Here is a 288,358-nt window from a genome sequence, read left to right on the forward strand (position 1 = left end):
TTTTAACTATATTTGGAGTTGTAGAACTCCGATTCAAGTAATATTTGTGTCGTTACAAAGACAAGACGTGAGGCTATAAGATCTATGTTTTGAGGAGAAACCAGTTCTTCCGTTAAGATAGTCAAAATCGCTTATCAACCAACACTTGCACTATTACTATCCAATTGTTATTGTTTGTTTTTGAACTGTTGCTATCTGACCTCTTCTCAGATTTTTAACTATATCTGGAGTTGTAGAACTCTGATTCAAGCGAAATTTATGTCGTTGGAAAGATAAGACATGAGGCTACAAGTTCTATCTTTTGAGGAGAACTGAGTTCTGCCTCTAAGATAGTCAAAATCGGTCATCAACAAACACTTGGACTGTTACAGTCCAACTGTTACTCTCTATTTCTGAACTGTTACTATCTGCCCTCTCCTAAGATTTTTAACTATATCTCGAGTTGTAGAACTGCGATTCAAGCGAAATGTGTGTCGTTGGAAAGAAAAGACATGAGGCAACAAGTTCTATGTTTTGAGGAGAACCCAGTTCTGCCGCTAAGATAATCAAAATTACTCATCAACAAACACTTGGACTGTTACTGTCCAACTGTCCCTGTCTGTTTTTGAACTGTTACTATCTGACCTCTCCTCAGATTTTTAACTATATCTGGAGTTGTAGAACTCCGATTCAAGCGACATTTATGTCGTTCGAAAGATAAGACATGAGGCTACAAGTTCTATCTTTTGAGGAGAACTGAGTTCTGCCTCTAAGATAGTCAAAATCGCTCATCAACAAACACTTGGACTCTTACAGTCCAACTGTTACTCTCTATTTCTGAACTGTTACTATATGCCCTCTCCTAAGATTTTTAACTATATCTCGAGTTGTAGAACTGTGATTCAAGCGAAATTTGTGTAATTGGAAAGAAAAGACATGAGGCTACAAGTTCTATGTTTTGAGGAGAACCCAGTTCTGCCGCTAAGATAGTCAAAATTGCTCATCAACAAACACTTGGACTGTTACTGTCCAACTGTCACTGTTTGTTTTTGAACTGTTACTATTTGACCTCTCCTCAGATTTTTAACTATATCTGGAGTTGTAGAACTCTGATTCAAGTGAAATTTCTGTCGTTCGAAAGACAAGACATGAGGCTACAAGTTCTATGTTTTGAGGAGAACCTAGTTCTGCCTCTAAGATAGTAAACATCGCTCATCAACAAAAACTTGGACTGTTATTGTCCAACTGTTACTGTCTGTTCTTGAAGTGTTCCTGTTTGCCTCTCCTTAGATTTTTAACTATATTTGGAGTTGTAGAACTCCGATTCAAGAAAAATATGTGTTGTTACAAAGACAAGACGTGAGGCTACAAGATCTATGTTTTGAGGAGAAACCAGTTCTTCCGTTAAGATAGTCAAAATCTCTTATCAACGAACACTTGCACTATTACTGTCCAATTGTTATTGTTTGTTTTTGAACTGTTGCTATCTGACCTCTCCTAAGATTTTTAACTATATCTGGAGTTGTAGAACTCCGATTCAAGCGACATTTATGTCGTTGGAAAGATAAGACATGAGGCTACATGTTCTATTTTTTGAGGAGAACTGAGTTCTGCCTCTAAGATAGTCAAAATCGCTCATCAACAAACACTTGGACTGTTACAGTCCAACTGTTACTCTCTATTTCTGAACTGTTACTGTCTGCCCTCTCCTAAGATTTTTAACTATATCTCGAGTTGTAGAACTGTGATTCAAGCGAAATTTATGTCGTTGGAAATAAAAGACATGAGGCTACAAGTTCTATGTTTTGAGGAGAACCCAGTTCTGCCGCTAAGATAGTCAAAATTGCTCATCAACAAACACTTGGACTGTTACTGTCCAACTGTCACTGTCTGTTTTTGAACTGTTACTATCTGACCTCTCCTCAAATTTTTAACTATATCTGGAGTTGTAGAACTCTGATTCAAGTGAAATTTCTGTCGTTCGGAAGACAAGACATGAGGGTACAAGTTCTATGTTTTGAGGAGAACCTAGTTCTGCCTCTAAGATAGTAAACATCGCTCATCAACAAAAACTTGGACTGTTACTGTCCAACTGTTACTGTCTGTTCTTGAACTGTTACTGTTTGCCTCTCCTTAGATTTTTAACTATATTTGGAGTTGTAGAACTCCGATTCAAGAAAAATATGTGTCGTTACAAAGACAAGACGTGAGGCTACAAGATCTATATTTTGAGGTGAAACCAGTTCTTCCGTTAAGATAGTCAAAATCGCTTATCAACGAACACTTGCACTATTACTGTCCAATTGTTATTGTTTGTTTTTGAACTGTTGCTATCTGACCTCTCCTAAGATTTTTAACTATATCTGGAGTTGTAGAACTCCGATTCAAGCGACATTTATGTCGTTGGAAAGATAAGACATGAGGCTACATGTTCTATTTTTTGAGGAGAACTGAGTTCTGCCTCTAAGATAGTCAAAATCGCTCATCAACAAACACTTGGACTGTTACAGTCCAACTGTTACTCTCTATTTCTGAACTGTTACTGTCTTCCCTCTCCTAAGATTTTTAACTATATCTCGAGTTGTAGAACTGTGATTCAAGCGAAATTTATGTCGTTGGAAATAAAAGACATGAGGCTACAAGTTCTATGTTTTGAGGAGAACCCAGTTCTGCCGCTAAGATAGTCAAAATTGCTCATCAACAAACACTTGGACTGTTACTGTCCAACTGTCACTGTCTGTTTTTGAACTGTTACTATCTGACCTCTCCTCAGATTTTTAACTATATCTGGAGTTGTAGAACTCTGATTCAAGTGAAATTTCTGTCGTTCGGAAGACAAGACATGAGGGTACAAGTTCTATGTTTTGAGGAGAACCTAGTTCTGCCTCTAAGATAGTAAACATCGCTCATCAACAAAAACTTGGACTGTTACTGTCCAACTGTTACTGTCTGTTCTTGAACTGTTACTGTTTGCCTCTCCTTAGATTTTTAACTATATTTGGAGTTGTAGAACTCCGATTCAAGAAAAATATGTGTCGTTACAAAGACAAGACGTGAGGCTACAAGATCTATGTTTTGAGGAGAAACCAGTTCTTCCGTTAAGATAGTCAAAATCGCTTATCAACGAACACTTGCACTATTACTGTCCAATTGTTATTGTTTGTTTTTGAACTGTTGCTATCTGACCTCTCCTAAGATTTTTAACTATATCTGGAGTTGTAGAACTCCGATTCAAGCGACATTTATGTCGTTGGAAAGATAAGACATGAAGCTACAAGTTCTATCTTTTGAGGAGAACTGAGTTCTGCCTCTAAGATAGTCAAAATCGCTCATCAACAAACACTTGGACTGTTACAGTCCAACTGTTACTCTCTATTTCTGAACTGTTACTCTCTGCCCTCTCCTAAGATTTTTAACTATATCTCGTGTTGTAGAACTGCGATTCAAGCGAAATGTGTGTCGTTGGAAAGAAAAGACATGAGGCTACAAGTTCTATGTTTTGAGGAGAACCCAGTTCTGCCGCTAAGATAGTTAAAATTGCTCATCAACAAACACTTGGACTGTTACTGTCCAACTGTCACTGTCTGTTTTTGAACTGTTACTATCTGACCTCTCCTCAGATTTTTAACTATATCTGGAGTTATAGAACTCTGATTCAAGTGAAATTTCTGTCGTTCGAAAGACAAGACATGAGGCCACAAGTTCTATGTTTTGAGGAGAACCTAGTTCTGCCTCTAAGATTGTAAACATCGCTCATCAACAAAAACATGGACTGTTACTGTCCAACTGTTACTGTCTGTTCTTGAACTGTTACTGTCCAACTGTTACTGTCTATTCTAGAATTGTTACTGTTTGCCTCTCCTTAGATTTTTTACTATATTTGGAGTTATAGAACTCCGATTCAAGTAATATTTGTGTCGTGACAAAGACAAGACGTGAGGCTACAAGATCTATGTTTTGAGGAGAAACCAGTTCTTCCGTTAAGATAGTCAAAATCGCTTATCAACGAACACTTGCACTATTACTGTCCAATTGTTATTGTTTGTTTTTGAACTGTTGCTATCTGACCTCTCCTAATATTTTTAACTATATCTGGAGTTGTAGAACTCCGATTCAAGCGAAATTTATGTCGTTGGAAAGATAAGACATGAGGCTACAAGTTCTATCTTTTGAGGAGAACTGATTTCTGCCTCTAAGATAGTCAAAATCGCTCATCAACAAACACTTGGACTGTTACAGTCCAACTGTTACTCTTTATTTCTGAACTGTTACTGTCTGCCCTCTCCTAAGATTTTTAACTATATTTCGAGTTGTAGATCTGCGATTCAAGCGAAATTTGTGTCGTTGGAAAGAAAAAATATGAGGCTACAAGTTTTATGTTTTGTGGAGAACCCAGTTCTGCCGCTAAGATAGTCAAAATTGCTCATCAACAAACACTTGGACTGTTATTGTCCAACTCTCACTGTATGTTTTTGAACTGTTACTACTGACCTCTCCTCAGATTTTTAACTATATCTGGAGTTGTAGAACTCTGATTCAAGTGAAATTTATATCGTTCGAAAGACAAGACATAAGGCTACAAGTTCTATGTTTTGAGGAGAACCTAGTTCTGCCTCTAAGATAGTAAACATCGCTCATCAACAAAAACTTGGACTGTTACTGTCCAACTGTTACTGTCTGTTCTTGAACTGTTACTGTCTGCCCTCTCCTAAGATTTTTAACTATATCTCGAGTTGTACAACTGCGATTCAAGCGAAATTTGTGTCGTTGGAAAGAAAAGACATGAGGCTACAAGTTCTATGTTTTGAGCAGAACCCAGTTCTGCCGCTAAGATAGTCAAAATTGCTCTTCAACAAACACTTGGACTGTTACTGTCCGACTGTCACTGTCTGTTTTTAAACTATTACTATCTGACCTCTCCTTAGATTTTTAACTATATCTGGAGTTGTAGAACTCTGATTCAAGTGAAATTTCTGTCGTTCGAAAGACAAGACATGAGGGTACAAGTTCTATGTTTTGAGGAGAACCTAGTTCTGCCTTTAAGATAGTAAACATCGCTCATCAACAAAAACATGGACTGTTACTGTCCAACTGTTATTGTCTGTTCTTGAACTGTTACAGTTTGCCTCTCCTTAGATTTTTAACTATATTTGGAGTTGTAGAACTCCGATTCAAGTAATATTTGTGTCGTTACAAAGACAAGACGTGAGGCTATAAGATCTATGTTTTGAGGAGAAACCAGTTCTTCCGTTAAGATAGTCAAAATCGCTTATCAACCAACACTTGCACTATTACTATCCAATTGTTATTGTTTGTTTTTGAACTGTTGCTATCTGACCTCTTCTCAGATTTTTAACTATATCTGGAGTTGTAGAACTCTGATTCAAGCGAAATTTATGTCGTTGGAAAGATAAGACATGAGGCTACAAGTTCTATCTTTTGAGGAGAACTGAGTTCTGCCTCTAAGATAGTCAAAATCGGTCATCAACAAACACTTGGACTGTTACAGTCCAACTGTTACTCTCTATTTCTGAACTGTTACTATCTGCCCTCTCCTAAGATTTTTAACTATATCTCGAGTTGTAGAACTGCGATTCAAGCGAAATGTGTGTCGTTGGAAAGAAAAGACATGAGGCAACAAGTTCTATGTTTTGAGGAGAACCCAGTTCTGCCGCTAAGATAATCAAAATTACTCATCAACAAACACTTGGACTGTTACTGTCCAACTGTCCCTGTCTGTTTTTGAACTGTTACTATCTGACCTCTCCTCAGATTTTTAACTATATCTGGAGTTGTAGAACTCCGATTCAAGCGACATTTATGTCGTTCGAAAGATAAGACATGAGGCTACAAGTTCTATCTTTTGAGGAGAACTGAGTTCTGCCTCTAAGATAGTCAAAATCGCTCATCAACAAACACTTGGACTCTTACAGTCCAACTGTTACTCTCTATTTCTGAACTGTTACTATATGCCCTCTCCTAAGATTTTTAACTATATCTCGAGTTGTAGAACTGTGATTCAAGCGAAATTTGTGTAATTGGAAAGAAAAGACATGAGGCTACAAGTTCTATGTTTTGAGGAGAACCCAGTTCTGCCGCTAAGATAGTCAAAATTGCTCATCAACAAACACTTGGACTGTTACTGTCCAACTGTCACTGTTTGTTTTTGAACTGTTACTATTTGACCTCTCCTCAGATTTTTAACTATATCTGGAGTTGTAGAATTCTGATTCAAGTGAAATTTCTGTCGTTCGAAAGACAAGACATGAGGCTACAAGTTCTATGTTTTGAGGAGAACCTAGTTCTGCCTCTAAGATAGTAAACATCGCTCATCAACAAAAACTTGGACTGTTATTGTCCAACTGTTACTGTCTGTTCTTGAAGTGTTCCTGTTTGCCTCTCCTTAGATTTTTAACTATATTTGGAGTTGTAGAACTCCGATTCAAGAAAAATATGTGTCGTTACAAAGACAAGACGTGAGGCTACAAGATCTATGTTTTGAGGAGAAACCAGTTCTTCCGTTAAGATAGTCAAAATCTCTTATCAACGAACACTTGCACTATTACTGTCCAATTGTTATTGTTTGTTTTTGAACTGTTGCTATCTGACCTCTCCTAAGATTTTTAACTATATCTGGAGTTGTAGAACTCCGATTCAAGCGACATTTATGTCGTTGGAAAGATAAGACATGAGGCTACATGTTCTATTTTTTGAGGAGAACTGAGTTCTGCCTCTAAGATAGTCAAAATCGCTCATCAACAAACACTTGGACTGTTACAGTCCAACTGTTACTCTCTATTTCTGAACTGTTACTGTCTGCCCTCTCCTAAGATTTTTAACTATATCTCGAGTTGTAGAACTGTGATTCAAGCGAAATTTATGTCGTTGGAAATAAAAGACATGAGGCTACAAGTTCTATGTTTTGAGGAGAACCCAGTTCTGCCGCTAAGATAGTCAAAATTGCTCATCAACAAACACTTGGACTGTTACTGTCCAACTGTCACTGTCTGTTTTTGAACTGTTACTATCTGACCTCTCCTCAAATTTTTAACTATATCTGGAGTTGTAGAACTCTGATTCAAGTGAAATTTCTGTCGTTCGGAAGACAAGACATGAGGGTACAAGTTCTATGTTTTGAGGAGAACCTAGTTCTGCCTCTAAGATAGTAAACATCGCTCATCAACAAAAACTTGGACTGTTACTGTCCAACTGTTATTGTCTGTTCTTGAACTGTTACTGTTTGCCTCTCCTTAGATTTTTAACTATATTTGGAGTTGTAGAACTCCGATTCAAGAAAAATATGTGTCGTTACAAAGACAAGACGTGAGGCTACAAGATCTATGTTTTGAGGAGAAACCAGTTCTTCCGTTAAGATAGTCAAAATCGCTTATCAACGAACACTTGCACTATTACTGTCCAATTGTTATTGTTTGTTTTTGAACTGTTGCTATCTGACCTCTCCTAAGATTTTTAACTATATCTGGAGTTGTAGAACTCCGATTCAAGCGACATTTATGTCGTTGGAAAGATAAGACATGAAGCTACAAGTTCTATCTTTTGAGGAGAACTGAGTTCTGCCTCTAAGATAGTCAAAATCGCTCATCAACAAACACTTGGACTGTTACAGTCCAACTGTTACTCTCTATTTCTGAACTGTTACTCTCTGCCCTCTCCTAAGATTTTTAACTATATCTCGTGTTGTAGAACTGCGATTCAAGCGAAATGTGTGTCGTTGGAAAGAAAAGACATGAGGCTACAAGTTCTATGTTTTGAGGAGAACCCAGTTCTGCCGCTAAGATAGTTAAAATTGCTCATCAACAAACACTTGGACTGTTACTGTCCAACTGTCACTGTCTGTTTTTGAACTGTTACTATCTGACCTCTCCTCAGATTTTTAACTATATCTGGAGTTGTAGAACTCTGATTCAAGTGAAATTTCTGTCGTTCGAAACACAAGACATGAGGCCACAAGTTCTATGTTTTGAGGAGAACCTAGTTCTGCCTCTAAGATTGTAAACATCGCTCATCAACAAAAACATGGACTGTTACTGTCCAACTGTTACTGTCTGTTCTTGAACTGTTACTGTCCAACTGTTACTGTCTATTCTAGAATTGTTACTGTTTGCCTCTCCTTAGATTTTTTACTATATTTGGAGTTATAGAACTCCGATTCAAGTAATATTTGTGTCGTGACAAAGACAAGACGTGAGGCTACAAGATCTATGTTTTGAGGAGAAACCAGTTCTTCCGTTAAGATAGTCAAAATCGCTTATCAACGAACACTTGCACTATTACTGTCCAATTGTTATTGTTTGTTTTTGAACTGTTGCTATCTGACCTCTCCTAATATTTTTAACTATATCTGGAGTTGTAGAACTCCGATTCAAGCGAAATTTATGTCGTTGGAAAGATAAGACATGAGGCTACAAGTTCTATCTTTTGAGGAGAACTGATTTCTGCCTCTAAGATAGTCAAAATCGCTCATCAACAAACATTTGGATTGTTACAGTCCAACTGTTACTCTCTATTTCTGAACTGTTACTATATGCCCTCTCCTAAGATTTTTAACTATATCTCGAGTTGTAAAACTGCGATTCAAGTGAAATGTGTGTCATTGGAAAGAAAAGACATGAGGCTACAAGTTCTATGTTTTGAGGAGAACCCAGTTCTGCCGCTAAGATAATCAAAATTGCTCATCAACAAACACTTGGACTGTTACTGTCCAACTGTCACTGTCTGTTTTTGAACTGTTACTATCTGACCTCTCCTCAGATTTTTAACTATATTTGGAGTTGTAGAACTCCGATTCAAGCGACATTTCTGTCGTTCGAAAGACAAGACATGAGGCTACAAGTTCTATCTTTTGAGGAGAACTGAGTTCTGCCTCTAAGATAGTCAAAATCGCTCATCAACAAACACTTGGACTGTTACAGTCCAACTGTTACTCTCTATTTCTGAACTGTTACAGACTGCCCTCTCCTAAGATTTTTAACTATATCTCGAGTTGTAGAACTGTGATTCAAGCGAAATTTATGTCGTTGGAAAGAAAAAACATGAGGCTACAAGTTCTATGTTTTGAGGAGAACCCAGTTCTGCCTCTAAGATAATCAAAATTGCTCATCAACAAACACTTGGACTGTTACTGTCCAACTGTCACTGTCTGTTTTTGAACTGTTACTATCTGACCTCTCCTCAGATTTTTAACTATATCTAGAGTTGCAGAACTCTGATTCAAGTGAAATTTCTGTCGTTCGAAAGACAAGACATGAGGCTACAAGTTCTATGTTTTGAGGAGAACCTAGTTCTGCCTCTAAGATAGTAAACATCGCTCATCAACAAAAACTTGGACTGTTATTGTCCAACTGTTACTGTCTGTTCTTGAACTGTTATTGTTTGCCTCTCCTTAGATTTTTAACTATATTTGGAGTTGTAGAACTCCGATTCAAGAAAAATATGTGTCGTTACAAAGACAAGACGTGAGGCTACAAGATCTATGTTTTGAGGAGAAACCAGTTCTTCCATTAAGATAGTCAAAATCTCTTATCAACGAACACTTGCACTATTACTGTCCAATTGTTATTGTTTGTTTTTGAACTGTTGCTATCTGACCTCTCCTAAGATTTTTAACTATATCTGGAGTTGTAGAACTCCGATTCAAGCGACATTTATGTCGTTGGAAAGATAAAACATGAGGCTACATGTTCTATCTTTTGAGGAGAACTGAGTTCTGCCTCTAAGATAGTCAAAATCGCTCATCAACAAACACTTGGACTGTTACAGTCCAACTGTTACTCTCTATTTCTGAACTGTTACTGTGTGCCCTCTCCTAAGATTTTTAACTATATCTCGAGTTGTAGAACTGTGATTCAAGCGAAATTTATGTCGTTGGAAAGAAAAAACATGAGGCTACAAGTTCTATGTTTTGAGGAGAACCCAGTTCTGCCTCTAAGATAGTCAAAATCACTGATCAACAAACACTTGGACTGTTACTGCCCAACAGTTCAAAAATGGACAGTAACGGTCCAAGTGTTTGTTGATGAGCGATTTTTGACTATCTTAGAGGTACAACTGGGTTCATCCCAAAACATAGAACTTTTAGCCTCATGTCTTACATTTCCAATGCCATAAATTTGGCTTGAATCGGAGTTCTATAACTCCAGATATAGTTACAAATCTGAGGAGAGGTCAGACAATAACAATTCAAAAATGGACAGTAACGGTCCAAGTGTTTGTTGATGAGCGATTTTTGACTATCGAAGATGCACAACTGGGTTTATCCCAAAACATAGAACTTTTAGCCTCATGTCTTACCTTTCCAATGCCATAAATTTGGCTTGAATCGGAGTTCTATAACTCCAGATATAGTTACAAATCTGAGGAGAGGTCAGGCAGTTACAGTTCAAGAATGGACAGTAACGGTCGAAGTGTTTGTTGATCAGCGATTTTGACTATATTAGAGGCAGAAATGGGTTCATCCCGAAACATAAAACTTGTAGCCTCATATCTTACCTTTCCAACGCCAAAAATGTTGCTTGAATTGGAGTTATATAACTCCAGATATAGTTACAAATTTGATGAGAGGTCAGACAGTAACAGTTAAAAAATGGACAGTAACGGTCCAAGTGTTTGTTGATGAGCGATTTTGACTATTTTAGATGCAGAACTGGGTTCTTCCCAAAACATAGAACTTGTAGCCTCATGTCTTACCTTTCCAACGCCGCAAATTTTTTTTGAATCGGAGTTTTATAATTCCAGATACAGTTACAAATCTGAGCAGAGGTCAGACAGTAACAGTTCAAAAATGGACAGTAACAGTCCAAGTGTTTGTTGATGTGCGATTTTTGACTATCTTAGAGGCACAACTGGGTTCATCCCAAAACATAGAACTTTTAGCCTCATGTCTTACCTTTCCAATGCCATAAATTTGGCTTGAATTGGAGTTCTATAACTCCAGATATAGTTACAAATCTGAGAAGAGGTCAGACAGTAACAGTTCAAGAATGGACAGTAACGGTCCAAGTGTTTGTTGATCAGCGATTTTGACTATATTAGAGGCAGAAATGGGTTCATCCCAAAACATAGAACTTGTATCCTCATGTCTTACCTTCCCAACACCAAAAATTTTGCTTGAATTGGAGTTCTATAACTCCAGATATAGTTACAAATCTGAGGAGAGGTCAGACAGTAACAGTTCAAAAATGGACAGTAACGGTCCAAGGGTTTGTTGATGAGCGATTTTGACTATCTTAGATGCAGAACTGGGTTCTTCCCAAAACATAGAACTTGTAGCCTCATGTCTTACCTTTCCAACGCCATAAATTTTTCTTGAATCGGAGTTTTATAACTCCAGATATAGTTACAAATCTGAGTAGTGGTCAGACAGTAACACTTCAAAAATGGACAGTAAGGATCCAAGTGTTTGTTGATGAGCAATTTTGACTATCCTAGAAGCACAACTGGGTTCATCCCAAAACATAGAACTTTTAGCCTCATGTCTTACCTTTCCAACGCCGCAAATTTTGCTTGAATTGGAGTTCTATAACTCCAGATATAGTTACAAATCTAAGGAGAGGTCAGACAATAACAATTCAAAAATGGACAGTAACGGTCCAAGTGTTTGTTGATGAGCGATTTTGACTCTCTTAGAGGCAGAACTGGGTTCCTCCCAAAACATAGAACTTGTAGCCTCATGTCTTACCTTTCCAACGCCTAAAATTTAGCTTGAATCAGAGTTCTATTACTTCAGATATAGTTACAAATCTGAGGAGAGGTCAGACAATAACAGTTCAAAAATGGACAGTAACAGTTAGACAGTAACGGTCTAAGTGTTTGTTGATCAGTGATTTTGACTATATTAGAGGCAGAAATGGTTTCTTCGCAAAACATAGAACTTGTAGCCTCATGTCTTATCTTTCCAACGCCACAAATTTCGCTTGAATTGGAGTTCTATAACTCCAGATATAGTTAAAAATCTGAGGAGAGGTCAGACAGTAACAATTCAAGAATGAACAGTAACGGTCCAAGTGTTTGTTGATCAGCGATTTTGACTATATTAGAGGCAGAAATGGGTTAATCCCAAAACATAGAACTTATAGCCTCATGTCTTACCTTTCCAACGCTGTGAATTTTTCTTGAATCGGAGTTCTATAACTGCAGATATAGTTACAAATCTGAGGAGAGGTCAGACAGTAACAGTTGAAGAATGGACAGTAACGGTCCAAGTGTTTGTTGATGAGCGATTTTGACTATCTTAGAGGCACAACTGGGTTCATCCCAAAACATAAAACTTTTAGCCTCATGTCTTACCTTTCCAACGCCGTGAATTTTTCTTGAATCGGAGTTCTATAACTCCAGATATAGTTACAAATCTGAGGAGAGGTCAGACAGTAACAGTTCAAGAATGGACAGTAACGGTCCAAGTGTTTGTTGATCAGCGATTTTGACTATATTAGAGGCAGAAATGGGTTAATCCCAAAACATAGAACTTGTAGCCTCATGTCTTACCTTTCCAACGCCGTGAATGTTTCTTGAATCGGAGTTCTATAACTGCAGATATAGTTACAAATCTGAGGAGAGGTCAGACAGTAACAGTTCAAGAATGGACAGTAACGGTCCAAGTGTTTGTTGATAAATTAAAAAATTTATATAATTAAAAAAAATTTTGGTGAATGCAATTACAATAAATGTCGTGTTCAATGTAAATAAAGTCTAGTGTAAATACAAGATTAGCTTCGGCTAATGGCATCCGCAATAGGATTGCCGGGAGATGATTTACAAGATTAGCTTCAGCTAATGACATCCGTGATAGGATTGTCGGGATATGAATTACAAGATTAGACTTTGCAAGGTCACCCAGTTTATGTAAGTAAATAAGATTATTCAATTAAGAATATACAAATGAGTGTTAATTGGGTTTAAAAGATTTACAAGCAAAATATAAGTTCTCTGTTAGAATTCTCATGGATTCGATAGAAAGTTAATACTTCATTCATATTCATTACATGATCATACATATATTCTTTATCAATATAATGGTATGTTTATTTATGTAACAGGTCCATCAAACATCCAGGAAGATCATTAGTTTAGGACTCTACTTTGTGAAGCTTATGTAAATATTTGACTTAAACAAAAGGGAATTAATGTGTTTATGTAGTATACTTTTGTCTAAACCTTGATGTATTTGTAAAAGTTCAGCTTAGCATTTAGTATTTTAGTTATCTTATAATTAACCCTTTTGAAACATTTAGGGACACTTATTATGTTGTAAATACTTTCTTTGCATGTTAGTATTCCTTTTCTTTTAAATTTTATGATATGATGTTTGGACTATGTTCATATTGATCTTACTCGTAGAATATATATATTGTGTGGAATTATTAGGTTTGATATAAGGTCCGAATTTATGGGACCTTGTGATGATGGGTTGATTGGGTAAACTGATAGTAGTCGATAACTTGGGATGTCCTAAATGCAAACAAAACTTTGCCGAATTTTTGGAAATAAAAAAAAAATAAAATTTACCCTCAAATAAAAAGAATATGTTGGAATCTTTTAACATTGATCGAGTCGTACAGTCGGACTGTTACAACAACAACGACAACAACAACAATAATTGATTTTACCCTTAAAATCAAATCTATGTTTTTTCGATAGTAATAATATTTATTTTAATTTTAATAATATTAATGAATTTAATAATAATTATAAAATTAATAATAATATTTAACTTGTTTGCACAAGTTCTTATATTTTTTAATCTTCTAAAAAACAATTTATGGTTTTTCTTTTTCGATGATAATAATAAGTTTTTATATAAAAAATAGCTAGAAATTGAAGCGAGAAAAGGATGCTGGAATGCCTATAAAATAACTAGAAATTGGTTGAGGAGATTCAAAAATACAAGAATTGAAATTTGATAGTATATTTTTTTACTGATGAGAGCCATGTTGACAAGGAAAATGCAATTTGAGGAAGAAAAGTCCAAAATTAGATGTTTATGAACTCAATTAAATTTTATTGAAGGTTTAATTGAATTTATGGAGGGTTTGATTGCAAGAAAAAAGTGATTTAAAGTCAATTTAGGCTTTTATTAGAAGAAATTAAAGTTATAAGGTCAAACAACAATTTTTAAGAGTTGATTTAGTCAAATCAAGGGCTTAATTGCATATTTATTAGGGACTTGATTGAAAAATCAGAAACCAAGAACCAAACAGGAAAAGACGCGTAAATAGAGGGGCTGAAATTGACCAAGCTAGGGGTTAAATTGAAGAAATTAGAAGTTTACTAGATCAATTGAGGGTCAAATCGCATGAATCCAAAATCAAAGACTGTTTTGTAAATGGCGCTAAAAGCAAGGGATCTAATTACAATTTAGTCGAGGGCTTGATTGCAAAATTGCAAAACATCCAATGACCAAATCAGCAAGATTCATTTTGAATTTAAAAACGGTGTCGTTTCCTTAACAACTATTCATTGCCTTATTCATCAGCAACGGTTTCATGCAACTGGCCGTGAGACATTACAGCAGCAACAACGCCAATTTGCTTTAATTATGGGGCATGTGTCACGACTGTCATCCCTCTGCAAAGTGTTACCAAGCCAGTCGTTACCACCACAAAGCCTTCTTTGGTATTATAAAGGCAGAGCACAGAGAGGAACAAAGAGGAGAGGAGAAAGGAGGGAGAACATAAAAAAAAAACAGAGAGGGGGAAGAACTAAAAAAAACAAGGGGGAGAAGAGGAACTAAAAAACTAGCGTGGGAAGAAAAGAAAAAAAGACAGAGAGGGGAACATAGGAGAATAGGGAAAAGAAAGAAAATCTAAAAGAGAAAGAGAGAGGAAAGTGAACGAAGCACAAACAGAAAGCAGGAGGAAGAAGAAGAAAATACAGAGAAGCTGAAGCAGCGTCCTCCGCAGACCACCGCTAGTCTTCCTCTTCGCCGCCGCCACCTGCACCAATAGCACCACCACGAAGCCACTGCAGAGAGGTAGGAACACCGTTGACAGGGAGAACAAAAAACAGAGGAAGAAGACAGCACATCGAAGTAGAGGAGAGAAGGAGAATCAACGTCTTCCACCACAGTCAGCTGCCACGACACTAACGCCATTATGAGCCACCAGCACTGTAAATGACAGTGCCTCCATTTTAGGTAATTCTCCTCCCTTTTTCTTAGTTTCTCATTTCATCTTCTTGCATGTAGAATGTGCACTGTGCACGTTTCTGCAAGCAAGAAGAAATAATTACTTGCCTGGGATGAGTAACTAGTCCGGGTTGACTCAGCCCAGTCCATGTGGCTAGGTTGAGTCCAGCCCAATATGTGGTAGTTTGCATTTAATTGGGCTGATCTCGGCCTAGTTTCTTTTTGGGCTGGGTCTGGCCTATTCAAAAAAAAAATCTTCAAACATTATTTAAAAAAATCTGTGATTTTTCACAAATTGTTTTACTAAATCTTGCCTAGTATTGGTTTGTATTTTTATACCGTAAAGATACAAATCTAGCATTAAAATGCCCGGTTTTCATCAAAACATTGCAAAATAAAAAAAAGTGTCTTGCTTTCTTGCATATGGCCGAGTTTCTCAAAGATAAAATAAAAAAATCATATCATATTTTCATACAATGAAAAGTTCAAAAATATTGCATTAGCATGCATTTTGGCTTTAATAACTAGTTTATTAAAGTCACGAAAACTAGGTCAATATTTCAAAAATTCAAAAAAAAATTATTTTATTTTCTTTTAGTGTATGGGGTTACGACCTTATACGTAAGACGTATTCCGGATATTAAATTCTTTTGTTGACATTAGAACGATTAGGTTTTACCCGACAAGATAAGGATTTCCTTACCGAGGAGGACTTTTCTTAAACCATAGATGAATCAACAACTAGAAAACATGACAAGACCTTAGATTTTATTAGACAATTAAACAATGCAACCTATCTTAGGTAGGGCGTATTTGGGGTAATAATACATTTCCTTTACGCAACCAGTCCCCGTACTTGATTTTTAAGATCAGTTAGGGTTCCTAGTGACCAAAATACTAGGTGGTGACTCTCATTCCTACTTTCCACAAATAAAAAACAAGAATTTCTTGTCTCCCCATTTTTTTTTTATTTTTCCAGGATACCAACATCTAGGATTTGAGAGTGGATGTTTTTTCACCGCGACGACGCACACGTGCGACAATAAGAATAATAATAATAGTAATTTTACCATTCAAATCAAATTTATGGTTGTTGTTCAAAATTAATGATATATTTTTAGAATTTCTTAATTATGATAAAAATAAAAATATTTATAATAAAAATAATATTAATCATCATAAAAATAAAAATATTTATAATAAAAATAATAATATTTATAATATTAATAATAACAATAAACTTACCCAAGTTTAAGTGGGTCCGACTGTAACACCAGACCCAAGAGCTTTGGGCCTCTCTTAAATGTCAGATCCAAAAGCCTTGAGTCTGGCTGCAATCCAAACCCATTAGAGTTGGGTGAGGGCGCAAGACCCAAGAGCATTGGATGTTGATGCGGACCCATAAGCCTAGATTCTGACTCCTGGCCCAATTATCTTTGGCCAGGTGGACCTGCAAGACCTAATGGACTTAGGTCTGCCCCATGCCACTTGTAAGCAACTTGGGTCTGGCATGCCTTTCTAGACCCAAGTTAATAATAATAAAAATAATTGATTTTACGCTTGGAATCACATCTATGTTTTTTTCAATAGTAATAAAATTTATTACAAATTTAATAATATTTATGATATTAATAATAATATTAAACTTATCTAAGCTAAGTTTTTATAGTTTTTAATCCCCTCAAATAAAACTTGTTGTTTTTCTTCGATAATAATAATATTTTTCTTTAAATTTATTAATTTAATAATAATACTAATAATTTTACCCTAAAATTTAAATCTATGGTTGTTTTTCAAAATTAATGATATATTTTTAATATTATTAATATTAATCATCATAAAAATAATAATATTTGTAATACAAATAATAATATTTGTAATATTAATAATAATAAAATTAAAAGTAGTTATAATACAAGTAATAATATTTTTAATATTAATAATCACAATTAACTTACTCAAGTTTAAGTGGGTTCGGCTGCATCACCAAGCCTAAGAACTTTGGGCCCCTCTTAAATGGCGAACACAAAAGCCTTGGGTCTGACTGCATTTCGAGCCCATTAGAATTGGGTGACGACACAAGACCAAGAGCATTGGGTCCTGATGCGGACCCATTAACCTAGGGTCTGACTCTTGACCCAATTATCTTGGGTGAAGGAAGGCTGCAAGACCCAGTGGACTACGGTTTGCTCCCTGCCACTCCCAAGCAACTTGGGTCTGACATGCCTTTTCAGACCCAATTTAATAATAATAAAAATAATTAATTTTACCCGTGAAATCACATCTATGTTTGTTTTCAATAGTAATAAAATTTATTTCAAATTTAATAATATGAATGAATTTAATAATATTTATGATATTAATAATAATATTAAAATTATCTGAACTAAGTTTTTATAATTTTTAATCTCTTCAAATAAAACTTATTGTTTTTCTTCGATAATAATAATATTTTTTTCAAATTTATTAATGATAATAATAATAAGAATAGTAATTTTACCCTTCAAATCAAATTTATGGTTGTTGTTTAAAATTAATGATATATTTTTAAAATTTCTTAATTATGATATTAATATTATTAATTATAATAAAAATAAAAATATTTATAATACAAATAATATTAATCATCATAAAAATAATAATATTTATAATACAAATAATAATATTTTTAATATTAATAATAACAATAAACTTACCCAAGTTTAAGTGGGTCTGACTGTAATACCAGGCCAAAGAGCTTTGGGCCTCTCTTAAATGTCGGACCCAAAAGCCTTGAGTCTGACTACAATCAAAACCTATTAGAGTTGGGTGAGGACGTAAGACTTAAGAGCATTGGATGCTGATGCAGACCCATAAGCTTAGGATCTGACTCCTGACCCAATTGTCTTCAGTAAGGTAAACTTGACCTAAGAGACTTTGGTCTACTCCATGCCACTCCTAAACAACTTGGGTCTGCCATCCCTTTCTAGACTCAAGTTAATAATAATAAAAATAATTGATTTTATCATTGGAATTAATCTTATGTTTTTTTTCAATAGTAATAAAATTTATTACAAATTTAATAATATTTATAATAATAATAATAATATTAAATTTATCTGAGCTAAGTTTTTATAGTTTTTATTAATCCCCTCAAATAAAACTTATTATTTTTCTTGGATAATAATAATATGTTTCTTCAAATTTATTAACCACCTGCAACAAGGCTATATATATTTTATTGCTGTTTGCATTGATCAAATGACACTATCTTGCTGTTTAACCTCAAGCATTACTCAGTTGTAAGAAACTTGACCGGCTAATTTCACAAATACATGGAGGATAGGTCGTTCTAGAAAAAAAGTACTGTATGAACATTTATTTGCAAGCTTACACACACTGAATCTCCCTAATATACTAGTAAAAAGATGATGGCTTCACCAGTTTAAGTGAGAAAGAGAATGGCATAAAGCACCCATCACCTCCAAAAGGCTCTGTACATGGGTCCTCACTAGGGCCAGTGCAAGCATTATAGCCTGTAGTACATAAATAAAAGAACATTACACACCTGTAGTTTATGCGCAAATGCAGTAACATGAAGAGGGATTAGTAAAACCAAGAAGGAAGTGTTTTGAGAGAACTTGCTAGGTTGTCGAAGAGAAAATGGCTGATTGTGAGAAATCACAGTTCAAAGGATTTTTATCAGAAGTTTAATTGAAGAGATTCATGGCATAAGAGATGCTATTGTGTTCGGTTCAAAGCAAGCCCCGCCTGGTTGGATCGGATCACGGTCAATCCCTCGTCCACAAGGAAAATCCAGATTAGCCTGCAACTGTGCATGTGATACACCAGACTTGGGCACACACCATGTTGCTTTGTTTATTCGGCTTTGGAGATGGTGTTGCTGGAGTTTTTGGTTACGACAAAGATGAACCGAAAGAAACAGTGGCAACAGGGAGGGCATGGATAGGAACTATAAAAGAAAATATTCTTAAAAATTGATTTAAAGTTAATTGAAAAAATCTACATATTAATAAATCAAAACGAAAAAACCAATTAGAAGATTTAAAAAAATATGGTCCGTTTGATTTTGGTTTTCCATTTTAAATTAAAACCAACAAAATTAAACCAAGAAATCAAACCCAAAAGAATTGAGGTTTCTTATACTTGTAAGGATCAAATTTCTTTTCTCTTTGGCTAATTTGTTTTTTTTTTAAAAAAAAAATTAATAATAATACTCAACCAATAAATATTGATTTTCTAATTATTTTTCAATTTACTCCTAAACAATATATTCAATAGAAAAACTTATAAAATAGAAAGAAAAACCTTAAATCATCTTCATCATCTCTTTACAACTTCTTATTCTAAGTTTGCAAGTCATAAAAGAAAAGGCAAATCAAAAAAAGTCCCATAAACCCATACAACAAATCTAAATTGAAAATCCTAATTAAATATATTTTGTTGCTGCCACTGCTGATGTTGATGATGCTCGTGCAATTACATGTACAATTGCAGGTGCTCGTGTTCATGCTCATGCTGTTGTTATTGTTGATGGTGCTGGTCGTTGCTACTATTAACGGTTGTGATGCTGCTGCTACTGACTTGGTCTGTATCAATAAATTAAAGAATTGAATATTTTTTTTTATTTTTTATCATTATTAATAAAGATACAGAGAGCGATTAAGATGTTATGGCTTGGGTTTTTCTTTTTTTGTTAATTTCCTAACAGAACAAGCCTATTCCAAAAATCATAATGTTTAGGATAGAAAATCAGGAAAGCTCAGGAATAGAACAGTTGGCTGTTGAAAACTCGAAATACCAATGAAATGCACGTAAATTTTGTTCTTACCTGGCTACTTGTGGAGAGTCCAACATCATAAACCATGGTGAGATCAGTCTTGAAAAGTCCAAATGATCGCTCAGAACCAGGTCCAGATTTCAAGTCTTCGTCATAAAGAGCAAAGAGGTATGTATCCACTGATTTTCCTGGCATGAGTGGAGTGCCCACCATCGATCGAAGGTGTGCAATCAAATTGCCATTGTAAGCCTTGGCATTCTCAATGCTTGGCCCTAAGTCGTTGTCATCTCCTTTAAATGGCCATCCAGTCTCAGACACCACAATCTCAACATTCTTAAATCCCATAGAATTCAGTGCAGAATAAACTGCATCCACCTGCAATTGATTAAACCACTTGTCAGTAGCATTTTTATTCGATCATCTATTGATACAAAATTTTCGCACTTGCAATTTGATTTACTCTCACCTGAGCATCGAACATGTTCATGTACTTGATCTTAGTGTTTCCATCCGTTCGTCCTGCATTCGGCTGGAAAAGGCAAAAAGCAAGAGTCTCAGGCCTTGTATCGCTTCTGTAGGCATAGTAAGGGTAGGGATTGATTGCGAAAGGCGAACCATTCGCACTATTAAACTCCAACAAGCCCTTCATCAGATCCCCATAACTTGGATCAAAGCTTCCAGAAGAAGGTGGCTCAGACTGCTTAAGCACTCCCATCGAATGAACTGTGGAGACCTTAATTTTACCCCCGAGCGATGCATCATTTAGAGCATTCTGTACATTTTGCATTGCTGGTAAGAGCTTGTTCACGAGATTCTGGTCATTGGAAGTCATGACCTCGTTGCCGACAGTGATGAGGATGATATTGCTAGCTGGATAGAAGGAAAGCACGTTTGTGTTGATCCAGCTCTTGGCAAAATTGGGATCAGAGGCTAGTCCTGGAATGTCACCATTTGCAGTGCCGATAACAATTCCAATTCCGGTGTTGGCTAAGGCTTTGATTATGGCGGGGTCCGATCCATATAATCGGACCTTTTGGATTGAAGTGGATTGAAGAAGCTTTGCGGTGGATGGTGGTGGTGGAAGGTTGTCCACAACTTGGCCATAGTTTATACCGATGAATGATTGCGAGTCTGCACAAAAAGCAGCAAAATTTAAAGCAGATGATCAAACATCAATTTTTAAACGACAAAACAGAACACCAACATTTTTTGTTTTCATAGACTGAAATGAAGACAGCTCAGTTAAGGTAAATTCTTTAGAAATGGAAGGAGGTAATTAAAATAGAAAGAGACGCAAACTTACTTGCGATTTTTACAGTCTGTAAGGAGGAAAGGAGTAGGAAAGCAACAGTATAAGGAAGCAACACCATGGTTCAGGAGGAGCTGTTTCTATTCTGCATTTTTTGAAAGTGGAGTGGGCATTAAATATAGAAGATGCTACAAGTCGAGGGCAGAAGCGTAAAGATGACTTCAAATGTATTCTTATTATAGAATATGGGTGGTGAAACTTCATGCAGAAACCAATTCGGATATATTAGTTTGGTGACCCACCTTTTATATTCTTATTATAGAATTAATTGCAGGCTCACCTTTTAAAATATCATAAAAATATAAGATTCAAAAGCATTGCAAAAATATTAGATATGATTGTGATGTTGGATTCAAGAGCATTGATTTTAATTGCAACGCAAAACCCAACAATAATATTTACAATTATTAATAATAATATTTCACTTGTCTGTTAAAATTTTTATTTTTTATAATCTTTCAAAAAAATTATGGTTCTTTTTCGATGGTAATAATCGTTTTTAAAATTTAATAATAATAATAATAATAGTAATAATTATTATTATTATTATCATTATTACGAGGATATATTCTTCAAATAGAAATCAAACATGTAACCTATACATAGGATTTAGATTATCCAGAATATTCGTAAAATTTGATTTAAAATTAATTGAAAAAATCTACCCGATAAATCAAAATGAAAAACCAATTAGAAGATTTTTAAAAAAATTGGTCCATTTGATTTTGCTTTTACATTTTAGAAACCAACAAAATTGAACTAAGAAATCAAACCCAAAAGACCAAAACTATATATAACCAAACTAAACAAATCATTTTTTATCTCAAGAAAATCAAACCCTTGATAAAAATAGTTTGAGTTTTTTTTCATTATTAACCTATTTAAATTTATTTGGTTTTAACATAAGTAAGATTGAATAATTCAATTTTTTATATAGTTTAGTTTAATTTTTTTTTATAAAATTAATTTAGTTAGGTCATCTCTAACTCCCAACTGAGTTTATTATGTACGTTATCCCTTATCAGTATCACCCCCATCATTTATTCATTATTAGTGATAGTTAAATATTTCTATGAAAAGCATCAAAATAAAACTCCAATAGTGCAGGATGTAATGAATTTCTCTTTTATGCAAGCTAGTGAAGTGGAGGAAGAGAAAGAAGATTTCACTATAATTTGAATAAATTTGTCTTTGAGGATATTTAGTACTAAAAAATCTTTTTAAAAAATGCATTTTAAAGTTGTAGAAAAACTCATGAAATTCAATTTTTATTCATTAATTCATTATAAAAAAACTATTGCAACTTTTTAAATATAAAACCTAGAAAACCCTAATAATATTAAATAATTAAAATATAATATAATATAAGTTAAATCCTAGATTACTAGTTTCTTATTACCATTTGCCTAATTAAATAAAAAGTAACTAATTCTATAAAATATTACCAATTAAATAAATATTATAATAAAAATAATTAAACCAAGAATCGTAATATGTCCTCCCTATATCATAGGACATATTGAGGTCTATTTTAGCGTTTTAAATGAAAGTACTTAACAAAACACATGCGAACTGTCTAAAACTTAAACTATAATTGATAATGAAAGGATTATGAGGTATATTAGTGTAATTTTTAGACAAATATTCGAGATGTAATTTATAATTAAGTAGAATTCGTAAGAAAATGTACGATTAATTGCCTTTTATCGCACATTTATTTAGTCAAACTGAACTGATTAATTATTCACTTCATTAATTTTTTTTTATTGAAATCCTGTATGTAGATCGTTAGGGGCCAAGTTCATGTTGAAAAGAAGTATTGAAAACTGAGAAGCATTCTCCACCCTTCAATCCTGCTATGCTGAGCTTCGATTTATTTTTTTTGGTACTTCATTTTTCAATATATTTATTTGATTCATATAATAATAATTTTGTGTTGTAGCGTACTTAGTTAGCACACGTTTCTAAATCTAGAAGTCGCGGTTTATTTCAACGTCATCTATGTTGTGCCCACGTACTAGTAGGTTCAGATAAAGGAAAATTGTGCATGTTTATTTCTACAGAGAAGCTTTGAAACTTGGAAGGAGAACTTGTCTTCAAAGAATTTATAAGCAGATGCAACGGTTGTGACAATGCCTAGTGTTAGTTGTTAGGGCTGGAGGAACTATACGTTAACAAGCTAGCTTTGAAGTGTTTGTCGTCCCACCATAACTTTCCAAGGACTTGGATCGATTTGAGTTCTTAGCCTTTCCCTCTTGTTTTCCCCGAAACTGCAAATTATTATACATAAAACTAAATCATGTAAGAAAGTCCTGCTTATAAAGACTAATTGTACCATGAATTGGAACAGTGTTAACAAAGATTATGTTCATCAAAATTCATGGCACTGTGTATTGAAGCAGTGCAATAACAAAGTTATCCTTGTCACATAAAGATGTAGGGGGAGGGTGAGCTGGGTTGTCTTTTCATGGGGATACATTTGACATAAAAAAATAATTAAAAAAAATGATCAGTGTAAATTTTAATAGGACATAATAGGACTACAAACCTGGTTGTAAGCACCTGGTGCTAGGCAATCATGCCCTGCCATATATGATGGACTAAGCAGTAAAAGTTTTTATGGTTTCAATAACTACCTGCAACAAGGCTATATATATTTTATTGTTGTTTGCTTTGATCAAATCACACTATCTTGCTGCATATCCTTAAGCATTACCCAGTTGTAAGAAACTTGACCGACTAATTTCACAAATACATTGGAGTATAGGTCGTTCTAGCAAAAAATACTGTATGAACATTTCTTAGCAAGCTTACACACACTGAATCTCCCTAATTTACTAGTAAAAAGATGATGGCTTCACCAGTTTAAGTGAGAAAGAGAATGGCATAAAACACCCATCACCTCAAAAAGGCTCTGTAGAGAGTCCAACATCATAAACCATGGTGAGATCAGTCTTGAAAAGTCGAAATGATCGCTCAGAACCAGGTCCAGGTTTCAAGTCTTCGTCATAAAGAGCAAAGGTGTGCAATCAAATTGCCATTGAAAGCCTTGGCATTCTCAATGCTTGGCCCTACGTCGTTGTCATCTCCTTTAAATGGCCATCCAGTCTCAGCCACCTGCAAATACACTTTAAAAATGGTTGAAAACATAGTTATCTATTAGATTCGAATATATAGGATTAACCAAGGCAATAAAAAAAATTAATGAATAGAATAATTAATCAGTTCGATTTTTTTAAAAGACTAAATTAATATGCGATAAAACTGAAAAGAAATAGAAATAATAATTAGAACTACATGGATTTTGAAGAGACTCGGTTGCACAATCTTGTCAGTTTGATTATTTTTGGTTTTGTTTTGAGTAATATTCGCTTTATTTTTGCAAATCTAGTATTTTTTTTCTTCCCTTTAGTTTCTACAAATTTGGTATTTCATCTTCTCTTTAGTTTCTGCAACTTGGTATTTCATCTTCTCTTTAGTTTCTGTAACTTGGTATTTGCATTCTGTTTCTATAATTTTTTTGTTTTGGAGTAATCATATAACTTCGAGAAGATACTTGTTTAGTTTCTGTGATATCTATTCAATTTGTGCAATTTGGTATTTTGTTCTTCGCTACTTTTGCATTCTGGTTATTTGTAATTGTTGATTATGACTACTGAAAAAGATGATTCACTTTAGTATGTGAGTGTGAGGTTGGATGGGAAGAACTATTTGTATTAGAGTTATGTAATGCGAAATTTCTTTAAGGGTAAAAAGATGTGGGAATATGTGAGTGGAACCTATGTGGTACCTAAGAATACTGAGGAAGGGGATGTTACTTTGATAGATGCATGGGAAGCAAATAATACAAAGATTATTACTTGGATTAACAATTTTGTTGAGCATTTTTTAGGTACGCAGTTGGCGAAGTAAAAGACAACGAAGGAGGTTTGAGATCATCTGCAAAGGTTATTCATGCAATCAAATTTTACAAAACAATATTAATTAGAGAATGACATACGAGCTCTTCACTAGAAGAATATGAGTATTCAGGAGTTCTATTCTGTAATGACAAATCTTTAGGATCAATTGGCTCTTATAGAATCGGCAGAATTAAAGGCATTTAGTGCCTATATTGATCGTAGGGAACACCAATGATTGGTATAGTTTTAAATAGCACTTCGCAGTGATTTTAAAGGACTTGGAGGTTTAATTCTACATCATTCTCCACTACCTTCTGTTGACTCTGTTGTTAGTGAGTTATTGGCTGAAGAAATATGTATCCGGTCTTATTCCAAAAATGAAATTCTTTCTACTTCAAATTCATCTGTACTAGTAGTACCCTCCAAACCATTATCTAATCATCAAAATAAGCCTTACACAAAGGTTGCCTTCGACGAGTGTAGTTTCTATAAGTAGAAAGGTCATTGGAAGGCTCAATTTCCCAGGTTAAGACAATAGAATCAAGCTTGGAAGTCTAGCAGCCAATCACAATCTAATACTCATAGACCACCTCAAAGTTATAGACAATTACACAACAATACTACAACAATAGTTACATCAGGCCCTATCACCGATCCTAGTACTCTGGCTAAGCAATTTCAGAAGTTTCTCTTCTTACATCCACAAGCAATGTCTGCTTCTTCTTCCGTAGGTCACTTGCCTCATAGTTCTTCAGGTATGTCAAATTTTGAATAGGTCTTGGATTTTGGTGCTTCACATCATAAGTCTCTATATTCTTCATCTTTTACCTTTGTGTCCCCTTGCCCTTCATTCCTGTTATAACTGCTGATGACACTTCAATGCCCTTAGCATGTGTTGGTTCTATTGTCACACCTCACTTATCTCTCCCTAATGTTTATCTTATTCTGAAACTTAGATTGAATCTTGCTTATGTTGGACACTTATATGATTTTGGTGATTATTTAGTCATTTTTTCCTCTTTCTTTTGTTGTGTACAGGATCTGCAGTTTAAAAAGCTAATTGGGATAGGCCGTGGGGAGAATGAACTATATATTTTAGATGAGTTTGCCAAGATCTACATAAACAAATTGGTACAACTCCATGGGATTCCAGTGTCCATTGTATCGGATCGAGATCCCAGGTTCACTTTTCAACTTTGGCCGAGCATACAACATGCCTTGGGGACAAGATTGGACATGAGCACCACGTTTCACCCTCAAATTGATGGCCAATTGAAAAGAGTCATCCAAGTCTTGGAATACCTATTACAAACATGTGTGCTAGAATTTGGAAACTGGGAGGAACAAACAACATTGGTGGAGTTCACGTATAATAATAGTCACCAAACCATATTAGGGATGGCCCCGTATGAAGCTTTTATGGTAGGAGGTGCAGGACTCCTTTATGTTTAGAAGAAGTTGGGGACCAGAAGTTGTATGGCACAGAGTTGGTTCAAGTCACGATGGAGAAAGTGATAACCATTAGGGATCACATCAAAGCCATACAGGATAGACAAAAGAAGTATGCTTATGTGAGGAGGAGACCTCTCAAGTTCAGTGCTGGGGACCAGGTGTTCCTGAAGGTAGCCCCGTGGAAGAACATATTACGGTTCGGATTGAAAGGGAAGTTAACTCCCCGTGTCATCGGACCTTTCAAAATCTTGTAGTGAATGGAGCCAGTAGCCTACAAATTGGACTTCCCCCACAATTAGCCAAGGTCCATGATGTGTTCCATGTCTCCTTGTTAAGGAAGGCTGACGTGGACCCTGCCTGGATCCTACCTCAAGTTCCAGTAGAATTCAAGGAAGATTTAACGCTTGAATTGAGGCCCATAAGGATACTAGATCCCCATCATCAGAATCTTATAGCGAAATGCTCAAATAGAAGAGGAAACTTGAGAGAGGGAGTCTGAAATGAGGAAAAAGTACCTAATTTATTTGAACTACTAGGAGTGGATTATGAAACCTCTTAAATTTCAAGGAAGAAATTCATGTTAAGAGAGGGAGAATGTGAACACCCAAAAAAAATAAAAGTCCAAACAACCCCACTGTCGCTGCCGATTTCTGGATCGATAGCAACGTTGTTTTCGCTGTCGATTTCTACATTGACAGCAACTCAATTTTCATTGCTGATTTCTAAATCGATAGTGGCACAGTTTTATGGTTGATTTTTGAATCGGCGGCAACACGGTTTTCGCTACCAATTTTTAGATCGACAACGATGCAGTTTTCGCTACCAATTTCTGAATAGGCAGTGACGCAATTTTTTTGGTTGATTTTTGAATTGGCAGCAACACAGTTTTCATTGCTGATTTCTGAATCGGCAACTATGCAATTTTTGCTACCGACTTCTGAATTGACAGCAATGCAGTTTTCGCTGCCGACTTCTTAATCGATAACGACGCAGTTTAATTGAAAGTTTAGGAATCAATCAATTTGTCTTAAGGTGCTTAAAATGAGGTGTAAACCTGGTTTTGGACAAACCAAAACAAGGACAAGAGCACATCTAAACCAACCCCAAACACCCCCACCTCATTTAATGTGAAGTATAAATGCAAGGAGAGAGAGAGAAGGTGACCCTTCCTCTTCGAAAGTCTGCCAGTAGCAGCTGCATACTTCTCTTTTCTTTTGCCTTCCCACTGGAAACTGAACCAAAACTAGCAGAGTACCTCTGTGAACGTGTGAGAGAAAAAGAGAGTTGGGATCTTGAGTGGAGGCTGAACAAATGCTTAGAGGGAAGGGAAAAAGGGCTGGAACGGGTGGGAAGGAACTGACTGAAGAAAGAGAACCGAGAAAGAAAAAGGGAGAAGAAGAACTAGGAGAAGGAGAGAAGGAACTCTACCAAAATTTCCAGATAAACTTAGATCCGAAAGGTATGGGTCATGTAGTCTCCTCTCCCTTGTTCTTGAAACTCAGAATCGAAAATGATGAAGGAGTCCCTAAGAAAATTGACCTAAAACCCCTAAGCTAGTTGTAAAGGAAACTGAAACTAACTAAGAGGATAAAGAAACAGAGATAAAATAAAGCAAATTTCCATAACATCTAACGAAGAAAAATGTATAAAATGGAAAGAGCAAAACATGGTAGGGGGCCAACCTTAGCTATGGGGTTGGCCAAAATGCATTTGTGTGTGTTATGCTGGGATTTGATGAAACATTATGTGCTGGAATTGATGATTTCAATGTGTGTGTTCTGCTGGGATTTGATGAAAGATTATGTGCTGGAATTCATTATTGCATGTGTGTATTTTGTTGGACTTTTGTGACAGATTATGTGTTGGAATTGATTATTGCATGTGTGCGTGTATGTTCATGCAAAAATCATGTGACTTTGCTGGAACCTAATGTCAAATTGCATTGTCTGCAGTGAATTTGTAAATCACTGCTGAAATTAAGTTGTTTGTAGCAAATTAGTATTCACAGCTGAATTGTGTGTTCTATAGCGAATTTGGGGTTCGCTACCAAAGTTGTATTATATGCAAAAAATTTGTAATTCATGGTCGAAATTGAGTTGTTTGTAGCAAATTAGCATTCGCTATCAAATTATGTGTTATGCAGCGAATTTGTAATTTGCTACTAAAATTGAGTTGTTGCAGCGAATTTGCATTCACTGCTAAATTTTGTGTTCTGCAACAAATTTGTGATTTGATGCTGAAGTTGTACTGTTCGCAGTGAATTTGTGACTTGCTGCTGAAATTGTGGCGCTAGCAGTGAAATAGTTTTCGCTGCTAAATTGTACGGCCTGCAACGAATCAGTTTTCGCTGCCAATTTCTACAATAGGCCTCCCGGGCAGAAATGACTCAAATGCTTGTAACAATTTCATTGTATAATGGTGTAAAATGTGGAACATTTGAATGTGAACATATGAACTCTTGAAATAAGTATGGTGATGAATGTGATTCAAAGATACAAATGTACTGATTTGTGACCATTAATGTCTTAGGTGGTGTGGCCAGGATCAGACCATCATTAGGACAAGAATAACCCACAAGTGGAGCAGGTAAGTGACTTCCACCTTCCTTCTTCATAACATTGATTTATGAAATGCTCTATCATGAATTGTTATCGTATTGTGTTAGTATAGATATCAAACTGCAAAATGGGTAAATGTTGACAAATGATTGATTAGCTTCAGCTAGTGGCATCCAAATGGATGGCCGGGACAAATGATTGATTAGCTTCGACTAATGGCATCCGAATGGATGGTCGGTACAAATGGTTGATTAGCTTCGATTAATGGCATCCGAATGGATGCCAAATGATTGATTAGCTTTGGATGACAAATGATTGATTAGCTTCTGCTAATGGCATCCGAATGGATGGCCGGGACAAATGGTTGATTAGCTTCGGCTAATGACATCTAAAGTGGATAGCCAGGACTGGTGAACGATTAACTTCGACTAATGATGACTTAAGAGGATAACTGGATTTAAGATTATGGTTGATTGCAAGAATTGATGCCTTTATATGTACTACAAGTCGTGCATACCAAGTACATAAAGAAACTACAAATGTTACGCTTCAAACTTGGGATAATGTTAATGCTTCATTAAACTGCCAGACTGCTTATTATTATTAAGTAATCATATTCTTATAATTGTTTTGTACTGCAGCAAGGATGTCACACCAACGAGATGCCTAGGAAACCCAATGCACAGGAACCTATTTTTGCAAGGAATCATGTAGTTGCATTCTAAATCATAATGTATTTTGTATGAATTAATGTACTGAATGTATAACTATTATTAGATCTTTCTGTTTAAATTTGTGATGACTATATAGTATATTTTTAATATTTATAATTATGCAAACATAATATTATGTGTATATGTAAGATTCACTTTTAAATGAAATGTTGTTGATGTTGGTGTATGGATTGTATCTTGATAATGAGAGAGAACAGGTTCGCCGATTACCAACACGATGTGTGTCAAGTATGTGTGTATAAATGTACCGTTGTTTTGGGCTTGGAAAAGCCGATGCCAGTTGTTGCTGCTACTACTGTTGATTTGTCTTCTTTTCATTTGAGTCATTCATCTTCTAGTCTTTATTTATGGCATTCTCGTCTAGGTCATGTTTCATCTTCTTGTTTGAGATTTTTGGCACCCATAGGAGCTTTAGGAAATTTGCAACCTTGTGATATTTCTTATTGTAATGGATGTAAACTGGTGAAATTTTTCCCTTTCCCTTTTGATAGAAGTATTTATGTTTCCTTTTTCCCATTTGACTTGATTCATTCTGATGTATGGGGACCTTCTCTTGTTGGCACAAAAGGAGGGTCGTGATATTATGATTCTTTTATTGATGATCATACTCGTTATTGTTGGGTTTATTTATTGAAACATCATTATGAATTCTTTGAGATATATACAGCCTTTGGAGCTCTTGTCAAAACTCAACATTCTATTGTTATCAAATGTTTTAGGTGTGATTTAGGTGGGGAATACACCTCTAATAAATTTTGTGAGTTGCTTGCCTTAAATGGAACCATTCACCAAACATCGTGTACAGATACTCCTAAGCAAAATGGTGTTACTAAAAGAAAACATAGGCACATTGTCGAAACTACTCATTCTCTCGTGTTGTTTGTTTTTATTCCTAGTGAGTTTTGGGGAGAAGTTGTCCTTATTGCTATAAGTTTGATTAATACAATCTCATCTTCTCATAGTTAAGATTTTTCTCATTTTAAAAAGTTATATAGGTATGTCCGTGATTATTCCTCCTTTAGAGTTTTTGGTTGTACTTGTTTTGTTATTCATCCTCATGTTTAATGTAGTAAGTTGTCCTCTCGATCTGCTATTTGTGTCTTTTCGGGTTATAGTGAAGGAAAAAAAGGGTATCATTGTTTTTATCCAATAACTTAGAAACTTTATGTATCTCGTTATATTGTCTTTCTCGAGCATATACATTTCTTTTCGATTCCATCCACTACTCATAACTTGACTAAACCTGATATTATTTGTATAGATCCCTTTTCTGAGGATTTTGATAGTTTATCATCTCATGTTCCTAGTACCTTAGATACCCCTTCCCATGTTCAACCAATTTGTACTAATCATTCTGCAGGTACTGACACTTTACTCTCTGGCAGACCTAAAGCTTCATTCTCATCTACAACCCCCCAAAGCTTCGTCTAAGATTGTGGATCCACCTTTATGTCAATCCATATGCATTTGTACATCCATAAAACTACTAGAATTTGCTTATTCTTGTTATTCTTCATCATTTACTTCTTTTTTAGCTTCTGTTCATTGTCTCTCTGAGCCCTCTTCCTATCCTTTTTTATAGCAAGCTATGGATGTGGAACCTTTTGCTTTGCATAAGATAAATACTTGGGATTTGGTTCCTCTACCTCCTAGTAAGAGTGTTGTTAGTTATCGTTGGGTGTATAAGATCAAGACTAATTCTGATGGGTCTATTGAATGATACAAAGCTAGGTTAGTTGCAAAAGCATACTCTCAACAATATGTAACAATATGATATGGATTATGACGAGACATTTGCCCCAATTGCATAAATGACTACTATTCATGCTCTTATTGTTGTAGCTTCAGTTTGTTAGTGGCACATCTCTCAACTTGATGTTAAAAGTGCCTTCTTGAATGGAGATCTTCAAGAAAAAGTTTATATAGCACCCCCTCCTGGTGTTTCACATGACTTTAGGTATGTTTCTAAGCTCAAGAAAGCGTTATTTGGTCTCAAACAAGCACTTCGTGCTTGGTTTCAGAAATTTTCTGTTGTGATCTCGTCTATTAGATTTGTTTCTAGTAGTCATGATTCTGCCCTTTTTATTAAGCTCAAGAAAACTGATTCGCTGCTGACAACATAATTAGGCAACGGAAACTGGTTCGCTGCTAACATAGAATTCATCAGCGCACACATCCCACTATTGATACAAAAATCATTGACAAAAACGGAGTTGCTGTTGATCCAGAAATCATTAACGCAATCTATGTTGTTGCTGATTCAGTAATCATCAGCGACTTTTAAGTCATTTCTAATTTTACTCTAAATGGTTGAAACATAGTTGCCCTATTTTATTCAATCTTTTGCATGCATTTTATCAAGTCTAACACAAACATATTCCCAACAACATGACATGATCATACATTTAACCATTTGATTTCTAATTAAACAAGTTCATCCGTTACCTATGCAAAAATCAAGGCATTAACATGGTGTGATTTCCACTTCAATTTCAACATGCCCCTAAGGCTTAACAACAACACAATTATGCACATTTATTATGATTTCAACACATTTTCGCATAACTTCATCCACCATATATGCAGAATTTATGTCATTAACACAAGTATAATCACAACAATCATGTCATAACCACATTCTCATTCACTTAAACCATATTCATGCAAGTTCATTAACCTTATAACAAAATCAAAGCATTAACAAATTCTATTTCAACTCAGTTATCTTCCTAAGGGTTCAACAAGATCATAACTCTGCACATTCTTCCATTTTATTTTCACACAACTCTTTATTCATGCATATTAAATCCATAAATTATCAAGAAAATGAATTTTTACCTCACCTCAGCTCATGCATGTTTCCATGAGTTAAATAAGGTCACAAATTTCAGGTTTTATCACTTCATTTCATCCTTTTCCAAATTTTTTCCTTGGGTGGCCTTTAGTCTAGGTTTTGTTCTTCATGTTCATCCATTTCTTTTTTGTCAATGTATCTAGAATAGGTCCCCCCATCCAGCCCCCATTATCCTTAATCTTTCTATCTAGTCCTTGACACGATCAAAGAGTTGATGTTTTATCCCAAGTGCAGGAGTGTCAAAGTAATAAATAACCCAGCAAGACCGGGGTAGAACCACAGGGAGGTGAACTATATAAATTATCAATAATAAAAGGAGAAAAGTTGGAGAGAACTTTTGAGATGTGATATTGATGTAAAGATTTAATCAAAGATAAGAACAATTGTCAAGGTTAGAGGATCCACTAATGGTATTTCAAATAAATATAATATAAACTCTTTTTATTACTCAACGAGAAACCACACACAAAGGAGGATCCAATTGGATGGTTTATCGTTATTAGCTCATTATAAATTATTGACATGATCATATCAATCATCTTATCTAAGTAACACCATACTTGTAAATATTGTCAGGTATTCATGATGCTAACTTATGTTAACAACAAATCAAGTTCCTCTAATAACAAAGATGTCGGCTGAAGACTATGAAGGATCAAGCATTTCTTGTACTAAGTGTTTTACAATATAAATCTAGATTCACCATTTAACAAGCAAGGTATTAAGAGTGAATAAGATAAAAATGATAAAACATGTTAATGACAAACTTTCTTGGATATAAACATTGAAGTCTATGTTGAGTTTATATTATACATATTCTAACACCACTAATGAAACCTTTTCACCTTGACATAATAAACTTAGCTAAACATTAAGAAGAAGAGAAACATGAATAAACAAGATAAGAACATGATTATGATATAAGTTAACTAAGAATAGGAAAGGAAATGAAAAAGCATAAATAAGAGATTAATATAGCATGAAAGAAAACTTGAACATTACAAAGAGAGAAAGCAAGAAGATGATCTTGATCTAAAAAACAAGATGCCTAAATACATGGCAAATGCCTCCTTTTATAGGCTAAAATTCGGAACTATTGATTAGATGACTAACTATTTAGTTGGTGGCCAACCATTGACTTGGTGGGTGGTTATTGACATTGTTGGCTGGCCAAAACGTCATTGCTAACATCAGAATTCGAGCACATAGTCTCCATAAAAGTTGTGGGCAATTGTCTTAACTTTTCAACAAAAAAAACCAGAGCTCATTTGGACTTCTAGAACTTGATATGTAGGCTGAATACTGAACAGTGTCTGGGCTGCAGGATAGATTCAGACGTCTATTTTGATGTTAAGAGTTGAACTTGAAAACAGAAGCTTTGAATCTTGGACTCCGCATGAAAGTTTTAGACCTATGTCTTAGCTTCCCATCAAGATAAACTAGACCTATATCCAAGGTCTACAACTCTAGTTATCATCCAATAACCGAATGGTGTTCTAGTTTAAATTGAACCAATATCTCTTCTCTAAGCTTAGTCCTCTCTTTGTCTCTTCACTTTTAATAGTTAATCACATCAATCAATCCTTTGAGTTGTGGGATAAACCTGCATTCAAAATGAACATTTACCATAAATTAAAGATGTCTTATGTTATCGTACTTGCTATTATAAAACATGCTCAAGTTAGGGAATTTAATGATACTTTAAGTGCAATATGATGATATAAAACCTTGATAAAAATACATTTTTAAGTATTAATCACACCCGCCAACCAGCTTATTACTAGTCCCTAGTAATTAAAGCGTTAAAACAATTTGCGACATTCAAAAGCAATCATTCAACTTCCATTAATTTATCCAAATAAACAAACTCTCATTAAATTTATATATCTGCTTCATACTTCCTAAACAAGATATTAATAAACCTTCATTTTGTGCTTAATATCTCAAAACAAAGCTATGGGGCTTTTCTTGGAAGAATTCAAAATTTTGTTCTAATGTTTAAGGTTAATTTCCTTAAGTTGGGACTATTGTTATTATTATTTTGATAACTTGAAACACAACGCATCCTTAATCCATGTAACGAGCTTTAGGCTAATTACTCCTAGACCAGTTGGTCTTAGGGCATTAGGTGTTGAGACACCCCTTCGAGCTTAGTAACTCAGGTTGCAGAAACTAAAATATAGATAGTGCAATGTTTGATTCCCTTAAGCTTTCTCCTCAACTCATGTAACAAGCACTAGGCCAATAGCTCCCAAATCAGTTGCCTTTAGGGTATTAGGTGTTAAAACACCCCTTCGGCCTTAATTGCTTAAGTCAAGGAGGTTACAAAACCAAACTTATCTACTTTTTTATTTATTCATTTTATTATCAATTTGTTTTTGTTTTTGTTTTTTTTTTGCAAATTATATACTATCGTTTTCCTTTAGTTGTTACCTTTAACAAAAGAACATAAATAATGTAATAATACAATGTGCAACCCACAATCATATGTTAAAGTATGTGTGTGAAAATGAAGGTTTAAGAATACTTGTTAAATGAGTATATTTCAATACGAGAGTTTGCAAACCTGAATATTTCAAGAAGTGTTATGATAGACCTTGTTATGAATAACCATTGGAAAATGATTACTAAAATGCGTCTCAAGAGTCATTTTAACAACAATAGTTCTATCAAATGGTTTTAATAATAGTAAAATAGTTAGTTTTTTTTATAAACTACCCTCACCCTCCAACCAAAATGAGACATTATCCTCAATGTCCTAAGGTGGAAAGATAGAGTATAGAAGACATCACCTAAAACAACGACTACTAACAAACCTGAAACACACTTAAACAAATATAAGAAATAACAAAACACAAATATTATGCTATTAATAAAACCAAAAGACACAAGTTTTCACAAACTAAGGCTCAAATCTAATCTAAGCTTTTTACGGCGTTCCGTGATTGACCAATTGAGTTGATTCATAGAGGAATCAACTACAGGGATGAAAGATTGTAGTTCATTAATCAATTGCTCAGCAGTAGCAGCAGAGATGAGGATTTGTCATGTTGAAAATGTTAGAAATTGTTTTTCCAATGATGTCCATTTTGGCCAAAGCTGTTGGAATGACACCCAAAACTTGACTGCCACCTAAAAATGCAGCTATTAACACAGTTCCCATTAACCTAAGGCTGCCTCCCCCATACACTAAATGAATCTTTCTCTCAGCTAGTACCGGACCAAGATGATTTGCTGATTCTAAAAACTCTTTTTCTTTCCTAGGACTGGATCCACCGAAAACACAATTTTTTTTTAGGAACTGAGGAACTTGCCATTTCTACACACTTCTATATTTGTTGAATGTATGGGTTGAGTACAAATGAAAGGAAGGAAAAGAAGATTTTATAGATGAGAAATTGAAAATGCAATCATACCACCTATATGTAGGCTAGCTAGAGTCTCACTTTCTCTCTCTCTTTTTTTTTAAAAAAAAACATGTGTATGTACAAGTAGTTGTGATTGTAGCTCACATCTTCTCTTGGTTTTCTGTTCAAGAACGACTTAAACGCCCTCTATGGGTCAGGGATAAACTTCTCATCCAGTTTACTGACAAACAGGGTCTTTTTTAGTTAGATTCCCAAGACTAAGTCGATCATGTTCTTTATAAAAATGAGGCCATTAATCATGAATTGCACGATGCTTATTGATATGCTTAAACTCAGCGGGTAGTCCCATCTGAACTGGGGTCGCAACGAGAGCATCCTAGAAAGTCGATGCCTGAGGGTCCAGGAGATCCCAGGGGTGACAGGGGCACGCATGACCGTGTTTGAGGGTCTCTCAACCACCGCTCGTCGTGGCGACCGTCGTCAAGGACTCGCTTTTGGGCCAACCGTGAGTAGAAGCGTCTGGGAGACCAATATCCACCCCCGCCCTCGAGAGCCGAGGGGAGTGGGGATGATAATGCGTGACACCCAGGCAGATGTGCCCTCGACCAAGAGACCTCGGGTGCAACTTGCGTTCAAAGACTCGATGGTTCACGGGATTCTACAATTCACACCAAGTATCGCATTTCGCTACGTTCTTCATCGATGCGAGAGCCAAGATATCCATTGTCGAGAGTCCTTACTCATGCCATCCTTAATGAATTGTATTTTATCTTCACGGTTTATAGATACTATTCCTAAAAAAATGACATTTTGCATTACAAGTCCATCGAGCACATCGGTGACAGACTTTCAATCATTTTGCACGACGTTTCTTTGCAAAAGTGCTTTTACCTGTCCCAGACATGTATGAAATAAAAGTATTGGAAGACTCACCTGATAATTGGACCTTTGCTTCAATCATCCAGCGAATATCTTCAGGAATTCCATGGTTCATTAACAACCTTAATCTTTCACATCGTTATCCGCCATTTGACCGAGGTTGGAGAAAGACTAGCAAAACAAGAATCACACCAAAAAGAAACATAAAAATAATGTGAGAAAAACATAATAATCAACCTTTATATAGAGGATTATTCAAACCAATTGATTCATTTTCAGTAGGAAAATTATCAAAGTAAGCTTTCAAACGATGTCCATTTACCTTAAAAACATTGCCATTCTTTGGATTCTCAATATCAAAGGCCTCATAAGGATACACATGTTTCACAATAAATGGACCGCTCCATCTTGATCTTAGCTTTCCGGGAAATAAATGGAGTCGAGAATTATAAAGCAAAACTTTTTGACCAACATCAAATGTTTTTCTTAAGATTCTCTTGTCATGAAACTCTTTGATTCTTGCTTTATGAATTTTTGAATTCTCATATGCATCATTTCTTATTTCCTCAAGCTCATTTATTTGTAATTTACGTAGCTGCCTAGCATCATCTAGGTTTGAATTGAAAGCTTTAATAGCCTAATAAGCTTTATGTTCAAGTTCTACAGGCAAGTGACAAGGTTTTCCATAAACTAGCATATAAGGTGACATACCTAATGATGTTTTACAAGCAGTTCGATAAGCCCAAAGTGCATCATTAAGTCTTAAAGACCAGTCCTTCCGATTAGGGTTCACTATTTTTTCCAAGAATTGTTTGATCTCCCTATTAGCAAGTTCTACTTGTCCACTTATCTGAGGGTGATAAGGAGTGGCAACTTTGTGTGTGATTCCATATTTCTTCATTAAAGACTCAAATGGCTTGTTGCAGAAATGTGTTCCACCATCACTTATCATGGCCTAAGGGATTCCAAATTGACTCAAAATATTTTCTTTCAAAAACTTGATCACTGTTTTATGATCATTGTTACGACTTGGAATTGCCTCTATCCATTTTGAAACATAGTTTACTACAACTAATATGTACACAAAACCAAATGATGGAGGAAATGGACCCATAAAATCCATACCCCAACAGTCAAAGATTTCAATGACAAGAATATGATTTAAAGACATCATGTGACGTTTTGAAATAGATCCTAACTTTTAACAATTTTCACAAGTTTTGCAGAATGCATGCGTGTCCTTGAACATGGTGGGCCAATAAAATCCACATTGTAAGATTTTTGTTGTTGTCTTCTTAGATGAGAAATGACCCCCACATACCTCAAAATAACAAAATTTAATGACACTGCTTACCTCATTGCTGGGAATGCATCTTCGAAATATTTGATCGGGATAATATTTGAATAAGTTAAGGTCATTCCAATAAAAGTTCTTCACTTAGTTCAAAAACTTTCTTTTGTCTTGGATACTCCAATGAGTTGGCAAATCTCCTATTGCAAGAAAATTGACAATGTTAGCAAACCAAGATATTATAGAAATAGAAAGTAAGGATTCATCAGGAAAGTAATCATTGATTTGTGTGATGTCAGATGTGGAATCTTTTGTCAATCTTGACAAATGATCCACGACAACATTTTCGGTGCCTTTCTTATCCTTGATTAAGATATTGAATTCTTGAAGTAAAAAATTCACCGCACCAATCTAGCCTTAGAATCCTTCTTAGAAAGAAGATATTTTAATGCTGCATGATCACTAAAAACAACAATAGGTGAGCCAACAAGATAAGATCTAAAATTTTCACACGCAAATACTACTGCAAGTAATAATTTCTTTTCGGTGGTAGTGTAATTCATTTGAGCACTATTTAAAGTTTTACTTGCATAGTAAATCACATAGGGTTTCTTATCTTTTCTTTGTCCTAAAACAACACCCACGGCATAATCACTAGCATCACACATCATTTCAAAAGGTAATGACCAATCAGGAGGTTGAATGATAGGAGCAGAAGTAAACAAGTTTTTAAGTTTAACAAAGGCTTCTTCACAATGTTCAGTTCATTCAAAAACATTATCCTTTGTTAGAAGGTTACACAATGGCTTAGATATTACACTAAAATCTTTGACGACCTTCTATAAAAACCAATATGTCCTAAGAATGATCTAACATCTTTAACAGATTTTGGTGTTAGCAAGTTGGCAATTAACTCGATTTTAGATTTGTCAACCTCAATTCCTATTGATGAAACAATGTGACCAAACATTTTTCCCAATTCAGCACAAGATTCTTCTCTTCACACCTGTTCAAAACCTTTTCCAAGTTAGTTAAACAATCATCATATGAATCACCAAAACAAAAAAATCATCCATAAAAATCTTAAGAAAACATTCAACCATATCACTGAATATGCTAAGCATGCTTTGATGCGAACCCTAGCGGAATTTAATGGTATTCGCGACCCCAAGATCAATCTAACCCAAGTTTGTTGAGATTTGAATGAGCTTATCACAATGGAAGACTTGCTCCAAGGCAACAAGACTATAAACTAACTTGATCACAATGCCTACACCTGGAGACGAGCAAAAGAAGTATAAACTCACAACAAAGAATGGTCAATTCTTTGAAGAGTTGAAAGTTCAATCAAGAACCAAGATTGAGAAACCAAAAGTCGGCTACAATGCTGAAAATATTATCAAAAGTCTGCCCTAAAATTATTCCTGAAGAGTATTTATACTCCAAGCCAAAAACCTAGTTTCCCTAATAGGTCTCACATAAACTCAATTTAAATAATAATCAACCCAAGCTAAAACTAGCCCAAACTAATTAAAATAAACAAGTCTAAAACCCAAACAAATTGTCTCCTCTCAAAATAATTAAATTTTGATAGCCCAACTAATTAAATAAGACAAGTTCGTTGTTTTCGCATTCTGTCTGGCAGTAGAAAGGCCCAACTTAAAATGGATAGTTCTCTCTCGTCTTAATGAATTAGAAGGCGTTCTATATACCGTTGGAAAGGTATGGAAGTCTAGTTTTCATCCCAACTAGAATCACATCAAAATTCAATCTGTAACTCCAGTTATGATCAAAAGAGTAATGAAAGGTCAAACTGTCCGAATCTAGTCTTCGTCTCCCAATCCTTGTGTAATGGTCTTGGTTCCACCAACAAGCTCCTCTTAAAGATGAATCAGATTAATTAAGGCTTGCTCTTTATTATTACAAATCCTCTTGAAGTCCACCTTAGCCCATGTATCTTGAAGAAGTCCATCGAAAGCTTCTTTAAACTTCTTAGCCCTAAGCCTAGTAACTAGACCAACTGGAACCTGAAATGGATCCTTTGATTGTTGGATCGCATCATCCCCTCGCTCCTCAAAAGGATTCGACCTCGAATCATCACTTACATCAAACAAAGAAAGATAAAAAATATTGAATGTAGCACTAACACCATACTCACCTGGTAGATCCATTTTGTAGGCATTATCATTAATCTTTTCTATGATTTGATAAGGACCATCTCCTCGAGGCATCAACTTTGATCTTCTTTGTTCAGGAAACCTTTCCTTCCTCATATGCACCCAAACCCAATCACCTGGTTCAAATCTCACTAATTTTCGTCCCCTATTAGCTTTGTTTGCATATTGTTCATTCTTCTTTTCTATTTGTTGCTGAATTTTTGCATGGAGATCTTTCACCACCTGTGCTTTTTGATTACCAACAAGACTAACCCTTTCATTAACAGGCAAAGGAATCAAATCTAATGATGTCAAAGGGTTAAAACCATAAACAATCTCAAATGGGGAATAATCAGTAGTAGAATGCACACTACGATTATATGCAAATTCAATGAATGGCAAACAATCTTCCCAATTTTTAAGATTCTTTTGAATGATAGCCCTTAACAATTGAATCAAAGTCTGGTTAACAACTTCAATTTGACCATCTGTTTGTGGATGACAAGTAGTAGAATATAAAAGTTTAGTTCCTAACTTACCTCACAAAACCTTCCGAAAGTAACTTAAAAACTTAACGTCTCGATCGGATACAATGCTCCTAGGAAGACCATGTAGCCGAATGACCTCTCTAAAGAATAGGTCAGCTATATTTATTATATCATTAGTTTTATGGCAAGCAATGAAATGTGCCATCTTAGAAAATCTATCAATAACAACAAATATAGAATCTATCTCTTTCTTAGACCTAGGTAGACCCAAAATGAAATCCATAGAAATATCAACCCAAGGTTCCTTAGGAACAGGTAAAGGTGTGTATAGTCCATGAGGCATTACCCTAGACTTAGCTTGTCTACATGTTATGCACCTATCATACATTCTTTGCACATCTCTTTTCATATTAGGCCAATAAAAGTGCTCATGCAGAACCTCTGAAGTTTTAGTAATTCTAAAATGCCCCATTAAACCTCCCCCATGTGCTTCCCTCACAAGTAATTCACGTAAAGAACAATTAGGCACACATAACTTATTTTCCTTAAACAAAAATCATCATGCCTAAAATATTTATCCATGGCCAAAACCTTGCATGTGTCATATATAGCACCGAAATCATGATCATCAAGATACAATTCCTTAATATACTCAAATCCTAGCAATTTAATATTAAGAGTATTAAGAAGAACATACCTTCGCAATAAGGCATCGGTGACCACATTTTCCTGACCTTGCTTGTATTTAATCACATATGAAAAAGTTTCAATAAATTCAACCCACTTAGCATGTCTCCTACTTAACTTACCTTGACCCTTCAAATGTTTCAACGATTGGTGATCAGTATGTATGACAAACTCTTGAGGCCACAGATAATGTTGCCAAGTCTCCAAAGCCCGCACGACTACATACAACTCTTTATCATAAGTGGGATAGTTAAGAGTTGCACCATTGAGTTTCTCACTAAAATAAGTAATGGGTTGTTTTTCTTGCATTAAAACGACTCCAATACCTATTCCTGAAGCATACATTCAATCTCAAAAGCTTTATTAAAATCAGGTAAAGATAGTAAAGGTACTGAAATCAACTTTGATTTTAACAAGCTAAAAGCATTTTCTTGTTCTTCTTCCCACTTGAAACCCATGGCTTTCTTAACAATTTCAGTCAATGGAGAGGCTATCGTACTAAAGTCTTTAACAAATCTCCTATAAAAACTAGCCAAACCATGAAAACTCCTAACTTCTGTTATGGATTTTGGTGTAGGCCATTCTTGAATAGCCTTAACCTTAGCCTCATTCATTTCTATACCTTTTGCACTAACCACATATCCAAGAAAAACAATCCTATCTATGCAAAAGTCACACTTTTTCAAATTAGCATATAAGGAATCTTTTCTAAGCACATCAAGAACTTGTCTCAAATGACTTATATGCTCATCAATCTCCTTACTATAAATCAAGATATCATCAAAGTAAACGACTACAAACTTACCAATAAAAGCACGCAACACATGATTCATCAATCTCATAAAAGTACTAGGTGCATTAGTAAGTCCAAAAGTCATAACCAACCACTCATACAAACCATATTTAGTTTTAAAAGCACTTTTCCATTCATCCCCTTCTTTCATCCTAATTTGATGATAACCACTTTTCAAATCAATTTTCGAAAACAATGTAGAACCATGTAATTCATCCAACATATCATCTAATCTAGGAATGGGATGTCGATACTTTACAGTGATGTTATTGATAACATGACAATCCACACACATTCGCCAAGTTTTGTCCTTTTTTGGAACAAGAAGCATGAGAATTGCACAAGGACTCATGCTCTCTCGAATGTATCCTTTCAACATCAACTCCCCCACTTGCCTTTAAAGCTCCTTAGTCTTTTTAGGATTGCTCCTATAAGCTGGCCTATTTGGTATTGATGCTCCTAGAACAAAGTCAATTTGATGCTCAATACCTCTAATTGGCGGCAAACCACTAGGAATGTCATCCGAAAAGACATCCTCAAATTCCTGCAAAAGAACTTTAACAACACTAGGAACACAAGAATCTAAATCATCTGAGTTAAAGAATGCCTCCTTATACACAAGTAAAATCATAGGCAAGTCAGAAAGATAGGCATGTTTAAGATCATTAGATTTTGCAAAAAAATTAAGGTGTTTCCCCACTTTTTCTACACACTCTTCTTTTCTCACCCTTTCTTTCTTCTCTCCACTCTCGGCCTTCTTTTCATCCTTTTGTTTTTGGCCATGACCCTCCCCTAATGTCCTAAGGGCCGAAACTTTGTTCCCTTTTTTTTTCAACTCATGGCTCACTTTCTTTTCTCTCTTCCTCACATCCTCACCGTGTTGTTCAGCTTGTTTTTCCATTTTAGCCAAATTTTTTTGTTCCTCCACTTTGGCCGAAACATGTTGCTCTTCCTTATAACCCTTCTTCAATTGAATTTGATTTTCATACACTTGCTTTGGTGAGAGTGGGGCAAGTGTATAAATCCTTCCATCCTTTTCTAATGAATACCTGTTCTTAAACCCATCATGCTTGGCTTTTATATCAAATTGCCAAGGCCTCCCTAGTAACAGATGAGTAGCATGCATAGGCACAACATCACATAACACTTCATCCTTATATTTGCCTACTGAAAAAGAAATCATCACCTGTCTATTCACCCTAACAACACCACATTCATTCAACCATTGAACTTGATAAGGCCTCTCATGCTTTATGGTATTCAATCCCAACTTTCTAACCAAAGTAACACTAGCAACATTAGTATAACTACCACTATCAATGATCATACTACATACCTTATCGTTGATTAGGCATCTAGTATGGAAGATGTTCTCCCTTTGTTGCTCCACATCATCCTCTTTAGTCTGAACACTAAGTGACCTTCTGAACACTAAGTGACCTTCAAGTGGAGGCATACTCTAAATCACTAGCATCCTCAAGTGGGGGCATGTCATCACAATCAGACTCCTCACTAGTGGACACAATCTTTCCATCATCCTTTAGAATCATAACTCGATGATTTGCACATTCTAATGCATAGTGTCCCAATCCTTGACGCTTGAAACACTTTATATCACGATTACACTTCGATTGAACTTCTCCCTTAAGTTTTTGATCATTGGTCGAAACTTGCTTCTTCATGGAGTTAGGTTCGGCAACTTTAGAAGTCACCAAAGGCTTCGATGACGCACTACCCTCTCTCCTATAATTCATCTTCCAACCTGAAGAAGACCCCGTATAAGCTCTAGATCGTGTATTACCCTTCCTTTTCAACTGTCCTTCAACCTTAATGGCTAAGTGTACTAACTCCTCCAAATCAACATATGATTGCAACTCCACAACATTAGCTGTCTCTATTCAAGCCATTCAAAAACCTAGACATCGTAACTTCCTCATCCTCATTAACATTAGCTCTAATCATAGCCACCTCTAATTCTTTCTGATACTCCTCCACACTCTTAACATTACCTAATGTTTTGTCCATGTTTTATATATAAAATGTCTTGATATTCTTTGTTTTATGTTTTGAAGGTACTTTTGGATGAAAGATGCAAAAAGGAGTAAATTGGAGGTAATTGGCAGATTTGATGTTCAGTCGATGTTTTGTGCAGAGCGTGAGTTCTAGAGATCGAAATGAAGTGATTCCAGTGGCACTAAAAAGCTAACATCCATACCTTTCTGGAAATGTAATGCAAGAAAAATAAAAAGAGAAAGATCATGGAAATCACATCCTGCAAAGTCAAATCTCGCATTCTACTAGTGTTGACCTTTGGTCATTCAAAATTTAATATCTGGAGCTACAGAAGTCCAATTGATGCAAACTCAATTTTCTTGGATTCTTAATTCAAAGACCTATCCACGCTCCAAATAGTAGCCAAAAAAGATGTCATATGAGGGAGATATGATTTTTCAAAGATGACAACTGAATTCTGCCAGCAAACAGGTTTCGTGAAGAAACGAGTCCAAATTACATTCCGAAGCATCTTAACCGACATCCAAGTTTTTATATCAGCAATTTAGCTCCTTTAAGTCAGAGCTTGAAGATTCCATGCAAGGCTATTTCTTCTTTTTAGGGAAAATAGTTATTGAAGTACTTGAATGTAAACTGTCAACTTAAGGAAGGACTATTTTGTAAAATAGAGACTAGGGTTTCTTAGCATATAAAAAGAAAGAGAGAAGAGGCAGCAGCCAGCAGAAAAGAGGGAGAGCAGAAGGAGGCAGCAGCCAGTAGAGAATAAACACAAATTCTCTCCTCGAAAAACCCAAAAATCATGCTCTCTTCAATCCTTAGAAGTAGTTGTTCAATAGTTATGCAAGGCTTAAGCTCTTTTCTTGGTTGCAATGACACAAAAACCTTCGGATTTCAAGGACCATGAGATTTATTCTTCCTTCTATTTTTAGTTTATGTTATGAATGAGTATGATTGTTTTCCTATGCATATTTTCTATATTGTTGTTGATGATTGCTAGAGCGGACTCTAAGTTATTGTTGTGAACAATCTATTGCTAAGTTTAATATCAAAATCGGAGTTGTGATATATGAACTTGTGAAGCAACTAAGCTTGATAATTGTGGCGGAACTACGTTATTGAACTTAGGGAGAACATTTGAACAAAGTGACACAAGTTGCGGACAACTTATATGTTAATCTTGATGAAATTATCTAGTTCTTAAAGCTACCATTAAATTGAATCATTAGTGCGGACACTTTGATTGTTTGTTGGTTAGGATTAGTTATACGGTGAATCCGTTAATTAATCAATGTTAAGAAAAGATAAAAGTTCAGAACATAAACTGCAATTTTCATTTCAAGGATCGGTTCTAATTTCTGTTAGTGGATGTGTGCTTGCGACCAAGGTTTGTTTTCTTGATAAGTTTCGGTTTTAATTGATTTTGTTTGCTAATTTAATTGCTGCCATAGTTTAGATAATCACAAACCAAATCCCCCCAATTACATAACGTACAACATAAAAATCTGACTTGAAACTTCCTCGTGGGATCGACCCCTTGCTTGCTCTATACTATGTTGTGTGTTTTAAGCTAGGGTAATTAATTTGTGCGATCTCGACATCGCAACAGTAATCATTTGTAAACGATTAAACAACTCTCGATAATAATGTTTAGGAATATACCTCTTCTTCATTAGTGTCTTCAACTCTTCCCATATGCTAACTCGTCTTTCTCTATTCCTTCTTCTTTCTACCACCAATCTCTCCCACCAAACCATGGCATAGTCAGTAAACTCCACTACAGCTAACTTAACCTTCTTTTCTTTAGAGTACCTATGGATGTCAAAAATCATCTCCACCTTTAAAGGCTGGGATTTTTAACTTAATACTACCCAAATTTCGGTCTATATCTCCCAAATCATCAAAATCCCCTCTATGCTCAAAATCCCTATGTGGTCGAATATGTCCCCTCCTTGACCTATTCTCATACCTCTCTCCCCTATGTGTACGGAACCCACCACAACGGTTAAGATCATCCTCGACTTCATCTGCAGAGTTTCCAGCTACACTCTCCTCCTTCCTAGCTTCTCTACCCCTTTTACTACGCCCTCCATCAGACCTAGTCTCTAATTTTTCAATCCTAGTCATCAGCTCACCAAACATAAATTCCATCTGTTATTGTATTCTCGAAAGCCCATCTTCTTGGATTTCACCGTTCTTCTGTGGCACAGTATTAGAAGACATTATTTTTTTTCAAACCTACACGAAAATCGTTAGCAATAAAAATAACACCTCACACACTCATGTTTCACACAAATTTATAGGCTTTTCACTCGAATATGCTCCTTATGCCTTTTTCCACTCAAATTGCCTTTATTTAGTTCTTGAAATCACTTAGCAACAATTCAGAAAAAAAAAACAACCAACTATGCAATGAATTTATAAATTTGATATAGACTCTAGAAGCAAGAAATTACGAAACTAACAAAACAAAACTCGATGATAAATTCACGAATAGCAATGCAAATTTGTACGAATAATATGACATTTTGAAGACACGAAAAAAAATCAAAAAAGAGCTAAACAATTACGAATTATCAAGAACTAAGGATTTAATTCAAAAAAATTCCAGAAACTCAAGAAAATCAACTAAACTACCCAAATTTTCAAGAAACATAAACAAGACTACTAAAAGATTCAGCTAAAACAAAAAAAAGTGATTTTTCTTTTCTTTTTTTTTTGTGCGGCAACAATCAAGATTTCAAGATCAAGCCTCCTTATATATATATATATATATATATATATATATATATATATATATTGGCAAGAACAAAACAAAATCAAGACTTAGGTGTGTATGCCGATTTTGATTAAGGAAGCATAAAAAAAAAGAACACTAACTTATGATTAAGTGTTCAACAAAGCAATAAAAAGTAAGATCCCTATTATTATTTTTTATATATATATAGGTGGCCAAATCTATCAAGAATCAAACAAGAAACAATAAAGACTCAAATTGAAGGATATAACCTCTGATTAGATCAGCTTTGATACCAACTCATGCGAACCCTAGTGGAATTTAATGGTATTCTCGACCCCAAGATCAATCTAATGCAAGTTTGTTGATATTTGTATGAGTTTATCACAATGGAAGACTTGCTCCAAGGTAACAAGACTATAAACCAACTCGATCACAACGCCTACACCTGGAGACGAGCAAAAGAAGTATAAATTCACAACAAAGAATGGTCAATTCTTTGAAGAGTTAAAAGTTCAATCAAGAACCAAGATTGAGCAACCAAAAGTCGGCTACAATGCTGAAAATATTATCAAAAGTCTGCCTTAAAATTATTCCTAAAGAGTATTTATACCCCAAGCCAAAACCCTAATTTCCCTAATGGGTCTCACATAAACCCAATTTAATTAATAATCAACCCAAGCTAAAACTAGCCCAAACTAATTAAAATAAACAAGTCTAAAACCCAAACAAATTGTCTCCTCTCAAAATAATTAAAGTTTGATAGCCCAACTAATTAAATAAGACAAGTTCGTTGTTTCCGCATTCTGTCTGGCAGATTAAAACAAATGGTTCTCTCTCGTCTTAATTAATTAGAAGGCATGCCATATACCGTTGGACAGGTATGGAAGTCTAGTTTCCAGCCCAACTAGAATCACATCAAAATTCGATCTGTAACTCCAGTTATGACTAAAAGAGTAACAAAAGGTCAAACTGTCCGAATCTAGTCTTCTTCTCCCAATCCTTGTGTAATGGTCTTGGTTCCACCAACAAGCCCCTCTTGAACATGAATCAGATTAATTAAGGCTTGCTCTTTATTATTACAAATCTTCTTGAAGTCCACCTTAGCCCATGTATCTTGAAGAAGTCCATTGAAATCTACTTTGAACTTCTTAGCCCTAAGCCTAGTAACTGGACCAACTGGAACCTCCAATGGATCCTTTGATGGTTGGATCGTATCATGCATCTTTGAAACGTGGATGGTGCATTACACAATCCAAAAGGCATCCTTTGGTATGCAAACGTACTAAATAGACATGTGAAAGTAGTTTTCTCTTGATCTTCAAATACAATTTCAATTTGGTTATAACCTGAATAACCATCTAGAAAACAATAAAATTCATGACCGGCAACTCTTTCTAGAATTTGATCCATGAAAGGTAAAGGAAAATTATCTTTTCTCGTCATTGAATTAAGTTTCCTATAGTCAATGCACATGCGCCAACCAGTAATAGTCCTAATTGGAATTAACTCAATTTTCTCATTTGTTATCACAGTAACTCTAGACTTTTTAGGTACAACTTGGGTAGGACTTACCAATTTGCTGTCAAAAATAGGATAAATGATTCCATTATCTAGAAGCTTAATCACTTCATTCCTCACTACTTCTTTCATATTAGGATTAAGCCTTCGTTGCATTTCTCTAAAGGGTTTAGCATTTTCCTCCAAATAAATCCTATGTGTGCAAATCAAAGGACTAATTCCTTTTATGTCAGCTATGGTCCATCCTAATGCATTTTTGTGCATTTTTAGAGTCTGTAATAACTTACCTTTTTAATGAACATTAAGTTTGGAAGAAATTATTACCGGAAAAGTTTCATTTTCTCTCAAAAATAAGTATTTGAGATTGAATGGTAATGACTTGAAGGTATGGACTTAATTGATTGTGGTGGCAATTCCTTAATTTTTGGTCTCCAACTATTTGCCTTTGATTCTTCCTGAAAATAAAACATTTGCAAATCTTTAGATTCATTAAACTTAGTTTCACTATAAGTATTTTCAAATTGATCATAAACTAATTTTTGAATAAAGTCCACTTCCTGTAAATCATTATCATCTCTAGATTGCTTGCAAATGTTAAAAACATTCATCTCCAATGTCATGTTTCCAAAAGATAACTTCATCACTCCATTCCTACAATTAATCAATGCATTAGAAGTTGCAAGAAATGGACATCCTAAAATAACTGGAATTGAATTACGTGCTTCAACAGGTTGTGTATTGAAGACAAAAGTACTAACACATCTTCAACTATTCCTTTAGGCATTTTTACAGATCTATCAGCAAGTAAAAAAGTTATAAAAGTAGGTTTTAACTCACCTAGATTGAGACTTTGAAAAATCGAATATGGAAGTAAATTCACATTGGCCCCAAGATCAAGTAAAGCTCTGTCAATTTTATGCTCTTCAATAAAGCAAGAAATTGTAGGACAATCATGGTCTTTATATTTAAAAGCATTATTATTTTGAAGAATGACACTTACTTGTTCAGCTAAAAAGGCTTTCTTTTTCACATTCAGTTTTCTCTTCACGGTGCACAAGTCTTTCAAAAATTTAGCATAAGAAGGAACTTGTTTTATACCATCCAATAAAGGTATATTGATCCTTACTTATTTGAAAGTTTTAAATATTTCAGAATTGTCATGACATGAGGGAATGGAAGTGCTGGTGGGGAATCAGTTTTTTCTTTGCAATGTTTAGGTTCAACCCTTCCCTTACCCTCAGAGATTGACTCATCATCTTTCTCATAAGGTTTAATAATGGGTTTTTCAATAACCTTACCACTATGGAGAGTAATGGCTGATTTGACTTAATCCATGTGTTGGCTTTCAGAACCACTTGCATTTGCATTTTACTACCCCTTGGGATTTTGCTGTGGTTGTGATGGAAACTTACCTTTCTTCTGAAAACTGAGAGCAGATGTGAACTTTGTAAGAGTATCTTTCAAATCTACCATGGTTTGAGCATTTTGAGTATTGATTGTCTCTTGCTTTTTAATGAATCCATGCAAAGTTTCCTTAAGATTTCTTCTAGGAGGGGGAGCATAAGGAGGTGCATATCCATGAGAATTTTTAAAATTATGGTGTGCTTGAAATTATAGCTGTGAAGTTTGTGCATTATTGTTACCACTCTTCCAACTGAAATTTGGGTGATTTCTCCAACCAGAGTTGTATGTTTGCGAGTATGAGTTATGATTTGGCCTTTGAAAACTATTTAAAGCATTGGCTTGTTCATGGAGACATTCCTTAAAAGAAGGAGAAGTTGGACAATCATTGGTTGAGTGTTCATTAGTTTCATAGATTTGACACATAATTTCTTGAACATATTTTAATTGACCACTCTTTTTCAATTCCAGTGCCTCGACTTTTCTAGCTAAAGATGTAAATTTGACTTGGAGGTCATGATCTTCCCTAAGGTTGTACATGCCTCCACTAGATGTATGAGGTTGAGTTTTACCTGGTGCCTCACAAGTGCCTGTAGTGTCCCAATTTTGAGCATTTTCAGCTAGCAAGTCTAGGTACTCCATTGCTTCATCAGGGTCTTTATCTTCAAAAGTTTCATTGCACATCAAATCCACCATTTACCTATCTTTAGGTGTTAACCCTTCATAAAAATGTGAAATCAATCTCAATGTTTCAAAACCATGATGAGGATAGGTATTAAGCAAGTCTTTATATCTATCCCAACACTAGTAAAATGTTTCTCCTGGTTTTTGAGTGAAAGTGGTGATTTGTCTTTTGAAAGAGTTTGTTCTATGAGAAGGAAAAAACTTTTTCAAAAATTGTTGTTGCATTTCATCCCAAGCACGAATGGATCCTGACCTAAGATTTTGTAGCCATGTTTTAGATTTATATTTTAATGAAAAACGAAAAAACTTTAATCTGATGGTGTTCATGCTACAATTTAAGTCATTATAAGTGTTACAAACTTCTTCAAATTCTCTCAAATGGAAGTATGGATTTTCTAGATCTAAGCCATGAAAAGTGGATAAAAGTTTAATAATACCTGGCTTAAAATTAAAATGAGATACATCAGGAGGAAAAACTATATATGATGGTGCACTTGTTCTTGTTGGATTCATATGATATCTAAGTGTTCTAACACGATTATTCTCATTGTTCTCATTATGAATTGACTGGTTATCTTCTTCGGCCATGTTTTCTTAAGAAAATGAGGATTTCCTATAAAGTCTACCACTTAATGTGCGTGTCCAAACTCTCATGCAAGTGCAAAAGGAAAGAAAAGAAAAAGAAAAAGAAAAAAATAAAAATTAGAAAAACAAATAAAAGTGAAAACAAAAGAAAATAAAAGAAATATATAATTTATACAATAACTTACCTCCCTAGCAACGGTGCCAAAAACTTGACATGATCAAAGAGTTGATGTCTTATCCCAGGTGCAGGAGTGTCAAAGTAATAAATAACTCAGCAAGACCGGGGTCGAACCACAGGGAGGTGAACTATATAAATTATTAATAATAAAAGGAGGAAAGTTGAAGAGAACTTTTGAGATGTGATATTGATGTAAAGATTTAATCAAAGATAAAAATAGTTGTCAAGGTTAGAGGATCCACTAATGGTATTTCAAATAAATATAATATAAACTCTTTTTATTACTCAAATGAAAACCACACACAATGGAGGATCTAATCGAATGATTTATCGTTATTAGCTCATTATAAATTATTGACATGATCATATTAATTATCTTATCTAAGTAACACCATACTTGTAAATACTGTCAGCTATTCATGATGCTAACCTATGTTAACAACAAATCAAGTTCCTCTTATAACAACGATGTCGGCCGAAGACTATGAATGATTGAGCATTTATTGTACTAAGTGTTATACAATATAAATCTAGATTAACCATTTAACAAGCAAGGTATTAGGAGTGAATAAGATAAAAATGATAAGACATGTTAATAGCAAACTTTCTTGAATATAAACATTGAAGTCCATGTTGAGTTTATATTATACATATTCTAATACCACTAGTGAAACCTTTTCACCTTGACACAATGAACTTACCTAAACATTATGAAGAAGAGAAACATGAATAAATAAGATAAAAACATGATTATGATATAAGTTAACTAAGTATAGGAAAGGAAATGAAAAAGCATAAACAAGAGATTAATATAACATGAAAGAAAACTTGAACATTACAAAGAGAAAAAGCAAAAAGATGATCTTGATCTGAAAAACAAGATGCCTAAATACATGGCAAATGCCTCCTTTTATAGGCTAAAATTTAAAACTATTGATTAGATGACTAACTATTTAGTTGGTGGCCAACCATTGACTTGGTGGCTGGTTATTGACATTGTTGGCTGGCCAAAACATCATTGCTAACATCAGAATTCGAGCACATAGTCTCCATAAAAGTTGTGGGCAATTGTCTCAACTTTTCAACAAAAAAACCAGAGCTCATTTGGACTTCTAGAACTCGATATATAGGTTGAACACTGAATAGTGTCTGGGCTGTAGGATAGATACAGACGTCTATTTTGATGTTAAGAGTTGAACTTGAAAATGGAAGATTTGAATCTTGGACTTCTCATGAAAGTTTTAGACCTATGTCTTAGCTTTCCATCAAGATGAACCAGACCTAAATCAAAGGTCTACAACTCTAGTTATGATCCAATAATCGAATGGCGTTCTAGTTTGAATTGAACCAACATCTCTTCTCTAAGCTTAGTCTTCTCTTTGTCTCTTAACTTTTTAATCACATCAATCAATCCTTTGAGTTGTGGGATAAACCTGCATTCAAAATGAACATTTACCATAAATTAAAGATGTCTTATGTTATCGTACTTGCTATCATAAAACATGCTTAAGTTAGGGAATTTAATGATACTTTAAGTGCAATATGATGATATAAAACCTTGATAAAAATGCAGTTTTAAGTACTAATCAGTCCTCTCAAGTAATAGGTGTAAGAACCCTAGCCAAACCCATACAGTTTCCTTCTCTTTTATGTCGCAAAATTCCAAAAGGCAAGTAATGAGGTGATGTTTTTTCCTTACCTCACAATCTTGGGTTGTCCTAGATAGGTTTTTATGTAGTTCTTTTTCTTCTTCTTCCTCTATACTTTCAGTTTTTCTTCTCTTCCCTCTTTGCTGCAGCAGTCGGCCCTTCCATCTCACTTGCCTTTCATGGTCTCCTCTCCTTTCTTCTAACTCTCTCCTCACACAACAATCAAGGGCTTGCATGTAACTGGGTTTTGCTTTGAAAAAAGAGGGGTTGTTGAAGCCAAGGCTACTAGGCGGCTATTTTTGGGGAAGAGAAAGGGTCACCTTCTCTTCCCTCCTGCATTTATACCCGTCTTAAATGAGAGGGGATGTTTGGGTGCTAGTTATCCTTGGTCTCTATCCCCTTGTTGACTTATCCTATGGCTAGTTATATCCTCCATAATCCCCTCCTAGGATAGGCTGGTTCCTCCCCCACCAATTTTCCTTAAAATAAGTTGGTCTAACATTAAATTTTTTTTGTTGGGTTTTACAAAATACATGGATTTGTCTACGCACACAACCACCATTGACTCATAAACCATTAGAAGAAACAAGCCATATTCAAAATAAAAATTTATAATGATAATGATGGTCGGAAAAAGAATGACGATATTAATGGATGAAATGAGAGAATGTAAAATATAAATAAGGAATAATTGAAAGAAAGACCTAAATTGGTTGTTAATATGGTTATTATGAAATGTATCCTTGAATGAGGATAACTTATGAGATATGCTTGTGATTACCAAGAGGAACCACATGCATTATGCAATAGCAGCAATAGGGGAGCACGAGTAAAGCTTCTACTGAAAGTAGGTGAACTGCACCTATACTTTCTAGTTAAATTCCATGATTTAATATGTTATTGATGTGAAATGTGAATTAGCAAATGTTGGATATTTTGTGAAAGGATGAAAGTTTGCGTAATGATATTATTATTTTGGATAGTTGATGCAACCATATTATTTAATAGTTTTACCGACATATACCTATGTTTTATACATAAAATGTCTTGATATTCTTTGTTTTATGTTTTGAAGACACTTTTGGATGAAAAAATAAAAAAAATGTAAATTGGAGATAATTGACAGATTTGACCTTCAGTCGATGTTTTCTGTAGAGCTTGAGCTCTAGAGGTTGAAACAAAGTGATTCCAGTAGAATTAGAAAGCTAACATCCATACCATTCTATACATATAAGGAAAGAAAAATAAAAAGAGAAAGAGCATGGAAATTATAGCCTTCAAAGTCAAATCTTGCATTCTGCCAATGTTGACCTTCAGTTACTCCGACTTGAATATCTTGAGCTACAGAAGTCCATTAGACGCAAACTCAATTTGTTTGGATTACTGACTCAAAGACCTATCAGCCTACCAAATTTTAGTAGAAAAAGAGCTCATATGAGAGAGATGTGATTTTTCTAAGATGACACATGAATTTTATCAATAGACAGGTTTTGTGAAGAAACAAGTCCAAAGTACTTCTCAAAGTATCCAAACATCATCCAAGTCTTTATTTTGGCAATTTAGCTTCTCTAAGTCAAAATTCAAAGTTTGAAGATTTTATGCAAGGCTATTTCTCTAAGTCAAAGTACTTAAATGTGAATTGTCTACTTAGGAAAGGGTAATTTTGTAAAAAAGGGATTAGGATTTCATAAGATATAAAAAGAAAGAGAGAAAGGAAAGAGAGGGCAACCAGCTAAGAGAAAAAAAAGCCCCTTTCCTCTGACAGAAACACAAATCATGTTTTCTTCCTTCTTTTTGATTAATTGTTCAGTAGACATGCAAGGCTAAACTTTTTTTCTTGATGGCAAGGACATGAAAACCTTCATATTTCAAGAACTGTGAGATTTAGTTTACCTTTTCTTTTCAGTTTATATAATGAATATGTTTGTTCTCCTATGCTTATTTTTCCTATGATTGTTTGTTGTAATTGCTAGAACGGACTCTAAGTTATTATTGTAGACAATCTATTGCTAAGTTCGATATCAAAACCGGAGTTGTGGTATATGAACTTGTGAAGCAACTAAGTTTAATAATTATGGTAGATCTACGTTATTAACCTTAGGGAGAACATTCGATTGATCAAATCAAACATGGATTGCGGACAATTATGTTGTCTAGATTAATCAACTCATCTAGTTTTTAAGGCTGCCATTGAATTAAATTACTAGTGCGAACACTGTGGTTATTTGATGGTTAGGATTAGTTATACAATGAATTTGTTAACTAATCAGCATAAGAAAAGATAAATAGTGAGAGTATAAATTAAAATTTCATTTCCATGATCAATTCTGATTTCTGTAGGTGGACGTTTACTTATGACCAAGGTTTGTTTTTCTTGATAAATTTTAGTTTTCTTTGATTTAGCATTGATTGCTTCTTTCTGTTTACATTTGCTTTTGCCTAGATAACCTCTAACCCCTCCCAAATCACATATCATCTAGTATAAAAATCTGAATTGAACCTTCCTCGTGGGATCGACCCCTTACTTGCTCTATACTAACTTGTGTGTTGTGTTTGAAGGTAGGGTAATTAATTTGTGCGATCGTGATACCGTAACAATAGTAGTCTGAATGTATGTGTGTTTAAAGTGAATGATCCTTATGTGAAATTACCAAGCGATGAAATTATCGCTAACATAGGAAATATTAGTGTGATATGTGGCGTTAACTAACATGCATTTAGTGTATGTTAGGATTTCGAGTAAGGGGATCACCATGTATTGGCTAGCATACATTTAGTGTATGTTAGGATCCCGGGTAAGGGGATCACTATGCATCGATGCCTATAAGACATGGACTAGCATACATTTAGTGTATGTTAGGATCTCGGGTAAGGGGATCATCATGCATCGACTAGATATATTTAGTGTATGTTAGGGTCTTGGGTGAGTAGGGGCGGAGCTAGGATTATTTCTTAGAGGGGCAAAACTAATATAATAAGATATAATATTTTTTTTAATCTATTATACATGAGTTGTAAAAATAAAATAAAAACTGCATGATTTAGTTTTATTTAAAGAACGTATTACAAAACATATAATGATCTTTAAGCATTATTTATGTTTGATAAATTTTGAAATAAAATAAAAAATGATAAAAAATGATTCTTACATATTTATTTTAATTATGCTCGTCGTTCTTTCATAGAATAGAAATCATTGATTATCATATCAATTATAAATCTTTCAACAATTTTCTTATCTATATAGATAATCAAATAATTTGCAAGAAAATCATCCTCCATCCGATTGTAAAGTCTTGTTTTAACAATCTTCATCGCTGAGAAAGCTCGTTCAGTTGTTGTTTTCAAAATAGAAAGAGTCAAAATAAGTCGAATCAACCTATCAATAAGTGGATAAATTGATGATTTTTATGTTTCAACCAATCCTTGACATAAATCAGCAATCGATGACATATTCTTTAACTTTGGATGATTGGGTACATCAAACTCATAATGTTGCAACTGGAATCTCAAATGAATTTTTTCTTGGTCAGAAAAATCTTCAAGATAGAACTTGTCAACAAGTAAGCATATATCTTCAACATTGAATAATTTATAGCTATTTCTAGAATCTAAAGTTGTGCTCAACTTAAGAAGCTCGATCTTCTACTCATTGAATCTATTATTTAGCTCTTGCAATTATTGATCAATGATAGCTGTAAATATATCAACTCGGTAGTGATGCTCAACTGTTATTGATTTTTTTTACGGCGAGATCATCCCACATTAGAAAAAGAAGCATCCATATCAGGAACTTCAATGTCTTGATGCTTACAAAATGATGTCACTTCTTCTAAAAGAGTTTCCCAACAATCATCTCTTAACTTCTGAATTAAAGTCTTTGTGGTAGTCACCAAATGCATATCATTTAAAATGTCTTGAGATTTTTGTTGCAAGGCTTGACAAAGCATATCAATAATTCCCATAACATTCTTCATTATATGTAAGATGAATGCAAAATCAAATGACATTAGAAACTGAAATGAACAGGCCGAATCACCATGTTGAGAATAAGTAGATCCATCTAAAGCAATGTTTTCAAGAACCAAGCAAGTTGCCCTATACATTTTTATCAAATTGCAAATTGATTTGAAGTGTGAACTCCATATGCTATCTCTAGGTCTTTGCAAACCACCTACTTGATTAACTCTTTTACCTATTTCAATCTCACCAATATCAACTAGATGTTCAATTATAACTGCTTGAAAAGCTCGTAATGTGTCATTACACTTGCAAGAAGCACTAACAATGTTAATAATAAAATCAAATTCTAAAAGAAAGTGTGAACATAAGAGATTTCTCTAGTTGCAACAATAAGAGCTAATTGTAATTGATGAGCTAAGCAATGTACATAATGTTTTGAATAAAGTTTGCAAACCATTCCACTCTTCATGCATATTACTAGCACCATCATACCCTTGACCTTTAATATTTTGAACATCAAGATTGTGATGAGATAAAACAAGGAAATCTCTTCCTTAAGAGTTAAAACAATTGTATCTTTGACATGAACTATATCCAAAAATCGTTCTCGTATAAATCCACTTCTATCAACAAACCTAATAACAAGGGTCATTTTCTCTCTTATGGATTCATCTCGAGCTTCATCAACAATTAAACAAAATCTTGCGTCACTAATCTCATGATGAATTGGAGACTGAACATTTCTAGCAAAGACATGTAAAATTTCTTTTTGAATTTGATGTGAGGTGTATTTAGCATTTTGTGGAGCATTACCCAAAACAAGAGCACCTACTTGCTCATTGTAAGATGCTATAAGTTCCATCATTTCAAGGAAATTACCTTGGTTTTTTTATTCTGGACATTCATCATGCCCTCTAAAAGCACAAGCTTCAAATGTGAGCCAACGAACAATATCTATTAAAGCTTTAATATGCAATTGATAATTTAGAATTTCTTGAGTGGTTTGCCTCTTAACTACCTTCTCAATATGACATGACTAATTTTTCAAAATTTCCAAGCACTTGGTAGCAAATCTGTGAGCTGAATTTGGACCTTTTTCCCATATGAGTCAAAAAAGCACATCGTTCCCCATCATTAACTTTCTTCCAACAACTGAATCCTTTAATAGTAAATGTGTCTATAGCAAGGAAAACAAAATGCAGTATTTTTCTCTAAATATTCAAGCCATGGATAAATTTTGAACCAATGAGATTGAAATCGACGGGGATGTTTTTCACTAGTCAGTGGATATTCAGACATCAAAGGTTAATATGGCCTCAAATTAATTTATGCCCTTCGAATTTCATCTTGTTGATTAACCGGGTATTCCCAAATTTAAGGATGATTGCTTGGATATCTAATTAAATGAGCAATGTTGATTCTATTAGGAGGTGGTTCACTAGTCAATGTAGGTTGTTTGTAAAATGAAGCACATTGGGGCTACTCAACCATAACTTCAACATTACACATAACAATTGGTTCACTAGGCTGTGAGTTATCAATATTTTTCCTCTTTTTCTAAAAAAAAAATCAATTCTTCTTATTTTGTTCATGGTTCAACCTAAAATCAAAACATATATCATGAGAAAAAATTGATAATTTTGGTGGCTCTGCTAAAACAAAACATAAAAAAAATCCAAGCATAATCAAAACAAACCCATAAAATATATCCAATTAATTAGAAAAAAAACATCACTATAACAAGAATTCAAAAACAATTGTTAAAACTAGCAGATCTGAGGGAAAAAAAAGCAAAAATAGTAGAATTATATATATAAAAAAAACATCATCAAATTCTTAACAAACATCCCAAAAGAAAACAAAAATAAATGTTAAGTTTGGGTTACCAATGACCAATTACCTTGTTTTGTTTGATGAAAGATGAATTAATTAATGAGTTTGATGTCTAATTTAGCCTTTTCGCTTGCTATTGTTATTTGTTTTCTTATTTTTTTTTTTAACTTTTTTTTAGGGCTCCAAATAGTGACGACAAAGTCAATTTAGTTGAAAAGGTTTATAACTTTATGTTTTTCTTTCCACATAGATAGGGCTTTTAAAGTGATCCTATATCATTTAGCAAATATATTTACTATGGGAAGGGCCCATCTATTTAAAATAAAAAATATTAGACCTTCCCACACTTAAATACTAAATAACAAAAAAAATTAAAATGTTTTGTAGGGGACTGGCCCCTGTTTGCCTCCATTTAATTCCACCCCTGCGGGTGAGGGGATCGTTGTGTGTAGATACCTACGAGGTGATGATGATACCAGTTAAATTGGTATCGGCAATGTGTTAGGCGGAAATAGTCATGGTTGATCTTATGAAATCTTGAATGAGAAAGAGTTGCAATGAAAACAAGAAGGGAGAAGTGAATAGAATATGAATACATGCTTGTTTTTTAAAAAATTGTTGGATAATTGTGTTACTATACTTATTGTGATATTCATGTTTCAATAATATGTATTTTGTTTCAGGACCATCACATGCACGACAGGAGTAGATCCTAGCTTATGTTCACATTTTGTTATCTATTTCTAGAGAGCATATCCTTGTATTTGGTATTATTACAATATTTATATAATGTAATTTGCATATTTGATGTTTAAACTTGAATAGATAAACCTAACTCTGAAATTCATATAATCATGTTCCATGTATGCGTGTTTGTCTCATTTTTTCCTTTATAATGATATTTGTTGTTCAATGTATGTTATAAATATTGTGGTTGTGTTGACAATGATGTTTGTGGGATTGAGACCTAGGATGATTGGGTCGTGATTGAGTTATGAGATGTGAGATATTAGAAGTGTAAATAGGTTCTATGTTGATAACTTGGGACCTCCCGGTATAGTGGAGACTCTGTCAAAATTTCAGTAGGAATTTTGATAGACTTGTATATGAAAATCATATATACAAAAAAACAATTACCCTGTTTTTCATTCGACATGAGATTGTTGTTTTATTCCGGGAATGAGGATGTTATAGCATACCTATTTTTTTGTCTTTTTCTTGGGGTGAAGATATTATATTATTATATTAATATATTATACAATATACTAAAAGGGATCATAGCCCCTGTTACTGTGGATTGCAGCAGTATATTGGCTGAGCTGCCCTTGCCATGGAAAGTTGGAAAGACTGTAGGGGGAGGGTGGCATTGTCTTTTCATTGGGATGCATTCGACATTGAAGGGATGGTTAGGGAGAAAATAATCAGATCTGATTTTGATAGGGACATGTTAGGGCTGTAGACGCCATACCTTGGGTGCTAGGGTCAACCACGTGCCTGAGTGGCACACCCGAGCGCCGGGGTCTAGAGACCACGCACCTGGGGTTTACAAAGCCCCTCAAGGGTTTAAGGCTCACACAGCTTGGTCAGCAGACCCACGCACCTGGGTTTGTCTTTGTTTGTTGACCGACTCTTGGGTTTGCAGACCACGTAGAAAGGAATAACAAATTCAAAAGAAATTGAAAAGGGGAATAACAAATTCAAAAGATTTTGGAAAACAATATAACAAGAGTTATTAGTATTGTTGTTCTTTCTATTACCATTGATATATTTGCTAATATGGTTCATATAATTATTAATAAATTTGAAAAAAATATTATTAGTATTGAAAAACAAACATAGATTTAATTTGAAGGGTAAAAGTATTAATTATTGTTCTTCTTATTATTATTATCATTAATAAATTTTTAAAAAAATATTATTACTACCAAAGAAAAACCATATAGTTGTTTTGAAGGATAAAATTAAAAATTGTTATTATTTGTGCTATAAATATTATTATTTTTATTATAATTGAAGGTATTAATATCAAAAATATTATTATTTATGGTTAACATATTATTATTTTCAGTACAATTGAAAGTAATAATATTAAAAATAGTATTATTTGTATTATAAATATTATTATTTTTATTATAATTCTCTTGAGTCTTGCAACATAACCCAGTTCTGTTAGTTCCTGCGTAGGACCCATGAGCCTTGGATCCTACTTCCAGATCTATTTCTATGGGGTCTGGTATCCACACCCATTAGATGTGGGTCCCACGCTAGACCTATTACACTTGGGTCTAGAGTCAGGATCCAATTCTCTTAGGGCCTGCGTCAGGACCCCTTAGAATTTGGTCATACATCAAGACCAATTCTATTGGGTCCTACTTCAGACCCCAAAGCTAATGGGTCTTGCGTCAAGACCCAATTCTCTTTGGTCCGACATCAGGACCCAATTCTCTTGTTTCCGGCATCAAGACACAAAGCTAATAGGTCATGCGTTGGGACCCAATTCTCTCGGGTCTTTCTTCAAGACCCAAGGTTTTTGGGTCTTAGGTTTCTAAATATAATTATTTGTATTATAAATATAATTATTTTTATTATAATTCAAAGTATTAATATCAAACATATTATTATTTGTGTTGTAAATATTATTATTTTTATTATAATTAAAATTATTAATATGAAAAATAGTATTATTTGTGTTATAAATATTATTATTTTTATTATAATTAATAGTATTAATATTAAAAGTATTATCATTTGTGTTATAAATATTATTATTTTTATTATAATTAATATTATTAATAAATTTGGAAAAACATTATTATTAATATTAAAAACAACCATTGATTTGATCTAAATGGTAAAATTATTATTATTATTATTATTATTATCCTTTGGTCTGCGTTAGGCCCCAAGGCTAAGGGGTCCTGCCTCAGCACCCAATTCCCTTGGGTCCTTTTTTAGAATCCAAGGTTCCTAGGTCTTAAGTTTATAAATATAACTATTTGTGCTATAAATATAATTATTTATATTATAATTGAAAGTATTAATATGAAAAATAGTATTATTTGTGTAATAAATTTCATTATTTTTTTTATAATTAATAGTATTAATATGAAAAATATTATCATTTGTGTTATAAATATTATTATTTTTATTATAATTAATATTATTAATAAAATAATTAATAAATTTAAAAAAACATTATTATTAATATTGAAAAACAACCATAGATTTGATTTGAATGGTAAAAATATTATCATTACCCTTCAAATCAAATCTATGGTTGTTTTTCAAAATTAATGATATATTTTTTAAATTTCTTAATTATGTATTAATTATAATAAAAATAATAAGATTATAAGACAATATTAATTATAATAAAAATAACTATATTTATAAGACAAATAATAATATTTTTTATATTAATAATACTAATAATAATAAATTTTAAAATATTTATAATACAAATAATAATATTTTCGGGTATGGTTGTGCAGGCAGACCCAAGGATATTGGGTCTCGCTGCCTAGCTAGACCCAGCCTCTTTTTAAAGTGTTTTGGGTGTGGCCCAAAACTATTGGGTCCTGTTGGGTAGCAGAACCCAATGCTATTATCATTTTTTAGAATAAATGACGTTGAAAATCTGTCATGTTGACTTTATAGTGTTATACCAATATAAGCTTTTGAGCCTTCAATATTATATTCTTTGATTGTGCATTCTTTCAATGATATGTATCTCTAGAACTTGCTTCATATCTTGTTGAGATTATATTCACATTACATGTGTACATGAAGATGATAAAGGCATTATAAATTTTAACAACTTAAGCCAAAAAGTCATCCTAAAGTATATTATCTTTAGTGAGCCCTTTTGAACTTATTTATCTTTTCTTTGCTTTACCTATGTGTAAGCCTTAACTTTTTATATGTTTTCCTTTTCCCCTGGCCAAGGATTAGTAAAGCTTATACTTGATGATATCTCATGGGATTATTGTTGGAAATTATGTGAAAAGAAAAAAAGTGATGTTTAATGAAAAGAATGGGCAAAGTTGCCAAAGGTGAAAGAAAAAAAAAAGAAAAAAGAAAAAAGAAAGAAAAGAAAAGTGTTGCATTGTGTTCTTAAAATTTTATATTGATGGAGCTTTGTTGCGATGTCGCGGTCGCACAAATTAATTACCCTAGCTTAAAACACAACACACAAGATAGTGTAGAGCAAGTAAGGGGTCGATCCCACGAGGAAGGTTCAAGTCAGATTTTTGGATTTGGCTTCGCAGCCAGACCCAACAACGTTGGGTCTCGCTGCCATGTCAAACCTAACAGCTTTTGGCAGAGAAAGAAACACCCCCAACCGTAATTTTTTACCAAAAACACAGTAGAGGAACGCCCCCGGGGCGCTACAGTGATGTTCATAATGAAAATAGTTTATGCCTACAGTGCCGTCCACAATGCAATGTGTCTGTGTCCACTCTCACACGTTTTGAAAGAGACTAGAGTAAACCCAAACATTGCAATGCATAGTGAAATCAATCACAATCCACAGTGATTCGAAATAGTGCAATGCATAGTGAAATCCCTCACAGTCCATAGTAAACACGTCCACAGTAAAACTTTTGTACAACACTTACCCAATGTATTAGAAATTGTTCTAGGAAGGTTTTGGGTTTATCCTCGCTGCATTTTCTACTCCCTAAAACTCTTCTCCCTCAGATTTTCTTGGTCGCTTTCCACTCCTCTATTGCCGCTAGCCTCCTCTTTTCCTTGCCCTCAATTTGTTTTGCTTTTGATGCTTTAATCTTCACTCAAACCTCTTATTTTCTCTCATGTGTTTGCTTGCATGTGATTTTCTCCACCTGTTCTTTGGAATAAGGTGCTGAAGAGCAAAATGTCTCTTCATTTTCCCTTCCTCTCTCACTACTAGAAATTCGCTTAATACCAACGAAATTACCGACGACCTACTGCTGTTCGTAATTTAAGGTCACAATTACTGACAAAAAATTTTTCATCCGTCATTCTGCTGGTATATACCGACGGACACATTCGGTCTGTATTTACTGATGGAATGAAGGACGGAATATACAGAATTAAAAAAAAGGCGGTTCGCTGTCATGGATGTTTTTGCAGGTGATTTTATCGATGGAATCACCGAGAGATTCAAAATAGCAGATCCGTATGGTGACGTGACCGCTTCACCATTTAACATGCCAACGGAATCACCGAGGGATTCAAAGCGAAATTTTTGTATAGTGACATGCCCTGTTTACCATCAGAATGGTTGATGGAATCACAAACGTAATAATTTTGTTGGTGAATCCGTCGGCAAAAGTTAATATATGCCTACTCTGCCGACTCTATTATTCTTCTTCCCAATCCCAACTCTCCCCTACTGCAAACAACCAGCCCCCCCCAAAAAAAATCTCCCTCTTCTCAGCACAACAAGTCATATTTCTTGAAGTTTTGTGGTCACAGCATCCGTGTTCTGATTTACCGATGGATTTTATCAGTTTTTGTAAGTAATTCTATCTTTTAAAATTTTAACATTTAAATGACAATTTTATTGTTTTTTTAGTATGTGTATTTTGTTAGTATATGTACATGTTTTATTCTTATTTCTCAAACAAACTTGTAGTATATGAATGTATAATTTTATACTTGTTATGGTTTGTTTTAGATTTTATAAAATTGTATTTGTTTGTAAATTGTTGAAACTTTATTGAATTACCGAATTACATGTGTTGTTTTGAAATAATTAATAGCTTATTTAACAGGTCCGTTTTAATTTTTATCAATGGTATTGCGGAGTTGTAATTTCCGTAAATTTACATGTATTAATTTGTATGGATGCTGATAATTGATAATGAATATTTAATATTTATGAGAAGTTGTAAATGGTTTGTTGGATAATTTTGAGGTAAATCAATATATTTGCAAATTTATTTACCTAACACAATTAATTAATACATGTTGTCATCGTAATTTTATAGAGGTTCGGTAGAATTCATGGATGATCGTTCATGGATGTATCGAGATTCACCCTAAGGATTGCAGAGGATGAATTATTGTAACGGGGTTCAAGGTTTTTTTAATTTCGCAACATTTATTCCCAGAAATTTTACTAGAGGCGATATTAGGTGTCCATGCAGGAAGTGTAAAATAAAAAGTAATGATGCATCTTCTACATAAAGGGTTTGGGGAGAATTACCGGTGTTGGTATGCACACGGAGAAGTATTTGTTTGTAAGAAGAGAATGGGAGAAAAGGTGATTGGGTCAACTTCTAGCCCTAGCAACGTGCAAGAATCGACAAATGACAACACTAATCCTTACAGGAATATGGTTATGGATGTAATGAGAATGAATCAAGGTAATGTCAGTCAATGTCCAATCGTAGAAGAAGAACCTAATGCAGATGCAACTAGGTTTTTTGATTTATTGAAAGATTCTGACGAACCATTATGGGATGGCTGCACGAACCACAGTAAATTATCGGTCGTAGCACAGGTGTTCACCATCAAGTCAGATTACAGGTTGAGTGAGGCCGGGTATGACAAAATTATTGAATGGGCAAGAAGCATTTTATCTTAAGGGAACAGGCTGAAAGAGAACTTCTATGCTGCGAAGTCAATGATGAAACCCCTCGGTTTAGGATACCAGAAAATTCACATGTGCCCTAACTTCTGCATGTTATACTACCTTGAAAATGTTGAGCTGACCGAGTGCATGACATGTGGGCATTCCCGTTGTTGCTACCCAATTTTTGACCCATGTTTTAATAAATTTTCAGAAAAAATCCAAAAATAGTGAAAAGCATTGAAAATCCAAAAAAAATACGTTTTTAATACATTTGCATCGTTTTTATTATTTTTAGCATCGTCTCAAAAGAATTTAAATTTTCAAAGATATTTGGAACGCGTTCAACTTTTCACGCGTCATTTTTAAAATCATTGATTTTCCGCATTGAGTCGATGTTGATATTTGCTCGCTTTCAAAAATACAAAAAAATAAGAAAAATCAAAAAATACAAAAAAATACAAAATTTACAAAAAAAAGAGGAAAAGAGAAGGAAAGGAAAAGTTGAGGGACTAGTTTGAAAACCTAGCAAAACTTTTCCTATAAATACTAAGCTACACTGATTTGTTTTAGGGGGGGCAATTTTGCAATTAAAAGGGCAACAAAAAAAAACCCTAGAGGTGAACATTTTTTCTCTTCTCCCTCACCCTAGCCAGCCAAGAAGCCGCCGCTCCCCCCTCATCAGATTTTTTTCTTCATTTCTGGCCGCTCCACTCCCGGTCATCTTCATCCTTCCCTCCAGCCTCCCACTGCCCACAAAACCCACACAAGACAACCCCTCACCTCCTCTCTTTCCCCGATCTTCACTCATCAACCGGCCATAGACCAACAACAGCCACAAATCAGCTCCCCCTTCCATAAATCCTCCCTCTCAGCTGCTCCCTCTACTCTTCGCAGCTCCTGAACCTGCCTCCATCGACCCATCTCTTTCCCACAGCAGCCTACCACCACAGACCGAGCCAGGTCTCCTTTCCGTTTTCTTCCTCAAGCCGAACTCAGCGGCAGCCCCGCCGTCTTCTCTCAGTCCCACGGCAACGATAGCAACACCTCAGCGCCCCCGTCAGCTCCAGTGTTGCCGAAGCCATCGCCAACAATCCAAGCCCGGCCGAACAGCCTCCAGCGGCAGCAACCATCAGACAGCCTCCACACCAGCAGCAGCGCCGTCCTTCTTCCCTCTCTCGGCCGACCCAGCCGTTCCTCAACTCCACCATCAGATCAGCCATCGGCAGGAGCAGTCACCAGAAGGAGGGAGCCGATTACAGATCCAAAGATGAAGATAACTGACCAGAGGAAACAGATCTAAAAAACAGAACAAAATAAAATCGGCTTGTTGTTGCGTTTTGTGTTTTTGCAGGTGACAGTGGCTATCAACGCCGTTGCAGGAAGGGAAAGGGAGAAGAAGCTGAGCAGACCCGCTCATTTCACTCTTTTGTGGCGGCGCGTGGGTTCACGCGCCGCCAGTGGCGGCGGCGCGTGGGAAGACGCGCCGCCACTGTTTATGCGGTTCCAGAAGGGCTTCCCTGCAATTTCTGGAGTTTAGGGACTATTTTGTAACTTTTAAATTATGTAATGTAATTTTTGTTTAGTGTTTAATTTTTTATAATTTTTTGTAATGTGATGTACAAAAAGAACAAAAAAGGAAAAGAAAATAAAAGAAAAAGAAAATAATAATAGAAAAAGAGATGTGTGTGTTTGTGTATTTTTTTTCATGTATGTTATTGAATCAAAAGAAAAAAAATGAATTTAATATTTTAATTTATATGCACAAATATCTAAAGGACAGATAAAAATCATGTTGTACTTCCCATAAAAATGTAGAGCATGTATCTACATATATTTTGGGAACTAATAACTGATTTATCAAAGCCTTAGAATTGGGCTAAAATTTTATTTTTAAAAAACACATCAAGTCCATGAAGCAGCTTACCTCAGGTAGGGTGCGTTAGGGGTGCTAATATCTTCCCTAACCACAATCAGTCCCTTACCTGTGAATCTCTGACAAGACCAGTGCATCAGGTTTCCTAGTAGCCCTCAATAAATTACTAGGTGGCGACTCCAACGAACCAATCAAATCAAAGCAAAATCAACAACGAGAAAAATCGCCAGCCGACGCCGCGCGGATTTTTTGACGTGCGACACCCGTTACAAACCCAGAACTGGCAGGGGAAAGACACTAGTGGCATATAAAAAACTTAGATACTTCCCAATCAAACCTAGATTGCAGAGGTTATTCATGTCACCAAGGACTGCTGAGCATATGACATGGCGCCAATCACATGATGCGGTTGATGGAGTGATGGTGCATCCTTTTGACGGTGAAGCCTGGAAACACTTTAACAGTGTGCATCCTCACTTTTCAGTTGAATCAAGGAGCGTGCATCTTGGGTTGTGTACAAACGGATTCAACCCATTCAGGCCATTTGCGGCTCGTTATTCTTGTTGGTCGGTCATACTCACGGTTTATAACTTGCCACCGAGAATGTGTATGAGGCTGGAGTTCATGTTTTTATCTACTGTCATACCCGATCCAAGCAGCCCGGGTCGGAATATAGATGTTTGTCTTCGACCGTTGATTGATGAGTTGGTGCAGTTGTGGTCCTCCGGAGCTTTGACTTATAATATATCGAGGAAATAAAATTTCCTTATGAGGGCGACTTTGATGTGGACTATCAATGATTTTCCAGCTTATGAAATGCTTTCTGGTTGGAGCACATATGGGAAACTAGCATGTCCATACTGCATGGAAAACAACAATGCATTCACGCTAATAAACAGAGGTAAAGCTTCTTTTTTTTACTGTCACCATCGTTTCTTGCCACATAATCACAGGTACAGAAAGAACAAAAATGATTTCTTTGTTGGCAGAGTTGAAAAGGATGTTGCATCCCCATGTCTTTCTAGTGAAGAATTGCATGATGTTGTATTAGAGTACGGTGACATTATGTTTGGTCTTCAATCAGGTAAGCAAAAGTTTCCTGGTTTTGGTTGACCCATAATTGGGTAAAGTGAAGTATCTTTTAGGAGCTTCCTTATTGGAAGACCAATCTGCTCTGCCATAACCTTGATGTCATGCACATTGAAAAGAACGTGTTTGAGAATATTTTCAACACCGTCATGGATGTGAAGGGGAAGACAAAGGACAACATCAAGGCTAGATTGGATGTAGCTTTGTTCTGTAACAGTAAAAATATGGAGTTGGTTTGTGATGCGTCACGGGTCGCAAAACCAAGAGCAAGCTTTATGTTAGAGAAAAACACACAACTACTAGTCTACAAAAGGCTTAAGAGTCTGTGTTTTCCCGATGGACATGCCTCGAATATATCAAGGCTGGTTAATACGGAGGAATGCAGATTGTATGGAATGAAGTGTCATGACTGCCACGTGTTTATGCAAACACTCATCCCATTAGCTTTTCATGATTTGTTGCCAAAGGGGATATGGGATGCACTCACGGAGATTAGTCATTTCTTTAGAGATATATATTCCAGCAAGTTGAATGTTGATCACATTTTGAAGCTTGAAACGAATATTGTCGAGACACTATGCAAACTTGAGATGATATTCCCTCCATCATTTTTTGACTCAATGGAGCATCTCCTTATATATCTACCATTCAAGGCAAAAGTTGAAGGACTGGTCCAGTATAGATGGATGTACCCATTCGAATGGTTAGATATTACAGTTGCAATATAATTCATATATAAAAGTATTTTCTTTATTTTTCTTAATTGAAAATATTTGATTAATTAAATGCACGTACTTATTCAATCTCAAGAAAAAGGTTAAGAATAAGGCGCATGTTGAGGCTTCAATATGTGAGGCCTATATTATTGAGGAGATCTCAACATTTATCTCGTACTATTTCGAACCTCATCTGAGAACGAGAATCAATCGCGTTCCCCGGCATGATGATAGCGGTGAAGTGCCTTCCAATGGGAACTTGTCAATATTCTCCAATCCTGGACGACCCACACCTAAAAATGTCGTAAGAGGAAGATATTTGTCGGAAATAGAGTTCAAACAAGCACATAATAGAATGTTGATCTTGAGATTATATATGTTCTATTTAACTGTGATGAGTTGAGACCTTTTATTCAGTAAGTATATATATGCCTAATACTAATTAATATTTGTCAATAATGTATACACTTGAGATTATATACCTCGAACATATCATACTGTCATTATCACTTTCAGGCAACATCGACAATATTTGATGTCCAATAACTCACAACTGACTGAATCCCAGATCTTTCAATTACAAGATGAACAATTTGCCACTTGGTTCAAAACACATGTAAGTACTATCACAAACTCATCCTCACTTGCAAAATTACTGTATGCATGTCATTACGAGAAAAATATATATTGTTCATTGATGTACATTACATACAAGGTTTTTCAAATGGGAAGGAGTGCTGCTAATTCATTGTCTTCACTAAGCCTGGGTCTTGAAAGAAAATTTAAGTGCTACAACGGGTATTTTGTCAATGGATATGTGTTCCATACTGAAAAATACAGGTATGGAAGAAAGACATACAACAACGGTGTTTGTGTTAAGGGATCGACTAGTAGTGAGTTAGAAGTTGACTACTATGGTAGATTAGAAAAGGTCGTCGAACTGCAATATCATAGCGAGCAGAATAGAATGTTTTGATTCAAATGCTATTGGTATGACATGACTAACAGAGGAATCAGAGTTGATCCGCACTATGGTCTGGTCGAAATCAACTCAAAAGCTAGACTCCGCAACGTAAACAATGTCTTTGTTTTTGCAAAGCAATGTCAACAAGTTTATTACACATACACCCCTTCCTTTAGAAAGGATCGATCAAGAGTGGATTGGTTGTCCGTTTTAAAAATGAAACCCAGGGGCCGTGTCAAGCTTGTTCAAGATGAGAACGAAGACACAAGTTAGTGAGTTGGTTGAACCATATCGAGTTGCTTCATCGATTGACTTGGAAGAAAATTTAAATTTTCATGTTTTCAATGATAGTCTTGTTGATGTTGACGCAGAGGAGTTGAATGTTGTTTTGATCACTAGCAGACAAGCAAATGTCAATGAAGACGATGATATCTATATTGAAGATTGCGATGAAGGTGATGACTATTCAATTGACGATGAAGAAGAAGAAAATTCTGACTAATTATCAGAATGAAGCCCTGTGTAAAACATTTTTTTCATGTAATATATATTATGGATGATATATTTTGTAATATGAAATATTTATTTTATAAGTTTATGTATTGTTTAAGCACTGTTGTTATTGTTTTGTGCAATGGACAGTTTATCATTTAAGTGTTTGCAGGAAGGTAAATAGGTAACACAAATATAATCTTTCTTTACATGAACTATCACCAATGTTCATACCGATAGAATAAGGTCTGTTGGTATTTCATAGAGAGTTGAAAAATAATTACTGGAAAATGCCACAATCACTGACGTCCATACCGATGGCTTAAGGTCCATCAACATTTCACATAGAGTTGGAAGACGTCCATCCTAACAGCCTACGTTCCGTCGTCATTTCACAGAGAGTTGGAAAATAATTACTGAAAAATGCCACAATCACTGACGCATGTGTCGACAGATTTGAGTTTGTCGGTATGTTGTCGGTGGGTCAATATTACCGAGAACATGACCGACGGAATGTGCGAATTCAAAGGGCGGTGCATTAAATGCATCTCTGACCGTGTCCTGTTGCCGACAGAATTACCGACGAACCGCGAAAATATGGAGGGTAATTAAAAACGATGGTGCAAAATTCCAAACTTACCGATGGATTTTCAGAGCTTCATCGACAGAATAATTTAAATTAATATTAATTTTGTAAGTCCGTCGGTGAATCCATCGGTAAAACTATGCTATAAATACAAGCGATCACCCTTTTAGTTCATTTTTTCGCCTGCTTCATTTCACAGTTTCGTTTTTTCCTTTCATTTCCTTCAAGATTTTTGTGTTTTTTTGGCTTGAAATCTTTAGTTCAATCTTCAGCATTTAAAAGGTATGTACTTCCTCTTCTTCATTTCTTAAATATTTTATTTTTGTATTTGTTTTTTGTTTTAGCTATTGTTATTTTTGTTATGTGTTTTGTTTTGGTGTATTTTTATAATGTAGATAAATTCTTGAAATAAACACGTTATTTCCTAAAGTCTATATATATTTTTTAATTTATTGAATATATTTTATTGTTGTATTGCCATAATAATTGAATAATTGGTTAAATTGTTATTGTTAATGTTGAATTTACCTTAGAATTAGTAATTGAATATGATGGAATAATTAGTAATTTTACTCTATTATTGCATAATTTGTGTTTAATTATTTCCATTAATTTTAACTATTAGTCTAGAGTTTGTTTTTTAATTTATTGAATATATTTTATTGTTGTGTTGCCATAATAATTGAATAATTTGTTGAATTGTAATGGTTAATGTTGAATTTACCTTGTAATTAGTAATTGAATATGTTGGAATAATTAGTAATTTTACTCTATTATTGCATGATTTGTGTCACACCCGGACATCGCGACAACAGATTAAAAATTTAATCGATTGGAAAAAGAACATATATCTGGCATCTTATTCTTTTAGGGAAAAATATCTTGTTCAAGGAGTCGCCACCTAGTATTATGGTCACTAGGAACCCTGACTAGTCAACAGAGATTTTATGGTACGGGATTGGTTACACAAAAGGGAAGATACTATCACCCCTTAAGCGTCCTACCTAAGGTAGGCTGCATTGCTGGTTTCGTCTAAAATTGCTAAGAATTTGTTCTCATTTTTTCCTTTTTTATTCTTCCTTTCATGTTTCTATCTCTGGCGTCAGTGAACAATTCCTACGAATATTTCCAACTCTGACGTTGGTAAATATCGCACAAATCCAAAAATACGATACTCCTGACTCTAGCGTCAATGAATATTTTCGCGAAAAATGAATTTGAAGAAGAAATTTTCTATGTCATTTCTTTTTGTTTATCCTTTATTATTATTTAACCTTTTTAGATGGAAGTAAAATAAACATTGCACGAGATTTGCATTTAACAATAATAGGCCATAGATTGAGTACATAACTAAAAAAAATACAAAATGCAAAGAAAAAAAAAGTCAAAATGCGAGGGGCCCAAAAATAAATTAACAAAGATCCCCAAATATTTTTGGAATTTTCTGATATCGAAAAGGGGTTCGTTTGGCCAAATATCAAACATGGGCATAAAAATTATGGCCAAGGCATAAGGGTGTGTTTTGCCAAACACACCCTTAGAAAAGACACTTTGGGCCAGTTGGGCCTAAAACCCAGACTCGGCCCACTCCCTTTTTATGGATGGATCTAGCCCAGCCCATATGGGCTGGGTTAGACTCATCCGGCCCAGCCTGGTCACTGGCCCAAGCCAGTGATACGGTGCGCAGCAGGCATGCGTGGTTCAAACCATTGTACGCTGCACAGGGCGAAGGTAATTAAATTACCTTCGCCCTTGTGTTCTTCTTCTTGTAATGAAATAAACAGAAACGAAGGGAAAAAGGAAGGCCTTACTTGGTGATGACGAAGACGAGGGCGACAATAACAGTCGAGCACTCCTGGAGAATTCTCTCTTCTTCCTCCTTCTTTCGACTGCTCTTCTTTTTTTTATTCGATCTCCCCTCTCTCTGCTTGTGTTTTGTTTTCTTAATCGATCCCCCTTTTCTTGCTTCGTCTTCAACTCTGTATTTATAGGGGATGCACTGGTGTTTCACTGAGACTTGGATATCTTAGATTGATCGTTATCTTCCCGGGGCATTGATCTTCATGAGGATAGGGCTTGAGACTCCGTGTTTTGGTTGGATGGGGACACCAACAGTCCTGCCATTGTGAGACTATTGGAAGTGGTTTTCTTCATGCGTCAATGGTTTGTTCTTGCGGCGAGGGACACGGACACAAACTAAGCAGTTGGTGGTGGTGGTCGTGTGCATTCTATTGTGTCTGGTGGTGTTCTGCACTATTGCTTGGTCACAGGGAGCTTCCTCTGTTTCCAGAGGGAAGAAGATGAAGAATGGAAATGACAAACGGCGTCGTTTCTGATTGGAAGTGGTGATCTCTCCATTTTGATCCTCCGAGTTTTGACATTTTGTAATCGGGCCCTGGACAGAATTTCAACGCCTTTTACAAAATGGTCCCTCAACCTTAATTACTTGTAACTTTGCCCTTGATTAACTCAGAAATTTAATATTTATTAAATTATACCCTGATTTCATTAATTAAACTAATTCTAAGCCTAATTAAGTCTTCAAACTTATTCGTTCTTCAATCAGACTCCCGATATTATTAATTAAACCTAATCAAAGTTTAATTGAAACCCTATACTAGTTAATTCTTTCAATTTCTTTCCAAATTAACTTTCAAAGTCCTAAACCAATATGATTAACCCCTCAAAGCTTCCTATTTGTGTTGTCTTGATCCAAACCTTAATTTTTGTTCATTTCATTTTTTTTTGTTGTCAAAAGTTAGGTTATAACAGTTGCCCCCTCTTTACAATGCTTACGGTGCAAAGGCATTGGAAAATTCATTTTCTTCTGACTTTGTATAGTAAGTTTTGTAAAGAAAAATAAGCGTAAAAACCCTTCCTCTTCTTTCTTTCTTTTTTTTAGAAGTGATCTTATTGTAATGGGTGACCTATCTAGGAAAAAGAAAAAGGTCTTTTTGTAATAGGCGACCCTTGGATGATAGAGGGTTCAAAGGCGCACTCGAAAAAAAAGAAGAAGTGAGGGCTCAAAGGCGCGCTAGACAAAAAGAAGCGAGGGCTCAAAGGCGCACTCGAAAGGAGGCGAGGGCTCAAAGGCGCGCTCGAAAAGGAAGTGAGGGCTCAAAGGCGCGCTCGAAAGGAGGTAGGGTTAGGAAACGCATTACCTCGGATGGTTGAGAAAGGCGGTGGAAAAATACACAGATTTTTTTATTTTTTTATTTTTTGAGGCCTAATTCTTGTGGGTGGCCTGCCCAGGTTTCGAACTTCTCAAAGGTGAAAATTTTCCAAAAGTGATTTCAAACTTGGCCATTTCCAGGTGGCCTTCCATTTGATGGATTTCGTTAGAGATGTCTCTTGCGAAGTTTACAAAACTCATTGTCCAATGTCTCAAAGTTTAAATGATATGCATGCATTTTTACCTGATTTGAAATATAGGCCCCCATTTCTTCTTAATCTTCTTGCTTGCTTGATTGATGACGACTTGCTATCTCTGATTTGGGTAATCTTTGTCGTTTGGCTCCTAGCCTACTCGAGTTGGCTCATGAAAGTCTCTTCCCCGATTCGTTTACACAACTAAGCCTTTATGGTGCCCATCGTGACCCACTTGCTTGCTAAAGATTTTTCATCTCATCCAATAATTTGAGAGGATCATTCATTAGTCCCCGTCTCACTTTTAAAAACATTCATTGTCACTTGCTGAAAGGATCAAACTACCTTTTATAAACCAAGATGCCCTCTTGTCTTGTCGTAGGAAATGTTCATCTCATTTTCTAAAAGGGATTGATTTTTCCTTCTAAACATAATGTTGCCCCCTTTACTGGTCATTGCTCTTAGGTATGTTTTGTCAACAAATCTGCCAAATAATAGTTTTTTTAAAGACCATTTTCACATTTCTCCCATTTTCAGTTTGGTGAAGGAATATTTGTTCAGAATGAATCTTCAAATTTTGACCTTGCATTTTGAAAACAAAAATTGTTTTGATGTAAGTTTAAAAACATTTGCTTTGGAAATCTTGCAACTCTTTGGTTTTTTTCTTGGTGAAAAGATTATTTGTTCTTGTATTTGATGATATTGTATTTGGTGGAAGTACGTCATGAGGTGGCCTTCTTTATCTTATGGGTTTTCAAAGTGAAGGGCTCGAGAAAAGGCTCGAGGTTTTGTTTGAGAAAAACTTGTCTCTTTTTGAACACTTATTTTATTAGCATGAATAATAATGAATAGCTTGTTCTCAATGTCATGACTCTAATAAAGAAGTACTCTTTGCATTTTGAGAGCATTGTGTATTAATCCAGGTTGCTTGCTTGCTTGATTAGAAAGGACTTCTACAGGCACGTAATGTAGGCTGAGGTTTTTGGTTATGAAAGAAAAGATCATAAGGCTCATAGAGTATTTCAGGGTTTCAAAGACTAAATATCACTATCAACAGTTCGACTCTTTGTGTCGTTCCTCTTTTTTTCTTTTCTTTTCTTTTTTCTTTTGCTTTTCTTTGATTCGCTCTTTTTCTTTTTTCATTGCTTTTCTAGGGCATACTCACTTTATCTTGGTTATCACTCTTTCTTATGACTTGGGCATGCCCCCTAGGCAATGAGTTTCTTGGGCTCTTTTACCTTTCTGGCTTTCATGGCTTTTTTTCATTAAAATTCTCACTTACCCCCAGTGTGGGGTGTGATCCTAGTCGGGTTTTTTCATGAAAGAAAAATTATTCAAGCTCAAAAAGGTACCGTAAGGGATGCATTTTTTAGAATGTGAAAGGAATAACAAAGATAGCCTTTCCTCATTTCAAACGCAAGCAGTTAAGATCAATAAACTTTGGCCTCGTCCAATATGATGGTTTGGTCTTTGCAAAGAGATGCATTTCTTAAGTCTATGAGCAATGAGTTCATTATATATCATTATTCATACATTTAAAACAAAAATGTCTCAAGAGTAATGATGTGAGGATGATAGTTCATATTCGTGCATTTTGGTTCAGAGTTTAGTCACCTCAATGATGGAGTTGCTTGATTCATGTGTCATTCTACAAGTAGAATGTCAAAAATATCATTTTTAAATAAACATCAAATTATTTTTGAAATTAAAATGCAAGTTCAATTTTTCGAAACTCAAATAGGGAAACTGATTTTGGTAAAAGAGATTAATTGTGTCTATGAGATCACGCGAGGCTTCAAAGGTAAATTTATGGGTTTATTTTTTTGGTACTTGCAGGCACTTTCTATGAAAAATATGCAAAGAGAATTTATTGGCCCAACCCTTTTTCATTGATTCGATAAGAACTTATACATCATGGATAATATTTCTTTACAGAATCAGAGTTCACAGGCCTAACTACATCTTCTCCATCCATTCTTGTTAGTATCAATGCCCCCTCTGAAAATGCCTTCTTCACTATGTAGGGACCTTCATAATTGGGCGCCCATTTACTACGATCTTCTCCTGGTAGTAGTATGATTTTTCTCAATACAAGATTTCCTTTTTTAAACTCTCTTGGTCGAACTTTCTTATCATATGCCTTAGCCATCCTTCTTTGATACAGCTAGTGGTGACACATCGCGGCTAACCTTCTCTCGCTGATCATATTTAGCTGCTCATATCGTATCTTCGCCCACTCAGTCTCCTCGAGCCCTGATTCCATAAGGACCCTTAAAGAGGGAATCTCTACTTCTAATGGTACCACTGCCTCCATTTCATATACTAGAGAGTATGGCGTAGCCCCCGTTGATGTCCTCACTACTATTCGATATGCATGGAGAGCATAAGGCAGCCATTCATGCCAATCTTTGTAAGTAATCTCCATTGTTGCGATGTCGTGGTCGCACAAATTAATTACCTTAGCTTCAAACACAACACACAAGATAGTATAGAGCAAGCAAGGGGTCGATCCCATAAGGAAGATTCAAGTCAGATTTTTATGCTATATGATATGCAATTTGGGGGGGGGGGGGTTTGGATGTTATATCTAGGCTAAAGCAAAATAAAATAGAAAACTATCAAACAAAATTTAATAAAATCAAAAAATTATCAAGAGAACAAACCTTGATCATAAGCACACATCCACCTACAGAAATCAGAACTGATCATGAAAACGAAACATCAATTTATATTTTGAATATTTATCTCTTCTTAACATTGGTTAGTTAATGGATTCGCCGTATAACTAACCCTAACCATCAAACAACCACAGTGTCCGCACTAGTAATTTAATTCAATGGCAGCCTTAAGAACTAGATAAGTTGATTAATCAAGAAAACATAAATGTCCGCAGTCTATGTTTGATTTGATTGAATGTTCTCCCTAAGATTAATAACGCAGATCTGCCACAATTATTAAACTCAGTTGCTTCACAAGTTCATATACCACAACTCCGGTTTTGATATCAAACTTAGCAATAGATTGTCTACAATAATAACTTAGAGTCCGCTCCAGCAATTAAAATAAACAATCATAGGAAAGATAAGCATAGGAGAACAAACATATTCATCATATAAATTGAAAAGAAAAGGTAAAATAAATCTCACAGCTCTTGAAATCCGAAGGTTTCCGTGTCCTTGCAACCAAGAAAAAGTGTTTAGCCTTGCATGTTTGTTGAACAACTAATCAAAAAGAAGGAAGAATGCATAATTTAGGGTTTCTTAGAGGAAGGGGGCGTTTTTCTCTCCTTGGCTGGCTGCCCCACTTCTTTTCTCTCATTCTTTTTATATCCTAGGAAACCCTAGGTCTCTATTTTACAAAATAGTCCTCCATTAAGTAGACTGTTTACATTTAAGTACTTCAATAACTATTTTCCTAAAAAAGAAGAAATAGCCTTGCATGAAATCTTCAAGCTTTGACTTAGACGAGCTAAATTGCAGAAATAAAAACTTGGATATCATTTTAGATGCTTCGAAACGTAATTTGGACTAGTTTCTTCACGAAACCTGTTTGCTGGCAGAATTCAGATGTCATCTTTGAAAAATCATATCTCCCTCATATGAAATTGTTTTTTGGCTGAAATATGGAGTGTTTATAGAAATTTGAGTCATGAATCCAACAAAATTAAGTTTGCATCAATTGGACTTCTGTAGCTCCAGATATTCAAGTTGGAATGGTCGAAGGTCAACACTGGCAGATTGCGAGATTTGAATTTGAAGGCTGCGATTTCCATGATCTTCCTTATTTTATTTTCTTGCCTTAGATATCCAGAAAGGTATGGATGTTACCTTTTTAATGCCACTGGAATCACTTCATTTCAGCCTCTAGAACTCACGCTCTGCACAAAATATCGACTGAAGGTCAAATCTGCCAATTATCTCTAATTTACTTCTTTTTGCATCTTTCATCCAAAAGTGCCTTCAAAACATAAAACAAAGAATATCAAGGCATTATATATAAAAAACATAGGCAAAACACTAGTTAAATATGAGTGAAACTATTGAATAATATGGTTACATCAACCATTTTTTGAACAATCTTCTTTATATTTTTATTGGCAGCTTCTACGGCGCAGTTCATCTTAGGCCTGTAAGGAGATGAGTTGGAATGCTTGATTTTCCATTTTTTGCACAAGTCTGCTATCATTTTTCCATTGAAGTTTTGAGCATTATCAGTTACTACTCTCTCAGGTACATTGTATTTGCAGATTAGATCTTTCTCGATAAACCGTTTGACAACCTTCTGAGTCACATGGGCGTATGAGCAGGCCTCTACCCATTTGGTGAAGTAATCAATCGCTACAAGGATAAAACGATGCTCGTTGCTGGCTTTTGGGTTAATAGGTCTGATCACATCTATCCCCCACATTGTGAAAGGCAAAGGGGACACCATGTTGAATAAAGGTGTGGGAGGTGCATTGACTTTGTCGCTATACACTTGACATTTGTGGCACCTTCGGACAAAATTTACGCAATCTTTCTCCATAGACAACCAGAAATAACCCGCTCTTTGCATTTGCCTGGCCATCATGTGTCCGTTTGCATGGGTAGCACAAATTCCTACATGCACTTCTTGTAGGGATTTGTTGGCTTTAAGATCGGTCAGACACCTCAGTAAGGTCTCATCAAATGACCTTTTATAAAAAATCTCCCCGTCTATGTAGTATTCCATAGCCATTCTTCTCAAAGTCTTTTTATCTATCTTCGAGGCTCCTAATGGGTACTCTTGATACTGGATGAACCTTTTTATATTTGTGTACCATGGGTTAACGTTCTTTTCTTCATCTATTGAACCACAGTGAGCGGGAGAATTTCTGATCTCTATGCCTATAGGCTGAATTTTTAAACCACCACCAATTGTAACCATGGAAGCTAGGGTAGCTAAAGCGTTGGCAAACTGATTTTTATCCCTCCCCAAATGAGTAAATTTTATTTCATCGAAGCTTTCAGCCAATTTAGAGAAGTATTCCTGGTATGGTATAATTTTTCATCTTTTGTGTACCATTCACCTTTTACCATATTATCAACATTGAGTCTCCATATACTTCTAATTTCCCTATCCTCATCTCTAATGCTCCTTCTAATCCATGTATACAAGCCTGTTACTCAGCTGTGTTGTTTGTGCAACTAAAATGCAGCTATATTAAGATGGGATATTGCTTTCTTTCTGGGGAAATTATCACAGCACATGCCCCGTTGTCGGACACATTCATTGTGCCATCAAAATACATGGTCCACCAATCACTCTTCTCTTCTCTTTTTGTTACTAGCATATCTTCATCAGGGAAGTCGAAGTTTAATGGTTCATAATCCTCAATGGCGTTATTGACCTAATGATCGGCGATTGCATTGCCTTTTACTGATTTTCTTATCATGTAGATGATGTCATATTCAACCAGTAATACTTGCCATCTAGCTATTCTGCTCGACATGTATGGCTTTTCAAATATATACTTTAATGGGTCCATCTTTGAGATTAGCCAAGTAGTGTAGTATAACGTATATTATCGCAGTCTTTTCGCACTCCACACCAGACTACAACATAACTTCTCTACCATACTGTAATGGGATTCGCACTCTGTGAACTTCTTACTCAAATAATAGATGGCTTGTTCTTTTCTTCCTGACTCATCTTGTTGCCTAAGCACATAACCCATGGGCAATTCAGTTACCGTTAAATACAAAATGAGAGGTCTTCCGTGTATAGGTGGTACCAATAACGGTGGTTTTTGCAAGTACTGCTTGATTTTATCTAAAGCTTCTTGGCAATCTTCATCCCATATTCAAGGATTTTTGTTTCTCAGTAGTCGAAAAATCAGTTCACAAGTGACTGTAAGTTGTGAGATAAAACGAGCAATATAGTTCAAGCGCCCCAAAAAACTTCAAACTTCTTTTTCTGTCTTTGGATCGGGCATGTCTTGTATAGCTTTCACTTTATCAGGGTCTACTTTTATGCCTTTATCACTCACCACAAATCCCAATAATTTACCTGATTTTACCCCGAATGTGCACTTCGCGGGATTCAACTTCAACTGATACTTTCTCAACCTTTCTCACAATTTCCTCAGAGATAGGATATGGCTTTCTTCATCTTTGGACTTTGCTATCATGTCATCCACATAGACCTCAATCTCCTTGTGCATCATGTCATGAAAAAGGGGTACCATTGCCTTTTGGTATGTCGCCCCAGCATTCTTCAACCTGAATGGCATCACTTTATAACAGTAAGTTCCCCATGGGGTGACAAATGTTGCCTTTCTTTTATCTAGTTCTGTCATTTTAATCTGATTATACCCAGAGAATCCATCCATGAAAGAATAGGTGGAGCTCTTAGCAGCATTGTCAACTAACACGTCTATTCAGATCTCGAAAATCCACACATACCCTGATTTTATTGTCCTTCTTGGGTACCGCTACAATCTTAGACACCCACTCGGAATACCTCCAAGAAACCAGCATCCCACTGTCTTGTTATCTCTTCTTTTACCTTGAGTAGCACATCAGGCCTTGTCCTTCTTAGCTTCTGCTTGATTGACTTGCAACCCTCAATTAGAGGTAGATTGTGTACCATTATTTCAGTATCCAGGCCTAGCAAATCAATGTATGACCAGGCAAAAATGTCCTCATATTCTCGTAAAATGGCTACCAACTCATTCTTCACATCTGTAATGATTAACATTCCTATTTTCAACTACCTTTTGTTATGCTATGTGCCTACATTTATTAACTCCAATTCCTCTTTTGCCGGCTTCCATGTGTGTTCAGGCTGTTCTATAAGCTTTGTGAACTCTTCAATGTCTTCCTCCCCATATTCCTCCTTATCCATTATGATTTTATCGAAATTAGGCCAATTATTCTCAATGCAATGGGTTTGTAAGTTTATCGCTGATCTGCTTTTAGATTTCCTAAAAGCGGAAAGTCGTTTGGTTATGAGTGCAAAATGAAATAGTGAAACCAAAAAGGCATGATGAAAGGAAAAAACAAAACGCGTGATCTTATTAACTTGAAAAGATAGAAAGGCTCAATAACAGAACCTCATTGCCAACATCTTGAGCCACAATTGTTGGCAACACATAATTATTCAAACCAAATGCAACAATAATGAAAAAGAAAGCAACAAACAAACATTACTTTTTAAAGATAATTGGGACTCTTTGAATTTCCCAATTGTTCAACTCCTCCCCATCTGCTAATATCCTCAAAAATTCAAGCGGGTCATCTTCTAGAGCACCCACAGTCAGTTGTGGTAGTACTTCATCGGGGCTTTCTTCCGCTTCCAAACCTCTATTGGGTTCTTGTTTGATGACCTCTTCTAAACAGTGGATGGTAGTGCCACTAAATTCTTTGCTTATCCTTTCAACTTCCCCTTCAACCTTTATCACTTGTGCGAGTCTTGGGAATGTCACTTGGATTGGAGGGATTTGTATCCGGTCTTCATTTGGCTCCCTCCCCTCAATCCGAGCCAACCTCCTTTCCCTCTTGAGCTCGACTGCTCTTTTGAAATCTGCCTTTCTAGGTGTAAAACCTAAGTCGAACCTCTGATCGGCGTATTTCATCTTTATCACGTTGATCCTCTCAGGCATTCCTATGATGGGGTCATATTGGAATGGCAGCCGGTGCTTTAGAAAGTATTTAGCAGCCATTCTTGCAGCCTTAGAGACCTCTGGTTTCCTTCGTGCTGTATTCTCAGGTACCCATTCAGCATTTACTACCTCAAATGCATGGAGATTTCCATCCTTACTCTCTCTGCCTTTACATAAGGAACCGACACGTTTCTCACCATAGTTAAAACCTCTTCAGCCTTCACTGTCACCAAATTTCCATTGATGATGAATTTGACTCGTTGGTGTAATGAGGATGCCACAGCTCGGGCTACATGGATCCACGATCTTCCCAACAACATGTTATATGAGGGATGGATATCCATCACTTGTAAAGTTACTTGAAATGGTTGGGGACCAATTACCAGTTCGATGTCAATATTTCCAATAATTGGCCTTGGCGACCCATCATATGCTCTAGCTGTCATGGTACTTGGCTTCATGTGAGAGGCGTCCACAGGCATTTTATCAAGCACATGCCTTGGCAACACGTTTAAAGCCGAACCATTATCAATTAGTACCTTGGCAATCACACAATCCTTGCATTTCACAGTGATATACAATGGGTTGTTGTGACCGGTTCCCTCATGATTTAGTTCATCATCGGTGAAGTAGATATAGTTGGTCGCTTGAATCTTTCCTACCAAATGTTCTATTGAATCTTGCGTGATATCTTGAGGAACATATGCTTTATTGAGGACCTTCTGGAGTGTGTTTTTGTGCAGCTCTGAACTCAACACTAATGATAGTAGAGCGATCCTAGCAGGAGTCTTTTTCAACTGATCCACCACACTATATTCACTATACTTCATCAGTTTCAGGAATTCGTTAGCTTCTTCATCACTTACTGGTTTGTTGACCTCCTCTACTTCCACCATATCTTTTCCCCTAGTCCTTCTTTGGTCTTCTGGTTCTTGAGGGGTGAAACACCTCCCACTTCAAGTTAATCCTCCTATTTTAGCATGAAACATAGAAGCGGGTTTTGTGATAAGGAGTTTCCATAATGATGAGGTAGGGCATTATAGTTCCCACTATTTATGCTTGTAGATTTGGCCAAAATCATTCTTGGGGGTCCTCCTTTTGTCGGCTGGTATCTACAAACTTCCTTCTTTTGGTTGAAACCAGTCACCATCCCTATTTGATTATTTTCATCGGCTGCAACTACTCTTAACAATCCCAGTGTCATCATGTCTCCCACCTCCGACTGGAACTCTTCACAAGAGTTTTTGTAAACCCTCGGTTATAATTTTTCTGGGTATTTAAAAGATGAGAAATTTAACCAATAGTAAAATGGGTTAAATTAAATTAAAGAAACCTAAATCAAGATAAAAATAGTGAAATTAATGAAATGAAAAGTGAATATAGTACTAAATCATTGAAAAGAAAAATATTTGTGAGGACAAAATGAATACGTAAGATCAAGAGAGGTCAATATTCAACTAATAGAAGGTTGAGAGTTTATGTATAAATGATAAAAAGGGGTGGGGATAAATGTGCAATTAACAAGATGTTAGAATTATAAATATCATTCTATTTTCTCTCTTGGAGGGACTAGCAAGAGTAAGAGAGAGTTTAGAGAGAGGCTGGAGAGAAGATATATTGATGGTAAATCAACCGATAGCTATAACTCCACCTTCCACCGTTGGATCAGCACGATATTCGGGTATGTTGTTCTTATCCATGTCGTGTACATTGTCACCATAGGGATTTTCTATATCGGTTGCCGTTTGAGAGATACCGAGGGAGGAAAATATCTAGGAAAATACACTTCTGAACAGTCTTCTTTGTTGTCTGTTTCTCCTTCGGCTACCGTTGGATTAGGCTATAACTTGGATATATTGTTCTTCCTGACTTTTTCTAGATTCTGAATGGTGGAGATCTGAAACAAACATTTGGTATAGAAGTTGTGTATCTCACACAGTAGGTCTGCAAGTTTGAGGTCAGTTCGGTTAAACCCATATTTCTGGAAATTTCACCATTTGATGAAGTTAATATTTGGATATGGTATACTCATAATAATGCATTATAACTTGATAGTATAGATTGTTTGGAGTATTATTCGTTTGTTATTTATGGTTGATAGAAACTGTGTCAAGGATTGTGTTTAGAAGAATATTGTTCGGAAAGTTTGTAAAATCGACAAGAATGCTTAATTTTGACGTTAAGAGGGAAGATTGAAATAAATAAGATAAATTGGCTCTTATAAAGGTATTCTTTTTTTTACAGTCTTAAACGATATGTGATATGGCCAGGGGTTGAGATGATAAAGAAAAAAAAAAGTTAAATTGTGGATGTTGTGTGTAAATGGAAAGGTTGATGAATCTGGACAGATTCGTCTCCTAACTTTTGGAGAGAATTCGAGTAGAAGGATGAGAGAATTAGGATCAAGTTTCTTCATAGTAATTGTAGTTTTGGATGTTAGCTAGCTAAGAAATTGGTCTTGCTCAATATGGAGCTGTAGAACCCCAGCTATGGGTCATTAACCGAGATTGGGTCTTGATAGACCCTGTAGGGTAGTGTTTGTTGATGAGTAATTTTGACTATCTCAAAAGCAGAACTGGGTTCTCCTTCCTTCAAAGAACTTGTAGCCTCGTGTATTAGCTTTCCAACGAGACTAATCTCGCTTGAAACAGAGTTCTATAAGTCTAGATATAGTTAAAAATCTGATAAGTGTTCAAACAGTAACAGTTGAAAATTGGACAGTAACAGTTCAATGTCTAGACAGTTACAGTTGGATAGTAACAGTTCAAAGTATAGACAGTAATAGTTCAAAGTCAGACAGTAACAGTTGAAAAAGTCAAACAGTAACAATTCAAAGTCAAACATTAACGGTTCAAAATCAAACAATAACAGTTGGGAAAGTCAAACAGTAACGGTTGAGAAAGTCAAACAGTAACGGTTCAAAGTTAAATAGCAACGGTTCAAAGTCAGATAGTAACAGTTGGAAAAGTCAGACAATAACAGTTGGAAAAGTCAAACAGTAATAGTTAGAAAAGTCAGACAGTAACGGTTCAAAGTCAGACAGTAACGGTTGGAAAAGTCAGACAGTAACAGTTAGAAAAGTCAGACAATAACAGTTGGAAAATTCAAACAGTAACAGTTCAAAGTCAAATAGTAATAGTTGGGAATTGGACAGTAACAGTTCAAAGTTAGACAGTAACAGTAGACTTTTACGTGAATACTATATAAAAAAATTGAGTCATACGAACACTTGCACATTGAGATACTAACTCTGAAAATATACATGATATATGTATGTATGTTATTATGAGGAAATGAACATGCATAAGAAAGTAACATATGAGTAATGGATGAATATGGATTCTCTATAATATCAGCCTGAAAGAATGATAACTATGGTTGGATAAAGGATAACAACATTAATGGGTGTAATGAGAAAAACGTAAGATATAAAGAAAGAGATGATTGAAAGAAAGATTTATTAGCTATTGATATGATTATTATAAAACATATCCTTGAATGAGGAAAATTTATGAGATGAGTCTGTGATTGCAGGAGGGATCACCGGTGTGATGCGACAGCAGCAACAGGGGAGCACAAGTAGAGCTTCTACTGCATGTAGGTGTCTCTCACCTTCCTTTTAAATAATGTTGAATAATGAAATACTTTATCATGAACGTTGCCATATTGTATGAATTAAGATATCAGATAGTCAAATGCTTAAATGTTGACAAATGATTGATTAGCTTCGGCTAATGGCATCCGAAGGAATGACCAGGACAAATAATTGATTAGCTTCGGCTAATGGCATCCGAAGGAATGACCGGGACAAATGATTGATTAGCTTCGGCTAATCGCATCCGAAGGAATGATCGAGACAAACAAAAGATTAGCTTCGGCTAATGGCATCCGAAGGGATGATCAGAACAAACGATTGATTAGCTTCGGCTAATGGCATCTGAATGGATGACCGGGACAAAGGAATGATTAGCTTCGACTAATGGCATCTGAAGGGATGACCGGGACAAACAATTGATTAGCTTTGGCTAATAGCATCTGAATGGATGACCAGGACAAATGAATTATTAGCTTCGGCTAATGGCATCCAAATGGATGACCGGGACAAACGATTGATTAGCTTCGGCTAATAGCATCCGAATGGATGACCGAAATAAATGAACGATTAGCTTCGGCTAATGGCATCCGAAGGGATGACCGGGATAAATGGTTGATTAGTTTTGGCTGATGGAATTTGAAGGGGATGGTCGGGGTGAGTGAATAGTTAACCTCGATAAATGATGTCTTAAAAGAATGGTCGGATTTAAGATTATAGTTGATTTCAAGAATTTGTGCATATATATGTACTGCAAGTTATGTATACCAAGAATATGAAGGAACTACAAATGTCACGCTTGAAACATGAGATAATGTTAATGCTTCGTTAAACTGCCAGACCATTTTCTTATTGTTATTATTATTATTACTATTATTATTAAGTAATTGCATTCTTGTAAATGTTTTGTACTGCAGTAGGGACGTCATACCAACAAGGTGCTTAGGAAACCCGATACACGGGAACCTACTTTTGCAAGGAATCATGTAGTTGCATTCTAAATCATGATGTGTTTTATATGAATCAATGTACTAAATGTATAACTATTATTAGATCCTTTTAGATTGAATTCGTGATGACTATTTGTAGGATAGAATACAAACTCATGACTATGCACGTATATTTTAAATGCGAACTTCTAATCATGCAAACATAATATTATGAGTTTATGCAAGATTCACTTTTAAATGAAATGTTGATTGTTATTGATGTATGGATTATATATTGATGTTGTGAAGGGAACATGTTCGCCGATTACCGACACGATGTGTGTCAAGTACAAAAAAACATTTACTGTTGTTTTGGGCTTGAAAAAGCTGGGATGTTACAGTTTATGTGGTGCCCCATATGCTTATGGTATTCACAGTATTGGTCCACAGGTTCTACAACTTTTGTTTGGGTAAGTGCTTTGAGGTGCCCAACCAGTTTTAGTATCTCGTATAATCTTTCCTTTGTTAGCTTTAGGATTGCATCTTTCTTTCCTCCCACTTCTACAGCATTCACCCCTCCACTTCCAGAAGCTTGGTTTGGTAACGGTTTTGTTCCTACGTTGGGGGATTCATCAAAAGAAATCCATCCTGTCTTGATGAGTTGAAGGATTTTTCTTTTAAATCCCAAACACCCATCAATATTATGGCCAACCGCGCCAGTATGGTATTCACACTTTTGATCTGGTTTGTACCAATTAGGGAATGGTGGTTGTAAAGGTATCAATGACACCGGCACCACTTGACCAATGCTGAGCAGTCTTTGGTACATTTCCGTGAGTGGCATGGGTAATGGTGGAAGTTGCTCTTGGTCTGGAGGGAAATTCCTACGCGGGCGAAAGGTGTTGTTGGCTGGGTTTTTTAGGTTGTTTTGGGTGTTTGTTTGGTTTCCAGGAAATGGTGATGCGGAATTTAGGTTGGATATGGAGGAAGTGGGTATAAAGGGCTTGAAATTGTAGTTATCTTGGTAAGTTTTCTTCCTCTCTTTGCTCTCATCTCCAATGTTGTGAATTTCAGCTTCCTTCCTACGTCCAACAATACCCCTCTTTTCACTAGGATCCGTAATCCTACCCATTCAAATAGCTTGCTCGATTCTTTCAGCTATAACAACCAAATTAGAGAAATTTTGTGCAGAACTTCCGACCAGATATTCAAAGTATGGGGCTTTGAAAGTATTAGAGAATAGGCCTATCATTTCCTTTTCCAAAAGTGGTGGATTAACTTGTGCTACCGTTTCGCGCCACTTTTATGCGTATTCCCTCACGGATTCCTTATGACCTTTTTCTAAGGTATGCAAGTAGGATCTATCAGGAGCTATGTCCATATTGAACTTGTATTGCCCAACAAAGGTGTCAACTAGATCTTTCCATCCTTTCACCTTGGTGTTGTCTAGGCGCATGTACCAAGTAAGAGTAACTTCACTCAGACTATCCTGGAAGAAATGGATCAACAACTTCTCATCATGTACTACTTCAGCCATCTTATTACAGTATGCTTTAAGATGGGTCACCGGGCATTGAATCCCGGTGTACTTGACAAACTCCGGCACTCTAAACTTCTTAAGAATAACTACGTTTGGTACTAAACACATCTCAACGGCTTTCACAGGGTCATACAAATTATTTACTTCAACTGCCCTCACCCTCTCTTCCAAGGCAGCCCACTTCTCTAAACCTTTATCTCCTATTATTTTGTCATGATGAGACTCTACCAAGGTTGGCTCAACAGCATGAGGGATCCTCATTGGGTATACAGGCTGAGCTAGGAAATGCATAATGTATTGGGACTCAGATGAGATTCTACTTGTCCCCAAATTTGATGGATTGAAGAGAGTCACAGGCATCAGCGGGATCTGGGCTATGAAAGCTGGTTGGGTGGATATTCCTTCTCCTGATTTAGATCTCAAAGCCTATTTGAGTAGGCTAGTAAGCCTGGCGACATCTTCCTTTAGATTTTCTAACTCTTTTTGATGTTGGGCCTCCAACTGAGCTCTTTCCTCATTTTCCATTTTTTTCTGTAACCGTGTGTTATGGGTACGTTTTAATGGGGGACCTATATTTCACCTGAAGTGCAATATTACAACAGTCTATGAGTGTATGCTCAAACATGCATGAAGATGGATGCAACATATTGGGTATGGATTTGTTTTTTTTTTAGGGTGACATAATGATTGCTATTCATTAGATGCGTGGTTAGATCTGAATCCAATATGCATTGCCATGCTGAGAGGAGATTTGTTGAGCTTTTTGTCATCTGAGCTTTCAGCTTTGTATACACACATTATGAATCAAAAATAGGGGTCTAGGCCCTTTTATTTAACTCATCAAAATTCATTACAAATGATGATTGTTCTAATCTATTACATGGGTAAAGGCACTGCCTCTATTAGCTATAGCTTTTAGAAATGTATCAGTGTTATCCATGCTCCTTCGATACCTTGCGATGTCTCCCCTAACTTGACGAGCTTCCACTCTTAACCAATAGGCTTCAGCTGTAGCTCGATCAATTTACTCTTGTAATTCCCTTATCCTTTCAGCATGGATCAAGTTGTTTTTGGACAGTAAATTATTAGCAGTATCTAATGTTTGATTGTGATTCTCTATCATTTTCTGGTTTTCATGCAATTGTTCAGTCTTTGCTTCTTCCTTAACCAACTTGGTCCTCAATGCTTTTGCCTCAACTTCACTACTATCGAGTTCAAGTCTCAAATTCTGGTTGGCCTTGACTGTCTTCTTGGTCTTTACCAACTCCACTTCGGCTTCATTTAGCTGTCTCTTGAGTTCTTTTATATCTGTCAAATGCTTTCTAGCTACAGCTTGTGATTCCAAGTCATCCATGGCTTTCCTCAAGTCTTGGCCCACAAAGTCTCTTTCTTCCTCACTTGACTTCCTCATAGTCTTTTCCTCAGTTAACTGATGCTCTAAGGACCCTCTTAACTCCTCCTTTGTTTTGAGCTAGGTTTGCAACAATTTTACTTGCTCCTAGATAACTTTAACTAAGATAGATAGCACGAAAACATTTACTACAAGTATTGTAGCTTTCCTCACAAACCACTATGGAGCTACAATGTTTCCCCACATTGTTTTTTCTTTCCCCTTAAACACATGGTTCTTTTTTTTTCCTTTTACATTTCTTTTTGTTTTTTTCTTATGATTTTTTTCAAAAATGTTTTTGTCAATTTTATTTTTTTAATATTGAGATGGTTTAAAATTTAGCTTTATAATATTTTTTTTTCTTTTTATTTTGTCTTTCTATGAGGTTAATATGGTTTGGAAGTTTGTCGAGGTAACCCAAGTTGCCCCAGTTTATGGATTTGATGGGTTTTTTTATTGAACTTGGCTTTTTTATATTCTATTTTTTCTCATATAGTTAAAAAAAAACTTTTAGAGAAAATTTAAGTTCTTAAATTTTATAAAATAACAAAAATTAAAGGGTGTGAGGAAACCACAGTGTTTTGCTTTTTTTTTTCCTTTTGTTTTTGAATTTTTGATATGAATTGTTTTTTAAATTTGTTTTTGTCGATTTGATCTTTCAATATTGGGATGAATAAGAATTTGGCTTCATAATTTGTTTCATTTTCCTTTACCTTTCTATAAGGTTAACATGGTTTGTGAGTTTGTCGTAACCTAGGTTGCCCTAGTTTACAAGTTTGGTGAGATATCTTATTTTTAATTGAACTTGACATTTTATCATGTATTGTTTTCTCATATAGTTCATCAATTCACATCATGGAGTATAAAGCATTAACAAAGTAGCATAAAACAAGATTTAAAGACTCTTAACATTGTTCGACCACTAACTCTATTTAATTACCAAATTTTTTTTACTCCAGCTACAATAATTTAATCACTTTGCTCTAACTTTCACATTATTCCCGATGACAATTTACAATAAATTTTTATTTCCCCCAAATTCATTCAAGAATCCTAACTTTCCAAATTTCAAATTATTTACCCTAATTCACATCATGGAGTAAATTTCTTGTTCCCGAGATAAAATTCCTAGATCCTAGTATTTGTCTATATAAACTTTTTTATCCAGGTGAATTCAAATTTCATTAGTTACATATTGATAATTTTATTTCCAGGTAACTCACTCCAAGTAATATTTTATTCACTTTTCTGTATTTTTTTTCTTTCTTGGTTTGTTTTAATGCTTTTTTGGTACTTCTGATAAATCTATTTTATGAGCATTTAGATTGCTTTTCTGCCTAATTTTCAACCAGGGTTTACATTCTCCCCTCCTTATAAGAAATTTCATCCTCCACATTTGAGTGATGTACTTGAGTTTATAAACAAGTTGAGAAATTTTCGTCTCATTTTTAATTCTCTCTCCCATGTTTCTTCCTCAATTGTGAGCTTCGCCATAAGACTCTAATGATGGGAACTTTCTTATTACAAAGTTCTTTCTCGCCCTAATCAAGTATCTTTATCGATCTTACCTCAAGTGTTAAGTCTTCTTTCATCTCCATTGGCACGTGAGGTAACACTATCGAAGGGTTTACATCGACTTTTCACAGCAAAGAAACATGGAATACATTGTGAACCTTGGCCAATTGTGAGGGCAAGTTTATTTCATATGCTACGGGTCCGATACGTTTCAGGATTTCAAATGGTCCAATAAACCTCGGAGCTAACTTCCCCTTCATGTCGAATCTTAGCATGTGCTTCCATGGAGCTACCTTAAGAAATACTTTATCTCTAGGACAAAATTCAAGGGGTCTTCTTTGAATATTTGCATACTTCTTCTGTATATCCTGAGCCACCTTCATTCAATCCTTAATTATCATCACTTTTTCAATAGTGATTTGTACTAATTCTGCCCCATACAACTTTATGTCCCCAACTTCTTCCCAACACAAGGGTGTCCTACACTTTCTGCCATAAAGAGCTTCAAATGGGGCCATTCCAATTGTTGTCTGATAACTGTTGTTATATGTGAATTCTACTAGAGACAGGTGCTCCTCCTAGTTTCCACTAAATTCCAAAGCACATGTCCTTAGTAAATCCTCTATGATCTGAATAACTCTCTCAGATTGGCCATCAGTCTGCAGATGAAAGGCAGTATTGATATTCAAATTTGTTCCCAAGGCACGTTGTATGCTTGGCCAGATACGTGAAGTAAACCTTGGATCTCGGTCTGAAACAATTGATATTGGGACTCTATGAAGCCTCACAACTTCGTTCACATAAATCTTAGCCAACTTGTCAATTGGATCCGTCATTTTTACTGGTAGTGTTGCTACCCAATTTTTAACCCATGTTTTTGATAAATTTTCAGGAAAATCAAAAAATAGCAAAAAAACAATGAAAACCCCAAACAATGTATTTTTGATATATTTGCATCATTTTTAGCATTTTCAAAGTCGTCTCAAAAGGATTTAAATTTTCAAAGGTATTTTGAACATGTTCAACTTTTAATGCGTTAATTTTATAATCACTGATTTTTCTTGTTGAGCCTACGTTGACATTGCTTGTTTTCAAAAAAATACAAAAAAAAAAAGAAAAAATAAAAATTGACAAAAAAATAAAGAAGTTGAGAGACTGATGTGTTTTGGGGACCAAATCACTTTGACTATAAATAGAGGTCATGCAAACCTCAGGGAAAAATAAAGGTTGCTTAGATTGCAAACTAACTAAATGAGAAATAAAAGTGAAGAAATTCATGCATATGGTTAAATAAAAATGAGAATTCAGAAATTTTTGGATAAAATTTTCTGGACGAAATATTTTAAGACGTTATAAATCAACCCGAAAATGTTGAGGGTTGGATTAAATTAAAGAAAATAAACTAAACTAAAAGTTGTGAGGTGAAATTATAAGAAATGAAAAGAGGTATAACTTAATTATAAGAAGAAAAAAGAAGAAGAAGAAGAAGTGGGGGTCTAAATGCAAATAAGAAAAATTATAGAGCATAAATACTCCTTTTCTCACCAAATATTTGCAGCAAGTGTGAGTTCTGGCTCAAAGAAGTAGTATTTGTGGGGCCATGTAATACCTGCAGAAGGAATATTTATGGATTGAGGAAAGGTTGAGGACGTGTTGAAATGGGAAAGACCTACCAACGTGACAGAAATCCGGAGTTCTTAGGTCTTACTGGGTATTATAGGAGGTTTATTGAGGGGTTCTCCACCATAACATCACCTCTGACTAAGTTGACCTGCAAGGAAGTCAAGTTTGTTTGGTCGGAAGAGTGTGAAGCGAGCTTTCAAGAATCGAAGGAGAGACTCACTTCTGCTCCTGCGCTGGCCCTTCCATCAGGGACATAAGGGTTTGTGGTATATAGTGATGCCTAAAAAAAAGGTTCTAAGATGGGTGTTGATGCAACAAAGGCGTGTGATTGCTTATGCATCAAGACAACTAAAGTCACATGAGGTGAATTACCTAGTTCATGACTTAGAACTTGCAGCAGTGGTGTTTGCCTTAAGAGTATGGAGACATTGTTTGCGTGGGTCACAAGTTTAAATCTTTACAAACCAAAAAAGTTTGAAGTATTTGATGTCACATAAGGAGTTAAATATGTGACAAAGAAGATGGGCAAAGTTAATAAAAGATTACAATTGTGTAATTGACTACCATCTTGGTAAGGCTAATGTAGTAGCCGATGCATTGATTAGGAAGGGAAAAACAGTGATGAATGATATTGAGATTAAGGAACAGGGAAGTATAGTGGAATTGAAGAAATTGGCCTTGTGGCTACGTGTAGGGCCTTAGGGATCACTATTAGCTTAGTTAAAGATCCGATTTGTGCCTCGAGACAAGGTCTTGGTGGCTCAACAGGTAGAAAAAAAAAGGGTAAAGGATATCAAGGAGAGTGTAAACTAGGGTATAGAGAAAGCATTCCAAATGTTTTTTTTTATCAAATTTAAGTATTGTATAGATCAAAAAGAGCAAGACAAGCTTGCAGTACAAGCTGGAAACCAGCAATACAAAAGTCATACAAATCCAGGCAAAGGGAACAGGCTCCCTTGAACAAACCATAGAAGATCAACGGGAACAGACTCCCTTGAACGCTAAAGGGAACAAGATCCCAAAACCAAATAGCATGAACATCCCTCATGTAGGGAATAGAAAAAACAAAAAAAAAGCCTAGAGGACCATGCCCTCACTAAGTTGAACCAGAAGCCGCCAAACAGCAAACCAGCTCCAAAACAGCCTAGACCAACTGATTTAAGTGACAGCACTAAAAGGAACAGATTCCCTAGAGATCCAGCAGTGAGCCGGCATGAGACCCCACAGCAGTGAGCCATATACAAAAACGTACATCCAGTAGTGAGCCAGCATCAAGCCGCTGACTTCAAGCCAATGGCATGCAACCAAATCCCCACCAGGGCACACCAGGACAGCAGGAGACCCCACAACGGAGCTCAAACATAACAGAATATACCATCAAACAACCCAACCAGCTGGGCCACAAGCACATATGTACAACAACCTGCCAAGTAACAGCAGCAAGTAATAGGACCCCACAACAGGGCATAAACACAACATAGAAACCCGACAACAATCATCAACCAATTGCATGTAGCCAAAACCCCATAAATCAGATGTTGTCTCCCCCCTTGGAGAAACCGCAGCAACAAAGCAAGCATGAGACCCCACAACAGGGCTCAAACAAAACAGGATTCTAACCAGCCCTACCAGGACAACAACATGCCAATCAATCAACAACAAGCAAAAATACCCCATAACAAGGCTTATACACAACATAAAGTCCAATTCCAAGCATACAAAATTCTAACCAGCAAACCATAAAGCATGCAACCAGCAGTCAGGGGAATAAACCCCTGCAAATGAAGAACACAGAATGAGCAGCTATGAAGGAGTGCCAGAGCTACTCATGGACATGAGGACTATGGTCGGGCCTTTGAGTTTGTGTTTCGCAATTGAAGTGCCATCAGAGGTGACAACAACTCTGCTTCTTGTGAGATATTGCCTTCTTGTAGTCACTACAGTAGGAGCTGTTTCTGCTTTAGTAGAAGATTGATCGGTACCAGAGGCATCAAGCTTTGATCTTTGACGTGTAATATCAACAGCAGTAGCAGTTGCCTTTAGTGCAGGAGGAGACACTACATCAGGAGTTGCTGCTGCTTTAGTAGTGCACTTAGGATCCAGATTCTGCTTGGGACCAGAAACAACAATCTTTGATCTTTTACGTTCAGAGTGGCCTTTCATAGGATCAACAACATCAGCAGTAGTAGGCGGTGCAAGAGGGTCTACACTATCAGATTGTTGTTTCCCAACAACATCAGCATCCTCAGAAACAACAGCTGTATGAGGACGTTTTTTCTGCATGGGACCTCTGTTGCATGTATTGGCAGAATGGCCTACAACCCGACACCTTTTGCAAAACCTGGGAAGGGATTCATAGGTGACCTGTTGGGAGAGAGGGGTTCCGTTGGGCAACATAACCTAGATAGCATTTGGGAGTTCCTGCAACAAATCCACTTCAACCAGTATCCTAGCATAGGAGAGCCTGGACATAGTTGCTGTAGGGATGTCAAAGTGGATTGGCTTCCCAATCATGATGCCAATTTTCGAAAGACACAGAGGAATCCAGCATCTTAAAGGCAAGTTGGGAAGTTTCACCCAAGTTGGCAGCTTTGTCATGTCATTGGCTTGGAAGTCAAAGAACTCGGGCATGATTTTAAAAATTAGTGGTCGGCCAAAAACAAAGTAGGGGCCGGCACTCAAGGTTTCAAGCATTTCTAATTCTGAATTAAAAGCAAATATTAACCATCCTGAATCGTGCATAGTGAAACGGGCTGTATGTTGCCAGTGTTTACTAATGAAATGTAAAAGAGACGCATAACCAGGGAATTTCCCTGCTACATATCCAATTAAACAAAACCGCAGCATGGGCATGGCTGCTCCTAGGTCAACCTCATTTAGATGACAGGATTCCAATTGCGCAAACTCAGGGAAATGGACAAGTGGTGGAAGAGATGGGATTGGGTTACCTGGTTGAATAACTGATGCAGGGCCGCTATGAGCTGCCGATGATGGCGTGGCCGGAGCCCTAGAACGATCATCAGTAGAGGGGCCACCACTAGGAGGTGTAGAAGAGGAGCAATCTTGACCCGAAGACTGTTGAGAAGAGAGAACAGGAGAGGAACCTCGGGTCGGATTGCCTGGACCCGAATGAGGAGAGCCCTGATGAAACCCAACAAAACACTCTTTTGGAGCAAGATTAGTTCGGGGATTCTTAGAAGAACCTTCAGTGCAATCGCTAGGAGAGGCGGAGGAGTGGGAGTTCCTCTGCTTAGGTTTGGTCCTCCGCTTTGCTGAAACCCTAACATCACTGGAGGGTGAAACAAAATCGGCCAGAATCGCATTCCAAATGTTATCTGGTGGGCTAATAGCTATGGGTAGGTGAATTTTTTTGCCTGGTCATAAGACTTTAAAGGAAGAAGTATTGAGAGAAACTCATGAATCCCGATTTGCTACTTATTCTGGAAGCACGAAGATGTATAAAGATTTAAAGAAATACTACTGGTGGCCAAATATGAAGAGGGAAATAACAGAATTTGTGTCGAACTGTCGGATTTGTTAACAAGCAAAGATAGAACACCAGAGACTTGCAGGGGATTTACAGTTATTGTTGATTCCAGAATGGAAATGGGATGATATTTCTATGATTTTGTGACGGGATTACCCAGAGGAAGGAAGGGAAATGATGCCATATGGGTGGTTGTGGATCGACTGACAAAATCTGTTTTGTTTTTGCCTATGAAAATGATTGATTCGATTGATAAGCTAACAAAATTATATGTAAATGTAGTAAAAAAACTTTATGGAGTGCCAGTGTCGATTATATCAGATTGGGATCCAAGGTTCACATCGAGATTATGGCCTAGCTTACAACGAGCATTGGGGATAAAGTTGAATGTAAGTATAACATTTCATCCTTAGGCGGATGGTCAATCTGAAAGGACCATTCAAACTCTTGAGGATCTCCTTGGGTCCTATGTGCTGGAGTTCGGAGGGAACTGGGATGAGATCTTGCCATTGGTAGAGTTTACTTATAATAATAGCCATCAAGCTATATTGGTATGGCTCCATATGAAGCATTGTATGGGAGGAAATGTCGTACCCCAATATATTAGGAGGAAGTAGGAAAAAAGGAACCTTTTGGGACCTGAAATGGTGCAACTAACAACTGAAAAGATAAGGGTAATCAAAAAGAGGATGAAGGAAGCCCAGGATAGACAAAAAAAATAGAAAAAAAGAAGAAGAAGAAGTTATGCAAATAACCGAAGAAGGCCTTTAGAATTCCAAGCGGGGGATAAGGTATTTTTGAAGGTGGTGCCTTGGAAAAACATCATTCGATTTGGAGTAAAAGGGAAATTAGCTCCGAGATATATTGGCCCTTTCAAGATTAAGGAAAGAATTGGACCAGTTGCTTATCGTATAGAGTTGCTTGCATATTTGGATAAGATTCACAATGTGTTCCATGTGTCATTGCTGCGAAAGGCCAAGATAGACCCCTCACAGGTATTGCCACACGTTCCTATGAAGATTAAAGGGGATCTAACCATGGAAGTTAAACCTGTCAAGATCTTGGATTGAGATTTGAGGGTGTTGAGGAATAAGAGAGTTTCCCTGGTAAGAGTATTGTGGAGAAACTCTCAAATAGAAGAAGAAACATGGGAAAGAGAGTCCGAGATGAAGCAAAAGTTCCCACATTTATTCTTCAACATAGGTACATAACTTAAATTTCGAGGATGAAATTTCCATTAGGAGGGGAGAATGTAAACCCTAGGGAAAAATAAAGGTTGCTTAGATTGCAAACTAACTAAATGAGAAATAAAAGTGAAGAAATTCATGCATATGGTTAAATAAAAATGGGAATTCAGAAATTTTTGGATAAAATTTTCTGGACGAAATATTTTAAGACGTTATAAATCAACCCAAACATGTTGAGGGTTGGATTAAATTAAAAAAAATAAACTAAACTAAAAGTTGTGGGGTGAAATTATAAGAAATGAAAAGAGGTATAATTTAATTATAAGAAGAAAATAAGAAGAAGAACAAGAAGAAGATGTGGGGGCCTAAATGCAAATAAGAAAAATTATAGAGCATAAATACTCCTTTTCTCACCAAAAATCTGCAGCAATCGTAAGGAAACAAAAGAGGGAGTTTTTGTATCCATTCTTGCAAAATCAAGAGAGAAACAAAAAAATTTCAAGAACCCATCCAAGATTAAGGGTTTATAGATGGAATAAACAGTTATGGGCAAGGGATTAATAAGAAAATTGAAGAAGAAGAGAAGATGGAGGGCTGGCTGTCATTAGATAATGAAGGAGGGAGTTGAAAATCTTCAACTGGTTGAAGATCAAAACCTTAATTCATATTGAGTAAGGTGTTCTAAACATGATCTTATAAGTTATTTCAAATTCGATAATGAATTGATGCCTTGATGTGAATTATAGATTAGGGTTCTTGGTTGTTGATATGTTTATTATAAAACATATCCTTGAGTGAGGAAAATTTATGAGATAAACCAGTGATTTGCAGGAGGGACCACATGCGTGGTGCAACAACAGCAGCAGGGGAGCACGAGTAGAGCTTCTATTGCACGTAGGTGATCCACACCTATACTTTCTAGTTAAATTCTATGATTTAATATGTTATTAATGTGAGATGTAAATTACCGAACATTGGATATTAGGAGAAAGGAGGAAAGTTTGTGTAATGATGTCAATATTTTCGATAGTATTCTGAATGTATGTGTATTCAAGGTGAACGGTTGTTGTGTGATTTGCCAAGTGATGAAATTATCGTTGACAAAGGAAATATGAGAAGTGTGATTTGGGGCATGAACTAGCATACATTTAGTGTATGTTAGGATTAAGCGAAAATAATCCTGGATGGTCTTATAAGATCTTGAATGGAGGTTGATAATGGAAGAGGATTTGGTTTTTAGTAGTTGAAGGAGAAAGAATTTCCAATGACAACCAAAAGAGAGAAGTGAATAAAATATGAAAGCATGTTTGTTTTTTTTTAAATTGCTGGATATTTGTATTGCTTTATAATTGTGATATTCATATTTCAATAATATGTATTTTGTTTTCAGAACCATCACATGCACGACAAGAGTAGATTCTAGCTTAGGTTCACTTTTTGTAATTTAGGTCCTAGGGAGTATACCCTTGTATTTTGGTAATATTGCAACTTTTTTATAACTCAATTTGTATAATTGATGTTTAAACTGGAATAGATGAATTTAATTATGTACCTTGTATAACCATGTTCCATGTATGCATGTTTATATCTTTATCCATCCATAATGATAATTGTTGTACAATGTATATCATAAACATTGTGGTTGATATGAATGATGATGTTTGTGGGATTGAGACCCAGGATGATTGGGTTGAATTGAGTTAGGAGATGCGGTATATTAGAAGTGTAAACAGGTCGTATGTTGATAACTTGGGATCTCCCGGTATAGGGGAGACTTCGTTGAAATTTTGGTAGACTTTAATACAAACACCATGAATAGATATTAAAAAAAAATTATCACTACATTTATCAGTTAACATGAGATCGTTGCTTTATCTCGGATATGGGGATGTTACAGGTCACAATACACATAAAGAGGGGGGAGAAAATTGACAAAGGGGAGCAATTTTTTAAAAGAGAAAATCAAGGTAACAAAAAAAAAACATAAACCTAAAGTTATCTCTCCCAAACAGTCGCCACCCTCCCCTTCTCTTTTACCAAAAGAAAACTAGAGAACCCCACGCTCCCTCTTAAACCAGCCACTCAAGCCCCCTCCCCTGGCTTTTTCCCTATCTTCTTCTCCTCCCTCAGCCCCCACAAGCATGACCTTCCCTCTTCAGCTGAACACAAACTCACGGTCTTCTCTCCCAACCAAGAGGCAGCCGCCACTCTCCCTCTCCATAACAACTGTCCCCATTTTCCCTCCCCCAAACAACTCTCCACCTCACTAGACCAACCCCGAAATAGCTGTTAATTCAGCCTTACAAAGAGGTGGCTCACCTCTTTTTCCCACATTGCCTCTCGTCTTCAACCTTTAGCACCGAAGCCTTCCCCTCAACACCATCTTCTTCTCCTTCGGTCTCCTTAACAGCTACAACCACAGACCAACTAAGACATCCCCTGGTCTTTTTCATCTTCTGCAACTGACCACAAGCAGCATCACAGACACCAGCAGTCCTCTGCTTGCCTCAACGCCGGCCAAAAGAGAAATAGAGAAGGGGTTGAGCTTAATGTGGTTTGTTCCCGCTCCTTAGACCTGTGCTTGCCTCACCGTTGACAAAGAAAGAAAGAGGGGTCGACGATCTACCAAATCCAGCGAGCCTCCAACCATGCGAGTCGCCGGGGAGTCCCTTCACGCACCACGAAAAATCTGCCACCTAAAGAAGGAAAGAACAACAAATCGAGAATCAGACCCAGAAGAACCAGATCTAAGGAGAAAAAATAAAATAAAAATAATTGTTGTGTTTTCTTGGCTTTGTAGGTGACGTTGCCTTCACCGCCAACAGGGAAGGGAAGAGGGGAGGAAACCATTCTAGATCGCCTGTTTGCTTGAATTTTCTGGTGGTGGCATGTGGAGAAGACACGCCGCCACTGTTCCGTAACCCTAGAAGCTTCATTGATGTCCCCAACAATATTCCCGAGTTTTGAGGGGTCTATTTGTAAATTATCTGCTTGATGTAAATTTTTGTTTAATATGTTTGTTAGGGTTATTTTGAATTATGGATATTTTGTAATGAATATGGAAGTGTGAGTGTGTGAGTAAACATACTAAAAGGTGATGTGTGTGTGTTTGTAATTTTTTTATGTATGTTTTCTTTTAATGTTAAAATTATAAAAAACAAAAACTATATAAAAAGAAAGAAAAAAAAGAATTAAGTGTTTTAATTTGTATATGGTTAAGTATTTTAAGGACAAATAAAATCATGTTGTACTTCTCGTGAAAATGTAAGAACATGTTTCTATATATATTTTAGGATTTAATAACTGATTTATTAAAGCCTTAAGAATTTCGCTACTATTTCAAAATTTTAATTCACATCAAAATCATGAAGCAACTTACCTCAGGTAGGGTGCACTAGGGGTGCTAATACCTTCCCTAGCCACAACCAGTCCCTTATCCGTGAATCTCTGACAAAGACCAGTACATTTGGGTTTCCTAGTAACCTTTAATCAAATACTAGGTGGCAACTCCCAAATCAAGCAAACGAACAAAAAATCACCATCGATGCCGTGCGGGGTACATGCGACAGGTAGGAAAAGGGCAGACTTAGTCGATCCACAATGACCCAGATTGTATCATAGGAAAGTACAAAGTTAACCTAAGTTTGGTGAAATTTGGGTTTCAGTTGTTTGATGAGATGTCTTTCTTATAGTGAATGAGTAATTTATTAAGAGATCTAGACAAGAGACAATCTCCCTTGTCAAACTAATTTTCAGAAGTTTACATAGCAATTTGATCTATGGATTTCACACCAATAACCCTTTTTGAGTATTATAGAATGTACCTATACCATGTGTGTTCTTAAGATATAACTCATCTCATCTTGGTTATCGTTGTCTTGATTTAGCTTCTCATCATATTTATATCTCCCATCATGTTCGTTTTCATGAAAATTTCTTTCTTTTTACGAACTCTAAATAGATAACACGTACCCTAGTACCCTCCACACAGCCTACACACCTTCCACCCTTGAATCCTCCCCAATTCTTTCAACCTACCACTTTACCAACCGGCCCAAACAACACCCATGTTCTGCCATCTGTCGTACCCCAATAGACCAACCATGTGAAACCCGAGAATAAATTATACCAAAAAAAGGGGGGGATTTATAATAATTTAAATTTTATTAAAATATAGAAATAATGTAACTACAGAAAATAATGATGATGATGAAAAATTTATTAGTTAAGGAGAACAAAAAGAAAAAGGCTTAATTAAGAAAAAGGGAGAAAGATAGGGCCAAAATGGAATTAAAAAGAAATGGGACTATCAATACCCATTCCTTCTCTCACCCATGGCCGACTGAAAACATCAAGAAAAGAGGGGGAAGAGTGGCTGGCTATATGCAAGAAGAAGAAGGCTAAGATTCTTTTAAAGTTTGTGAAGTAAAGTTTAGATTTCATCCAAGTAAAGAGTTCTAATCCCAATTTATATGAAATTAACTTCAATTTGATTAGAAGTTCATAATTTTCTTGAATTGGGAATTAGGGTTCTTGAACATAAAATTTTGGGAAAATGCAGAAATGATTGAAATTAAGTGGACTAGAATAGTCTAAGTGCCTTAGAAAAAAAATGAAATGAGTGCATAAAAGAGAGGAACGGAACTCTTGGTTTCCTTGGGCATATTTCGGCTAAGAGACAATGTAGGGAGGGAAGAGAAATTCTGGTGGATTAAGTAATTCTTGATACATATTTTAGTGATAGAAATGGTCTTGAATGTGGAGGGATGCAAGGAATAAAAAAAAATAGAGAGAGAGCAGATGCAGGGTGACCGGCCACTAGAAGGGAAGAAAAGAGGGGAGGAGAACTTATGATTGCTTAATTAATTAACTTGGTATAAATGACTTTGGGAGGACATAAATGAGATGGGTTGCCATTAATAAAGGAAAGACATGGCTGTATATAATGAGGAAGTAGGGATTGAAGATAAATTGGAGATACCTTCTCCATTGACAAAACATGGCAGGTTCATTGCCCTAGTTCCTAAGGGAATTTGGACCTGAAGATGATAGAATCCAGGGAGGGTCCCTTCATAGAAGTTGTAGCTAGGAGTGTTAGCTTTCCAACGAGTCTAACCCCGCTAAATTTGGAGTCCTGAAACTCTATATACAAATAAAAATATGAGGAGAGGTCAAGCTGCCACCTTTGTTGGTAGATTCGGCCAAGTTGATACAATGATGAAATTTAGCCATATTAAAGGTAGAATTTGTTTTCTTGCCCTTTGTAAAGTGTGTAACATTGTGTCTTGATCTTTAAAAAGGAATAAACTATGATCAAAATTGAATTCCATGATATCCACTTGGACTACTAATGAGCTGAAAATGTTAAAGGATAATAATGAGGAATGTAAGTGAGAAAGAAAAGATTGGTAAAAGAGAAATGTATATTATTGCCATTGTTGTTGTTGTGTTTTGATATGTGGACTAATATGGAATAATGATGGGTGTTTATGATTTCAGGAGGAACCGTGGGAGGAGTGCAGCGACAACAAGGGAACGCAAGTCGAGCGTCTACAGTAGGTAGGTACTCCGTACCTATATTTGCTCTAATTAATAATTATTTTAACTAACTATTGAACTAAAAAATTTGGTGCTTATTGATTAGGAAAAGAAAAGGGGGAAAGGAAAGGTTAAATGACGGGAAAATATAAATGGAGAACTAGATTTAATTTATGGGTTCTTTTGGAGGAAATGAATAGTAACAATGAATTTTGGGAATCACTGTTTCTCGAATTTGATTAGCCTGTCCCAGATATGGGAGGCTATTGATGTTAGCCAAGTTGGTTACATCGGCATTACCGGTATGTGGGAGGAGAAATATAAAATTTGATTAACTATTCGGGTTTAGAATAGTTAATGATATTGGCGAGTGACGTCGATATCGGCAAAATTTATAGACTTGATTAGCTTTCCGAGGTGAAAGCTAATGATGTCAAGAATCCTTGACATCAGCATACCCGAGGGCCTCCCAAGGTAACATAGAACATTGATTAATCCTTAAAAGTAGTTAATGACACCAACGGTTGTGTTAGTGTCGACATTTTCATGAATTTGATTAGTTGACCCTAGGACGGGAAACTAAAGACACTGATGGAGGTCATTAGTGTCGACAGTAGTCTTCCTAATGTGGGGATAAGTAGTTAAAGAAAATAAATTGGATAATCCTTAAAAGGGGTTGGTGGTGGTGTGTTCAATTTCATATGACTTAAGTAGGTAGATGAGCTGTATAAATTTTCTCCCATGAATTGTTTGTATTTTAGTTATTTTTAATTATATAGAAAATTTATGTTTTACAGGTCCCTCTCATTCACGTCAAGAGTAGAATTTAGGTTCCTTGATCCCTTTTTGTATAAGTTAGGAACTTAGGGATTATTCATGTAATTTTGTTATGCTGTAAACATGTAACCTGAATAGAATAGTATACTCCTTATATTATTTTGTTTTTGGAATATTAATGTATTACTCTATGCTTTGGGAAATTATAGTGTACTAGCTTATGTTCAGAATGCTAAACTGTGTTGTGCTTATATATGAAATTTTAGTGCTTGGATGGTTCTCTTAAATACTAACTTATGCATGTGATATGAGATGGAGATTGAGTATGAAGATTTGTCCTGAGTTTATTCTCGAATGAATTAAATGGTTGATTTGTACCAATTATGAATGTGATTATGGGTGGGATGTGATTATAATTGTGTGCAGGGTAAATTATCGATAACTTGGGACCTCCCGGTATAAGGGACACTTTGTCGAAATTTCGTTAGTAATTTCGGTGATCTGAATAAAAAACATTATGCTCCATTTACCCTTTATGTGGAAGTTAAACGGATAAATTGATTTAACTTTTGAGGCTGTTACAGTTTGTATCAGAGCCATTGGTTGAAGTTTCAGGGATTGAAATACTGATGTGAATTTGGAAACATGTTGCAGGATGCCTCGTACAAGACAAAAAGCAAGAGTAGACCCGTTCCCTATGCAGGGGGGAGAGTATGGCTCACTATATGGGAACGAAAATGAAGGGGACCCACTAATGGACACTACCTCCCACCAACCTGCAGCGTCGGCCCATTTAGAGAGGAAAGAATCAGAGGGGCATCAGGATGACCCTGTTGTAGACATAATTTTATGCACTTGATTTGTCTTCAAAGTGTTGTTGAAGAACTCTTATAGGGCGTTTTGGCTTGATCCAACAGAGCTTCCTTCTTTGTAGACTTCAAGCGTAGATGAAGGAGGCTTGAGAACTCTTTGAGAGAGAGCTTCCTTGCTTGAAGAGAGAGAGAGAGAGAGCTTCCTTGCTTGAAGAGCTTGTCTTGAAGGAAATTTGTATCTCCCGGAATCCCCCTCTCTTTAGGTTAAGGCCCTCTATTTATAGATATCTGTAGGGGCTTTCAGGTCCTTTTCCAATGCCACATGACATAATTTTATTGGTTGATATTTATTGACGGGATCTTGCATTTATGACAAGATATCTAATGGGATCTTGTATTTATGATAAGATATCTTGAATATCTCATCCCAAGTGTCAACTTTTCATTGGCCAAGAAATATATGAAGGCTCATTTATTTTCCATGTCATTTATTTTAATTTAATTTTATCCTTTCTTTTAAAGAATAAAATAACACATGGTGAAATTTGATTGGTAGAAAATTTGTGTTTCTACAGATGCCCCCTCGAGACAAGTTCATTTACTTTTGAAACAAGTGGGCATGTTTCGAAAAATATGGTTGAGAGAGTTTTATATTTTCGACTAGAATTTGATTTGATCATATTAGATTTTCATTATAAATAGATAAATCTGATTGTGAAATAAAATATGATAGTCAAAATTGGAAATTTATGGATCCATAAATTTTGATTGAATATCTAAGTTCAATACCTCATTTGAAACATTTGTGTATTTGAGGACCAAACAAAATTTATCTTTATACCCGAATAGCAACCAAACTTTGACCGGCTTGCAGGAATTTTTTTCTTCGGAAGTGGTCACTGTAACATCTTGTTTTGAAGATCTCATTGTTCTGAATCCAACGACGCAATCCGTTGGTGATTCCAGCTAGTGGTTAATGAGCTATGAAATATTAAAGATTTTCATTCATTTTCTCTTCCTTCTCTTGATATATGTGCGCACTCATATTGGTTGATGAATTATTTTCTTTCTTCCCGTTCAAATGTTCTTTCGTTTTTAACAGTATAGGAAATTTGTTGTTTCCTTTTCTTTTGGCTTTACCATGTGCATCCTTTGCTTCCTGAATGAATTGTCCAACGTGAATGAATTATTAAGAGAGCAAAAGAATTTCCAGTACTGTTAGCCGACTTCGCTTAATTGAACTAGGAAAATTTTCTTCAACCAGGAAAAGTTCGCTGGCTTTTGATTATGTTAATTAAGCAAGAGTACTCTCATCAGAGTAAGCGGCTATAAAAACCATACTGTCCCTTCTATTTTTTTTACAGAAAGTCCAGGCAATCAATCTTAGGAGGCGTTCGTCATTCTCTTCTTCTTTAGCATCAACAGGTTGCTACTCCTCAAAGGAATCAGCCATATTATTTCCATTCAATAAGTTGCGGTCGTTCTGTGTTGTTTTAATAATCCTGGTTCCTTCAACACAGCCTCCACCAGCAGTCCAGGTATGCATGTCTCCATTTATTTTTTTGTTTTATTACAACTGCAATTTTTAAAAATGAGAAGGAAGGTGCCCACCCTATTCTTGCTATCTCTATATATATCCGATTATGCGTGTGGCTTGTTCACTGCTAGGTGGTATCGAACCTTCCAAAGCTCATTGTAGGTCTGAAGTGATTGGCCAAGTCTGCTCCCATGGTGGACTGTTCCATCAAGGGATCTTCTTTATTGGAGACCAAACCATCACTGCAGCTATTTCAATGTCCTTTTCATCACCAACCAATCTTTATCAATGTCAATAGCATCATATTTATGACCATCAATGTCGACTGGAGCAGAGCTGTGACCCTTAATTCCAATTGCATCAGATCCATTGTCATCAAACTTCTCCTTGGTCCCATCCGGCACAAATCTCCAAGGATCAAACGATGCTAATAATCTTTTTTTTTTATTTGTCTTTGCAGATTTTGCTTCAGCAAGACCTGCCCCCTGATGATCATAGTAATATTTTATATGGGCTCACTTCCATCTTCCCATTGAATTAACGCGAAGCTATTGCAGCAGTAACAGCAGAATCAACAAATCCTTCAGCTTTAAAAGCAGCAACAATTTGCAGTTGCAGCTTCCACTCGTAGTAAAGCAACAACAACTAGTAAAGGAAGTGTTCATTCAGATTGTTTCATCATCATCATCATCTATGGCCACCAAGTTCCCTAATTCAATTTCTGCATTTCCTCAAAATCTAGTTCAACGCAGCTGATATCTGTTGAATACTAAACTCAATCTAGAAGGTCAAGGAAGGCAACCACCGGCCAGCCAGCCACCAGCTATGACCGACCAGACGCCAGCCACCAGCCGCAGCCGTCAGCCGCCTTCACACCACCGTCCACAGCCGCCTTCACACTTGAAGGTTGAATTTTCTTGTTTTGAATTTGTGTATAAATAGCTAGCTAAGCTTATGTTATTTTGAGTGGGAGAGTGTGGAGAGAGTAGAGAGGAACACTAGAAAGAAAGAGAGAAAGAGAGAGGGCGTGTATTGTAAGCTTTTTGTGTTTGTAAGCTTTTGTTTTTGAAATAAAACTTTGTGTTTTATCCCCTCTGAGTGTTTCAAAGCCACCACCAGTGGTTCCTCCCACCAACAATTGGTATCAGAGCCCCGTTCGTCAGAAAACAGAAGTATTTTCTAGGATAGCTGAATTTTCAAAGTTGTCAAAAACAAGTTTTGATCATTCCATCGTGTAGAGCTCATCCATACGAACTCACTGCCGCAAAAATCAGCTCAATCGGACACCGGGGTGAGCCACACGCGCCGCCTGAAGATTCTGCACTGTTTGCCCACGCGCAGCCCACGCGCCCCGAGGTAGACGACGACTGAGCCACACGCGCGCCATATTTGAGCCGTTTAAGCAGAGCCTCAAGCCGAGCCCCAGCCGAGCCGAAGAATATTCCCGAGAATATTCCCTTGTCAAGCCGAGCCGCTCTTAGCCGAAGCCGAGTCGATAGAATATTCCACAGAATATTCCCGGTTCAACCCAGCGAACCGCCCGACGCCCAGAATTGGTTTTTTGACCGGTTCACCCATTTTCGGACCTGATTTCTACAAAGTCAGACCGGTTCCCGACTATTTCGACCATTCCGGATCGATCTACAGTGTCTGTTTTGCCAAATTCAACTCCCAGAAGGAGATATAGTCATTCCAAGAGCAAAATGACTACAGAAAGTACACAAACACTCATCCCGAAGCTGACCAAAGACAACTATGATAGTTGGTGCATCAGATTAAAGGCATTCCTTGGTTCACAAGAGTGTTTGGAGATTGTACACTATGTTTATGATGAACCAGAGTCCAAAGAAGAAGAAGATGTTTTACAAGAGGCACAGAAGCAAGCCCTGAAAGTCAACAAAAAGAAGGACAACAAAGCAAAGACCATCATCTACCAAGGTCTTGATGAAGATACATTTGAGATCATAGCTTCCGCTGAAACATCACATGATATATGGGAGGCTCTCCAACAAAAATACAAAGGTGCTGACAGAATCAAAAAGATTCGTCTTCAATCTTTGCGAGGTGAATTTGAGTTATTACAAATGAAGTCCTCAGAGTCTATTTCTGATTATCACACAAGAATTATGGTGATAGTCAATCAGATGAGGAGAAATGGAGAAGCCATCGTTGATTCCCGAATTACAGAGAAAATTTTGAGATCCCTAGATCCAAAATTTGATTTTGTTGTTGTCGCTATTGAAGAGTCCAAGGAAGTGGACAAGTTGACAGTTGATGAGCTTATGAGTTCTTTGCAAGCTCATGAGCAGAAGATTGTAAAGCAAAATGGAGATAAGGCCATCGAGCATGCCTTACAAGCAAAGCTGTCTCTCAAGGATAGATATGAGCAAGGGGAGACTTCAACAAGTGGATATACCACTCAAGCAGGAAGTCAACAATCCAGAGGAGGATTCCAGAGATTCCAAGGAAGAGGTGGTAGAAACACCACTAGAGGAGGTAGAGGACAACAAGCATTCACTCCTAGAGGAAGAGGAGGCGGTTATAATAACCGTGACAAGAGGAATATCCAATGTTATAGTTGCAATCAATTTGGGCACTATAGCACTGAATGCAGAAGGAAAGCTCCATTGGAGATACGTGAGCAAGCCAACTATGCAGAGAAGGATGACAGAGAAGAAGCTGCATTTCTTGTCCAACAAGAACTTGGCGAGAAACAGGAAAATATATGGTATGTAAATACTGGAGCCAGCAATCACATGTGCGGCTACCGAGAGTTATTTAGTGATCTAGATGAGACCAAGCAAGGTCTAGTTACTTTTGGAGATACCACAAAGGTTCCATTCAAAGGTAAAGGCAGCATCCCAGTCAAGTTGAAGAACAGCGATTCCAGCCACATCGCCAATCTCTATTATGTCCCAGCCATAAAGCAGAACCTGATCAGCTTAGGTCAACTTTTGGAGAGAGAATATACTTTTTACTCGAAGAATTGTCATCTGATAATTAGAGACAACAATTTGAGATTAATGGCCTATGTGAAAATGTCCAAGAATAGGATGTTTCCTTTGAACATCCAGTATGATGCAGCAAGGTGTTTGAGTGCCATCACCAACAGTGAAGAATGGCTTTGGCACCTGAGGCTTGGACATCTGAATTTCACAAGTCTGAAGATGCTAGCAAGCAAGAAGATGGTCAAAGGTGTTGTAACCCAATTTTGGATCCACCAAGATTTTCTCGAATGTTATTTTATTTCTATTATTATTTATAAAAATCCAAAAAAATTAAGAAAAAAGTTTAAAAATTCAAAAATATACTTTTCTCAAGTCAACCGCATTTTTCCATCAAAACTGAGTCCACCGGGTCAATACGGGTCAAACCATGTCGACCAGGGTAAAAAATGAGTTTCGGACCGTTTTGGGTCAAAACCGTCATTTTTGGTCAAAATCGAGTCCACCGGGTCAATACGGGTCAAACCATGTCGACCAGGGTAAAAAATGAGTTTCGGGCCGTTTCGGGTCAAAACCATCATTTTTTACCAAAACCGAGTCCATCGGGTCAATACGGGTCAAACCATGTCGACTAGGGTAAAAAATGAATTTCGGGCTGTTTCGAGTCAAAACCGTCATTTCCAACCAAAACCGAGTCCACCGGGTCAATACGGGTCAAACCATGTCGACCAGGGTAAAAAAATGAGTTTCGAGCTGTTTCGGGTCGAAAACCATCATTTTCGACCAAAACCCGGTTCACCGGGTTGATACCCATCAAAAGTTTTTTTCCCAGTGTTTAAAATAATTTTCGGTCATTAAAATGGATTTTTAGTGGTTGAATCAGGTTTTTTCTAATACTAAATAGAGTTTTTAATTTTACTTATATAAATATATATTATTATACATAATAAAAAAAAATAAAATAAATTGTCAAACGGCGCAACGCGTTGCGCCGAAAGCAAACGGCGATTAAACAAATGCTGAAAGCAAACGGTGATTTAAAAAGTTAGATTTGAAGATTTGCATGTCTCCCGTCATTGGCTATGAATAGCCAGTGATAGTTCGCCAGAGGAAGGGAGGAGAAAAAAAAAAGAGAGAAAAAGAAAGAAAGAAAAAAAAAAGATTACTGTTATATTTTTTTTAGTTTTTCTTCACGAAAGTAGGATATTGTTTTAAAAAAAAAACAATTTAAAAAATACCAAATATATCCCGACACATCTCATCCTTTGAAATATTCCAAGATTTGATCCCGTTGCGCCACGTCATCCGGTGTACCGAGCTTTCGGTGCACCGCGCCTCACCAGATCAAGGCTCCTCTCATCTGGACCGTCCGATCAACTTGCAGATCCAGCCAATCGCAGCCGTAGGATCAGTTCAAAGGAGATCCAACGGTTCACAGCCTTCAGCTGCACCGGTGAAACGTGCGCGCGTTTACACCGTAGCACATCTCAGAGCCTCTCTCGCCGGCGACTCTCTCTCTCTCCCCCGATCTCCCATCTCCGGTCGCCTCCTGCCTTCGCACCACCACAGAAAGGTTTCTCCCCTGCTGTAAAGAAAAACCCCGGTGGTTTTCAGCTTTTTATCCGCCTCATCTGGCCGGAAAAAGGCCGCGATTGTCGGCGGCCACCGAAGCTTCAAACCGACGATTCTCCCTCGTCAGCCATCAACGGCCGTCGAGACCACCGCCATCAGAACCCTCGACATCAGATCTACTAGGATCGACCATCGATTGGCCATAAATCTTGCCGGAAAATCTCCCCTCCGCCAACAGTAGCCGCGCGTGTGCCACAAGAGCCGCCAGTGGCATTTTCGTAATTTTCAGAGAACTTCGAGGGTATTTTAATATTTAACCTATACAGTGACACTCAGGTAATTTTTGGGTTTCAACTGGTATTTTTGATATTTTTTATATATAAATGCTTGTAAATTTTCTTGCATGTTGTAAAAAAAATACAAAAACCAAAGTCGACAAGTCTCCTAATTTTTAGGGACTGATGTCATTTTTAACGCGTCTCCTATTTTTAGGGACCGACGTTAACCATTTAAAAAAAAACAAGTTGCGAATAAACCCAAAATATAATGGATTATATCCATTATTTCTTTTGGTAACCCAGACGTAATTCTCCTTTTTAGGGACAAACGTCAATATTTTAGACGAGTCTCCTAATTTTTAGGGACTGATGTTATTTTTTACGTGTCTCCTATTTTTAGGGACCGACGTAAATCATTTAAAAATAATTACAAATAAACCCAAAATATAATCGCATTTGAATCAAATAAAAAAACACACAAGTAAGGGTAACCTTTCTTTTGAAAAGATGTTTTAAGGGTGGTGTCTACCTTCCCTTAATCATAACTAACCCCGTACCCGAATCTCTGGGACCAGTGTCTAATTTGGGATTTCTAGTTCCCTCAAATTACTAGATGGCGACTCCATTAAAATCTTTGTTTCCCCCAATCGAGAAAAAAACCTTTTTTGTTAAATAAACAAAAAAAAAGGGAGCCGTCACCCGACGTCGTGTATCGACAGAATGGCGACTCCACTGGGGACTTAGGGTTGAGCCAACTGCTTGTGTTTGCTTTTCATTTGCTCTTTCTTATTGCTATTTATTTTTAAGCATTTATTTTGTTTGCATTATTTATTTTATGCAATATTTACTATGATTCTTTTCAATTTTTCATATCGTCACATGCATACATATTATTTATTTGTGTATTCACACACTTCACGGTGAACCCATAAAAGCTTTGGACTCGAGCTCGTCCTGTTTAAGGTTAGAAAAGAGAGATTCAAGTGGCAAGTGTGACTTATGTCCACTGATGCTCATTTGGACTTTCGCTTGGATTGTAACTCACCCTATGCAACTAGTATTGTGGAGTTTTTCTCCCCTACTCATGTTGTATAAGGTTAAGAGGCCGATTACTTCACGAGTAATTCGGGCAATCTAAGAACCAAAAAATATCTTTAAGGATAGACTAAACTGAGCCAAACCTTATGAGCTAGATCCTATGAAGTAGGATATACCCATTAGGACACGAACAAATGTCAATGCATAAACATACATGTTCATATACATTTCATATGCTCATTTACTCTCCACCGATCCTTACAGGAAGTGTGAGATGGAAAAACCCATTACTATTGAGGAATTTTTGACCAGATCAGAATTGAGCCAATATGATGAAGGGGATTGTTTGCCATCAGAATTTGAGTCTCAATTACCAGCACATGTTAAATTAGATGACAGACCACTTGGTACAGGACAACTGCTAGACTGCTGGGAAAAGTTATCCTCTCATGATCAAATCACTTTCCAGAAACAATATGGGGATCTGTCACAATTACTAAAAATTAGGGTCCAACATGCTTGTTTTGAGGCCATGATAGGGTTTTGGGATCCAGAATATCGGTGCTTCACATTTGATACTGTGGATATGACTCCTACTATCGAGGAGTATGAATCCCTGCTAAATTGTCCCAAGTCAGAAAAGGTGTACTTTTACACACCTATAGAGCATGCACTTTCTAACTTTGCTTGGATTACCCAAACAAACTGTCAACTAGCAAAATCACATGCAACTAAACGAGGAAATAGCCAGGGTTGGTTTTGGAATGAACTAGAGGCCATATTCAAGAGGAGATTACATGATGAAAGCAATGAAATTCGATTGAGAATTTTGGCTTTAGGGATATATGGTTTGGTTCTTTTCCCATCTGCCGAAGGAATGATCGATTTTGAGGCTGTTAATGTATTCAAAAATGTGGTGACCCTTAAAATTAACCCGGCTACAGCAATATTGGCAGAAACTTTCTCATCCTTGAATTATTGTAGAAAAGCTGGAAGGGGTCGTTTAAGATGTTGCTTGCAGTTGATGTTTGTCTGGACTGCGAGTCATATGATTGAGGGGAAGATTTCAGGTTTGGTTGGTACCCCATGGCATCTTTATTCTCAGCTGGAGAATTTTGCTGAAAAACACTTGCATGAAGTAGGAAGAACCACATGGGAATCAATGTTCTTGAGTCTAAGTAAATCTCCATTTCATTGGAGAAGTCGATACTCTTATTTCAAATCTTATCTGGCATACTATGGTGAGTACCCATAGGTCCCGTTGATAGGAGCCCACTGCTGTATTAGTTACTGTCCCAACATGGTCTTACGACAGCTTGGATTTGAGCAGTTTATTCCAAGGACTACCAAACTGGGAACATTTTTTGAAGATTTCAAGACCTCGAAGAAATTATTGGAGTCAGTGAAGAAGGCATGGAAACATCCTGGTAGGGTTACTTCTGCTAAGAGAGTAGAAGGAAAAACAACTGAAGGATATCCAATATGGCAAAAGAAGAGAGGGAAAGGGTACAAAGTTCCTCCTTTTGAAGGGCCACCCAGGTCTTTGATTCAGTCTGCTGAAGACATACATGAAGAAGTCCGCGCCCAACAAGAATCTTATAACCTAAGTTTGAATGTTGAAGTAGAAGAGTTATGGGCTAAAAAAAGAAAGTTAGAATCTAATCTAGCCACTCGAGAGACAACTTTGGCTATCATAAAACAAGAAAAGGATGACTTGTCAGCTCAGCTACAACATCAACAACTTCAGTTCCAGCAATTACAAGAAAAATATGTACTTTTGTCAGAAGATAAGAGGAAGCAAGATGTCAACATGAAGAGATGGGTGAGAAGAGCATCTAAAGCTGAGAAAATGGTATTAAAATTGGAAGAGAAAAATGAATCACTTCAAGAGCAACATCAAAATCAAGATTTAGTCATTGCCAATTTAGATGAGCATGTCGACCATTTGCTTTCTGTTGAGCAAACCTTATCATCAGAAAAAGAAAATGCAGAAAGAGAAGCAGAACGTTGGGCTTCTGAAGCTATCCGCTATCATGTACAAGCAGATGATGCCAAGAATTATGCTTTAGGATTACGAGGCCTAGCCCAACAAGTAGCAGATGGTGAGCCAATGACCAGAAATGAATTCCATCAGTTTTTTGGGTTGATCAGAGATGGAATTAATGAGATCTCAGCATATGACGGTCCAAGGTTTTGGAAAGATTGACTTGTTGTACTTTTAATATCAATTAATAAAAGGCAATTTCATCATCTTTTTGTTATGAGAAATGCTTATTTTGATTCTGATTTATGGCATCAAATTTCTCCCCCAAATCGGTTCAAGTTCCTGTAGGTTTGGAGTCCTCAGTGAGAACTTTCTTAAGAGAATCTGATCTGGCCTATTCCTCGTTATAAGGAAACCTTGAAACAAATAACAAACATGCATAAAACATATGGCATTTTACATCCATTTATGCATTTCATTCATTTATCAAGCATGCACACGGTTGAAACATACGTTCCCCTACCCGAGGTCTAATGGACTGATGAAGATGGAAAATCAAGTCAGGGGTTAGCTAGAGGCTCGTTATCAAAAGGAAGTTGAGAGCAGTAAAGGTGAAGTAGCTCAACTCATAAATCTGTTTGAATAAGGGTTGAGCTTCAAGAATGGAAAGGGAACGTTTGCACAGTCTCTTGCTGGGAACACTACTTGCCCACGTTCCATTGAAGTTGCACCTCTCCTTTTTTTTCATGAACAATGACAGCAATGCCTTCAGTCATCAATTAATGACAACAACCCTTGTTCTCGTTCAACTGCACTGATAGTCGCTCCAAGCCTTCACATATTCCAAGAGCACATAATAGCTGCTAGCTTTCTGTTCCTGGTGCATTGGCCTTTTTTCCAGACATCTCTATTGTGAACACCATTCCGGTCCAGCAGTATCGGATGCTGCTCTAAGAAAAACAAGAGCAGGCATTGCAACTTTAATAAAGCAGAATTCCCACTATAGGTGTTTATTTGTTGTACTGCCAGTGAGGAATCGAAGAGGAGACAAAAGGGTTTCAGATTCATCATTTTCTCTTCCAGTTGAGACAACGCATGATTCCACATGTTGGCAATGGTGGTGCTGCATGTCTTTGTGCGTTACTAAGATTACCTAGCTGTTGGAAAGTTTCTACCAATCCACAAATAACCACAACAACATGGGAAGATTGACATGATGTTGTGAGGATTGTCGAAAGAATTGAACAAGCTATGAAGAGGGGAATGATTGAAGATTCTACCAAGAATTCTAGAACAATAATGAGAGATGAATCAAAGGATGACCCTGATGATGGGAAGCCTTAATTATGTGGTCCAACCAGGTCTCACTGTAGCATCAATTACTCAAATGTCTTTGCTAAGATTGACATACCTCGACCACTCGAGTTTGTCTACCAGCATCTGTTAGACTCTGGACTTATTGCCCTAACTCCACCAATTTACCTCATTTTGAATGCGCCTTTGAGCCCTCACCTCCATTTTGAGTGCGCCTTTGAGCCCTCATCCCTTAGGTAGTGCGTTTTCTAACCCTACCTCCTTTTGAGTGCGCCTTTGAGCCCTCAACTCCTTTTGAGTGCGCCTTTGAGCCCTCAACTCATTTTGAGTACACCTTTGAGCCCTCATCCCTTAGGTAGTGCATTTTCTAACCCTACCTCCTTTTGAGTGCGCCTTTGAGCCCTCAACTCCTTTTGAGTGCACCTTTGAGCCCTCACCTCTATTTTTGGGTGCGCCTTTGAGCCCTCATCCCTTTGGTAGTGCGTTTTCTAACCCTACCTCCTTTTGAGTGCGCCTTTGAGCCCTCAACTCATTTTGAGTACGCCTTTGAGCCCTCATCCCTTAGGTAGTGCGTCTTCTAACCCTACCTCCATTTTGAGTGCGCCTTTGAGCCCTCAACTCCTTTTGAGTGCGCCTTTGAGCCCTCATCCCTTAGTAAAAGATACATGAATATCATTGGGGGATTTTATGCCATTCAGTTGAATAGTTGCAAGAATTTCAAGAATCAAGTTGAGTTTGTGCAAAATGACGTCATCGACCATATTGTCACCTCAACATCCTCAGATTGACAAGTGATCGAAATGCTTGGCAAAACACAGATATTGCCAGAAAAGCTGGTCCAAGAAGAGTGTTAAACTGTCGATCCTTTTTGTTACGAGTTTTGTCATTCTGCATTCTATTTTGGGATCACATCTCATCTTTTAACGAAACATGTCTTTTCTTTGTCCCTTTGTTGTTCTGAACGCATGAGATGTTTCTTTCAAAGGTTATTTACAAAATATTTTGATCAAGCTCCAACATGCGTTTAAGATTAGTCAATCTTGAAGATTAAAATTATTTTGCTTTGAATGACTCGATGCTTGTTGAAATGACATGAGGTGACCAAGAAACTTTTGAGCTCACACATGAAATTGAACCACATACCATATAGCTAAGTTTTAGCAGTATGCATAATGACACGTAGTGGATTCAGTAGTTATGGACTCGTGAATTATGATTCTTACAAGTCTCAACCATTACATTGGATGAGGTCAAAATTTATCGGTTCTAACCGACCTTGCTTGAAATGAGAAAAGGCCATTTTTGTTTCATCCTTTCACAAATCTTGAAATATATATCCCTTGCAGTCCCATTTTGAGCTGATAGAATATTTTTTTCATAAAAACCCCTGACTAGGATCACACCCCACACTGGGGGCAATGAGAGTCTTTTCCTAGAAAAGACGAAGACAATGTTAGAGTCGATGGATAAAGGGAAGGCTTAGAACAAAAGTCCAATAATTGAGAAAGGGCTAGAAGAAGAAAGCCAAAGATTGATAAAGACACAACAAATGCCAAAAGTTAACCCGAAAAAAATTCAAGTGTGATGTCTTTCGGTGTGTCTATGGTAAAGCCTCTATAATCCTCAAAAGTTTAGATTGGCTATTCATCAAAGAAAAGTTAGATTTGCGTTATGACCTATGTTAAACAAATGTTGATTTTTGAGATTAACAAGGTTATATATCACTATCTCTACAAAGACAACGTGAGGAAAAGAGATTGATGAGTAATTGATGGTGATCCTAGGTTCTTGAAACCCTCAAACACCTTTTGAGATTGTGAAATTCCTTTCTTTCATAGCCATGAACCATAGCCTACATTACGTGCTTTAGAAAGTCCTTTTTAATCAAGTAAGCAATCTGAACCGATAAATGACGATCTCAAAACTTGAAGAGTTGTTTCATACAGGTCGTGACTTCATGAATTAAGCTACTGATTATTATGCATGCTGATAAAATTAGTGCTAAGAAAAAGATACAATCTTTCTTGATAAAGCCTCAAGTTTTGACTCGGGTACCTTGTTTTTCTTGAAATTCATAAAAGGTCACCTCATCATAAATAATCAAAAGGTATACCCAAAATTAGAGTTTAAAATGGATACAAAGAACCATGGAAAAAGCCATTTTAATCTTACAACGAGTCAAATTTTTTTTCTCTCTCAAAATACAAGACAATCAAAGGACTACATTGAATAACGTGTGTTGGATCTTTGACCAACAAAGCTTGATTTCCAAAAATACTTTCAAAAATTGACATCTCTCTGATTTCATTTCAACAATCAGACTTGAATTGGCGTGATCTTTGACATGTGAGATTTGATTCCAAAATAAGAAAGATTTTCAAACAAGAAAAACATCGACCGAGTTTGCAAATTCCTGACAGAAATGACATCAATTCTCCTTGACACTGCTGGGGGCAATACAATGGATCTTCGAGAAGGAAAACAGACAGTATTTAAATCAGCATGGGGGTAAAGATGATCAAATGATGAATCAATGAACTGAGGACAATATGGTTCAAAGAAAGATAATCAGTGAATGAGCACATTCAGATCAATTAAAGCCAATGATGTTCAAGAACAATTTATGATCCAGTAAACCCCGACAACAATTGAGAGCAAAGATATACCTGAAGGACATCTTCATATCTTCATCTTGGTTTATCATCTCCAATATGGCTATGACTATTGAAAGATGTTATCACATGATTGCTTTTGAATGAATGTTGGAAGGATGCACCGCACCCACCTAGACTGACCGTGGGATCATCTGATTTAAAGCTCAAATGCGCATTGCACCACATGAGTATGGGTGATAAAAGCAACATCATTGATGAGGCTGAGACACTTCTTTTCACAATCTGGTTAGATGAGTTGAGAAAAACTTATTGAGAAAGAAGCTGAGCATACAACGATGAGCTTTGTACTGCAAAGTATGAAATGCAGGTCTGAATAACATGACAGTTCCATGAAAGTGGATGACCGCATATCCTTGAAGGGTATGTTTCAACTGGAGATGAGTTCATAGCTGATTGACAATCTTGATGGGTGTTGGCACGATGCGCACAATCAATCAGAGAACAATTCTTGAAAGAATCCAGGAGAGGAACGATTTGTTAAGCTTCTTAATGATAAATCAAGCAACACCACACTTGGGGGCATTGTCAAGCTTGATAAACAACGAGAGCAGTAGTCATCACGGACAGCCCAAGATGGGCACTGCATTTACAACTAAGCGGATGGCTAGCACATGAATGAGCCAATGCATCGAAAAACAAATAAGGTTTTGGAATGCAAACAAAGCCACCCTATGATGATGAAGCATCAAAGAGGGGGAACCTATATTTCAAAAACAGGTAAGATGCATTGCATATCATCTAACTTCACAAGCATTGCATATTTGTTTTGCAGTTATTTCATGAAACAAAATTCCCACTGGGATCCAACGAGACTCACATGAATTGAAGTTCTTGTAAATCACATCAAATATGGCAATTCCACAATAGCAAAATTCATAAATGAAGACAAGAAAGATGGATTTTTATTCATGGAAAAGGGGTTTACAAGTACAAATGCTAAACAGTGCGAGGACGATCAGGGATATTTTCATCTTGATGGTTAATCATGCCTCGGAATTCCTCAAATTGTTTATGCATGCGCTCCATCTCTTCCTCGAACTCGAGGTGTCGTGTGTTAACATAGTCCCTCCAAAAGTCAACACGTGTATTTAACTCTTGGTTTCTCCTCTCCAAGCTGTTTCTGTGACGTCTCTCATCACGAAGTCTATTCCTTAAATTCTCGATCTGATGTTGGAGATCAAACCTGAGTATGCAACTCAAGTCTTCTGGCATGAAGACGCTCTGCAACGTTCACCAAAGATGAAGTAGCTCTGATACTGAGAGCAAGTGACTGATTCAGTGCTTCAATATCGGTCCTGGCTGCCAGCATTATTTCATCACGAGGAAGGATCATATCTCTAGCCACAGTTACAGCAATATCTTCGTTGTCCATTACAGTATCCTCTATTATAACTGGACGACCATTCACTTCAAAGCTAGTACGCCAAACTGCAGGCTCTACTGCAGGAACAAGGTTTGGGTTAGCATTGGAAGAAGAGGAAGACATGGTTAAAGCTTCAAAAGTTAAGAACTTTGAGAGTATTGAAAATGCAAGAAGTTGATGATGTCTTTTGCCAAATACTGCGTGATTTATAAGGAATTTACTCCTACCATCGTTTTGAACGGCAGCTCAAATCTCAACTGTACATACAGTACTTCCTTGGGAAGCTTTCCTCATTTTTGGGATCCACTAATCGAATCCCAACCATACATAGATGACTTCCTTGAAAAGCTTTCCTCATTTTTGGGATCCACAAATCAAATCCCAACCATACATACATGACTTCCTTGAGAAGCTTTCCTCATTTTTGGGATTTACAAATCAGATCTCAACCGTACATACAAGACTTTCTTGAGAAGCTTTCCTCATTTTTGGGATCCACAAATCGAATCTCAACCGTACATACAAGACTTTCGTGAGAAGCTTTCCTCATCTTTGGGATCCAATTACAAATCAAATCCCAACCGTACATACAAGACTTTCTTGAGAAGATTTCACCATCTCTGAGATCGATTTACAAATCAGATTTCAACCATACAGGTATGACTTCCTTTAGAATTTTTCATCAACCCTGAAGCTCATTGCTGAAATCACTTTCATGTATTTCACAAAATTATATTGAAATCACTTTCAAGTATTTTGAATTAGACCACTTGCGAGTTTCCTCGTATTTTACTATCGGGCAGGTCGCCTTGAACAATTAGACCACTTGCGAGTTTCCTCGCATTTTATCATCGGGCAGGTCGCCTGGAACAATTAGACCACTTGCGAGTTTCCTCGCATTTCACTATCGGGCAGGTCGCCTGGAACAATTAGACCACTTGCAAGTTTCCTCGCATTTTATCATCGGGCAGGTCGCCTAGAACAATTAGACCACTTGCGAGTTTCCTCACATTTCACTATCGGGCAGGTCGCCTGGAACAATTAGACCACTTGCGAGTTTCCTCGCATTTTATCATCGGGCAGGTCGCCTGGAACAATTAGACCACTTGCGAGTTTCCTCGCATTTTCACCATCGGGCAGGTCGCCTGGAACAATTAGACCACTTGCGAGTTTCCTCGCATTTTCACCATCGGGCAGGTCGCCTGGAACAATTAGACCACTTGCGAGTTTCTTCGCATTTTATCATTGGGCAGGTCGCCTGGAACAATTAGACCACTTGCGAGTTTCCTTGCATTTTACTATCGGGCAGGACGCCTGGAACAATTAGACCACTTGCGAGTTTCCTCGCATTTTCACCATCGGGCAGGTCGCCTGGAACAATTAGACCACTTGCGAGTTTCCTCGCATTTTATCATCAGGGTGGTCACCTGGAAAATAGGACCAATGTTGAAATCACTTTCATGTATTTCACAAAAAAATCAATTTTTGAAATCACTTTCATGTACTTCACAAGACTAAGGTTGAAATCACTTTCGTGTATTTCACAAAAAAAAAAATCAATTTTGAAATCACTTTCATGTATTTCACAATGCTAATCTGAAATCACTTTCATGTATTTCACAAGATCAATATTCAAAACATTTTCATGTTTTTCACTTGGGCAGGTCGCCCATAAGAATTAGACCAACTGAAAATTTGTGCATTGTTCAACACTTCCATCGTTTTTCTTTACAAAACTTACTATGCAAAGTCAAAAGAAAATGAATTTTCCAATGCCTTTGCACCGTAAGCATTGTAAAGAGGGGGCAACTGTTGTAACCCAATTTTGGATCCACCAAGATTTTCTCGAATGTTATTTTATTTCTATTATTATTTATAAAAATCCAAACAAATTAAGAAAAAAGTTTAAAAATTAAAAAATATACTTTTCTCAAGTCAACCGCATCTTTCCATCAAAACCGAGTCCACCGGGTCAATACGGGTCAAACCATGTCGACCAGGGTAAAAAATGAGTTTCGGACCGTTTCGGGTCAAAACCGTCATTTTTGGTCAAAACCGAGTCCACCGGGTCAATACGGGTCAAACCATGTCGACCAGGGTAAAAAATGAGTTTCGGGCCGTTTCGGGTCAAAACCGTCATTTTTGACCAAAACCGAGTCTATCGAGTCAATACGGGTCAAACCATGTCGACTAGGGTAAAAAATGAATTTCGGGCTGTTTCGAGTCAAAACCGTCATTTCCAACCAAAACCGAGTCCACCGGGTCAATACGGGTCAAACCATGTCGACCAGGGTAAAAAAATGAGTTTCGAGTTGTTTCGGGTCGAAAACCATCATTTTCGACCAAAACCCGGTTCACCGGGTTGATACCCATCAAAAGTTTTTTTACCAGTGTTTAAAATAATTTTCGGTCATTAAAATGGATTTTTAGTGGTTGAATTAGGTTTTTTCTAATACTAAATAGAGTTTTTAATTTTACCTATATAAATATATATTATTATACATAATAAAAAAAATAAAAAAAAAATAAATTAAATTGTCAAACGACGCAACGCGTTGCGCCGAAAGTAAACGGCGATTAAACAAATGCTGAAAGCAAACGGTGATTTAAAAAATTAGATTTGAAGATTTGCATGTCTCCCGTCATTGGCTATAAATAGCCAGTGATAGTTCGCCAGAGGAAGGGAGGAGAAAAAAAAAGGAGAGAAAAAAAAAGAAAGAAAAAAAAAAGATTACTGTTATATTTTTTTTAGTTTTTCTTCACGAAAGTAGGATATTGTTTTAAAAAAAAAAACAATTTGAAAAATATCAAATATATCTCGACACATCTCATCCTTTGAAATATTCCAAGATTTGATCCCGTTGCGCCACGTCATCCGGTGTACCGAGCTTTCGGTGCACCGCGCCACACCAGATCAAGGCTCCTCTCATCTGGACCGTCCGATCAACTTGCAGATCCAGCCAATCGCAGCCGCAGGATCAGTTCAAAGGAGATCCAACGGTTCACAGCCTTCAGCTGCACCGGTGAACCGTGCGCGCGTTTACACCGTAGCACATCTCAGAGCCTCTCTCTCCTCTCGCCGGCGACTCTCTCTCTCTCCCCCGATCTCCCATCTCCGGTCGCCTCCTGCCTCCGCACCACCACAAAAAGGTTTCTCCCCTGCTGTAAAGAAAAACCCCGGTGGTTTTCAGCGTTTTATCCGCCTCATCTGGCCGGAAAAAGGCCGCGATTGTCGGCGGCCACCGAAGCTTCAAACCGACGATTCTCCCTCGTCAGCCATCAACGACCGTCGAGACCACCGCCATCAGAACCCTCGACATCAGATCTACTAGGATCGACCATCGGTTGGCCATAAATCTTGCCGGAAAATCTCCCCTCCGCCAACAGTAGCCGCGCGTGTGCCACAAGCACCGCCAGTGGCATTTTCGTAATTTTCGGAGAACTTCGAGGGTATTTTAGTATTTTACCTATACAGTGACACTCAGGTAATTTTTTGGGTTTCAACTGGTATTTTTGATATTTTTTATATATAAATGCTTGTAAATTTTCTTGCATGTTGTAAAAAAAATACAAAAACCAAAGTCGACAAGTCTCCTAATTTTTAGGGACTGATGTCATTTTTAACGCGTCTCCTATTTTTAGGGACCGACGTTAACCATTTAAAAAAAAACAAGTTGCGAATAAACCCAAAATATAATGGATTATATCCATTATTTCTTTTGGTAACCCAGACGTAATTCTCCTTTTTAGGGACAAACGTCAATATTTTAGACGAGTCTCCTAATTTTTAGGGACTGATGTTATTTTTTACGTGTCTCCTATTTTTAGGGACCGACGTAAATCATTTAAAAATAATTACAAATAAACCCAAAATATAATCGCATTTGAATCAAATAAAAAAACACACAAGTAAGGGTAACCTTTCTTTTGAAAAGATGTTTTAAGGGTGGTGTCTACCTTCCCTTAATCATAACTAACCCCGTACTCGAATCTCTGGGACCAGTGTCTAATTTGGGATTTCTAGTTCCCTCAAATTACTAGATGGCGACTCCATTAAAATCTTTGTTTCCCCCAATCGAGAAAAAAAACCTTTTTTGTTAAATAAACAAAAAAAAACGGGAGTCGTCGCCTGACGTCGTGTATCGACAAAAGGTTTGCCCCACATTGATCATCCAGATGAAGTCTGTGAGAGTTGTGTCCTCAGCAAACATCACAGATCCAGTTTTGCCAAAGAAGTCAACTGGAGAGCAAAGAGGCCACTGGAGTTAGTGCACACAGATGTGTGTGGCCCAATAACGCCTATGTCGACTGGACAAAATAGGTACTTCCTCACTTTTATTGATGATTTTAGTAGAAAGACGTGGATATACTTTCTGAAGAGGAAGTCAGAAGTATTCAATTGTTTTAAAGATTTTAAAGCAATTGTGGAGAAGCAAAGTGGCTACATGATCAGAACTGTGAGATTTGATCAAGGTGGAAAATATACAGCAAATGACTTTGAAGCCTATTGTACACAACAAGGCATCAGACATCAGACAACACCTGCGTATACACCACAGCTGAATGGTGTAGCTGAAAGGAAGAATCGCACGATTTTTGACATGGCAAGAAGTCTGCTCAAAGCAAAGAAGTTGCCCAAGCAATACTGGGCTGAAGCTGTATCATGTGCAGTGTATCTACTGAATCGCTGCCCAACCAGAAGTTTGCAAGGAGTCATTCCAGAAGAAGCATGAAGTGGTCACAAACCAAGTGTTACTCATCTACGAGTCTTTGGTTGTGTGGCATATGCAAAGATCCCAGATGCAAGAAGGAGAAAGCTTGATGATAAAAGCGAGAAATGCATCTTTGTCGGATATGGTGAAAGAAGGATGGGATACAAGCTGTATAATCCCATCACGAAGAAGGTGATTATGAGTAGAGATGTTATCTTTGAAGAAGATAAATCTTGGGAATGGAATGATGATAAAGAAGCAGTCAAATGGATCAACATTGATTTGATCCTTGAAGGTGAAGAAGTACCAACAGTACTTGTCGAAGAACCGATTGTGCCAGCAGCTAAACCACAAAGTCCGGTACACAGATTCCCTGTATTCAACAGGAGGAACACACTAGGAGCATCATCATCAACACCACCATCAGCATCCTCATCAGAAGAACCAAGAAGGATGAGAAATCTTGAAGAGCTGTACGATGCCACTCAAGTAATGGAAGATACAAATTTGTTTTGTTTCTTTGCAGATAGTGACCCATTAAGCTTCAATGAAGCTGTCACAGAAGAGAAATGGATTAAAGCAATGGATGAAGAAATACATACCATTGAGAAGAATGATACCTGGAAGCTGACTTATCTACCAGAAAACAAAAAAGCAATAGGTGTCAAATGGGTCTACAAGACAAAGAAAAATGCAAAAGAAGAAGTGCAAAGATACAAAGCCAGATTAGTGGCTAAAGGCTACAAACAGAGAGAAGGCATTGACTATGGAGAAGTATTTGCTCCAGTAGCCCGGCTAGAGACAATCAGACTGATGATCTCACTAGCTGCACAACATAGATGGAAGATCTATCAACTCGATGTGAAGTCAGCATTTCTGAATGGCTTCCTAGAAGAAGAGATCTATGTTGAACAACCACTTGGATACATTGATGCTGAAAATGAAGGCAAAGTATACAAGTTGAAGAAGGCTCTCTATGGTTTGAAGCAAGCTCCGCGTGCTTGGAATACCAGAATTGACAGGTATTTTCAAGATAATGGATTTGAGAAATGTCCATATGAACACGCCATATATGTGAAGAAAGGAGCAGATGGCAACATCTTATTTGTGTGCCTGTATGTTGATGATTTGATATTCACCGGCAACAACCCTACCATGTTTGAAGACTTCAAACGAAGCATGGTACGGGAGTTTGAGATGACTGACATTGGTTTAATGTCACATTTTCTTGGCTTGGAAGTAACGCAGAAAGAAGAAGGGATTTTTGTATCCCAAAGCGGTTACGCCAAAGATATTCTTGAAAGGTTCAAGATGGAAAGCTGCAATCCGGTATCAACTCCAGTTGAGAATGGAGTGGAATTGAGGAAGAGTAAGGTTGGAAATGTCGATCCAACTTACTTCAAAAGCTTAGTAGGAAGCTTAAGGTACTTGACATGTACCAGACCTGATATACTCTACAGGGTCGGACTCGTCAGCGGATACATGGAGACACCAGACCAGTCTCATTTGAATGCAGCCAAGAGAATTCTTCGCTACATCAAAAGCACAATGAATGAAGGTATGTTTTATACCTCAAGTAAAGACTTTAATCTTGTAGGCTACTCGGATAGTGATTGGGGTAGAGATCTGGATGAAAGGAAAAGCACAACAGGGTTTGTCTTTTTCATGGGAGACACATCTTTCACATGGTCATCCAAGAAGCAATCGATTGTCACATTATCAAGCTGTGAAGCTGAGTATGTTGCTGCTAACTCAGTCGTATGCCATTCAATATGGTTAAGGAATATGCTGAAGTTTTTGGGATTTCCTCAAGAAAATCCTACGGAGATTTATGTAGACAATCGATCAGCAATTGCATTGGCAAAGAACCCAGTGTATCATGAGAGGAGCAAACACATTGATACACGTCATCATTTTATTCGGGAACATGTGAAGAATGAAGAAGTCCAACTGATATCTTGCAACACAAATGATCAAGTTGCAGACATCTTCACAAAGCCTTTGAAGAGAGAAGTATTTATCCGATTAAAGTTCATGCTTGGCATGATATCTCTCGATTGAGTTTAAAGGGGAGATTTGTTGAATACTAAACTCAATCTAGAAGGTCAAGGAAGGCAACCACCGGCCAGCCAGCCACCAGCTATGACCGACCAGACGCCAGCCACCAGCCGCAGCCGCCAGCCACCAGCCGCAGCCGCCAGCCGCCTTCACACCACCGTCCCCAGCCGCCTTCACACTTGAAGGTTGAATTTTCTTATTTTGAATTTGTGTATAAATAGCTAGCTAAGCTTATGTTATTTTGAGTGGGAGAGTGTGGAGAGAGTAGAGAGGAACACTAGAAAGAAAGAGAGAAAGAGAGAGGGCGTGTATTGTAAGCTTTTGTTTTTGAAATAAAACTTTGTGTTTTATTCCCTCTGAGTGTTTCAAAGCCACCACCAATGGTTCCTCCCACCAACAATATCCAGCCATACTTAGTTGTAGCAACAACTCCTATTGAAGTACCTAGATGATTTGTAGCATGATCACTTCAAAAATATTGAGAACTTTATAATCAGCATCGCGGGTTCTGTTGTTCATCACAAGACCAGTATCTGTTCATCAACTTTTGCAGTTTTTTTTTTCCGACTAAAAGAGTACACTGCATGTCTTTTCTTTCTGTTAATTATAACTAGCACGACTCCTTCTTCTCCTTTTACTGTCGGTACAACCTCCACCAGTCCTAGCAGGTATGCATGAGTTTCTCTCTCCTTTTTTCTTTTATATACTGTTGTAGCATTCTATGGTGTCCTTATTCCAGATGCTATCACCATGCTCTGCAACAACAACAATGCTAGCTTCACATACCTTCTCCACTGTATCGTTCCAAGCAATAGGAAAGAATGCATCGCTAGCCAAAGAAGCTCCCTTGACCTCATCTTCTGCTTTCCTCATGGATATTCTCAAGCTTTCTAAGCGATTTGGCTGCCCGTTTCCGATGCCTAGCATACAATTATTCTTTGTAATGATGTTGCTCTTAACAGCTGCACTACTGACAACTTGCTTCTGGAGAATCTGGGACGCTTGTAACGTGAACATCAATCACTACGTACTGTTGTTGGTGTAGGGCTGGAATAGAACTGAGATGAAGCTGTGTTGTGGAGGACGGCTGTGATCTCGGTGCTGGTGTTGTATGTCGTGGTGGACCGAGTTAGAGCTGCTGTTGATGAAGACTCCAGCTGCTGTTGTGTCGAAGACTCCTGCTGCGTTAGTTGTGGAGCAACAGAGATGGACGATACTTAGCTTATGGTGGATGTAATGAAGAAGCTGGTAGCCATTGCTCCAACTCACTGTCATCTATTTATTGCCGAACTAGCAGATGCTGTTCAAATTTTGACAAAATCTGCCATGGTTGAGCTACACAGTGAAGCAGTGAAAGCACTTCTCAGTACAGCATCCTCCGATTGCCTTTGCCCAACCAATCCTTCTACAACAACTGCTCAAAGACTAGAACCCGCTTTCTTCTTCCCAATGAATCAATAACAAGCTGCTGTAGAAGTATAAGCAGCTGCTACGACCAGCCAGCATGAGTTCTTCCCATGTTGCCGACAATGTTGCTTCATCAAATAGCTAAAGTTCTGCTTCAATGAACACCATGAAATTAGCAATAACTGGCGCTACAACAATGAACTTCAACTACCCAAACTTCCCAGGCTATGAAACTCAAATACTTGGCAATTTTGCAGAATAGTGCGTACCAGATTCCAATCCCTGCACATGTTGCGGCCAGAATTATAAGTAAAAAATATTCAAGCAGAATACTCTTCTGTATTGATTAAGTTCAATATATATACAAGATACATTAGGGTTCCCTTGTAAACTAGAGACTGATAAGGAATGACAGCTAATTGAATGTAGATTGGTACAAAATATTCTTACGTATCTTTCCTAATCTTAAGATATAGCTTTCCTATTTGCATCAAAATACTATTAATATAATTTCCAACACTCCCCCTCAAGTGGAGAGTGAATATCAATAACTCCTAACTTGCACATGAGCTGTTTGAACTTCTCTTTTCCCAAAGCTTTTGTAAACACATTTGCTAATTATTGTGAAGAAATCACGTATCGAGTAGTAATTTCACCTCGTAAAATTTTGTCTTGAATAAAGTGGCAATCCATTTCGATATGCCGAGTTCTCTCATGAAACACAGGATTTTTTGCAATGTGTAAGGCAACTTGATTATCACAATGAAGAGTAACAGGATCTGAAACTAGCATATGTAAATCTGTTAATAAATGTCTTAACCAAGTAAGCTCACAACATGTACCTGCCATTGCTCTGTATTCAGCTTCCGCACATGATAAGGAAACTGTCTTTTGCTTTTTGGTTCTCCATGAAATTAAAGAATTTCCAAGGAATACACAATATCCAGTGGTGGAGCGGCGAGTGACAGGACAACCCGCCCAATCAGTCACAAAATGCTCTTAAGTGTAATGAGTTATTTGAATGAAGAAGCAAACCTTGACCAGGAGCTGATTTTAAATAACAAACAACTAGAATAGTAGCAGCCATGTGAGGTTGACATGGTTCATGCATGAATCAGCTGAGAATGTGAACTGAATATGTGATATCAGGTCTAGTGATGGTTAAGTAAATTAATCGACCAACTAGACGCTGGTATATACAAGGATCTTTGAGCAATTATCTTGTATTTGAAAGTCTGCCTTCTTCCATAGGAAACTCAACTGGTTTGGCACCTAAGTATCCATTGTCTTTGATAATTTCCAAAGCATATTCGCGCTGGGAAATGTAAATGCTTTTCTTGGAATGGGCTATTTCAATGCCTAAGAAGAATTTCAGATCACCAAGGTCTTTGATGCGGAAACGAGTATGAAGGAACTGCTTTAAACCTTTGATGGATTCAATGTTGTTCCCGGTTATCAAAATGTCATCCACATAGATCAATAGGATATTAAGAGATGTGCTGTCTCTTTTGATGAACAAGGAATAATCGGCTTTTGACTAAAGAAAACCAGCTGCAAGAACAGCTTTTGTGAACTTAGAGAACCACTGTCGAGATGCTTGCTTAAGGCCGTTTAGTGACTTGTGGAGGCGACACACAATGTACTCCCCTTGTCGTCGAAGACCAGGAGGAGGAGACGTATATATTTCTTCCAATAAATCACCATTTAAGAAAGCATTGCTAACGTCTAGTTAATGTAAAGGCCGGTTCAGACTGGTAGAATAGTAAGGAGGCAGGAGACAGTGACCATTTTTGCAGTGGGGGAAATAGTATCATGATAATCAATTCCAGCAGTTTGTCTGAAACCCCGAGCGACCAGACGAGCTTTATAGCGCTCAACGGACCCGTCAGGCTTGCGTTTGATGTGATACACCCATTTACAACTGATCGGGCGTTTTCCAGGGGGCAAAGGAATGAGGCTCCATGTCTGATTGTCAATGAGAGCTTGAAGCTCAGAATTCATAGCTTCCTGCCACTTAGGATCAGTCATAGCAAGTTCGTATGAAGGAGGTTCCTCATCACGACTAACATTGGCAATATAACAGAGATGTGATGGAGAATACCAATTATAAGAAATAAAATGACAGAGAGGACATTTCATACCTGGTGTAGGTGCAGACGAGGCCGAGAACAATTGGTGTGGAGGCAGAATCACCTGCAAGCAAACATAATCCTTGAGGCGGACGTTGGCTTCTCGAGGGCGTTGAGAACGGTGAAGTGGCTGATCAGGAATGACCAGAGTAGGTTCAGGAAGGATAGGGTCATCCGGCTGAACAGGGGTTAATTTGCTGTGTAGCTGATGGAGTTAATGGAGTAGAGGAAGGTGGCTCAGAAAAAGAAGGTACTAAGTAGGTTGGTGCAGGTGAAGATATGGGGGGATCGAAGGGGTCGATGATGAGTGATGAGGAAGGAAGATGGGAATAAGAATCAGACACAATAGGAAGAGGAATAGGCAAGGCTGGTGGATTGTGTGCTGTAGGATTGTCTTGTGGTGGATGATAAAAAGTGTCCTCAAGAAATACCACATTCCAATTGGTGAAAATTTTCCGAGTTGCAATATCGCAAAGTTTGTAAGCTTTTTGTCCCACAGGGTAACCAAGAAAAATGCATTTTGTGGCACGGGGAGAAAATTTTGAGGATGGATTGACTATGGTTGCAAAAGCAACACATCCAAAAACTTGCATGCGAGAATAATCAGGAAGTTTGTTGTAAAGAATCTCAAAGGGTGTTTTTTTGTGAAGCAACAAAGTAGGAAGGCGATTAATAATATAGACGACAGTAAGAATACATTCTCCCCAGAAAGTAATGGGTAAATGAGATTGAAAACGTAGAGCGTGAGCAGTTTCAAGGATGTGTCTATGTTTGCGCTCAACGACACCATTTTGCTGGGGTGTATATACATAAGAGTGTTGAAAAAGAATGCCCTCCTCAAGGAAAAAAAATTTTAATGAAAGAAATTCAGCCCCATTATCAGAACGGAGTTTTTGAACCTTTGTATTGAATTGAGTGTGAACATAATGAAAAAACTGACGAAGTAGAGTTTGTGTCTCACTCTTGTTACGCATTAAAAAAAACCCATGTAAAACGAGAAAAACCATCCACAATGGTCAAGAAATAAAAAGCACCAGAAATAGAAGGGGTTTTATAACGACCCCAAATATCACAATGAATAAGAGAAAAACACTTCGAAGTTCAAATTGAACTAGAAGGAAAAGGGTGACGAGTTTGTTTTGCCAATGGACAAACATTACATTTATGACTGGAATCAAAATTAAATTTAAGAGAATTATTAGCTAAAAATTGTAAACGATTAGAAGACACTACAAGATTTCATAGTTTTACCGACAGAAATATTCCGTCGATGTGTGATTAGAAGTTCGTCGGTGATTTTGTGACCGACGTCATCACCGACGGATTATGTCCGTCGGCTTTCCTTTCTTCGGTGATTCCCCCTTCCGTCGCTATATCGATCGGCAAAACAAAAAAACCATTTGCCGATGGTTTTACAGACGGAATTTGCCGCAAAAAAAAAAAGATTCCCGCTTGAAATATACCGACGGATTTGTATTCCGTCGGTGATATTGTGATTGATCGATGGACACTAACCATCAGTAAATGTGTCGGTGAGTGTATGAAATACCGACCAAATGTATCCGTCTGTAAATTCGTCGGTACGTGTGGCAGCTACTGTTAAATGCCGATGGATTAATTCCGTTGGTAAGTCTGTCGGTGAGTGTATGAAATACCAACCGAATGTATCCATCTGGAAATTCGTCGGTACATGTGGCAGCTACTGTTAAATGCCGACGGATTAATTCCGTCGGTAAGTCAGTCGGTGAGTGTTTAAAATACCGACCGAATTAATTCGTCGGTAACATCCTTGGTAATAGTTTTTTTCTGAATTTGTTTTAAAAAATTATTTAGGATATATAATATAAAACTATATAAATTAATTGTAATACAAACCAATTATGCAAATAAAATTTATATTAAACATAAAAAAAAAAGTTAAAATAATATTCATTACAAACTGAATATGTTTCAAGATAAATATTAAATGAAGTTTTAAAGGTAAATAATGTTTATTACAAATTAATATAAAGGTGGAGCTGGAGGAGGAGGAGGAGATCCTGGAGGAGGCTGGTGGTTATACGGCCAAAAAATATTAGGCGCACATGTTTCACTATTTGCCATGTTCATAACCATTTCGCAAAGCTGTTCATAAGCCGCTTTTTGTTTTTCATAAGCCGCTTTTTGTTGTTCATACTCCGCTTTTTGTTGTGCTTGAGACGCTTTGATTTGCTCAGACTCCGCTATTTGTTCCGCTCTTTGTTGTGCATGAGACGCTTTGAGTTGTGCGTACTCCGCTGATAGGTGATCGTATTTCTCGGTGAGCTGAGCCGTGTGTTGCTGCAAGGCCACAAACTCCTTAGATTGGGAGCTCGATATTGATTGGGAGCTCCCAATGGTTGAAACACTACGGGTCGACCGCAAGTTGTCGGCCGTAGTGTTGGAGAGCCCGTAAACCCGATTTTTATCGGGTCCACCTGACGAGCCAACCTCCATCCACAAATCCGGATCGAATTCCGGATGAGTCAAAATATCATCCCCGTATCTCTCCCTCAACCGATTATTATAGGTCTCCAGAAAAAAAAAAGTAATCATCATATTCAATACAATAAACATAATAACTTACAAAATAAAATGGTTGAACAAACATACCACAAAATGGCTAGCATGGTTATCAACGAACTGTTGCGCCCCCTTCTGACGGTCTTGACTCCGCACATGCGTCTCCACAAACAACTCCAAGAGACGCAACCTATAATGAAAAAAGATATATTAACAACAACTTAATTTAACAATATATTTCATTTAAATTAATCTTACCATCTGTTTCGCATGTGCAGCAAACGGAACAGAGCCGCCAGTGTGCGTTGTCACCCCACCATGAATTGGCCGATTCCGGTTGCCAGCACAGGACTGTGAGCGTCGTGTGAACCGCTCAGACGTCACGTGCTCAAGATAGTGCGGCCATATATCTTCCGGGATGTATATCGGTTTGAAATCCCTCCAAACCGCAACAACGTTCCAGCCTTGGAAACCCCTATCCCTCGTGGTTTTTTTGCTTTTTTTTATGCCTCATACCAAAAATAACGCAACCTACTTGACGCAATCAAAAATTACATTTCGAAACATAAATTTTTGTCTAAAAAAATCTTGTATTGTTTTCGATCTTACCTAGTTGCCGTGTGATTTTCCCACACCCTCCTCACAACAATGTTATGCTCACTGTCCCAGCAGAATTTGTGCTGTGTGTAAATAAACAAGTTTAAATAAAAATAATAATTTATTTACAATTATATTAATAAGCTGAAAATTATAAATTAATACCAACCTCAAACCTGTTAAACCATGCATTGATTTGAGGCATCCATTCAGGATGCTTGGATATCTGACTCCATTGAAACAATGGAATCTCCATCGACGATTTAAACGCCGATGATATTACTCGAGCAGTTTCAATGTTTGTGAACCTGAAAATAAATGAAATAAATTCAATAGTGATTACTTCATAAATTATGTTGCAATTTTTTAAAAAAAACTAAAACCTTAACAAACTTACATTGAAAGGTCGTCCTTCCACTGTGCCTCGTACTTGCAGGTAAATTGATTCCGCTGCAAAAGCATGTCGCCTCTGGGATGTGAAGTATCACTGGAAGAGGCAGCATTGGTTGACGGTGCAGGTGGTGTAGGTGCCTCTTCTTGAGAGGCACCTAAGGAAATATCATCCTCGCTGTTAGACGAACTAGCTGCAACCATACGTGAGCGACCAGCTCTGGTTTTCATTCTACGCATCTACACAATTTTATACAAATAATTATATAATTAAATTCAAATGTAAAAAAAAAATTCGACAGCACCTCCCCTATACCAGATACTACCCAAATCCACAAACCTGCACATATTAACAATAGCCACAACCAATTTACCCAATCTATACTAATTTCATACAAATAATTATGTAATTAAATATAAATGTTAAAAAAAAATTTGACAGCACCTCCCCTATACCGGATACTATTCCCCTATACCGGATACTACCCAAATCCACAAACCTGCACATATTAACAAAAGCCATAACCAATTGACCCAATCTATACTAATTATTCCAACATATTCAATTACTAATCCTAAGGTAAATTCAACATTAAGAATTACAATTCAACAAATTATTCAATAATTATGCCAATACAACAATAAAATATATTCAATAAAAAAAAACTGTAGACTAACAATTAAAATTAATTGAAAAAAATTAAACATAAATCATGCAATAATAGAGTAAAATTAACAATTATTCCAAAATATTCAATTACTAATACTAAGGTAAATTCAACATTAACAATTACAATTCAAAAATTTATTCAATAATTATACCAATACAGCAAAACAATAAATTAAAAAAAAAACTCTAGAATAACAATCAAAATAAATGCAAAACATTAAACACAAATCATGCAATAATAGAGTAAAATTAATAATTATTCAAACATATTCAATTATTAATTCTATGGTAAATTCAACATTAACAATAAATATTCAACAAATTAACTAATAATAATTATGCCAATACAACAATAAAAAATATTCAATAAATTCAAAAAAAAAACTATAGACTTTAGCAATGAATTATGCAAAAAAAAACTATAGACTTTATCTACATTACAAAAAATACACCAAAACAAAAAACATACCAAAAACAAATAGTTAAAAAAAACCCTTAAAGCAAAAAACATACATACCTTTTAAACTGATGGAGATTCACGAGAAAAATTGCTAGAGATTGCTGGTGAAACCTTTGAAGAACGGAGAGGAAAAGAATCAGTGAAAAACTAAGGAGAAAATCAGTGAAAAACTGAGAAGAAAAAATGAACTGAAACGGCGGATGGGGGGACTTATATGGCAGTTTTACCGATGGATTTACCGACGTATATAAAATTAATTATTATTTTAATTTATTCCGTCGGTGAAGTGTACAAAATCCGTTGGTAAATTTTGAATTTCGCACCAAAATTTTTAATGACCCTCCATATTTTTTCAAGTAATTATTTTTGAACTCTCTGTGAAATGCCGACGGACATATATCCGTCGGTACGGACATCGGTGATTGTGGCATTTCAAGTAATTATTTTAGAACTCTCTGTGAAATGCCGACGGACATAGGCCGTCGGTACAAACGTCGATGATTGTGGCATTTCAAGTATTTATTTTCGTGTTACAAAATATATCATCCATGATCTATAATTATTTCAAGCAATTATTTCATGATTGTGGCATTTCAAGTAATTATTTCAAGTAATAAATATTTCTTGTTACAAAATATATCATCCATAATCTAAATTACATGAAAGAAAAGGTTTTACACAGGGCTTAAATTTGATTGTTAGTTAGAATTTTCTTCTTCTTCGTCATTACCCTCATCGCAATCTTCAATATGGATATCGTCTTCTTCATCCACATTTGCTTGTCCGCTAGAGCTCAAAACAACATTCAACTTCTCTGCGTCAACATCAACAAGACTATCATCGAAAACATGAAAATTTGAAATTAATAAAACCCTGAACCTCGTTACAATAATCCATCCTCCGCAATCCTTGGGGTGAATCTCGATACATCCATGAACGATCATCCATGATTTATATCGAACCTCTATAAAATTATGATGACATCATGTATTAATTAACTAAGTTAGGTAAATAAACTTGCAAAAATATTACTTTACCTCGAGATTATCCAACAAACCAATCACAACTTCTCATAAATATTAAATATTCATTATCATTTATCAACGTCCATACAAATTAAAATATATAAATTTACAGAAATTACCACTCTGCAATACCATTGATAAAACTTTAAACGGACCCATTAAGTAAGCTATTAATTATTTCAAAACAGCACATGTACTTCGGTAGTTCCATAAAGTTTTAACAATTTACAAACAAATACAATCTTACAAAATCTAAAACAAACCATAACAGGTATAGAATTATACATTCATATACTACAAGTTTGTTTGAGAAATAACAATAAAACATGTACATCTACTAACAAAATACATATACTAAAAAAACAATAAAATTGACATTTAATTAAATGTTAAAATTTAAAAAGATAGAATTACTTACAAAAATTGATAAAATCCATCGGTAAATCAGAACACGGATGTTGTGACCACAAAACTTCAAGAAATATAACTTGTTGTGCTGATATGAGGGAGATTTTTGTTTGGGGGGAGGGGGTGCTAGTTGTTTGCAGATGGGGAGAGTTGGGATTAGGAAGAAGAAGGAGAAATAGGGGAGGAGAGGGTCGGTAGAGCAGACATATATTAACTTTTCCCGACGGTTTCACCGACGGACACTCCGTCGGTGAAACCGTCGATGATTCTGATAGAACAATCGACACGTCACCATACGGATCTGCCATTTCAGATCCGTTGGTGATTCTGTCGGTAATATAAACGGCGATCACTGTACGAGCTGTCTTTTTGAATATGTTGGTGATTCTGTCTGAAAAAATAACCCGCCAAAACCTCCACGTCAGTGACCCACCTTTTTTTTTACGATGGAAACTTTTCCGTCTGTAATTCAGTCGGTAACTACCAATAGAAATTGTCTGTCGGTAGTTACCGACTGAATTACTGATGGAATATTGTCCATCGATAATTTTGACCTCAAATCACCGACAAAAATATTCTATCGATAAATCCGTTGCTATTTAGCAAATTTCTGGTAGTGTTTGGCCTCCTTCGTTCAAGCTCTAAAGTTTGTTCATCAGCTTTGCTATCTCGTGGTCTTTTGCCTTGAGTGAAGTCGAAAGCCCCTCGACGAGTTTTGTCAAGTTAGCCACTTGATCCTCCAAAGATGTTGTCCCAGTCATCATCACTGACATGGTGCTAAAACCCAAAGCCTTACTTGGTGATTGACATGGAGAAGTTTCCATAGATGAATTGTCGAAGTCGCCTTAAGTGCAGAAGAGAATTTCGTGAGCCCCACTTGACTTTTGTAGTGGAGTTGCTTGTGGCTTCATCTTTGAGGCAAGATCTTGTGCCCCTCTTGCATTTGAAGTCGGCTTAGTTCTTGCATATAATTTGAAGATGGATTTCGTTTTCAATGGTGGAGTTGAAGAATCTTCAATGGTATGTCGACGACTTGAATCAATAGCCTTGTTGCTCTTGGATGTGACAATGGTGATCATGTTCCTCCTAGTTGACATTGAGAGTTTGTTGAAAATTCTTTCTTGAAGGGAAGAGATGAGAGGTAGAGATGTCCCCAGTGGAGTCCCTAAAAATTTATAGACACAATTTTGTGCACCTTGATTTGTCTTCAAAGTGTTGTTGAAGAACTCTTATAGGGCGTTTTGGCTTGATCCAACAGAGCTTCGTTCTTTGTAGACTTCAAGCGTAGATGAAGGAGGCTTGAGAACTCTTTGAGAGAGAGCTTCCTTGCTTGAAGAGAGAGAGAGAGAGAGAGAGAGCTTCCTTACTTGAAGGAAATTTGTATCTCCTGGAATCCCATTACCTTTAGGTTGAGGCCCTATATTTATAGAGATCTGTAGGGGCTCTCAGGTCCTTTTCCAATGCCACATGGCATAATTTTATTGCTTGATATTTATTGACGGGACCTTGCATTTATGACAAGATATCTGATGGGATCTTGTATTTATGATAAGATATCTTGAATATCTCATCCCAAGTGTCAACTTTTCATTGGCCAAGAAATATATGAAGGCTCATTTATTTTCCATGTCATTTATTTTAATTTAATTTTATGCTTTCTTTTAAAGAATAAAATAACACATGGTGAAATTTGATTGGTAGAAAATTTGTGTTTCAACACCTGCCTCTCATCAGGCAGAAGTGTTACTACCTGGAGCAACAAGTAGTCAAGGACCAAAAGATAGGCAACCACTAGTGGCACCGACAGTCACCCCGAATCCATATTCAGACCCCACATTTCTGCAGCAATTGGTCAAGGCAGTAGCAACAGGGATGGCTGCAGGTGCATCCAATTCCACTCCTCGGGTAGAAAGAGTAGTCACCCTGGGGTCTAAAAGGTTGTTGGGTCATTGCAGCAGAACCTAATAGTGTTAGGTCCTGCTTCCACAAAGACCCAATTGCGTTGGGTCTTGCTGGACCCATTAGAGTTGGGTCCTACCCCTAGTAGGACCCAAGACAAAGACAAAGCTGGGTTTTGCTTTATTTTATGCCTTCCACTCTTTTGCTCTGTTGTCCCCCCTATCTTCCTTTCTGTCGAGGTATTTATAGGGACCAATATTCCTCTCCCTCCACCTGACGTCTCTCCTCTTGATAAGCACGGTTTGAGGGAGTCGGTTTCTGCTGGGACTCGGACACGAAGTCCAGTCCTTATCATTCTAGATTGTGATTATCATGAAGAATAGTATTGATGTTCTGTGTTTGGATGGGATTAGGATGCCAACAATCCCGCCATTGTTGGGCTGTTTGTGGTGGTTTTCTTCATGCTATTGGCATGTCGTGGCGGCAATGGACACGGGGGTGAACTGATGAGCTGGTGATGGAAGTCGTGGGTGTTACCGTGTGTTTGGTGACCGGTGTTTCATTTTTGAAGGAGCTTTCCTCTATTTTTCAGAGGAAGAAGATAATGAACAGTAATGAAGAACGATGTCATTTTGGACGGGAAATGGCAATCTCTCAATTTGGTCCTCCAAGTTTCAACATTTTTTAATTGGGCCCCTAGACAGAATTTTGGCCCTTTTTACAAAATGATCCCTGGAAATTAATCACTTGTAATCTTGTCCTTAATTAACTCAGAAATTTAATATTTATTCAATTATGCCCCTTATTTCATTAATTAACTAATTCTAAGCCTAATTAAGTTCTCAAACTTATCCATTCTTCAATCAAATTCCTGATATCATTAATTAAACCCACTCAAAGTATAATTGGAACCCTATACCAGTTACTTCTTTCAAAACTAACTTCTAAAGTCATAAATCCAACATGATTAACCTCTCAAAGCTTTCAATTTGTATTGTTTTGAGTCAAAACCTCAATTTTTCATTCATTTCATTTTTTTCATTTATGTTGTCCGAAATTGGGTTATGACAACCGTCATGGATGTGAAGGGGAAGACAGAACAACATCAAGGCTAGATTGGATTTAGCATTGTTCTGTAACTGAAAAAATATGGAGTTGGTTTTTGATGGGTCACGGGTCACAAAACCTAGAGCAAGCTTTGTGTTAGAGAAAAATGCACAACTAATAGTCTACAAATGGCTTAAGAGTCTGTGTTTTCTCGTGGACATGCCTCGAACATATCAAGGATGGTTAATATGGAGGAATGTAGATTATATGGAATGAAGAGTCATGACTGCCACGTGTTTATGCAAACACTCATTCCATTAGCTATTCGTGATTTGTTGCCAAAGGGGATATGGGATGCACTCACAGAGATCAGTCATTTCTTTAGAGATATATTCTCCAGCAAGTTGAATGTTGATCACATTGAAAGGCTTAAAACGAATATCGTCGAGAGAATATGCAAACTTGAGATGATATTCCCTCCATCATTTTTTGACTCAATGGAGCATCTACCTATACATTTACCGTATGAGGTAAAAGTTGGAGGACCGGTCCTGTAAAGATGAATGTATCCATTCGAGAGGTTAGATATTACAGTTGCAATATAATTCAAAATTAAAAGTTTTTCATTGTTTTTTTTAATTGATAATTTTTGTTTAATTCTATATATGCAGGTACTTGTTCAATCTTAAGAAAAAGGTTAAGAACAAGACGCATGTTGAGGCTTCAATATGTGAGGCCTATATTGTTGAGAAGATCTCAACATTTATCTTGTACTATTTTGAACCTCATTTGAGAACGAGAATCAACCGTGTTTCATGACATGATGATGGTGGTAAAGTGGCTTCAAGTGGGAACTTGTCAATATTCTCCAATCCTGGACGACTCACACCTAAAAATTCCTTAAGGGGAAGATATTTGTCTGAAATAGAGTTCAGACAAACACACAATTATGTTCTATTTAACTATGATTAGCTGAGACCTTTTATAAAGTAAGTAGATGTACTACTTAAACTTTGTCAAGAGTGTACTACTTATATATTATGATATCATAAACTCATATAATTTTGAACAACCTTGTAGGCAACATCGATGATATTTATTGTCCAATAACTCACAGCTGACCGAATCCCAAATCTTTTAATTACAAGATGAACAATTTACCACGTGGTTAAGAGCACATGTATGTCCTATTATAAACTCATTATCTCTTGCAAGGTAACTGTACGTCAATATTACAGAATGTCCATTTATTGATTATTGTTGTATTTGATATACAAGGTGTATCCAATGGGAGGTAGTGTTGCTATTTCGTTGTCTTTACTAAGCCTGGGCCCTGAAAGAAAAGTCAAGTGCTATAACAGGTATTTTGTTAATGGATATGTCTTTCATACTGAATAATACAAGCATGGAAGAAAGACATACAACAACGGTGTTTGTATTAAAGGATCGACTTGTAGTGAGTTTGAAGTTGACTACTATGGGAAATTAGAAGAGGTCGTCGAATTACAATATAATAGCGAGCAGAATAGAGTGTATTTGTTCAAATGCTATTGGTATGATACCATTGATAGAGGAATTAGAGTAGATCCTCACTATGGTCTAGTCGAAATCAACTCAAAAGCTGGACTCTGCAACGTAAACGATGTCTTTGTTTTCGCAAAGCAATGCCAATAAGTTTATTACACATACACGTCTTCCTTTAGAAAAAACTGATCAAGAGTTGATTGGTTATCTCTTTTAAAAACAAAACTAGGGGTCGTGTCAAGGTTGTTCAGGATGAGAACAATGACACAAGTGTGATAGATGAAGTCTTTCAAGTTAGTGAGTTGGTTGAACCATATCGAGTTGCTCCTTTGATTGACTTAGAAGAAAATTTGAATTTTCATGTTTTCGATGATAGTCCTGTTAATGTTGACGCATAGGAGTTTAATGTTGTTTTGAGCTCTAGTGGACTAGCAAATGTCGATGAAGATGATGATAACCACATTGAAGAGTGTGATGGAGCTTATAACAATTCAATTGACGAAGAAGATGAAAATTCTGGCTAAATATGATTAGAACATGAAAGTGTAAAGCCTTTTTTTATAATGTAATATTATGGATAATATTTTGGAACATGAAATATTTATTTTATAATTGTTTGTTGTTGTTATCGTGTTGTTCGGTAAGTTTGCAATTTAAGTGTTTGAGCAAGAGGATAAATAAGCAATACAAACAAAATATGTAAAAGTATGACACAAATACCGACGTACATATTAATGACGTTGCAAAATATTTACTGCATTTGCCACAATCACCAACGACCATACCGAGAATTGCAAAATATTTACTACCCATGCCACAATCATTGACGTTGTTTCCAACGGACAGACCATCGGTATATCATCAAAGAGGTGTGTGCGACTATCAGAGTGTTAGGTCTGTCAGTGCGGATACCTACGGAATCACCGATGGACGCTGTAAATTCCAATGTGCATGCTCTGACACCTCTATACCGACGAATGTGCCGATGGACTTCCAAAATTCTAGAGGGATTTTTAAAATTTTAGTGTGAAATTCAAAATATACTGATGGAATTTACCGACGGAAATTTAATGCCACTTCCATGAAAATATTATTCCAATGTCCGTCGGTAAAGCCGTCGGTAAAATTGTAGTATAAAACCCAACCCCCACTTCCGTCGTTCATTTTTTTCTTCGTTTCTCATTTCATCTTCTCTTCTCCTCTTCGTTTGTGTTTTGTTTTTGCAAGAATTGGTGCGGATTTTAATTGTTTTGATTGTAGTTTTCAACATATTAAAAGATATGTATTCTCCTTTCTTTATCTTTATCATAGTAATGGTTGTTATGATTATTTTTGTTGTGTTTTCTGTTTTGTGTATTATTCGTAAATAAAATCTTGAAATCAACACACTATTAAGGTAAACATTTTCATTCCTAAAGTCTTTAGTTTTTTCTTTTTATTTGTTCAATTTATTTTATTGTTTGTATTGCCATAATAAATGAAAATTTTGTTGAATTTGAATTGTTATTGTTGAATTTACCTTAAAAATATTAATTGAAATATAGAATTAAATTGAATTATTTTATCTTAAATTTATTATATTATTGCTTGTTATGTTTTTTATTATTTCAATTAATTTTAATTGTTATTTATGAATTTGTATAGATGTTAGTTGAAAATATATAGATATTAAATTTCTATAGATGTTAGGTTGTATATAAGATTTTGCAATGGAGTTAATTAAATTGGCTTGTGGATATTATCAATATTTGTTGGTATGAAAACTGAGGGTAGTCTCTAATATAGGAGAGGTGCTGACAAATGTTTTTTAAATAATTAAATTTAATTATATAATTATTCGTATAAATTTATGTAAATGTGTAAAATGAAAATTTAATTATTTTATTGTTTGTATTGTAATAATTATCTGAAAATTTTGTTGAATTTTAATTGTTATTGTTGAATTTACCATGAAAATGGTAATTGAAAATGAAGAATTAAATTTAATTATTTTATCTCAATTTTATTCTATTATATCTTGTTATGTTTTTTATTATTTCTATTAATTTTAATTGTCATTTATGTATTTCTATAAATGTTAGTTGAAAATATATAGATGTTAAATTTCTATAGATGTTAGGTTGTATATAAGATTTTCCAATGGAGTCCATTGGTTTGTGGTTATTTTAAATATTTGCAGGTTTGAAAATTATGAGTAGTCTCTAGTATATGAGAGGTGCTGCCGAATTGTTTTTAAATAATCAAATTTAATTATGTAATTTTTCATATAAATTTGTGTAGATGCGTAGAATGAAATCAACATCACGTCATTAGCAGACGGTTGTAGCTAGTTCTTCTAGCAGCGAGGATGACTTATCCTTATATACTAATCAAGAAGAGGCACCTGCGCCAATTTGTAATGTTGCCTCTTCTAACGCGATTTCAGAGCGTAGAGGTGTTGTACCTCCACAGTGTGCTCAATTCACCCGCAAGTACTAGGCACATTGGAAGGATGACCTTTCAATGTTAGTTTATTTAGGTTTTAGTTTTTTTTATACTTATACTAATTTATGAACAACTAATTAATATTTTATTAATTTTATTTAATTTCAGGTTCACAAACATTGAGGCTACCTAGACAATAACATCGGCGTTTAAATCGTCGATGGAATCTGTCGATGAAGATTCCATTATTTCAATGGAGTCAAGTTTCCAAACATCCTGAGTGGAGACCTAATATCGATGCATGGTTTCGACGATTTCAGGTAGGTGTTAACTTCTAATTTCTAGCTTATTTTTAATAAAATATATTTTTAATTTTATATCTTGTACTATTTTTATTTTAAATGAATTATTTATAGACAACACAAATTTGAGTGGGATAGCGTGAACAACAATGTTGTGAGGAGGGTATGGGAGAATCACGCGGCAACTAGATAACATTGAAAATAATATAATTTTTTATTTTATAATTTTATGTTCTAAATTCTAATTTGTTACTATGGAAGTAGGTTGTGTTATTTTTGGTATGATACACAAAAAAAAACAAAAAGATATGCGAGAGATAACAGTCTAGAAGAATAGAATGAGGTGGCGGTTTGGCGGGAGTTCAAACCACCATTCATCTCGTGGGATAAATGGACGCAATATATTGAGCACATGATGTTTGAGCGGTTCACACGATGCTCATAGTCCGGTGCCGATAACCAAAACCGACAAATTCATGGTTCGGTGACCACACTCACCAACGACTCCGTTCTGTTCAGTGCACATGTGAAGCAGATGGTAAGATTAAATGAAATATATCGTTAATTAATTTTTTGTTGCTTATAAATATATTTAACTTGCAACATTTTTTTTCTTCCAAGCTACGTCTCTTCGACATGAGCTGAGCCCAACAAGTTGTTTGTTGAGACGCATGTGCGGAGTGAAGACCGCCAAAAGGGGGTGCAATAGTTCGTGGACAACCATGCTCAACACTTTATGGTATGTTTGTTCAATCATTTTATTTCGTAAGTTATTATTTTCTTGAATTGAATATGATGATTTTTTTAAAAAAATTTCAGGAGACCTATAATAGCCGATTGAGGGAGAGATATGGGGACGATCCTTCGACCCAATTGGATTTTGATCCGGATTTATGGATGGAGGTAGAATCATGTAGTGGACCCGATAAAAATTGGGTTTATGGGCTCTCCAACACTACGACCGAAAACTTGTGAGTGGCCCGTAGTGTCTCAACCATTGGAAGCTCTCCATCAGTATCAAGCATCCAGTCTGAGGAGTTCATAACCTTGAAACAACAATATGAACGACTCTCGATGGATTATGAACAGCTCCGTCAAATGGTCATGTACATTACATCAAGGATGGGTGATGATACATGTGCAGCCCTTTTTGGGTCGTACGGTCCGGGGAACAACCAGTCTCCTCCTCCTCCTCCAGCTCCGTCGTTATTCTAGTTTAATTTTGTTTTTGAAATACATTAAATTTGTAATGAATATTTCGATGAATATTGTTTAACATTAATTTTATATTTTTAATGTTTAATACAATTTTATTTGTTTAATTATTTTTTTTACTATTAATCAATATAATATTTTTTAAAAAAATTATTTATTCTAAAAAAAATTTTAATTTTTTTTTAAATAAATACCGACGGCCTTACAGATGGAACAAGTCCGTTGGTATTAGACAGAGAGTTGAAAAAAATTTACTGCCCATGCCACAATCATAGAAGGCGTTATTCCATCAGTGATTTACCGTTGACAATACTGATGGACTTTATCCGTCAGTATTTTACAGAGAGTTCTAAAATATTTAGTGTCCATGCCACAATCATCGACGAATTGCCCATCAGTGATGTACCGGTGGAAATACAGATGAAAAAACTCTATCAGTAAAGTTCTAGCGTGAAAATTGTTTTTGGCGCGCTTTGTCCGTTTGTAAGACTGTCGATGTTTTTTTTTTCTGATAGAAGTAGCGAAAAAAATGGGAATTACCGTCAATCAATATTCTGACAGACATATTCCGTCAGTGATGCTGTCGGTGAAAATTTTTCTGATGAATACCAACGGAATTAATCAGTCAGTAAAACTGTTTTATGGTTTAGTGATAATTATATCTAATTGAGCTCATGACCAAGGTGATAAGTTTGGTGGGTTGACCCGGGTCGATCCAAAATATTGTTATCTCTATATTTAAGAAAAAAAGTTAAAACAACATTTTCTTGATTTGTTTTAAGTCAATCCGAGTCAACCAGATGAAACAGGTCATATCAAATCAACTTCAACCCGTTTTAATTTGAAACTCGGTCAGGTAATGGGTCTACATAATGAGTCTTCGATGTCATTTAAAATTTATTAAAATTAAATAATTCAATATATATTTGGGATATTATTTTATCAAATACCATTAAATTCTTTGTTTGTTTTTGAATGATATTATAATAGTTTTTTTATAATATAGCAAACACTCTTTTTGTACAACCCTTCATGTATTGTATTTCTTTTTTTGCTTCAATTTTATTTGGTTGTTTTCATATGCATCTTTATTGTTATTATTTCATAATTAAATAAAACATAGATTAAAAAAAGTTATTAAACCTAACTGAATCTATGACCTGGATCGTAAGTTTGAGGAGTTAACTTAGGTAAATGCTGGTTGATTCAAAACATCTTCTAAATGTTTTTTTTCAAAAAAATTAAACAAAGTTGTCTTGAATTTTTTTTAAGTCAAATTGTGTTTTGACTGAGTTGTGTTTGGACTTACCATGTCAACCGAGCCATATCATATCAACTTTAACCTGATTTAATTTGAAACTTAGGTCAAGCAAGGAACCAGGTATAAGGGTCTTTAGATTGCCTCGCTGAGCTAGACCAGATTTGATAAATTAGCTAAAATGTTCCCTGAATAAACACACAATTTTTGTACCATTCTTATATATTTTTTTAATGCATTTGCATTCAAATTATCAAAAGTTTAGTCTTTTTTTAATTTAAACTTCCTTTTATGATTATGGTGAGGTGTTGTAAAAACATATTATTGTAATAAAATGCTAAAAAAAAGGGAGCATGTTAATAAGATAAAGATCTTTTAATTACAAAGATATTTTTTATATTTATTCATTTTTTTAATTAAATAAAGAATTTAGAACAAAAAAAGGGAGCAGTTGATCGGGTATTTGATGATGAAGGCTTTGAATGCACAATTGCTCAAATCTTTCTCAACACTCAAAGAGTGTCTCCCCATGAGATTTTTGTATCCCACATCTTTCTTTTCTTATGTTGGCAACTCGAGCGGCTAGGAAATACTTTTCAAGGAAAATCTTCTTCATGCCATTCCAAGTTTCAATGGAACTTGGGAGAATAGAGAAAAGCCATGTCTTTGCTGCCCCTTTTAAAGAGAAAAGGAAAGCTTTCAACTTAACTTGTTCTTTGTCAACTCCGTTTGGTTTCATGTCAACACAAACCATGTGGAACTCTTTGAGATGAGTATAAGGATCTTCTCTTTGAGATGAATATTAACAATAAATGTATAAAATTAGACCTGAGCTCGAAGTTGGCATTGTTGTCGATGTTTATGCACAATGGTTGATTCTCCACGTTAGGAGCACCAAGCTCCTTGAGTGTCTGTTGTCGTGTAACAACCATAGTGTTGACGTGAGCTTCTTTTTGTAACCTGCATAAAGTGTTTTCTATTTCGAGATCTACCTGCACTTGTCTCTGGTTAGTAGAATGGGTTACAGACATAAATCGTCAAGAAAACTCAAAAGAAACCAACAACACACGAGATTTAAAGTAGTGCAAATTGAATGAAAATCCTACGTTAGAACACAAAATTGCCTAAAAACCCTAGAAAACAACAGAATTTGGCCTCAATAGGGTGGAGTTAGTGGTTATAAGCCACCAGTCTTGTTCAGAACATCGTTTCCCTTAAGGACATAAAAGTCTGATACCTAATTCCAGCAAAAAATTAGTTTTGAGCAGTAACGGTCATACTGTATAGTACCGTCGCATACAAAAAAAAATTGTTTCTTTTTTTTTTTAACAAAATAAATAACAATCACAGCACAAGATTGAACTAAAATCACATTCCCGACAACGACGCGAAAATTTGGTGCGATGTCGTATTCGGACAAATTAATTACCCTAACTTAAATAAACAAGATAGGATAGAGCAAGCAAGGGATCAATCCCATTAGTTTAGATTTTTATGTTATACGATATGCAATTGGGGGGAATTTTGAGATTATCTAGACTATAGCAGAATTAAACAATCAATCTAAATTAAATAAATCAGAAAATTATCAAGAGAACAAACCTTGGTTTCAAGTAAACATCCACCTACAAAAATCAGAATTGATCATTGAAACGAAACATCAATTTATATTCTGAATCCTTATCTTTTCTTAACATTCGTTAGTTAACAGATTCATCGTATAACTAACCATAACCATCAAAGAATCACGGTGTCCGCACTAGTAATTAAAATTCAATGGCAGCCGTAAGAACTACATAAGTTGATTAATCTAGACAACATAATTGTCCGTAGTTCATGTTTGATTTGATCAAATGTTCTCCCTAAGATTAATAACGTAGATCCACCATAATTATTAAACTCAGTTGCTTCACAACTTTATATACCACAACTCTAGTTTTGATAGGAAAATTAACAATAGATTATTCACAAAAATAACTTAGAGTCCACTCTAGCAATTAAAATAAATAATCATAGGGAATAAGCATAAGAGAACAAACATATTCATTCATCATATAAACTAAAACGAAAAGGTAAAATAAATCTCACAGTTCTTGAAATCCGAAGGTTTTTGTGTCCTTGCAACCAAGAAAAAGAGTTTAGCCTTGCATGTCTATTGAACAACTAATCAAAAAGGAAGAAGAATGCATGATTTCGGGTTTTTTAAAGGAAGGTGCATTTTTTCTCTCTTGGTTGGTCGCCCCCTCTTCCTTTCTCTCTTTCTTTTTATTTGATAGGAAACCCTAATATCTTTTTTCTACAAAATAATCCTTACCTAAGCAGACAATTTATATTTAAGTAGTTCAATAACTATTTTCCTAAATAAGGAGAAATAGTCTTGCACAAAATCCTCAAACTTTGATTTTGGACTTATAAGAGTTAAATTGCTGAACTAAAGACTTGGATGTCGGTTTGGATGTTTTGGAAAGTAATTTGGACTTGTTTCTTCACAAAACCTGTCTGTTGGCAGAATTTATATGGCATCTTAGAAAACTCATATGAGCTCGTTTTCTATTGCAATTTGGTATAATGATAGGTCTTTGAGTCAGGAATCCAACCAAATTGAGTCTGCATCAAATGAACTTCTCTAACTCAAGATATTCAAGTCGGAATAGCCAAAGATCAACATTGGCAGAATGCAAGATTTGTCTTTGAAGGTTGTGATGTCTATGTAATTTCTCTTTTTATTTTTCTTGCCATATATTTACAGAAAGGTATGGATATTAGCTTTCTAATGCCACTAGAATCACTTCGTTTCGATCTCTAGAGCTCAAGTTCTGTACAAAACATCAATTGGAGGTCAAATCTACCAATTATCTCCAATTTACTTCTTTTTGAATCTTACATCCAAAGGTGCCTTTAAAACATAAAACAAAGAAAATTAAGGCATTTTATATATAAAACATAGGCAAAACACTAGTTAAATGCGAGTAAAATTATCAAATAATATGGTTGCATCAAATACCCCCACACTTAGCTCTTGCTCGTCCTCAAGAAAGAAGAGAGAGAAAGTTGTTGCATCAAATGATTGATCTTGGTGGCAATGGCTTTCATTTGATGAGAAAAGTTTGATTTTGGTTGTTTAGAACCTCAATATTTCCTAAACAATCAGATCGAAATCGAAGAATTTTTTTTTACTTGGTTTTATTGTGTTTTTGGACCTTTTTTGGGTTTCCTAGGTTGATAAATTGATTTCTAGATGTTTTAAGGTTAAATTGGGTTGAAATATGAGTTTTTAGGTCAAAAAATACTTTAACCTAATTTCTCAGCTACCACTATGGTGGTCGGAATTTGAGCATCATTTAATTATTATTTTATATAAAAAAAGGTTGAATGACAAGTTATTTTCCCCTTAATAAGATATATATAAAAAATAAAATCAGGTCTTCGTGCGCATGCCTAAGTTTGAAGGCCCACATGTTCAGGGTTTTTTTGGCATTTTTGTTTTATTTTTTAAAAACTTTATTATTTTATCTTTAGGTAAAAAATAAATTTTAGAAAAAAACATTATTAAATCTGGCTTAGTCCATGACCTGAGTCACAGGTTTGACAGATTAATCCATAGCATCCGGGTCAATTTAATAATTTTTTGTTTCAATATTAAAAAAAAAAAGCAATATGCCATATTGAAAAAAAAAACATTTATTTTATTTTGAATTTGTCTTCAGAATGTGTTTTGTTTTTCCTTTTCCTGTGAAGTTAATTTGTTTAAAATTGTTTTTTATATGATTATCACGGTCTCATGTTCCTTCTCATGGATATAACAATTTAACTTTGGTTGACCCAGGCTACTACAATATGTCACAATGTTAATGTGTTTTTTAGAAAAAAAGTCATCTTGCAAATTTGTTTTCCTTTATTTTTTTCTTCCATTTTCAACTTTTAGTTTTTTCTTTATTATTATTTATCCTATACTCACAAAAAAAATTAAATTATTAAACGTAGTGAATTCCATGACCCAGATCGTGGACTTGAAAGGTTAGGTTGGCCGCATAGCTCGTGTTGATCAAATTTATTTTTAAGCATTTGAGTTATTTTGAATCGATCATTATGATACCTTTCATTTTGATTTTTGTATCATTAATAGATTTTGATTTTTTTTTCCTATAATATAATGATACTGCTTAAAAATTTCATATAATTTTGATATTTTTTCAAGATTTTAAAAATCTTAGCTCAACCACGGTGAAACACAATTTAATGAACCGATGCATTCTAAAAAACAATTAGAAGGAACATGTTTTGAACCAATAGTGTATCCTAGATAACTTTAACTAAGATAGATAGCACGAAAACATTTACTACAAGTATTGTAGCTTTCCTCACAAACCACTATGGAGCTACAATGTTTCCCCACATTGTTTTTTCTTTCCCCTTAAACACATGGTTCTTTTTTTTTCCTTTTACATTTCTTTTTGTTTTTTTTCTTATGATTTTTTTCAAAAATATTTTTGTCAATTTTATTTTTTTAATATTGAGATGGTTTAAAATTTAGCTTTATAATATTTTTTTCTTTTTATTTTGTCTTTCTATGAGGTTAATATGGTTTGGAAGTTTGTCGAGGTAACCCAAGTTGCCCCGGTTTATGGATTTGATTGGTTTTTTTTATTGAACTTGGCTTTTTTATATTCTATTTTTTCTCATATAGTTAAAAAAATACTTTTACAGAAAATTTAAGTTCTTAAATTTTATAAAATAACAAAAATTAAAGGGTGTGAGGAAACCACATTGTTTTGCGTTTTTTTTTCCTTTTTTTTTTGAATTTTTGATATGATTTGTTTTTTAAATTTGTTTTTGTCGATTTGATCTTTCAATATTGGGATGAATAAGAATTTGGCTTCATAATTTGTTTCATTTTCCTTTACCTTTCTATAAGGTTAACATGGTTTGTGGGTTTGTCATAACCTAGGTTGCCCTAGTTTACAAGTTTGGTGAGATATCTTTTTTTTAATTGAACTTGACATTTTATCATGTATTGTTTTCTCATTTAGTTCATCAATTCACATCATGGAGTATAAAGCATTAACAAAGTAGCATAAAACAAGATTTAAAGACTCTTAACATTGTTCGACCACTAACTCTATTTAATTACCAAATTTTTTTTACTCCAGCTACAATAATTTAATCACTTTGCTCTAACTTTCACATTATTCCCGATGACAATTTACAATAAATTTTTATTTCCCCCAAATTCATTCAAGAATCCTAACTTTCCAAATTTCAAATTATTTACCCTAATTCACATCATGGAGTAAATTTCTTGTTCCCGAGATAAAATTCCTAGATCCTAGTATTTGTCTATATAAACTTTTTTATCCAGGTGAATTCAAATTTCATTAGTTACATATTGATAATTTTATTTCCAGGTAACTCACTCCAAGTAATATTTTATTCACTTTTCTGTATTTTTTTCTTACTTGGTTTGTTTTAATGCTTATTTGGTACTTCTGATAAATCTATTTTATGAGCATTTAGATTGCTTTTCTGCCTAATTTTCAACCAGGGTTTACATTCTCCCCTCCTTATAAGAAATTTCATCCTCCACATTTGAGTGATGTACTTGAGTTTATAAACAAGTTGAGAAATTTTCGTCTCATTTTTAATTCTCTCTCCCATGTTTCTTCCTCAATTGTGAGCTTCGCCATAAGACTCTAATGATGGGAACTTTCTTATTACAAAGTTCTTTCTCGCCCTAATTAAGTATCTTTATCAATCTTACCTCAAGTGTTAAGTCTTCTTTCATCTCCACTGGCACTTGAGGTAACACTCTCGAAGGGGTTACATCGACTTTTCACAGCAAAGAAACATGGAATACATTGTGAACCTTGGCCAATTGTGAGGGCAAGTTTATTTCATATGCTACGGGTCCGATACGTTTCAGGATTTCAAATGGTCCAATAAACCTCGGAGCTAACTTCCCCTTCATGCCGAATCTTAGCATGTGCTTCCATGGAGCTACCTTCAGAAATACTTTATCTCTAGGACAAAATTCAAGGGGTCTTCTTTGAATATTTGCATACTTCTTCTGTCTATCCTGAGCCACCTTCATTCAATCCTTAATTATCATCACTTTTTCAATAGTGATTTGTACTAATTCTGCCCCATACAACTTTATGTCCCCAACTTCTTCCCAACACAAGGGTGTCCTACACTTTCTGCCATAAAGAGCTTCAAATGGGGCCATTCCAATTGTTGTCTGATAACTGTTATTATATGTGAATTCTACTAGAGACAGGTGGTCCTCCCAGTTTCCACTAAATTCCAAAGCACATACCTTAGTAAATCCTCTATGATCTGAATAACTCTCTCAGATTGGCCATCAGTCTGCAGATGAAAGGCAGTATTGATATTCAAATTTGTTCCCAAGGCACGTTGTATGCTTGGCCAGATACGTGAAGTAAACCTTGGGTCTCGGTCTGAAACAATTGATACTGGGACTCTATGAAGCCTCACAACTTCGTTCACATAAATCTTAGCCAACTTGTCAATTAGATCCATCATTTTTACTGGTAGTGTTGCTACCCAATTTTTAACCCATGTTTTTGATAAATTTTCAGGAAAATCAAAAAATAGCAAAAAAACAATGAAAACCCCAAACAATGTATTTTTGATATATTTGCATCATTTTTAGCATTTTCAAAGTCGTCTCAAAAGGATTTAAATTTTCAAAGGTATTTTGAACATGTTCAACTTTTAATGTGTTAATTTTATAATCACTGATTTTCCTTGTTGAGCCTACGTTGATATTGCTTGTTTTCAAAAAAATACAAAAAAAAAATAAAAAATAAAAATCGACAAAAAAATAAAGAAGTTGAGAGACTGATGTGTTTTGGGGACAAATCACTTTGACTATAAATAGAGGTCATGCAAACCCCGGGGAAAAATAAAGGTTGCTTAGATTGCAAACTAACTAAATGAGAAATAAAAGTGAAGAAATTCATGCATATGGTTAAATAAAAATGAGAATTCAGAAATTTTTGGATAAAAGTTTCTGGACGAAATATTTTAAGACGTTATAAATCAACCCGAAAATGTTGAGGGTTGGATTAAATTAAAGAACATAAACTAAACTAAAAGTTGTGAGGTGAAATTATAAGAAATGAAAAGAGGTATAACTTAATTATAAGAAGAAAAAAGAAGAAGAAGAAGAAGTGGGGGCCTAAATGCAAATAAGAAAAATTATAGAGCATAAATACTCCTTTTCTCACCAAAAATTTGCAGCAAGTGTGAGTTCTGGCTCAAAGAAGTAGTATTTGTGGGGCCATGTAATATCTGCAGAAGGAATATTTATGGATTGAGGAAAGGCTTTGAAATGGGAAAGACCTACCAACGTGACAGAAATCCGGAGTTCTTAGGTCTTACTGGGTATTATAGGAGGTTTATTGAGGGGTCTCCACCATAACATCACCTCTGACTAAGTTGACCCGCAAGGAAGTCAAGTTTGTTTGGTCGGAAGAGTGTGAAGCGAGCTTTCAAGAACCGAAGGAGAGACTCACTTCTGCTCCTGCGCTGGCCTTTCCATCAGGGACATAAAGGTTTGTGGTATATAGTGATGCCTAAAAAAAAAGGGTCTAAGAAGGGTGTTGATGCAATAAAGGCGTGTGATTGCTTATGCATCAAGACAACTAAAGTCACATGAGGTGAATTACCTAGTTCATGGCCTAGAACTTGTAGCAGTGGTGTTTGCCTTAAGAGTATGGAGACATTGTTTGCGTGGGTCACAAGTTTAAATCTTTACAAACCAAAAAAGTTTGAAGTATTTGATGTCACAGAAGGAGTTAAATATGTGACAAAGAAGATGGGCAAAGTTAATAAAAGATTACAATTGTGTAATTGACTACCATCTTGGTAAGGCTAATGTAGTAGCCGATGCATTGATTAGGAAGGGAAAAACAGTGATGAATGATATTGAGATTAAGGAACAGGGAAGTATAGTGGAATTGAAGAAATTGGGCTTGTGGCTAAGTGTAGGGCCTGAGGGATCACTATTAGCTTAGTTAAAGATCCGATTTGTGCCTCGAGACAAGGTCTTGGTGGCTCAACAGGTAGAAAAAAAAAGGTAAAGGATATCAAGGAGAGTGTAAACCAGGGTATAGAGAAAGCATTCCAAATGTTTTTGTTTTTATCAAATGTAAGTATTGTATAGATCAAAAAGAGCAAGACAAGCTTGCAGTACAAGCTGGAAACCAGCAATACAAAAGTCATACAAATCCAGGCAAAGGGAACAGGCTCCCTTGAACAAACCATAGAAGATCAACGGGAACAGACTCCCTTGAACGCTAAAGGGAACAAGATCCCAAAACCAAATAACATGAACATCCCTCATGCAGGAAATAGAAAAAACAAAAACAAAAAGCCTAGAGGACCATGCCCCCACTAAGCTGAACCAGAAGCCGCCAAACAGCAAACCAGCTCCAAGACAGCCTGGACTAACTGATTTAAGTGACAGCACCAAAGGGAACAGATTCCCTAGAGATCCAGTAGTGAGCCGGCATGAGACCCCACAGCAGTGAGCCATATACAAAAACGTGAATCTAGCAGTGAGCCAGCATCAAGCCGCTGACTTTAAGCCAATGGCATGCAACCAAATCCCCACCAGGGCACACCAGGACAGCAGGAGACCCTACAACAAAGCTCAAACATAACAGAATATACCATTAAACAACCCAACCAGCTGGGCCACAAGCACATCTGTACAACAACCTGCCAAGTAACAGCAACAAGCAATAGGACCCCAGAACAGGGCATAAACACAACATAGAAACCCAACAACAATCATCAACCAATTGCATGCAGCCAAAACCCCATAAATCAGATGCTGTCTCCCCCCCTGGAGAAACCGCAGCAACAAAGCAAGCATGAGACCCCATAACAGGGCTCAAACAAAACAGGATTCTAACCAGCCCTACCAGGACAACAACATGCCAATCAATCAGCAATAAGCAAAAAAACCCCATAACAGGGCTTATACACAACATAAAGTCCAATTCCAAGCATCCAAAATTCTAACCAACAGACCATAAAGTCTGCAACCAGCAGTCAGGGGAATAAACCCCTGCAAATGAAGAACATATAATGAGCAGCTATGAAGGAGTGCCAGAGCTACTCATGGATATGAGGACTATGGTCGGGCCTTTGAGTTTGTGTTTCGCAATTGAAGTGCCATCAGAGGTGACAACAACTCTGCTTCTTGTGAGATATTGCCTTCTTGTAGTCACTACAGTACGAGCTGTTTCTGCTTCAGTAGAAGATTGATTGGTACCAGAGGCAGCAAGCTTTGATCTTTGACGTGTAATATCAACAGCAGCAGCAGTTGCCTTCGGTGTAGGAGGAGACACTACATCAGGAGTTGCTGCTGCTTCAGTAGTGCACTTAGGATCCAGATTCTGCTTGGGACCAGACACAACAATCTTTGATCTTTTACGTTCAGAGTGGCCTTTTATAGGATCAACAACATCAGCAGTAGTAGGCGGTGCAGGAGGGTCTACACTATCAGACTGTTGTTTCCCAACAACATCAGCATCCTCAGAAACAACAGCTGTATGAGGATGTTTTTTTTGCATGGGACCTCTGTTGCATGTATTGGCAGAATGGCCTATAACCCGACACCTTTTGCAAAACCTGGAAAGGGATTCATAGGTGACCTGTTGGGAGAGAGGGGTTCCGTTGGGCAACACAACCTAGATAGCATTTGGGAGTTCCTACAACAAATCCACTTCAACCAGTATCCTAGCATAGGAGAGCCTGGACATAGTTGCTGTAGGGATGTCACAGTGGATTGGCTTCCCAATCATGCTGCCAATTTTCGAAAGACACAGAGGAATCCAGCATCTTAAAGGCAAGTTGGGAAGTTTCACCCAAGTTGGCAGCTTTGTCATGTCATTGGCTTGGAAGTCAAAGAACTCCGGCATGATTTTCAAAATTAGTGGCCGACCAAAAACAAAGTAGGGGCTAGCACTCAAGGTTTCAAGCATTTCTAATTCTGAATTAAAAGCAAATATTAACCATCCTGAATCGTGCATAGTGAAACGGGCTGTATGTTGCCAGTGTTTACTAATGAAATGTAAAAGAGACGCATAACCAGGGAATTTCTCTGCTACATATCCAATTAAACAAAACCGCAGCATGGGCATGGCTGCTCCTAGGTCAACCTCATTTCGATGACAGGATTCCAATTGCGCAAACTCAGGGAAATGGACAAGCGGTGGAGGAGATGGGATTGGGTTACCTGGTGGAATAACTGATGCAGGGCCGCTATGAGCTGCCGATGATGGCGTGGCCGGAGCCCTAGAACGATCATCAGTAGAGGGGCCACCACTAGGAGGTGTAGAAGAGGAGCAATCTTGACCCGAAGACTGTTGAGAAGAGAGAACAGGAGAGGAAGCTCGGGTCGGGTTGCCAGGACCCGAATGAGGAGAGCCCTGATGAAACCCAACAAAACACTCTTTTGGAGCAAGATTAGTTCGGGGATTCTTAGAAGAACCTTCAGTGCAATCGCTAGGAGAGGTGGAGGAGTGGGAGTTCCTCTGCTTGGGTTTGGTCCTCTTCTTTGCTGAAACCCTAACATCACTGGAGGGTGAAACAAAATCGGCCAGAACCGCATTCCAAATGTTATCTGGTGGGCTAATAGCTATGGGTAGACGAATTTTTTTGCATGATCATAAGACTTTAAAGGAAGAAGTATTGAGAGAAACTCATGAATCTCGATTTGCTACTTATTCTGGAAGCACGAAGATGTATAAAGATTTAAAGAAATACTACTGGTGGCCAAATATGAAGAGGGAAATAACAGAATTTGTGTCGAACTGTGGGATTTGTCAATAAGTAAAGATAGAACACCAGAGACTTGCAGGGGATTTACAGTTATTGTCGATTCCAGAATGGAAATGGGATGATATTTCTGTGATTTTATGACGGGATTACCTAGGGGAAGGAAGGGAAATGATGCCATATGGGTGGTTGTGGATCGACTGACAAAATCTGTTTTGTTTTTGCCTATGAAAATGATTGATTCGATTGATAAGCTAACAAAATTATATGTAAATGAAGTAATAAAACTTTATGGAGTGCCAGTGTCGATTATATCAGATTGGGATCCAAGGTTCACATCGAGATTATGGCCTAGCTTACAATGAGCATTGGGGACAAAGTTGAATGTAAGTATAACATTTCATCCTTAGGCGGATGGTCAATTTGAAAGGACCATTCAAACTCTTAAGGATCTCCTTGGGTCCTATGTGCTGGAGTTCGGAGGGAACTGGGAAGAGATCTTGCCATTGGTAGAGTTTACTTATAATAATAGCCATCAAGCTATATTGGTATGGCGCCATATGAAGCATTGTATGGGAGGAAATGTCGTACCCCAATATATTAGGAGGAAGTAGGAAAAAAGCAACCTTTTGGGACCTAAAATGGTGCAACTGACAACTGACAAGATAAGGGTAATCAAAAAGAGGATGAAGGAAGCCCAGGATAGACAAAAGAAAAGAAAAAAAGAAGAAGAAAAAGTTATGCAAATAACCGAAGAAGGCCTTTAGAATTCCAAGTGGGGGATAAGGTATTTTTGAAGATGGCGCCTTGGAAAAACATCATTCGATTTGGAGTAAAAGGGAAATTAACTTCGAGATATATTGGCCCTTTCAAGATTAAGGAAAGAATTGGACCAGTTGCCTATCGTATAGAGTTGCTTGCATATTTGGATAAGATTCACAATGTGTTCCATGTGTCATTGCTGCGAAAGGCCAAGATAGACCCCTCACAGGTATTGCCACACGTTCCTATGAAGATTAAAGGGGATCTAACCATGGAAGTTAAACCTGTCAAGATCTTGGATTGAGATTTGAGGGTGTTGAGGAATAAGAGAGTTTCCCTGGTAAGAGTATTGTGGAGAAACTCTCAAACAGAAGAAGAAACATGGGAAAGAGAGTCCGAGATGAAGCAAAAGTTCCCGCATTTATTCTTCAACATAGGTACATAACTTAAATTTCGAGGATGAAATTTCCATTAGGAGGGGAGAATGTAAACCATGGGGAAAAATAAAGGTTGCTTAGATTGCAAACTAACTAAATGAGAAATAAAAGTCAAGAAATTCATGCATATGGTTAAATAAAAATGGGAATTCAGAAATTTTTGGATAAAATTTTCTGGACGAAATATTTTAAGACATTATAAATCAACCCAAACATGTTGAGGGTTGGATTAAATTAAAAAAAAAACTAAACTAAAAGTTGTGGGGTGAAATTATAAGAAATGAAAAGAGGTATAATTTAATTATAAGAAGAAAATAAGAAGAAGAACAAGAAGAAGATGTGGGGGCCTAAATGCAAATAAGAAAAATTATAGAGCATAAATACTCCTTTTCTCACCAAAATCTGCAGCAATCGTAAGGAAACAAAAGAGGGAGTTTTTGTATCCATTCTTGCAAAATCAAGAGAGAAACAAAAAAATTTCAAGAACCCATCCAAGATTAAGGGTTTATAGATGGAATAAACAGTTATGGGCAAGGGATTAACAAGAAAATTGAAGAAGAAGAGAAGATGGAGGGTTGGCTGTCATTAGATAATGAAGGAGGGAGTTGAAAATCTTCAACTGGTTGAAGATCAAAACCTTAATTCATACTGAGTAAGGTGTTCTAAACATGATCTTATAAGTTATTTCAAATTCGATAATGAATTGATGCCTTGATGTGAATTATAGATTAGGGTTCTTGGTTGTTGATATGTTTATTATAAAACATATCCTTGAGTGAGGAAAATTTATGAGATAAACCAGTGATTTGCAGGAGGGACCACAGGCGTGGTGCAACAACAGCAGCAGGGGAGCACGAGTAGAGCTTCTATTGCACGTAGGTGATCCACACCTATACTTTCTAGTTAAATTCTATGATTTAATATGTTATTAATGTGAGATGTAAATTACCGAACATTGGATATTAGGAGAAAGGAGGAAAGTTTGTGTAATGATGTCAATATTTTCGATAGTATTCTGAATGTATGTGTATTCAAGGTGAACGGTTGTTGTGTGATTTGCCAAGTTATGAAATTATCGTTGACAAAGGAAATATGAGAAGTGTGATTTGGGGCATGAACTAGCATACATTTAGTGTATGTTAGGATCCCAGGTAAGGGGATCGCCATGTTTGGCTAGCGTACATTTAGTGTATGTTAGGATCCCGGGTAAGGGGATCGCCATGTATTGACTAGCATACATGTAATGTATGTTACGATCCCGGGTAAGGGGATCACCTTGGATCGACTCCTACGGGGTGATGATGATAACAATGAAACTGGTATCGGTAATGTTTTAAGCAAAAATAATCCTGGATGGTCTTATAAGATCTTGAATGGAGGTTGATAATGGAAGAGGATTTGGTTTTTAGTAGTTGAAGGAGAAAGAATTTCCAATGACAACCAAAAGAGAGAAGTGAATAAAATATGAAAGCATGTTTGTTTTTTTTTAAATTGCTGGATATTTGTATTGCTTTATAATTGTGATATTCATATTTCAATAATATGTATTTTGTTTTCAGAACCATCACATGCACGACAAGAGTAGATTCTAGCTTAGGTTCACTTTTTGTAATTTAGGTCCTAAGGAGTATACCCTTGTATTTTGGTAATATTGCAACTTTTTTATACCTCAATTTGTATAATTGATGTTTAAACTGGAATAGATGAATTTAATTATGTACCTTGTATAACCATGTTCCATGTATGCATGTTTATATCTTTATCCATCCATAATGATAATTGTTGTACAATGTATATCATAAACATTGTGGTTGATATGAATGATGATGTTTGTGGGATTGAGACCCAGGATGATTGGGTTGAATTGAGTTAGGAGATGCGGTATATTAGAAGTGTAAACAGGTCGTATGTCGATAACTTGGGACCTCCCGGTATAGGGGAGACTTCGTTGAAATTTTGGTAGACTTTAATACAAACACCATGAATAGATATATATATAAAAAAATTTATCACTCTATTTATCAGTTAACATGAGATCGTTGCTTTATCTCGAATATGGGGATGTTACAGGTCACAATACACATAAAGAGGGGGGAGAAAATTGACAAAGGGGAGCAATTTTTTAAAAGAGAAAATCAAGGTAACAAAAAAAAAACATAAACCTAAAGCTATCTCTCCCAAACAGTCGCCACCCTCCCCTTCTCTTTTACCAAAAGAAAACTAGAGAACCCCACACTTCCTCTTAAACCAGCCACTCAAGCCCCCTCCCCTGGTTTTTTCCCTATCTTCTTCTCCTCCCTCAGCCCCCACATGCATGACCTTCCCTCTTCAGCTGAACACAAACTCACGGTCTTCTCTCCCAACCAAGAGGCAGTCGCCACTCTCCCTCTCCACAACAACTGTCCCCATCTTCCCTCCCCCAAACGACTCTCCACCTCACTAGACCAACCCCAAAACAGCTGTTAATTCAGCCTTACAAAGAGGTGGCTCACCTCTCCTTCCCACATTGCCTCTCGTCTTTAACCTTCAGCACCGAAGCCTTCCCCTCAATAACATCTTCTTCTCCTTCCGTCTCCTTAACAGCTACGACCACAGACCAGCTAAGACAACCCCTACTCTTTTTCATCTTCTGCAACTGACCACAAGCAGCATCACAGACACCAGCAGTCCTCTGCTTGCCTCAACGCCGGCCAAAAGAGAAGGGGTCGAGCTTAATGTGGTTTGTTCCCCCTCCTTAGACATCTGCTTGCCTCACCGCCGACAAAGGAAGAAAGAGGGGTCGACGATCTACCTAATCTAGCGAGCCTCCAACCATGCAAGTCGCCGGGGAGTCCCTTCACGCACCACGACAAATCGCCACCTAAAGAAGGAAAGAACAACAAACTGAGAATCAGACCCGGAAGAACCAGATCTAAGGAGAAAAAATAAAATAAAAATGATTGTTGTGTTTTCTTGGCTTTGGAGGTGACGTTGCCTTCACCGCCAGCAGGGAAGGGAAGAGGGGAGGAAACCATTCTAGATCGCCTGTTTGCTTGAATTTTCTGGCGGTGGCATGTGGAGAAGACACGCCGCCACTGTTCCGTAACCCTAGAAGCTTCACTGATGTCCCCAGCAATATTCCTGAGTTTTGAGGGGTCTATTTGTAAATTATTTTCTTGATGTAAATTTTTGTTTAATATGTTTGTTAGGGTTATTTTGAATTATGGATATTTTGTAATGAATATGGAAGTGTGAGTGTGTGAGTAAACATACTAAACGGTGACGTGTGTGTGTTTGTAATTTTTTTATGTATGTTTTCTTTTAATGTTAAAATTATAAAAAACAAAAACTAAATAAAAAGAAAGAAAGAAAAAGAATTAAGTGTTTTAATTTGTATATGGTTAAGTATTTTATGGACAAATAAAATCATGTTGTACTTCCTGTGAAAATGTAAGAACATGTTTCTACATATATTTTGGGATTTAATAACTGATTTATTAAAGCCTTAAGAATTTCGCTACTATTTCAAAATTTTAATTCACATCAAAATCACGAAGCAACTTACCTCAGGTAGGGTGCACTAGGGGTGCTAATACCTTCCCTAGCCACAACCAGTCCCTTACCCGTGAATCTCTGACAAAGACCAGTACATTTGGGTTTCCTAGTAACCTTTAATCAAATACTAGGTGGCAACTCCCAAATCAAGCAAACGAACAAAAAATCACCATCGATGTTGTGCAGGGTACATGCAATAGGTAGGAAAAGGGCAGACTTAGTCGATCCACAATGACCGAGATTGTATCATTTCCCCTCTTCCTCCTAGGTAGTCCTGATATAAAGTCCATTTTGATCATCTCCCACTTCCACTTAGGGATTGGTACTGGTTGTAACAGCCCTACCGACTTTCGGTGCTCTACTTGTACTTGTTGGCAAATACTACATTTTGCCACATAGTTAACCACTTCTTTTCTCATATTTAGCCACCAGTAGTACTATTTCAAATCCTGCTACATCTTAGTACTACCTGGATGTACAGTGAACTTAGACTCGTGGGCCTCTCGTAATAACTTTTGTTTAAGGACTTTGTTGTTAGGCACATACATGCGTCGCCCCAACATCATTATTCCATTATCTCCCATTCAAAAAAGAGTTTCACCCCCTAATCCCAGTTTGAGCTATTGTGCCTCTAATATTTGCTCTAGATATCTTGACTTCACCCTTAGTTGAGCCATTAAGGATCCTTCTGGACTCACATTTAATACTGGCCCCAATCTATCTAGCTCAATCACGGCTTTCTCATCCCAAGTTATTGGTCCACCCATAATTGCCTTATCTTTACAGTTGAGAGCTACATTTGCTTTTCCTGGATGATAATCTATAATACAATCGTAGTCTTTAATTAATTCCACCCATCTTTGTGGTCGCATGTTCAACTCCTTTTGTGACATCAAATATTTAAGGCTCTTATAATCTGTGAAAATTTGAACCTGGGATCCGTATAAGTAGTGCCTCCATACTCATAAGGCAAAACATATTGCTGCCAATTCTAAGTCATGAACTGGGTAGTTGATTTCATGAGTCTTCAGTTGTCTCGATGCATAGGCAACTACTCTTCCATGCTGTATTAGGACACAATCCAATCCTTTTCTTGAGGCATTACTGTAGACTACAAAACCTTCTGTTCTGGATGAATGGATTAGTATGGGGGCAGTAGTAAGCCTTCTCTTCAATTCTTGAAAGCTCTCATCGCACTTCTTTGACCACTTTCATCTTATGTTCTTCCTGGTGAGTCATGTCATTGGAGTTGCTATTGTTGAAAACCCTTTGATAAACCTTTTATAATACCTTGCCAATCCAAGAAAACTACGGATTTTAGTTACTGTAGTAGGCCTTTCCCATCTCAAAATTGCCTCCACCTTCTAAAGGTCCAAAAAAATGTCTTCTGAAGACACTACATGCCCTAAAAAGGTAACTTCTTTTAACTAGAAGTCATATTTATCCAACTTGGCATACAACTGGCGGCTTCTTAGAGTCTATAGTGTCTGTCTCAGGTGTTGTTCATACTCCTTATAGGATTTAGAGTAAACGAAGATGTCATTGATGAATACAACAACAAACTTATCAAGGTACGGTTGGAATACTTAGTTCATTAAATCCATAAAAAGTGTTGGAGGATTAGTTAATCCAAATGGTAGCACCAAGAACTCTAAGTGTCCGTAGAGAGTTCTGAAGGCAGTTTTCGGCACATCTTGCCTTTTGATTCGCATCTGGTAGTATCCTGATCTTAAATCAATCTTTGAGAACACTTTAACACCCTTCAATTGATCGAATAAATCATCTATCCATGGAAGCAGATATCTATTCTTTACCGTCACTTTATTCAGCTAACGGTAATCTATGCAAAGCCTCAACGTTCCATCTTTCTTCTTCACAATTATACAGGTGCCCCCCAAGGTAAGTTGCTTGGTCATATGAACCCTTTGTCAAAGAGCTCCTGCAATTGGATTTTCAACCTATCCAATTCCTTAAGGGCCATTCTATACAGCAATTGGGCTATAGGAGACACCTCAGGCAATATGTCGATGGTGACTTCAACTTCTCTTTCTAGGGGTAGTCCCGACAGTTCTTCCAGAAATACATCTGGAAATTCCCTCATAATTGGAATGCCAGACAATCTTATTTTACCATTTTTCGAATTTATCACATAGGCAAGGTATGATGTACAACCTTTCTTTAATAGTTTTCTCACAGCCATAACCCAGATTATATTTGTAAGGTTGGAAATTCTCTCCGCTTTAAAGACCATTGTTTCACCCTTAGCCCTTAGAAGGTTACTATTTTTGTAAAGCAATCTAGACGAGCCTTATTTTTACCCAACCAATTAATGCCTAGGATTATATCAAAATCACTTAATTCTAAGGGTATTAAATCTGTTTTTAGTTCACACCCATTAATGTTAATTCTCACCCCTGCGAATACAACATTTGTTTCCATAGTTTCACCCAAAGGTGTCCCAATAATAAATCTTTTTTCTACCTTTTTTGTTCCCTTATTCAGTTTGGCTATATTTTTATTTGCTATAAAGAATGAGTGGCACCAAAATTAAACAAAACATGCATTTGATAGGTATTCATTTGTAGCGTACCTACCACCACATCTGATGTCGATCTAGCATCCTTCTGGGTTGTATGAAAAACTCTTCCCTGACCTCTTTCATTTTGCATTCTAAGTCGTCCCCTGTTAGAGTTGACTCCTGACTAAGTCAACATTCCTGGTCTGCTCGCCGTGATGGACCATTGGTGACTCTAACTTGGTTGCCTTTGATTCTGAGGTTGTTCGGTATTTAATAGTGGGCATTCTCTTTTAAACTGACCCTTCTCACCATAATGATGACATCCTCTTTCGAAGTACTGGTTGGCTCTCCACCTATGACCTTTTCCTTGGCATATATAGCATCGGCCAGGAGAAACCAAGCATTCCCAAGGTGTCTTTGTTCGCATTGTGTACAAAAAGGGTAGACAATGTCTTTCTGATAATCAGACCCCCCCTTGAAGCAACAATCCTGGAGCGGGTCTGACCACCTCTTAACTTCACACTGATATTCTGTCAAGAACTAGTTGATGTCCTTTTTTTTTCTTGAATTGAAAGAACTGTCCTCCTTTACCCTTCTTTGGAAGTGGTGGCCTTCTTCCATACAAACGTCCAAGGCCTTGTGCTACTTCAATCAATTCCCTTTCTGTCTTGAATTGTAAAGCAATCAACCCCTACTTTAATTCTTATCTGAAGCCATCCCTTAACTTTTCTATCATGTGTTGTTTTGATGGGACATAATGTGGTGCAAATAGTGAGCGGTCATGAAATTGCCTCTTGTACTTGAGTACTGACATCCCGTCTTGTCTCAAGGCTAGGAATTCATGTTCCTTCATCTTTTGATGATATTTGGAGTAATATTGATTCTCAAACTCCGTCTTGAAATCATCCTAGGATAGGATTTTTGTAGCCCTCCTCAACTGAACTGTCTCCTACCAAGTCATAGCACTATCTGATAGTAATTATATAACACAATCTCCTCACAAATCATTTGGCATCTTAATTTGAATAATCATTTTCTCTACGTTTCTAATCCACCTTCCCGCTACTTCAGCATCTTGTTCACCTAAGTAGGGTTCACAACCCATTTCTCTCATACTTTTCATAAATCAAACTAGATGTACCACATTATTAGTAGTGTAGCTACTTCTAAAATGGTTTGTATGATGGGTGCAGGTGGGGGTGCTGGCATAAAAGTGGCAACATTAGTCATACCTTCCATTACTACTTTGACTAGCTGGGCCAAGAGCATTGGATCAACATAAGAAAGAGATGGTCCTACAGGTATAGTCTAAGGGGGCTTCTCTGCTCATTCTCGTGGGGCTGACACGGTCGACCGAACATCTCCAGTTTGCCTTAGTTCCTGTCTGACTAGAGGCTTTGTCGATTCTTCATGCCTTGCTTGAGTCGATACTGCTGGTGCATGTGAAGCAATTATCTTCCAAAGGGCTCTCTTCTTGCCCCTCGTAAAAGTCTATATCTCTATTCCCCCTCTCTATAGAGGATAGATCTATTCTAATCTCTTGGCGGGTACGTACCATCCTGCAATAAATTAACAAACATCAACAACCTCTTTTGAATTCTTTCTAGAATCCATACCAGGGCTCTGATACCAGCTGTAATAGACCCGACTATACGATTTGATCAACGCTAAAAGATCCCAACATATGCTTAAAAATACATATTTTTCTAACTTAATTTCCCTTAAAATGCATCTTTTATTTTCGGTAGTAAATACCTTCAATCCTCATTGATTTACACTTTATACTTCAATTATTTCTTTTTGGTAACTCCTTATGTCATATGATCATCCAAATAAATCCTCACACCATTCCTTATACCTTCATAATTAACTAACTTGTTCATGAACATATAATTTAATACTCTTTCCAATAATTTGCATTGCAATACATTAATTTCTCTACCTATACATAGTAGCATGCATTGACATTAACCATTTATTTACTTAACTTTTCCACATATTATTATATCCTTATATACAACTTAATCATTTATGCATCAACACACCACAATCACACACAATTCTACAAGCTTTAATACATTCCATGTTCATCCTCATTTTTTTTTTCAAATGTGACCAACATTGTTGTTTTTCATAACACCCTATTTTTATCTTCCATCCTTCATTATTTTGCATCATTATCAACCCATCCTATCACAATGTATCAATTTCAACAATTTCACATTTTTTTCCAAATTCTCTCCTAAAAATCCTAATTCAAGAAATCTAAGAACAATGCATTAAATCTATTTATTTCCACCCAAACATGTTTAAACAACTTTGAACTCATTTCCCAACACTAAAATGAACTTCAAAAGCTAACCTGGTGATACTTTTTTTTCCTCCCCTTCAATTTTTCTTCTTTTTCGTGACTTACAACCCCTTTGTCTCCCTTCTCCCTCACTTAGTTTTCTTCTTAAATCCTTGCTTGAGGGAGTGATTTGTTGTTTTACCCCTTTTAGATCCTTCATTCTACACAATTTCTACTCTTTTACTCGAGGTAAGTTTTTGTTTCAAACATTTTTCCCTCCTCTTTTTCTCTCCATTATGTTTTATTCCTCTGTTACCTCTGTTTCTGGCGTCAAAAGAAGGGAGAATAAATTGCGGGACTTTGCCGGCTCATCAGATTATTTACAAAACTGCCATTGAAGAATTTTATGTTATTTACTATCCGACTATTAGCATTATTTAAAATATCCTTCCAAACTTGGATTGCCCTAAAATTTTAATCAAATGTAGAACTATATGTTATGAGATTTCTCAAAAAATTTTAGTTCAATCTAACAGTTGGATTGAGCATTCTGCTCAAGAGCGTGAAACTAGTCAATATGAGAAATATTTTATTATTATTATTATTTTAACATTAACCATTTATTTTAATCATTTTTTTAGGCTATAGTAACAATCAATGATATGGATTCGTAGGCACATTAACAATACAAGAAGTTTTCAAGGTGCGGACACATAATCCCTCTGCATTCTGCAACTTCGAGAGTACCTTATAAACCACGAAAACATGGCGGGAACTTCTGGTGCCATCAAGTGGAAATCCCTGCCATGGGCGAGTCTCTCTCTACTTAATCCCCAAGATCTCTCCCATTTCTCATCTTCTCAACTCAAATTTTGTTATCATCTGAACCCTTAAGTCCTCAAAATGCCCCTAGTAGAATTATGAAACAACAGCCCTGAAATCAAAGAGCCTTCTCATGAAATCCCTAAGGTCCAACAAAATGGCGTTCACGAAGCCGCTCCAATCTCATCATCTCTCTTGAAAGTGAAAAAGCTCTCTGAAAGCGCTGCTTTGCCCTCTGGATGCTCTTTGCTTGCCGTTGGCTATGATCTCTCCAGGTATTAAGCCAAACCCTCTTCTAGTGTTTTTGTTTTTTGAAGGATGCAGGATTATTAGAAAATTCATGGGTTTTTGTTTCTAATGTTGTGCAGTGCCTCATAGACAGAGGTTCTAGCTGGAGGAAAAGCCCTTATCCCAATAGATTTGAGCATTGTTATACCTGAAGGAACTTATGCTCATATTGGTAAATCTTACTTCGTACCTTTTAATTTATATTCACAGATGGTTTGGTTTTGTTTCTAAAATTGAGTTTTGTTGTTTTACACCCAGATCGGGATTGGCATGGAAGCACTCGTTTGATGTGGGTGCTGGTGTCATAAATGCTGATTACAAAGGCCCTATTGGGTTTATCTTGTTTAACCACTCTAGTGTTGATTTCGAGGTAAAGGTTGGCGATAGAATTGCGCAGTTAATTCTTGAGAAAATTGTAAGTCCTGATGTCATGGAATTCGAGGATTTGGATGCAACTGTGAGAGGTGTTGGAGGGTTTGGATCTACTAGTGTTTGAGCTTCCTGTGATTTGTAATGTTTTTTCTTAAATGTTTCTGTTTCTTGGTGTTTAAATTTAACAAGCAGATGGTGGACTAAGCAGTAAAAGTTTTGGGTGTGGTTTCGTTAATGAATACACAAGTGTTTTATGGTTTCATTTCCTTTTTTATCTTTTTATTAACCACCTGCAACAAGGCTATATGTATATTTTATTGTTGTTTGCATGGATAGGGACTATAGAAAGAAGCATCATGTAAAAATATTCCACCAACAAAATCTACCAAAATTGGGATTTCTATACTTGTAAAGATCAAATTTCTACCAAATGAGCCAATTGGTTTAGATAAAAAATTTATAAAGAAGTCACGAATACGCAACATCTTTCCTCGTTCCTCGTTCCATTGGATTGGGACTGAGCGCACTCATTCTTCAATTTATTCATTATTAGTGATAGTTATACTTCAACCTAAATTAAAAATCTTAATTAAATATACCTTTGAAAACCTCTATTCTAAAAAATTTCAATTCTAAAAATACCCACAAAAAAACACTCAATCTTTTAATGTTGTTGTCGTTTGTGCTTGTGCTGCTGGTGGTGGTGTTTGCTGGTGGTGCTACCTGGTGGCTGGGTTTGTTTCATAAATTAAGTGGGTTTTTACAGGTGCAATTTTCAAGAATATTTTGGATTTATTTGTCCAAAATTAGGATTTCTGATACTCATGCAGATCAAATTTCTATTGAATGAGCCAGTTGGTCCAGATATAAAATATATAAAGAAGCCACAATGAAAAATACAACAACACCTTTCCTCGCCTCATTGAATTAGGAACTGAATGCACCATGTAAAAGTTTATATGGAGCTAACTCATAAACTTGACTTTTCCTTTGTTTTCTCTTTGGCTAAATTGTTTTTTTTCTAAATAATAATAATATTAAATTTACTCCTAAACAATAGATTCAATAGAGAAACTTATAAAATAGAGAGAAAAACCTTAATCCATCTTCATCGTCTCTTTACAACTTCTTATTCTAAGTTTGCAAGTCATAAAAGAAAAGGCAAATCAAAGAAAGTCCCATAAACCCATACAACAAACCTAAATTGAAAATCCTAATTAAATATACTTTGTTGCTGCTGCTGCTGATGCTGATGGTGTTCGTGCTCGAGCTCGTGCTCGTGCTCGTGCCCGTGCCCGTGCTCGTGCTTGTGCTTGTGGTGCTGTTATTGTTGCTGGTGGTGGTGCCGGTGCTGGTGTCGGTGGCCGCTACTGATGGCGGTTGTGGTGTTGCTGCTAGTGACTCGGTCTGTTTCAAAAAATTAAATGGATTTTTCCAGGTGAAATATGCGAGAATATTTGGATTTATTTTTCTAAAAATGATGATTCCATGTATTTCAAATATTGTTGATAAAGATGTTAGATTAAAAAATTGAATATTTCTTTCTACCTTTTTTTTTTTTATCATTATTAATAGAGACATAGAGAGCGATTAAAAAGATGTTATGGGCTGAGTTTTTCTTTTTTGGTTAATTTCCTAACAGAACAAGCCTATTCCAAAAATCATAATGTTTAGGATCGAAAATCAGGATTTTTTTTGTTCAGAAGTTAAGTTCAAGAGGCTTCTTTTAGTACAATTTGGCCTTTATCTTTCCTGAAAAGGAACTGTCCATTCTATTAACAAACAAAATGCGTAGTGATGTTTTAAAACCCATCTTCCCAACCAAACACAGAAATTTAAATGCCAAATCAAAGGAAAGCTCAGGAATAGAACACTTGGCTGTTGAAAACTCCAAATACCAATGAAATGTACGTAAATTTTGTTCTTACCATGGTGAGATCAGTCTTGAAAGGTCCAAATGTATCCACTGATTTTCCTGGCATGGGTGGAGTGCCCACCATCGATCGAAGGTGTGCAATCAAATTGCCATTGTAAGCCTTGGCATTCTCAATGCTTGGCCCTACGTCGTTGTCATCTCCTTTAAATGGCCATCCAGTCTCAGCCACCACAATCTCAACATTCTTAAATCCCATAGAATTCAGTGCAGAATAAACTGCATCCACCTGCAATTGATTAAACCACTTGTCAGTAGCATTTTTATTAGATCATCTATTGATACAAAATTTTCGCACTTGCAATTTCATTTACTCTCACCTGAACATCGAACATGTTCATGTACTTGATCTTAGTGTTTCCATCCATTCGTCCTGCATTCGGCTGGAAAAGGCAAAAAGCAAGAGTCTCAGGCCTTGTATCGCTTCTGTAGGCAAAGTAAGGGTAGGGATTGATTGCGAAAGGCGAACCATTCGCACTATTAAACTCCAACAAGCCCTTCATCAGATCCCCATAACTTGGATCAAAGCTTCCAGAAGAAGGTGGCTCAGACTGCTTAAGCACTCCCATCGGATGAACTGTGGAGACCTTAATTTTACCCCCGAGCGATGCATCATTTAGAGCATTCTGTACATTTTGCATTGCTGGTAAGAGCTTGGTCATGAGATTCTGGTCATTGGAAGTCATGACCTCGTTGCCGACAGTGATGAGGATGATATTGCTAGCTGGATAGAAGGGAAGCACGTTTGTGTTGATCCAGTTCTTGGCAAAATCGGAATCAGAGGCTAGTCCTGGAATGTCACCATTTGCAATGCCGATAACAATTCCAATTCCGGTGTTAGCTAAGGCTTTGATTATGGCGGGGTCCGATCCATATAATCGGACTTTTTGGATTGAAGTGGATTGAAGAAGCTTTGCGGTGGATGGTGGTGGTGGAAGGTTGTCCGCAACTTGGCCATAGTTTATATCGATGAATGATTGCGAGCCTGCACAAAAAGCAGCTAAATTTAAAGCAGATGATCAAACATCAATTTTTAAACGACAAAACAGAACACCAACATATTTTTTTTTCATAGACTGAAATGAAGACGGCTCAGTTAAGGTAAATTCTTTAGAAATGGAAGGAGGTAATTAAAATAGAAAGAGACGCAAACTTACCTGCGATTTTTACAGTCTGTAAGGAGGAAAGGAGTAGGAAAGCAACAGTATAAGGAAGCACCACCATGGCTCAGGAGGAGCGGTTTCTATTCTGCATTTTTTGAAAGTGGAGTGGGCATTAAATATAGAATATGCTACAAGTCAAGGGCAGAAGCGTAAAGATGACTTCGGATATATTCTTATTATAGAATATCATATGGGTGGTGAAGCTTCAAATACAGACCAATGACGATATACTAGTTTAGTGTCCTGCACTTTGCCCCGAGTTTACCTTTTAAAATATCATAAAAATATAAGATGAAAAATTATTATAAAAGTATTGAGTTTGGTTGCAATATTAGACTCAAGATCATTGAATCTGACTGCAACGCCAAACTCAACAATAATATTTATAATAATAATAATAATATTTCACTTGTGTTACAAAATTTTTATTTTTTTGTAATCTTTTAAAAAAATTATGGTTTTTCTTCAATAGTAATAATAGTTTTTTAAAATTTATTAATGATAGTAATAATAATAATAATAATAATCATTATTTTTACACTTCAAATTAAATTTATGGTTGTTTTCCAATATTGATAATAATTGTTTTTTAAATTTATTAATTATTTTATTAATAATATTAATTATAATAAAAATAATTATATTTATAACACAAATAATACTAATTTTTATATTAATACTTTTAATTATAATAAAAATAATTATATTTAGAAACCAAAGACCCAAGAACCTTGGGTCCTGAGGCAAGACCTATTAGCCTTGGGTCCTAACACAACCCAAGGGAGCTGGGTCATGATGCAGGACCCATTAGCCTTGGGTTCTGACGCAGCCCAAGGAAACTGGGTCCTTACACAGTACCCATTAGCCTTGGGTTCTAACGCCGAACCCAAGTGCGTTGGGTTGTGACACAGCCCAAGAAAAGTGGGTTCTGACGCAGGACCCAAGAGATTGAGTCGTGATGCAGGATCAATAATGTTGGGTTAGGCAAGTTCTAATGGGGCAAGACCCAACGTTGATGGATCCAGCCATTTTAGAACAAAAACAGATTCAAATTGATCAATTTGGCTCGATTTTTTCTAGTTTTGCTCGGTTTTTTCCGGTTTTGGCTAGGTTTGTTTTCGATTTTTTCCAGTTTGGGTTCAATTCAGTTTGGTTTTTTTGGTTATTTCAATAGTGCCTTTTTAGTCGTCAAATTTTTATTTATTTCATGTGATTTTTTTGAGTTGATGATCTCTTATATTTATATATTCTTGGCAATTAATTGTCCGAACTTTTCTAAAAAAATAGCATGGCTTTTCTAGAATTCATGCGAAAATATACTTTTGCATATTAATTTAGTCAAACCAAACTGATTAATTATTCTGTTCATTAATTTTTTTGTTGCCTTGGTTAATCCTATATATTCGAATCTAATAGATAACTATTTTTTTTTCTTAGGGTTTATGTGGATAAAATGAACTCAAATCGATTGGAAAGTTATGGTCCGATATGACAAACACTTCAAAAACGTATAGTTCCTCCAGCCCTAACAACTAACACTAAGCATTGTCACAACCATTGCATCTGCTTATAGATTCTTTGAAGACAAGTTCTCCTTCTAAGTTTCAAAGCTTCTTTGTAGAAACAAACATGTCATCTACGTTGTGCCCACGTATTAGTAGGTTCAGATAAAGGAAAATTGTGCATGTTTATTTCTACAGAGCAGCTTTGAAACTTGGAAGGATAACTTGTCTTCAAAGAATTTATAAGCAGATGCATTGGTTGTGACAATTCTTAGTGTTAGTTGTTAGGGCTGGAGGAAATACACGTTAACAAGCTAGCTTTCAAGTGTTTGTCGTCGCACCATAACTTTCCAAGGACTTGGATCCATTTGAGTTCTCTGCCTTTCCCTCTTGTTTTCCACATAACCAAAAGGCAGGTCAATGGTCCTAAGAATAAAAAAACAACTGCACATTATTATATATAAAAGTAAATCATGTGGGGAAAGTCTTGTTTATAAAGACTTATTGTACTGTGAATTGGAATAGTGTTTGCAAAAGTCTTGTTCATCAAAATTCATGGTACTGTAGATTGAAACAATATAATAATAGAGTTGTCTTTGCCACGGAGAGGTGCAAAGATGTAGGGGGGATGAGATTGTCTTTTTATTGGAATGCATTTGACATTAAAAATATAGTTTGAAAAAAAACAATCAATGTAAATTTTAGTGGAACATAGTGGGGCTAGAGACCCCTGGTTGTAGGTTGTCATGCCTTGCCACATATGGTGGATTAAGTAGTAAAAGTTTTGGGTTTGGTGAACAACTTCCTTTTGTTAATGAAGACGGGTGGTTGTGTGATTTGTAATGTTTTTTTTAAATGTTTCTGTTTCTTGGTGTTTAAATTTAGCGAACAGATGATGGATTAAGCTGTAAAAGTTTAGGGTTTGGTGAAGGATTTCCTTTTGTTAATGAAGATACGGGTGTTTTATGGTTTCATTTTCTTTTTTATCTTTTTATTAACCACCTGCAACAAGGCCATATATAGTTTATCGCTGTTTGCATTGATCAAATCACACTATCTTGCTGCTTAACCTCAAGCATTACTCAGTTGTAAGAAACTTGACCGACTAATTTCACAAATACACGGAGGATAGGTCATTCTAGAAAAAAAAAAATACTGTATGAACATTTCTTTGCAAGCCTACACACACACTGAATCTCCCTAATTTACTTTTAAAAAGATGATGGCTTCAACATTTTAAGTGCGAAAGAGAATGGTATAAAGCACCCATCACCTCCAAAAGGCTCTGTTCATGGGTCCTCTTCAGGTGCGCTCACTAGGGTAAGTGTGCAAGCATTATAGCCTGTAGTTTATGAGCAAAACATGAAGAGGGATTAGTAAAACCAAAAAGGAAGTGTTTTGAGAAAACTCAGTGGGTTGTTGGAAGAGAAAATGGCTGATTGTGAGAAATCACAATTGCAAGGATTTTTATCAGAAGTTTGATAGAAGAGATTCATGGCCTAAGCAGCAGGAGATGCTATTGTGTTCGGTTCAAAGCAAGCCCCGCCTGGTTGGATCGGACCACGGTCAATCCCTCATCCACAAACAAAATCCAGATTAGCCTGCAATTGTGCATCTGATACATCTGATTAAAATTTTGGGTTTGAGGACAGTTTCTGAAGCATTTTGTTTCTTTATGCTCACATTCAGTACTAATAACGAAGAGAGCAAGATGGAAATTATTTGTGACTAGACAGAAGCAAAGAATGAGTATATAAAATACCTAAGAGTAAATCTTTTATTCAGCATGCCTGTCATTGTACGCAATTCTCATCATTGACCGTCTTTGGTACCAAAGGCTATGAAGTTCACAGAAATATCATCAGATAGAGACCATCGCCCAGTCAAGGGGCTGTGAACAAATCCAGCCATTTCTTTAACCTGGCGAGCACCAAACCCAAAGCAATAAGTTTTTAATAAGAAGTAACAGTAGTAGACATGTCAAAATGTCAGAAGGGAAAGCATCCATCTTACATTGATAGAAGCACGCTGTAGGATAAGCACCAGTTCTTCAGGAGTAAGAAAGCTTGACCACTGATGCGTGCCTTTAGGAAGCTGTACAGCATTGGTTATCAATAACAACACAAAGCAAAAAAAGGATAGAATCAAACTATAATACATCGATTACTTCCAGAAATTTTGGGAAGACTAGAACCTACACACCACCTCCACCACCAACTACAGCGATAAGAAGATTGCATGCACTGGATATTCCTAGACACAAAGTCCATTGCTATAGGAAAAATAAAAGTCATAAAATGCTAGAACAGTTCCACTACCAGTGAAAACAGTGGGATTTTAGATTAGGTTTCTCATCTGTTTATATCACACCCACTACTAGAAATTCGCCTAAAACAAACGGAATTACCAAGAGAACAATTATGTCGGTAAATTGCGGTAATAATTATCGATAGATACTATTTCATCGGTAATTCAGTCGGTATTTACCGACGAACTATACCGACTGAATTACAGATGAAATATATATATATATATATATATATAATTTTTTTTAAAAAAAGAAGTTCGATGACGTGGCAGTTTTGGCGGGCGATTTTACTAACGAAATGACCGAGGGATTCAAACTGGAATCTCCGTACAATGACGTGACTAATTCACCATCACAATTACCAAGGAAACCACCGTCACTTTTTAGCTGAATCAAGGAATGTGCATCTTGGGTTGTATATAAACGTATTTTTACAGAGAGTTGCAAAATATTTACTGCATATTCCATAATCACAGACGTCTCTACAAATGGATACAATCTGTCGGTTTTTATCGGTGCAGTTCACAATTATCGATGGACTATGCAAATTTCAATGGGTGGGTATTAATGCATCTCTAACTGTGTGAATATGTCAATGGACTGTGAAAATTCTAGAGGGTCATTTAAAAATTTTAGTGCGAAAATCAAAATTTACCAACAGACGTTTGAAAATTCACCGACGGAATAATTAAAAATAATATTATTTAAATAGGTCATTGATGAGTCCATCGATAAAACTGCATTATAAATCTCAATGACCGCCCCTTCAGTTCATTTCTCTCCTTTTTCGTTTAATCTCATCTTTTTTCTCTCTTCTATTGCAAAAATTTTCATTTTTTCTTGTAATCTTTAGCTTATTGTAATCTTCAACAAATTAAAATGTATGCATTTTCATTTAATATGCTTAATGATTTTATTTTTCTCATTTTTTCTTTGTTTTATTAATAATATATTTTTGTTGTGTTTTTTGTTTTCTTGTATTGTATGTAGATAAAATCCTGAAATAAACACACTATTAAGGTAAGCATTTTTCATTCCTCAAATCTATAGTTTTTTAAAAAACTTTATTCAATATATTTTATTGTTTATATTGCCATAATAATTGAATACTTTGTTGAATTTTAATTGTTGTTGTTGAAGTTACCTTGTAAATGGTAATTGAATATATATGATTAAATTTAATTATTTTATCTCAATTTTACTCTATTATTGCATGATATGTGTTTAATTATTTCCATTAATTTTAATTGTTATTGATGAATTTCTATAGATGTTAGTTGAATATATAAAATTAAATGTTATTCTTTTCTTTATTTTATTGTTAAATTTGTATAGATGTTAGGTTATATATAAGATTTTTCAATGGAGTGAATTGGTTTGTGGATGTTGTCAATATTTGTAGGTTTGAAAACTTTGGGTAATCTCCAGTATAGGGGAGGTGCTGTCGAAATGTTTTTTTAATAATCGATTTAAATTATATAATTATTCGTATACATTTATGTCGATGCGTAGAATGAAATCAACAACACGTCATGAGCATATGGTTGCAGCTAGTTCTTCTAGCAACGAGGATGACTTGTCCTTTGTTGCCGATCAAGAAGAGGCATCTACGTCGACTCACAATGTTGCCTCTTCGAGCGCGGTTTCATAGCGTAGAGGAGGTGTGCCTTCACAGCGGAATCAATTCACCCACAAATACCAGGCACATTGGAAGGACGACCTTTCAATGTAAGTTTGTTTCGGTTTTAGTTTTTCTTTTTAAATTATAACGTAATTTATGAATAGTAATATTTCATTAATTTAATTTTTTTTCAGGTTCACAAACATAAAGGTCGTCCTAGTAATAACATCGACGTTTAAATCGTCGATAGACATTCCATTATTTCAATGGAGTCAGGTTTCCAGACATCCTGAATGGAGACCTTATATCGATGCATGGTTTCAAAGATTTCAGGTTGGTGTTAAGTTCTAATTTCCAACTTATTTTTAATATATTATTATTATAATTGTAAATAAATTATTATTTTTATTTTAAATAAATTATTTATACACAACACAAATTCAAATGAGACAGCGTGCATGACAATGTTGTGAGGAGGGTGTGGAAAAATCACACGGCAACTAGGTAACATATTTTGTTGCGATATGATATTTTAAAAAAAAACAATTTATGTTTTAAAATCTAATTTTTCACTATGGAAGTAGGTTGCATGATTTTTGGTATGAATCACGAAAAAAATCCAAAAAATAAGCGAGAGATAATGGTCTCCAAGGCTAGAATGATGTGGCGGTTTGGAGGGATTTCAAACCGCCATACATCCCGAGGAATATATGGTCATAATATATTCAGCATATGATGTCTAAATGGTTCACACGACGCTCATAGTTCAGTGTCGACAACCGGAACCGGTAAATTCATAATTCGGTGACCACACACACCGGTGGCTCTGTTTTGTTTGCTGCACATGCTAAATGGATGGTAATATTAATTTAAATGATATATATCATTAATTAATTTGTTGTTACTTATAAATATATAGTAAGTCGTACCATGGAAGAAAATATTTGATTGAAGTCTATTCCTTCTTTCAAAGCATATTCTTTCACCACTTATCTTGCCCGATGCCTCTCCACTTGATCATTACCATCACGCTTTATCTTGTAAACCCATTTGATGCCAATGGCCTTCCTTCCTTGCAGTAGAGAAACAAGATCCAAAGTGTTATTCTTGGATAGAGTTTCAATCTCCTCTTGGATTGTTGTCATCCACATAGATACATCTATGCTTTTTATAGCCTTATGGAAAGTTGATGGCTCTCCATCCTCTATTAGAAGACAATATGCAATGTTGCTCCTAGTAACATATTCCGAGTGTCAAGCCGGTGGTCTTCTTTCATGAGTTGATTGCTGAACTTCAGGAGTTTCAGAGTCTATCTGTTCTTATTCTTCATGCTCTAGTGTAGCTTTAGAAGAAGTATGATTCTAAGTGTTTATCATCTGGACTACTGTAGTCTCCTTTAAAATGCTATTATTTTCTTCCATTTGCATTTTATCTTCTATAAATATGACATCTCTATTGATGACTAACTTATGGGCAGTGGGATCTCACAAGCGATACCCCTTCACTCCATCCATCAGCGATACCCCTTATTGAGTATTGTACATCATGTACACAGGACTTCCAAATATATGCAACCGAGAATAATCAGCTACCTTCCCAGTCCACATCTCCATTAATGTCTTCAGCTCAATTGCAGTTGATGAAGATCGATTTATCACATAACAGGCGGTTTTGACTGCTTCTGCCCAGAATGGCTTTCCTAGACCTATAGCCTTCAACATTACTCTTGTTCTTTCTAATAGATTTATATTCGTTCGCTTTGCCACTCCATTTTGTTATGGAGTGTATGTTATTGTGAACTACCTTTTGATACCTTCATGTTGACAAAAGTTATCAAATTCATCACTGGTATATTCTTCTCTATTATCAATCCTCAAACACTTGTTCTTCTTTTTAGATTCAAGTTCTACCTATGCTTTGAAGGTTTTGAAGACTGCTAGAACATCTACCTTCCTTCTAATTGGATACACCCAACATCTCCAAAAGAAGTCATCTATAAATGATACAAAGTATCTTGCTCCTCCCAAGGATATAACTGGTGCTTGCCAAACATAGAATGAATTAGGTCTAAGATGCATTTATTCTTAGATGTTGATGTGCCAAGCTTCAACCTGTGTTGTTTACTTATAACACAGTGCTCATAAAAGGGTATAGTAACCTTTGTAAGCCCATGGAGTAACTTCTTATCAGAGAGAATTTTTAAAACTTTCTTTGACATGTGGCCTAGTTTTTTATGCCACATCATCGTCTTCTCTTCTGAAGGACTGGTTGATGTGATTGACACCTCTACCTCATGATGTGTTTCTCTTATTAACACAAAAAAGTTTGTAGCTATCTTTCTTGCCTTTAAAACCACCAGTGCTCTTTTGATGATTTTCATGATTCCATTGTCTATTCAAATCTTACAACCAAGATTATCAAATTGTCACACGGATAAAATTTTCTTCTATAAGCCTTTCACATGTCACACTTCTAAAATAGTATGAATTGAGCCATCATACATCTTCAATTTGATGATGTGAATGCCAACAATCTTTAAAGCATGATCATTACCCTTTAACATTGAGCCTTCAGAGATGGGTTCACATGCATGAAATCAATCTCGATTAGGAGTCATATGTGATGCAACCATATTATTCAATAGTTTCACTCACATTTAACTAGTGTTTTGCCTATGTTTATATATAAAATGCCTTGATATTCTTTGTTTTATGTTTTGAAGGCACTTTTGGATGAAAGATGCAAAAAGGAGTAAATTGGAGATAATTGGCAGATTTGACCTTCAGTCGATGTTTTGTGCAGAGCGTGAGCTCTAGAGGTTGAAATGAAGTGATTCCAGTGGAATTAAAAAGTTAACATCCATACCTTTCTAGAAATCTAAGGCAAGAAAATAAAATAAGGAAGAGCATGGAAATCGCAGCCTTCAAAGTCAAATCTCGCAATCTGCCAGTGTTGACCTTCGGCCATTCCAACTTGAATATATGGAGCTACAGAAGTCCAATTGATGCAAACACAATTGTTTTGGATTCATGACTCAAATTTATATAAACGCTCAAAATTTCAGCCAAAAACGATGTCATATGAGGGAGATATGATTTTTCAAAGATGACATCTGAATTCTGCCGGCAAACAGGTTTCGTGAAGAAACGAGTCCAAATTACGTTCTGAAGCATCTAAACCGATATCCAAGTTTTTATTTCAGCAATTTAGCTCCTCTAAGTCAAAGCTTGAAGATTTCATGCAAGGCTATTTCTTCTTTTTTAGGAAAATAGTTATTGAAGTACTTAAATGTAAACAGTCTACTTAATGGAGGACTATTTTGTAAAATAGAGACCTAGGGTTTCCTAGGATATAAAAAGAATGAGAGAAGAGAAGTGGGGCAGCCAGCCAAGGAGAGAAAAACGCCCCCTTCCTCTAAGAAACCCTAAATTATGCATTCATCCTTCTTTTTGATTAGTTGTTCAACAAACATGCAAGGCTAAACACTTTTTCTTGGTTGCAAGGACACGGAAACCTTCGGATTTCAAGAACTGTGAGATTTATTTTACCTTTTCTTTTCAGTTTATATGATGAATATATTTGTTCTCTTATGCTTATTTTTCCTATGATTGTTTATTTTAATTGCTAGAGCGGACTCTAAGTTATTATTGTAGACAATCTATTGTTAAGTTTGATATCAAAACCGGAGTTGTGGTATATGAACTTGTGAAGCAACTGAGTTTAATAATTGTGGCGGATCTACGTTATTAATCTTAGGGAGAACATTCAATCAAATCAAACATAGACTGCGGACAGTTATGTTTTCTTGATTAATCAACTTATCTAGTTCTTAAGGCTGCCATTGAATTAAATTACTAGTGCGGACACTGTGGATGTTTGATGGTTAGGGCTAGTTATACGACGGATCCGTTAACTAACCAATGTTAAGAAGAGATAAATATTCATAATATAAATTGATGTTTCGTTTCCATGATCAGTTCTGATTTCTATAGGTGGATGTGTGCTTGTGACCAAGGTTTGTTCTCTTGATAATTTTCTGATTTTATTAAATTTAGTTTGATAGTTTTCTGTTTTCTTTTGCTTTAGCCTAGATAACGTCCAAACCCCCCCAAATTACATATCATCTAGCATAAAAATCTAACTTGAATCTTCCTCGTGGGATCGACCCCTTGCTTGCTCTATACTATCTTGTGTGTTGTGTTTGAAGCTAGGGTAATTAATTTGTGCGACCGCGACATCACAACAAATTTTAGCGCCGTTGCCGAGGAAGTAATTTTAGTTGATTCTTGTGCTATTATTTTTATTTGCTGTGATTTTTATTTCTTTTTCTGAAAAAAAAAAAAGAATTTTTGTTTGCAGCGGTACTGTTCAAAACAGATGTTTTGGTGGAATTAGGTATTGGCCGTTTGTTTCCTGAAGGGAAACGATGTTCTAAACAAGACTAGTGGTGAACCATTAGCCCCACCCTATCGAGGCCAAATTCCGCTGTTTTCTAGGGTTTTTAGGCAGTTTTTGTTTTCTATCGTAGGATTTTCGTACAATTTGCATTGTTTTTGATTTCTTGTGTGGTTGGTTTATTTTGAGTTTTCTTGATGATTTATGCCAGTAACCCGTTCTACTAATCAAAGTCAAGTGCATTTGGATCTCGAAATAGAAAAAACTTTACGCAGGTTACGAAAGGAAGCTCGCCTCAACACCATGGCTATTGCACGACAACAAACACTCAAGGAGCTTGCTGCTCCTAACGTGGAAAATCAGCCATTGTGCATAAACATCAACAATAATGTAAACTTTGAGCTCAAATCTGGTTTTATACATTTGCTACCAACTTTCAATGGTCTTGCAGGAGAAGATCCTCATACTCATCTCAAGGAATTCCATATGGTTTGCGTTGGCATGAAACCGAATGGAGTTGATGAAGAACAGGTTAAGTTGAAAGCTTTCCCTTTCTCTTTAAAAGGGGCAGCAAAGGTATGGCTTTTCTCCATTCTCCCAGGTTCAATTGAAACGTGGAATGGCATGAAGAAGATCTTCCTTGAGAAGTATTTCCCAGCATCTCGAGTTGCCAACATAAGGAAAGAAATATGTGGGATTCAACAATCTCATGGAGAGACACTTTCCGAGTATTGGGAAAGATTTGAGCAACTGTGCATTCAATGCCCTCATCATCAAATACCCGATCAGCTGCTCATTCAATATTTCTATGAAGGATTGATGCCTACTGACCGTAGTATCATTGATGTTGCAAGTGGAGGGGCATTGGTAGAGAAGACACCCGAGGCTGCACGCCAATTGATCTCAAACATGGCAGCCAACTCGAAATAGTTTGGTACTCGTGGAGACTTCGCAAACAAACGAGTAAATGAGGTAAGTATTTCTAACCTTGAGAATAAAGTTAATGATCTTACTTCTCTTGTGCGTTCTTTGGCTTGTGGCAATATACAACAGGTGAAAGTTTGTAGCATATGCTCCTTACAAGGACATGCTTCAGATATGTGCCCAACAATGCAAGAAGATTACATTGAACAAGCTAATGCAGTTGATGGAGCATTCAATGGACAACCTCAGCGTAAGTATGATCCTTTTTCCCACACGTACAATCCTGGATGGAGAGATCATCCCAACCTACGGTATGGGAACCAGCCTCAACAAGGCAATCAAGGTCGACAACTCCAGCCCCATGGATTTCAGCCCCAACAGAATTATCAAGCAAGACAAACCCCTCCATTCACAAACTCCAATGTTATGGGGTCGTCATCTAGTGATGATCTTCGTGAGATGATGAAAACTTTGGCTTCTAACACTGTGACCTTGCAACAAAATGTCATGTCTTTTCAACAGGAAACAAGGTCAAGTATTCACAACTTGGAGAAGCAAATGGGGCAAGTAGCTTCAAGTGTGGGGAAATTGGAAGCACAAATGAATGGAAAATTGCCCTCCCAAGCATTGAATCCAAAAGAGAATGTTAGTGCGATCATGCTACGAAGTGGGAAAGAACTTGAAGAGAAAAGGTCGAAACAAATTGAGATGGAGGAAGAAGAAGAGATAGAAACTGAATTGAGTACAAAAAAGAAACATCCTTCTCCTTCACAAATTGAAACCACGACCAACACTCTAAAGGTAAGTCCTCAATCAATGACTTCAAGTTTTAAAATAATTCCACCCTTTCCTGTGAGTTCTTCTGGGTCAAAGAAAGAGGACAAAGAAAAAGAGATTTTAGAGGTTTTCAAGAAAGTAGAACTCAACATTCCTTTGCTTGATGCTATCAAGCAAATTCCCAAGTATGCAAAATTCTTGAAGGAGTTGTGTACTACCAAGAGAGCTTTCAAACTGAAAGGTCATGAAATGGTAAGTATGGGTGAAGTTGTATCTGCCGTTGTTCAAAAGAATCTGCCTTTGAAACAAAAAGACCTAGGTGCGTTTACTATCCCATGTGTTATTGGTAATGCTAGTTTTAAAAGAGCTTTATGCGATTTAGGTGCATCCATTAGTGTTATGCCCAAACATGTTTATGATTCTCTTAGTCTTGAGCCTTTGAATAAAACTAGCATTGTAATACAACTTGCGGATCGTAGTTTTGTTTACCCACTTGGTGTGATAGAAGATGTCCTAGTTAAGATTGATAGTTTGGTCATTCCATGCGACTTTTATATTCTTGATATGGAACATGATTCTTGTGATTCATCAAACAACACTCCTATATTGTTTGAGAGACCATTCTTGAAAACTGCCAATACAAGGATAGATTGTGGTAAGGATACTTTGTCTATGGAAGTAGGAGATGAAAAGATTGAATTTAATTTTCATGATGCAATGAAATATCCTTATAGCAATGTTTATTCTATCACATGCTATGACCAAGTTGATAAGTGTGTGCAGCAAGTTTTTGATTTTGATTTTGATTGTGAGGATGGATTAAGCGTAGCTTTGAGCTATGGCTATGATTTTACCGAGATAGAAGAGATGGAGAGGCACATATGTGTTCCCCAAAACGTGCATGAATCAGCATTGGCTTTGCAATCATTGCAAACTGTTCCCCATGGTAATGTCTTTGTTGATTTAGTACTCTCACATAAAAAGCTTTTGCCATCTATTTTACAGGCACCCGAGTTAGAATTGAAACCTTTGCCCGATAATTTGAAGCATGTATTCATTGGCGACAACAATACACTTCCCGTTATTATAACATCAGGTTTGAAAAATACGCAAGAGGAAAAACTTGTGAAATTGTTGTGAGATCACAAGACGGCCATTGGATGGACTTTAGCTGACATCAAGGGCATTAGTCCCTCAATGTGTATGCATCACATACTATTGGAGGACAATGCGAAACCAACAAGGGAAATGCAAAGGAGGTTGAACCTGCCTATGATGGAGGTAGTGAAAGCTGAAATTTTAAAACTGTTAGATGCAGGAGTCATTTATCCCATCACGAACAGTAAATGGGTTGCGCCAATCCATGTGGTGCCTAAAAAGACCGGAATCACGTTGGTGAAAAACAAAAATGATGAGCTCATTCCTACTCTCATCTCGAGTGGATGGAGAATGTGTGTTGATTACAGAAAGCTAAATCTTGCTACACGCAAAGATCATTTTCCATTACCATTCATGGATCAAATGCTTGAACGCCTAGCAGGTAAGTCTTTTTATTGCTTTCTTGATGGATATGGTGGATACAATCAGACTGTTATTAATCCTGAGGATCAAGAAAAGACTACATTTACATGTCCATTTGGTACATATGCATATAGGAGAATGCCCTTTGGTCTCTGTAATGCACCTGCAACTTTTCAAAGATGCATGATGAGTATTTTTTCTGACTATGTTGAAAGAATAATTGAGGTTTTCATGGATGATTTCACGGTGTATGGTGATTCTTTTGATAAATGTCTAGAAAATTTATCTTTGATCTTGAAAAGGTGCATTGAAACTAACCTTGTCTTAAACTATGAGAACTGTTATTTTATGGTAGAACAAGGAATAGTTCTTGGGCATGTTGTGTCTTCACGTGGATTAGAGGTTGATAAAGCTAAAATAGACATTATTTCATCATTGCCTTACCCCTCCTGCGTGAGGGAAATTCGTTCTTTTCTTGGCCATGCAGGTTTCTATCGACGCTTTATTAAAGATTTCTCAAAGATTACAGCACCCTTGTGCAAACTATTAGCCAAAAAAGTGGATTTTGTGTTTGATCAAGCATGTAAAGATGCCCATGATGAGCTTAAGAGGCGTGTCACATCTGCCCCTATCATCCAACCACCAAATTGGGATGAGCCTTTTGAGATAATGTGTGATGCAAGTGACTATGTGGTAGGGGCTGTCCTTGGGCAAAGAATAGGGAAGAATTTGCATGTTATCGCCTATGCTTCCCGCATGTTGGACGGTGCACAATGCAATTACCATACAACTGAAAAGGAACTTTTTGCAGTGGTGTTTGCTCTTGAAAAAATTAGGTCATATCTACTTGGTACAAAAGTCATTGTTTTTACTGATCATGCAGCTTTAAGGTATCTTTTGAAGAAAAAGGAGTCCAAACCAAGATTGATTAGGTGGATCTTGCTTTTACAAGAATTTGATCTTGAGATCAAAGACAAAAAAGGTGCCGAAAATCATGTGGCTGATCACTTGAGCCGACTGAGGATTGAGGATATACAAACCGAAACAATAAAAGAGACATTCCCCGATGAGCAGTTGTATGTGTTACATTCCTCTACAAGACCATGGTATGCTGATTTGGTGAACTATTTAGTCACCAAAGAATTCCCTCCAGGTTTGTCTACATCCCAAAAAGACAAGTTACGAGCTGATGCTAAATATTATTTTTGGGATACTCCTTATCTGTGGAAATTTTGTGTGGATCAAGTAGTTAAGAGATGTGTACCACAAGATGAATTTCATTCCATTCTTACCTTTTGTCATTCTCATTCTTGTGGTGGGCATTTTGGAGCAAAAAGAACGGCCCACAAGGTACTTGAAAGTGGTTTTTATTGGCCTTCTATTTTTAAGGATGCATATCTTTTTTGCAAATCATGTGAAAAATGCCAAAAAACAGGTAATATCACTCATAAGAATCAAATGCCTTTAACGAATATTCTTGTGAGTGAAATTTTTGATGTTTGGGGTATTGATTTTATGGGTCAATTTCCTTCTTCTTTTGGCAATCTTTATATCCTTCTTGCTGTTGATTATGTGTCCAAATGGATTGAGGCGAAAGCCACACGAACTAACGATGTTAAGGTTGTTTTAGATTTTGTCAGGATCACATATTTGACAGGTTTGGAATCCCTAAAGCTATCATTAGTGATCGTGGCACTCATTTTTGCAATCGTTCAATGGAAGCATTGTTACGCAAATATCATGTGACTCATCGAACTTCCACAGCATACCATCCTCAAACGAATGGCCAAGCTGAAATCAAGTCCATTTTGGAGAAGACAGTGCAACCTAACCGGCGAGATTGGAGTCTACGACTTGGTGATGCACTTTGGGCTTATCGAACTGCTTACAAATCACCTATAGGAATGTCACCTTATAGGATGATTTATGGAAAAACATGTCATCTACCGGTGGAGCTTGAACATAAAGCTTTTTAGGCCATTAAAAAATGTAACATGGATTATGATGCTGCTGGGATTGCAATAAAGTTGCAATTGCAAGAGTTGGAAGAGATTCGAAATGATGCTTACGAGAATGCAAGGATTTATAAAGAAAAGACTAAGAGTCTCCATGACCGAATGATTACAAGAAAAGAGTTTAATGTTGGAGACAAAGTCCTTCTTTATCATTCACGTTTGAAACTTTTTCCTGGAAAGTTACGCTCTCGTTGGATTGGACCATTTGTTGTTTCTAATGTTTTTTCTTATGGTGCAGTTGAAATTACAAGTTTAGAAACCAACAAAGTACTCAAGGTCAATGGGCATCGCTTGAAACCTTTCTATGAAGGTTGGACGACAGAACTCACCGCTTCTGCGGAGTTAGCTGAACCAATCTATGAAGAATAAGCATGCAACATGTCGAGCCAATGACATAAAACAAAAGCGCTTACTAGGAGGCAACCCAGCACAAAAAAAAAAACAGATTTGCTTTCTTTTTCCCTTGTCTTTTATTTTTCACATTTTACTTTATTTTTGTCATTCTCCAATATTCCTTTTCTTTTATTTCAACATTGAGGACAATGTTATGTTTTAAGTGTGGGGGTATTGGGAGAATATTGGTTTTCTAATTTTGGTTTTCTTTGTTATTTTTCAAAATAAAAAAAAATTATGTTTGATCTTTTGAACTCCCATTGGTTTTTGAGAATATGAGTATTATGTATGAGAATTAGTTGAGATAGATGAAGATATAAATCGAATGAAGGAGTGTGCATGCAAGTTTTAAGGTTTAATTGGTTTAGGGATTGACTTTGAGAATATGCCATGTTGACTTTATAGTGTTATACCAATGCAAGCTTTTGAGCCTTCAACATTATATTCTTTGATTGTGCCTTCTTTCAATGATATGTATCTTTAGAACTTGCTTCATATCTTGTTGAGATTACATTCATATTACATACATACATGAAGATGATAAAGGCATTAGGAATTTTAACCACTTGAGCCAAAAAGCCAACCTAAAGCATATTATCCTTAGTAAACCCCTTTTGAGCTTGTTTATCTTTTCTTTGCTTTATCCATGTATAAGCCTTAACTTTATATATGTTTTCCTTTTCCCATGGCCAAGGATTAGTAGAGCATATACTAGTGATATTTCATGGAATTGTGGTTGGAAATTATGTGAAAAGAAAGAAGAAGTGATGTTTGATGAAAAGATGGGCAAAGTTGCCAAAGGTAAAAAAAAAAAAAAGAAAAACAGAAAAAAGAAAAAGAAAAGAAAAAGAAAAAGAAAAAGAATGTTCCTTTATGTTCTTAAGATTTTATATTGAAAAAGCTTGAAATCAAAAGAAGTTAAGCATTGGTGATTAAAGATGGAAAATTTATGTGCTTTGATGGAATATCTTGTTTGAAATATCATTTTTCAGAATGCTCTACTTTCTTTGGTTTGAACCTGTTTCTTTTACTCTCTTTTACCTCACCTTTACCTTAGCCCCATTACAACCAGAAAATAAGACCTTTTGATTCATGCATTGTTTGTAATATGTTATTAATGGAGATGAGATTGAAGAGCAAGCTTATAGTAGAACATATTCATTGATTGAATTTGAGAGATTTAAACACATAAGCCCTAAACACGTGAGTGTTGGAGTGTATATCAATGAGAGGACCTATCACTTTGGCATGACATAGATTTCATTTAAATCCCGACGATTAATTAAGTTTTGAAGTTTGCATGTAAATAAATTCATGAAAATTTATACTCTTTATCCTTCTTAATTGTGTTCTTGTTTATAATGCATATATTCTTGGATATTGATGGGAGATTAGAAGATTAGTCATAGTGATTTCATTTAATTTAACTTCAATTTGGTTTTACCTATCCTTTCTCGAGGACGAGTAAGAGGTAAGTGTGGGGGTATGTGATGCAACCATATTATTCAATAGTTTCACCCACATTTAACTAGTGTTTTGCCTATGTTTATATATAAAATGCCTTGATATTCTTTGTTTTATGTTTTGAAGGCACTTTTGGATGAAAGATGCAAAAAGGAGTAAATTGGAGATAATTGGCAGATTTGACCTTCAGTCGATGTTTTGTGCAGAGCGTGAGCTCTAGAGGTTGAAATGAAGTGATTCCAGTGGAATTAAAAAGGTAACATCCATACCTTTCTGGACATCTAAGGCAAGAAAATAAAATAAGGAAGAGCATGGAAATCGCAGCCTTCAAAGTCAAATCTCGCAATCTGCCAGTGTTGACCTTCGGCCATTCCAACTTGAATATCTGGATCTACAGAAGTCAATTGATGCAACTTGAATAAAATAAGGAATCTTCCTCGTGGGATCGACCCCTTGCTTGCTCTATACTATCTTGTGTGTTGTGTTTGAAGCTAGGGTAATTAATTTGTGCGACCGCGACATCGCAACAAATTTTGGTCATATGCCATGTCGCTCTTGAATCCCTTAACCAAACCTCAGTAAGCACTTTTCTATCTGTAAAGACTCTCGTTATTTCACTATATAAAACCTCCTCATCTTTTGAGGTGCTTGTAATAAATCCTTGAGGTTTTGATAACTCTATAGTGTTCTCTATACCCTTTTTAAACCAATAATCCCTTTTGAAGTGCTCTTTTCTACCACAATTGTAGCATTTTGAGCTCTTGTCAAAACTCAACATTCTACTGTTATCAAATGTTTTAGGTGTGATTTAGGTAGGGAATACACCTCTAATAAATTCTGTGAGTTGTTTGCCTTAGATAGAACCATTCACCAAACTTCGTGTATAGATACTCCTAAGCAAAATGGTGTTGCTAAAAGAAAACATAGGCACATTGTCGAAACTGCTCATTCTCTCTTGTTGTTTGCTTTTATTCCTAGTGAATTTTTGGGAGAAGTTGTCCTTACTGCTATAAGTTTGATTAATACAATTTCATCTTCTCATAGTTAAGGTTTTTATCCTTTTGAAAAGTTATATGGGTATGTCCCTGATTATTCCTCCTTTAGAGTTTTTGGTTATACTTGTTTCGTTCTTTGTCTTTATGTTGAACGTAAAAAGGTGTCCTCTCGATCTACTATTTGTGTCATTCTGAGTTATGGTGAAGGTAAAAAGAGGTATCGTTGTTTTGATCCAATAACTCAGAAACTTTATGTATCCTATTATGTTGTCTTTCTCGAGCATATATCTTTCTTTTCTATTCCATCCACTACTCATAGTTTGACTAGACCTGGTATTAGTCATATAGATCCCTTTTCTAAAGATTCTGATAGTTTATCATCTCATGTTCCTAGTACCTTAGATACCCCTTCCCATGTTCAACCAATTTGTACTAATCATTATGCAGGTACTGACACTATATTCTCTGGCACACCTGAAGCTCCATTCTCATCTACAACCCCCCAAGCTTCGTCTAAGATTGTGGATCCACCTTTACGTCAATCCATATGCTTTTGTATATCCATAAAACTACTAGAATTTGCTTATTCTTGTTATTCTTCATCCTTTACTTCTTTTTTAGCTTCTATTCATTGTCTCTCTAAGCCCTCTTCCTATAAGATGGCAATTTTTGACCCTTTTTTACAGTAAGATATAGATGAGGAACTTTCTACTTTGTATAAGATAAATACTTGAGATTTGGTTCCTCTACCTCCTAGTAAGAGTGTTGTTAGTTGTCTAAGATCAAGACTAATTCTGATGGGTCTATTGAGCGATACAAAGATAGGTTAGTTGTAAAATGAGGAGACATTTTACCCATTTGCAAAAATGACTACTATTTGTATTCTTATTATTATAGCTTTGGTTTGTCAGTGGCATATCTCTCAACTTGATGTTAAAAGGGCCTTCTTGAATGGAGATCTTTAAGAAGACGTTTATATGGCACTCCTCCTGGTGTTTCACATGACTTTGGGTATGTTTCTAAGCTCAAGAAAATGTTATATGGTCTCAAACAAGCACCTCATTCTTGGTTTGAGAAATTTTCTATTGTGATCTTGTCTCTTGGATTTGTTTCTAGTAGTTATGATTCTGCCCTTTTTATTAAATGCACTAATGCAAGTCGTAGATATGATTATTACTGGTGATGACATTGATGGTATTTCAATTTTGAAGACAGAATTGGCTAAACAGTTTGAAATGAAGGATTTAGGTTATCTTTGATATTTCTTGGGTATTGAAGTAGCTTACTCACCTAGAGGTTGCCTTCTTTCTCAGTCGAAATATGTTGCAGATATTCTTAAGTGGGATAGATTTACTAATAAAAAGACTATAGATACTCTCATTGATACATAAGGTATTCTTCTTTTGTTGGTCTATCTTTGACAGATCCTACTTTATACCGTACTATTGTTGTGAGCTTGGTATATCTCACTATTACTCGTCCATATATTGTATATGTTGTTCATGTTGTTAGTCAGTTTATTGCTTCTCCTACTACAATTCATTAGGCAACTATTCTTCGTATTTTGCGACATCTTCGTGGTACGATCTTTCAAAGTCTTTTACTCTCATCCACCTCTTCCTTGCAGCTGCGTGCATACTCTGATGCTGATCATGTCAGTGATCCCCCAGAACGTAAGTCTGTTACCAGTTTTTGTATCTTTTTAGGTGATTCTCTTATTTCTTGGAAGAACAAGAAACAATCTATTGTTTCTCAATCTTCAACGGAAGCAGAATATTGTGCTATGGCATCTACTATAACAACTCGACTTTTTCAAAGCCAAAATCAATGGAATTTTTTTTTCCATTAAGTTATCAATACTTCTCATAATGACATTCCATAAAATAGTAATTAGGTTCCCTTCCTTAACATGGCATCATACGGATATAGTTTTTGTAAATCAACATTCCTATAAAACAGTTACTTAATATACATGCCTATAATATTATATTCTCATATTCATACATTTACATTACACCATATTGAAATACTCATACGTTTGCATTTATGTTCTAGTCTCGTTATCAACACGAGTTTACACATGAATACTGAACGACAATTTTACACATCTAGTACATTCTTTCATGCAATCCTCATGTGATTTCACAACACAACATCCTTATAAAAGAGAATATCACATAAATATATTCATAACATCGTATTTACATGTTCGCACATCCACATCTGTGTTACATTATAATTTTCATTACAAGTCCTTACATAAGTGCCGAATGCCAAGTATTCAACATAACACTTAAGACCTAATCATAAAATCTAACCCATTATCTCCTTTGGATACCATTAGCTGAAGCCAATCATCATAATTAACTCGGTCATCCATAAAGGATGCCATTAGCCAAAGCTAATCATGAACGCAACCCAGTCATCCATCTAGGATGCCATTAGCCAAAGCTAATCATCTATGCGACTCGGGCTTCCGTCTAGGATGCCATTAGCCGAAGCTAATCATTAACACAATTCAGCCATCCATCTAAGATACCATTAGTCGAAGCTAATCATCGTTACAACCCAACCATCCATCTCAGATGCCGTTAGGTGAAGCTAATCACCAGCTCAAGCAACATTTCATAGTCATTTCAACATTCATCAAGAATTCAATCAAACATTTCATCGTCGTTTCAACATTCATCAAGAATTCAATCAAACATTTCATCATCGTTTCAACATTCATCAAGAATTCAATCAACATTTCATCATCATTCCAAAATTCATCAAGAACTAGATCAACATTTCATAGTCAGTTTAACATTCACCACAATGCAATAATATATCATCCATAAATAAACCATTTCAGAACATTAACATTATACAAGAAAAAGGTGAAAACCACCTACATGTTCCTCATGTGGGGTGTCCCTACCTGGTCGCACCATCTAACACATCAATGGTCACAAATCAGCTCATTGGCATTTTGAAATCACATGACTCATCACCATACATATTTCAAGAATCCACATGTTCACATTCTAGTGTTCCACATATTACACAATCACACAATGCAATCATTTTGGTCACTAGACCAATTCAAATATGTAAATCTACTGCAGAAATTAGTTAATGGAAACTGGTTCGCTAGCGACACAAATTTGCCAGTGAACTGATTCGCTGGAACACAGAATTGTCAGCGAAATTGGCTCACTGGTGACGCCACCATCCGACAATGAAAAAGGTTTCATTGCGGCACCACAATTTGGCAGCAAAAATTGATTCGCTGTTGGCACCACAATTCGACATCAAAAATTGTTTCGCTATTAACAATACAATTCGGCAACGAAAATTGGTTAGCTACTAACATAGAATTCATCAGCGCACACATCCCACTATTGATACAAAAATCATTCACAAAAACTGAGTTGTTTCGAACCCATAAATTATCAACACAATCCATGTCGCTACTGATTCAGTAATCGTCAACGACTTTTGAGTCAATTCTGCTTTTACTCTTCATGGCCGAAACAAAGTTGCCCTATTTTATTCAATCTTGCTCATGCATTTTATCAAGTCTAACACAAACATATTCCCAACAACATGACATGACCATACATTTAACCATTTGATTTCTAATTAAACAAGTTCATCCATTACCTACGCAAAAATCAAGGCATTAACATGGTGTGATTTCCACTTCAGTTTCAACATGCCCCTAAGGCTTAACAACAACACAATTCTGCACATTTACTATCATTTCAACACATTTTCGCATAACTTCATCCGCCACATATGCATAATTTATGTCATTAACACAAGGATAATCACAACTTTCATGTCGTAACCACATTCTCATTCACTTTAACCATATTCATGCAAGTTCATTAACCTTGTACTAAAATCAAAGCATTAACATTAACAAAGATTCTGTTCAGCTAAGTTATCATCCTAAGGGTTCAACAAGATCATAACTCTGCATATTCTTCCATTTTATTTTCACACAACTCTTCACTCATACATGCTAAATCCATTCATTATCATGAACATGAATTTTTACCTCAACTCATGCATGTTTCCATGAGTTAAACAAGGTCATAAATTTCAGTTTTTATAATTTCATTTCATCCTTGTCCATTTTTTTCCCTTGGTCGGCCCTTAGTCTAAGTTTTGTTCATCATTTTCATCCATTTCTTTTTTTGTCAATGTTTCTGGAATATGCCCCCCCATTCAGCCCCCATTCTCCTTAATCTTTCCATCTAGTCCTCTCAAGTAATAAGTGTAAAAACCCTAGCCAAACCCTTGCGGTTTCCTTCTCTTTTCTATCACGAAATTCCAAGAGGCAAGTAATGAGGTGATGTTCTTTCCTTAACTCATGATTTTGGGTTATCCTAGGCAGGTTTCTTATATAGTTCTTCTTCTTCTTCCTCTCTACTTTTAGTTTTTCTTCTCTTCCCTCTTTGTTGCAGCAGTTGGCCCTTCCATCTCACTTGCCTTTCATGGTCTCCTCTCCTTTCTTCTAACTCTCTCCTCACACAACAATCAAGGGCTTGTTTTCAAGAAGAGAAATGATCACCTTCTCTTCCCTCCTGTATTTATACCCTTCTTAAATGAGAGGGGATGTTTGGATATTGGTTATCCTTGGTCTCTATCCCCTTATTGACTTATCCTATGGATGGTTATATCCTCTATAATCTCGTCCTAGGATAGGTCGATTCCTCCCCCACCAATTTTCCTTAAATAAGTCGGTCTAACATTAAATTTTTTTATCGGGTTTTACAAAACACATGGCTTTGTCAATGCACACAGCCGCCATTGACTTAGAAACTGTCAATGAAGCTAAGTTGTTACAGATTCAAAAATCAGCAACGAAAATTGTCGCTGCCGATTCAAAAATTGACAATAAGAACCGTGTTGCTGCCGATTTGACATGAACCAAAAATTGCTTCAATGTAGGGGAAATGATATGAATGCCTCCCTCGAATGACCCAAATATGATGAACATCTTGGATTTTATTATTCCACTATCGGGATAATCAAAAGAGCATTATGATTTTAAGTGTTTGAACTTATTGATTTTTAAAATTGGGTATTTGAACTTTATTCAAATAAGTATATTATTTTATTTTACACAATAAAGTGTCTAAATGGATGTATATTAGTTAAATGTTTAGTGTCAACAAAGAGTGAAAATAAAAAATTTATATAAATGAACTAATGTGTCTGTTAAAAAATTTCTGGTCACAAGTTAGTTAACAACATTGTTCAAAATTCTAGTTTGCATGTCCAACACATAAACAATTATTTTCATGCATTCTCGTGTCCTTGCAACCAAGAAAAAAAGTGTGGCCTTGCATGTTTGTTGAACACCTAATAAAAAAAAGAAGGAATGCATGATTTCGGGTTTCTTAGAGGAAGGGGGCGTTTTTGTCTTCTCGGTTGGTTGCCTCCCTTCTCTTCTCTCATTCTTTTTATATCCTAGGAATCCCTAGTCTCTATTTTACAAAATAGTCCTCTCTTAAGTAGATAGTTTATATTTAAGTACTTCAATAACTATTTTTCAAAAAAAAAGAAATAGCCTTCCATGAAATCTTCAAGCTTTGACTTAGAGGAGCTAAATTACTAAAATAAAAACTTGGATGTCGATTTAGATGCCTATGAACATAATTTGGACTCGTTTCTTCACGAAACCTGTTTCCTGGCAGAATTCAATTGTCATTTTTGAAAAATCATATCTCCCTCATATGACATCGTTTTTGGATGAAATTTGGAGCGTTGATATGTCTTTGAATCTGGAATCCAAAAACATTGCGTTTGTATCAATTGAACTTCTGTAGCTCAAGATATTCAAGTTATAATGACCGAATATCAATATTGGTAGATTACGAGATTTGACTTTGAAGGCTGTGATTTCCATTCTCTTCCTTATTTTATTTTCTTGCCTTACATTTCCAGAAAGGTATAGATGTTATCTTTTTAATGTACTAGAATCACTTCATTTCAACCTCTAGAGCTCACGCTCTGTACAAAACATCAACTGAAGATGAAATCTATCAATTACCTTCAATTTACTCCTTTTTGCATCTTTCATCCAAAACTGCCTCCAAAACATAAAATAAAGAATATCAAGTCATTTTATATATAAAACATAGGCAAAACACTAGGTAAATGTGGGTGAAACTATCTAATAATATGGTTACATCAAATACCCCCACACTTAACTCTTGTTCGTCCTCGAGAAAGGATGAGTAACATCAAATTGAAATCAAATCAAATCAAATCAAATCACTATGACTAATCTCCCATCAATATCCAAGAATATATGCATTATAAACAAGAATACAATCAAGAGGGATAAAGAGTATAAATTTTCATGAATTTATTTACATGCAAACGGACACGACCAAAAGATTGATGTCTTCTCCTAAGTGTAGGAGTGTTGAAGTAATAAATAACCTGACAAGACTGGGGTCGAACTACAGGGAGGTTAACTATATAAATTATAAATAATAATAATAATAATATGTTGAAGAGAGCTTTGAGATGTGATATTGATATAAGGATTGAACAATGATAAAAGCAATTGTCAAGGCTAGAGGATCCCCTAATGGTATTTCAAACAAGTATAGTATAAACTCTTATTACTCAACTGGAAACCACACATAAAGGAGGTTCCAATCGGATTATAAATTGTTAACATGATTACATTAGTTATCTTATTCGAATAATGCTAATACTTATAAATGTTGTCTGGTATTCATGATTATAACTTATGTCAACAACAAATCAAGTTCCTTTCATAGCACAGGTGTCGGTTATACCATGCGGTTTGGGCTATGAAAGTGCCAAGTATTTGTTGTACCAAGGTTATACAACATAAATCTAGATTAACCATTTAACAAGCAAAGTATTAAGAATGAATAAGATAACAAATACAAAACATGTTAGTATCAAACATTAAAGTTCATGTTGAGTTTATACTATACTTATTCTTACACCATTAGTGTAACCTTTTCACCTTGACATAATAAACTTAGCTAAATATAATGAAGAAGAGAAACATAAATAAACAAGATAAGAACATAAATAAGATATAAGTTAAATAAGTAAAGGAAATGAAAAGAAAAGTATAAACAAGATATTAACAAAAGCAAAACTTAAGCATAACAAAAATATAAAAAAAGAGAGTAAGAACATAATCTTGATCTGAAAACCAAGATGCCTAAATGCATGGCAAATGCCTACTTTTATAGGCCAAAATTTGAAACTATTGATTTGTTGACTAATTGTTGAGTGGGTGGCCATATCTTGACTTGGTGACAATCCTTATCTTCTTGTCTGGACAAAACGTCATTGCTAATGTTAGAATTTGAACAGACTTTCCTCATGAAAGTTCTAGGAAATTGTCTCAGCTTTCCAACAAAAAATTTTTGGTGCATTTGGACTTCTAGAACTCGAGATATGGGCTGAACATTAAATAGCATTTGGGCTGGAGGATAGATTCCGACTTCTCCGTTGTTGCTAAGATTTGGACTTCCAAACAGCAGAATTGAGTCTTGCATTCCCATGAATGTTTTAGGCCTATGTCTTAGCTTTCTATCCATATAAACCAAATTGAAATCCAAGATCTACAGCTCCAGATATGACCTAATGATGAACAGTGTTCCAGTTTGGACTGAACCAGCATCTCTTTTCTAAGCTTCACCCTCTCTTTGTCTTCTCAATTTCCATAGTTGAACTCATCAATCAATCATTTGATTTATGTGATAGGTCTGCATTTAAGATGAACATTTACCATAAATTAAAGGTATCTTATATTATTAGACATGTTATTATAAAACATGCTTTAGTTAAGGAGTTATTGATACTTCAAGTGCAAAATGATGATTTAAAACCTTGATAAAAATGCACTTTTAAGTATTAATCACAAACTTCAAAACTCAATTAATCTTCGGGATGTAAATAAAATCTATGTCATGCCAAAGTGATAGGTCCTCTCATTGATATAAACTCCAACACTCACATGTTTAGGGCTTATGTGTTTAAATATCTGAAATTCAATCAATGAATATATTCTACTATAAGTTTGCTCTTCAATATCATCTCCATTACTAACATATTACAAGCAATGCATGAATCAAAAGGTCTTATTTTCTAGTTGTAATGGTGTGAAGGTTAAGGTGAGGTAAAAGAGAGTAAAAGAAAAGATTCAAACCAAAGAAAGTAAAGTATTCTGAAAAATGATATTTCAAATAAGATATTCCATCAAAGCACATAAATTTTCCATCTTTAATCACCAATGTTTAACTTCTTTTGATTTCAAGCTCTTTCAACATAAAATCTTAAGAACATAAAGGAACACTTTTTTCTTTTCTTTTCTTTACTTTTTTTTCTTGTTTTTCACCCTTGGCAACTTTGCCCATGTTTTCATCAAGCATCACTTCTTCTTTCTTTTCACATAATTTCCAACCATAATTCCATGAGATATCACAAATATATGCTCTACTAATCCTTGGCCAGGGAAAAAGAGGAAAACATATAAAAAGTTAAAGCTAATGGATAAAGCAAAGAAAAGATAAACAAGCTCAAAAGAGGCTCACGAAGGATAATATGTTTTAGGTTGGCTTTTTGGCTCAAGTGATTAAAATTCCTAATGCCTTTATCATCTTCATGTATATATGTAATGTGAATGTAAATATCACAAGTATATGCTCTACTAATCCTTGGCCAGGGGAAAAGAGGAAAACATATAAAAAGTTAAAGCTTATATATGGATAAAGCAAAGAAAAGATAAACAAGCTCAAAAGAGGCTCACTAAGGATAATATGCTTTAAGTTGGCTTTTTGGCTCAAGTGATTAAAATTAATAATGTCTTTATCATCTTTATGTATATATATAATGCGAATGTAATCTCAACAAGATATGAAGCAAGTTCTTCATTGAAAGAATGCACAATCAAAGAATATAATGTTGAAGGCTCAAAAGCTTGCATTGGTATAACACTATAAAATTAACATGACATATTTTCAAAGTCAATCCCTAAACCAATTAAACATTAAAACTTGCATGCACACTCATTCATTCGATTTATATCTTCATCTATCTCAATTAATTCTCAAACATAATACTCTAATTCTCATAAACCGATGGGAGTTCAAAAAGATCAAACATAGATGTTTCTTTTTTACGCAACAAAAAAAATCAAAATTATCTCAATACCCCCACACTTTAAACACAACATTGTCCTCAATGTTGAAATAAAAGAAAAGGAATATAAGAGAATGACAAAAATAAAATAAAATATGAAAAATAAAAGATAAGGGAAAAAGAAAGCAAATCTGATTTTTTTTCTTTTGTGCTGGGTTGCCTCCTAGTAAGTGCTTTTGTTTTATGTCATTGGATCAACATGTGGCATGCTCATTCTTTATAGATTGATTCAACAAACTCCACAGAAACGGTAAATTTTGTCATCCAACTTTCATAGAAAGGTTTCAAGCGATGCCCATTGACCTTGAGCACTTTGTTTGTTCCTAAACTTGTAATTTCAACTGCACCATAAGGAAAAACATAGAAACAACAAAGGGTCCCATCCAACGAGAGCGTAACTTTCCAGGAAAAAGTTTCAAATGCAAATGATAAAGAAGGACTTCGTCTCTAACATTAAACTCTTTTCTTGTAATTATTTGGTCATGAAGACTCTTAGTCTTTTCTTTGTAAATCCTTGCATTCTCATAAGCATCATTTTGAATCTCTTCCAACTCTTGCAATTGCAACTTTCTTGCAATCCTAGCAGCATCATAATCCACGTTACATTACATTTTTTAATGGCCTAAAAAGCTTTGTGTTCAAGCTCCACCAATAGATGACATGTTTTCCCGTAAATCATCCTATAAGGTGACATTCCTATAAGTGATTTGTAAGCAGTCCGATAAGCCCAAAGTGCATCACCAAGTCATAGACTCCAATCTCGCAAATTAGGTTGCACTATCTTCTCCAAAATTCATTTGATTTCTCGATTTGAAATTTTAGCTTGGCAATTCGTTTGAGGATGGTATGCTGTGGAAGTCCGATGAGTCACATGATATTTGCGTATCAATGCTTCAATTGAACGATTACAAAAATAAGTGCCACGATCACTAATGATAGCTTTAGGGGTTCCAAACCTGTCAAATATGTGAGTGCTGACAAAATTTAAAACAACCTTAACATCATTAGTTCGTGTGGCTTTCACCTCATTCCATTTGGCACATAATCAACAGCAAGAAGGATATAAAGATTGCCAAAAGAAGAAGAAAATGGACCCATAAAATCAATACCCCAAACATTAAAAATTTCATTTACAAGAATATTCGTTAAAGGCATTTGATTAATATTTGTTAAAGGCATTTGATTCTTATGAGTGATATTACCTATTCTTTGACATTTTTCACATGATTTGTAAAAAAGATATGCATCCTTAAAATAGAAGGCTAATAAAAACCACTTTCAAGTACCTTGTGAGCCATTCTTTTTGCTCCAAAATGCCCACCACAAGGATGAGAATGACAAAAAGTGAGAATGGAATGAAATTCATCCTGTGGTACACATCTCTTAACTACTTGATCCACACAAAATTTCCATAGATAGGGGGTATCCTAAAAATAATATTTAGCATCAGCTTGTAACTTGTTTTTTTGGGATGTAGACAAGCCTGAAGGGAATTCTTTGGTGACTTAATAGTTCACCAAATCAGCATGCCATGGTCTTGTAGGGGAATGTAACACATACAACTGCTAATTAGGGAATGTCTCTCTTATTGTTTTGGTTTGTATATCCTCGGTCCTTAGTCAGCTCAACTGATCAGCCACTTGGTTTTCGGCACCTTTTTTGTCTTTGATCTCAAGATCTAATTCTTGTAAAAGCAAGATCCACCTCATCAATCTAGGTTTGGACTTCTTTTTCTTCAAAAGATACCTCAAAGTTGCGTGGTCAGTAAAAACAACGACTTTTATACCAAGTAAATATGACTTGAATTTTTCTAGAGCAAACACCACTGTAAAATGTTCCTTTTCAGTTGTATGGTAATTGCATTGTGCTCCGTCCAACATGCGGGAGGCATAGGCTAAAACATGCAAATTCTTACCAATTCTTTACCCAAGTATAGCCCTTACCACATAGTCACTCGTATCAGACATTATCTCGAACGGCTCATCCCAGTTTGGTTGTTGGATGATAGGGGCAGGTGTGACATGCCTTTTAAGCTCATCATGGGCATCTTTACATGCTTGATCAAACATAAAATCCACTTCTTTGGCTAATAGTGTGCCCAAGGGTGTTGTAATCTTTGAGAAATCTTTGATAAAGCGTCGATAAAAACCTGTATGGCCTAGAAAAGAACGAACTTCCCTCACGCATGAGGGGTAAGGCATTGATGAAATAACATCTATTTTAGCTTTATCAACCTCTAATCCATGTGAACACACAACATGCCCAAGAACTATTCTTTGTTTTACCATAAAATAACACTTTTCATAGTTCAAGACAAGGTTAGTTTCAATGCATCTTTTCAAGACCAAAGATACATTTTCTAAACACTTATCAAAAGAATCACCTTATTAGTCGTATTGGTTGCTAGCATGTTGTACGCGTCTTGGGGCGTCAGGCTCAGAAGTGGGATATTACAGTACAACATGTTAGCAACCAGCACTACTAATAAGGCCAGCTACCAAACCCTCACCCGCCGATGTGGGATATTACAGTCATGACCTAGTCTCGATTGATAACCCATAACTGAAGTTCTACAACTCCAAATTGAGTAAGACCAATTTCCTTAGTTAGCTAACATCCAAAACTACAATTTCTATGAGAAACCTGGTCCTAATTCCCTCATCCTCCTATCCAAAATCTTACCAAAAGTCAGGAAACGAGTGTGTCCACATTCATCACCCCCTTCCCTACACACATAACTTTCACAAACTACATTTTCTAGGTAAATTATCATGGTTTCATGTCCCCATTCACATATCACACATGAATTAACTTATTTTTAACAACAAATACTTTTTTCTCCAATTCAAGTCTAAAAACCCTAATCTATAATTCAACATCAAGGCATCAATTCATTATCGAATTTGAAATGAATTATAAGATCATGTTTAGAATACTTTACCCGGTAAGAATTAAGGTTTTGATCTTCAACCAGTTGAAGATTTTCAACTCCCTCTTTTCTTTTCTAATGACAGCCGGCCCTCCTTCTTCTCTTCTTGTTGCAATTTTTTTTTCTAATTAGCAACCACATTATAATAGCACATCTCAAATAATTAAGAAAGGAAATCATAAGTTCTCCTCCTCTCCTTTCTTCCCCTCTAGTGGCCAGTCACCTTGAATCTATTCTCTCTCTCTCTCTTTGTTTTTTTTTCATTGCACCCATCCACATTCAAGACCATTTCTATCACTAATTTATGCATCAAGAATACTCAACCCACCGGATTTCTCTTCCCTTCCTGACTTGGTTCTTGGCCAAAACATGCCTAAAGGAACTAAGGGTTCCCTTATGCATAATTTCATCTTTTTAGGCAACTTAGACTATTCTAGTCCATTTAATTATAATCATTTCCACATTCTCCCAATTCTTTTTTACTCAAGAACCTCAATTTTTCTACTTCAAATTACTACACAATTCTTAATTGAATCTAAATTGGCTTTCATAATTTGTTTAGAACTATATACATGAGGGAAATTTAGTTTTAATTTCTAGTTTGATTAAGGTTTCTCTACTCTTTTTTTCTTTACTTGCAGTCGACCCTCCCTTCTCCCTCTTTTATTCACAAATTCTTCACTTTTCTTCTTGTAAACCCTTTACCCTAGTTCGTTTTCTCCACTTAATAATTCCAAGACTTATGTAGGTATACTAACTTAGGTGTTTTCTTCTAGGCTTGATGAAGGAAAATTTGAAATCCCCCCCTTTCTTGATGTTGTCCAGCTGGCCATGGGAGAGAGAAGGAATGGGGTATTTATAGACCCATTTCTTTTTAATTCTATTTTAGCCTATCTTTCTCCCTTTTTCTCAATTAAGCCCCCCCCTTTTTTCTCCAAAACTATTAAATTTTATCACCATAATTATTATCATTATTATTTTTTGTAGTTACACTACTTTTGTATTATAAAAATTTTAATTATTATAAATCCCCCCATTTTTTTGTATAATTTGTTCTCGGGTTTCATATTCTCCCCTCCTAACAAAAATTTCATCCCTGAAATGTAAGCTACATACCTGTCTCAAGGAATAAGTGGGGGTATTTTTCCTTAATCTCTAATTCTCTCTCCCACGTTTCTTCCTCTATATATGAGTTCCTTCACAACACTCTAACCAATGGTATTCTCTTATTTCTCAATGTTTTTTCACCCCAATCCATGATCTTGACTGGCTTGGTCTCGAGGGTCAAATCTTCCCTTACTTCAATGGGAACTAGAGGTAACACTCATGAAGGATCCACTTTCGCCTTTTGTAATAATGATACATGGAACACATTGTGAATCTTCTCTAGGTGTGCTGGTAGCCTCAGGCGGTAAGCAACCGACCTTATCCTAGCTATCACTTCAAATGGGCCAATGTACCTCGGAGCAAGCTTTCCTTTCATTCCAAACTGAATGATGACCTTTCATGGTGCCACCTTTAAAAATACTCTATCCCCTATTTGGAATTCTAAATATCTCCTCCGGTTATCTGAATAAATCTTCTGCCTATCCTGGGCTTCCTTCATTCTTTGCCTTATCACATGTAACTATTATTATACGTGAACTCTACCAATGGCAACAAGTCTTCCCAGTTTCCCCCAAACTCTAGCACACATTACCTTAGAAGGTCTTCAAGTGTTTGGATAGTTCTTTCAAATTGGCCATCCGTTTGGGGGTGGAATGTTGTGCTCAAGTTCACCTCAGTTCCTAAAGCTCATTGTAAGCATGGCCATAATCTCGAGGTGAATCTTGGGTCTCAATCTGACACAATTGATAAGGGCACTCCATATAGTCTAATCACTTCATTCATGTATAATTTGGTCAACTTGTCTACGGGGCCCTTCATCTTGGTGGGCAAGAACAGAGTCGACTTCGTTAGTTGATCTACAACCACCCATATAGCATCATTGCCCTTTTTCCCCTTTGGCAATCCAGTTATAAAGTCCATGGCTATATTTTCCCATTTCCATTCCGAAATTGGTAGCGGTTGCAATTCCTCCACCAACCTTTGGTGTACTATCTTCAACTATTAACATATCCCATATCTTGACATATATTCTGCTATTTCCTTCTTTATATTTGGCCACCAGTAATACTCCTTGAGATCCCTATCATCTTGGTGCTTCAGGGGTGGATTGCAAACCGAGATTCATGAGCTTCTTTTAGTATTTCACCCTTTAAGGCCTTATCCTCAGGTAAGTAAACTCGTTTGCCCATCACCACCAATCCTCCCAACAAAACTTGAAAAGACAACTCTTTGCCTTGCTCTAACCTTCCTTCGATCTTTCCTATACCTTCATCCACCAACTGAGCTTCTAGAACTTTATCTCGCAGCACTAATCTAATTTTTATATGAGCCAGTAATGACCCTTCAGGACCCACACCTAACTGCTAGTGATTAGTACTTAAAAGTGCATTCTCATTAAGGCTTTATATAATCATATTGCACTAAAGTATCATTAAATTCCCTAACTAAAGCATGTTTTATAATAACAAGTATGATAATATAAGATATCTTTAATTTATGGTAAATGCTTGTTTTGAATGCAAGTATATCTCACAATTCAAAAGATTGATTGATTTGATTAACTATTGAAAGTGAAGAGACTAAAAGAGGACTAAACTTAGAGAAGAGATGCTGGTTCAATTCAAACTGGAACACTATTTGGTTATTGGATTATAACTAGAGTTGTAGACCTTGGATTTAGGTCTGGTTTATCTTGATGGAATGCTAAGACATAGGCCTAAAACTTTCATAAAGAGTCCAAGATTCAAATCTCCCATTTTCAAGTTCAAATCCTAACATCAAAAGAGACATTTGAATTTGTTCTGCAGTCCAAACACTGTTTAGTGTTCAGCCCATATCTCAAGGTCTAGAAGTCCAAATAAGCTATGGTTTTTTTTTGTTTAAAATATGAGACAATTGCCCACAATTTTCATGAAGACTATGTGCTCAAATTCTGATGTAATGTTTTGGCCAGCTAACAAGTCAATGGTTGGCTACCAACTAAATAGTTAGTCATCTAATCAATCGTTCTGAATTTTAGCCTATAAAAGGAGCCATTTGCCATATATTTAGGCATCTTGGTTTTCATATCAAAATCATATTCTTGCCTTCTTTCTTTGTATTTTTGTAATGTTTAAGTTTTTCTTTCATTAATCTCTTGTTTATGTTTTTCATCATAACTATGTTCTTATCTAGTTTATTTATGTTTATCTTATTCATAATGTTTAGCTAAGTTTATTATGTCAAGGTGAAAAGGTTTCACTAATGGTGTTAGAATAGGTATAATATAAACTCAACATGGACTTCGATGTTTATATCTAAGAAAGTTTGCTATTAACATGTCTTATCTTTTTATCTTACTAATTATTAATACCTTGCTTGTTAAATGATTAATCTAGATTTGTGTTGTATAACACTTGGTACATCAAATGTTTGATCCTTCATAGTCTTCGACCGACGTCGTTGCTATGAGAGGAACTTGATTTGTTGTTAACATAAGTTAGCATCATGAATACTTGACAATATTTACATGGTGTTACTTAAATAACATGATTAATATGATCATGTGAATAATCTATATTGAGCCATTAATGATAAATCATCCGATTAGAACCTTCTTTGTGTGTTGTTTCTAGTTAAGTAATAAAAAAAAGTTTATACTATGCTTATTTGAAATACCATTAGTGGATCCTCTAACCTTGACAATTTTTTTATCCTTATTTAATCTTTTTATCATTATCACATCTCAAAGTTCTCTTCAACATCAATATCATTTTATTATTTAAAATTTATATAGTTCACCTCCCTATGGTTCGACCCCGGTCTTCCCGGGTTATTTATTACTTTGACAATCTTGCACTTGGGATAGGACATCAACTCTTTGATCGTGTCCAGTTTTTGGCACCGTTGCCGGAGAGGTAAGTTATTGTATAAATTATATATTTCTTTTATTTTCTTTTGTTTTCACTTTTATTTGTTTTTCTAATTTTTATTTTTTCTTTTTATTTTTCTTTTCTTTCCTTTTGCACTTGCATGAGAGTTTGGACACGCATATTAAGTGGTAGACTTTCTGGGAAATCCTTATTTTCTTCAGAAAACATTGCCGAAGAAGATAACTAGTCAATTCATAATGAGAATAATTGTGTTAGAACACTTAGAGATCATATGAATCCAACAAGAACAAGTGCACCATCATGTATACTTTTTTCTCTTGATGCATCTCATTTTAATTTTAAGCCAGGTATTATTCAACTTTTACCCACTTTTCATGGCTTAGATCTAGAAAATCCATACTTGCATTTAAGGGAATTTGAGGAGGTCTGTAACACCTAAAATAACTTAAATTGTAGCATGAACACCATTAGATTAAAGCTTTTTCCTTTTTGATTAAAAGATAAAGCAAAAAAGCTAAAACATTGCTACAAAATCTTAGGTCAGGATCCATTCGTGCTTGGGATGAAATGCAACAATAATTTTTATAGAAATTTTTCTCTTCTTATAGAACAAACTCTTTCAAAAAACAAATCACCACTTTCACTCAAAAACCAGGTGAAACATTTTATCAGTGTTGGGATAGGTATAGAGACTTGCTTAATATCTATCCTCATCATGGTTTTGAAACATGGAGATAAAGATAGGCAAATGGTGGAATTGATGTGCAATGAAACTTTTGAAGATAAAGACCCTGATGAAGCAATGGAGTACCTAGACTTGATAGCTGAAAATGCTCAAAATTGGGACACTACAGGCACTTGTGAGGCACTAGGTAAAACACAACCTCATACATCTAGTGGATGCATGTACAACATTAGGGAAGATCATGACCTCCAAGCTAAATTTGCATTTTTAGCTAGAAAAGTTGAGGCACTCGAATTAAAAAAGAGTGATCAATTAAAATCTGTTCAAGAAATTATGTGTCAAATGTGTGAAACTAATGAACACTCAACCAATGATTGTCCAACTTTGCCTTCTTTTAAGGAATGTCTCCATGAACAAGCTAATGCTTTAAATAGTTGCCAAAGGCCAAATCATAACCCATACTCGCAAACGTACAACTATGGTTAGAGAAATCACCCAAATTTTAGTTGGAAGAGTGGTAACAATAATGCAAAAACTTCACAACTACCATTTCAAGCACACCAAAATTTTTAAAATTCTCATGGATATGCACCTCCTTATGCTCCCCCTTATAGAAGAAATCCTTAAGGAAACTTTGCATGGATTCATGGAAAAGCAAGAGACAATCAACAATAAAATTGCTCAAACCATGATAGATTTGAAAGATACTCTTGCAAAGTTCACATTTGCTCTCAGTTTTTAGGAGAAAGGTAAGTTTCCATCACAACCACAGCAAAATCCCAAGGGGCAGTACAATGCAAATACAAGTGGTTCTGGAAGCCAACACATGGATCAAGTCAAATCAGTCATTACTCTCCGCAGTGGTAAAGTTATTGAAAAACCCATTTTTGAACCTTGTGAGAAAGATGATGAGTCAATCTCTAAGGGTAAGGAAATGGTTGAACTTGAACATTGCAAAGAAAAGACTGATTCCCCACCAACACTTCCATTCTCTCATGTCATGACCAAATAAAGAAAAGTCAAACACAATTCTAAAATCTTTGAAACTTTCAAACAAGTAAGGATCAATATACCTTTGTTGGATGCTATTAAACATGTTCCTTCTTATGCTAAATTTTTGAAAGATTTGTGTACCGTGAAGAGAAAACTGAATGTGAAAAAGAAAACCTTTTTAGCCGAACAAGTAAGTGCCATTCTTTAAAACAATAATGCTTTGAAATATAAAGACCCTGTTTGTCCTACAATTTCATGCATCATTGGAGAACATAAAAATGACATAGCTTTACTTGATCTTAGAGCTAGTGTGAATTTAGTTCCATATTCCATTTTTCAAAGTCTTAATCTAGGTGAGTTAAAACCAACTTCTGTAACTCTTTTACTTGCTGATAGATCTGTAAAAATGCCTAGAGGAATAGTTGAAGATGTGTTAGTACTAGTTGATAAATTCATTTATCTTGTGGATTTTATTGTCTTGGATACACAACCTGTTAAAGCATGCAATTTAATTCCTATTATTTTAGGACATCCATTTCTTGCAACTTCTAATACATTGAATAATTGTAGGAATGGAGTGATGAAGTTATCTTTTGGAAACCTGACATTTGATATGAATGTTTTTAACATTTGCAAGCAACCTGAAGATGATAATGATTTATAGGAAGTGGACTTTATTGAAAATTTAGTTTATGATCAATTTGAAAATACTTTCAGTGAAACTGAGTTTAATGAATCTGAAGATTTGCAAATGGTTTATTTTCAGGAAGAATCAAAGGTAAATAGTTGGAGACCAAAAATTAAGGAATTGCCACCACGATCAATTGATTCCATACCTTCCAAACTCAAATTGTAACACCCCACCTCACTAGCAAGATATTGTACGCTTTGGGCCTCCCAGTCCACCCAAATCCAAGACTTCTACCCAGGTCCCCCTCACGGTTTTGTTCTTGACAGCCACACATGGCCCCAAAACGCGTCTTACTAGTCAAGGTGAGCATGCACTTATAAGGCCCTGGCTCTGGACGCTCGCTTCCGATGTGGGATCTTACAATCCCCCCACCTTAAGACGAGTCGTCCTCGGCTCTGATACCAAATGTAACACCCCACCTCACTAGCAAGATATTATCCGCTTTGGGCCTCCAGTCCACCCAAATCTAGGGCTTCCACCCAGGTCCCCCTCACGGTTTTGTTCTTGACAGCCACGCATGGCCCCAAAACGCGTCTTACTAGTCAAGGTGAGCATGCAGTTATAAGGCCCTGGCTCTGGATGCTTGCTTCTGATGTGGGATCTTACACAAATACTTATTTTTTAGGAGAAAATGAAACTTTTTCGATAATAATTTCTTCCAAACTAAATGTTCATCAAGAAGGTAAGTTATTACAGAAGTTGAGAATGCACAAAAATGCATTAGGATGGACCATAGCTGACATAAAAAGAATTAGTCCTTTGATTTGCACACACAGGATTTATTTGGAGGAAAATGATAAACCCTCTAGAGAAATGCAACGAAGGCTTAATCCTAATATGAAAGAAATAATTAGGAATGAAGTCATTAAGCTTCTAGTTAATGGAATCATTTATCCTATTTCTGACAACAAATGGTTAAGTCTTACCCAAGTTGTACCTAAAAAGTCTGGAGTTACTGTGATATCAATTGAGAAAAATAAGTTAATTCCAACTAGGATTATTACTGGTTGGTGCTTGTGCATTGACTATAGGAAACTTAATTCAATGACTAGAAAAGATCATTTTTCTTTACCTTTCATGGATCAAATTCTTGAAAGAGTTGCAGGTCATGAATTTTATTGTTTTCTGGATGGTTATTCAGGTTACAACCAAATTGAAATTGCATTTGAAAATTAAGATAAAACTACTTTCACATGTCCATTTGGTACATTTGCATACCGAATGATGCCTTTTAGATTATGTAATGCACCAGCCACGTTTCAAAGATGCATGCTTAACATATTCGGTGATATGGTTGAACGTTTTCTTGAGATTTTTATGGATGATTTTTCTGTTTTTGATGATTCATTTGATGATTGTTTAACTAACTTGGAAAAGGTTTTGAACAGGTGTGAAGAGAAGAATCTTGTGCTAAATTAGGAAAAATGTCATTTTATGGTAACAAAGGGCATTATACTTGGTCACATTGTTTCATCAATAGGAATTGAGGTTGACAAATCTAAAATCAAGTTAATTGCTAACTTGCCAACACCAAAATCTGTTAAAGATGTTAGAGCATTCTTAGGACATGCTGATTTTTATAGAAGGTTCATCAAAGATTTTAGTGTATTATCTAAGCCATTGTGTAACCTTCTAACAAAGGATAATGTTTTTGAATGGACTGAACATTGTGAAGAGCCTTTGTTAAACTTAAAAACTTGCTTATTTCTGCTCTTGTCATTCAACCTCCTGATTGGTCATTACCTTTTGAAATAATGTGTGATGCTAGTGATTATGCCATAGGTGTTGTTTTAGGGCAAAGAAAAGATAAGAAACCCTATGTGATTTACTATGCAAGTAAAACTTTAAATAGTGCTCAAATGAATTACTCTACCATCGAAAAAGAATTACTTGCAGTAGTATTTGCATGTGAAAAATTCAGATCTTATCTTGTTGGCTTAACTGTTGTTATTTTTAGGGATCATACAGCATTGAAATATCTTCTTTCTAAGAATGATGCTAAGGCTAGATTGGGGTGGTGGACTTTGTTACTTCAATAATTCGATATCACAATCAAGGACAAGAAAGGCACCGAAAATGTTGTCGCGGATCATTTGTCAAGATTAACAATAGATTCCATATTTGACATCACACAAATCAATGATTACTTTCCTGATGAATCTTTACTTTCTATTTCTACAATGCCTTGGTTTGCTAACATTATCAATTTTCTTGCAACAGGAGATTTGCCAGCTCATTGGAGTACCCAAGACAAAAGAAAGTTTTTGAACAAAGTAAATAACTTTTATTGGGATGACCCTTACTTATTCAAATATTGTCCTGATCAAATATTTTGAAGATTCATTCCCGAAAATGAGGTAGGTAATGTCATTAAATTTTGTCATTTTGAGGCATGTGGGGGTCATTTCTCATCAAAGAAGACAATTGCAAAAATCTTACAATGTGGATTTTATTGGCCCACCATGTTCAAGGACACGTATGTATTCTGCAGAACTTGTGAAAATTGTTAAAAGTTAGGATCTATTTCAAAACATCACATGATGCCTTTAAATCCTATTCTTATCATTGAAATCTTTGACTGTTGGGGTATAGATTTTATGGGTCCATTTCCTCCATCGTTTGGTTTTGTGTACATATTAGTCGCAGTAGACTATATTTCAAAATGGATAGAGGCAATTCCAAGTCGTAACAATGATCATAAAACAGTGATCAAGTTTTTAAAAGAAAATATTTTGAGTCGATTTGGAATCCCTCGGGCCATGATAAGTGATGGTGGAACACATTTATGCAACAAGCCATTTGAGTCTTTAATGAAGAAATATGGAATCACACACAAAGTTGCCACCCCTTATCACCCCCAGACAAGTGGACAAGTAGAACTTGCTAATAGGGAGATCAAACAAATCTTGAAAAAAACAGTGAACCCTAATAAGAAGGACTAGTCTTTAAGACTTAATGATGAACTTTGGACTTATCGAACTGCTTTAAAAACATCATTAGGTATGTCACCTTATAGGCTAGTTTATGAAAAACCATGTCACTTGCCTTGGGCTATTAAAGCTTTCAATTCAAACCTTGATGATGCTAGTTAGCTGCGTAAGTTACAAATAAATGAGCTTGAGGAAATACAAAATGATGCATATGAGAATTCAAAAATTCATAAAGCAAGAATCAAAGAGTTTCATGACAAGAGAATCTTGAGAAAAACATTTGATGTTGGTCAAAAAGTTTTGCTTTATAATTCTAGACTCCATTTATTTCCTGGAAAGCTAAGATTAAGATGGAGCGGTCCAGTTATTGTGGAACATGTGTATCCTTATGGAGCCTTTGAAATTGAGAATCCAAAGAATGACAATGTTTTTAAGATAAATGGACATCGTTTTAAAGCTTACTTTGATAATTTTCCTAGTGAAAGTAAATCCATTGGTTTGAATGATCCTATATATAAAGGTTGATTATTTTGTTTTTCTCACATTGTTTTTGTGTTTCTTTTTGGTGTGACTCTTGTTTTGCTAGTCTTTCTCCAACCTTGGTCAAATGGTGGATAACGGTACTCTGTAACTTGTAAGTTGGTTCTTTTAGTTTCCCATGATAACTGATATCTGTGTATATATTTGTTCAATTCCTTGTTCCTTCTCTTTTCTTTGCATCTCTTTTCCACTTCTCATCTAAAAAATGGACACCACTCTTGAAAAATTGAAAAAGTATTTTCCCGTTTTGCCTTTAAATGCGATTACAAAAATTTATCGTGCTAGGTGTGAAAGATTAAGGTTGTTAATGAATCATGGAATTCCTGAAGATATTTGCTAGATAATTGAAGTAAAGGTCTGATTATCATGTGAGTCTTCCAGTACTTTTATTTCATACATGCCTGGGATAGGTAAAAGCACTTTTGCAAAGAAATGTCGTGCAAAACGATTGAAAATCTATCACCGATGTGCCAGATAGACTTGTAATGCAAAATGTCATTCTTTAGGAATGGTATCTATAAACCGTGAAGATAAAATACAATTCATTAAGGATGACCTGAGTAAGGAGTCTTTAGATAATCTTCTATTAACTCTTGAGACGCATCCTAGTGGAGATGTGCATCGTGTAATTCATGATTTATGGCCTCATTTTCAAAAAGAACATGATCGACGTAGTCTTAGGAATTTGACTAAAAAAGACCTTGTTTGTCAGTTTTTAAGAAAACTGGATGAGAAGCTTATCCTGACCCATAAAGGGCATTTAAGCCGTTCTTGGATGTAAAACCAAGGAAAGATGTGAGCCACAATCACAACTACTTTTACATACACATGTTTTGAAAAAAAAGAAAAGAGAGAGAGAGAGAGAGAGACAGAGAGAGAGAGTGAGACTCCAGCTAGCCTACATATAGGTGATATGATTGCATTTTTAATTTCTCATCTATAAAATCTTTTCTTCCTTCCCTTCATTTCTACTCAACCCATACATTCAACAGATATAGAAGTGTGTAGAAATGGCAGGTTCCTTAGTTTCTAAAATAAACAATATTTGTGTTTTTGGTGGATCCAGTCCTAAGAAAGAAAATGAGTTTTTAGAATCAACAAATCATCTTGGTTGGGTACTAGTTGAGAGAAAGATTCATTTAGTGTATGAGGGAGGCAATCTTGGGTTAATGGGGAGTGTGTCAATAACTGTATTTTTAGGTGGCAGTCAAGTTTTGGATGTCATTCCAACAACTTTGGACAAAATGGACATCATTGAAAAAATAGTTGGAGAGAAACTACAGGTCTCCACAATGTTTGAATGATTGTTTGTAATGTTTGAACATGTTGACTCCTTCATTGCCTTACCAGGTGGTCTAGGCACTTTAGAGGAGATATTTCATATGTCCTCTTGGGCTTAACTGAACATTCGCTAGAAACCTATAGGTTTGCTAAATGTTAATGGTTTTTTTAATGATTTACTATCTTTTCTTGATCATGCTGTGGAACAACAATTTCTAACAATTTTAGCACAACAAATCCTCATCTATGCTGCTACTACTGAGCAATTGATTTATGAACTACAATCTTCCATCCCTATAGTTGATTGCTCTATGAGTCGACTCTATTGGTCAATCACGGAACGCTATAAAAAGCTTAGATTGGATTTGAGCCTTAGTTTGTGAAAACTTTTGTCTTTTGGTTTTATTAATAGCATATTATTTGTGTTTTATTCTTTTTTTATATTTGTTTAAGTGTGTTTCAGGTTTGTCAGGAGTCGTTGTTTCAGGTGATGTCTTCTAAACTCTATCTTTCTACCTTAAGACATTGAGGACAATGTCTCATTTTGGTTAGGGGGAGAGGGTAGTTTATAAAAAAAACAAAAAAACTAACAATTCTGCTATTATTAAAACCATTTGATAGAACTGTTGTTTCAACATCCAATGCCTTAAGACCACCTAGTCTGGGAGTTATTAGCCTAAAGCTCGCTATATGGGTTAAGGATGCATTGTGTTTTATTTAAATAAAAAAGAGAATAAGAATCACAACCCAAAGGAGTTAACCTTAGAAAAACATTAGAACAAAATATTGTTTTCTTCCAATAAAAGCTCCATCATCTATGCTTTCATACATTGAGCAAAAAAAAAGAAGGTATATTAATATCTTGTTTCAACAGTATGAAGCAGATATATAAATTTAATAAGAGTTTGTTTATTTGGATAGATTAATGGAAGTTGAATGATGAATGCCTTGCTTTGTGAAACTTTCAAATTGTTTTTCTATTATAACGCTTTGATTACTAGGGACTAGTAATAAGCTGGTTGGGGGGTGTGATTAGTACTTAAAAGTGCATTCTCATTAAGGCTTTATATCATCATATTGCACTAACGTATCATTAAATTCCCTAACTAAAGCATGTTTTATAATAAGAAGTCTGATAATATAAGATATCTTTAATTTATGGTAAATGCTTATTTTGAATGCAGGTATATCTCATAATTTAAAAGATTGATTGATGTGATTAACTATTGAAAGTGAAGAGACAAAAAGAGGACTAAACTTAGAGAAGAGATGCTGGTTCAATTCAAACTAGAACACCATTCAATTATTGGGTTATAACTGGAGTTGTAGACCTTGGATTTAGGTTTGGTTTATCTTGATGGAAAGCTAAGACATGGGCCTAAAACTTTCATGGGGAGTTCAAGATTCAAATCTCCCTTTTTCAAGTTCAAATCTTAACATCGAAAGAGACGTCTGAATCTGTCTTGCAGCCCAGACACTGTTTAGTGTTCAGCCTATATCTCGAGTTCTAGAAGTTTAAATAAGCTATGGTGTTTTTTGTTGAAAAACTGAGACAATTGCCCACAGCTTTCATGAAGACTATGTGCTCAAATTCTGATGTTAGCAATGACGTTTTAGCCAGCCAACAATATCAATAACCAGCCACCAAGTCAATGGTTGGCCATCAACTAAATAGTTAGTCGTCTAATCAATAGTTTCGAATTTTAGCCTATAAAAGGAGTCATTGCCATGTATTTAGGCATCTTTATTTTTAGATCAAGATCATATTCTTGCTTTCTTTCTTTGTATTTTTGTAATGTTTAAGTTTTGCTTTCATTAATCTCTTGTTTATGCTTTTCATCATAACTATGTTCTTATCTAGTTTATTTATGTTTATCTTATTCATAATGTTTAGCTAAGTTTATTATGTCAAGGCGAAAATGTTTCACCAATGGTATTAGAATAGGTATAATATAAACTCAACATGGACTTCAATGTTTATATCCAAGAAAGTTTGCTATTAACATGTCTTATCTTTTTATCTTACTAATTATTAATACCTTGTTTGTTAAATGATTAATCTAGATTTTTGTTGTATAACACTTGGTACATCAAATGCGTGATCCTTCATAGTCTTCAGCCGACATCGTTGTTATCAGAGGAACTTGATTTGTTGTTAACGTAAGTTAGCATTATGAATACCTGATAATATTTACAAGTATGGTGTTACTTAAACAAGATAATTAATATGATCATGTTAATAATCTATAATGAGCCATTAATGATAAATCATCTGATTGGAACCTTCTTTATGTGTGGTTTCTAGTTGAGTAATAAAAAGGAGTTTATACTATGCTTATTTGAAATACCATTAGTGTATCCTCTACCTTAACAATTGTTTTATCATTGTTTAATCTTTTCATCATTATCACATCTCAAAGTTCTTTTCAACATCAATATCATTTTATTATTTGTAATTTATATAGATCACCTCCTTGTGGTTCGACCCCGGTCTTGCCGGGTTATTTATTACTTTTACACTTCTGCACTTGACATCAACTCTTTGATCGTGTCAGCAAACCCATCATTTTCCATTCCATCAAATTCTCTTATTCTGTATTTCCTATATAACCCGCCACCGCCTTCCTTTTTCGGCTCAAGGCGTCCGCTGCTACATTGGCTTTGCCAAGATGATAGTCAATTACGCAGTCGTAGTCCTTTATCAATTCCACTCATCTCCTTTATCGCATGTTTAACTCCTTTTACGATATTAAATACCTCAAACTCTAATGGTCGGTGAAAATTTGGACTTGTGTGTCCATACAAATAGTGTCTCCATACCCGTAAGGCAAATACTACTACTGCAAGTTCCAGGTCATGGACCGGATAGTTCACTTCATGTGGCTTGAACTGTCTAGAAGCATAGGCAACCACCTTCCCATGCTACATTAACACACATCCCAAACCCCTTCTCGAGGCATCACTGTAAAATATGAACCCTACTGTTCTAGAAGGAAGGGCCAAAACATGGGCTGATGTGAGCTTTCTTTTCAACTCCTAAAAATTCTCCTCGCATTCTTTTGACCAAATAAACCTTAATTCTTTATGAATCAGCTTGGTCATAGGTGATGCTATTGTAGAAAACCCTTCAATAAACCTCATATAATACCATGTGAGGCCTAAAAAGCTTCGGATTTTGGTCATATTTGTGGGCTTCTCCCACTTTAGAATTGCCTCTACTTTTCCTGGGTCCACACATATTCCCCCCGCTAAAATAACATGTCCCAAAAATATCACCTCTTTGAGCTAGAACTCACATTTATCCAATTTTGCATACAATTTATTTTCTTTCAATATCTCCAACACCTTCCTAAATGCTTCTCGTGTTCCAAATAAGAACTTGAATATACCAGTATATCATCAATAAACACTACCACACCTTTATTTAAATAAAGCCGAAACACTCGATTCATTAGGTCCATAAATACCGTCGGGGCATTTGTTAACGTATGAGGCATCACTAAGAATTCATAATGGCCATAACGGGTTCTAAAGACAGTCTTCTGTATGTCATGTTCTCTGATTCTTAATTGATGATATCCCGATCTCAAATCTATCTTTGAGAATACTCTCGCACCCTTCAACCGATCAAACAAATCATCTATCCATGGTAGTGGGTACTTCTCTTTACCGTCACTTTATTTAGCTGGCGATTGTCGATACATAACTGGAATAGCACTGGGGCTCCCCAAGGTAAATTGCTCGGCCGTATGAACCCTTTGTCCAGTAACTCCTAAAGTTGAATCTTCAGTTCGGCTAGTTCTATAAGGGCCATTCTATAAGGGGACTGTGCTATAGGGTTGACCCCCGGAACAGTCTTAATGGAAACCTCAATCTCCCTAATTGGAGGTAGCCCCGGTAACTCCTCTGGAAACACGTCCAAAAATACTTTTACAATAGGGATATTTGCTAATTCTATGCTTCCCTTCTTTAATTATCTTACATGAGACAACTAAGCAGGGCATCCCTTTCTAATCAGTTTTCTGGTTGTCATGACCGAGATTATAGAGTTCAGAATCACCCTTTTCTCTTCCTTGAATGCTACCATTTTGCCACTCACATCTTGGAGGGTTACGGTCTTTGTGAAACAATCTACTTGTGCCCTATATCTATTCAACTAATCCATTCCCAAAATCAAGTCAAAATCATATAATTCTAAAGGCATAAGGTCCACCTTTAGCTCTATACCCTTAATGTATAGTTTCACTCCCTTGTATACCTCATCAATGTTTATATTTTTCCCCAAAGGTGTGCTAGCTACCATCCATACATTCAATCTACTTGGTAACACATTTAAATTACTAACAATTCGATGGGCCATAAAGGAATAACTAGCCCCAGGATCCATTAAAGCATAAAATTGTATTAAACCTAATTGTAGTGTACTTACTATGACATCTAGCATTGCCCCCACATCTTCCTGAGTCATGTGGTATATTCTGTCTCGAATCCTTTCCTCCTAGAACCAGGGTTGGCCTTTATTGGCACTTATCCCCGATTGAGTAGGTCGTACAAACCGATCAACTGTCACTAACTGTTGTTGGCTTTGGGTAGCCATCCCATGTCCTTGTACTCCTTCAGTGGCTCTATGCAGACATTTTTTCTTTCTGTGACCCGTTTCCCTATAATTGAAACAAACTCTTCCTAAACATAACATCTTCCTAGTGTAGCTGAACAATCCCTAGGGTGTTTCTAGTTATATCTTTTGCATAATGGGTAGACAGGTCCCCTCTGCTCCACCCCTTATAACACTTGTCCCCTGGCAGGTCTGACCTCCTATAGATCCCCCAACATTAACTCGTCTATCATCTCTTGAACTCCTACTATGAAAAAAACTCCCCCCTCTTCTTAGAAGTGACCTAAATGATGACCCACTTTTTTCCTTTCTTCAGAGGAGGATTCCTCCCTATAGGAGGTATGAAGTCCCTTATTTTGAATCCCATAGTTTGACTTTGCTCATTTGTTGACCTTAGGGTGTCATTCATTACTCTCTCCATACTCTGAACAACTCACACTAACTCTCAGACAAACTGAAACTGCATAGCCACCAAAATTAATTTCAGCTCCTACCTAAGCCCATCCCGAAACCATTCCACTTAATGATGCTCAGTGGGAAGATAGGTGATGGCAAAGATAGATAAGTCCTAAAACCTCCTCTCATACTTCAGGACGGTTATATTCCCCTGTTTCAGATCCAGGAACAAATATTCTTTATCTTTCTAGTGCTGTCAGGAGTAGTATCGCTCCTCAAATTCTTCTCTAAAGTTTTTCCACCTCAATTCTTCTCCTTTCCTTCTTTCTTTAATAGTCTCCCACTAGGAGTGGGCACTCTCTATTAATAGCTAGATCACACAATCTACTCGAATTTCCTTTAGCACTTGCATTTGATCTATGATCCTTTCTACCTTCCTCAACCAATGTCTTGCTACTTCAGCGTCTTCTTCCCCTGAATAGGTTGTGCAACCCATTTCTCGCATGCCCTTCACCTATTGAACCAGGGTGACTACTCTTTTTTGTTTGAGGAGTGAAATTGGATGCACTTGCGGCCATCCCTATTGCTACTGCCTTGACCAATTGCTCTAGAAATATGGGGTCTAAATATGGATTCGAGGTGACCGTCAGTGCCACTAGCGATGGCCTGTTTTCTGGTCCTTGGCCACCCGCTGCTCTAGGTAGTAACACTTCTGTCCGATGAGAGGTAGGGTCATCTTGATGCCCCCTGATTCTCCCCTCTCTGAATGGGCTGACGCTGTAGGTTGGTAGGAGGCTGTGTCCATTAGTAGATCCCCTTCATTTTCGTTCCCATATAGTGAACCATACTCTCTCCCCTGCATAGGGGACGAGTCCGCTCTTACTTCCTGTCGTGTATAAGCCATCCTGCAACATGTTTCCAAAATGACACCAGTATTTCAATCCCTAAAACTTCAACCATTAGTTCTGATACCAACTATATCAGCCTCAATTGTTAAATTAATTTATCCATTTAACTTCCATGTAAAGGGTAAATGGAGCATAATTTTTATTTTTTTTTACATTGAGTTCACCAAAATTTCTAACAAAATTTTGGCAGAGTCTCCCTTATACCGGGAGGTCCTAGTTATCGACAATTTATCCTGCATGCATTTATAATCACATCCCACCCATAAACACATCCACAATAGGTCCAATTCAACATTTAATTCATTCGAGAATATACTCAGGACAAAACTTCATACTCAATCTCCTCATATCACATGCATAAATTACTAATTAAGAGAACCATCCAAGTGTTGAAATTTCATATATAAACACAACATAGTTTAGTATTCTAAACATAAACTAGTACATTATAATATCCCAAGCATAAATTGATACATTTAATATTACAAACACAAAAATAATACGAGTATACTATTATATTCAGGTTACATGTTTATTGCATAACAAAATTACATGGATAATCCCTAAGTTCCTAACTTATACAATAAGAGATCAAAGAACCTAAATTCTACTCCTGACGTGAATGGGAGGAACCTGCAAAACATAAATTTTTCATATAATTACAAAAATAAAATACAACAATTTCACGAAATAAAAATTATACAACACATCTACCCACTTAAGTCATATGCAATTCTATACACCACAACTAGCCCTTTTTAAGGATTAGCAAATTTGTTTCCTTTAGCCATGTCCCCCTTTTTTTTGTAATCCAAGCTCTGATCGAGGGTATCCACCCTGCCACTTCTCCCCACAATGGGAAGACTACTGTCGATAGTAATGACCCTCATTAGTGTCTTTAGTTGTTCGTCCTGGGGTCAACTAATAAAATTCAGGAAAATGTCGTCACTAATATGATCGTTGGTGTCAATAACTATTTTCGGGCCAAAATAGTTAATCAATGTTCCATGTTACCTTGGGAGGTCCTCGAGTATGTCAATGTCAAAGATTCTTGACATCATTAGCTTTCACCTCGAAAAGCTAATCAAGTCCCATAAATTTTACAGATATCGAAATCACCCGCTGATATCATTAACTATTCTGAACCCGAATAGTTAATCACGTTCTATATTTCTCCTCCCACAATTTAGGTCGACTATGCCTAAAGCCCAGACCTGACCAACCTTATTTTTTAAGGGTTGGGTCTAGCCCAATCGGTATGGGTTGGGCTGGACCCAGTCGGCCTAGCCTGGTCACTGGCCAAAGCCAGTGACCCGGCTAGGTAGCAGGCATGCGTGAACTAACTCACACATGCATTGCACAGTGCGAAGGTAATTAATTACCTTCACACTGTTTTGAAAAGCTCAAAAACAGAGTGGGAAGGAAGCTTTACCTAGCAAAGATGAAGATGAAGATGAAGGTAATGGTCCTAGCACCGACTGGAAAATGTTCTCTTCTTCCTTCTCCTTTCAGTCTCTCCTCCCTTTGCTCTTGTGTTTTTTGTTTTTTGTTATGGATTCTCTCCTCTTTTTTCTATTCTAACATCTCTCTGCTTTTTTTCTCTCCTCCCTTTCTTCCGTCCCAGAGCTTTGGATTTATAGGGGATGTGTTGAGTCTTCTCTCTGCGCACGACTTGTCTTTGGATAAGCACGGCTGGAAGGGACACGTTGGTGTTTCACTAGGACTTGGATACTTGAGTTTGATCCTTATCTTCCTGGGGCAGTGATCTTTATGAGGATATGGTTTGAGACTCTGTGTTTTGGTTGGATTGGGACACCAACAGTCTTGCCAATGTTGGACTTGAAAGGAAGATGAGGGCTCGAAGGCGCACTAAAGAAGGAAGCGAGGGCTCGAAGGCATGTTTGAAAAGGAGGTGAGGGCTCAAAGGCGTGTTTGAAAAGGAGGTGAGGGCTTAGAGGCGCAATAACTTAGATGGTTGAGGGTTCACATACGCACCCGCAAGGAGGCAAGGTTAGGAAACGCACTACCCTAGGGATGGAAAATGAAAGGTGGTGGAAAAATATTGAGAGACTTTTTTTTTGGGTGGCCTAATTCTCACGGGCGGCCTGCCTAGGTCACAAATTTCTCAAACACGAGAAATGTTCAAAAGGATTTTCAATTCTTGGCCATTTCAAGGTGGCCTTCCATTTTGATGGATCCCATCAAGGATTTCTCCTGTGAAATTTGCAGAACTCATTGTCCAATGTCTCAAAGTTTAGATGGTATGCATGCATTTTTTCCTGATTTGAAATATAGGCCCCTATTTTTTCTTAATCTTTTTGGTGCTTGATTAATGAGGACTTGTTACCTCTTATTTGGGTCATCTTCATCGTTTTGGCTTCTAGCCCACTCAAGTTGGCCTAATAAGTCTCTTCCCAGATTCGTTTACATAACTCAGCCTTCATGGTGCCCATCGTGACACACTTGCTTGTTTAGAGATTTTTTGTCACATTAAATGATTTGAGAGGATCATTCATTACTCCTCATCTCACTTCTAAATATATTCAGTGTCACTTGCTGAAAGGATCAAGCTAACTTTTATAAATCAAAATGCCCCCTTGTCTTGTTGTAACAAATGTTCCTCTTTTTTTTTTTATAAGGGATTAATTTTCCTTCTAAAAACAATATTGCTCCCTTTACTAGTCATCGCCCCTAAGCGTGCCCTGACTTAGACAAATAATGATTTTCAGAAACTATTCTCTCATTTCTATCCTTTTCAGTTTGGCGAAGGAATATTTGTCCAGAATGAATCTTGAAATCTTGATCTTGCATTTTAAGAACAAAAAATGTTTTGATGTAAGTTTAAAACAATTTGCTTTTGAAATCTTCCAACTCTCAGGTTTTTTTTCTTTGGAAAAGAGATTATTTGCTCTTGTGTTTGGCGATTTTATCTTTGGTGAAAGTATGTCATGAGGTGACTTTCTGTTTTTATGGGTTTTCAAAGTGAAGGGCTCGAGAAAAAGCTCGAGGTTTTGTTTTAGAAAAACTGGTCTCTTTTTGAACACTCATTTTATCAACATGAATAACAATGAGTAGTTTGTTCTTGATGTCATGACTCCTATGAAAAGGTACTCTTTGCATTTTGAGAGCATTGCTTATTGTTCTAGATTGCTTGCTTGCTTGATTAGAAAGGACTTCTACAGGCATATAACATAGGCGGTGGTTTTTGGCTATGAACGAAAAGGATTTGTAAGGCTCAAAGAGTGTTTCAGGGTTTCAAAGACTAAGGATCACTATCAGTAGTTTGACTTTTTATGTCTTTCATTTTTTCTTTTGCCGTTTTTCTTTGATTCGCCCCCTTTTTTTCTTTTCTAGAGCATACTCACTTTATATTAGTTATCACTCATTCTTGTGATTTGGGCATGACCCCTAGCATTTGAGTTTCTTGGGCTCCTTTGCCTTTTCAGCTTTCTCATGGCTTTTTAATCTTTTCTCATCGAAATTTTCACTTGCCCTTAGTGTGGGGTATGATCCTAGTCGGCATTTTTCATGAAAAAAACATTATCCAGGCTCAAAAAAGAACCATAAGGGATATACTCTTTTGGAATGTAAAAGGAATAACAAAGATGGCCTTTCCTCATTTCAAGCGCAAGCATTTAAGATCAATAAACTTTGACCTCATCCAGTGTGATGATATAGAATTTTGCAAAGAAATGCATTTCATGAGTTTATGAACAACAAGTCCACTACATACCATTATGCATACATTTAAAGCACAAGGCTCAAGGGTCATAGTTTGAAGGTGAAAGTTCATTTTTTATCCATGCACTTTGGTTCAGAGTTTATTCACCTCAATGAAGGATTTGATTGATTCACGTGTCATTCTACAAATAGAATGTCAAAAATATCGTTTTAAATGAACATCAAATTATTTTTGAAATCAAAATGCAAGTTCAATTTTTTCAAAACTCTAATGTGGAAAAGCTTTTGGGTAGAAGAAATGAATTAAGTCTATGAGATCACGCGAGGTTGCAAGGGTAAATTTGTGGGTTCTTTGGTACTTGCAAGCACTTTCTATGAAAAACATGCAAAGAGAATTTATTGGCCCAACCCTTTTTCATTGATTTGACAAGAACTTATACTTCATATATAATATTTCTTTATAGAATCATAGTTCATAGGCCTGACTACATCTTTTCCATCCATTCTTGTCAGTATCAATGCTCATCCTGAAAATGCCTTCTTCACTATGTAGGGACCTTCATGATTAGGCACCCATTTACTATGATCTTCTTCTGGTAGTGGTAGGATTTTCCTCAATATGAGATCTCCTTCTTTGAACTCCTTTGGTTGAACTTTCTTATCATATGCTTTAGCCATCCTTCTTTGATACAACTGGTGGTGATAAATTGAGGCTAACCTTCTCTCACTGATGATATTTAGCTGCTCATATCATCTCTTGGCCCACTCAGTCTCCTCGAACCTGGATTCCATGAGGGCCTTTAAAGAGGGAATCTCTACTTCCAATGGTACCACTGCCTCTATTTCGTATACTAGAGAGTATGGCGTAGCCCCCGTTGATGTCCTCACTGTTATTCAATATGCATGGAAAGCATAAGGAAGCCATCCATGCCAATCTTTGTAAGTAATCACCATTTTCTGAACAATCTTCTTTATATTTTTATTACCAGCTTCTACGACGTCGTTCATCTTAGGTCTGTAAGGGGATGAATTGGAAAGCTTGATTCTCCACTTGGTGCATAACTTTGTTATCATCTTTCCATTGAAGTTTTGGGCATTATCGGTCACTACTCTTTTGGGTACCCCAAATGTACAGAGTAGATCTTTCTTGATGAACCGTTTGACTACCTTTTGAGTCACATGGGCGTATGAGCAGGCCTCTACCCATTTGGTGAAGTAATCAATCGCTATAAGGATAAAAACGATGTCCGTTACTGGCTTTCAGATTAATAGGCCCAATCATATATATTCCCCACATTTCTAAGGGCCAAGGGGACACCATGTTAGATAAAGGTGTCGACGATGCATTGACTCTGTCACTATACACTTGACATTTGTGGCACCTCCGGACAAAATTTATGCAATCTTTCTCCATGGACAACAAAAATAACCTGCTCTTTACATTTACTTAGCCATCATGTGTCCGTTTACGTGGGTAGCACAAATTCCCTCGTGCACTTTTTGCAGGGCTTTGTTGGCTTCCAGATCGCTCAGACACCTCAGCAAGGTCCCATCAAATGACCTTTTATACAAAATTTCCTCGTCTATGTAGTATTCCATAGCCATTCTTCTCAAAGTCTTTTTATCTATCTTCGAGGCTCCCAATGTGTACTTTTGATGTTGGATGAACCCTTTTATATCCGTGTACCATGGGTTACTGTTCTCTTCTTCTTCTATTAAACAACAGTGAGCGTGAAAATTTATGATCTCTATGCTTATAGGTTGAATTTTGGCACCACCACCAATTATAGCCATAGAAGTTAGGGTAGCTAAAGCATAAGCAAACTGATTTTTGTCCCTCCCCAAATGAGTAAATTCTATTTCATCGAAGCTTTCAACCAATTTGGAGAGGTATTCCTGGTACGGACTCAATTTTTCATCTTTTGTCTGTCATTCACCATTTACCTGACAAATTATCAACATCGAGTCTCCATATACTTCTAATTTTCCTATCCCCGTCTCTAATGCCCCTTCCAATCCATGGATACAAGCCTCATACTCAATTGTGTTTTTTGCACAACTAAAATGTAGTTTTATTGAGATGGGATATTGCTTTCCTTCTGGGGAAATTATCACAATACCTGCCCCGTTGCCAGATACATTCACTGCACCATCAAAATACATGGTCCACCAATCACTCTTCTCTTCTCTTTCTGTTACTAGCACATCTTCATCAAGGAAGTTGAAGTTCAATGGTTCATAATCCTCAATGGCATTATTGGCTAAATGATCGACCATTGCGCTTTCCTTTACTAATTTTCTTGTCATATAGATGATATCATATTTAGCCAGCAGTACTTGCCATCTGGCTATTCTGCTCAGCAATAACATAAATTGCCGCAGTCTCTTCACAATCCACACCAGACTACAACATAATTTCTCTACCATACTGTAACGGGATTCGCACTCTGTGAACTTCTTACTCAAATAGTAGATGGCTTGCTCTTTTCTTCCTAACTCGTCCAGTTGTCCAAGCACACAACCCATGGTGAATTCGGTCACTATTAAATACAAGATGAGAGGTCTTCCGTGCACGGGTGGTACCAATAATGGTGGTTTTTGCAAGTACTGCTTGATTTTATCAAAAGCTTCTTGGCAATCTGCATCCCACATTCCAGGATTCTTCTTTTGGAGTTGTCAAAAAGTCAGCTTACAAGTGACTGTCAGTTATGAGATAAAACGGGCAATATAGTTCAAGTGCCCTAAAAACCTACCAATGCCTTTTGGACTTTGCCCGATTTCACACCGAATGTGCACTTCGCGGGAGTGAACTTCAACTAATACTTTCTCAACCTTTCGAACAATTTCTTCAAAGATGGAATGTGGCTTCCTTCATCTTTGGACTTTGCGATCATGTCATCCACATAAACCTCGATCTCCTTGTGCATCATATCATGAAAAAAGTGCTACCATTGCCCTTTGGTAAGTTGCTCCAGCATTCTTCAACCCGAATGATATCACTTTATAACAGTAAGTTCCCCATAGGGTGACAAATGTTGTCTTTCTCTTATCTGGTTCAACCATTTTAATTTGATTATACCCAGAGAATCCATCTATGAAGAGTAAGTGGAACTCTTGGCAGCATTGTCCACCCGCACATCTTTGTGGGGTAACGAGAAATTATCCTTTGGGCTTGCCCTATTTAAATCTTGAAAATCCACACACACCCTGATTTTATTGTACTTTTAGGGCATTACTACGATGTTAGACACCCACTCGGAATATTCTACTACCTCCAAGAAACTAGCATCCCGCTGTCTTATTATCTCTTCTTTAACCTTGAGCAGCACATCAGGCTTTGTCCTTCTTAGCTTTTGCTTGACTGACTTGCAACCCTTAATTAAAGGTAGCTTATGTACCACTATTTCAGTATCCTAGCCCGGCATATCAGCGTATGACCAGGCAAAACTTTCCACATATTCTAGTAAAGAGGGTGACCAACTCATTCATATCTGCAGCGATTAACATCCCTATTTTCAACTCCCTTTTGTTATGCCCAGTGCCTACATTTATTAATTCTAGTCCCTCTTTTGTCGACTTCCATGTGTGTTCAGACTGTTCTATAACCTTTGTGAACTCTTCGATGTCTTCCTCACCACATTCCTCCTCATCCATTAGAATTATGATTTTTTCGAAATTAGACCAATTATTCAAAATGCAGTCGGTTTGTAAGTTTATTGATGATCTGCTTTCAGATTTCCTGAAAGTGGAAAGTCCCTTAGTTATGAGTGCAAAATGAAATAGGAAAAAACAGAACACGTGATCTTATTAAAACTTGAAAGGATAGAAGGGTTCAATAACAAAACCTCATTGCCAACATCTTGAGCCACGATTGTTGGCAACACCCAATTACTCAAACCAAATGCAATAATAATGAAAAAGAAAGCAACAAACAAACATTACTTTTTAAAGACAGTCAAGACTCCTTGAATTTCCCAATTGTTCAACTCTTCCCCTTCCACTAGTATTCTCACAAATTCGAGCAAGCTTTCTTCTAGAGCACCTACAGTTAGTTGGGGTAGCACTTTGTCTGGGCTTTCTTCAGCTTCCAACCCTTCCTTCGACTCTTGTTTGCTGACCTCTTCTAAACAATGGATGGTAGTGCCACTAAATTCTTTGCTCATCCTTTCAACTTCCCTCTCAGCCTTTTTTTATTTTTTTATAAAATGTAAGAATATATAAAAGATAAAAAATTACAACTTTGGAACCCGCAAGAACCTAAAGTATAAAACACAGATGGGAACAATAGGAACATTCTCCCAAAACAAAAGAAAAACCCGAAAGCAGACTAAAGATGGTTAGACTAGGAACCCGTCTTTAGGGGAAGTGCCTAGACTAACCAATTAGATACAACATGAAACAAAATAAAAAACCATAAAAATATACATAATACAAAATTATCAATAGGAACAAAACCCGAAGAGGATAATGGCAGGCCCGACAATAGAATTCCAGCATGTACAACATGCATGGTCAAAATAGCACCATGCAATCAAGCAGCAGAAAGAGAACGATTCTCATGGAAATGAAGAACCATGAAGAACTGAATTCGAAACTTGTGGAAGGCAACGTCAACTAATTTAGATACATGCTCAAATATATGTTTGTTTCATTCCAAATTAAGTGCACAAGGAGAGCAAGAGCAACACGTTTCATTCATTGGTGCAACCCATTACCTCTATCAGAAAGACCTTTAATAGCGCCAGAGAGAGAGCACATAGATCGATTTAGCCGAAGCCACTACTTTATACGACTCCATAACAATGAAGTCCAATCACAGCTGAAAAACATATGGGCATGGGATTCCTCCTCTCGGTTACAAAGGACAAAAATAGGATATGTGGAGAGAAAGCTGAGCCGATCTTTAGTTTTGAGCTTACCAAGGACAGCTAGCCATTAATAAATTTATACCATGGTAAAGACCATTGCTCCCATACCACTCTATGCCAGCTGACAGCATTATCTTTAAACCGAAATAACTCATGAGCATGAATAGTGAAAGACCCCAATCCATGATACCAACCATAAAGAGTATCGATAGCGTCAGAAATACCTCCAAGATGAACTAACAGTTGATTTTTAAGAGAAATAATGGATTTCCATAGAGGAGAAGAAGATTTCTGCGTCCCCATAGCCCATATAGAGTTATGTGGAAGATAGAAATGATCAACCCAGCGAATCCAAAGAGAATCAAATTTTTGATGGATATTCCACAGATGCTTAGCTAAAAAACACTTGTTTCTTGCCTTGATGTCTAAAAGCCCAAGACCTCCTTCAGAATGAGGAAGACACACTTTATGCCAGGCAACAAGAGCAGAGTGCTTAGAGAAATGGTTGCCAGACCAGAGGAAGCTGTGACAAAGGCTGTTAATCTTGTTGATAACTAGAGGATGGCTTCTCTCATTCATTGTTTTTGAGGATATTCAGGGAGTGGTTTCTTGGTCCCAATAAAGATGATGCCAGATGGAAATGCTCAAGTCTTAAGAAATACGGAGGAGGTGGTCGCCTTCAACCGTAGCCTCGCCAAGTAGAAGACTTGATGCCAGATGGAAGAGCTTCAGATCCATGGAGTCTTTGTATAGTAGATCAAGCAGAAGAGCTGAAAGCACTAATAAAGCCAACAGAACAACCTCTCATCTCCAACAGCATCAGCACCGATTCCCACCAGATCTGCCAAGAGGAGTGAAGACCGGACAGCTATCCCCTCTCCACCGCAGCTCCACCGCAGCCATCACAAGCCATCAGCAGCTACACAATGGCAACACCTCCAACTCTGCCACCACCTGAAACATAGAAGAACAAGAAAGCAAAGGAAAAAAACCAATCTGTGGAGAGAAGCAGATCCGAAACGCAGAGGAGGAGAAAGAGAAGTAGATCTGTAATTTACTTAGTTTTAAATTACTCCCCAAGATGCTCTCCCTCTCTCCCTCCCCCTCTCCTCTGTCCCCCACCATCCCTATCCTAACCAAAACTCACTTCCTCACAAAATCTACGCCGCCACCTCTTTTTTGCCTTGATGACCCCACAAAGACACCAATAGACACACTAACACCGAGCCCCACCCTCAAAGGACTGTTCTGGGAACAACATACCCAAACATCAAATCCACTTACCCAATACAAAAAAAACCCCTCCATCATCCACCCAGACCTTTCTGCTGCTTCAAACCAGAGTTCCCTCTCATTAGAGTCTTGTTCTACCCACTCAGGGGTTTTTACACAAAAATTTTGATCATCCTGTTGCGCAAACCTTTTATTTTGAATGTTTCCCCTCATGGCTCACCTTCACAGAGCTTAGGAAGGAATTTCAAAGATATGGAACAATCACAGAGCTCTTTGTCTAAAAAAGGCTCATTAAATCTGGGAAAAGGTTTGGCTTCTTATCTCTCAGCGACCCTGAAGCAGATATCACAAAGAAGCTTAACAATATATGGTTCTCTTCTTACAAACTCCGTGTTAACATTGCCAAGTATCAACACCAGGTTGTAAAACAAAGAACAACCCATGTGCCAACGTTTTCATCCATCAAAGTTCCAATAAAGCAAAGGGATGGGCGTTCTTACAAAGAGGTGGTAAATGAGAAACCAGTAAGGAACGTCACATACCAAACAAGTGAGGAAGATCGTGAATAGCTGAGTCGTAGTCTGGTTGGGCTTATTTCAAATGGTACGAATTATGCTAAGATTAAAAATAAGATGTTGATGACCTTGCACAACATGGAAGGCTTTCGGTTCCTAAGGGCGTCAAAAGCAATCCTCACCTTCAAAACACAACAAGATATGCAGCTTGTGGCAGATGAAGAGAAGGAATTTTGGAAACAATATTTTGAAGACTTAAGACCTTGGTGCATCACGGATAAGGCCTCTGACATTTTCTCCTGGTTACTTATCTCTGGTCTCCCCATTATAGCTTGGAATATGGAATGCATTAACCGACTAGTGGGGGGAGACTGTAAGGTCCTTGGGTATGACTTGACTTCTGTTAGTAAAGGAACTATATCGGGGTTAACAATCTTGGTAGGCAAGCCACCCATGGTTTCTATTAATGGAACAGTTAATCTCAAGATAGATAAGGAAAAAGTGGAAATTAGCATCTCGGAGATTAAATATGAGGCCTGCACTCATTTACTCCATTGGGGTTAATCAAGAGTTTGATTCTGAGCTGGATTGCACTTCATCTCCAAGTGATTTAGAGATTGTGGCTACAAAGGAGCAACCATATATGTCTGCAAACAAGAACTCCTCCTTTACGGACCTAGCATATGTCACAAAAGCGATTATGATGCAGTGTTTTAGCAGTTGTGAGGCAGAGAAAGAAAGGGATGCACACGGTTTTGATTACATGCTTCACGATATGACTGCAGGAGGGAAATGGCAGACATCTACCCCTACGATTTCTAATATTCCTTGTGCAGACAAGGAAAAAGGAACAGCCAACATGTCTGTCATGGAAGAAGATCAGCAGAGTTGGCCTACATCAAACCTAGGCCGCAGCATGACTTTCAGAAATGGTAAACAAATTGGTACCACCAAATGTTATAAGGGTCACAGGAAGGCAGCCATTTCAACTGATTCTAGTAATAGTGCTGGAAATGAAGACTCAATCGACTCATGCATCAGAGCTGTCAACCAAAGACTCCAACTATCTCAGCCACCACCAGACCTTCCTACAACTTATGATGAGGTTGGGGTTATGAAAGAAATTGGCCAGAAATTGGGTATTGAAATAGGAACAACTGGAGAGAGTATTGAAGTCATGATAAAAGAGGCCATTGACGCAGAGTAGGACCATTGGGACAGGTATGTCCAGTAGGCTTTTATGCATCTGTGCATGGTTTTATATGCCTTTTATGATTCTTAGTTGGAATGTGTGCGGGTTGGGATCTAGTTCTAAAAGAAAGGCTACTAACAAATACATTAAAGATTTTAATGTTATTGTATGTTTTATTATTGAAACTAAACTTTCATGCTCGGACTCTTTGGTCTATAGTCTGTGGCATGGCCAAAATATTAAATGGTTCAGCATAGAGGCTCAGGGTAGATCAGGTGGGTTGTTAGCCATGTGGGATGAGGATATTCAATCGAATATGCTGGGAGCTGGATTAGCTTATTTGGCTCCTTTGTTGATGATGCTTTCGATTGCGTGATTACTGGGTATTATGGAGCTGGCTCTAGAGCTGAAAGAGCAGCATCCTGGTCAGAACTTACTGAACTTAAACATGCATTTTCGGACTACCCTTGGTGTTTAATAGGTGACTTTAATGAGACCTTATCCAAGACAGATAGAAGTAGTGGTCTGCTAGACAAGAGAGGGGCTGCAGAATTCCAAACTTTTATTAATGGTTGTGAATTGGTAGAATACCCGATGGTGAATCATCGTTTTACCTGGTTTAGAGGTGGTTCTATGAGTAGGCTAGATAGAGCATTTGCTCACACACAATGCCTATCTCACTTTAGTTCATTGAAGCTGATTAGACTGGATCATGGTCTTTCAGATCATTGTCCCCTGATTGTTGGTAAGGAACAAGTTAATTGGGGATGGAAGCCATTCAAATGTTTAGACTGTTGGCTCATGACACCATCTTTCCAAAACACTCTGAAGGCCTTCTGGTAGGAAATTGTGCATAATATCCCTGGTGACTTTCAGGTGATCAAACGAATTAGTGCTTTGCGTCTGAAGCTAGGCCAGTGGAATAAAATTGAGTTTGGGAATCAAGACTGGGCTCTGCAAAATATCCAGTCTTCTATTCGGGTCCTTGAGGATCAGGCTAAAAGTGGCAGGATTTCTGACTCAGAACAACAAAGGCTATATGAGCTAAAGGGAATGCAATGGAAACTCTGTAGATATGTTGAATCCATATGGCGACAAAAGGCAAGACAGTCTTGGCTCAAGCTGGGGGACAGAAACACTCGGTTCTTTCACATTTCAGCAAAAGTTAGGGGATGCAAAAACTATATTCGTCAGCTCACATACAATGGGAAGATTCTCTCCAGTCCATATGAAATCAAAGAAGGAGCCAAAGCATATTTCTCAAACATCTACTCTGAATCTTTGACTACAAGACCCACAATGGGCAGTGCAGACTTTATGAAGCTCAGTGAAAACCAAGCAGCCTGGCTTGAAAGAGAGGTTACTATAGAAGAGGTTCATCTGGGCATATTCAGCAGTGAAGGCTCCAAAGCCCCAAGACTGGATGGGTTCAACTTCAATTTTTATAAGAAATTCTGGGAGCTAATGCAACATGACCTGTTCACAATGGTTCTTGAATTCTTTAGGAGAGGCTACCTTCCTAAAGGTATTAACACCAGTTATATTGCTTTAATTCCAAAAGTTACTGGCAGCTCCTCTTTTAATGACTACAGACCTATTAGTTTATTAAATGGGCTATATAAAATTATTGCTAAGATTCTCGCCACTAGACTAAAAGCAGTTATGCAGAGTGTGGTTAGTCCCTCCCAGTCAGCTTTCATTGCTAGCAGAAACATTCTGGACTCAGTCCTTATTGCCAATGAAATGCTGGATTCCATGAAATCTCGAAGCTGTCAAGGTTTCCTTCTTAAACTTGATTTCAGAAAAGCTTTTGATACTGTGTCCTGGTCCTATCTTAATGATGTTATGGGTTACATGAATTTTGGTGCTCATTGGAGGAAATGGATTATGGCATGTGTCTCGTCTACAAGACTATCTGTTTTAATCAATGGTTCACCTACTTCTGAGTTTACAGCATCTTGTGGTCTGCGGCAGGGGGATCCCCTCTCCCCTTTTCTCTTTTGTTTGGCAGTTGAAGGCATATCAGTTCTCATCAGCAGGAGCCTGAAAATGGGTGCTTTGTATGGTGTGGAATCTGCAGGAACAACATATATTCATCATCTGCAATTTGCAGATGACACTCTTCTCTTCCTTCCGAATGATCTTCAATGTCTGCTAAATACCAAGAGAATGTTACATTGGTTCAGTTTATGCTCAGGGCTTAATGTTAACTTCCATAAGAGTAGTTTGGTGGGTGCGGGGGTGGATGGGATATATGTTGAAGGGATTGCTGGTGTTCTCAGGTGTAGATGTGATACTCTCCCTATCAAATACTTGGGGCTTCCTCTAGGTGCTAATCCCAAAAGGATTTCCACATGGAAACCTGTTCTCTCTCAAATTAGAGGACGGCTCAACTCTTGGAAGGGGAGGTTATTATCACTGGCTGGGAAAACAATTTTGATTAAAAGTGTAATCCCTGCCATTCCTCTCTATTACATGTCCATCTTCTGCATTCCAAAGACAGTGGCACGCAAGATCACAACCATGCAGAATCGATTTTTTTCGGGTGGGAGTGTTGATAATAGGAAAATTCATCGGCTTGCTTGGGATATAGTGGCAAAAGAAAAGGAAAGGGGCGGTCTAGGCGTTAGGAATATATCAGCAAAGAACAAAGCTCTCCTCTTCAAGTGGATTTGGAAATTAGGAAGCAATGATAAAGCTAGTTGGACAGATTTTATTAAAGCAAAATATAGACCTCAGTTTATAAATGGGATGCCCACTTTCAAGAAAAAACTTTCAGGGATTTGGCGAGGAATCAGCTCTATTATTACCAGCTTGGATCTTGATAGCTCTCTTATTCGAGCTGCTTGTAAACTTAAAATGGGTAATGGTAATCATGTTAAATTTTGGTTAGATACTTGGTTGACTGGCTTTTGCTTAGCTAATTCTTATCCAGCCCTCTTCCACCTGTCCTCCTTAAAATCAGGGTTTGTTAGTCAGATGGGATACTGGTTAGAGGATACTTGGTATTGGAATCTGAAATGGAGAAGGCCCCTCAAAGCTAGTGAGACCCTGATGGTTCAAAGATTAATGTCTGATCTTAATCTTGCAGTTATTCATCGATTGAAAGAAGACACTGATTTGGGAGTGGGGGAAAGAAGGAGACTATACTGTCAACTCTTGTATGCTTGCCCTTGAAAGAATCAGGTATGCTGGTTCTACAACTTATGTCACAAATGTATGGAAATCCATTTGCCCTCTAAAAACAGAAATGACTTTATGGCTGGCCTTAAATGAAGGCCTTTGCACAAGAGCCTTCCTGGTGAAGAGGCACATTCTAAGCCCTCAGGAGGACAGGTGTCCTTTTTGTGAGCAGCATTCAGAAATTGTATCCCACATCCTCTTGCATTGCCAAGTGGTTTGGAAACTATGGAACAAAATTGTAGCTTGGAGAGGTTTGAGCTGGGTAATGCCGTATGGCCTTTACGACCTTCAATGTCAATGGCTGGGTCTTTTGCAGGGCAACCACTGTAAGTTTGAAAGATCTGTTTGGGGGGGCTTTATGTTTAGCACTATCTGGACTATATAGAATGCTAGGAACAACTTGATATTCGAAGATCAAAAGCCAATATGGGCAGATATCCTATGGCTTTTGTTTTACTTTGCTGCAGGATGGATCAGGAATCTCAACTCTTCCTTTTGGTATACTAGGGCTGATCTATACAGGAATCATGAATGTATTTCGGCATGGTCTGCTTAATTTCTGATTTAGTGTGGGTTTGTTTTTGCTTGGCCAAATAGTAGGGTTCTAGGTTTTCTTGTATTTATTTATTGTAATTAGGTTGATGCCATGGCTACAATCTATGTAGCTAAAGCTAAAGCTCTGCTCACACTGTTCATGCTTTCTCTTTTTTATATTTATCTATTCTCGACTTCAACAAAAACAAAAAAACAAAAAAAAATAACAATTGCAGGGACAGGGAATATAGCAAGCCAGAACTGAACCATGCAATGGACGATTCAAGCTTGTGCAGGAGAGGAGAAAATTGGCTAGCCAACAAACGATGGGGACTAAGAGGCACACCAAGGTATTTGAATGGAAACTGGCCCTCATAATACCCGGTAAGCTGAAGACAGGATAGCTTAGTGGCTTCATCAATCCCACCATATAAAATAGATGATTTTGAAGCATTAGCATTAAGGCCAAACATACGGCCAAAAGAAAGAAGTTGTTGATAAAAGATGCTAACATACATCATATCACCCTTGCAAAGAAGAAGGATGTCATTTGCAAAGGCTAAGTGGCTTATCCCAAGAGCTCTACATTTAGGATGGAAGTTGAAGACAAACTGCGGAGTACACAGAGAAAGCATTCTGGAAAAATATTCCATACAAGCAATGAAAAGATAGGGGGAAATGGGATCCCCTTGACGAACACCGCACTACCCTTTTAAAAACCAAATAAATAACCATTGACAAAAACTGAATAAGAAGCTGTCTCCACACATTGAATGACAAGGTAAACAAAACGAGCTGGGAAGCCCAATAAAAGAAGAACATTACGTAGGAAAGACCACTGAATAGTGTCGAACGCCTTTCTAAAATCAATCTTGATAATGCATCTAGGGGAGGATCTCTTGCGCTCATTGTGACAAAGAAGCTCTTGCAAAAGGTTGATGTTATTGACCATATTTCTACCACCGAGAAACGCATTCTGAGCAGGGCTGATGATGTTATTCAAAACATGAGCCATACGCCCAGCAAGGATCTTAGAGATGACGTTGTAAGTCACATTGCAGCAAGAGATGGGATGACAATCTGATGCTAAGTTTGTAGTGGTTGATTTTAGAACAAGGGAAATGATGGAATGGTTGACTTGCTTGAGCATCTTCCCAGAAGCAAAGAAGTCTTTAATGGCAGCACATAAATCACCTCCAACAATACCCCAAGCTCGTTAGAAAAACAGAGAAGTGTAACCATCTAGCCCTGGCGACTTATCATTACCAATGCTGAAAAGAGTTTGCTGGATAAGCTCATTAGTCACAAGGCCAAGTAAAGAGTCATGGGAAGAATTATCAAGACAAGGGCCATAAAGAATAACATATTCATTGATGGGAACAATATGCTTCGCGCTGCCAAGGAGACCTTTATAGAATCTAACAAACTCATGCCCCACCTTAGCACCCGAAGAAGTCATAGCACCAGAGGGAACTTGAATAACTGGAATGTGATTTCGATGATGTTTCTGACTCATCAGAGAATGGAAGAAGCGAGATCCTTTGTCAGTTTCCTTAAGAAAATTAGATTTGTGCTTCTGCCTAAAGAACATCTGCTCTGCATGTTTTAGATTCAGCAGGGAAGACCTGAGATTCCTTTCCTGCAATAGAAGCTGAGCATTATCTTGGTTATGGTGGAGAAGATATTTATAAGTAGCTAGATCAGCTTCAGCACGGGCAACTCTTTCAGAGATATGACTAAAATGTAGTTTGTTTAGCTATTTCAAAGGCATCTTTAAGCATTTTAATTTCCTGTAGAGACAGTACATACAAGAGCCATTGACTTAAGTATTCCAACACTGCGAAATAACCTCCAGAAAATAAGGATGATCAGCCCATATGTTAAAGAATTTAAAATTCTTGTTCCTTCTAGACTGTTGAGGGTCAAGCTGAACAGAGGCAGGGGAGTGATAAGAGAAAGCACCTGGGTTGTCAAAGTGAACATAGGCTTGCTAAGGCAAAGAGAACCAGAGAGGATTGACCATGACCCGGTCATGTTTGCTCCAAACATGACCATTAGACCAGGTGAAGAAGCAACTAGTGGAATTTAAATCAGCAAGGCCCAAATCAGTGCAACATTCCCTAAAGTCAGTGACTTCATAGCTGGTAACATGAGCACTTGTGTGGGTCATGGTTGTATCCAGTCTTCATTAGGCTCCATTCCTTCAACCTGAGCCAACCTCCCTCTTAAGCTCGGCTGCTCTCTTGAAATCTGTCTTTCTAGGCTTAAAACACCTAAGTTCAACCTCTGATCGACGCATTTCATCTTTATCACGTTGATCCTCTTAAGAATTTTCATGATAGGGCCATAGTAGAATGACAGCCTGTGCTTCAGAAAGTATTTAGCAGCCATTTTACAGCCTCAGAAACCTCTAGTTTCCTTCATGTCGTATTCTCAGGCACCCATTCAGCATTCACTACCTCAAATGCATGGAGATTTCTGTCATTACTCTCCTCCACCTCTACATAAGGAACCGACATGTTTCTCACCATATTTAAAGCCTCCTCGGCCTTCACTGTCATCAAATTTCCATTGATGATGAACTCGACCCGTTGGTGTAACGAGGATGCATTAGCTCGTGCTGCATGGATCCAAGGTCTTCCCAATAACATGTTGTACGAGGGATGGATATCCATCACTTATAAAGTTACTTAAAATTGTTAGGGACCAATTAGCAGTTTGATGTTGATATTTCCAATAATTTGCCTTGACAACCCATCATATGCTCTAGCCGTCATGGTACTTAGCTTCATATGAGAGGCGTCCATAGGCATTTTATCAAGCACATGCCTTAGCAACACGTTCAAAACTAAATCATTTTTTATTAGCACCTTGGCGATCACACAACCTTTGTATTTCACCGTGATATACAGTGGGTTGTTATGGCTAGTTCCCTCTTGATCTAGTTCATCATCGGTGAAGTAGATATAGTTGGTGGCTTGAATCCTTCCCACTAAGTGTTCTACTGAATCCTGCGTGATATCTTGAGGAACATACACATCATTGATGTAACATCCCCTATTTAGAGATAAAAAACAACACTCTCATGTCAATCAAAAATAGAGAAATTTTTTTTTCTGATATATATATATTCATGGTTTTCATATTAAAATTTACTGAAATTTCAATGAAGTCCCCTCTATACCGGAAGGTCCCAAGTTATTGATATGTAGCATGTTTACACTTCTAATAACTCGCATTTCATAACTTAATCCTGACCCAATCATCTTGGGTTTTAATTTCCACAATATTCTCACACCTATTACCCACGATATTCATGATATACATTATATAGCAAAATATCATTTATGGATGAAAATAAAAGTAAATACTTAGACATGAAAGATGGTTTCATGAACTACAGAGATTAAGTTCATTCAATCAAGTTTAAACATTAACTACAGAGATTAAGTTATACAAACATTTTCATGTTTATAAAATATAAGGGTATACCCCTATAACCTAAATTATAAGAAGGGAAACATAAGCTAGGATCTACTCCTGTCGTGCATGTGATGTTCCTGAAACAAAATACATATTATTGAAAGGTGACTATCACATAAAAAAAATAACAACACGAATATCAAGCAATTTTAAAAGGGTAACATGCATTCATATTTTGTTCCCTTCTCCTTTCTGGTTTTCATTAGAATCTCTTCCTTATTCAAACTATTAATAACCGTTCCCTTTTTCACTATTAACCTCCATTCCAGACTTTATAAGATCAAACATGATTATCTTCGTTTAAACCATCTCATAGGAGAATTTGTGTCGTTGGAAAGCTAAGACATAAGGCTACAAGTTCTATGATTTAAGGAGAACCTAGTTCTGCCTCTAAGATAGTCAAAATCGCTCATCAACAAACACTTAGACTGTTACTGTCCGTTTTTGAACTGTTACTGTCTGACCTCTTCTCAGATGTTTAACTATATTTGGAGTTATAGAACTCAAATCTATAATTTAACATCCAGGCATCAATTCATAATCAACTTTAAAACAACTCATAAGGCCATGTTTAGAATATCTTACCCAATACGAATCAAGGTCTCGATCCCTCCTTTTCTTTCTAATGACAGCCGACCCTCCCCTCTTCTCTTCTTGTTCAATTTTTTTCTTGTTAATCCCTTGCCTACTAGTGTTTATTTGTACCTATAACCCTTAATCTTGGATGGGTTCTTGAATTTTGGTGTTTCTCTCTTGATCTGTAAAAATACATACCAAAACTCCCTCTCTTCTTTCTTCACGATAGTTGTAGATCTGTTTTTGGTAAGAAGAGTAGTATTTATGCTTTATAATTATTCTTATTTGCATTTAGACCCCATTTTCTTTAAATGTATTCGTTTTGCCCCCACTTCTTTTTAGTTTAGTTTATTTTCTTTAATTTAATCCAACCTTGATTATCTAGGGATTTACATTGGATCGCCATGTTTGGACTAGCTTACATTCAGTGTATGTTGGGATCCTAAGTAAGGGGATTGCCATGTTTGGACTAACATACATTCAGTGTATGTTAGGATCCCAGGTAAGGGGATCGCGATGGTTGGACTAGCATACATTCAGTGTATGTTAGGATACCAGGTAAGGGGATCGCCATGTTTCGGCTAGCATACATTCAGTGTATGTTAGAATCCCGGGTAAGGGGATCACCCCGCATCGACTCCTATGGGATGATGATGATGATACCAGTGAAAGAGGTATCAGAAATGGGTTAAACGAAGATAATCATGTTTCATCTTATAAAGTCTGGAATGGAGGTTAATAGTGAAAGAGGGAATGGTTATTAATAGTTTGAATAAGGAAGAGATTCTAATGAAAACCAGAAAGGAGAAGGGAACAAAATATGAATGCATGTTACCCTTTTAAAATTGCTTGATATTCATGTTGTTTTTATAGTCACCTTTCAATAATATGTATTTTGTTTCAGGAACATCACATGCACGACAGGAGTAGATCCTAGCTTATGTTTCCCTTCTTGTAATTTAGGTTATAGGGGGTATACCCTTATATTGTGTAAACATGAAAATGTTTGTATAACTTAATCTCTGTAGTTAATGTTTAAACTGGACTAAATGAACTTAATCTCTATAGTTCATGAAACCATCTTTCATGTCTAAGTATTTACTTTTATTTTCATCCATAATGATATTTTGTTATATAATGTATATCATGAATATCGTGGGTAATAGGTGTGAGAATATTATGGAAATTGAAACCCAAGACGATTGGGTCGGGATTAAGTTATGAAATGCGAGTTATTAGAAGTGTAAACAGTCTACATATCAATAACTTGGGACCTTCCGGTATAGGGGGGACTCCGTCGAAATTTTAGTAAATATATATATATATATATATGAAAAAAAAATTTCTCTATTTTCGGTTGACATGAGAGTGTTGTTTTTTATCTCCAAGTAGGGGATGTTACAATTGAGGACCTTTTAGAGTGTGTTTCTGTATAGCTCCGAACTCAACATTAATGATAGCATAGAGATCCTAGTAAGAGTCTTTTTCAGCTGATCCACCATACTATATTCATTATGCTTCATCAGCTTCAGGAATTCATTAGCCTTCTTATCACTCACTGGTTTGTTGACCTCCTCCATCCTGACCAATTCCACTATATCTTTTCCCCTATCCCTCCTTTATCTTCTAGTTCTTTTGGGGTAAAACATCTCCCACTTCGGGTTAACCCTCCTATTTTAGTATGAAATATAGGAGTGAGCCTTGTGATATGAAAGGAATGCCTATAATTATGAGGTAGGGTATTATAGTTCTCATTTGTTGTGCTTGTGGGTTTGGCCAAAATCATTATTAGAGGGCCCTCTTTTATTGGCTGGTGCATACAAACTTCATCCTTTTGGTTGAAACCAGTCACCATTCCTACTTGATTATTTTCTTCGGGTGTTGCTACTCTTAACAGTCCCAACATCATCATGTTTTCCACCTTCGACTGAAATTCTTCATAATAGTTTATATGGTGTCCCATATGATGATGGTATTCACAATACTTATCCATATGTTCTACGACTTGTGTTTGGGTGGGTGCTTTGAGGTGCCTAGTCAGTCTTAGCATCCCGTATAATCTCTCCTTTGTTAACTTCAGGATTGAATTTTTTTCTCTCCTACTTCTACAACATTTACCCCTCCACTTCCGGAAGCATGATTCGGTAATGGGTTTGTTCTTACATTGGGAGATTCATCAAAGGAAATCCATCCTACCTTCATGAGTTGAAGAATTTTCTTTTAAATGCCAAACACTCGTCAATATTATGGCTAACTATGCCAACATGGTATTTGCACTTTTGGTTCGGTTTGTACCAATTAGGGAATGGTGGTTGTAAAGGCGTCAAAAGAACAAGCGCCACATGACCAATACTGAGCAGTCTTTGGTACATCTCATTGAGTGGAATTGGAAGTGGTGGAAGTTGCTCTTGGTTTGGAGGGAAATTCCTACGTGGGTGAAAGGTGTGGTCGACTTGGTTGTTTAGGTTATTTTGGGTGTTTGCTTGGTTTCCAGGATAAGTTGATGTGAAATTTAGGTTTGATATAGAGGAAGCAGGCATAAAAGGTTTGAAATTGTAGTTATCCTGGTAAGTTTCCTTCCTCTCTTTACTCCCATCTCTGACGTTGTGAATTTTAGCTTCCTTCCTACGTCCAACAAAACCCCTCTTTTCACTAAGATCTTTAATCCTACCCATTTGAACGGCTTGCTCGATTCATTCAGCTATAACAACCAAATCAGAGAAGTTTTGTGCAGAACTTCTAACCAGGTATTCAAAGTATGGTATTTTGAAAGTATTGGAGAAAAGACCTATCATCTTTTTCTCTAATAATAACAGATTAACCTGTGCCGCCGTTTCGCGCCACCTTTATGCGTACTCCCTCACGGATTCCTTATTACTCTTTTCCAAGGTATCCAAGCTTGATCTATCGGGGGCTATGTCCATATTGAATTTGTATTGCTTAAGAAAGACGTCAACTATATTTTTTTATCCCTTCACCTTGGTGTTGCCTAGCTGCATGTACCAAGCAAGAGCAACATCGCTTAGACTATCCTTGACGAAATGAATTAACAATTTCTTGTTATGTACTACCTCAACCATCTTATTGCAGTATGCCTTGAGATGGGTTATAGGGCATTGAAACCTAGTGTACTTGACGAACTTGGGCACCCTAAACTTCTTAGGAATGATTACGTTCGGTACTAAACACATCTCGACAGTTTTCACAAGATCATTCACATTATTCTCCTCAAATACTCCCATCCTCTCTTCTAGGGCAACCCATTTTTCCAAACCCTCCTCTTTTACCATTTTATTTTTGTGTGGTTCCTCCCAGGTTATATCAGCAGCCTGCGGGGTCCTTATTGGGTATAATGGTTGAGCTGGTGGGAAATAAGCAGTGCATTGGGGCTTAGGTGAGGCTCTACTTGCCCCCATGTTTGGCGGGTTGGAGGGAGTTGCAAGTGTCGATGAAAGTTGGGCCATAAATGTTGTTTGGAAGGACATCCCTTCTCTTGTTTTAGATCTCAGAGCCTGTTCAAGTAGACTAGTAAGCCTGACAACTTCCTTTTTAAAGCCATCCAACTCCTCTTAATATTGGACATCCAATTGAGCTCTTTCTTCATTTTCTATTTTTTTCATAGCCACGTGTTATGGATATGTTTTAATAGGGGACCTATATTTCACCTAAAATGCAATATTATGACAATTATGTTCAAACTTGCATAGATATGAATGCAACATATTGGGTATGGATTCCTCCTTGGAAGGGTGACATAACAATCGCTATTCTTTGGACATGTGGTCAGATCTGTATCTGATACTTATTGCAATGACAAGAGGAGATTTGTTTAGCCTTTTGCCATCTGAGCTTTCAGCCACGTATACACACATTATGAATCAAAATAGGGGCCTCAACCTTTTTTATTTAACTTGTTGAAATTTTCATTACAAACAATGAGTGTTCTAACTCTATTAGCTATAGCTTTTTAAAAAAATATCGGTGTTATCCATGCTCCTTCGATATCTCGTGATGTCCCCCCCAACCTGTCGAGCCTCCACTCTTAGCCAATAGGCCTCAGCTACAGCTCGGTCAATTTGCTCTCGTAATTCCTTTATCCTTTCAGCATAGATCAAGTTGTTTCTGGATAGAGAATTATTAGCAGTACCTAATGTTTGATTGTGATTCTCCATCATTTTCTAGCTTTCTAGTAACTATTTAGTCTTTACTTCTTCCTTAACTAACTTAGTCCTCAATGCTTTTGCCTCAACTTTACTACTATTGAGTTCAGCTCTCAAATTTTGGGTGGCTTTGACTGTTTTCTTGGGTTTTCCCAACTCCACTTCAACTTCTTTTAACTGGCTTTTGAGTTCTTTTATATCTATTAAACGCTTGCTTGTTATGGCTTGGGTTTTGATCCAATTCCACCTAATACTAGGCCTTTTCTACCTGAAGCGTCTTGTCCTGATTGATGGCCTTTAGTGATTCCAAATCGTCCATTGCTTTCATCTAGTCTCAACCCACATAGTCTTTTTCTTCCTCAGTCGACTTCCTTATAGTCTTTTTTTTTGGCTAATTGATGCTCTAGGGACAATCTCAACTCCTCCTTTGCTTTGAGCTTGGCTTGCAACAATTTTACTTTCTCTCTCAATTCTTCTTCACAACTCACCCTTTTTCTTCAGATGCCCATGAATTCAAAAGCTTTTTCTACGTTGGTAACTCCTCTATTACGCCATTCAGGATATTTTTCGTTAACCGTCGGATTCCTCGATCCATTCTCTTTTTTTATCAATAACAAAGATTTCCAATCTTGCCTGATACTTTCTAGCATCTCCATGGCGACCCCTTTATAGACCCTGGTAAATTGAGCCATGCCGACTGTCCTAGGGATGCTTTGTATGTTCCCGTGCTGCTTTATAACTAAGGCAGGTGCGTAACCGACATATCATGTTACTCCAATTAATGGTACCCAAGGCTTTTCCCCACAACTCATCAAGCTTTTCCATATTCCTCATCCACGAAGCTCTCCGATTAAAAATGCTTAAAGGAAGTCTTTGTAATTTTACCTTCCAGTCATTTTCAGAAAAACTCTCCCACTCCTTTGATACGAACAACTCGAGTGGCTTTTGGTTGAATCACCAGAAATTTTTGAATATAAGCGTCTCTATTTCTATATGGCTTGCCAACCAAATGAATAGTAATGAGACACAGCATCTCATTGAACCTTTACCCATTTTCTTGCAATGATTAAGAGACAGGAAGGTTTTGACTAAACTCGCAGCACAAGGGTTTTATCTTTGTTTTTTCATATTCCATAAACAAATTAGTAGCTTCTAGACTGATAATTCTCATGGTAGAGGGATATAGAACTAATCCAAATATTCTGAAGGCCAATATTCTGTGTTTCTCTATTTCAGCACCAAGATTAGCCTTTTTAGCAATCAAGAACTCCTTCAGCTGTTTCTATCTAAGACCCCCAGAGTTATCTTTCTCTCTATATGAGATTAGCTGAGGGATTCCTAACAGTTTGGCAAGCTCATCCATGGTGTCATCAATTCTCTAGTGAAAGTACACTTTATGGGCACCTTCGGGGAATTCAGTCAAAACACTATACTCTTTAATGGTAGGTGTCATGTCGACATTTCAAAATGTTAAACGTCGATAATCAGGATCCCAAAAATGGGTCAGGGCTTTTATAGTTGATGACAATATCAACACTTTCAAGAGGTGCAAAATCCTCCCATATTTCATGGAAAAGTTTGCTTCGTTTATCTGATACTTGGTGAGCGAAAACAATTAGTTGGTGTCATTTATTATGCACCTAATGTCTTTAAGTAGCGGTGTCTCACTAGCATTCAGTTTAGGGCAGTATCCCTCGATCATTCGCAAGGATTTAGACTCGAGTCCATACTCAACAGTTGTTACCTCACGAATAGCGACCATTATGTCACCCGAAAGTCTTGTAATAAGGATGCTTACATGTTAAGCTATCTTAGTGAAATTATGCAGAGATCCCCCTAAAGGATAGGTTCTACTCATTAAATGCATCAGGGTAGTTTTGCTATCTAGTCTTAAAGGTCTTTCATATGCTCAATGATCGTCCCTAAAACGTCGATATGAGGTTTACAAGCAGCGTGAAGATAAAGGCCCTGGTAATATTAGTTCGGCATATCGACCACTGTCGAGCAAACAATCATGCGAGAGTTGGATAGTTTCGCGAGCCTTACCCTGGCTAAAGCCATTGGGGTGCCGTTACTCCTCCACTTATGTTAAAGTTGATACCCATATAATTAAAAAAAATGAGATAAGGAGTCAACCAGATAGAGAGAGCATTTAGAGAGAGATGCTCTCCTTCACCCAAAGTTTCTCCTGATTATTCTGCTGCTGAGCTCTGTGAGCTCCTCTCTTCGCGCCTCCCATGGCCAGTCCAAAATTGGCGCCTCTATTCAAGCAAACAATGAGCGTGCAATGTGTCTCCTCTGAAACCCTAGCGGGTGTATGGCTTGAAGTTTCTGATGATGGGGATTTTGTTGGCAAATATGTGGCTCTTCCCTCCGACGAGTTAGATGGAGTAAATCCAACTCATTCCGTCTCAAGCATATCCTCAGGGTTTGGTGGATGTGTACGTTTGCTGGGGTTGATCTGTCCCATTGAAGATTGTCTTGAAGATGGCCAATTTGATGGGTGTCCTCCTTGTTCAGGTACTGTTCAACGTCGTGCTCTTCTTAGATCTGAAAGTGGTAGGCTAGCTCCTGCCTCTCCCACTTCGTAATGTCTACCTAGCTGGACTTTCAGGGGGTTTAATCGCCCTCTGCAACATCATGGGGTACTTCCCTCATGAACTGTTATGTATCCAGCCTTCTTGCTGGTTTTGTCGTTCTGTCTTTGGCCTGTTTGTAGGGTGCCTGGTTATTATAGCTGGTTTGCGGTTGTGTCTGCCATTGTTGTGGCCAGCTTGTAGATGACATAAGGCTTTCAACCTTATGAAGTTGGGTTAGCTAACGATGCAGCTTGCTGTGGCGTTTAATTTGTGTTGGCGTTTGGTGTTGTTGCTTTCTGTCCCGTGCATTTCTACAAAATTATCCTTTCGTAAGTAGACAGTTTACATATTTGGTTTTTCGAAGTCTCAATCTAGGTGAGTTAAAACCTACTTCTATAACTCTTTTACTTACTAATAGATCTGTAAAAATGCCTAGAGGAATAGTTGAAGATGTGTTAGTACAAGTTGATAAATTCATTTATCCTGTGGATTTTATAGTCTTGGATACACAACCTATTGAAGCATGTAATTCAACCCAAGTTATACCTAAAACGTTTGAGTTACTGTGATAACAAATAAGAAAAATGAGTTAATTCCAATTAGGATGATTACTGGTTGGCGCATGTGCATTGACTATAGGAAACTTAATTCAATGACTGGAAAAGATCATTTTCCTTTACCTTTCATGGATCAAATTCAAGAAAGAGTTGCAGGTTATGAATTTTATTGTTTTCTAGATGGTTATTTAGGTTACAACCAAATTGAAATTGCATTTGAAGATCAAGAGAAAACTACTTTCACATGTCTATTTGGTACGTTTGCATACCAAAGAATGCCTTTTGGATTATGTAATGCACTAGCCACGTTTCAAAGATGCATGCTTAGCATATTCAGTGATATGGTTAAACGTTTTCTTGAGATTTTTATAGATGATTTTTCTATTTTTGGTGATTCATTTGATGATTGTTTAACTAACTTGGAAAAGGTTTTGAACAGGTGTGAAGAGAAGAATCTTGTGCTAAATTGGGAAAAATGTCATTTTATGGTAACAAACGACATTGTACTTAGTCACATTGTTTCATCAATAGGAATTGAGGTTGACAAATCTAAAATCGAGTTAATTGCCAACTTGCTAACACCAAAATCTATTAAAGATGTTAGATCATTCTTAGGACATGCTGGTTTTTATAGAAGGTTCGTCAAAGATTTTAGTGTAATATCTAAACCATTGTGTAACCTTCTAATAAAGGATAATGCTTTTGAATTGACTGAACGTTGTGAAGAAGCCTTTGTTAAACTTAAAAACTTGCTTCTGCTCCTATCATTTAACCTCCTGATTGATCATTACCTTTTGAAATAATGTGTGATGTTAGTGATTATATCATGGGTGTTGTTTTAGGACAAAGAAAAGATAAGAAACCCTATGTAATTTATTATGCAAGTAAAACTTTAAATAATGTTCAAATGAATTACACTACCACCAAAAAGGAGTTACTTGCAGTAGTATTTGCATGTGAAAAATTCAGATCTTATCTTGTTGGCTCACCTGTTGTTGTTTTTAGTTATCATGCAGCATTAAAATATCATCTTTCTAAGAAGGATTTTAAGGCTAGATTGGTGCGATGGATTTTTTACTTTAAGAATTCAATATCATAATCAAGGACAAGAAAGGCACCGAAAATGTTGTCGCAGATCATTTGTCAAGATTGACAAAAGATTCTACATCTGACATCACACAAATCAATGATTACTTTCCTGATGAATCTGTACTTTCTATTTCTACAATGCCCTGGTTTGTTAACATTGTCAATTTTCTTGCAACAGGAGATTTGCCAGCTCATTGGAGTACCCAAGACAAAAGAAAGTGTTTGAACGAAGTGAAGAACTTTTATTGGGATGACCTTTAATTATTCAAATATTATCCTGATCAAATATTTTGAAGATGCATTCCTGACAATGAGGTAAGTAGTGTCATTCAATTTTGTTATTCTGAGGCATGTGGGGGTTATTTCTCATCAAAGAAGACAACTGCAAAAATCTTACAATGTAGTTTTATTGGCCCACCATGTTCAAGGACACGCATGCATTCTACAAAACTTGTAAAAATTGTTAAAAGTTAGGATTTATTTCAAAACGTCACATGATGCCTTTAAATCATATTCTTGTCATTGAAATCTTTGACTGTTGGGGTATAGATTTTATGGGTCCATTTCCTCCATCATTTGGTTTTGTGTACATATTAGTCATAGTAGATTATGTTTCAAAATGGATAGAGGCAATTCCAAGTCGTAACAATGATCATAAAACAGTGATCAAGTTTTTGAAAGAAAATATTTTGAGTCGATTTGGAATCCCTCGGGCCATGATAAGTGATGGTGGAACACATTTCTGCAACAAACCATTTGAGTTTTTAATGAAGAAATATGGAATCACACACAAAGTTGTCACTCTTTATCACCCTCAGACAAGTGGACAGGTAGAACTTGCTAATAGGGAGATTAAATAAATCTTGGAAAAAATAGAGAACTCTAATCGGATGGACTGGTCTTTAAGACTTAATAATGCACTTTGGGCTTATCGAACTGCTTTTAAAACATGATTAGGTATGTCACCTTATAGGATGGTTTATGGAAAACCTTGTCACTTGCCTGTAGAACCTGAACATAAAGCTTATTGGGCTATTAAAGCTTTCAATTCAAACCTGGATGATGCTAGCCAGCTGCATAAATTACAAACAAATAAGCTTGAGGAAATAAGAAATGATGCATATGAGAATTTAAAAATTCATAAAGCAAGAATCAAAGAGTTTCATGACAAGAGAATCTTGAGAAAAACATTTGATGTTGGTCAAAAGGTTTTGCTTTATAATTCTCGACTCCATTTATTTCCTGAAAAGCTAAGATCAAGATGAAGCGGTTCATTTATTGTGAAACATGTGTATCCTTATAAGGCCTTTGATATTAAGAATCCAAAGAATAACAATGTTTTTAAGGTAAATTGATATCGTTTGAAAGCTTACTTTGATAATTTTCCTTGTGAAAATGAATCCATTGGTTTGAATAATCCTATATATAAAGGTTGATTGTTTTGTTTTTCTCACATTGTTTTTGTGTTTCTTTTTGGTGTGATTCTTGTTTTGCTAGTCTTTCTCCAACCCCGATCAAATGGCGGATAACAGTGTGAAAGATTAAGGTTTTTAATGAACCATGGAATTCCTGAAGATATTCGTTGGATGATTGAAACAAAGGTCCGATTATCAAGTTAGTCTTCCAATACTTTTATTTCATACATGCCTGGGATAGGTAAAAGCACTTTTGTAAAGAAACATCGTGCAAAACAACTGAAAGTCTGTCACCGATGTGCCAGATGGACTTGTAATGCAAAATGTCATTTTTTAGGAATGGTTTCTATAAACCGTAAAGATAAAATACAATTTATTAAAGATGGCCCGAGTAAGGATTCTCGACAATGGATATCTCAGCTATCGCATCAATGAAAAACGTAGTGAAATGTGATACTAGGTGTGAATTGCAAAATCTCGTGAGCCATCGAGTTTTTGAATGCAAGTTGCGCCCGAGGCCTCTTGGTCTAGGGTACGTCTACCTAGATGTCACGCATCGTCGCCCTCACTCCCCTCGGCTCATGAGGCGGGGGCGGATACTGGTCTCCCTCATGCTTCCGCTCGTGGTTGGCCTAAAATCGAGTCCTTGGCGATGATCACCATGACAAACGGTGGTTGAGAGACCCTCAAACATGGTCATGCCCGCGCTTGTCGCCCCCAGGATCTCCTAGACCCTCGGACATCGACTTTCTAGGATGCTCTCGTTACGACCCCAGGTCAGGCGGGACTACCCGCTGAGTTTAAGCATATCAATAAGTATCGTGCAATTCATGATTTATGGCCTCATTTTCATAAAGAACATGATCGACTTAGTCTTGGGAAACTGACTAAAAAAGACTTTGTTTGTTAGTTTTTAAGAAAACTGGATGGGAAACTTATCCCCGACCCATAGAGGGTATTTAAGTCATTCTTGGACGTAAAACCAAGGGAAAATATGAGCCACAATCACAACTACTTGTACATACACATGTTTTTTTAGAGAGAGAGAGAGAGAGAGAGAGAGAGAAAGACTCCAGCTAGCCTATATATAGGTGATATGATTGCATTTTCAATTTCTCATCTATAGATTATTCTCTTCCTTCCTTTCATTTATACTCAACCCATACATTCAACAAATATAGAAGTGTGTAGAAATGGCAGGCTCCTCAGTTCCTAAAATAAAAAAATATTGTGTTTTTGGTGGATCCAGTCCTGGGAAAGAAAAAGAGTTTTTAGAAATAGTAAATCATCTTGATCGGGTACTAGCTGAGAGAAAGGTTCATTTAGTGTATGAGGGAGGCAACCTTATGTTAATGGAGAGTGTGTCAATATCTGCATTTTTAGGTGGCAATCAAGTTTTGGGTGTCATTCCAACAGTTTTGGCCAAAATGGACATCATTGAAAAAATAGTTGGAGAGGAACTACAGGTCTCTACAATGTCTGAATGGTTGTCTGTAATGTTTGAACATGCTGACACCTTCATTGCCTTACCAAGTGGTCTGGGCATTTTAGAAGAGATATTCCATATTTTCTCTTGGGCCCAACTAAACATTCACCAAAAACCTATAGGTTTTCTAAATATTATAGGTTTTTATAATAATTTACTGTCTTTTCTTTATCATGTTATGGAACAACAATTTCTAACATTTTTAGTGTGACAAATCCTCATCTCTGCTGCTACTACTGAGCAATTGATTGATGAACTACAATCTTTCATCCCTGTAGTTGATTCCTCTATGAGTCGACTCAATTGGTCAATCACGGAACGTCGCAAAAAAGCTTAGATTGGATTTGAGCCTTTGTTTGTAAAAACTTTGTGTCTTTTGGTTTTATTATTGTGTTTTGTTATTTCTTATATCTGTTTAAGTGTGTTTCAGGTTTGTCAGTAGTCGTTGTTTCAGGTGATGTCTTCTATACTCTATCTTTCTACCTTAGGACATTGAGGACAATGTCTCGTTTTGGTTGAGGGGTGAGGGTAGTTTAGAAAAAAAATAACTATTTTACTATTATTAAAACCATTTAATAGAATTGTTGTTGTTAGGATGACAGAGTAAGGAGGAATTCTATTGACTCTTGAGACGCATCTTAGTAATCATTTTCCAATGGTTATTCGTAACAAGGTCTATCATAACACTTCTTGAAATATTCAGGTTTACAAACTCTTGCATTGTTTTCACTTGAATCTGCTCATATACTCATTTGATAAGTATTCTTAAACCTTCATTTTCACACACACACTTTAACATATGATTGTGGGTTGCACATTGTATTATTACATTATTTATGTTCTTTTGTTAAAGGTAACAACTAAGGGAAATGGATAGTATATAATTTCCAAAAAAAAGAGCAAAAAAACAAAAACAAAAATAAAAACAAATTGATAATAAATGAATAAATAAAAAAGTAGATAAGTTTGGTTTCGTAGTCTCCTTAACTTAAGCAATTAAGCCCGAAGGGGTATTTTAACACCTAATACCCTAAAGTCAACTGACTTGGGAGATATTGACCCAGTGCTTGTTACATGAGTTGAGGAGAAAGCTTAAGAGAATCAAACATTGCACTATCTACATTTTAGAATATGCAACTTGAGTTACTAAGCTCGAAGGGGTGTCTCAACACCTAATACCCTAAGACCAACTGATCTAGGAGTCATTAGATTAAAGCTCGTTACATGGGTTAAGGATGCGTTGTGTTTCAAGTTATCAAAACAATAATAATAATAGTCCCAACTCAAGGAAGTTAACCTTAAACATTAGAATTTTTTTTGAATTCTTCCAAGAAAAGCCCCATAGTTATGTTTTGATATATTAAGCATAAAATAAAGGTTTAATAATATCTTATTTAGGAAGTATGAAGCAGATATATAAATTTAATGAGAGTTTGTTTATTTGGATAGATTAATGGAAGTTAAATGATGAATGCCTTGCTTTTGAATGTCACAAATTGTTTTAACGCTTTAATTACTATGGAATAGTAATAAGCTGGTTCGGGGATATGATTAGTACTTAAAAGCATATTTTTATCAAGGTTTTATATCATCAAATTGCACTTAAAGTATCATTAAATTCCCTAACTTGAGCATGTTTTATAATAGCAAGTACGATAACATAAGACATCTTTAATTTATGGTAAATGTTCATTTTGAATGCAGGTTTATCCCATAACTTAAAGGATTGATTGATGTGATTAAACTTAAAGGATTGATTGATGTGATTAACTATTAAAAGTGAAGAGACAAAGAGAGGACTAAGCTTAAAGAAGAGATGCTGGTTCAATTCAAACTAGAACACCATTCGGTTATTGGATCATAACTAGAGTTGTAGACCTTGGATTTATGTTTGGTTTATCTTGATGGAAAGCTAAGACACAGGTCTTAAACTTTCATGAGAGTCCAAGATTCAAATCTTCCGTTTTCAAGTTCAACTATTAGCATCAAAAGAGATGTTTGAATCTGTTTTGTAGCCTAGACACTGTTCAGTGTTCAGCCCATATCTCGAGTTTTAGAAGTCCAAATGAGCTCTGGTTTTTTTTGTTGAAAAGCTAAGATAATTGCCCACAAATTTTATGAAGACTATGTGCTCGAATTCTGATGTTAGCAATGACGTTTTGGTAGCCAACAATGTCAATAACCAGTCACCAAGTCAATGGTTGGCCACCAACTAAATAGTTAGTCATCTAATCAATAGTTCCGAATTTTAGCCTATAAAAGGAGGCTTTTGCCATGTATTTAAGTATCTTGTTTTTGAGATCAATATCATCTTCTTGCTTTCTCTCTTTGTAATGTTCAAGTTTTCTTTCATGCTATATTAATCTCTTGTTTATGCTTTTTCATTTCCTTTCTATACTGAGTTAACATATATCATAATCATGTTCTTATCTTATTTATTCATGTTTCTCTTCTTCATAATGTTTAGCTAAGTTTATTATGTCAAGGTGAAATGTTTTCACTAGTGGAGTTAGAATATGTATAATATGAACTCAATATGGACTTCAATGTTTATATCCAAGAAAGTTTGCTATTAACATGTCTTATCTTATTCACTCTTAATACCTTGCTTGTTAAATGGTTAATCTAGATTTATGTTGTATAACACTTGGTACAATAAATACTTGATCCTTCATAGTTTTCGGCCGACATCGTTGTTATGAGAGGAACTTGATTTGTTGTTAACATATGTTAGCATCAATAATACTTGACAATATTTACAAGTATGGTGTTACTTAGATAAGATAATTAATATGATCATGTCACTGATTTATAATGAGCTAATAACGATAAATCATCCAATTGGATCCTTCTTTGTGTGTGGCTTCCAGTTAAGTAATATAAAGAGTTTATATTATATTTATCTGAAATACCATTAATGGATCCTCTAACCTTGATAACTATTTTAATCTTTCATTAAATCTTTACATCAATATCACATCTCAAAAGTTCTCTTCAACTTTTCTCCTTTTATTATTGATAATTTATATAGTTCACCTCTCTGTGGTTCGACCTCAGTCTTGCCGGGTTATTTATTACTTTGACACTCCTGCACTTGGGATAAAACATTAACTCTTTGATCGTGTCAAGGACTAGATAGAAAGATTAAGGAGAATGTGGGCTGGATGGGGGGACCTATTCTAGAAACATTGACAAAAAAGAAATGGATGAACAAAACCTAGACTAAGAGCCACCCAAGGGAAAAAAAATTAGAAAAGGATGAAATGAAATGATAAAACCTAAAATTTGTGACCTTGTTTAACTCATAGAAACATGCATGAGCTGAGCTGAGGTAAAAATTCATGTTCTTGATAATTTATGGATTTAGCATGCATGAGTGAAGAGTTGTGTGAAAATAAAATGGAAGAATGTGTAGAATTATGATCTTGTTGAACCCTTAGGATGATAACTGAGTTGAATAGAATTTGTGTTAATGTTAATGCTTTGATTTTATTATGAGGTTAATGAACTTGCATGAATATGGTTCAAGTGAATGAGAATGTGGTTGCGACACGATTGTTGTGATTATACTTGTGTTAATGACATAAATTCTGCATATATGGTGGATGAAGTTATGCGAAAATGTGTTAAAATGATAATAAATGTGTTGTTGTTAAGCCTTAGGGGCATGTTGAAACTAAAGTGGAAATCACACCATGTTAATGCCTTGATTTTTGCATAAGTAATGGATGAACTTGTTTAATTAGAAATCAAATGGTTAAATGTATGATAATGTCATGTTGTTAGGAATATGTTTGTGTTAAACTTGATAAAATGCATGCAAAAAATTGAATAAAATGGGGCAACTATGTTTCGGCCATGGAGAGTAAAACTAGAAATGACTTAAAAGTTGCTGACGATTACTGAATCGACAGCAACATAGATTGCGTTGAATATTTCTGAGTCAGCAGCAACTCAGTTTTTGTCAATGATTTTTGTATCAATAGCGGGATGTGTGCGCTAATGAATTCTGTGTCAGCAGCGAACCAGTTTCCGTTGCCTAATTATGGTGCTAGCAGCGAAACCGTTTTCACTACCGAATTGTGGTGCCAGCTGCGAAACCGTTTTCACTACCGAATTGTGGCATCACCAACAAACCAGTTTTGCTGACAATCTACTTCACCAACAAACTAGTTTCGTTGACGATTCTGCATTCCAACGAATCAGTTCACTGGTGAATCTGCATCACTAGCGAACTAGTTTTTGCTAACTATATTCTGCAACAGATTTACGTATCTGAATTGGTCTAGTGACTAAAATGATTGCATTGTGTGATTGTGTAATATGTGGAACACTTGAATGTGAACATGTGGATTCTTGAAATATGTATGGTGATAATTCATGTGATTTCAAAATGCAGATGAGCTGATTTGTGACCATTGATGTGTTAGGTGGTGCGACTAAGCAGGGACACCCCATAAAAGGAACATGTAAGTGGTTTCCACCTTTTTCTTATATAATGTTAATGTTCTGAAATGATTTACTTGTGGATGATATATTATTGCATTATGGTGAATGTTAAACCGACTATGAAATGTTGATCGAGTTCTTGATGAATTTTGGAACGATGATGAAATGTTGATTGAATTCTTGATGAATGATGAAACGACGATGAAATGTTTGATTGAATTCTTGATGAATGTTGAAACGACTATGAAATATTACTTCAGCTGGTGATTAGCTTCACGTAACGGCATCCGAGATGGATGGTCGGGTTGTAACGATGATTAGCTTCGGCTAATGGCATCCTAGATGGATGGTCGGGTTGTAACGATGATTAGCTTCGGCTAATGGCATCCTAGATGGATGGTCGGGTTGCGTTCATAATTAGCTTTGGCTAATGGCATTCTAGTTGGATGACCGAGTTAATTATGATAATTGGCTTCAACTAATGGTATCCAAAGGAGATGACAGGTTAGATTTTGTGATTAGGTCTTAAGTGTTATGTTGAATATTTGTCATTCGGCATTTTTGTAAGGACTTGTAATGAAAACTATAATGGAACACGGATGTGGATGTGTAAACATATAAATATGATGTTATGAATATATTTATGTGATATTCTTTTTTATGAGGATGTTGTGTTATGAAATCACATGAGGATTGTATGAAAGAATGTACTAGTTGTGTAAAATTGTCATTCGACAATCGTGTGTAAACTCGTGTTGATAACAAGACTAGAACATGAATGAAAACGTATGAGTATATCAATATGATGTAATGTAAATGTATGAATATGAGAATATAATATTATAAGCATGTATATTGAGTAACTGTTTTATAGGGATGTTGATTTACAAAAACTATATTCGTACGATGCTATGATAAAGAAGGGAACCTAATTACTATTTTATGGAATGTCATTGTGAGAAGTATTGATAACTTAATGGAAAAACAATTCCACTAATTTTGGCTTTGAAAAAGCCGGGTCGTTACAGTAGATGCCATAACATGATATTCTGCTTCGGTTGAAGATTGAGAAACAATATATTGTTTCTTGTTCTTCCAAGAAATAAGAGAATCACCTAGAAAGATACATAAACTGGTAACAGACTTACTGTCATTATCAACATCAGAGTATGCACGCAGCTACAAGGAAAAGGTAGATGAAAGTACAAGACTTTGAAAGACTGTACCACGAAGATGTCACAAAATATGAAGAATAGTTGCCCAGTGAACTGTTGTAGGAGAAGCAATAAACTGACTAACAACATGAACATATGCAATATATGAACGAGTAATAGTGAGATATACCAAACTCCCAACAATAGTACGGTATAAAGTATGAGCTGTTATAGGTAGACCAACAAAAACAGAATACCTTACGTTAACCTCAATGAGAGTATCTACAATCTTTTTATTAGTAAGTCTAGTCCTCTTAAGAATATCTACAACATATTTCAACTAAGAAAGAAGGTAACCTCTAGGTGAGTAAGCTACCTCAATACCCAGGAAATATCGAAGATAACCTAAATCCTTCATTTCAAACTGTCTAGCCAATTCCGTCTTCAAACTTGAAATACCATCAATGTCATCACTAGTAGTAATCATATCCTCAACATATAAAGACAGAATAATACGACCTGTATCAGTGCACTTAATAAAACGGGTAGAATCATGACTACTAGAAACAAATCCAATAGATGAGATCACAACAGAAAATTTCAGAAACCAAGCATGAGGTGCTTGTTTGAGACCATATAATGCTTTCTTGAGCTTAGAAACATACCCAAAGTCATGTGAAACACTAGAAGGGGGTGCTATATAAAATTTTTCTTGAAGATCTCCATTCAAGAAGGCACTTTTAACATCAAGTTGAGATATGTGCCATTAACAAACCGAAGCTACAACAATAAGAGTATGAATAGTAGTTATTTTTGCAACTGGGGCAAATGTCTTCTCATAATCCATACCATATTGTTTCATATTGTTGAGAGTATGTTTTTGCAACTAACCTAGCTTTGTATCGCTCAATAGACCCATCAGAATGAGTCTTGATCTTATACACCCAACGACAACCAACAACACTCTTACTAGGGGGTAGAGGAACCAAATCCCAAGTATCTATCTTATGCAAAGCAAAAGGTTCCTCATCCATAGCTTGCTGTAAAAAAGGATAAAAAATTGCCTTCTTATAGAAAGAGGGCTCAGACAGACAATGAACATAAGCTAAAAAAGAAGTAAAGGATGAAGAATAACAAGAATAAGCAAATTCTAGTTGTTTTATGGATGTATAAATGTATATGGATTGACGTAAAGGTGGATCCACAATCTTAGACAAAGCTTGGAGGGTTGTAGATGAGAATGGAGCTTCAGGTGTGCTAGAGAATTAAGTGTCAGTACCTGCAAATGATTAGTACAAATTGGTCGAACATGAGAAGGGGTATCTAAGATACTAGGAACATGAGATGATAAACAATCAGAATCCTCAAAAAAGGGATCTATACAAATAATTTCAAGTCTAGTCAAGCTATGAGTAGTAGATGGAATAGAAAAGAAAGGTATATGCTCGAGAAAGATAACATGACGAGATACATAAAGTTTTTAAGTTATTGGATCAAAACAATGATACCCCTTTTTACCTTCACCATAACCCGGAAAGACACAAGTAGTAGATTGAGAGGACAACTTATTGCGTTCAACATAAGGATGAAGAACGAAACAAGTACAACCAAAAACTTTAAAGGAGGAATAATCACGGACATACCCATATAACTTTTTAAAATGAGAAAAACCTTAACTATGAGAAGATGAGGTTGTATTAATCAAACTTATAGCAGTAAGGACAACTTCTCCCCAAAACTCACTAGGAATAGAAGCAAACAACAAGAGAGAATGAGTAGTTTCAACAATATGCCTATGTTTTCTATTAGTAACACCATTTTGCTTAGGAGTATCTGTACACGATGTTTGGTGAATGGTTCCATTTAAGGCAAGCAACTCACATAATTTATTAGAGGTGTATTCCCCACCTCAATCACACCTAAAACATTTGATAACGATAGAATATTGAGTTTTGACAAGAGCTCCAAAGGCTGTATATATCTCAAAGAATTCATAATGATGTTTCAATAAATAAACCCAATAATAACTACTATGATCATCAATAAAAGAAACATAATATCGAGACCCTCCTTTTATGGCAACAAAAGAAGGTCCCCATACATCAGAATGAATCAAGTCAAATGGGAAAGAGAAAACATAAATACTTCTATCAAAAAGGAAAGCGAAAAATTTCACCAGTTTACATCCACTACAATCAGAAATATCACAAGGTTGCAAATTTTCTGAAGCTCCTATGGGTGCCAAAAATCTCAAACGAGAAGATGAAACATGACCTAGACGAGAATGTCATAAATAAAAACTAGAAGATAAATGACTCAAATGAAAAGAAGACAAATCAATAGTAGTAGCAACAACAACTAGCATCGACTTTTCCAAGCCTAAAATGATAGTACATTTACACACACACACACACACTTGACACACATCGTGTTGGTAATCGACGAACTTGTTCTCTGTCATTATCAAGATACAATCTATACACCAACATCAACAACATTTCATTTAAAAGTGAATCTTACATATACACATAATATTATGTTTGCATAATTATAAGTTCATAATAAAAATATACTATATAGTCATCACAAATTTAAACAGAAAGATCTAATAATAGTTATACATTCAGTACATTAATTCGTACAAAATACATCATGATTTAGAATGCAACTACATGATTCCTTGCAAAAGTAGGTTCTTGTGTATTGATAAGGGAATTTTTAGCATGTATATTTTCTGCTATTCATGCTTGATTTTTAAATATTTTGGATATGTTGCACAAGACAATTAGAATTTTGAATCTCTTTTTGAACTATTGACCTCGTGGGAAATTAATGTGTTTTCAGATCTTAGGTTACTGAACAAGCAGAGCCGGGCAGTGAAACTGAACAATGATTCATTATGTGCTGCAAAGAAGCTATACAATTTAGTTCCGGATGTTCGTAACCATTTTCAAATAGCTGAGATGAAGGTCTACAAAACATATGAAGGACATATAACTCAGTTTTGTTGTTTCGAAGCCCAAAAAGCGAGTTGAAAAACAAGGATTGAACCAGCCCGAAATTCCTGCACTGCAAAGACTGTTTCGGTTTATAGCCCATATATCAACGCTCAGAGGTCCAAAAATTGCAAGATCAGTGTTGTTGGAAAGCAAATTGGATTCTCTACAATTTCTCCAGAAATAGTGATCTTTGAATTCGCACGTTTCCTACCTCAAATCTGGCCCGCAATGTCTGGGTAGGAGAAATCAATGCAGAAAAGGAAATTTTCCTCATTACTGCAGGGGTAGAAAAGCCACAATATAAAAGAAGAGTTATGGGGTCTGAAAAATAGAGGAGTGGAGACACTTAGAAACCCTGAACAGAGCAAAGAAAAACAGAGGAGGCGGCACCAACAGGAACAAAAAGAACAGAGGCAAAAATATTGAAGACCGGGGAGGACACCTATCTCTTCCACTGGAAATTCTCTGCTTTTGAGTGATGTTCATCGTATCAAGTTTGTTTCTCTTTAATTTAACTATGGAGTAGACTTTTATTCTGGGATTTTTGATGTAACCTTACTATGAATATGTGAACAATTTCTTCGATTGAATTATTATATTAAGATGTTGAGTATTTCATTCTATGTGTAATGCTTGCGTGTGTTTGGCCAACATCTGCATGATTTAGAATTCAATTTGAAACTGAGAAGTGATAATTGTTTTAGCTATTGTTTGAAATACCTTAAGAAATCTATAGGATAGAGATATCCTAGGAACTTTTGTAATCGATACGAGTTTTACAGTACTTAATAAATTTCGACAAGTTCAGGACTTTCGTAGAGTATATGAAATTTGTTTGTCAAAATAATTTATTGATGCTCGAGAGAGATTAATATTTACATTAGGAAAACCTGATTATCAACATTAGGAGTAATTAATTTAATCGAGAAAGTTCACATAAGCATAGTTACGGTAAGTCAGAAATCCTAGAACCAGTACAATTGAATTTATTAATATTTAATTATTTGGTTGTTTGTTTTTTTTAATCATTAATTTTTGTTTCATAAACTATCTCATTCGATTCCTCAAATAGATCATAATTTAAAAGACTTTGGTAATTAGTAGTAATTTTTACAAATCCTCGTGGGACGATACTCTACTCATCACTTTATTACTTGTTACGATTCGTGCACTTGTGAAATTAACCAACAAGTTTTTGGCGCCGTTGCCGGGGATTTTAGATAAAATTACTAATAATATCAATATAAATTAAATTTGATCAAATTTGATTGCCTTTTGTCTTCAGCTCTTTAGGTGTGTTGTCTAGTGCATGAGAAGCAACAAAAACCAGCCGTTGCTACCTTATAATCCTGAGATTGAGAGAACTGCAAGGGGATTAAGAAAGAAAACGCGAGATACTCAAAACAGTTCAGGCATCATGGCAGACAATGAAAATCCTGAGCAAGACACACGGGCATTGAGAGATTTTGCTCTCCCACAGGTGACAGGAATTCGTTCTGTTATCAGGAAACCAAGGATTGAGGCCAATAATTTTGAGATCAAACCAGAAATACTGCAGATGATTCAGACCTCAATTCAGTTTTATGGGCTGCCAAGTGATGATCCTAACGCCCATATTGCAAGTTTCTTGGAAATTTGCGACACATTTAAGCATAATGGCGTTACAGATGATGCCATTCGTCTCAGACTGTTTCCATTTTCTCTGCAAGATAGAGCGAAGAACTGGTTAAACTCCATGCCTGCAGATTCAGTTATCAGCTGGGAAGATTTAGCTAAGAAATTCCTTGCTAAATTTTTTCCACCAGCCAAGACAGCAAAAATGCGCATTGAGATAGCTAACTTCGCCCAACTTGAGAGTGAACCATTGTATGAGGCATGTGAGAGATACAAGGATTTGCTCAGGCGATGCCCCCACCATGGACTACCGAAGTGGATGCAGGTGCAGAATTTTTACAATGGATTGAATGCCTCCACAAGAACACTAATTGATGCAGCTTCAGGAGGAGCTTTCATGAGTAAGTCACAGGATGATGCTTATAACTTATTGGAAGAAATGGCTATGAACAATTACCAATGGCCAAATGAAAGAAGCATACAGAAGAAGACTGTTGGGGTGCATGAAATTGATGCAATCACGACATTAACAGCTCAAGTCCATTCACTAACTCAGCAACTGAAAACCACTCAACTGTCAGCAAATGCCATCCATACAACGTGTGATTTTTGCCATGGAAATCACACAAGTGAAGAGTGTCAGGTTGGGAACCCATTCTCTCAAGCAGAGCATGCTCATTTTGTGTCAAACTACAGCCGGCAGAACAACCCCTACAGTGCAACATATAATCCCGGTTGGAGAAATCATCCTAATTTCTCATGGAACAATCAAACTATCATGAAGAATCCAGCTATGCCACCATCAAGTGAGCACATGAAAGAGAAATCTAAACTTGAAGAAGCTATGATACAATTAGCAAACAACACCAGCAGATTCATGACTGAAACAAATACTAATATGCAGAACCAAGCAGCTTCTATTTGAAATTTGGAGGTTCAAGTTGGTCAGTTAGCCAACATGCTCACGGTAGACAACAAGGAACTCTACCAAGCACAACTGAAATTAATCCTAAGGAGCAATGCAAGGCCATAACTTTAAGAAGTGGAAAATAGGTGGAGCAGACCGCTGGAAACAAGAGTGCAGGAAGAGAAGAGGAGGAGCAAGTGGCCAAACCACTTCAGAATATGAAAAAATCTGATCCTCTGCCAGAACCAACGCAAGAAATACTGCAGAGAATTCCATTCCCACAACGTCTCAAAAAGAATAAACTTGATAAGCAATTTTCTAAATTTCTTGATGTGTTTAAAAAATTGCAAATTAACATTCCTTTTGCAGATGCTCTTGAACAAATGCCAAGCTATGTGAAATTTTTTAAGGACATCCTCTCAAACAAAAGAAAGCTAGAGGAATATGAGACTGTTGCTCTTACTAAGGAATGCAGTGCCATTTTGCAGAAGAAACTGCCTCCTAAACTTAAGGATCCAGGGAGTTTTACTATACCATGTTCCATTGGAAATTCTATATTTGAAAAAGCTTTATATGATTTAGGTGCAAGTATTAATCTCATGCCTTTATTTATTTTTAAGAAGCTTGGTTTAGGTGAAGCAAGGCCAACTACAGTAACATTGCAGCTAGCTGACAGGTCATTGAAGCATCCAAGGGGAATAATTGAAGACGTACTGGTGAAAGTGGGCAAGTTCATCTTTCCAGCAGACTTCATCATACTGGATATGGAGGAGGATAATGAGATTCCTATCTTGCTTGGCCGGCCATTCTTGGCCACTGGAGGTGTGCGTTAATTGATGTGAAGAAAGGGGAGCTGCGGTTAAGGGTGAATGAAGAGGAGGTGATTTTCAATGTGTTCAAAGCCATCAAACAGCCAGATATGGGGGAGAGTTGCTTCAACATTCAAGTGGTGGACTCTTTAATTAATGACAAAGTCAAGCTCACAACTGACCCGTTGGAAGCATGTTTGGTAAATAATGTACTGGAAGAGGATGCTGAAATAGCAGAATATACATGTTGGATGGACTCTTTTGAACCTAACCGCAAAAGATACTTTGAAGATTTGGGACAACCAGCACCAAAAATAAAATCAACTAGTGAACAAGCACTGGTTCTGGAATTGCAACCTCTACCAGAACACCTTCGGTATGCATATCTTGGAGAAGCTTGCACCTATCCTGTGATAGTCTCTGCAAAGCTTACCAAAACAGAGGAAGAAAAATTGTTGAGGGTGTTGAGAAAACATAAGGCAGCTCTCGGGTGGGTATTGGCAGATATCAAAAGCATAAATCCCTCTATTTGCATGCATAAAATTCTGTTGGAGGATGAAGTCAAGCCAACAGTAGAACATCAGAGAAGGCTTAACCCGACCATGAAAGAGGTAGTCCGAAAAGAAGTTCTGAAATGGTTAGATGCTGGTGTTATTTATCCAATCTCTGACAGCTCATGGGTGAGCCCAGTTCAAGTTGTGCCAAAGAAAGGAGGAATGACAGTGGTAAAGGATGCAAACAACAACTTGATACCTACTAGACCGGTAACTGGATGAAGGATTTGCATGGATTATCGAAAGCTCAACAAGGCAACTAGCAAAGATCACTTCCCCCTACCATTCATTGATCAGATGCTGGACAGGTTAGCTGGGCATGAATACTATTGTTTCCTAGATGGCTATTCAGGATACAACCAAATAGCCATCGCACCTGAGGACCAGGAGAAGACCACTTTCACCTGCCCTTATGGTACTTTTGCTTTTAGAAGAATGCCTTTTGGGTTGTGTAATGCACCAGCTACTTTTCAGAGGTGCATGATGGCTATCTTTTCAGATATGGTGGAGCAGATCATTGAGGTCTTCATGGATGACTTTTCTGTATTTGGAACTTCTTTCGATGATTGCCTTGCAAAGTTGGCGTTGGTGTTGGAGCGTTGTGAAAAGACAAACTTGATTTTGAATTGGGAAAAATGTCACTTCATGGTAAAGGAAGGTATAGTGTTGGGGCACCGGATTTCAGAAAAAGGAATAGAGGTAGACAGAGCTAAAATTGAGGCAATAGACAAGCTTCTGTCGCCAACTACAGTCAAAGAGGTTGGGAGTTTCCTTGGTCATGCAAGATTTTATAGGAGGTTCATCAAAGACTTCTCTAAAATATCCAAACCGCTATGCAATCTGCTGCTAAAAGACACAAAGTTTCAGTTTGATGAGGAATGCAAGACAACCTTTATGCTGTTGAAAATGAAGTTAGTGACAACTCCTATTGTAATTGCACCGGATTGGGAGAAACCATTTGAGCTTATGTGTGATGCAAGTGATTATGCAGTTGGAGCAGTACTGGGGCAACGGAAAAATAATGTGTTTCACACCATATACTATGCCAGCAGAACACTCAACGATGCCCAGCTCAATTACGCCATAACCGAGAAAGAGTTGCTTGATGTGGTCTATGCATTTGATAAGTTTTGGCCTTACCTGATGGGAAACAAAGTGCTGGTGTATACTGATCATGCTGCAATTAGACACCTAGTGTTTAAGAAAGATGCCAAGCCTAGACTCATCTGTTGGATCCTGTTACTACAAGAATTTGATGTAGAAATTAAAGATAAAAAGGGAACTGAGAACGTGGTGGCAGATCATCTTTCAAGGCTGGAATTGACACAGCAGCTGGAGCCTAAATTCACGGTTATAAATGAATGTTTTCCTGATGAAAGACTTTTAGCAATTTCCACTAATAAATTCTTTCCTTGGTATGCAGATTATGTCAACTTTCTTGCAGGTAAAATCATACCGCCGGATTTTTCTTACCAGCAAAAGAAGAAATTTTTTTCTGAAATCAAACACTACTTTTGGGAGGAGCCGATACTCTATCGGCATTGTGCAGATCAAGTCATCAGGAGGTGCGTTCCAGAAGAGGAAATGACAAACATATTGAAGCATTGCCACACACTTGAATATGGGGGGCACTTTGGAACTCAGCGCACTGTAGCCAAAGTTCTGCAATCAGGTTTTTATTGGCCCACTATGTTTAAAGATGCTCATGCTTTTGTTACTGCTTGTGATAGATATCAACATACTGGGACTATATCTCGACAAAATGAAATGCCACTGCAGAATATCCTAGAAGTTGAATTATTTGATGTTTGGGGCATCGATTTCATGGGACCTTTTCCTTCATCATATAACAACAAATACATTCTCTTAGCAGTGGATTATGTATCAAAGTGGATTGAGGCAATTACAACGCCTACAAATGATGGCAAGGTGGTACTTAATTTTCTACGAAAGAACATCTTTACCAGATTTGGTACTCCTCGAGCCATCATCAGTGATGAAGGAACTCATTTTTGCAACAAGCAGTTTGAAGCACTGCTATCTAAGTATGGAGTCAGACACAAACAAGCATTGGCTTATCATCCTCAGACAAATGGCCAAACAGAGGTATCAAATAGAGAGGTGAAGCAAATCTTAGAGAAAACAGTAAGTAATTCTCGGAAAGATTGGGCACGAAAGCTAGATGATGCATTGTGGGCATATCGGACAGCACTCAAAACACCATTGGGAATGTCTCCGTATCGATTAGTTTTTGGAAAAGCATGCCATCTTCTTGTTGAATTAGAGCATAAGGCATACTGGGCAATGAAACAATTGAACATGGATCTGCAGGTTGCAGGTGAGAAAAGAATCCTGCAACTTAATGAGATGGATGAATTTCGCAATGAGTCCTATGAGAATGCCAAGATATACAAGGAAAGAACCAAGGCATGGCATGACAAACACATTGTACGCAAGGAGTTTGTCCCTGGTCAGCAGGTATTACTTTTCAATTCACGGCTCCGCTTGTTTCCTGGTAAGCTTAAATCACGGTGGTCAGGACCATTTACGGTTGTGAAGGTATTTCCTTATGGAGCAGTAGAGGTCACTCATGAAGAAAAGGGAACATTCACAGTGAATAGGCAGAGTATGAAGCATTATAGGAATGGAGAGTCTATTGGAAAAAGGGATGATATCCCTCTCACTTCATCTTAGCTAAATGGAAAAGTCAAGCTAATGACTATAACTAAGCGCTGATTGGGAGGCAACCCAAAAAAAAAAAAAAAACCTTATTTGTTTTATTGAGTTGTGCAGGGATTGATCATACAAGCAAATAACCAGGAGCAACAACAAACTCACACCCACATAGTCAAAAGGAAGTATTCGTAAGCCTTTCTATTCTTTGTTTTTTCCATTGAGGACAATGTGATATTTATGTTTGGGGGAGACATTGCATGCTTTGACTATGAAAGACACTGCACACTGGAACCATGAAAACAGAGGGTGAAAAGTGATATGCATTTAAGACCAACTTTGACATTTTTAGGTGCTTCATAATGTATCCATGATATTCCTAGGCTTAGAGTGGATAATATCTTATAAAGTTGGATTAAGCATGACTATTTTCTGTTGAATTATTGAAGTACACTTTTCCAGCACAGTCAGGTGAATTGTGTAGTTATGCATAAGAGATAAGTGTGTTGTTCTTTTTTGTTATTACCCTCTAAGAAAAATATCAAAACAAGGAGTGATAATGAGTATGAAAGTAAATGAATAAGTATATGATGTGTATCTACTCCAATGTTTTGAGTTGCTTAGTAACTAGGAGTATTCATCACAAATGTTTACTTTTACGTCAAACGGCAGCTTAAAATATGAGTATGCAAAGCATTTTAAGTTTATGACCTGTTAAGTAACCGGGTGAATTCATCACAAATGTTTGTATTCGCGTCAAAAGACAAGTGATAAATTTTAAAAAATCACCCTTGTCAAAAGACAAGTAAAAGTGTGTTATAACTCCTAAAGTTGGCTACCTTGTTCAAAAAAAAAATGGCAGAATGACAGTGCACGGTTCAAGGATGCTAAACACATGAAACACATGGATGAGTTGGAAGTTTGTACAACGGTCTGCACAGAGAGTAGGAATGCTTAGTTTTCCATTATCTAATATTGTCTATGAGCTAAGTCAAGAAGTGAATGCTGCATGATGGAGCCTTTTAAATGTCAAAGTTGAACTTATCATGAGCTTTTAGCACTATGCTTTCATGGTTTCCTTTTTGCTTGAGGACAAGCAAACATTCAAGTTTGGGGGTATTTGATAAGGGAATTTTTAGCATGTATATTTTCTGCTATTCATGCTTGATTTTTAAATATTTTGGATATGTTGCACAAGACAATTAGAATTTTGAATCTCTTTTTGAACTATTGACCTCGTGGGAAATTAATGTGTTTTCAGATCTTAGGTTACTGAATAGGCAGAGCCGGGCAGTGAAACTGAACAGTGATTCATTATGTGCTGCAAAGAAGCTATACAATTTAGTTCCGGATGTTCGTAACCATTTTCAAATAGCTGAGATGAAGGTCTACAAAACATATGAAGGACATATAACTCAGTTTTGTTGTTTCGAAGCCCAAAAAGCGAGTTGAAAAACAAGGATTGAACCAGCCCGAAATTCCTGCACTGCAAAGACTGTTTCGGTTTATAGCCCATATCTCAACGCTCAGAGGTCCAAAAATTGCAAGATCAGTGTCGTTGGAAAGAAAATTGGATTCTCTACAATTTCTCCAGAAATAGTGATCTTTGAATTCGCACGTTTCCTACCTCAAATCTGGCCCGCAATGTCTGGGTATGAGAAATCAATGCAGAAAAGGAAATTTTCCTCATCTGCTTGCGTGTGTTTGGCCAACATCTACATGATTTAGAATTCAATTTGAAACTGAGAAGTGATAATTGTTTTAGCTATTGTTTGAAATACCTTAAGAAATCTATAGGATAGATATATCCTAGGAACTTTTGTAATCGTTACAGGTTTTACAGTATTTAATTGATTTCGGCAAGTTCAGAACTTTCGTAGAGTATATGAAATTTGGTTGTTGAAATAATTTATTGATGCTTGAGAGAGATTAATATTTACATTAGCAAAACCTGATTATCAACATTAGGAGTAATTAATTTAATCGAGAAAGTTCACATAGGCATAGTTACGGTAAGTCAGAAATCCTAGAACCAATACAATTGAATTCATTAATATTTAATCATTTGGTTGTTTGTTTTTTAATCATTAATTTTTGTTTCATAAACTATCTCATTTGATTCCTCAAATAGATCATAATTGAAAAGACTTTGGTAATTAGTAGTAATTTTTACAAATCCTCGTGGGACAATACTCTACTCATTACTTTATTACTTGTTACGATTCGTGCACTTGCGAAATTAACCAACATGTATTAGGTTTTCTAAGCACCTCGTTGGTGTGACGTCCTTGCTGTAGTACAAAAAAATTATAAGATTATGATTACTTAATAATAATAAGCAGTCTGGCAGTTTAATGAAGCATTTACATTATCCCAAGTTTGAAGTGTAACATTTGTAGTTCCTTTATGTACTTGGTATGCACGACTTGTAGTACTTATAAAGGCATCAATTCTTGCAATCAACCATAATCTTAAATTCGGTTATCCTCTTAAGTCATCATTAGCCGAAGTTAATCGTTCACTAGTCCCGGCCATCCACTTCAGATGCCATCAGCTGAAACTAATCAATCATTTGTCCCAGCCATCCATTCGGATGCCATTAGTTGAAGCTAATCAAGCATTTATCCCGGCCACCCATTCAGATGCCATTAGCAGAAGCTAATCAATCATTTGTCATCCAAAGCTAATCAATCATTTGGCATCCATTGGGATGCCATTAGCCGAAGCTAATCAACCATTTGTACCGACCATCCATTCAGATGCCATTAGCCGAAACTAATCAACCATTTGTACCGACCATCCATTCGGATGCCATTAGCCGAAACTAATCAATCATTTGTCAACATTTACCCATTTGGCAATTTGATATCTATACTAACACAATACGATAACAATTCATGATAGAGCATTTCATAAATCAACGTTAAGAAAAAGGAAGGTGGAAGTCACATACCTACTCCACCTGCGGGTTGTTCTTGTCCTGATGGTGGTCTGATCCCAGCCGCACCACCTAAGACATCAATGGTCACAAATCAGTACATTTGTATCTTTGAATCACATTCATCAGCATACTTATTTCAAGAGTTCATATGTTCACATTTAAATGTTCCACATTTTACACCATTATACAATAAAATTGTTACAAGCATTTGAGTCATTTCTGCCCGGGAGGCCTATTGTAGAAATTGACAATGAAAATTGATTTGTTGTAGGCCATACAATTCGGCAGCGAAAACTGTTTCGCTGCCAGCGCCACAATTTCAGCAGCAAGTCATAAATTCACCGCGAACAATACAACTTCAACATCAAATCACAATTTCGCTGCAGAACACAAAATTTAGCAGTGAATGCAAATTTGCTGCAACAACTCAATTTCAGCAGCAAATTACAAATTTGCTACATAACACACAATTCGACAGTGAATGCTAATTTGCTACAAACAACTCAATTTCGACAGCGAATTACAAATTTGTTGCATACAATACAACTTTGGTAGCAAACCCCAAATTCGCTGTAGAACACATAATTCGACAATGAATACTAATTTGCTACAAACAACTCAATTTCAGCAGCGATTTACAAATTCACTGAAGACAATGCAATTTGGCATTAGGTTTCAGCAAAGTCACATGATTTTTGCATGAACATACACACACGCATGCAATAATCAATTCCAACACATAATCTGTCATAAAAGTCCAGCAGAATACACACATGCAATAATGAATTCCAGCACATAATCTTTCATCAAATATCAGCAGAATACACACATTGAAATCATCAATTCCAGCACATAATCTTTCATCAAATCCCAGCATAACACACACAAATGCATTTTGGCCAACCCATAGCTAAGGTCGGCCCCCTACCATGTTTTGTGCTTTTCATTTTATAAATTTTTCTTCGTTAGATGTTATGGAAATTTGCCTTATTTTGCCTTTATTTCTTTGTCCTCTTAGTTGGTTTTAGTTTCCTTTACAACTAGCTTAGGGGTCTTAGGTCAATTTTCTTAGGGACTCCTTCATCATTTTCGGTTCTGAGTTTCAAGAACAAGGGGGAGGAGACTACATGACCCATACATGACCCATACCTTTCATATCTAAGTTTATCTAGACAGTGTGGTAGAGTTCCTTCTCTTCTTCTCCTAGTTCTCCTTCTCCCTTTTTCTCTCTCGGTTCTCTTTCTTCAGTCAGTTCAGTTCCTTCCCACCCATTCCAGCCCCTTTTCCCTTCCCTCTAAGCACTTGTTCAACCTCCACTCAAAATCTCAACTCTCTCTTTCTCTCACACGTTCATAGAGGTACTCTCTACTAGTTTTGGTTCAGTTTCTGTTGGGAAGTGAAATAGAAAAGAAGTATGCAGCTGGACATGCAGCTGCTACTGGCAGACTTTGGGAAGAGGAAGGGTCACCTTCTCTCTCTCTCCTTACATTTATACTTCACATTGAATGAGGTGGGGGTGTTTGGGTTGGTTTAGATGCGCTCTTGTCCCTGTTTTGGTCTGTCCAAAACCAGGTCTACCCTTCCCTCTTAGCTCCTTAAGACAACTTGATTGTTTACTAAACTTTCAATTAAACTGTGTCGTTGTCAATTCAGAAGTCGGCAGCGAAAAATGCATCGCTGTTGATTCATAAGTCAGTAGCAAAAATAGCATAGCTGCCGATTTAGAAATCAACATCGAAAATTGTGTTGCCGCCAATTCAAAAATCAACCAAAAAAATTGCGTCGCTGCCGATTCAGAAATCGCAGCAAAAACTGCATCGTTGTCAATCCAAAAATCGGCAACAAAAACCTTGTTGCCGCCGATTCAAAAATCAACCATAAAACCGTGTCACTGCCGATTCAGAAATCAGCAATGAAAATTGCGTCGCTGCCAATGCAGAAATCGATAGCGAAAACAGTGTCATTGTCGATCTAGAAATCGGCAGCGATGATGGGGTTGTTTGGACTTTCATTTTTTTTTTGGTGTTTACATTCTCCCTCCGTTAACAAGAATTTCGTTGTTGAAATTTAAGAGGTTTCATAATCCATACCTGGCAGTTCAAATAAATTAGGGTACTTTTCCCTCATTTCAGACTCCTTCTCCCAAGTTTCCTCTTCTATTTGAGCATTTCGCCATAAGATTCTAATGATGGGGATCCACGTCAGCCTTCCTTAACAAGAAGACATGGAACATATTATGGACCTTGGCTAATTATAGGGGCAAGTCCACTTTATAGGCTACTAGCCCCACTCGCTGAAAGATTTTGAAGGGTCCGATGACGCGGGGAGTTAACTTCCCTTTCAATCTGAACCGTAATATGTTCTTCCACGAGGCTACCTTCAGGAATACCTAGTCCCCTGCACTAAACTCGAGAGGTCTCCTCCTCACATCAGCATACTTCTTCTGTCTATCTTATGCGACTTTGATGCGATCCCTGATGGTTCTCACTTTCTCCGTGGTGACTTGAACCAACTCTATGCGATACAACTTCTGGTCCCCAACCTCTTCTCAACATAAAGGAGTCCTGCACCTCCTACCATAAAAGCTTTATACGGGGCCATCCCTAATATGGCTTGGTGACTATTATTATACGTGAGCTCCACCAATGTTGTTTGTTCCTCCCAGTTTCCTCTAAATTCTAGCACACATGCCTGTAGTAGGTATTCCAAGACTTGGATGACTCTTTTCAATTGGCCATCAATTTGAGGGTGAAACGTGGTCCTCATGTTCAATCTTGTCCCCAAGGCATGTTGTATGCTCGACCAAAGTCGAAAAGTGAACATGGGATCTCGATTTGATACAATGGACACTAGAATCCCATGGAGTCATACCACCTTGTTTATGTAGATCTTGGCAAACTCATCCAAAATATATAATTCATTCTCTCTACGGCCTGTCCCAATCAGCTTTTTAGACTGCAGATCATGTACACAACAAAATAAAGATGAAAAAATGACTAAATAATCACCAAAATCACATAAGTGCCCAACAGAAGCAAGATTCAATCTAAGTTTCGAAATAAGATAAACATTAGGGAGAGGTAAGTGAGGTGTGACAATAGAACCAACACCTGCTAAGAGCATTGAAATGTCATCAGCAGTTATAACAAGAATGGAGGGCAAAGGGGACACAAAGGTAAAAGATGAAGAATATAGAGACATATGATGTGAAGCATGAAAATCCAAGACCTATTCAAAATTTAACATACCTGAAGAACTATGAGGCAATTGACCTATAGAAGAAGAAGCAGACATTGCTTGTGGATGTAAGGAGAGAAAACTTCTGAAATTGTTTAGCCAGAGTACTAGGATCGGTGATAGGGCATGATGAAACTACTGTTGTAGTATTATTGTGTGATTGTCTATAACTCTAAGGTGGTCTATGAGCATTAGATTGTGATTGGCTGCCAGACTTCCAAGCTTGATTCTATTGTCTTAACTTGGGACATTGAGCCTTCCAATGACCTTTCTACTTATAGAAATTACACTCGTCGAAGGCAACCTTATTTTGATGATTAAAGAATGGCTTGGAGGGTACTACCAGTACAGATGAATTTGAAGTAGAAAGAATTTTCTTTTTAGAATAAGACCGGATATGTATTTCTTCAGCCAATAACTCACTAATAATAGAGTCAATAGAAGGAAGTGGAGAACGATGTAGAATTAAACCTCAGAGTCCTTTAAAATCACTGCGAAGTGCTATTAAAAATTGTAACAATCATTGTTGTTCCCTACGATCAATATAGGCACTAAATGCCTTTAATTCTACTGATTCTATAAGAGTCAATTGATCTTAAAGATTTGTCATTGCAGAATAGAACTCCTGAATACTCATATTCTTCTAGTGAAGAGCTCGTATGTCATTCTCTAATTGATATTGTTTTGTAAAATTTGATTGCATGAATAACCTTTGCAGATGATCCCAAACCTCCTTCATTGTCTCATACTTCGCCAACTGCGTACCTATGGAATGCTCAACAAAATTGTTAATCCAAGTAATAATCTTTGTATTATTTGCTTCTCATGCATCTATCGAAGCAACATCCCCTTCCTCAGTATTCTTAGGTACCACATAGGTTCCACTCACATATTCCCACATCTTTTTACCCTTAAAGAAATTTCACATTACATAACTCCAATACGAATAGTTCTTCCCATCCAACCTCACACTCACAGACTAAAGTGTATCATCTCTTTCAGTAGTAATAATCAACAATTATAGAGAACCAGAATGCAAAAACATCGAAGAACAAAATACCAAATTGCACAAACTGAATAGATATCGTAAAAACTAAACAAATATCTTCTCAAAGTTATATGATTACTCAAAAACAAACAATTATAGAAACAGAATGCAAATACCAAGTTATAGAAACTAAAGAGAAGATGAAATATCAAGTTGCAGAAACTGAGGAGAAGATGAAATACCAGATTTGCAGAAACTAAAGGGAAGAAAAAAAAACTAGATTTGCAAAAATAAAGCAAATATTACTCAAAACAAAACAAAAAATGATCAAACCGACAAGATTGTGCAACCGAGTCTCTTCAAAATCCATCTAGTTCTAATTATTATTTCTATTTCTTTTCAGTTTTATCGCATATTAATTTAGTCTTTTAAAAAAAACGAACTGATTAATTATTCTATTCATTAATTTTTTTTGTATTGCCTTGGTTAATCCTATATATTCGAATCTAATAGATAACTATGTTTTCAACCATTTTTAAAGTGTATTTGCAGGTGGCTGAGACTGGATGGCCATTTAAAGGAGATGACAACGACGTAGGGCCAAGCATTGAGAATGCCAAGGCTTACAATGGCAATTTGATTGCACACCTTTGCTCTTTATGACGAGGACTTGAAACCTGGACCTGGTTCTGAGCGATCATTTCGACTTTTCAAGACTGATCTCACCATGGTTTATGATGTTGGACTCTCTACAGAGCCTTTTTGAGGTGATGGGTGTTTTATGCCATTCTCTTTCTCACTTAAAGTTGTGAAGCCATCATCTTTTTACTAGTAAATTAGGGAGATTCAGTGTGTGTGTAAGCTTGCTAAGAAATGTTCATACAGTATTTTTTTGCTAGAACGACCTATACTCCAATGTATTTGTGAAATTAGTCGGTCAAGTTTCTTACAACTGAGTAATGCTTAAGGATATGCAGCAAGATAGTGTGATTTGATCAATGCAAACAACAATAAAATATATATAGCCTTGTCATTAAAACCATAAAAACTTTTACTGTTCAGTCCACCATATATGGCAGGGCATGATTGCCTACCACCAGGTGTTTACAACCGGGTCTGTAGTTCTATTATGCCTCATCAAAATTTACACTGATTATTTTTTTTTTAACTATTTTTTTATGTCAAATGTATTCCAATGAAAAGACAATTCGGCCCACCCTCCCCCTACAGTCTTTGCACCTCTATGTGACAAGGACAACTCTGTTATTATACTGCTTCAATACACAATGCCATGAATCTTGATGAATATGACTTTTGCTAACACTGTTTCAATTCATGGTACAATTAGTCTTTATAAATAGGACTTTCCTCGCATGATTTAGTTTTATGTATAATAATTTGCAGTTACGTGGAAAACAAGAGGGAAAGGCTAAGAACTCAAATCGATCCAAGTCCTTGGAAAGTTATGGTGGGACGACAAACACTTCAAAGCTAGCTTGTTAACGTATAGTTCCTCCAGCCCTAACAACTAACACTAGGCATTGTCACAACCGTTGCATCTGCTTATAAATTCTTTGAAGACAAGTTCTCCTTCCAAGTTTCAAAGCTTCTCTGTAGAAATAAACATGCACAATTTTCCTTTATCTGAACCTACTAGTACGTGGGCACAACATAGATGACGTTGAAATAAACCGCGACTTCTAGAATTAGAAACGTGTGCTAACTAAGTACGCTACAACACAAAATTATTATCATATGAATCAAATAAATATATTGAACATTGAAATACCAAAAAAAATAAATCGAAGCTCAGCATAGCAATTTGTGCTAATAAATAGATGATTTCCCTTGTTGTTGTTTAGTGTATACAAATCAAAGCTCAAACAAATTTTCAGAAGTTTACATAGCAATTTGATATATGGATTGCACACCATTAACACTTTGTGAGTCTCAAAAAAGAGGAAACCTTCTCGTCTAATTCTCCGTTTCACTTGCAGGATTGAAGGGTGGAGAATGCTTTTCAGTTTGCAATACTTCTTTTCAACATGAACTTGGCCCCTAACGATCTACATACAGGATTTCAACGTCATCTACGGTGTGCCCACGTATTAGTAGGTTCAGATAAAAGGAAAATTGTGCATTTTATTTCTACAAAGAAGCTTTGAAACTTAGAAGGAGAACTTGTCTTCAAAGAATCTATAAGCAGATGCAATGGTTGTGACAATGCTGCTTAGTGTTAGTTGTTAGGGCTGGAGGAACTATACGTTAACAAGCTAGCTTTGAAGTGTTTGTCGTCGCACCATAACTTTCCAATCGATTTGAGTTCTCTGTCTTTCCCTCTTGTTTTCCACATAATAACCAAAAGGCAGTTCGGTTGAAAACATAGTTATCTATTACATTCGAATATTTATGATTAACCAAGGCAATAAAAAAAAATTAATGAAGAGAATAATTACTCAGTTCAGTTTTACTAAATAAATGTGCGATACATTTTCATTAACCAAGGCAATTAATCGTACATTTTCTTACGAATTCTACTTAATTATAAATTACATCTCAAATATTTTTATTTTATCATTTTGTCTAAAAATTACACTAATATACCTCATAATCCTTTCATTATCAATTATAGTTTAAGTTTTAGACAGTTTGCATGTGTTTTGTTAAGTACTTTCATTTAAAACGCTAAAATAGACCTCAATATGTCCTATGATATAGGGAGGACATATTACGATTCTTGGTTTAATTATTTTTATTATAATATTTATTTAATTGGTAATATTTTATAGAATTAGTTACTTTTTATTTAATTAGGCAAATGGTAATAGGAAACTAGTAATCTAGGATTTAACTTATATTATATTATATTTTAATTATTTAATATTATTAGGGTTTTCTAGGTTTTATATTTAAAAAGTTGCAATAGTTTTTTGATAATGAATTAATGAATAAAATTTGAATTTCATGAGTTTTTCTACAACTTTAAAATGCATTTTTTAAAAAGATTTTTTAGTACTAAATATCCTCAAAGACAAATTTATTCAAATTATAGTGAAATCTTCTTTCTCTTCCTCCACTTCACTAGCTTGCATAAAAGAGAAATTCATTATATCCTGCATTATTGGAGTTTTATTTTGATGCTTTTCATAGAAATATTTAACTATCACTAATAATGAATAAATGATGGGGGTGATACTAATAAAGGATATCGTACATAATAAACTCAGTTAGGAGTTACAGATGACCTAACTAAATTAATTTTTTTAAAACAAATTAAACTAAACTAAATAAAAAATTGAATTATTAAATCTTATTTATGTTAAAACCAAATAAATTTAAATAGGTTAATAATAAAAAAAAACTCAGACTATTTTTATCAAGGGTTTGATTTTCTTGAGATAAAAAATGATTTGTTTAGTTTCATTATATATAGTTTTGGTCTTTTGGTTTGGATTTCTTAGTTCAATTTTGTTGGTTTCTAAAATGTAAAATCAAAATCAAATGGACCAATTTTTTTAAAAAATCTTCTAATTGGTTTTTTGTTTTTATTTATCGGGTAGATTTTTTCAATTAATTTTAAATCAAATTTTAAGAATATTCTGGATAATCATCCTATGTATAGGTTACATGTTTGATTTCTATTTGAAGAATATATCCTCGTAATAGTGATAATAATAATAATTATTATTACTATTATCATTATTATTATTAAATTTTAAAAATGATTATTACTATCGAAAAAAAGCCATAATTTTTTTGAAAAAAAAAAAAAAAAAATTTGACTGACAAGTGAAATATTATTATTAATATTATAAATATTATTGTTGGATTTAGCATTACAGCCAAATTCAATGCTCTTGAATCCAATGTTACAATCATACCTAATATTTTAGCAATGTTTTTGAGTTTTATATTTTTATAATATTTTAAAAGATTAGCCTCTAATGTATTCTATAATAAGAATATAAAGGGGGCCACCAAACTAGTCGACTTGAAATCTGGACTTGATTCTGAGCGATCATTTGGACTTTTCAAGACTGATCTCACCATGGTTTATGATGTTGGACTCTCTACAAGTAACCAGGTAAGAGCAAAATTTATGTACATTTTCATTGGTATTTCTATTTTTCAACAGCCAAGTGTTCTATTCCTGAGCTTTCCCTTGATTTGGCATTTAAATTTTTGTGTTTGGTTGGGAAGGTGGGTTTTAAAACATCACTATGCATTTTGTCTGTTAACAGAATGGACAGTTCCTTTTCATGAAAGAAAAAGGCAAAATTGTACTAAAAAGAAGCCTCTTGAACTTAACTTCTGAACAAAAAAAAAATCCTGATTTTCGCTCCTAAACATTATGATTTAGGAATAGGCCAATGAAATTAACAAAAAAAGAAAAACCCAGCACATAACATCTTTTTAATCGATCTCTATGTCTCTATTTATAACGATAAAAAAAAAGATATTCAATTCTTTAATTTATTAAAACAGACGAAGTCATTAACAGCAGCATTACAACCACTAATAGCAGTAGTCACCAGCACCATCAATAATAATAGCAGCATGAGCATGAGCATGAGCATGAGCTTGAGCTTGAGCATAAGCATGAGCATGAGCACTTGCAATTGTATGTGTAATTGCACGAGCACTATCAATATCAGCAGCGGCAACAACAAAGTATATTTAATTAGGATTTTCAATTTAAATTTGTTGTATGGGTTTATGGGATTTTTTTTATTTACCTTTTTTTTATGACTTGCAAATTTAGAATAAGAAGTTGTAAAGAGAGGATGAAGATGAGTTAAGGTTTTTCACTTTATTTTATAAGTTTCTTTTTTGAATTTATTGTTTAGGAGTAAATTGAAAAATAATTGAAAAATCAGTTCAGAAAATATTTGTTGGTTAAGTATTGTTGTAACCCAATTTTGGATCCACCAAGATTTTCTCGAATGTTATTTTATTTCTATTATTATTTATAAAAATCCAAAAAAATTAAGAAAAAAATTTAAAAATTCAAAAATATACTTTTCTCGAGTCAACCGCATCTTTTCATCAAAACCGAGTCCACCGGGTCAATACGGGTCAAACCATGTCGACCACGGTAAAAAATGAGTTTCGGGCCGTTTCGGGTCAAAACCGTCATTTTTGACCAAAACCGAGTCCACCGGGTCAATACGGGTCAAACTATGTCGACCGGGGTAAAAAATGAGTTTCGGGTCATTTTGGGTCAAAACTATTATTTTCGATCATTAAAATTAATTTTTAGCGGTTGAAACGAGGTTTTTCTAATACTGATTTGAGTTTTTAATTTTATCTATATAAATATATATCTTATTATATATAATAAAACAAAATTAATAATACAAATTTGTTATATTAGGCGGGGCAGTTACACTAATTGTAGGCGGAGTAGTTGGCGTACACAATTTTTCTTAAAGCAGATGCGTGTTGTCCCCTGTCATTGGCTATAAATAGCCAGTGACAGTACGCCAGAGAGGAGGGAGGAAAAAAAAAGAAAAGAGAAAAACAGAACAAAGAAAAAATCTATACTATTCACGTTTTTTTCACTATTTCTTCATGCGAGTAGGATATTGATTTTAAAAAAAAAACAATTTGAAAAATACCAAATATATCCTAACCGTTAGATCTATAGTGTTTAGATCTGAACCGTTGATTTAATAGGGTACAATAGAGCTGACCACACCAAATTAAAACCCAAATCAATCTCAGCCCTTAAAACAATTCTCCTTTAGATCCAGTGGCGCCACGTCACACGGTGTACCGAGATTTCGGTGCACCGCGCCACACCAGATCAAGGCTCCTCTCATCCGGACCGTCCGATCAACTTGTAGATCCATCCAATCGCAGCCGCAGGATCAGTTAAACGACGATCCAACGGTTCGCAGCCTTCAGATGCACCGGTGAACCATGCGCGCGTTCACATCATAGCACAGCTCAGAGTCTCTCTCTCCTCTCGCCGGCGACTCTCTCTCTCTCCCCCGATCTCCCATCTCCGGCCGTCTACAGCCTCCGCACCACCACAGAAAGGTTTCTCCCCTGATGTAAAAAAAAACCCCGGTGGTTGTCATTGATTTCGCCGCCTCATTTGGCCGGAAAAGGGACGCGATTGTCGGCGGCCACCGAAGCTTCAAGTCGTCGATTCTCCTTCGTCAGCCATCAAAGGCCGACGATACCACCTCCATCAGAATCCTCGTCCTCAGATCTACCAGGATCGACCGTCGGTTGGACAGAAATCTCGCCGGGAAATCTCGCCGCCGCCCACAGTAACCGCGCGTGTGCCACACGCGCCGCCAGTGGCATTTTCGTAATTTTTCGAGAAATCCGAGGGTATTTCAGTCTTTTACCTATACATTGACACTCAGGTAATTTTTTGGGTTTCAACTGGTATTTTTGATATTTTTTTTATATATAAATGCTTGTAAATTTTCTTGCATATTGTACAAAAATACAAAAACCAAAGTCAACAAGTCTCCTAATTTTTAGGGACTGATGTCATTTTTAACGCGTCTCCTATTTTTAGGGACCGACGTTAACCATTTAAAAAAAAAACAAGTTACCAATAAACCCAAAATATAATGGATTATATCCATTATTTCTTTTGGTAATCCAGACGTAATTCTCCTTTTTAGGGACAAGCGTCAATATTTTAGACGAGTCTCCTAATTTTTAGGGACTGATGTCATTTTTAATGTGTCTCCTATTTTTAGGGACCGACATTAATCATTAAAAAAATTTACAAATCAGCCCAAAATATAATCGCATTTGAATCAAATAGAAAACACACAAGTAAGGGTAACCTTTCTATTGAAAGGATGTTTTAAGGGTGGTGTCTACCTTCCCTTAATCATAACTAACCCCGTACCCGAATCTCTGGGACCAGTGTCTAATTTGGGATTTCTAGTTCCCTCAAATTACTAGATGGCGACTCCAATAAAATCTTTGTTTCCCCCAATCGAGAAAAAAAACCTTTTTGTTAAAATAAACAAAAAAAGCGGGAGCCGTCGCCCGACGTCGTGTATCGACAAGTATTATTATTAATTTTTTTTATAAAAAAAACAATTTAGCCAAAAAGAAAAAGAAAAGAAAAGGTAAGTGCTCGATTTACACTTTTACGGTGTGCCACTGTTTCTTTCGCTTCATCTCCATCGTAACAGTAGTTTATAAAGTTTTATTAACTTGATCTATTATACTTTTAAGACTCCGACTAAACCAAAAACTCCAGCAACACCATCTCCAAACCCGAACAAACAAAGCAACATGGTGTGTGCCCAAGTCTGGTGTATCAGATGCACAGTTGCAGGCTAATCTGGATTTTGCTTGTGGACGAGGGATTGACCGTGGTCCAATCCAACCAGTTGGGGCTTGCTTTGAACCGAACACAATAGCATCTCTTATGCCATGAATCTCTTCTATCAAACTTCTGATAAAAATCCTTTGAACTGTGATTTCTCACAATCAGCCATTTTCTCTTCCAACAACCCAGCAAGTTCTCTCATAACACTTCCTTCTTGGTTTTACTAATCCCTCTTCATGTTACTGCATTTGCGCATAAACTACAGCTGTGTAATGTTCTTTTATTTCTGTACTACAGGCTATAATGCTTGCACTTGCCCTAGTGAGGACCCATGTACAGAGCCTTTTTGGAGGTGATGGGTGCATTATGCCATTATCTTTCTCACTTAAAGTGGTGAAGCCATCATCTTCTTACTAGTAAATTAGGGAGATTCAGTGTGTGTGTAAGCTTGCAAAGAAATGTTCATACAGTATTTTTTGCTAGAACGACCTATCCTCCATGTATTTGTGAAATTAGTCGGTCAAGTTTCTTACAACTGAGTAATGCTTGAGGTTAAGCAGCAAGATAGTGTGATTAGATCAATTCAAACAGCAATAAAATATATATAGCCTTGTTGCAGGTGTCATCATTAACAAAAGAAAATCCTTCACCGAACCCAAAACTTTTATTGCTTAATTAGTCCACACCATCTGTTCGCTAAATTTTAACACAAAAAAACATAAACATTTAAGAATAAACATTACAAATCACAGGAAGCTCAAACACTAGTAGATCTAAACCCTCCAACACCTCTCTCAATTGCATCCAAGTCCTCAACTTCCATGACATCAGAGTTATAATTTTCTCAAGAATCAACTGCGCAATTCTATTGCCCTCTGTAATCAGCATCTATGACACCAGCACCCACATCAATTTTAGAAACAAACCCAAACCATCCGTGAACATAAATTAAAAGGTACGAAGTGAGATTTACCAATACAAGCATAAGTTCTTTCAGGTATAGCAATGCTCAAATCTGTAGGGATAAGAGCTTTTAATATTAAAATTATTATTATTTGTATTATAAGTATTTTTAATTTAATATTATTAATATTAAAAATATTTTTATTTTGGTTTATAAATATTATTATTTTTATGATGATTAATATTAAAAATATTATTATTTGTATTAAAAATATTATTCATTTTAAAAAACAACCATAAATTTGATTTGAATGGTATAATAATAATAATAATTAAATTAATGAATTTGAAGAAAAATATTATTATTATCAAAGAAAAAAAATAAGTTTTATTTGAGAGGATTAAAAACTATAAAACTTAGGTCAGATAAGTTTAATATTATTATTAATATTATTAAATTTACAATAAATTTTATTACTATAAAAAAACATATATGTGATTCGAAGGGTAACATCAATTATTTTTATTATTATTGACTTTGGTTTGGAAGGGCATGCGAGACCCAAGTTGCTTGGGAGTTGCAGGGGCAGACAGAAGTCCCAAGGGTCTTGCAATCCTCAATAGCCCAAGACAATTGGGTCAAGAGTCAGACCCTAAGTTAATGGGTCCGCGTCAGGACTCAATGCTCTTGGATCTTGTGTTTTCACCCAACTCTAATGGGTTCGAATTGTGGCTAGACCCAAGGTTTTGGGTCCCTTATTTTAGAGAGGCCCAAAGCTCTTGAACCTGGTATTGCAGCCAGACCCACTTAAACTTTGATAAGTTTATTATTATTATTAATATTAAAAATATTATTATTTGTATTACAAATATTATTATTTTTATGATGATTAATATTATTAATATTAAAAATATTATTATTTATATTATAATTAATATTTTTAATATTAAAAATATTATTATTTGTATTATAAATTTTATTGTTTTTATTATAATTAATATTATTAATATCATAATTAAGAAATTTTAAAAATATATGATCAATTTTGAAAAACACAATAGATTTGATTTGAAAGGTAAAATTATTATTATTATTATTATTAAATTAATAAATCTGAAGAAAAATATTATTATTATCGAAGAAAAACAATAAGTTTTATTTAAGGGGATTAAAAATTATGAAAACTTAGGTCAGATAAGTTTAATATTATTATTATTATCATAAATATTATTAAATTTTAAATAAATTATATTACTATCGAAAAAAAACATATATATGATTTAAAAGGTAAAATCAATTATTTTTATTATTTTTAACTTGGGTTTCGAAGGACATGTTAGACCCAAGTTGCTTGCGAGTGGCAAGGGGCAGACCTAAGTCCTTTGGGTCTTGTAGCCTTACCTGACCCAAGATAATTGGGGAAAGCGTCAGACCCTAGGTTAATGGTTCCATGTCATGACCTAATGCTCTTGGATCTTACGTCCTCGCCCAACTTTAATGGGTTCGGATTGTGGCTAGTCGACCCAAGGCTTTTGGGTCCCTTATTTTAGAGGGGGCCCAAAGCTCTTGAGCCTAGTGTTACAGCCAGATTCACTTATACTTGGATAAGTTTATTGTTATTATTAATATTAAAATATTATTATTTGTATAATAAATTTTATTGTTTTTATTATAATTAATATTACTAATATCATAATTAAAAATTTGAAAAATATATCATTAATTTTGAAAAACACAATAGATTTGATTTGAAGGGAAAAATTATTATTATTATTATTATTATTATTATTATTAAATTAATAACTTTGAAGAAAACTATTATTATTATCGAAGAAAAACAATAAGTTTTATTTGAGGGGAATAAAAACTATAAAAACTTAGGTAAGATAAGTTTAATATTATTATTAATATCATAAATATTATTAAATTTGAAAAAAAATTTATTACTATCGGAGAAAACATATATGTGATTTGAAGGGTAAAATCAATTATTTTTATTATTATCAATTTAGGTTTGGAAGGGCATGTTACATCCAAGTTGCTTGGAAGAGACAGGGGGAAGACCCAAGTCCCTTGGGTTTTGCAGCCTTACCTGATCCAAGACAATTGGGTCGAGAGTCCAACCCTAGGCTGATATGTCCGCTTCAACATTCAATGCACTTAGGTCTTGCGTCCTTACCTAAATATAATGAGTTCAGATTGGAGCCAGACCCAAGGCTTTTGGGTCCCTCATTTAAGAGGTGCCAAAAGCCTTTAGGCCTTGTATTGTAGCATGACCCACTTAAATTTAGGTAAGTTTATTGTTATTATTAATATAAAAAATATTATTATTTATATTATGAATATTTTTTATTTTAATATTAAAAATATTATTAGTTGTGTTATAAATTTTCTTGTTTTTATTATAATTAATATTATTAATATCATAATTAAGAAATTTTAAAACTATATCTTTAATTTTGAAAAACAAACATAGATGTGATTTCAAGGGTAAAATTATTATTATTATTATTATTATTATTATTAAATTAATAAATTCAAAGAAAAATAATAAGTTTTATTTGAGGGGATTAAAAACTATAAAATTTTTATTAAGATAAGTTTAATATTATTATTAGTATCATAAATATTTTTAAATTCATTTATATTAATAAATTTTATTACTATAAAAAAAACATATATGTGATTTGAAGGGTAAAATAAAATATTTTTATTTTAATTAACTTTGGTTCTGAAGGGCATGTTAGAGACCTACATTGCTTGGGAGGGGCGGGGAGCAGACCGCGTCCCCTTGTTCTTGTAGTCCTACATGGCCCAAAACTATTGGGTCAAAAGTCAAACTCTATGTTAATGCGTCTGTGTCAGGATCCAATGCTCTTGGGTGTTGCATATTCACCCAACTCTAATGGGTTCATATTGTAGTGAGATTCAAGGCTGTTGGATTTGTCATTTAAGAGGGACCTAAAGCTCTTGGGCCTAGTATTACAAACGGACCCACTTAAACTTGGATAAATTTATTGTTATTATTAATATTAAAAATATTATTATTTTTATTATAATTAATATTGTTAATATTAAAAATATTATTATTTGTATAATAAATTTTATTGTTTTTATTATAATTAATATTATTAATATCATAATTAATAAATTTTCAAAATATATCATTAATTTTCAAAAACAACCATAGTTTTATTTGAGGGGATTAAAAACTATAAAAACTTAGGTCATATAAGTTTAATTTTATTATTAATATCATAAATATTATTAAATTTGAAACAAAATTTATTACTATAAAAAAATTATAGATGTGATTTGAAGGATAAAATCAATTATTTTTATTATTATTAACTTGAGGCTGAAAGGGCATGCTAGACCAAATTAAAGTTGCTTGGGAGTAGCAGTGGGCAGACTCAAGTCCCGCAAGTATTGCAGCCCTACTTGACCCAAGACAATTATGTCAAGAGTCAGACCCTAGGCTAATGGATCTACATCAGGACCCAATGCTCTTGCATCTTGCGTCCTCACCCAACTTTAATGGGTTAAAGCTTTTGGGTCTCTCATTTTAGAGGGTCCAAAGCTCTTGGACCTGGTGTTGCAGCTAGACCCACTTAAACTTGAGTAAGTTTATTGTTATTATTAATATTAAAAATATTATTATTATTTACAATATTTTATTGTTTTTATTATAATTAATATTGCTAATATCATAATTAAAAATTTTAAAAATATATCATTAATTTTGAAAAACACATATTAAAAAAGTTTTATTTAAGGGGATTGAAAACTATAAAAGCTTAGGTAAGATAATTTTAATATTATTATTAATATCATAAATATTATTAAATTCGAAATAAATTTTATTACTATAAAAAAAACATATTTATGATTTGAAGGGTAAAATCAATAATTTTTATTATTATTAACTTGGGTTTGGAAAGACATGCCAGACCCAAGTTGCTTGGGAGTGGCAGGGGGTAGATCCAAGTTCCCTAGGTCTTGCAGCAGTACCTGGCCCAGGACATTTGGGCCAAGAGTCAAACCCAAGGCTACTGGGTTTGGAATGTAGCCAGACCCAAGGCTTTTGGATCTGCAATTTAAGTGGGGCCCAAAGCTCTTAAGCTTGGTGTTCAACCAGACCAACTTAAACTTGGATAAGTATATTGTTATTGTCATAACCTATTTTTGGATTATTGTCAAATTCATTTCCTTTTTTTCAAAAAAAAAAAAACCAAAACAGTGCCATTTTAAACCACATTGTTCTTCTTCTTCCCTTGCATGCACATAGGCAAGGAAGAAGGAGATTTTTAAAATCTTCTTTCCCCACTTACTCTCTCCCCAAACTTGACACCACTTATATCCACCGTACCTTGCCAACATGATAAAGAAAAGAGAGGGAACCATGCCCTGGGGAGGCTATGCAAAAGTCGCCACACGCCACCTTACCCTGCGCTTGGACAGGGTAGGGTGGCCCTCTCTCCCTGCTTCCTATAAATACAGGGGGAGAACCAGAAATAGAGGGGGGGGGCAAGATTTCAAAGAAAGACAGAGAGAAGAGGGTGAAGCAAAAGGGGAAGATAAGAGATTTTGGGTGGATAAAAGTTTTGAGAGAGAGACAAAATAGAGAAAAGGAACAGAGAGGGGGGGAAGAATAGAAAAAAACGAGGATAGGAAGATTGTTTTTGAAACTAGAGAGAAGGAAACAGGGGATGGAAAAAAAGATAGGGGAAAGGACAAGAGATATCAGAGAAGAACAATAACCTCACTCTCTTTCTGGTCTCTCTCTCCACTGTTTGAAAAAGCATCATTGTCAGCCTCTCGCCATCTTCTTCCCCCTGTGGGCTGCATTGCAACAATCGTGAAGAAAAAAAAGAAACCAGTGCCTTTGCACAGAAGGGAAAAATAATAGCAACGATTGATTTTTTTCACCACCACTTGGAACCAACGTTCGATCGCCACTAGCAGCACTGCCAACGATAGCAGCACCACCGTAAGAGGGAAGAACACCATCAAAAATAGAAGAAGAATCAAAGAAGAGGAGGGAACGAAGAAAAAAAAGGAAAAACACAGAGAGGCAGAGAAGAAGAAGAAGAACTGTCGAGTGGCCACCCTCAGCTCCCCAGTTCGCAACCGCAACGCCATCGCCACCACCATCGGCGAGCACCACCATGAGCCACTACAAGTCAGCTTCTCGCTCTTCTTTGTCTTCTTCATTGCTTGCCCTATTTACTGGGCTAGACATCACCGAGCCAAACCAAAATGGTTGGGCCGGGTGCGGCCCCAGTCCAAAAAAAATTTCAAAAAAAAATCCTTTCAAAATATGTGATTTCCCATATTTTTTTATCAACTTTGCTTAATATTGGTTTACAAATTCGATATTAAAATACTCAGTTTTCATTGAAACATTGCAAAAAATTATAAAACAAAAAAAAAATTATTTTCAAGCATACGACAAAGTCTCTTAAAGATTCAATAATACAAAGATCCAAAGATAGAAAGATCTGGTGGAGGCTTTTGTCAAGCAGTACAAGTACAATATGGACATTGCTCCCAACATAACCTGTAAACCCTAAAATAATAATAATAATAATAATAATAATAATAATAATAATAAAGGTTGCTTAAATTGCAAACTAACTACATGGGAAATAAAAGTGAAGAAATTCATGCATAGGGTTAAACAAAAACAGGAATTCGAAAATTTTTGGATATAAATTTCCAGGTGAAATAATTCGAGACATTATAAATTAACCCAGTAATGTTGAGGGTTGGATTTAATTGAGCAAAATAAACTCCTGAGGTGGAGTTATAAGAAAAGAAAAGAATATAGCTTGATTTTAAGAAGAAAAAAATATGGGGGTAAAAATAATACATTCAAAAGAAATGGGGCCTAAGTACAAATAAGAGAAATTATAGAGTATAAATACTCCTCTCCTCACAAAAAATCTACAACAACCAAAAGGAAAGAAAAGAGGGAGTTTTTGTATCCATTCTTTGACCTAAAGACCTATCAGCATACCTAATTTCAACAGAACACGAGCTCATATGAGAGAGATATAATTTTTCTAAGATGACACATGAATTCTGCCAGCAGACAGGTTTTGTGAAGAAACAAGTCCAAAGTACTTCTCAAAACATCCAAATCGTGATCCAAATCTTTATTTCAGAAATTTAGCTCCTCTAAGTCAAAAGTCAAAGCTTGAAGATTTTATATAAGGCTATTTCTCCTCTTTTAGGAAAATAGTTGTTGAAAGGCTTAAATGTAAATTGTCTACTTAGAAAAGGACTATTTTGTAGAAAAAGGATTAGGGTTTCCTAGGATATAAAAGGAAAGAGAGAAAGGAAAAGAGAGAGCAGCCAACCAAGATAGAAAGAACACTCCTTTCCTCCAACAGCACACAAAATCATGTTTTCTTCCTTCTTTTTGATTAATTATTCAGTAGATATGCAAGGCTAAACTCTTTTTCTTGGTTGTAAGGACACAGAAACCTTGAGATTTCAAGAATTGTGAGATTTATTTTACCTTTTCTTTTTAGTTTATATGATGAATATGTTTGTTCTCCTATGCTTATTTTTCCTATGATTGTTTATTTTAATTGCTAGAGCGGACTCTAAGTTAATATTTTAGACAATCTGTTGCTAAGTTTGATATCAAAACCGGAGTTATGGTATATGAACTTGTGAAGTAACTAAGTTTAATAATTATGGCGGATTTACGTTATTAACCTTAGGGAGAACATTTGAACAAATCAAACATGGATTGCAGACAGTCATGTTGTCAAGATTAATCAATTTATCCAATTCTTAATGCTGCCATTCAATTAAATTACTAGTGCGGACATTGTGGTTATTTGATGGTTAGGGTTAGTTATACAGCGGATCTGTTAATTAACTGATGTTAAGAAAGGATAAATATTCAGAATATAAAATTGATGCATCTTTTCAATGATCAGTTCTATTTTTTATAGGTGGATGTCTACTTGAAACCAAGGTTTGCTCTCTTGATAATTTTATGATTTTATTTAATTTCGCTTGATAGTTTTCTGTTGACTTTTTCTTTAGCCTAGATAACCTCTAAACCCCCCCAAATTGCATATCATATAGCATAAAAATATGAACTAGACTTTCCTCGTGGGATCGACCCCTTGCTTGCTCTATACTATCTTGTGTGTTATGTTTTAAGCTAGGGTAATTAATTTGTGCGACCGCGACATCGCAACAATCCTCCTCCACCAACCTGTCTAGATCCTCCTAAGCTACCATTTGGGGTGAAATTCCCACCTCTTTTCTGGAAATGTCCCAATGATTGTCCATTCTTCCCTTTCTTTAGAAAAGGAGGTCTCCCATTTGAAAACCCAAAATCTCTCCTCTTAGCACGAGTCGCTTGACTCTACTCAACCAACGGATTTAGAGCATCCCTCATAACCCTCTCCAAACCCTGAGTAGCCCATACCAAATCCCAAATAGACTGAAACAACATGGCTACCAATATCACCCTCAACTCCTGCCTCAGTCCATCACAAAACCTCTCTACCCTGTGGCATTCTGTAGGAAGGTAAGTAGAGGTAAAAACTACTAAGTCCTGGAACCTACTCCCATACTCCAGAACTGTCATATCCCCCTACTTCAGGTCAAGGAACTCCTACTCTTTTTTCCTTTCTATGCTGCCAAGAGTAATACCTCTCTTCAAATTTCTCTCAAAAATCTCTCCATTTCAACCCTTCTCCTGCTCTCTTTTCTCTGATAGTTTCCTACCAGGAGTGGGCACTTTCTGTCAACAACTGGGTCACACAGTCCACTCGAGTTTCCTTTGGCACCTGCATCTAATCTATGACCCTTTCCACTTTTCTCAACCAATGTCCTATTACTTCAGCATCTTTTTCCCCTGAATAGGTTGTACAACCCATCTCCTGCATACCTTTCACCCATTCAACTAAGGTAACCACTCTCTCTGCTCGAGGGGCAAGGCTAGACGTGCCTACGGCCATCCCTACTACTATTGCCTTGACCAGTTGCTCTAGAAATGCAAAGTCTGAATATGGATTTGGTATGGTTGCCGGTGCAGCCAGTGGAGGCCTTTTCCCGATCTATGGCCACCTGTTTCTCCGAGCAGCAACAATTCTGCCCTACGGGGTGTAGGGTCATCCTGATGCCCCCTGATTCTCCCCTCTCAGAATGGGTGATACTGCAAGTAGATGAGAGGCAGTGTCTACTAGTGGATCCCCTTCAGCTTCTTTACCATCCAATGAGTCAAACTCTCTCCTCCTTATGGGAGATGAGTCTGTCACTGCTCCTTGTTGTGTGCGAACCATCCTGCAATATATTTTCCAAAACCACATCATTACTTCAGTTCTTTAAATTTCAACCAAATGCTCTGATACAAAAATGTAACATCCCCATATCCGGGATAAAAACAACAATCTCATGTCGAATGGAAAATATGGTAATTTGTTTTTGTGTATATATGATTTTCATATAAAAGACTACCAAAATTTTGACAGAGTCTACACTATACCGGGAGGTCCCAAGTTATTGACATATAACCTGATTACACTTCTAATATCTCACAACTCATAACTCAATCACAACCCAATCATCCTGGGTCTCAATCCCACAAACATCATCGTCAACACAACCATAATATTTATAACATACATTGAACAACAAATGTAATTATAGAGGAATAAATGAGATAAACACACATACATGGAACATGATTATATGAATTTCAGAGTTAAGTTCATCTATTCAAGTTTAAACATCAAATATACAAATTACATTATATAAATATTGTAATATTACAAAATACAAGGATATGCTCTCTAGAAATAGATAACAAAAGGTGAACATAAGCTAGGATCTACTCTTGTCATGCATGCGATAGTCCTGAAACAAAATACATATTATTGAAACATGAATATCACAATAAGTATAGTAACATAATTATCCAACAATTAAAAGAAAAACAAACATGTATTCATATTCTATTGACTTCTCCCTTTTTGTTTCCATTGGAACTCTTTCTCATTCAAGGTTTCATAAGATCAATGTAACAGACCCGACTGTACGATTTGATCAACGCTAAAAGATCCCAACATACGCTCTTAATTTGAGGGTAATTTTTTTTTTGTAATGAATTCTACCAAAATTTCGGCAGAGTTTCATTTGTATTTAGGAAATCCCAAGTTATCGACTACTATCAATTTACTCAATCAACCCATCATCACAAGCTCCCATGATTTTGAACCTTATTTCAACCGTTAATATTCAATACCTCATACAATCCACACAATATCTATATCCTACGAATAAGTTCAATATGAACATAGCCCACAATTCATATTATAAAATTTAAAAGAAAAAAGAATACTAACATGTAAAGAGAGAACTTAAAACATGATAAGTATTCTTAAACATTTCAAAAGGGTTAATTACAGGATAACTGATGTACTACTTGTTGAGCTAAGACTTTTATATATACATCAAGGTTTACACAAAAGCATACTGCATAATCGCATTAATTTCATTATGCTTAAGTCAAATATTTACATAAGCTTAACAAAGTGGAGTCCAAAACTAATGATCTCCCTGGACATTTGATAGATTTGTTACACAAACAACCCAGTAAGCATACTATTATATTAATAAAAGAAATATATATGATCATGTAATGTAAACAAATGAAGTATAAATTTTATATCGAATCCATAGGAATTCTAACAATCAACTTATAATTTGCTTGTGAATAATAAAACACTATTAAAACTCATTTGCATATCATTAATTTGAATACTCTTATTTACTTGCATGAACTGGGTGACTTTGCATAGTCCAACCTGGACATTTTTAGGCAATTATATCTATCAATTTCCCCAGGTCATTCAAACACGGATACACTTTACAAATCGAGTCATATCAATCG

At 36.2% G+C, this 288,358-nt stretch overlaps 1 protein-coding gene, 3 non-coding genes and 5 pseudogenes across 4 annotated transcripts; 3 read left to right on the top strand and 6 right to left on the bottom strand.

Moving 5' to 3' along the window:
* Positions 1-18,744: 18,744 nt before the first annotated feature.
* Positions 18,745-21,271, bottom strand: LOC133682927 (glucan endo-1,3-beta-glucosidase 7-like; annotated as a pseudogene).
* A 15,386-nt stretch (positions 21,272-36,657) lies between these two features.
* Positions 36,658-36,813, bottom strand: LOC133684342 (5.8S ribosomal RNA). Its single transcript, XR_009837852.1, has one exon. It is a non-coding gene; the product is annotated as a 5.8S ribosomal RNA (ribosomal RNA).
* A 30,975-nt stretch (positions 36,814-67,788) lies between these two features.
* Positions 67,789-210,030, top strand: LOC133682928 (uncharacterized; annotated as a pseudogene).
* LOC133681952 (deoxyuridine 5'-triphosphate nucleotidohydrolase-like) lies at positions 166,618-167,320 on the top strand (annotated as a pseudogene).
* On the bottom strand, positions 168,909-170,353 carry LOC133682421 (glucan endo-1,3-beta-glucosidase 7-like). Its single transcript, XM_062105769.1, has 4 exons — positions 170,287-170,353; positions 169,450-170,114; positions 169,125-169,358; positions 168,909-168,968 (listed from the first exon to the last, which is right to left on the bottom strand). The coding sequence occupies exons 1-4, from the start codon at positions 170,351-170,353 to the stop codon at positions 168,909-168,911; spliced, it is 1,026 nt and encodes a 341-aa protein (XP_061961753.1).
* Positions 173,006-174,064, bottom strand: LOC133682422 (uncharacterized; annotated as a pseudogene).
* Positions 204,920-205,030, bottom strand: LOC133684372 (small nucleolar RNA R71; annotated as a pseudogene).
* A 36,778-nt stretch (positions 210,031-246,808) lies between the features above and the next one.
* Positions 246,809-246,964, top strand: LOC133684353 (5.8S ribosomal RNA). The gene has a single exon (XR_009837862.1). It is a non-coding gene; the product is annotated as a 5.8S ribosomal RNA (ribosomal RNA).
* Positions 246,965-258,319: 11,355 nt separating this feature from the next.
* LOC133684360 (small nucleolar RNA R71) lies at positions 258,320-258,423 on the bottom strand. Its single transcript, XR_009837869.1, has one exon. It is a non-coding gene; the product is annotated as a small nucleolar RNA R71 (small nucleolar RNA).
* Positions 258,424-288,358: the final 29,935 nt, after the last annotated feature.

This window comes from Populus nigra, chromosome 2 (assembly GCF_951802175.1).
Source record: "Populus nigra chromosome 2, ddPopNigr1.1, whole genome shotgun sequence".
Classification (NCBI taxonomy): domain Eukaryota; kingdom Viridiplantae; phylum Streptophyta; class Magnoliopsida; order Malpighiales; family Salicaceae; genus Populus; species Populus nigra.

What these genes read in the sequence shown, in the direction of transcription:
- LOC133682421 (XM_062105769.1), bottom strand. Translation starts at nt 170,353, where the DNA reads ATGGTGGTGCTTCCTTATACTGTTGCTTTCCTACTCCTTTCCTCCTTA. An exon ending in ACAGACTGTAAAAATCGCAG is followed by an intron (nt 170,115 to 170,286) that starts GTAAGTTTGCGT and finishes CTTTTTGTGCAG; the next exon opens with GCTCGCAATCATTCATCGAT. An exon ending in TCAAGACTGATCTCACCATG is followed by an intron (nt 168,969 to 169,124) that starts GTAAGAACAAAA and finishes GTTTGTTAATAG; the next exon opens with AATGGACAGTTCCTTTTCAG.